This window comes from Bactrocera tryoni, unplaced genomic scaffold, assembly GCF_016617805.1.
Source record: "Bactrocera tryoni isolate S06 unplaced genomic scaffold, CSIRO_BtryS06_freeze2 scaffold_7, whole genome shotgun sequence".
Lineage (NCBI taxonomy): Eukaryota > Metazoa > Arthropoda > Insecta > Diptera > Tephritidae > Bactrocera > Bactrocera tryoni.
Window position 1 is genome coordinate 9,479,736 of NW_024396366.1, and position 288,358 is coordinate 9,768,093.

Consider the following 288,358-nt stretch of genomic DNA (forward strand, 5'->3'; position numbering starts at 1 on the left):
CTGGTTTTAGACGCTCGATACTTACATTTATAACCTTGCCGTTAACCTCGATGGCAAAAACACGTTCATCAAGTCTTTTGATCATTTTGTGTGGGCCTGAATATGGCTGGTCAAGTGGTCGTTTAGTTGCGTCGATCCTGAGGAATACGTGTGTGCATGTTGACAGTTCTTTGAAACTGAACGTTTTCTAACGGTAATGGTGGGTTGAAGGAACTGGTCTGATTTTCCTCATATATGAGCGAAAACCTTCAAGGAAAAATTGGGAATCTCCCGGTGGATCCCCATCTAAGAAAAATTCGCCAGGAACCCGGAGTGTTGTCCCATATAGATATTCTGCGGGTGATGCCTTTAAGTCTTCTTTGTAGCAAGTTCTCAATCCCAATAATACTGTTGGTAGAACCTGAGTCCACTGAGAGATTTGATGACACATGATGGCGGCTTTGAGCGTGCGGTGCCACCTTTCTACCAGACCGTTGGCTGCTGGGTGTTATGCCGTGGTGCGAATACGTTTGCCGCGGACTAACCGTGCTAGAGCAGTAAAAAGCGCACTTTCGAATTGAGTACTTTGATCGGTAGTGAGTAGCTTGGGGCATCCGTAGCGGGCGATCCAATGGGAGTAGAACGTGTTGGCAACCGTGCTTGCCGTTATGTCTTTAATGGGTACCGCTTCTGGCCATTTCGCAAATCGGTCGACCATAGTCATGCAGTACTTGAATCCGTGAGAGTCCGGCAAAGGTCCGACTAGGTCCAAATGGACATGATCGAATCTCTCGTCCGGGAATGTGGCGGGTGCTGCGTGTACATGGCGACCTATTTTGGAACGTTGACATGGGACACAATCTCGAGCCCATTGCGTAACATCTTTGTTCATTGATAGCCGCACGTATCTTTGAGCGATGAGTTTCACTGTCACTCTGCCGCTGGGATGTGCGAGGTTGTGTAAATTGTGATGACGCCATCCGCACATTTGTTATGGGACTCCGGAGCAACTACACCAGAGATATACTTTATTCAAATAAACCAAAGAGCCGTGGTGAAGCATATGCGATTGTTTGCACGATCTACCATGATAATCAGGATCTACACTTCGAGAGCACTGTGCCCCGTCGACATGCTTCGAGACATGAAGATCAGACCACCTTTTATCAGCAAAGGAATAATCATCAACTGAGACCAGCATATCGCGTTAATGCTCAACGGCAACCAACGTATGAAGAGAGAAGGAAACATAATTCTGGTAGCTACATCCAGCGAAATGGCCAACAACAATCAAAACCTATACCAATGGAAGTGGACTTTTCACACCAATACGTGAAGCAAACGCATCAAAACTCACCAAGAAATCCGCCTCACCAACAAAACACATTTAAAAGGGAGATAAACGTATCATCCCAAAACCTTAACCACAATAAAGTACAGCGTATCAACCAAACCGAACAAGCTGACATAGAATTTGTGAACATCTCCAACTACGAGGAAAATTTTAAATCTGGCAGTACTTTTTTAGGCGAATAAACGGGAGGATGGAGTCATGTGTAGAAGTTCATGGAAGTGAGAAAAGTTCTCAGATCGCCATTCACTTGGGAGTGGCCAGAAACGATTCTTTTACACATGGCTCAAGCAGCTCACTACTTCCGATCTTTGACCAAGTATCCTCTGGGTAGCCTAAAAACATCCATTCCAAGGCGAGATAATGTGAGAAGGCGAAACATCCCCCCCTCCTGCATGGGGTTGTGCGCTGGGTTTAAGACCTGCCACGTAAAAAAACACCCCCAATGAAAAGGAAAACACAGTATCGGATGAGAGACCCTTTTGATGACGACTATGGCAAACGAAGTAAGGACTACGATTTGAGGGCATGCACCTGGAATGTCCGGACCCTTAATTGGGAAGGTGCCGCTGCCCAGCTGGTTGATGTCCTCGCAAAAATAAAGGCTGACAACACCGCCATCCAAGAAATGCGATGGACGGGAAAAGGACTGAGACGAGTAGGTCCTTGTGACATTTACTACAGTGGCCATATAAAGGAGCGCAAGTTTGGTGTAGGATTCGTGGTGAGAGAGAGACACCGTCGCCGAGTACTTTCATTCACTGCGGTGTATGAACGTCGAGCCACAATCCGCATCAAAGCGAGGTTTTTCAACATATCGCTTATTTGCGCCCACGCCCCGACCGAAGAGATGGACGATGTGACCAAAGATGTTTTTTATGAGTGCTTGGAGCGCACTTATGAAGGCTGCCCCCGCCACGATGTCAAAATCGTGCTTGGCGTCTTTAACGCCAGGGTGGGCAAAGAAGGTATCTTTGGCACTACGGTCGGTAAATACAGCCTCCACGACGAAACATCCCCAAATGGATTGAGGCTGATTGACTTCGCCGGGGCCCGAAATATGGTTATCGGTAGTACTAGATTCCAGCATAAGAAGATTCATCAAGCTACCTGGCTGTCTCCGGATCGAAAAACTACCAACCAGATCGATCATGTTGTGATAGACGGAAGACACGTCTCCAGTGTTTTAGATGTGCGTGCGCTCCGAGGTCCTAACATCGACTCGGATCACTATCTTGTTGCAGCTAAGATTCGCACCCGCCTCTGTGCAGCAAAAAACGCACGCCACCAAACATAAGGAAGGTTCGACGTCGAGAAGCTGCAATCACAACAGACAGCCGAACGATTTTCTGCTCGGCTTGCACTCCTGCTCTCTGAGAGCACTCGTCAACAACTCGCTATAAAGGAACTGTGGGACGGCATTTCAAACTCCCTACGTACAGCTGCAACCGAAGCCATTGGTTTTCGCAAAGTGCAAAAGAACAGCTGGTACGACGAGGAGTTCCGTGTCGCAGCAGAGAGAAAACAGACTGCCTACCTCGCAACGTTACGATCGACAACTACACGTGCGGGATGGGATAGATACCGAGAGTTGAAGAGGGAAGCGAGACGCATTTGTAGACAGAAGAAGAAAGAGGCCGAAATGCGTGAGTACGAAGAGTTTGATAAGCTGGCAGACAGGGGTAATGCTCGAGAATTCTATGAAAAAATGCGGCGGCTTACAGAAGGTTTCAAGACCGGAGCATACTCTTGTAGAACCCCCAAAGGTGATCTAGTCACTGATGCCCAGAGCATACTTAAATTATGGAGGGAACACTTCTCCAGCCTGCTGAATGGCAGTGAACGCACAACACCAGGAGAAGGTGAACCCGATTCCCCAATAGATGACGACGAAGCAGACGTTCCATTACCCGACCATGAAGAAGTTCGAATAGCAATTGCCCGCCTGAAGATATTCACCATGCGCCAAATCTTGGAAAAGACCCGTGAAAGGAGAATCGACACACACCACCTCTTCGTCGATTTCAAAGCTGCTTTCGACAGCACGAAAAGGAGCTGCCTTAATGCCGCGATGTCTGAATTTGCCGTTCGATACCAAACGAGGTTTCAGACAAGGGGACTCCCTATCGTGCGACTTCTTCAACCTGCTTCTGGAGAAAATAGTTCGAGGTGCAGAAGGTACCATCTTCTATAAGAGTGTACAGCTGCTGGCGTATGCCGATGATATTGATATCATCAGCCTCAACACCCGCGCCGTTAGTTCTGCTTTCTCCAGACTGGACAAGGAAGCAAAAGAAATGGGTCTGTCAGTGAACGAGGGCAAGACGAAATATCTCCTGTCATCAAACAAACAGTAGTCGCACTCGCGACTTGGCACTCACGTCACAGTTGACAGTCATAACTTTGAAGTTGTAGATAATTTCGTCTATCTTGGAACCAGCGTAAACACCACCAACAATGTCAGCCTAGAAATCCAACGCAGAATAATTCTTGCCAACAGGTGTTACTTCGGACTGAGTAGGCAATTGAGAAGCAAATTCCTCTCTCGACGAACAAAAACCAAACTCTATAAGTCACTCATAATTCCCGTCCTGCTATATTGTGCAGAGGCTTGGACGATGTCAACAACGGATGAGTCGACTTTGCGAGTTTTCGAGAGAAAAATTCTTAGCCACGGCGAATACCTCATTCGATGGAACGATGAGCTGTAGGAGATATACGACGACATCGACATAGTTCAGCGAATTAAAAGACAGCGGCTACGCTGTTGTCCGGATGGACGAAAACACTCCAGCTCTGAAAGTATTGGACGCAATACTCGCCGGGGGAAGCAGAGGAAGAGGAAGACCTCCACGCCGTTGGAAGAACCAAGTGGAGAAGGACTTGGCGCCACGTAGTGAAAAGAAGAAACGACTGGCGCGCTGTTGTTAACTCGGCTATAATCGCGTAAGCGGTGTCCACGCCAATTAAGAAGAAGAAGAAGAAAACGGGTTGCCATGCATCCAGACGAAATGCGGACTAACAGGCACACCCGTCAATTTATTAGTGGACACTGGATCCACAAATAACTACATTAGTAAGAACTGTTACATATGTAAGTCAGTATCAATAAAACCATTTAGTACAAAAACTCTACATGGCTATTCGGTTATACATTCAAAAAAAGTGATCACAATGTACGGGCATCACTTAGTATTCTTTGAAATAAGCGAATTAAAAGTATTCGACATAATCTTAAGTGAACAAGGTCTCAGATTAATTAAGGGAAAGATTAACCTCTTTGATTATAGTTTAAAGTACCAGAAGAAAGTAGCAGGAAAAAAGGAACCTTTCATTAATTATATTGTAGATAATGCCAAGTATGAGGAGGAAATTAAGGAAATAATGAAAGCAAATGAAAATATTAGTGACACCCTACCCTTCACAACTACTATTCAAGCTACAATTAGGACGCAAACAGAAGATCCTATTTGGACAAAGCAATACCCTTACCCCGTGGCAGACCATGACTTCGTCAATAAAGAAATAGAGAGGCTTTTAGAAAATGGAATAATTCAGCCGAGTAAAAGTCCATACAATTCCCCTATTTGGACTGTTCCAAAGAAAGGATTAAACGAAAATGATAGACCTAAACGGAGAATGGTGGTCGACTACCAAAAACTTAACGCGTATACTATAAACGACCGCTACCCTATACCTGATATTAAGATGACAGTTCAAAATTTAGGTAAAGCTAAAGTTTTCTCGACCATCGATTTAGAATCAGGATTCCATCAAATTTTAATAAAGGAATCCGATCGCGAAAAAACCGCATTTGCAGTGAATGGCGCAAAGTATGAGTTTGTTAGGATGCCGTTTGGACTTAAGAACGCACCCTCAATCTTTCAACGATGCATAGACGACATTTTGCGGCAATATATTGGTACATTTGCTTACGTTTATATAGACGATGTTTTAATATTTTCTTTTACGCCTGAAGAACACATAGAACATATTCGAACTATAGTCAATGCACTGCATGATGCTAATATGAAAATTTCGGACGAAAAGTCGCATTTTTTCCAACTACAGGTTGGAGGTTGAGTACCTTGCTCACATAATTAAACATAACAGAGTAACGATTGATCCAAGAAAATTCAAGCTATAAAAGAGTATCCAATGCCAAAAACCTTAAAAGAACTCAGATCATTTTTAGGTTTGGCTTGCTACTATAGGAAATTTGTAAAAAACTTCGCACAAATTACTAAACCACTAACCTACGAGGTGATTCAGAACTGATTTAAAAAAATCAAAGTGCACGAGTAGAAGTAAAGCTCGATGAAGCGGCAATTACTGCCATAGAAAAAATAAAAGATGCTCTGCAAGAACAGGTAGAACTTTATCAGCCTGACTTTACCAAACCATGTGAACTAACTACCGATGCCAGTAACCAAGCAATTGGAGCAGTTTTCTCTCAATTTCGCCAACCTATTGCTTTTATTTCTCGAACGTTAACCGACACTGAAAAAATTACAGCACAAATGAAAAAGAACTTCTTGCAATCGTGTGGGCGCTACAGAAGCTCCGCAATTTTTTATACGGCATCACTGATTTAACCATTTATACTGACCACCAATCACTCATTCATTCTATTTCGGAAAAAACCCGAATACCACATTAAAAAGGTGGAAGAAATTTATTGAGAAATTTAGTCCCAAACTTGTCTACAAACCTGGTCACCAAAATGTAATAGCTGACGCACTCTCCTGTCAACAAATCAACAATACAACAGATTGTTCTCAACATTCAGCACAGAGCTCTCCAACTGACGAAATAAAGAGGGTGAAAAAACCTTTGAACTCATTCAAAAATCAAATAATATCTATTCTAGATCCCACAAACGAGGCAATTGACTCCAAAACTTTCCAGGTAGGACGCGTCACACATTTGATTACAAAAATAAGCAAGATTTTTTAACAAAACTACAACAAGTAGCTAAACCCAATGTAACTAACGCACTAAGAATACATGAAGAGCTAATATTCCACTTTAAGGATGATATTCTTTCCCACTTTCCCAATTGTACCTTTGTAATAGCACCAAACTTGCTAATTAACATTACTAACCAAAACGAACAATTAGAGTTAGCAGAAAAAACACACAGACTTGCACACCGAAATTGTAAAAACAATGTGCAAGAAATATTGCTTAACTACTTTTGGCCTAACATCAGAGAAATGTGCAAGAAAGAAGCGATAGACTCCCTGCAAAAAGTGAGCCCAGTCTTAGACTGTATAAAACACAGTCTTTCGTTGACTTACTACCGGACCAAGTCTAGACCAATCTCATGTAAAATCATAGGACCAATTTACACGGAGCATGTCCTAGTCTTGGTCTACCATTCTACCATTTATGCTGTCGACAGTCCAGACCAAAGATAGACGGTTTGGTCTATGCATAATACAGTCAGATGCTATGTAGACCAAGTAGACTGTACAAATAGTGCCTATTCTGGTCTATATATATTGCAGACCAAAGTAGATAGGTATTATGCAGTCCGATTGGTCTATGCATTTGACTGTCTTATGCATAGACCAATCGGACTGCATAATACCTATCTACTTTGGTCTGCAATATATATTTTTCTAAAAATGAAAATTGCTGGTTTTTTATTTTGGGTTTTTTATATTTTTGATTAAAATCTGTTTTTATTAATTATATTAGTTATTTCCGATTTTTAGTTTATTAACTGTGGTCAATCTATACAGCCTATTTTTTAACAATGTGGAGGCATTTCGATAGTTGTTTATCGGGCTTTTCTGACGTCGCCGACAATCCACCTGTTATTAAAATTAAAAGAAATTGAAGAATATATTTAAACAAAATTTATTTTATATACGTACTTATAATCGCATCATACAACGAAGCATATTTTTTGAGGCAAATCTTGCCATGGACGCCGCCTACATTGACTTCGTTGCACATAGATCTGGAGATAATTTCCTCAAAGTGCTTTTCAGGATCCCCCTTTAATAATTGTTTTATTGCGTTATTCTGAAATGTTCATTCAAAATTATTAGTGGAATTTACAATAATTCAATCATTAAACTTACATACTCATTGATGTTCACCTGTGATGTTTAATCATTTTTAAAATTATTTGCATCAAAATTTTATTTAAAAAATACCTAGCATTTTGCCAAATTTGGTGTTCAAATCGTCAATTTTAGCCTCCAAAGATTTGCACCTTACACAAGTTTTGTTATTGCTATTGCTGTTGGGGAGTTGGTATTATTATTGGTTTTGAGATAGTTGTTGTTATTGCTGCTGCCGCTATAGTTGTTTTCGGAATGAATTTGCGAATCATCTATAGAATTATTTTAAAAATTATTAATCCGTTATGAAAAGTTAGAAACAAAATATACTCACAAAATATTATTTCATTCTCTTTGAAGTCAAATTGTCTTATCTGATTTGGTTGTTGCTGAGTCATTTTCATATAAATATTTGGTTTTTTTTATATTATATTTTTTATATCATATTTTTTTTATATTCGTTTTGGTTTTTGTTATCTATTAAAAAGTGCAGCTATTTAATAAAGGCAATAGTAGAAAATTTTGTGAAGAAGGAAGCAACATCAATTTATATGCTACATCATCTGCTTTAAATTCTTCAATTTCTTCAGATAATGAATCCGAAAGTGCTATTCCTAGAGCTAATGAAGTGAATGGAGCTAACGGATGGACATTTTTAAACCGGACTGCTTCCAATATTATTTCTCCTGCATTTCACTTTTTAATTTTTTAATTGAAATGCGTATATCTGGCAAAATAACGCCGAAATTATCTGGTGCCTTTGAACTTAAATAAAAATGTTTCATCCTATAACTTGTAATTAAATTATTTTTTTCTTTAATTTCTATTTTGCTTTCATTGAAAAAAAATTCCGAAATTTCATTTATATTTGCCAATTGTTGAAGAATTTATGTCGGCTTCCTGACATTTTTTTAAATTAATTGCAAATGATTTTCAAAATCATATGCTGAAAATGTGTAAAGACAACCGAATTCTTCAACACAGTCGCAAATATGGAGTAAACCATGGACGTTGTACGATTCAGACTCCCGGCCAAATATAACTGCAAAATTGTCAATAAACAATTGTAACATAGCTCTGGCTGTACTCAAATTTCGTAAATAATTAGATGCACAAGAAAGAAGTCTACACGCGCAATGAAGAAGCAGAAATTCATAATAAAAATCTTCGTACACGTGGTCTTTTAACAATAAGATTCCAGTGTAAAGCAGAAATTGTCGAAACTCTATTGCTTTCCAATGGTGAATTTCTTTGAAACTCCTTGGCAATCTAACAAACTCTTTTGGAATATATTTCCTTATCAACTCAAATTGGAATGACATTTGTTCTTGGCTACTTTTGCTCATTTTGTACTTTGATTTTTTTTTCAATAAGGCAATCAACATTTTCTTGGTAACACCCATGTCAATCAAATGTATTGGATCCAATGGCACTTTACTGATCATATTTAAATTTATTTTTTCCAAAGGTGATTTTGAAGAAATAAACTTATTCAAATGATGATCTTTATATTTTCTTGCAGCAAAATCAGCATTTGTAATTTGAGTGGAATACGCAAATTTTTTTTTATGTTTTGGCTATTTGTGTACATTTGGAGCAGCCATGAGCTGATGAATGATGAGCAATACCACAAACAAAAGATTTTGCTGGTGCATCACATATCACAACTCGTACATTCAGTGGAATAAATTTGCCATTGATGGCAACTCCATTATTTAATAAAATTTCCAATTCTGCAACAAAACTCTCCAAATGTACACAAATATCATCAGGTTTAGTTTTTCCTTCGTAGATTGCAACAGGAAATACAACAGATTTATTACAGCTAACCACTTTCACTAAAATTGGCCATAATTGTTTTTGTGAAGATTTGAATAGAGGTAATCTGTCAATATTTATGTCCACTATGATTTGAAGTAAACTCGAAATTCCTTCAATTTTTTGTATTTGGTTTTGTAAACCAAAATATATTAAATCACCAGGAGATACATCTTTTGTTGATATTTTTTCCAAGTTTACTTGCATCAAAGTAGACGGACTTAACGAAACATCTAATCCACTTTCATTTAAAATTTTCAAAAGTGCAAGCACATTTTTATAAGATAACCTTGCATCTAATTGCCATTTCCTAATTTTTTCAAGGAATGTTCTTGCTTTCGGAATTTCGTCATGAATTTCACAATTAAAACTGTCTTCAATTGTGTTTTCAAGAATGGCGTCATGACGCTCTTCTACCGCGTCATTTGGATTTTCGCTACCACTTAAAACATATTCAACACTTCCTTTTCACTAATCTGCTCATGTGTCTTTTAGAATAACTAATTTTTTATTGATTATTTTAATTTAATTATATAAATTATAGCAATTACACTTACATTTTTATAAATTTTTGTTCAACACTCACAATTCAAAACGACACGTGTTCACTTGCAGCCTTTTTTCTTTTTTGTGCTCATTAACATAACAAGTGAATAGACGAGTATTTAGTCGTCATTCGGCAATGCAAAACTACATGCCACCATCTAGTCACATTGGTCTAGATAAAAAGTAGATTTTTCTATCTATCTTTATACCACTGATTTTGTGTTATAGGAGCAACGCTTTTTGCAGGGATATCTCCGAAAATTTCATACTAAAGCAAACTGTCATGAACATATTGAAGAAATACTTACACAAGTGTATCCAAATGCAAAACATCTAATGACTGATAACGAAAATGTATTTATCAGCAACATAGCAAAGGCCGTTTATACTCGACTACATATACAACATACTGCCACACCATTAAATCACTCGGCAACTAACGCTCAAGTAGAACGGTTGCACAGTACGTTGATTGAAATCAGTACGAGTTTAGCTAGTGAAAATAATACGACTCCAGGTGAAGAACTTTTTAACGCCACCCGACAATATAATTCTACAATTCACTCGTCTACAGGACTCAAACCTGAAGTAATTTTCTTTAATCGCGAAAAGTATCCCGAGATTAAAGAAATCCTTCAGAACATTCAGGAGAAGCTATTGCTATACCACAACAAAGGACGAAGAAACATCCCGTATAAACCAGGAGATATCATATATTCCGAAACAGATCGTAGGAATAAAATTGCTAAACGATATAATCAGCACAAAGTTAAGGAAGATCGCGGGGACACGATCCTTACAACGAGAGGGAAAATTATTCATAAAGACAGCATCCGCAAACAAGCCACACAATGCGATTCGAGACGGTATTAATTAATCTATTTTTATTATTTGTTGTATCCCATTCTGATCTAATCACAGATCTTAAATTCAAGAAGTATGTTTTAACAGAGACCGATCCAGTCTACCTATTTGAAAATACGTCTTATCTGTACCACGTAGCAAACTTGTCAATTATCCTAGGTCCATACGAGAATATCATGAAATCCAAATACGTTGCAGAAAAAAACAAAGAAGAAATAATTCTTATTAATAAAATAGAGGCACTTAAGACACAGCTTATACCTTCTAATCGTAGACTCAAACGCTTAGGTTCTATTCTCAAGTTTGTCACCGGTACTCCTGACCATGACGACCGTATAGAGATCAAGACAGGACTCAATCAGTTGATAGAAAACAATAATCAACAACGGAAGATTAACAGTCAATTTGAAAAAATACTAGAAACACTAGACCCAAAGTCAATTACTGAAGAACTAATTATTACAGAAGTTTACAAGGAATTAGAAAAAATCACGAATACCATTAATTTTGCTAAAACAGGAAACTTTTATTCTGGTACTCTAAACCTCAAAGACATTCAAGAAATTGCCTCCATAGAAGATTTTAACATACCCATAATTAATATTTTAGAATATTCTGATATTCATATATGCATGTACAAAGATGCTATAATTACAATATACAAATATCCTGTAATAAATAACCGCTGTAAATTATATAACTTAATACCTTTAGCATACAAACACGGTAAAGTCCGATTGGACTCTCAAGTTGCAAGATGTGAAGCGAATTTCAAAAGAACTTCCAAATGTAAAAATTATCTGGGATTAAATATTTGTAAACAGGAGTCTTCCGACAACTGTACCATCCCATTGCTTGAAAATAATAAGGCAAAAAGTAATGTTATTCAAGAAAATAATAGACCACTTATAGTGTTAAATCACGGAAACATAATTATTGATGGAGAACATCTGTGGAACGGACAACGTGTTAACGGTCCAAACCTATTACAATTTAATCACAGTACTAATTTAGATAATAAGGTATATTTCAATCACGATCAGGAAATTAAAGATGTGATTCATGCCCACCAAGATGAACAATTAGAAGTTCTAAAAATATTCACCTCCAATTCAGATTATACATTTTCAAATATTCAAAAAATGTATAAATACATGATTCCTATTGAAGAACAACCAGAAAAGTTCATATTGTACCTAATACTTATTGTAATACCTTTAGCTTTATTAATCTATGCTGCAGTAAAATTATGCGAATGCTATCGAGTACATTTAGAAGATAAAAAGGAACGATTATTCCGCCAGACATACGAGATCGAACTTCGTCGACTCCAAGCCCAGCAACTTGAAATAGGAATAGTTCTTTCGTTGAGTCTACGGTAGTCTCCGCATGGTCTCCAGTCTCCATTTTTCTTCTTGGCCATGTGTAAGGGACTAGCCCAGGGGCTATTTGACGGTCTGGCATGATCCAAATCGATTAGGAGCTCAAACTCCTTTTTGGCTACTTTGAGGCGTTCAGGACATAGCGGTCGAACATGTTGCATGCACGGTGGTCCGGTGGTAGGGATGAAATGTTTGACGGAGTGTTTGATGGCTGTGCGGTTCGAGGGGTTACCCCCCAAAATCTTTGAGGATAGCCGTAAATTTGTTGCTTTCGGTTAGGGCCGTGACCGCTGTAATGGAGGCGGTTGCATAATGGCCTACACTGTGCGAGTTTGAATTAGGATCTACCAAGCGACCACGTTTGAGGTCCACAATTATTCCAAATTTATGGATGAGATCTGCACCGATGATTGGATACGGTACGTTAGCTATACAGAATATCCAATGGATCGGATACCGTAGCCCTATGTTGAGGGTGAGTGCCTTATCCCCGTAGATTTCGATTTCGCTACCGTTTGCAGCTTGCAGTCGAAAAGGTGTTGGCATTTTCTTGTTTTTACGAGAAAGTGGAGTTACCGAAATACCCGCGCCAGTGTCGACGAGGAATTTCGTACCCGATATGCGGTCATAAACGAATAGTCGGCGATGTGTTATGTTGCCACCAGCATACGCCATGTCTACTGGGGGTCGTTTGTGTTTCCCTAAAACGTGCAGGGCCGTGTGCACTTTTTGACACGTTGACCAAGTTTTCGATGATAATAACATGGTGAGCTTGTAGCATTGTCGTCGCATTGTCGCATTGTCGATTGCTTTCGTTGAATGATGCTTTGTCGAGCCTCTGAGCCAGCTTTTCGACTTGCCGTGCCAATTCGTCAAGTTGTTTTTCTATGTCACTACCAACAGCGAACTTGTGGGCCGCAGCCATTATACCGGGATCTTCATTTCCGCGCTGAACTTCCATGAGGCGATCTGCTGTTCGCGCGAGAATAGTGTTGTTTTCTTCATCAGTGGCAGCAAGTGTTAGTTGTATTTGTAAAGGAAGACGGTCAAACCAAATGGTGCGCACATATGCTGCGTCTAAATGATTTCCTCCCAGGCGGTGGATTTCTGCCAGCAGTTCAGATGGACCTCGATCACGTAGTTTGACGCCGGATAGCAACATTTTGAATCGGCGTTCCTGAGGAATGGCATAATGATTAAGCAGTGCTTCCTTAAGTATGATATACTTATCTGTTTCAGGCGGATTAGAAATAATGTTTTCAACCACGATGAGTGTTTCTTGATCTAGGCGAGCTAATACTGAATAATATTTCGTTGCGGCCGTTGTTATTTTTTGAGCTGGAAAACCACAATTGAACCTGCTGGTTCCAAAACGGCAGTAGTTCGATTCGTTCAAATCGGTCGACGTGCATAGCTTGTAGTGGTGGGAGCTGGGAAGGTGTGTTTGTTTCAAAAAATTCGCCGGTGTGGTTCTCGTCTTGCGAATCTGGGCCCCATCGCCCGATTTCTTTGCACAATTTTGTTGTTGGTCCATTTAAAGTGTGCTGTTTAATTGTAGGGGGCCACCAATTATGTGGCGAATGAAACACCACAATTATATAAAATTACAGATTATTCATTGAAGAACACTTGTATTCTTGTTGGCGTCTGTTTAATGAGTGACGCTTCTTAAAACTAAAAACTAAGAATTAGGAATTCAGTTGAAACTGAAATTCCAGGAATGTACAGAGAAGGAATAACTGACAAACAGTGTTGCCATATGTGAGTGCCCACAGTATGTAAACAAAGAAAAGGTTTATTACTGTATATACTGAGAGCAATACTGATATTGTACACAAATTAAAGCGGAAGGCTTTAGAGTTTCGCAATTATATTGGTTTTTATTTACCTTTGCATGGTGGAAAATTGTAATCGCTGTTAGGAAAAAAATTATATAAGTTATACTTGTATCTAAAAACAATTTTATTTAATAAGAAAACAGCACATTTTAAAACTTCACAACAGTTTATGGTTGTTCCTATTTTGTTCACACCACTGTACATGCGATAGAACAGTAATGGTGGTGATGCCAGTTGTAAGAATTCATTTTAGCTACAATTGGGAAAACTTTTCTCAAGTTGTCGGCTTTTATACGTACATGCAAGGCAGTTTTATATATCTGCATATATAAAAAAAAAGATTATGGTCACAAGTATATATATTTTGTTTAAACATATTGCAGTTCCATTTAATGAAAATGCTTATATAAATATATATTAAACTAGCTGTTACCCTGTGCTTTTCGCTACACTTAAATCGATTAAAACTCTTAAGGGTTTTTACTTTGTGTTTTATTTATTGTTGTAAAACTGTTACTTATTTATAAAACATTTATAAAACATATTGGTATACAACATTTTTGGTTTTTCCACCTGGCGCGTAAATGAATAAGTACCTTGGTGTTCCCACTCTCGAGCATGCGACGAACAATTGGCCGTGGGAGAAGCACGGTTCTTCCAAATTGACGCCGCACACTTGAAACGTTTGCCCTTGCGATTTGTTGATGGTCATCGCAAAGGCAAGACGTACTGGGAACTGCAAGCGCTTAAATTCAAACGGCATATCATAGCAGAGTTATACATTTGTAATGTATATAGCAAGTCTGCGTCCGATGCTCGATTATGCGCCAAAATTAATAAGTCCTCGGTCATGCAGTCTTTGTACTTATTCCACAGTTATTGCGGATTTGACGGAAGGCATGTAGATATTATTATGGCGAATAGTAGTAGTATTATGGCGAATAGTGGCGTCATGAAGTGCGGTGTCCCAATGCATATCATCTTCTAACAAATGCAATCGCTGACATGCTTCACGATACGTCGCACACAACTGACAGTCAACAGTTTTCAAATCATCAAATGATCTTGGTCCGCAGCGTTGTTCGGATGGATGGTGTAAATGTGTCTTATGGCATCGGTTTTACGGACATTTGGATAACCGTCAACACGCTCTCCTTGCTTTCGTCGTTGAAATGTTTTCGATGATGGATTCCAAGTGAAATATTGTGGTATTTCGGAATATAGCAATGTTCTTGCAAATTCATCGTTTTCACACAACTCGAAAAAGGTAGTTAGTGTTGTCCCCGGTGGCTGTGCTAGAGTATGCATATTTGAAATACATAAATAAAAATATGCATATTTGAAGTATATAAATAAAAATGGAAAATTAACCTAAAACTACATCTTAAACTATGTATTTTACCCACACACGCATATGCAATAAGACCCACCAACAGTGTATTTGCGAACCGCATGGAAGCACTTACGAAACAATAACAATACTCACTTGCTTTGTGTGTGTTGCACGGTCAGCAGAAAAACACAAAATCGGTTCGAATAAATCTAGCAAATCGATGGAATTAAATCTGGAAAAAACACACAATGTTGAAATACGTTTTTTTACACACACCGCGCATTTTCGCGACACTCGACACTCGAACCGCATGGCGTCACATATGAAACAACAACAGTACTCACTTGCTTTGTGTTGTACGCAGAATGTTAATCACGTTGAAATCTGAGAAAAATACACACAATGTTGAAACATTTTTTTTGATACACTCAGTGCATTCGGCACACTTACGTTCTGTATGTCTTGTTAGCTTGACGGTCATCCATAGAAAGAACGAATGACAGGCAAAAACGATCAACATACGATGTCAATGTTTTTTATTAATTGTAAACATCCGCCAGTTGTTTCTTTTTTTGATTTTTTTTTTGCAAAACGTGCAATGATACACACATTAAATTTCTTATGTGCACCCTCCAAACAGACCCCAATCACCCCTGAAAATTTCATTGAAATCGGGCAAGCCGTCTAGGAGGAGTATGCGAACAGGAAGTTTTGCCACTTAATTTTATATATATAGATATATCTTAATATATAAAAATCACGTGTCACGTTGTTTGTTTTCGATGGACTCCTAAACTACTGAACCGATTTTAATGAAATTTTTAACACTGTGTGCAGTTTGGTCCAACTTGAAAGATAGGATAGTTTATAACTCTCCTTATAGTCGCGTTATTTATTTATTGCAAATTATTTGTTTATTATTAGCAAAGAGCTATCCACCAGTTGGTGGCACTATCAGCGGTGTTGAGTAAGTGCGGTATGTTACAGTAGATGGCGCTACATTTCTTTCTAAATTTTCGTGGTGTTAGGCTGTCATAACAAAAGCTGCCACTTGCTAAAAACATTAAATGAAAATGCGTTGTTTGAAGTTTATATTATTTGTGGTAAAGTTATACGAATCTATGACTTCCAATATTCTAAATTTAAGAAAAAATCACATACAATCCGTGAAATAAATAAAGTTATGTACATATGTATGGTCAGACAAATAAGCAATGCTGCCACTCTTTTCCAGTAAATCTTCCTCGAATTTGGGAGATTTCAGAGGAATTTAAGAAATCGCAGAGTGATTTATTTCTGCATGTATTTCCTAACTGCAAAAAAAAATTTCATTTAGTTGCATTTAGGTATAGAATTTTGTATGGCTAATGCCCGGTTTCACAGTCCATACTTAAGTTGTGCCTAAATAAAGTCTTAGCTAAGTATTGTTGCAAACTGAGTAGTCGTTTGCGTTTCACAGTCAATGCTTAATTTTTATAAAATTTTATTATGATATATGGCAACGTTATGGGCAACATATGTTTTACAAATGTCATTCATAAAAATATGTTTGAAATATTTAAATTATAACAGACAATACATAAATTTGCGAGGAAAATTATATCAAAAATTGATGAAAACAACAAAAGAACCCCAAATTTCATCACTAGCGAGTCGGAGCACCTATGGGAACTGAAAGAAAAGTATAAGCTATTATTGAGTGCAAACGAACGGACACTTGCCCTATGCTACGAAAGATGTCGCTGAAAATTCAAAGCAAATTCAAAACAAAAATCAGCTGTTATTTAAGCATTGCTTAAGCCTCCCATTTTCAGTGCTTATGCCACCACATATTCTTCGGTTGAAGATTGGTTCAATTATTATTCTTCTGCGTAATTTGAATCCCCCTCGGTTATGCAATATATATGGGAATATTCTTGAAGCAACCATTTTGACTGGAAAGTTTAAAGGAGAAGTGGTCCTGTTGCCCCGTATTCCAATGATACCGTCAGAATCTACGATACCATTCAGAAGACTACAGTTTCCTATTCGTTTAGCTTTTGCCATGTCCATTAATAAGTCTTAAGGCCAAACAATGTCCATTTGTGGGTTAGATTTGGATAATCCATGTTTTTCCCATGGGCAATTATATGTTGCATGCTCACGTGTGGGAAAACCATCAAATCTATTGTGCACCAATTAGTGCTAAGTTAAATTAAAATGTTTATAATTCAAAAAAATAAATACTACTATTAAAAATTAAGAATTATCTATCCTAAGATTATAAAATTAAATGTTACATGTTATCAACTAACAATTTTGTAATTAACTTATTTGTTAAAAACTTGAATATAAAATCAAAAATGAACTATTTTATGAAAATTTGTGCTTATTATCAACTCTACGAAAATTTTCATCAATAATTTTAAAAATTTTGACCTCAAGTTCAAATCTCAATCCCGTGGATTTTTATACCAGATCTATACTAAGGTTTCCGTCTTTATTCATAAATAATAATTTCACTGTAGTGAATAGTTTACTACAACACAGCAAATCTAAAAGTGAGGAAATGTTCATTCTGAGTATTCCAATGATTCAAACCGATTTATCGTTTAAGTTCAAAATTTTACAGTTTCATATACATACATAGGTATGTATGTGGCATGTTAGCGTGTTGGAGAGCCATCTTCTTTATTTGTTTACACGCTACACAACAAAACAAAGAACGAACTTCGCCAAAAATATTTAAATTGATCAGAGACGTTATTCCCTGAATATATTAACATTCCATACAAATAAATGGCCTTGAACAGAGTTCAAAAAGCGTTTTAACTATTTCAAATAAAAATTGGGCGGGGCGAAGTTCGCCGGGTCAGCTAGTATGTATATAAATAAATATATATATATATATATATATATAAATATATATATATATATATATATATATAAATACATATATATTAACTAGAGGACCCGTCCACGCTTCACTGTGCTGAAAATACTACAACTACCATCTATGTATATGATTTCTATTAGTTGGATTATAACTGTTAGTTAAGGAGATTTTGAATTTTTGTGAAGCAGCTTGTGTTAATTTACAAAAAAATGGATCATAATACATTTCGTGTGTCAATGAAGCATTGCTTTTTTTGTGAAAATACTGTTGTATTTTGGCTCATGGAAATCCACCGATGAAAAGATATTTGCTAAGCTTAAAGAGGCGAAAGCTCTGGGCAAAGTGTGTGCCTCGCAAGTTCATAATCCAACAAACAAAACGAATAACTGATTCTGAGAAGTGTTTGAGTGCTCTTTAATCGTAATAAAACCGAATTTTTGCGTCGGTGTTTGACAATAGAAACATAGCTCCATAATTTCCCACTGAAGTCTAATCGACAGTTATTCTAGTGGACTGCACATGATGAAAAGTCCGCTGGAAAGGTTATGACATCAGTTTTACTGAGCCAGTTATAATCTATTTAACTGCGTATTTGGTTGCAGCTCTTTTCTACTATTCCAAATACTTAGCAATTGTATTATTTTTGAGGAAGAATCTGTTTAAAATTGTACGCATATATTCAAATGATTCCTACAAAGTTTATGAGTTTTATTAGTTTTTGGTATAAAGAGGTAAAAGGTATCCTATGTCCTTACGCCGGTTGTAGACTACCTCTCCACCAATTTTCAACCAAATCGGTTCAGCTGTTCTTGAGTTATAAATGGTGTAACTAACACAACTTTCTTTTATTTAATATATAATAAAACAGGAAAATAGTGTTTTACAGTTCATACTTAGGTTATGCTTAGGCACTGAAAATGGGAGGCTTAAGCAATGCTTAAATAACAGCTGATTTTTGTTTTGAATTTGCTTTGAATTTTCAGCGACATCTTTCGTAGCATAGGGCAAGTGTCCGTTCGTTTGCACTCAATAATAGCTTATACTTTTCTTTCAGTTCCCATAGGTGCTCCGACTCGCTAGTGATAAAATTTGGGGTTCTTTTGTTGTTTTCATCAATTTTTGATATAATTTTCCTCGCAAATTTATGTATTGTCTGTTTTAATTTAAATATTTCAAACATATTTTTATGAATGACATTTGTAAAACATATGTTGCCCATAACGTTGCCATATATCATAATAAAATTTTATAAAAATTAAGCATTGACTGTGAAACGCAAACGACTACTCAGTTTGCAACAATACTTAGCTAAGATTTTATTTAGGCACAACTTAAGTATGTACTGTGAAACCGGGCATTAGCCATACAAAATTCTATACCTAAATGCAACTAAATGAAATTTTTTTTTTGCATTTAGGAAATACATGCAGAAATCAACTCTGCGATTTCTTAAATTCCTCTGAAATTTCCCAAATTCGAGGAAGATTTACTGTCTAACCATACATATATACATAACTTTATTTATTTCACGAATTGTATGTGATTTTTTCTTAAATTTAGAATATTGGAAGTCATAGATTCGTATAACTTTACCACAAATAATATAAACTTCAAACAACGCATTTTCATTTAATGTTTTTAGCAAGTGGCAGCTTTTGTTATGACAGCCTAATAGCGGGATTCTGTAACCAGTCTCTAGTCTCTATTTGAGACATTTTGAGGCAAAGTCTCAATTTGAGACTAGTTACTATTCACTAAACAGTCTCTAGCGTTAGTCTCAAAATATTGAGACCTGGTAGTTAGCAGGTCACAAAACTAAAAAGAACTCTTGTCTGCCATTTTGAATATACTGAATAGAGATCATCATAGATATTAATCGATTGTCGTTTTCTTTATATTTTGTAAGCAACTCAAACACGAAAAGGTTAAAAATAAATCAATTTTACATAAATTTCGTAAATATTATGAAACAAAGTCAACATATATTTTTATTTTCATTGATAATTATGTTTTTTGACTATGTTATAGAGTATTTAATATTTGTTATCGACATATTTATTTTCATTCAAGTGTAAAAACATCTCTGAATAATGAAATGTAATAGATTTTTTGACTGTCACTTACAGAATAGCAAAATCATCTCAAGTCTCAAAAATTGTCTCTAACTTAAAATCTCAAATTTAGAGACTTGAGACTGTCTCAAGTTACAGAATCGCACGGTAAATCCATGAAAATTTAGAAAGAAATGTAGCGCCATCTACTGTAACATACCGCACTTACTCAATACCGCTGTTAGCGCCACCAACTGGTGGATAGCTCTTTGCTAATAATAAACAAATAATTTGCAATAAATAAATAATGCGACTATAAGGAGAGTTATAAACTATCCTATCTTTCAAGTTGGACCAAACTGCACACAGTGTTAAAAATTTAATTAAAATCGGTTCAGTAGTTTAGGAGTCCAACGAAAACAAACAACGTGACACGTGATTTTTATATATTAAGATATATGTGATTTTTTCAGTTTGGTTGTTTTATCAAAATATTCAAAGAATTGAGGTTTTTTTCTATAATTGTTCTTTTAAATTTTAAAAATCTAAGTTACTTCTTGAAATGTATTAAAATAATAATATGCGCTATAAAAAGGGAACACATATTTCCAATAATATAAAAAAACATCAAACAAAAATATATTTGCGTGGTATGGCATTATTGATTGAGAGTGGCTAAGCACACAAATGGGATACAAACGCTAATGGCAGAAGCATAGAATTCCGCTTCTCCCTTCGCTACGAGCGGCAAGCGTTTTGTTCTCGTTTTCATTCGAACAATGTTGCCATTACTCAATACGCATATGTAGTTTTATACACATCTAACTTTTCAATTATAATTTTTCATAATATAAAATATCAAAACTGAAATCAAACTATTAAAAATAGTTTATATATTTTTAAATAATAGCATTCGACTCTGATTTTGAGTTAGTTAAAGAAAATTTCGAATATATTGAAGACATTTTTTGTAATTACTACAGTAAATCGAGATTGGCAACCATGCGTTGTTATCGTTCACATTGCGCTCTCATAAGACTAATTTGGGCATATGTGTTGGAAGAAACAGTGGTGCATAAACTGAAGTTATTATTAAAATTACTTTTTTTTTATTAAGAAGTTTAAAGAAATAAGCTGGTTTGAAACTTCTTGATTCGAAAATTATATCTATGTTTGGAAGTACCTACACATGTGAATAATTTTTTTCAATAATGAAATTAAACAAACATAAAATATTAAAAAAAAAATGATTACTAAAATAAAATATTTGTTATACTTTTTATAATAGTTACAAATAAACTTAAAATTGTTAGGCAATTTTACAGTTATTACACACAGTTCAACTTCCCATATATGCACGCATTCTCATTTGTAAACATGGTGTAGTAAAATACGTTGCTCTCATTTGTAAATATGGAGTGGTAAAATACGTCTTACTTCCCTCTTCATGTTTGCCCGCGATGATCCCCTCATCTAGCCCTCAAAAGGTGCAATCGTGCCCGAACGGGCAAAATGCCACTGAGGGCTAATGTGCCCACCCCTGGTCTAAATTGAAGTATTCTTCTAACAACTTATTGTTTTCTGATTTTAGCTCGTCTTTGTTAAGTAGGTCCGTTTCCATACTTAAAAACTGTTGGTTAGCAGAGCTGCCGGAATGACCTAAAGTGAGTGTATGGGGAAATTCTGGTCGGTCTTACGACGTATCGGCTATTGTCTGATCGAGTAGTTGTGGCTTCAGGGGTTGTGATCGATAAGGGAGGAACTTCTTCTAACTCCCAAAATGTTTTCAATTTGAGATTTCCTAAACTTGAGTTGCAATGGTGGTAACTGATTCCGTAGCTAGCTAACTAACTAGGATCCAACCTGAAATAGTATTTTGTGCCAATAATGTGCTTGAAGTTTTTTAGAATACTATATATACGTACTATACTTAAGGTGTGAAACCTTTTTCCAATGCTTGCTATTTATATGATAGCTTGGAAGCAAATTTGTTAGTTGCGGTAAGACTATAGCTTCTATCTATATCTTATCCGCTTTTGAGGAAATTAGGGTAAATTCAAAGTTGTCTTGTTTTGTTGGCAGTTGTACCTTATTTTGGCGCTATGAAAGATCGTTGTAATCCTTGGTCTATTAAGGGGTTAGGGGTAGTCAGAGGCACGAAAAAATGAGAGTTTTCAGTATCTTTTTTTTTGCTATTAAATCATGTTATTTTACAAAAGTAGAAATATGGCATTATTATAGGATGTGTTGACGTGAAGTCACGAAAATTTCAAAAAAAAAAAAACTTTATTTCCAAAGTGATAGTTGTTTGTGTTGACCCTGTTCCAAAACAAGGTACTTGCGGTGACAAGCATAAGTCCTTGGAGATTCATCTAAAATCAATCGGACAAAAAATTAGTTTTATAAATAGATAATCCTGAGCCTGATCCAATGATTTTTTTTCTATTTTCAAAATTAACAAAATGGCGGCCTCAGGAAATTATTTTCTAAATTTTTGCGAAAAAATCAACAGTTAATTGGTCTTAAAAATCGAAATTTTCGAAAGAATAAAAATCCTTCGATCAGGCCCGAGTTTATTATGTATTCTAAAAGCTGTATAAATTTCATTAAAATCTACTGAACGGTTTTCGAGTTACAGTTGTCACCGGTTCAAAAAACATAGTTTTGAGAAAAACGCGTTCAAAGTTTCCCACTAGCGCTTTGAAGTGGCCGAGCTCTCTTTGTTATTTGTCGAATAACTCAAAAACTAATTATCGGATCAACATGAAATTTTCAAACAATATTTTTAAGATATTGCACTTAACGAAAATGCAAAAAAAAATATTTTTTTGAAAATTCTAACTACCCCTAACCCCTTAAGGCCTTAAGTTAAAAAAGTTCTTCGACAATAAACGCAGTTAAATATGCCTTTTCACTCGTTAAGTGTATGCGTATGTTCCAACAGTTTGAGCGAAGTTTGTTTGTTTTTACGAAAATGTTGCGGTCGATAATATTAAATTTTTTTAATATTTCGTAAGACTTCAGCGAAAGACCTATGTATATCTATTCTGTTCTCATGAGATCGGTTGTGTTTTGAAATAGCTTTCATTTAAATTAGCGTGCGCGTTCGAACTGTAATCGGTAGAGGGCGTTCCCAGCTAACAAATAAGCGGCTGGTTGTCTCCGAGCACATGGATAATCAGGAAAACCATTTGCGCGCAAGCCGGAAATGCAGCGTACGTTAGAGCAAATTCTGTGTGAAACTCGGTACATCTGCGACAGAGACGTTTGATATTATCAAGTAGGCTTATCCAGATGTTCCCTTAGCAAGAAGTGGTGTAGCACCAGGCCTTTTTGGAAGGCCGGACGAGGTCGCTGATCAAAAAGGGAAAAATGAGTAAATCCAAAGTGAAAACGATGTTCATTGTCTTTTTTGACATCAAAAGCATTTTCCACCAAGAATTTGTTCCTCCTGGACAAACCATCAACGCCAAGTTTTGCGCATGTCGAAAATGCAGCGTTCGTTAGAGCAAATTCTGTGTGAAACTCGGTAAATCTGCGACAGAGACGTTTGATATGATCAAGCAGGCTTACCCAGATGTTCCCTTAGCAAGAAGTTGTGTGGCACCAGGCATTTTTGGAGGGCCGGAAGAAGTCGCTGATGAATAAGGGAAGAATGAGTAAGTCCAAAGTGAAAACGATGCTCACTGTCTTTTTTGACATCACAAGCATCGTCCGGAGGGCAGAAGGTAGAGGAAGCGGCATGCACTTCGGCTTTCAAGGCTATTCCGGAGAATGCCTTCCGTGACGCCTTCAATGATTGGGTATTGCGCTAGCAGCCCTGCATCGACGCAGAAGGAGCCTATTTTGAAAGTTTTAAAGAATTGTACCGATTGGTTAAATAATTTTGACGAGAAAAAAAATTTTGATGAAAAAATCTATGGATTGGAATCTTTTGATTATCTGATATCCAAAATGATGGTAATTTCGTTGAGAATGCATAACTTTCGGTTGACTGCATTGCTTTATAGAGTTCTCTCCCCTTTTTGGTCGTAAGCCGTGAACCCCAATGCGTGTTCTTTGCGTTCAACTCTCCACACATTATAAATCTATACCTGTGGCCGTTTAATAAGTTTTAGTACTCTTCAAATTGGATTTGATGCCTTGGTGGACTATACACAAAGTTAAGTGAGAGTGGACTTTTAACTCCTTAAATGGTCACTGTTGTAGCTTGAAAATTATTAGTAGAAAGTTTTTCCTCAAAATGTTTAATCGTGTTATTAATTAATACTGCACTTCCACCGTGGGCGCAATTCTAGAATTATTTGTGTGGTAAGTTTCATAGTTTTTAATTTTAAAATAGGTTTGTGACGTAAAATGTGTTGCCGATATTATAGTAGGTCAAGATTTTCCTTTCAATACAAATTCGATTTCATTCTTATGTTTGATTAGCACATTTGAGTTCCATAGAAGAATTTTTATAGAATTAGACAGCTTTGATATTAAGAAGATATTTTTCAACCGTATTCGTATTGTTTGCTGAGTTTTTATTATTTGATTTAAATCATGAGCAAAAGTAGATTTTTTTGATGTTTCAGCTGTAATTTTGGGATCTTCTTGTTGATGATGTTCATTGTTTTTTGTTCTGAAGTCTACAGGACCTTCTATCATTCGGGCTAGGCCATCACATTTTTTGTGGCCAATTGTGATAGCTCGTATTTTTTGTAATTCTTTGGCAACAAGGCACCCTTGATAGTTAGCTGGATGTGCTTCGCCACAGTTACAACATTTAGGCTGATGTTTCTCTGGTTTCGAATATTCAGATGTCTTATGCCCACTCAACTGCAATTTGCCGCGTTTGCTTATTATCAAAGCTATACCAAGATATTTTACTACTCGAAAGTGCTTTTTATATGCATCTGCTTTATCGGTTTTTTTCCGGAAGATCAGGAGAATACTTCGCTTTTCGTTTTTTAACTGGTCTTTTTTTTAGAACTCATTCCGTTTCTCTAGCTAGTTCTTCTTCATCCATTGAGAATTCAACCTTATTGTCCAAATTCGGAATTTTCTTTACATCGGTTGACTTGAGTATTTATATTTTCGGGTTTTAAGTATTTACTTCTAGTGAGAGTTTTTTACACATTTGTTCCAATTTCTCAAGCTTTTTTGTTAGTTCTTTGATTGTAACATCTTTTATGGCTGTTTAATTTAATTTACCCCCTCCTGGAGGTGGTGTCTTAATTTTTGGCATTGCTTATAATTATATTCATATAAACAATTAAAACAAGAAAAAACGTTAACTTCGGCTGCACGGAAGCTAATATACCCTTCACAGGCGCATTCCTTTTAGTAACTATGTGTTCAGTTTGTATGGAATCTATATGCTATTGTAATCCGATCTGAACAATTTTTTCGGAGATTATATTATTACCTTAAGCGGTAATCCCTGTCAAATTTCGTGAAGATACCACTTCAAATGCGAAAGTTTTCCATACAAGCCCTTGATTCCGATCGTTCGGTTTGTATGGCAGCTATATGCTATATGTAAGCCGATCTGAACAATTTCTTCGGAGTTACATTGTTGCCTTAGAAAATAATCTATACCAAATTTCGTGAATATATCTTGTCAAATGCAAAAGTTTTCCATAAAAGCCCTTGGTTACGATTTACGAATAACGTTTGCAAAATTTCAAAACGATATCTTAAAAACTGAGGGACTAGTTTGTATATACACAGACTGACAGACAGACAGACGGACATGGTTAAATCGACTCAGCTCACCATACTAATCATTTATATATGTATATATGTACATATGTACATTATAGGGTCTCCGACGCTTCCTTCTGGGTGTTACAAACTTCGTGGCAAACTTAATATACCCTGTTCAGGGTATAAATATAAATACAAAATAAACAATACTTGTCAACCCTATAACTCTGTAACCTTGTGGATAATTATTGATCTAAATATTTAGTATACTTTTAGGCTAAGGTAATATAAATCATTTTTTATGGCGCCAAAATAGCTGATGGCTTTTTCCTCTGTGTCCAACAAAAAGTGATATCGGCAAAATAACAAACGTTCCAATCCAAATTAGTCAGGGGTTGTACGCATTGTAGAATCATACAAGTAACAAAAGAATCATATGGTCGTCAACAGCTGAGATCACCTGATCCAAAAAGTTGATTTTTCGCCACAGAGATTTAAATAAAAGGACTTAAAAGTAGTAAAGAGGTTGCTATATAAGCGCGTTACCGATATATTTTGGGTGTTGGGTTCCCCAGGATGCCTATTTTCACCCTTATAATATGTACTTTATTATTCTTCAAAAATAGAAAGATTTACCAATATTTTGATACAATAAATAAAATTTTAATCAAAACTAGGTAAATTACATCTTTATGAAAATTTAACAAAAACGTACTTAATGTAATAAATTGTATAAGATAACACTCTTGCCTTTTTTTAAGGCATTTTGCCGTTTTAGTAGTAGAATATTTAGGAAACCCTAATGAAGTACCTGGACTTTGGCCCTGTGTCTCCCTCATTCTGTATTATTCTTAATATAATTTTTGCCATTATATAAGCTTTCGCCTGCACATGTATGCGCGAGTTATGTTTCTATGTTCCTTCGTTAAATAAAACACCTTATCGCTTTGAAGGTTACACCAATAATGAAATTTATTTTAAAATTAACTTTACATGAAGGTAAATACGAAAAAGAAATTTGATGAGTCAAGTAAAAATTAAAACAATAATAATTGTATAAAAGTTGGTAAACAGGAAGTAAGTATCAATTACAATTGTTGCAATGTTTTAAATTTGATGAGTCAGTAAAAATAATAAAGTACAATATTTAAATTTGATTTACATGAAGGTAAATAAGTAAAAGTAATTTGATGAGTCAATAAAAATAATAAAGTACAATATTGAGTCAAGTAAAAATTAAAACAATAATAATTGTATAAAAGTTGGTAAACAGGAAGTAAGTATCAATTACAATTGTTGCAATGTTTTAAATTTGATGAGTCAGTAAAAATAATAAAGTACAATATTTAAATTTGATTTACATGAAGGTAAATAAGTAAAAGTAATTTGATGAGTCAATAAAAATAATAAAGTACAACATTTAAATTTGATGAGACAATAAAAATAATAAAGTACAATAAGAAAATAATAATTGTTGTTATTGTTTTATAGGTGTCTTCTGGGTTTTGGTGGGGGTTGATGTGACGATGTAACTCCTCCCCCCTTAGAGTAGAGCGATGGCCACAGAGCGGCTTCAGTGGGCTTAGGATAATACCGAATTATGGGGTTTTTCCATAACAGAGTTACACTAGTGATAGTTAAGGTGATGAGTATCAACGTTGTTATCGTTATTATGTTTCTCCTTTGAATTACATCCTTTCTTAATCTCGTAATATCATTTTTGTTGATGAAACTGTAGTCTTTGATCTTCTCTAGGCTTAAAGTCTCTGTTATTGTTGTTATTTGCACTTTCTCTAGATTTGGTGGTGCTACGAAGATTGTGTCCCAATGGACTGAAGGGTTGTCTTTATATGTTGTTCCCGCTATCGTGACGGAACAATTCGTGTAGTGGAGAAGGGAGGTTCCTTCAATTGTCAAGTTATCGGTAGTCCCTTTACGTTGATAACCATTATATAATTATCTTCCGGTTGGAATATATTCGATGTGGGCCCCACATCGTTTACAGGACATATTGGTGTTTTATTATTCAAAATTCTAGCGATACAAGTTGAATTATTGGTGCTTTCGAAGTCATTTGACCTCTTGCAGTAGTACACGTTCTCAATTTTTGGGCAAATCTCTGTTAAGTATTGGAGCTCGTGGTTATTGTAACTTACGTATGGTTTTGTTTTAATTACTTTCGTATTATTTATAGGAAGAGGAATGAGATGGAAAAGCGAATTCGTACTTTTAGCCAAATTTGGAAGTTTTATATTAAAAATTAGGTTGCTATTATTATAATATGCTTGAAGTTCCAGAAGTTCGTAAAGGTGTCCGTCCGAAACTAAGTCAATATTCTGGTCTTCGTCAAAATTTTGTATCTCCAAGACTTGTCCATAAGCAAAGGCTATTCTAAAGGTAAATAATTGTTTATTATTTTCGTGGTCTCAGTTTAATTTTTGATTTGTGTAATTTTTTGTCTTTAGTAGTTTGTAAAGTAACGTCATTATCTTTTAATACTTTATGTTTTGAGAATCGTGCAGTTATTTTGTTTCTCCTACATTCTTTCTATATATATCCTCTTCTTTGTTCCTACGCTCTGGAGGTTTCCTAGATTTATTAAGACGACTAATATTTTTAATTTAGCTTTCATAACTTTTTCTTTAATTATGGGGTATAGTTTTTCTTTAAATTCATTTAACTTAACTAAAAATTCGTGTTTGTTGTCGTATTTTATGTCTCTTGAGAAGTTATACGGTCTTCCAAAGAATAACTCATATGGTGTAAATTTTGTAGATGAATGGATTGTATTATTGTAAGTTATGAACGTCTCATCTAATATCTCTTCGCGATCTAATTCCAATTTCTTGGATTTTCTGGTTGTCATTATAATTCTGTATATTTCAGTTAGGGTTGAATGAAGTCGTTCTACTGGAGAGTTGCTATTGGATTGTTGAAATGTTGTGAAGTGAAGTACAATTTCATATCGTCTACAAAAATCTTTAAAAATGCTAGATGTAAATTCGGTACCCTGATCACAAACAATTTTCTTAGGTATTCCCGCAAGGTTCATAAATGTTTTTAAAGCTTTAAGCACACAAACGCTTGTTCTCGATGGTAATGTATAGCCTGTCGCATATTTAGAAAATTTATCGATGATGGTCAAAATACATTTACTATTTATAGTATATATGTCAATGTGCAAAATTTGAAGAGGTTCGTTTGGTGTTTCTGTAACTTGGAATTCTAATTTTGGTGGATGTCTGTCATATTTGAGTGTATTGCAAATTTCACAATTATTTAAAGTTTTATTTATTATAGATTGCATAAGGGGAAAATAATATTGTCTCTTTAAGCATTCATAAATTTCGGTAATTCCTCTATGGTTCCTATTTTCATGACAGGTACGAATTAGTTCAACTTGCTTATCATTGTCAGTTACATCTGATAGGATTTTAGTGCATCGGACAATACGAAATTGTTTTTCATTTGAAAAGTATTTTGAGTATATCAGTTGAATAGTTCTGAAGGTTGGTTCATCGGAGAAAATGGCAGTTAGTTTACCTGAGGGTATAAATTTTTTGAAAATCTGAACTATTGTGTCTTGAGAAAATTCTTTTTCTCTTATAGTTCTACGTTGTTTGTTTCTAAAGATGGTTTCAACAGTCATACTGGGTTTTTTGTCAGATCTTTCTAATAAAAGTTGCAAGTTGAATTCATTTAAAGGTTTTTCTGAGATTGGTATGCCATCATTCACATTTTCTTTACATGAATGTATTGTAGACAGTTCTTCCGAATCACACAAATTTATATCAGCGGTTTTATCATGGTCTAATTTTATCCTGCTCAATGCATCTGCGTTACTGTTCAATTTTCCTTTTTGTATACGATCTCATAGTCATACTCTTCCAACTTCTTTCGCCATCTCACCAATTTCGAATTGGGCTCCTTGAGACTCATTAGCCATGTAAGTGGTCTGTGGTCAGTAATTATTTTAAATTTACGACCGAAGAGATATGAGCGGAAACATTTGGTTGCCCACACTATGGCTAAATGCTCTTTCTCAATAGAGGAATAGTTAATCGCACTCTCAGAAAGAGTCCTACTTGCGTAGCAAATAGGTTTGTCACTACCTATGTGACCTTGAGAAAGGACTGCTCCAAGCGCAATGTTACTTGCGTCAGTTGTGAGTAAAAATGGCTTTGTGAAATCAGGGTATTGCCGTATTGGATCGTTCATTAAAATGTTCTTGCATGTTTCGAAAGCTTCTAGATATCTGGCGTTTAGTGTTATGCTTCTGCCCTTTTTTAAGCATTCTGTCATTGGTTTTGCAAGTCTTGCCAGGTTCGGGATAAACTTCCTATAATAACTAAGTAGGCCTATGAACGATTTTATTTCACGATTAGTTCGTGGTATTGGAAATTTCTGGATAGCTTCTATTTTTGTCGGATCCGGTTTTATGCCTTCCGTCGTGACTACATGTCCTAAAAAAGCAATTTCTTTTCGCATAAACTCTGATTTGTCCATCTGGACCTTAAAATTTGAACATCTTAACTTTAGAAAGACTTTTTCTAGATTCTCAGTATGTTCTTGGAGGGACGTCGAAAATATAATAATGTCATCTAAATACACTAGACAGATTTTTTCAACCAAATCATTTAGGACATTATCCATGACCTTCTGGAAAGTTGAGGGTGCGTTTTTTAAGCCAAAAGGCATTCTTACGTATTCGTAGTGACCCTCTTCCACAGTAAAGGCTGTTTTTGATATGTCCCGTGGATCCATTTCAATTTGATGGAAGCGCTTGCTAAGTCCAAAGTCGAAAAGTAAAGGCATTTGCCCAGTTTGTCCAAGATCTCAGATATGTTCGGGAGTGGGTACCTGTCCGAGATGGTTTTCTCGTTCAACTTCCTATAGTCAATGACCAGTCTCCATTTCGTTTTCCCCGATGCGTCCTTCTTTTTTGGAACAATCCATACTGGAGAGCTCCATGGGGAAAAGCTCGGTTTAATAATCCCTTGCTCCAACATCTCTGATATCTGTCTTCGAACTTCCTCTTTGTGAACGAAAGGATACCTGTAAGACCTAGTATGGATAGGAATATCGTCCGTCGTCCTAATTCTGTGTTTTATTTCATTTGCAAACGTCAACTTTTCATCCTCTCTATAAAAGATATCACTATATTTAGTACATAGTTTCAAAAGTTTATGCTTTTCTTCACCATTCAGATGTTCCATTCGGAGTAAGTCAGATAAATTTGCAATTCTTTCATTGTTTGATTTTCAATGCATATTAAAGTTATTAAGTTCGACGAAGTTTTCTGAATCATACGGACTCGTTTTCAGGGGTTGCTCTAAGAAAATTGTTTGGTCATTCCCCGTGGGGTTAACTACTTCTATTGTACTAAACCAGTCTTTCGCAAAATATATGCCTGGAGAAATAATTAAGTCGTTGTCCAAAGTTATTGTATTTATCATAATATCTCCTTCCTTAGAATCAACTAGCAGTTTTACGATTTGTTTCGAATTTGCCTCTATTGTGAATTTATCAGAGGAAAAATTTGGTTTCATTTTAAGAGGTATTGTAATATTATTTGTAATTAGTTTTTTATTTTCAAGATCAATTTTAGCTTTAATTTTTGTCAGAAAATCTAAGCCTAACAGTCCGTCAAAATAATCATGGAATTTAAAAACTAAGAATGTAAGAGTTCCTGTTTTCCTAATTTCTTTGAAAATAGGTAATGTCACTTGCTTGTCAATTATATATTTATGTAAGATGGTAGATATAGTTATTGGAATACATTTCTTGATATCTAAGGGATTTATAAATTCCGGGTTTATAAATGAAGAAGAAACTCCGGTATCTATTAGGAATCTTAATTGTCTGCCAAATGGAGAGCTTATACTGATATAGGGTAAAATACTACCATGTTTATTGCAGTCTATATATCCTGTTTGTTTCTTGAGGATAACTGAAAAAAATCCTGATTATCGTCAATATTGTAATTTTCATATTGGTCCAGGTTTATCTTGTTAGCGTGGTCAAGACATGGGACAGAGCTTTCATTTCGAAGACTTCGTTAATATTATTCATTCCTATTTGTTATCCTACTAAATTGAGTGCTTGGGCTAGTTTTAAATTTGTTTGTGCCCTTTTCAAATTTTGAAAATCCACTACCGGTATCCATAGGTTCTGGTGGAGGTTGTGATTGCCTCCAATTTGTTTGTCTCGAAAAATTATCGAAGCGTTGGCTGGGTTTAAAATTTGAAAAATTCTCGCGATGTACTTGGGAATTTTGGAGTAGCAAATTACGATTCTGATTGTTTGAATTTGGCTCAAAATTATTGTTATTAACATAGTAAGGTCTGGTTGAAAAATTAGAATATCTTTTAGGTTGGTAATAATTTTCTTGTCTTGGTGCATTATTTACAAAATTTTGTGGATATTTAGGATATGGATTATATTGGTAATTTGGTCTCCATTGAGGATATTTGGGTTTATTCAAATTGGACCTAATATAATGAATATTCTGTTCTCTGATGCAGTAGTCAAGGGCAATCGGCAATGATTCTGGTCTCATTGCTCTAATCGTAGATCCCATAGGTTCCCGTAAACCCGACAAAAATGAGTTAAGGCACATTTCAGAAAATAGATTTCTCTTTGCATTAATTACATTAGTGTCGGACTCATGGATAGATAAATTATTAGACAAGGCTGATTGGATTTCCATTATTTCGCTGTAATATTTTTCGATCGGTTTGCCGTATTGTTTTAAACAATGAAGATCTCTAATTAGGGATGTTTCTGTCCTTTTATCTGAATAATGCGATATCAAGTTTCCTCTGATCTCATCCCAATTGAGGGATGTGCCATACATGTTTAAGACTTCGTTGGCTTGACCATCTATTTTATTTCTTATGGCCCTCAAGAGGATTAGTCCATGAGGAGTGTTATCTGCTCCACTAATGTGAAGGAGTATTTCTTCCACATTACTAATGAATTCGTGGAGCAATCTTGGATTACCATCAAATTTGGGTAGGTCCTTGATTGCATCTGGAATTCTAAGTGAGTTAAAAATGTCGATATTATTCATGTTGTTACTATTAGTTGTCGTTTGAGTCCCTGATATACTTGGAACTTCTGTATTTGAAAGCATATTAAAATTTAATGTACTGTCCTCGGATATAACGGGTAGGCTTCTTGACTTAAAAATCTTAAAACTTTTAGGATATGGAAAATATCTAGATTTACTACTCATCAAAAATAATTTGTTTTATTTACGTAAGATAATTTGGTTCCGATTGATAGGAATTTGGAATCAAATAATGCCTACACAAAAATAATATGTAATTAATTTTTATTAAACTTTTTCTACTTTTCCACTTCTTCCTTTTCCTTTTAGTTTTATTGATTTGGGTAATGTATGTTTAAATTGTAAAGATTGTATATATATACATATACAATATATATATATATATATAATTATTTTTTTTTTATGATCCTTCTTATCTTTCTTTTGAATTAATATATTTATATAATTTTTCTTATTTCATCTCTTTTCACAAATTTCACTTTATCTACATACGAGTATGTTAACTATTGGTTTTTTTTTGTTTTTTTTTTTGGTCTTTGCAATCTTTCTTTTGAATTAATATATTTTTATTAAAAAAAAACTTTTCTAATTTCATCTACTTCCGCAATGTACATATATTAACTTTTCTTTGATTTTTTTTTTTTTTTTTTTTTTTTTTTTTATTTTTTTGTTTTGATCTTTTCAATCTTTCTTTTGAATTAATATATTCTCATTCCAAATTTTCTAATTTCATCTACTTTAGCAATATATTTATGGACATATGTTAACTTTTCTTCAATTTTTTTTTGTTTTATTTTTTTTTAATATTATTTTTTTATTTTTATTTTTATATATATATGTAATTCAATAACCGCTCATTTACTTACAGAGCCCTATGAGAATGGTATGCATGAGGGTGTAGGTCCTTTTTTTTCAACGGTTCACTTATCTCCTTGTGGCCTTATACCAATGTGCTCTTGGTATTTGTTTTCCGTCCGATATTCCCTCGGATTTAGAACAGGCGGCCCTTATGTGGTCCAAGGATTCAAAGTTTTATTTCGTTAGCACTCTTAGCTTCGACTCGAACCGTTGGCTTTTCGACTGCGCCAGTTATGTTTCTATGTTCCTTCGTTAAATAAAACACCTTATCGCTTTGAAGGTTACACCAATAATGAAATTTATTTTAAAATTAACTTTACATGAAGGTAAATACGAAAAAGAAATTTGATGAGTCAAGTAAAAATTAAAACAATAATAATTGTATAAAAGTTGGTAAACAGGAAGTAAGTATCAATTACAATTGTTGCAATGTTTTAAATTTGATGAGTCAGTAAAAATAATAAAGTACAATATTTAAATTTGATTTACATGAAGGTAAATAAGTAAAAGTAATTTGATGATAATTGTATAAAAGTTGGTAAACAGGAAGTAAGTATCAATTACAATTGTTGCAATGTTTTAAATTTGATGAGTCAGTAAAAATAATAAAGTACAATATTTAAATTTGATGAGACAATAAAAATAATAAAGTACAATAAGAAAATAATAATTGTTGTTATTGTTTTATAGGTGTCTTCTGGGTTTTGGTGGGGGTTGATGTGACGATGTAACTCGCGAAAATGATAGGATTTGTTCCTTGTAGGTTTCTACAATGGTTGTAAGTCTCTGCTTCTGCACTCCAATACACCTGAATACCGCGCTTTGGATTCTCCGGATTGATGAGCAGATTTTGTTAATTTTCTGCGTTCTTTCATGAAAATGATTCAATTTTTTTTAGCACGCACAATTACTCACTCCTTTAACAAGCAGAGTTGCCAATCTTCATTAGTTTTAATTGATCAGAAATCATTGCTTTAGTTCCTTCAAACTGGTCTAAGCAGTTTTAAAATATGGCGCAATCCAGGGTTTAATATTTTGTGGTAGATCTGAGTCGCCAGATTCTACTATTGCTTGGATACGTATGAAAAAATTGTTCATTAGTTTATTTTATGTTAACTAGTAACAATGTTAATTAAATAAAAAAAACAAAAAAAACTTGTTTATAGGACCATGAGAGTATTTTTATGTGAGCCCATAATTTCTTGAAATTAGTTAACGGAGTGATAGCTCCGGTATGTTTTTGTAAGCAAGGCCTCTTAGCTTCTTTAATATTTTTTCGAAACACTGCATTAGCTTTTTGTATTTTATTAAGTTATGGATAGAGTTATTTCTTTTGTAAATTAACCATATTGATTATTTTTCTTCTCTGAGTTTAGATAACTCAGTAGATCAATAAGGAACATGATGACATGAAGCTTTTTTTACCCATTTGGGGGATAGAGAAGTAAGGTTTCAATTATTTTGATATTCGTAGCTGTTTCTTTATTGATATTATCGACAATGGGATGTGCAGCAGAATAACTTTCTCAGAGTTGTTTAAGTTTTGACCAATTCGCTTTGTCCAACAGAAATTTGAGCTTCGCCGACCCCTTGTTCGGGTTGATAGGTGAGTTATAATGGGAAAGTGATCAATCCTTAGTTTGGGGGCGATAGCAGAAGAACAAATCTACATTCGTCAACGAATTATGTGGAGAAAAGTACGTAGCCATCGTTTAAAATGGTCAAGTTTTTCTACTCATATAAGGACCTCTAAAATAAAGTTTTATCTCTTTGGTTACAATATATGGAGCCCCAAAGAGCACTCCAGGCAGTGAAATCGTCAAGTATATGTACGGGTGTTTGGATAGGTCCGATTATATCGTACAGTATTCTTTGATATGTGGTGGAATGTATATTGTTAGGATGGTTAATTTAAATCCAACAAATATTTTACTGCTATTGTAGCAATACACCTGCACAAGTAGGTTGACGGAGATCGAAATCGTTTTTGGAATGAGTGGTATGTTTATTTTGGCTCAGTTTATTTTTTTTTTGGGAAAATGTTACGTTAGGAACGCTTTTCGTTTTTTCATTTGTAGTTTCATTTGTTGAAACTTGCTCTCTTTCGAAACACAATATCTGTGGATATTGGTAGGAGAGAAGAAATCACGTTAGTTGTTTGCTTGTTTGTATTTTCTATTGCAACAGAAGCGAAAGTAGTGTTTGTATTTTCCCGGAGTTAATATTCCCTGGGGCCATAATAAACAAAATATAACCTATTTTTACACTAATTTCGCGAGTAACCGTATGATCAAAGCAAATCAAGAGCACGTGCACTTATATACCACTACAAGAAGAATTACGAAAATAAATCGTAAAGCACAAAAGAATAACCGTAGTTAAGCAAACACGTCCGCTCAATGAAAAAGATAGTCGAAGATTGTTTCAGCGAATTATTTTCCGAAAATCCCTCAATAGTCCACTACGCGTCAACTTTGCCCAATATTTAGTCATTCGAACGCTCCATGAATTGGCAGAAAACATCACGTCAGAATTTCCTCTGGCAACCCAAGTGTTAAAAACACAAACGTATGTAGAGGATATCTTGTCGGGAGGTGATAGTCTTCCACAAGCATACCACAAAACTGCAGCGTTTCTGTTAAAAAAGATAATATTTTAAAAGACATATCTAAAGCAAATCCGCTTTAAACTAATTTCCTTTAATTTGAAAAGGAAAGTACAAAGAAATCTTTGAAGATGCAACGAAATGACATATCAGACCAGTTTCATACACTATGGAGTCAATATCTGCATTATTCGCCATTACAAAACGCCAATTCTATCCTCTGGATTTTTTGGAACCCTGTAGGATGGATTTCGCCAATTATGAAGCCAAATCATGATACAAGAATTATGACTAGGTGGTCATCCCAGTCGATCGGGACGTAAAAACACTAAGTTTATAAAATTTACCCAATTCGGGAGAAATCTAAATGATATTTCACAAATCCATTACTGCGATGGCAAAATTACGGCACAGCTTCTGTGACGTCTTTGAAAAGGCATATTGCGCCACTATTTATGTTCGCACACAAAGCGAGAATGCGACCAGAAGCCACATACTAGGTTAGGTTAGGTTAGATGGCTGATCATAGATCGCACGTGGACTAGATGTAGTCCTTTGTGAAGCCATTGAAAATAGAACTACCCTGTTCGGACTTAATGATCGGCGAAACACTTCGTAGCCTATACAAATTTGCAAAGGCGCTAAATTTCTACGCCCGATTCTAGCGTGCCTTTCCTTGTTAGCTCATCAGCTTTGCAGTTACCCGCGATTCCGCTGTGGCCCGGCACCCATACAAGTCTTATAGTAAAAGCTCTAGCCGCCAGAGGCAGTGATGCCAGACACCTTCGACCAGCCCTGAAAGCACCGTGAATGAGTTCAAGGCTGGTATCGCCGCTGTGCTATCTGAGTGAATGGTCACTTCCCTGAAGGTAGACACCCTCCGGAGCAGCAAATCTGCTGCCATCTTGATGGCTGCGACCTCCGCCTGGAAGACACTGCAATAGTCGGGAAGTCTGAAGCTGGATTTGATGGAGAGTTCCCGACAGTAGACCCCTCCACCAACCTCCCCATCCGTAAAAAAGCTTATTGCCCCTCTCCTTCAACGGCTCTTCCCTCCCAAACCTCCCTCGTCGATATATGGGCAGTAAAAGAACCGCCGGAGTTCGATATGGCTACTCCATGATCCAGATGATACGGTATGAAGTCAAAGCTTGTGAGGATATCCGCGTGTTCAGATACACGCTCCATTAGGAACCCAGATTCCCTGAGCCTGATAGCCACTTTTGCGGCCATGCACCTTCTGGCAATGTCCATCGGCGTTATGTTTAGAATTGCATTGAGTGCAATAGTTGGGGTGGACCTTAATGCACCGCACATACTGATGAGCGCAGTCCGGTGAACGCTCTCAAGTTCTTTGCAAGTGTGGTCTTCTGTAAAGCCCTCCACCACATAAATACTCCATAGAACATTATGGGCTTGACTATGGTGTCATAGAGCCAGAGGACCACCTTCGGCGAGAGTCCCCACCACTTGCCAATTGCACCTCTACAGCAGTATAGGGCAATCGATGCCTTCCTGGCTTTTTCCTCGATATTCGGCTTCAATGAAAGCTTCTTATCCAGGATCAGCCCTAAATACTTTACTATATCCGCCGGTTGCAGGCGCATACTTCCCATTTACGGCAACGGTGCCACAGGGATCTTGTATCTTCTACTAAATAAAAACATTTTCCTGGCATCCGTAGGGAGTACCTTCAGTACTACCATCTCGAACCCATAGCTGATGGCTCCCTTGGTTTTACTGAGAGGACCGATGGACTCCGCGTTAAGCATTATCAGCGCCTGCCGATATGGTTCACCGGTTCTCTCTAGCCTTATTACCCTCCAGTCATGCGCAGGAAGTGAGGGGTTGCAGTACCTGAGGTTTTCCTCGATCTCCTTCGCAGTGGACGGTTCGGCTGGTAGCCAGACGCGAGTCCTAGGGCGAAGAGGAAGATCCTCTTTGTCCACGGCCTCCAGTCTGGCTCCCTTCCAGACCTTCTCCAGCAGAGATAATGTCTTCTTATACAAGATGGCCGATCTTGTACCGGCGCATCCAGTCAGCTTGTGTAGCTCATGGTGCCAACCGGCACTAACACATTTTGGGTGTGGCCCAGGGTTTTCCTTAACCACCGTGAGGAAGACTGAAGCGATAGCCGCCGCTACTCCCTTCCACTCTTCATGGGAGATAGTGCCGTCCTCCCTGCTGCGATCGAGAACACCTAGTACTCTTCCACCAGCGTCTTTAGCAATTTCGCTGAAGGTTGGCGCAGCCCCCGTTCGCGGTTTCTTGCCAAGTGAGGTTTCTCTTTCGGGCGACCTTTGCCGTTTAACCGCTGGCTCAGGTCTCTTTGTTTCGAGTCGTGACCCTTCGGTCTCGCTCTCGCTGAGCACCTTCTTGGCCCACTCAAGTGTGTTAGCATGCTGCTCAGATACCTGACCAGCATGCTTACCACCGTAGCGTTCCACGATTTTTGCCGCTAATCGACGGTCCGACTTCAACTTTTTAGCTAAAGCACCTTTGCTAATGCCCCCTGTCGATCCCTTCATAAATCTAGCAGAAGTTCCTCTGCTAGTGCTGGCGATTCCGCCGTGAATGAAGGCTCCACCCTTCCCTACCTTCTATGCCGTCGGGCTTGCGCCGGCTTCCCCCATCTTGCCGCCTGAAGCGGAGACACCTACCGGGGTCTTAGTCCTGTTGCTGCAGCTACTTGGCGACGGTTTCGTCGCCCCGGGAGCAGCAGCCCCGCCTGGGACAGATCTGGGTGTCGACTTCGACGCCCCTTCACCTCCCTTCGTCACCTTCTCGTCAGCTTTAAAATTGTCTATGCTACAAGGGTCCTCACTCAGAGCCGCTATCCGTCCCCCGGCAAGGTAGTCGCCTTTTATGGTCCCAAGGTTATCTCAGTGATGAAGCCAAGGCGAGGGTTGACGTACGCCCTTATGAGACAGTAAGGCAGTACGTTCAGAGCCGACCAGCGCAAAGAAAGAGTCCTCTTAACTTACACCTACCACACCAACTTAACGACGACGGAGGCAGTTTCGATATTAGCCCGACAGCCATTTCTGATGGGTGTCACCCCACCATACTCAGGTGCCAGAATGCCGCCACCACCCGCCCAGGGGTCTAACAGATCCAAATAAGTATTCCTACTCTAAAGCCAGTTCGATGCCAAAAAAGTCGTCTAGGGAGTTGTAAGGCCGTGAAGGCCGCAGGCCATTTAGCGTTACCCAAGATGCACCAGCGTGGAGGCGACCTGCACTACATCCTAAGCCACATACTAAAAAAAAATTATTAAAATATTATACTTAATTGTAATGTTTTTTTGGTAAAAAAACCAATAATAATATTTAACATACTCAATTTAATCTATTACTATAATTTAACAAATTAATTATACTTAACACTTTTTTGTAATTACATACATATACACTTACATTACAACTATTTTTCGCCGTTAGCTTAAGTTTTAGGATAAGTAACATGAAATGTAATAAAGAATTCAATTGTATTAAGACCGTAATCGGAATCGCACCCTTTTCTTTTTTCGCTATAATTTTCGGCAATTTTAATAATTTTTATACAGGCAATTGGCTAACCATTAAATTTAAAGAAATCTCGCACCCCAAATGACAATTTTAAATCTCAAAAACACTTGAGAATTTTCATGTCGCCCAAGCAGGGAGTAGAGCGTGATTTAAGAATTTAAAATACGCCCAAAAAAGTGCAATAATAATAGTGCAAAAAATTCTTTTCGCAACCATTTGCCTGAGTTATACTCTTCACTTTTCGGATTTTCGTTGCCCTTTTTTAACGCTTCAGTGATAGCGACAGAAACAAATTACACAAAACAAAACTTTATAATGAATTATAACAAGGATTAAAAATCCTTACATATATACATATAAGTACGTATGTATACCTATATACTGATATATAATCAGTAAAGTGGAAGAGCGCAGTGAAACCTGTAACAAAAATATATCTATACATATGTATACGTGAAGTGCATTGAAAACCTTTAACAAAAAATATATACTTGTACATATACATATGCGTGAAATGGAATGCTAACTACTGACCCATATATTTACAATATACTAACCTAAGCCTATAAAAACAAAAACAAGTAAGGAAGGGCTAAGTTCGGGTGCAACCGAACATTTTGTACTCTTGTAACTTGCAAGAATCAAAACCTGGGATCTACTGTAAAGTGTAAATCCAATCATATAGAGTAAAATCAGTCGGATGTTCGAAAATTCATTATTTTCATTGGGATAACTCACATATTGGCCGATATGTGCGGTGCAAAGTCACACCGCAGTTCAAAGATCTTTATATTAAGTATACGGGTCTAAGAGAAGGATTGTTCCGATTCAACCCATATTTGACATACAGAGATACCATTATAAGAGAAGGATTATCCCTTAATTTCAATTATATATCTCATAGAGTCACCGACATTTTCTTTCAAAGGTCAACTATGGGGCCCGGGGTCTAACTATTCGGTACCTAGGGGCTTGAAAAGTTTTTATTGGTTGAAAAAACGTTTGGTCAAAAGGTGACGCTCACTAAAGTCATTATTCGTGTTAAGTTGTATTCTGTTATATTAGTTGCTCTTTGATTTGTGTACTGGAAATTGAACAATCAAGAAGTAGGCGTGGTTGTTGTCCGATTTCGACCATTTCCACAATGTGACATAAGAATGTAAGAAGAATGCTATATACTAAATTTTGTCGAAATTGAAGTATGGGATTTCACCAAAAAGTGGGCGGTACCATAAAGCTCTCTCATACCATCTCGGTGGTAAAATTTGATCTCTCTGGTGTATTATTGATTTATCGCGCTTTTTACCGATATGTGGGGTGTGAGCGGGGTTATCCTACGATTTCAGTAAATTTGGTTGTTGTCGCTAAAGTGGTTTGGGAGATATGTACATTAGACTTTTTATAGGGCGCGGCCACGACTACTTTTTCAAATAATTTTGGCCAACAGTGCCCCTTGCTATTGCGACTCTCTGTTCCAAATTACAGCTTTATATTGTAAGTTAGTGTCTACTTATGGCGCTTTGTATGTGTTCGCTTAATGGTGATTTGTGGGCGTCGCAGTGGTCCGTTAACGACCATCTAGGCATTTTTTGATTTTTGTACTAAGCAACCCACATGCCAAGCTTCATCGAGATATCTCAATTTTTACTCAAGTTACAGCTTTCACGGGCGGACAGACAGACAGTCAACCGGATTTCAACGCTTCTCGTTGTCCTCATCATTTATACGTATACATACTTAAGTGTTTTTTTTTTAACTATTAATTTTTTTTAATCCCGTCACGAAATTTCCTTGGAAATACCCTAAAAAAATTCCCTGAAAATTTTAGCCCTTAATATTAACATTAAGAACTGGACCAAGGCATGTAAAAATTTCTCAGAATTGTTTCCTCAAAATTGTTCACTCTACAAAATTGCCCAGTGCAACAATAAGACTATAATACTCTGTAGCAACTGGTTGCAAGAATAGAAATACTAAAAATATACAAATTTCGTGTGTAAAACAATAGCGCATATGAGCTGGTTAAAAGCAATTGAAAATAGTAATTAGACAGCAACTATAAAGTGAACGTATTAGCCACACACAAAGCGACATGAATATTAATCAAGTGCAAGAGCTAGTGCAGATCGCAGCAGGAACAAAGATTTCAGGCACAGCCTAATGATATGAGCTTGTGAGCAAGTTGAGTTTAACAATTTGTGCATTCAGGCGCCACAAGTGGAAGTTTAATAAAGAATTTCGATAAATCCAGAAATCATTCGCGATATTCCTCTCGATATAATTAAGTCAATTTCCGAGTTTAGTGGGGGTCTGGCGTGTACGTGGCATAGAGGCAATCGGCCGTAGACGCGTATGAGCTGTTTAAACCATTTACTAAACGGTGATAATCAATAGAAATAGAGTAAGAGGTGTAGCTAGGGCAGTGCTAGTGTGTCACAATACAGTACTTAATTTCGAAGCAATCAAAGCTCGGTTAGATTGCTCATACCCAGATAAAACTTCATCACGCCTATTGAGGCAAAGCCGCGAAACGGTTAGGTAAGGGGAATTAAGCCTCATGGAATGTTATGATGAGGTCTAAAGGACGATAACCCTACTTACAAACAAAATTGTAATGTCACAAGAGATGGAGCAGGCTACATTGCTCAACAATGAAGTAAGGGCAGATGCACTCCTCTGCTTCATTTATGGCTTGAAAAAGCCCTTTTAGACCGATAGCGAATCATGCGACAATGACTCATTGCAGCTCCCGGCTGCCATATATCAAGCGACAGTTGGGTGGGAAAAATAAAAAATATATTAATTGACACAGGGGCGGCAAAAAATTAATTTAAGCACATAAAGGAGGTACAAGAAGTAATTAATTGTTTTGCATATTCGTCTCTATTTCTGTGTGCGCGTTTATGCATTCTTTTTGAATTTCCTCGTTCATAATGACAGTAATGCCGGTATTCTGCGAGCAGTCTCAAGTCTCTAATAGAGACGAATCTGTGGTGAAATCAATTTTGTGACTGTTTGGTATTCTGGCGAGCTTGTCTCATCTCTAATTGAGCAATATCAGTATTTAACTTGTTAAATGCTTTAAACCAGGTCACTGAAAAACTAGAGTACAATAGTGGTTGATGAAGTTTGACTAATTTATCTTATAATGAAAATATATCTTCTTAAAGCTTATCTTCTAGCCACATCCGCAGGCGCAATCTGGCTGTTTTGCAAAACAACGAAATTCCCTTTTTATACGAAGAGAAAACATTTAGGAAGTTCTTTCGATTTCCAAAATCATCTCATCCAGCAACTCAAGCCGTATTAATCCTCGAGCAATCCTCGATTCCATTTGAACTTCGGGCGAGTTACAATTTAACCTTAAAGAAACAGTAAGTCTTCATGCAATCAAATTTCTCTAATTTATTTCAGTTCTACATTTTTTATGCAATGACTCATACCAGTGTTGCGTGGGAAATAGATATTTCGCAGTGATGAGCCAACCCACCGTTTCCCGTGCATTGAATATATTTCTAAATTGGTGATGGAGCGTAAACACGGCGAAGTGCGATTTCCTAATTCTGTTGAAGAACATAATAGAACTAAAACCGGGTAAGTTTATTCCAATTAAAAAGAAAATAAATCGCTCTACAACAATTTTATTCCAAATTATAATCGAAATTTGGAATAAAGGGTGTAATTGGAGCAATTAATTGCACTCATGTTGGTCAAACACAGTTGTACCGCAAGATTACATGATCAGAAAAGGGTATTATAGCATTAATGTTGAAGCGGGAAGTATTATATTGAATTATTACTTACTCCGGTGAATAAACGTCTAGCCACAATCCGCATCAAAGCGATGTTCTTCAACTTATCGCTGACTTGCGCCCTCGCCCCGACGGAAGAGAAGGACGATGTGATCTAAGATGCCTTCTATGAGAACTTGGAGCGCGCTTATGAGAGCTGCCACGATGTCAAAATCGTGCTTGGCGACTTTAACGCCAGGGTGGGCAAAGAAGGTATATTTGGCACTACGGTCGGTAAATTCAGCCTCCACGACGAAACATCCCCAAATGGGTTGAGGCTGGTTGACTTCGCCGGGGCTCGAAATATGGTTATCGGTGGTACTAGATTCCAGCACAAGAAGATACATCAAGGTACCTGGCTGCCTCCGGATCGAAAAGCCGCCAACCAGATCGATCATGTTGTGATAGACGGAAGACACGTCTCCTGTGTTCTAGACGTGCGTACGCTCCGAGGTCCTAACATCGACTCGGACCACTATCTTGTTGCAGCCAAGCTTCGCACCCGCCTCTGTGCAGCAAAAAACGCACGTCTACAAACACAAGGAAGGTTCGACGTCGAGAAGCTGCAATTACAACACACAGCAGAACGATTTTCTACTCGGCTTGCACTCCTGCTCTCTGAGAGCACTCGTCAACAACTCGCTATAAGGGAACTGTGGGACGGCATTTCAAACTCTTTACGTTCAGCTGCAACCGAAACCATTGGTTTTCGGAAAGTGCAAAAGAACAGCTGGTACGACGAGGAGTTCCGTGTCGCAGCGGAGAGAAAACAGACTGCCTACCTCGCAACGTTACGATCGACCACAATACGTGCGGGATGGGATACATACCGAGAGTTGAAGAGGGAAGCGGGACGCATTTGCAGACAGAAGAAGAAAGAGGCCGAAATGCGTGAGTACGAAGAGCTTGATAAGCTGGCCGACAGGGGTAATGCTCGAAAATTCTACGAAAAAAAGCGGCGGTTTACAGAAGGTTTCAAAACCGGAGCATACTCTTGTAGAACCCCCAAAGGTGATCTAGTCACCGATGCCCAGAGCATACTTAAATTATGTAGGGAACACTTCTCCAGCCTGCTGAATGGCAGTGAACGCACAACGCCAGGAAAAGGCGAACCAGATTCCCCAATCGATGACGATGGAGCAGACGTTCCTTTGCCCGACCATGAATAAGTTCGAATAGCAATTACCCGCCTGAAGAACAACAAAGCGGCGGGGGCCGATGGATTGCCGGCCGAGCTATTCAAACACGGCGGCGAAGAACTGATAAGGTGCATGCATCAGCTTCTTTGTAAAATATGGTCGGACGAAAGCATGCCCAACGACTGGAATTTAAGTATGCTATGCCCAATCCATAAAAAAGGAGACCCCACAATTTGCGCCAACTACCGTGGGATTAGTCTCCTCAAAATCGCATATAAGGTTCTATCGAGCATATTGTGTGAAAGATTAAAGCCCACCGTCAACAAACTGATTGGACCTTATCTGTGTGGCTTTAGACCTAATCAATAATCGATTAGATATTCACCATGCGCCAAATCTTGGAAAAGACCCGTGAAAGAGAATCGACGCATACCACCTTTTCGTCGATTTCAAACTGTTTTCTACAGCACGAAAAGGAGCTGCCTTTATGCCGCTATGTCTGAATTTGGTATCCCCATAAAACTAACACGGCTGTGTAAACTGACGTTGAGCAACACAAAAAGCCGGTCCGAGCCGGTCGTACCAAACGAGGTTTCAGACAAGGCGACTGCCTACCGTGCGACTTCTTCAACCTGCTTCTGGAGAAAATAATTCGAGCTGCAGAACTAAATAGAGAAGGTACCATCTTCTATAAGAGTGTACAGCTGCTGGCGTATGCTGATGATATTGATATCATCGGCCTCAACACCCGCGCTGTTAGTCCTGCTTTCTCCAGGCTGGACAAGGAAGAACAGAAAATGGGTCTGACAGTGAACGAGGGCAAGACGAAATATCTCCTGTCATCAAACAAACAGTCGTCGCACTCGCGACTTGGCTCTCACGTCACTGTTGACAGTCATAACTTTGAAGTTGTAGATCATTTCGTCTATTTAGGAACCAGTATTAACACCACCAACAATGCCAGCCTGGAAGTCCAACGCAGGATTGCTCTTGCCAACAGGTCCTACTTCGGACTGAGTAGGCAATTGAAAAGCAAAGTCCCCTCTCGACGAACAAAAGCTAAACTCTATAAGTCGCTCATAGTTCCCGTCCTGCTATACGGTGCAGAGGCTTGGACGATGACAGCAACCGATGAGTCGACGTTACGAGTTTTCGAGAGAAAGGTGCTGCGAAAGATTTATGGTCCTTTGCGCATTGGCCTCGGCGAATATCGCATTCGATGGAACGATGAGCTGTACGAGATATATGACGACATTGACATAGTTCAGCGAATTAAAAGACAGCGGCTGCGCTAGCTAGGTCATGTTGTCCGGATGGACGAAAACACTCCAGCTCTGAAAGTATTCGACGCAGTACCCGCCGGGGGAAGCAGAGGAAGAGGAAGACCTCCACTCCGTTGGAAGGACCAAGTGGAGAAGGACCTGGCTTCGTTTGGAATATCCAATTGGCGCCACGTAGCGAAAAGAAGAAACGACTGGCGCGCTGTTGTTAACTCGGCTATAATCGCGTAAGCGGTTTCTACGCCAATTAAGAAGAAGAAGAAGAGGTAAGGTAATGGCGGAAGGCATGAGTGCATTTTAAAAAAATTTAAATAAAGATAGCCGCACAAATAATTGAAAGAATTTTCTTTTAAAAAGTTAACTTCTAAACTATGTACTTTCTAAAGTAATGGATCTAACAATCAGCTAAAAACTGGTTTTGCTCTGGGGAACCTATGAAACCCTTTTTAGTCATCATATCGCCGACCGTGAGTATTTCGATTACTATTTACTACTCCTAATGCAAGCACCCAAATGAGGAGGAACTTTGCTGCAAACTATCTCAAGAGGATCTGACTTTTCCCCAAATGAACTACTTCTTATAATTTCCCTACATCTTTCTAATTCAGTCGTCATTTGGACCAACTGAGCCTGAGGAGCTTATTCTCCTGTTCTTTTTCAACCAATTTTATTTTTAAAATCCTATTTTCTACTACTCTCCAATAGTTCCTCCTTAAGAAGTGGCAAAGGCTCTAAAATTATATCGCGGACTTCCCTTTCTAAAAGCGGAAGCAGCTGCCCCGATGCACCGTTTGTATTTGCTTCGATTTGGGGAACAAAATCTTCTATGCCCATTATTATGGTATTTTCAATAAAAGAATTTGGGGCGTTAAATGTTGGCTCAATAATTAAATTAATGTCCAGAACGTCTCCTGGACGAGATCTTCAAAAACACCTAAACGTTTTAGCCAACATTTACGCCTACTAAATGAAAAAAATAATAATTTACAAAATGTAACAAAATATAATAATAATATTTTATTTTAATGTACCCGTTCAATATTTAAAAATTCGATTTTATGACTATTATGACTATTCAATCAATCAAGTCGTTACTTTAAAATAATTTATTTAATTATTTGCACATGCTCGTTAGGGTCAAAATGTCTGTAACAAATTTATTTGTGTGGCGGAATTTGGTGTTTGGGAATGTGATTATTAGCGAATGCTGGATCTGTGCTAGCAGAGGTACTAGCTCGGAGTGAATACCATACCATACTTCTGGAAGCATTTTGAACAAAGTCTAATTATCAGTAAATGTAAGGAAGTGACGTAATTTGTTTCCGAAAAGCACAAATGTTTTCTTCGACGGATGATTGCCTGATTCCAGAATTAATTGGTTTCGATAAACATTTACCGGTTTAGAGACTGTGGCGGCATCTGACTCGAGTTCAGGATCTATAGAATTTATAAATTGGCGTGATAGAGCATCGGCTACCAGATTATCATTCCATGGCATGTAGTGAAGTTTTGGGTTATATCCTTCTATGAAAGCTTTCCCCTTTTTTATTTATGGGTTGATGGTCGGCGTAAATGTTTAATTCCTTGCCATCATATAAATAATCCGTAGGGCTTTTGAGGGCCCACACAATGGCTAGAAGCTCCCGCTCATTAGTGGTAAAATGCTCTTCTTTTTTATCGAGTGTTCTCGAAATCATTGTAATAGGTCTTCCTTCCTGGGAAAGCACCGCTCCCAGGGCGTGTGAAGAGGCATCGGTGGTCAGGTCGAACGCTTTTCTAAAGTCTGGATAAGCCAGCATCACGTCTTCTGACATAAGAATATTTTTTAGTTTATTAAACGCGTTCTTTTGATCTTGGTCGAATGAAATTTTTTTTTTTTTTTTATTGAGAGGCGGACATCTTACTATATTCGCCTCTAAGTATTTTAGTTAGAGGTTTTGAGGTTTAGAAATGACCGTACCCTTTACAGTTTTGTGGATTTTTTGTGGACAAGTTTGTATACCCTCATTTGATATCTGAAATCCAAGGTAGTCCAGGTCTGTTTTGAAAAGTTTCGATTTTTCCACAGAAACTCTTATATTTCTTTCTAACAAGTTCCTTAAAACGGCTTCCGCATGCAACCCACTCAACAAAAAGATGGGAAACGGTAAAGCAGATACAATTCGTTAATCGACATTAGCATTAACACTCATCGATCTACACAAGCCGCACATCAACATTTGCTGAGACACTGCGCCGCTTCAACACCTCGCTACTCTACCGAGATTATACTTTTTTTCACCTCCATTCGCGAGAACTCGATCGCCAGCTCTAGCAAGTCGGAACAGGATTCTCGCCGCCCCGTTTGTCGACACTTATTTCTATAAACATTAAATTATGTAACATTTATAATTATAAAAATTATAATTCCGTTTATGAAATTGTCAAAATACAAACAAAATTTATTTTTATCAAGCATAAAGGTCGTATTTTTTTATTCAGTCGTCCTGGGTTTCGGAAAAAATTATCACATCATCAATATAAACAAAGCAATATATGCCAATATGTTCCTTAAGGGTGTCATCAATTGCCCTCTGGAAAATGCTGGGTGCATTTTTTAGTCCAAACGGAAGACGGCTCGTACTTGCCGTTGCAGACAGATAATGCGGTTTTTTCGCGATCCCGCTCATTGAGCTCAATTTGGTGAAAATCAGACTTCAAGTCCAAGATTGCAAACGGTTGGGCTTTGCCCAAGTTTGATAATTTGAATCTCTTTCTTGTTTGGATTCGCAAATATCCCTTACATGCGCTGTATCATTATATTAAAATCATCCCTTATGGTTACTGGAACGGATTCGGTTTGTAGCTGGAGATGACTGACATCATTGCCCTTGAGGGAGTGAATTATTTCATTGCCTGAGTCGGAGGATGGAGTCATGTGTAGAAGTTCACGCAAGTGAGGAAAGTTCTCTGATCGCCATTCACTTGGGAGTGGCCAGAAACGATTCTTTTACACATGGCTCAAGCAGCTCACTACTTCCGGTCTTTGACCAAGTATCCTCTGGGTAGCCTAAGAACATCCGTTCGAAGGCGAGCTAAAGTGAGAAGGCGAAACATTCCCTACAAGGGTTGTGCGCTGGGTTTGGGACCCGCCACGCAAAAACACCCCCAGTGAAGAGCTACAACCAGCCTCGGATGAGAGACCCCCTTTTGATGACGACGATGGCAAACGAAATAAGGACTACGAATTGAGGGCATGCACCTGGAATGTCCGGTCCCTTAATTGGGAAGGTGCCGCTGCCCAGCTGGTTGATGTCCTCGTAAAGACAAAGGCTGACATCACCGCCGTCCAAGAAATGCGAAGGACGGGACAAGGACAGAGACGAGTAGGTCCTTGTGACATTTACTACAGTGGCCATATAAAGGAGCGCAAGTTTGGTGTAGGATTCGTGGTGGGAGAGAGACTCCGTCGCCGAGTACTATCATTCACTGCGGTGAATGAACGTCTAGCCACAATCCGCATCAAAGCGAAGTTCTTCAACATATCGCTGATTTGTGCCCACGCCCCGACGGAAGAGAAGGACGATGTGACCAAAGATGCCTTCTATGAGCGCTTGGAGCGCGCTTATGAGAGCTGCCCCCGCCACGATGTCAAAATCGTGCTTGGCGACTGTAACGCCAGGGTGGGCAAAGAAGGTATATTTGGCACTACGGTCGGTAAATTCAGCCTCCACGACGAAACATCCCCAAATGGGTTGAGGCTGATTGACTTCGCCGGGGCCCGAAATATGGTTATCTGTAGTACTAGATTCCAGCATAAGAAGATTCATCAAGCTAACTGGCTGTCTCCGGATCGAAAAACTACCAACCAGATCGATCATGTTGTGATAGACGGAAGACACGTCTCCAGTGTTTTAGATGTGCGTGCGCTCCGAGGTCCTAACATCGACTCCGGACCACTATCTTGTTGCAGCTAAGATTCGCACCCGCCTCTGTGCAGCAAAAACGCGCGCCACCAAACACAAGGAAGGTTCGACGTCGAGAAGCTGCAATCACAACAGACAGCCGAACGATTTTCTACTCGGCTTGCACTCCTGCTCTCTGAGAGCACTCGTCAACAACTCGATATAAGGGAACTGTGGGACGGCATTTCAAACTCCTTACGTACAGCTGCAACCGAAACCATTGGTTTTCGGAAAGTGCAAAAGAGCAGCTGGTACGACGAGGAGTGCCGTGTCGCAGCGGAGAGAAAACAGGCTGCCTACCTCGCAACGTTACGATCGACCACTACACGTGCGGGATGGGATAGATACCGAGAGTTGAAGAGAGAAGCGAGACGCATTTGTAGACAGAAGAAGAAAGAGGCTGAAATGCGTGAGTACGAAGAGCTTGATAAGCTGGCCGACAGGGGTAATGCTCGAAAATTCTACGAAAAAATGCGGCGGCTTACGGAAGGTTTCAAGACCGGAGCGTATTCCTGTAGAACCCCCAAAGGTGATCTAGTCACTGATGCCCAGAGCATACTTAAATTATGGAGGGAACACTTCTCCAGCCTGCTGAATGGCAGTGAACGTACAACACCGGGAGAAGGAGAACCCGATTCCCCAATCGATGACGATGGAGCAGACGTTCCATTACCTGACCATGAAGAAGTTCGAATAGCAATTGCCCGCCTGAAGAACAACAAAGCGGCAGGGGCCGACGGACTACCGGCCGAGCTATTCAAGCACGGCGGCGAAGAACTGATAAGGTGCATGCATCAGCTTCTTTGTAAAATATGGTCGGACGAAAGCATGCCCAACGATTGGAATTTAAGTGTGCTATGCCCAATCCATAAAAAAGGAGACCCCACAATCTGCGCCAACTACCGTAGGATTAGCCTCCTCAACATCGCATATAAGGTTCTATCGAGCGTATTGTGTGAAAGATTAAAGCCCACCGTCAACAAACTGATTGGACCTTATCAGTGTGGCTTCAGACCTGGCAAATCAACAACCGACCAGATATTCACCATGCGCCAAATCTTGGAAAAGACCCGTGAAAGGAGAATCGACACACACCACCTCTTCGTCGATTTCAAAGCTGCTTTCGACAGCACGAAAAGGAGCTGCCTTTATGCCGCGATGTCTGAATTTGGTATCCCCGCAAAACTAATACGGCTGTGTAAACTGACGTTGAGTAACACCAAAAGCTCCGTCAGGAACGGGAAGGACCTCTCCGAGCCGTTCGATACCAAACGAGGTTTCAGACAAGGCGATTCCCTATCGTGCGACTTTTTCAACCTGCTTTTGGAGAAAATAGTTCGAGCCGCAGAACTAAATAGAGAAGGTACCATCTTCTATAAGAGTGTACAGCTGTTGGCGTATGCCGATGATATTGATATCATCGGCCTCAACACCCGCGCCGTTAGTTCTGCTTTCTCCAGGCTGGACAAGGAAGCACAGAAAATGGGTCTGGTAGTGAACGAGGGCAAGACGAAATATCTCCTGTCATCAAACAAACAGTCGTCGCATTCGCGACTTGGCACTCACGTCACTGTTGACAGTCATAACTTTGAAGTCGTAGATAATTTCGTCTATCTTGGAACCAGCGTAAACACCACCAACAATGTCAGCCTAGAAATCCAACGCAGGATAACTCTTGCCAACAGGTGCTACTTCGGACTGAGTAGGCAATTGAGAAGCAAAGTCCTCTCTCGACAAACAAAAACCAAACTCTATAAGTCACTCATAATTCCCGTCCTGCTGTATGGTGCAGAGTCTTGGACGATGTCAACAACGGATGAGTCGACGTTGCGAGTTTTCGAGAGAAAAGTTCTGCGAAAGATTTATGGTCCTTTGCGCGTTAGCCACGGCGAATACCGCATTCGATGGAACGATGAGCTGTACGAGATATACGACGACATCGACATAGTTCAGCGAATTAAAAGACAGCGGCTACGCTGGCTAGGTCATGTTGTCCGGATGGACGAAAACACTCCAGCTCTGAAAATATTCGACGCAGTACCCGCCGGGGGAAGCAGAGGAAGAGGAAGACCTCCACTCCGTTGGAAGGACCAAGTGGAGAAGGTCGCTTGGAATATCCAATTGGCGCCACGTAGCGAGAAGAAGAAACGACTGGCGCGATGTTGTTAACTCGGCTATAATCGCTTAAGCGGTTTCTACGCCAATTAAGAAGAAGAAGAAGAGTCGTATTTAATAAAGTTTTCCATTAGATTAATATTTGTGAGCACCCTATTTAGTAAGTCTAGACCGACGATTCCGTCGAACATATTTAAATCAGGTAAAATAAAAAAATCTGACACTACGCCGAATAAGTGCACCTTGAATTTTTTTTTAATATTGGTGAATCCATTTATGGATTTCATTTTAAATTTCTTATTGACTGGCTTAATCTATTTAAGACCCTCTAGAGCAGTGATTCCCAAACTTATTTTGCCTACTGCCCACTTTGAGAATAAATACTGTTTTAGCGCCCCCATTGTTTCACCTATTTAAAAACCACTATAACTTCAAATTAAATTAATTAATTATTGTGACCTATATATGTATATTAACGGAGAATTCTAAACGAAACTTTTACTATAACCAGCAACTTGAAACCTGAACGCAGTAGGTAACATACGACGGCGCTTAGGTCTCAAGTTAACTCTTACGGGCTCCACCTGCCAATAAGAATGATTATTGAAACACAACTTTATAGTATTAAAGCAGAGAATCTTTTAAATTTTTTAATCTTTTAATAAAACTAAAATAATCGATCCTTATATAAAAACTAATGTGAAGGATGAATCTGATGCTGTTTAATAAGTCCACGTTCACACAAATATGACGATTCGAATGCTATCAAGAATCGTTGAACGATTGACCACAATCCAGGGTACATTTGCTGGATCGGTTTTTGTAGCCAAAATTCTTGGTAACCATTTTTGAACTTGATTTTTATTTCCTCGTCTGTTGTCAATTCTATAAGTTCTTCTTTCAGCCAAGGTGACATTGCTGTGTTGACATTTGAAAACGGATCCAACACCCAGTCTGGTATTTCCAAGTTCAAAATGTCCTGGTATCGTTCGGTGAAGTCAATGTGGAGGTTTTCCAAATGTTGGCAGTAAGCAAACAATTCGTCGTTACTGCATGATACTGATAAATTCGGAAAATTGTGAAGCTCACGTCTGCCCAGATTCTTTTTGTGTAAAAGCAGTTTGGCTGCGAAAGCAGCAACGACGTTTTTTGTTTTAATTAAATTTAGTGTATCGCCTTGCAGTTGGAGATTCAGGTCGTTGAACAATTTATACAGGTCTGTCATGTAAGCTATATCATTCTTTGATGTTATGAGCTTGTCTTGAAATTCTGTATCTTTAGTTTCCAAGAACTCTATAACAGAGTCAAACAGGTTGTAGAATCGAGTCAGACAATTGCCTCTTGATAGCCAATGAACTTCAGTATGAAACAACAAATGATTGAAATTCTCGTCATTAGTAACACAAAGCTGATAAAATAATCTATCATTCAAAGAGCTGTTGCGGATTTTATTGACTGCTTTGATGACATATTGCAGTGATTGAAATAGTTTTTCACTTAAGTTTCTAGCAACTAAATGTTGTCTATGAATAACGCAATGTACACCAAGGACATTTGGAATTTTATTTTTTAAGTACCTACGCTATAAAGCCTTTACGGCACTCTGTCATAGCCGGAGCGCCATCCGTAGCAACTGAAATAATAATTTCTTTCTCATCGCAAAACTTTTCCAATATATTTAATATGGTTTCGCCTTTTGTATCGGTCTCTAAATTTCTATCAAATAATAGTTCTTCACATATTTTCTCATCTTTAATAAAACTCACGTAAGACAACAACAATGCTTCATTAGTTGGTAAAGTGGACTCATCCAGCTGAATTGAAAATTGGCTTGACCTCAGGTGATCGCACAATGATTCTTCAATGTTTTCAGCCATTTCATCAATTCGCCTTTGCACAGAATTATTACTCAAAGGAATTTTTCGGATAATATCTGCGGCCGGTTTATGAAGCACGGTAGTTATTACTTCATTTATTGCTGGCAATATTAACTCTTCTCCGATGTTATGTGGTTTGCCTTTTTGAGCAATTAACAAAGAGATATTGTACGAAGCTCGAAGTCCGTCGTCATCTTGCTTAGCAGCCGCCGAAAATAGTTTTGCTACACTTGGCTGAGTATTATGCTTCTTCTCTTGGTCTTGAAAATATGCTACATTCTTGTCTCTCTTATCTGGATGCATTTTATTCAAATGATCTTGCAGTCTTGAAGGCTTCATTGCTTCATTCGAAAATGTTCTTAGACATAGAAGACACAAGGGCGAGGATGGGTTTGTGGGATTTTCAATGAATCCGAATTTAATGTATTCCGCACAGTATTGCCGTCTCTTCTTTTTTACTTCCGACATTGTTTTGCTTTGAGAAATACGTTTAACTTCGCGAGTAGTGTAAAGGAGGCGTAAGTAATGCTCATCTATTGCGCGCAAAACCACAAATGAATATAAAATAAATATTATATTGTTTATATAGGAAAGCTTAAGTACAATTATTATATAGTAGTCCAAAAATATGAATTCTTATTTTCCTAGAAATACATTTGTAAAAACAAGGGTCTTTATCCTTTTTTTATTTTCCCCAGATATACATTTTAAGAAAGGATAAAGATCCGTTTTTTATTTTCCACATAAAAGATTTAAGGAGTTCAAAAGCTCAAAACGTGCGTTACATCAGCTACCTACCCGACGTCATTTCAAAAGTGATAAAATAAATTATTCAAGAGCTCAAAGCATTCGCTACATCAGCTTGAACCTACCTACCCTACACCTTTGCGCAAATGATTATATTATGATAGCAAATGCCCACATACAGATTTGGCAATGGCAATAGCAATATGTTTGACAGTTAGTATTCTATAAATTCTATCCTGTCGAGATGCCCCGTTATGAAACGGAGCGACCGATTGACATGATTTTAATTTTTTCTATATTCAATAAAATAGGATAGATATATGAACTACGCGGAGAGAAATATAGAACCGAGTTTGAGCAATCTTTTAATTCATATTCGTTGATGTTCACAAGTTGTTGTTGAGAGTCGAGAGCTCATGTAGTCGTTATCTAAGAGACCTCCTAGCTAAATAAAATTACAAATAACCCCCCAGGCCTCTACACAACGCTCCCATTTTCTTTCCGGGTCTCTTACCGCCCCCCATGATACCTGCAGCGCCCACAAGGGGGCGTTATCGCCCACTTTGGGAAACACTGCTTTATATTTTGTAGATTGGGAAGAATCGTTGAACGCGTTTGAATTAGCGAGGATGAAACCGATTGTTCGTCATCAGCCATGTTAGGCGCAGTGGCTTGACCGTTGCGCATTTGAAGACACGAAATCAAATATATATGTATATACGAGTACCTGCAGTGAAGAATGTGATGCTGTTGTTATAGATGTATCAAAAGCAGATTAGCAATCCGATGAAACTGTACTGTAAATAGTCCCGTATCCTTGCACGGAGACTGAGACGAGTTGACGTACTGTCGGTAACTTCGACGGATGTTGATGAGAAGATCTGTAACGTACGCTAATAAAAACACGTGTAATATTTATGTATGATTACAGCCAGAATTGCTATTTGCGCTTGCCCGGGTACAATAATCTAATTATCCGTTAATTCAAGTTGTTGGATACCGTTACACAGCTTATTGATGAGATGATGTGGACAAATTCCATGTGATAAAACAAACTCAGAGCCATCTCTTGCCAGAATTACACAAAAATAATTACTTAAATTAACTTTGGCATTAATCTATTGGCTTTTCTTGATCGAAAAATTTAATACAGAACATACATACATATGTCCTGTCGCGGTCGCCAAATTATAGAGGAGCCCAATAACAGATTAATGTCCGGTTAATAATTTAGTTTTATTTAATTTGGGTTTTAATTAATTTAATAATGTCTTAATACTTTATTATGCTAGCACCGATTTTATACCTTATTGTGTCTAATTTTCTCATTAGCTATGTAAGCTTATGTGTATATTTTATGAGGGCGTAGGTATGAAATACGTATGTTTGTGCGTATATAGATACTATATATAAGTATGTACCTGCTTGCAAAGTTCAAGCGAAAATGAGCATATATAAAATCCGATTATGTACATGGATGTAAGAATTGATGAGCATATGCATAAGCGGTACTCTCCCAAAGGAGAATATGCTAGTTCACGGTCATCCGATTTTGCACAGTAACATGATTCTGACCAAACACATACCATATTCTCAAATTCTTGTAGGGTTTACATAGGCAGTGTATAAAAATAATTTTAATTACCTAATTTGTATACTTACCAAATATATATTTACATATTACATACATGACATAGATAAAAACCATTAAATTGTCAAACATAATAGAGGGATTCTCTTCGCTTAAGAAATGGTCGAGAAAATTTCCTGCGTTCAATTCTCTTGTGCTAGTATGCAGCTCTAAAGAAATCTAAAACTAATTTTTAATACATTTTTTGAATAAAATGCGTTTCTTGAAGGAAAATCAAAGTAATCATTAAATTCATCCTACACTTAGTTAAAATCAATATTATGAAATATATGTATAGGCTGTTCACGATAAGGTGGTTATCGGGTTATGTGATTAAGTAAACAACAACGAAATGCCCTAAGACAAAATAACCAACTTTGGCCAACCTAGGCCCTTGTTTACAGATTATGTGGTTGTTTGCTTGTTTTGCTTATTTGGAATTTAACTAAATGGCAGCACAAAAAATTAATAAAACTAAGCGAATTGCATTTCCATTTCTTAGATTTTCTTATTGGAACTGCTGTTTTTTGTTTACAATCAGCACATTAAAACCGGAATAAAAAGCATCAATAATCACCAAAAATCATCAAAGTAATTAAATCACAAAGTACAATATAAATATAAATTTTTTGACATTTATTTATACTCCAATTTTAGTGTCTACAGAAATACGAAAGCGCCGGCGAAAAAAGGACGTGAAAAAATGGACGGAAGCCGAAATTAAAACAGTGCTGTGCTATATGCAGGAACACCGAAACATCGAGGCGAGTTTTCGACAAATTAGTTATATATTTTGATTTAATTACATCTCCTTTAATTTCAGAAACCAACAGCGATAATCTATTATAGTAAGTTGCTTGCAGTAACAAATATTTAAGCGACATGGAAGATTCTAAAATGTAAGGTTCGGTATTTAAAAAGCCAAATGAAATCGGCAGAACACTGGCTAAATTCCACGGGCGCTGGAGTAGAGGATGGCGATGTAGAGCTGACAGTGATGGGTACATTTTATATACATATGTATATTTTAATATCAACTTTATAATTAAATGGTTATCAATGATTTGCTTTATTACAGATAAAGTGCTTAAAAGTTGTCCGCATTACAAACAATTAGCGGACATTTTTGCTACGGAGAGGGAAGCTGAGGTGGTGATAATGAGCTCCTCTGCAATGGAACTCGACTCTGTGGAAAATGTTGTGGATAATTTGGAAGACCTCGCAGGAAGAACATGACATTTCTGAATTGGCATCTGGCTCATCTGCGGCCAGCCCGTTTGCAAAAAAAATTAAGGCCAAACACCAACACACTGCCATTGATAAACTGGCTGCATTAGAATCTGAACGAATGAGCTTCAGAGAAAAACAGCTTCAATTTGAAATTGAAAAATTCAATTGGATGAAAGAAGCTGAAGCAAACAAAAATGAAAATGAAAAGAAAAAAATTTAATACGATTTCCAACTCACAAAAATGGAGTTGGAGCAAAATGAAAAAATGAGAAAATTGGAAATATAAATAAAATATAAAAATAATAATTATAATATAATATAATAACCAATAAACAAATAAATAATTTTCAGTTACTTGTTATTTAAACAAAAATATGAATTTTTATTCAAAAATTAAATTGTATAGTGCTTGCCTTTTTAGTTCCGAGGTAGGTGCAACAATAGCATATCCATCATATTGACATTCATGGACTTCGTACATTGCCTTTCAAAGGGCGAGATTTCAAGAGTATGTTGTGCAGCACACAGCAGACAAGTACCCATTTATTAAAAAATGTTTGACTCTTTCGGTCTTTTATTTTTATCCGTATTTGTTTCAAACTACAAAACTTTTCTTTAAGTATACCGAAACAATTTTCAACTCTAACACGATACTGGCTGTGTATTTTGTTGAATTTAGCTTGTCTTTAGAGTCTGCTAAAAAAGAATTGCTTCGGTATGGTGTTATTAAATGTTTTGTCAACTTATACGCAGAATTGCCCACTTCTCAATGTAATATGCGTAACTTATGGTCACATACGATTTGCAATTTGATAGAGTATATTCGTTGCCGAGAAAAATACACCTCATGATTTTTATTCGGCTTTTAGGCCAGTTTAATCTCGCTACCGTCAATGTAACCAATGCAATATGGTAATTCGCAAAATCTTTGGAAAACAAGTTCCCGGTGCTCTGCCGGTCCAGGCCAATGAATGAATTGGGGTAGTTTATTACAAATTGCCGAAAAAACTTTTTTGGTGGTATTGGTCAATGTACCTCCATCTCCCACACCAAAAGTTGTAGCGATTTTACGTACAGAAGCACTTTCACCCGATGAACCTAACTGGAGCAATACGATTGCGAGTTGCAAATCTACAGGTATTTGTAAAGTTGAATTATTAAAGTTCATATCATTAGAAAATATTTCTGGGAGATGAGCCAATTGGCATTTGCTGACGCGCAGCATTTGTAAAAGTCTTTCATCGTCAAAAGAACACAGTACATTTTCTCGCCAATGAATAGATTTCGGAACATGTAATTCATCTCCCCGTCTACTAGAGATGATTAAAGATATATCCTCTAGCAGTTCATCTAGTACTTCATCCATTGCATTGTGACACTGTTTAAGGTGCAAGATGTCTGCAAATTTTATACAAACAATTTTTTGAACTCTTAGAATTTGAATTATTTAATAAGCACATACCTTCAATAAAGTCCATTTCCTGAATAGCAGAACTTATTTTAAATTCGATTATTTTGCTTTTTAAACTTTGCTAGGCATTTTATAAGTAGGAATTTCATTGAACTAAAATTGTAAACAATGAACAGCTGTTTGTGTAAAAATAAGTAATAATAATAATACATAGAATGTTCATGGAACATAAAGGTTATTTTTAATCCAATAATCACACAACCCGATTACCACCTTACCGTGAACAGCTTAATAGTTTATTTTGGAAATTTTCATAAGACTTCCTAATCTTCATTCATATTCCTTAAATTGCAGTGAAAATATTTATATACATACTTACACTTCTTCTTCTTCTTAATTGGCGTAGACACCGCTTTCGCGATTATAGCCGAGTTAACAACAGCGCGCCAGTCGTTTCTTCTTTTCGCTACGTGGCGCCAATTGGATATTCCAAGCGTAGCCAGGTCCTTCTCCACCTGGTCCTTCCAACGGAGTGGAGGTCTTCCTCTTCCTCTGCTTCCCCCGGCGGGTACAGCGTCGAATACTTTCAGAGCTGGAGTGTTTCCGTCCATTCGGACAACATGACCTAGCCAGCGTAGCCGCTGTCTTTTAATTCGCTGAACTATGTCAATGTCGTCATATATCTCGTACAGCTCATCGTTCCATCGAATGCGATATTCGCCGTGGCCAACGTGCAAAGGACCATAAATCTTTCGCAGAACTTTTCTCTCGAAAACTCGCAACGTCGACTCATCAGTTGTTGACATCGTCCAAGCCTCTGCACCATATAGCAGGACGGGAATTATGAGTGACTTATAGAGTTTGGTTTTTGTTTGTCGAGAGAGGACTTTGCTTCTCAATTGCCTACTCAGTCCGAAGTAGCACCTGTTGGCAAGAGTTATCCTGCGTTGGATTTCTAGGCTGACATTGTTGGTGGTGTTTACGCTGTTTCCAAGATAGACGAAATTATCTACGGCTTTAAAGTTAGGACTGTCAACAGTGACGTGAGTTCCAAGTCGAGAGTGCGACGCCTGTTAGTTTGATGACAGGAGATATTTCGTTTTGCCCTCGTTCACTGCCAGACCCATTTTCTGTTCTTCCTTGTCCAGCCTGGAGAAAGCAGAACTAACGGCGCGGGTGTTAAGGCCGATGATATCAATATCATCGGCATACGCCAGCAGCTGTACACTCTTATAAAAGATGGTACCTTCTCTATTAAGCTCTGCAGCTCGAACAATTTTCTCCAGAAGCAGGTTGGAAAAGTCACACGATAGGGAATCGCCTTGTCTGAAACCTCGTTTGGTATCGAACGGCTCGGAGAGGTCCTTCCCGATTCTGACGGAGCTTTTGGTGTTGCTCAACGTCAGCTTACACAGCCGTATCAGTTTTGCGGGGATACCAAATTCAGACATCGCGGCATAAAGGCAGCTCCTTTTCGTGCTGTCGAAAGCAGCTTTGAAATCGACGAAGAGGTGGTGTGTGTCGATTCTTCTTTCACGGGTCTTTTCCAAGATTTGGCGCATGGCGAATATCTGGTCGGTTGTTGATTTTCCAGGTCCACACTGATAAGGTCCAATCAGTTTGTTGACGGTGGGCTTTAATCTTTCACACAATACGCTCGATAGAACCTTATATGCGATGTTGAGGAGACTAATCCCACGGTAGTTGGCGCAGATTGTGGGGTCACCTTTCTTATGGATTGGGCATGGCACACTTAAATTTCAATCGTTGGGCATGCTTTCGTCCGACCATATTTTACAAAGAAGCTGATGCATGCTCCTTATCAGTTCTTCGCCGCCGTGTTGGAATAGCTCGGCCGGCAATCCCTCGGCCCCTGCCGCTTTGTTGTACTTCAGGCGGGCAATTGCTATTCGAACTTCTTTATGGTCGGGTAATGGAACGTCTGCTCCATCGTCATCGATTGGGGAATCGGGTTCTCCTTCTCCTGGTGTTGTGCGTTCACTGCCATTCAGCAGGCTGGAGAAGTGTTCCCTCCATAATTTAAGTATGCTCTGGGAATCAGTGACTAGATCACCTTTGTGGGTTCTACAAGAGTATGCTCCGGTCTTGAAACCTTCTGTAAGCCGCCGCATTTTTTCGTAGAATTTTCGAGCATTACCCCTGTCGGCCAGCTTATCAAGCTCTTCGTACTCACGCATTTCGGCGTCTTTCTTCTTCTGTCTACAAATGCGTCTCGCTTCTCTCTTCAACTCTCGGTATCTATTACATCCCGCACGTGTAGTGGCCGATCGTAACGTTGCGAGGTAGGCAGCCTGTTTTCTCTCCGCTGCGACACGGAACTCCTCGTCGTACCAGCTGTTCTTTTGCACTTTCCGAAAACCAATGGTTTCGGTTGCAGCTGTACGTAAGGAGTTTGAAATGCCGTCCCACAGTTCCCTTATACCGAGTTGGTGACGAGTGCTCTCAGAGAGCAGGAGTGTAAGCCGAGTAGAAAATCGTTCGGCTCTCTGTTGTGATTGCAGCTTCTCGACGTCGAACCTTCCTTGTGTTTGGTGGCGCGCGTTTTTTGCTGCACAGAGGCGGGTGCGAATCTTGGCTGCAACAAGATAGTGGTCCGAGTCGATGTTAGGACCTCGGAGCGCACGCACCTCTAAAACACTGGAGACGTGTCTTCCGTCTATCACAACATGATCGATCTGGTTGGTAGTTTTTCGATCCGGAGACTGCCAGGTAGCTTGATGAATCTTCTTATGCTGGAATCTACTACTACTGATAACCATATTTCGGGCCCCGGCGAAGTCAATCAGCCTCAACCCATTTGGGGATGTTTCGTCGTGGAGGCTGAATTTACAGACCGTAGTGCCAAATATACCTTCTTTACCCACCCTGGCGTTAAAGTCGCCAAGCACGATTTTGACATCGTGGCGGGGGCAGCTCTTATAAGCGCGCTCCAAGCGCTCATAGAAGGCATCTTTGGTTACCTCGTCCTTCTCTTCCGTCGGGGCATGGGCGCAAATCAGCGATATGTAGAAGAACCTAGCTTTGATGCGGATTGTGGCTAGACGTTCATTCACCGCAGTGAATGATAGTACTCGGCGACGGAGTCGCTCTCCTACCACGAATCCAACACCAAACTTGCGCTCCTTTATATGGCCACTGTAGTAAATGTCACAAGGACCTACTCGTCTCTGTCCTTGTCCCGTCCATCGCATTTATTGGACGGCGGTGATGTCAGCCTTTGTTTTTACGAGGACATCAACCAGCTGGGCAGCGGCACCTTCCCAATTAAGGGACCGGACATTCCAGGTGCATGCCCTTAATTCTTAGTCCTTATTTCGTTTGCCATGGTCGTCATCAAAAGGGGAGTCTCTCATCCGAGGCTGCTGTTTGTTTTTCATTGGGGTGAGCTTTTAACGTGGCGGGTCCCAAATCCAGCGCACAACCCTATGTAGGGGATGTTTCGCCTTCTCACTTTAGCTCGCCTTCGAACGGATTTTCTTAGGCTACCCAGAGGATACTTGGTCAAAGACCGGAAGTAGTGAGCTGCTTGAGCCATGTGTAAAAAAATCGTTTCTGGCCACTCCCAAGTGAATGGCGATCAGAGAACTTTCCTCACTTGCGTGAACTTCTACACATGACTCCATCCTATATACTTACTTATACTTACACACACAAGTTTATCTTCTTTGTTTATTTTCTCTTGCTCTTCTAATAAGGATCATACACAATGCGTAACCAGCTGTTAAAATTACTTGACTACAGCTCAATAAATAATGAAATTTATTCTTGACCAATTACTTAAGAGCTGGATACAGACCTTTAAGAATGTATGCAGAAGGTGTTCATATATCACTAGGGTTTGTAAAGGGGTTTTTGCATTTTGTGTCATTGTGCTGTATTGCAAGAGCAAGAAAATCACTCAATTTATAATGGCAATAAGGAATGCCCAATTGAATAGCATTGAACTGTTACTAACATGAACACAAAGAGTAACGCCCGAGTACGAGATGCTTGGTCTATACGTTTCTCTTTCTTATCCCCACGTTAACAATTAGCGTGTTTTTGTGACAAAAGAGTGCGCGTATAAACCGAACTTTGTTTAAGAACCGATAGGTGCCTTTCGCTCATCTAATACCATGTTTTACTATGTTCGGACCGACATTGAAAACATTTTGAAAACACATTTGTATGATGTGGAATCTAAGTCGTTCGGACCGACAATGTGTGTTTTCGATGAGTTTTCACTGACAACTATCAATAGCGGCATTCCTGCTCTTGCAAGATTGCACGATGACACAAAATGCAAAAATTCTATATCAAAATATGCAAGGCCAAGAGAGCTCCCATTGCAGAATCTAATGATATATGACGGCACGGAAATAAAAGTTGGGTTTGGTCTAACATGTTTATAGCCATTGCAAAAAATTTTCTGCGTGTGTTTGTTGTTGTACCGTTGCACCAAGAGAAAATTCTGCAATTTCTGCACCGTGCAAGGTTTTGCAAGAGCAAGAGAATCCCCGTGATATGAGAATATCAAGCGACAGCTGTTTTTGTATATGGAATGTAAAAAAATATCAAATGAAAATTTAGGGCCGGCAAAATATGTCTTCCAAAAACATCGATTAAACTAGAGCAGGCACCGATTATAAAAGGTTTGGAATGTAAGTTTTCAAGTAGTTTTCAGCGAAAACTGTGTTTTCTTTTGACAGATTTTACATGGACGAAAACACAAGTTTACGTGCGAAAACCAGTTTTTCCCACGAATACATGTTTTCGTTGTCGGCTCGAACATAGTATTTCGATCGACATTTAATCAGGAAGGTTAAGTTAGTTCACTATTCTGCTAGATTTAGCAAGATTTCCCAAAATTACAATTGTTGATCTTGACACTAAAGAGATTTGAAGCAAATCTACTTGAAATATTCCTGCGTATTTCTGAATTAGCGCCAGCTGTTTGACCGCCGTATACCTGGCGAATAAATTGATCATTTCCATAAATTAATGTTTGGAACAATCGGGAATTAATCTGGGAAATTTCGGGAAAGCCTTTTTATAATTTGGGAACGAACAGTCAATTAAGAATCATTACAAACATATTCAACCGTATACTTGGCGAATTTTTGAGGGAATGGCGAAATTTAAATTGCAACAGACGTAAAATCATTTGGGAATTATCAGGAAATATATTTCTTAATTTGGGAAAGCGATGTTATAATAGTAACTAGTTATTTAATAAAGTTGGTTTTGTTTCCTATTATTCAACTTTTAATTCTAGTTTCTTACAATCTTAGACTATGTATCACTTAAACTATCTTAGAGCTCTTTCGTAGACAACATTTTCGGTTTTGCCATGAGTTGTTGTGTAGATAAAGAGAACTGAAGGCTTGCCAACACGTGAGCACGAAACATATAACTGGCCGTGTGTAAAACAAGGATATTCTAAATCAATTCCACACAATTCTAACGATTGCCCTTGCGCTTTATTTATCTTAATAGCAAATGCAAGACGTATTGGAAACTGTAGTCTTTCGAAATCAAAAGGTAAATCTGATGGAGTCATTGGAATTCGTGGAATCAATACATCTTCACCTTTAAACTTCCCTTTAAAATTGTTGCTTCGATCAAATTGTTCATGACCTTTTTAACCGCTAATCTTATTGCATAATCGTGGTTGATTTATATTTCGAAGCATAATAATGGGAGCACCCACTTTCAATTGTAGACGATGAGGTGGAAATCCGGGTAAATCCAATGAATTCAAAAATTCTGTCGGATAATTAACAGCGTCGTCTTGATTCGTAACCGTGTCAACTGATTGATATGTTACAACTTCGCCAGGAACATGGGTTAAAATGTCTGCATTCATTTGACCAATGTCTTTATTTAGCGGCCAGTATAGCTCTTTCAGCTAACCAATTATGATTTCGATAATTTTCTGCAATATTTGGAAAAACACTTGACACCAATTCTTCTTTTGTCGGTGCAATATTACAAAAGTTATCTGGTAAAGTGATTAAGCCAGTTTCACAATCAACAGCAAGTTGACCATTGCCTATTGCCAACAGTTGCCTTGAAAATGTGTCGGCCGATGGATAGTTTTGAATTTGTACTCGCACATTTGTAGTCAAATTGAGTATTTGTACATGTCTAGATAAATAAGATGACTTTAAACATGCTTTTAATTCATCTGCTGTTGTTGAACGGTGAATCACAGGCAATGTCTAACGAAAATCACAAGCCAACAGAATCAAAGCGCCACCAAATATCTGTTGATCATTACTACGCAAGTCTTGCAATGTCCTGTCTAACGCTTCCACTGATTTCTTATGGGCCATTGTACATTCATCCTACACTACTAATTTGCATTGTTGCAAGACTTTGCCCATTCCCGAATTTTTGGAAACATTACTGGTGGAATTTTCATTTACATTCATATTCAGTGGTAATTTAAGTGCAGAATGGGCTGTCCGACCACCATCTAATAACGTCGCTGCTATTCCAGACCAATGTCAATGCTATATTACTCTGTGATCTTATAGTCGCTAATCAGAAATGTTTTGCCAGTTCCTTATGGAGCGTCTAAAACAAACATTCCTCCAGTTTCGTTTCGTACTGATTCCATTATGGTATCATATGCGTGTCTCTGTTCGGGATTCAATTTATTGAATTTATTGAATGCATCATGCATTGGTCGATCTGGAGCTGGCAAACCCAATTGTGTCAAAGCTTTATTTGCAATTACCAAACAAATATCTTCAATGATAATCAGTGCCTCATTAAACATTTCAAGCGTAATCATTAAATCGTTATTTCCTGCAATTCGGCGCATTCGATGCAAAATGTCTTCGGTCATAAAATCCTTAAAATTTTCCCATAATTGCAATGGATCAGATGGAAAACATGTTGCAATAATAATAGCAAATAATGTTCGTATTTGATGAGGAGAACCTGTTGCTGATGCATCCCTAACTGTCGCATCCCAGTGTCTCTCATCTTCCAGTAAATGCAATTCCCGACATGCTTGACGAAAAGTGTGACACTGTAGGCCGTTAACTCTTTTCAAATTCAAAAAAGATGTAGGCCCACGAACATGAATCAATAATAGACGCAAATAAAAACATTCAGCATGACTGAAATGCACTGTGTAGAGGCGTTCAATGGCATCACTTTCAAAAATGCTCAAAAAACGATAATAATGTAGTTGATGATGGTCGCTCTGCAATTTGCTGTTCAGTATCAACTGTGAAATATACACGTTGTCCATGTTCCAAATGTACTGACAAATGAATAACTGCCGGATTTCGATCATGAATTGGGAACGATAATATTGTCCAAACTGCCTCATTGCTACTGATATACCTTCCCATTTGATATTATGTTATTTCATCATTTCGGTACTCTGCAACACCAAACACAGCCATGTCGCTGTCTTTATTTATATACTTGCAGATGTATTTAATCGATTTAACAGAATTGCAATATTCTACATTGATATGAGCTTTGAATGCTTTTGATAGTATTGGCGAATAGGGGACAACCCACCTATTATCAACTGTAATATCTTGATTATTGACTGTAGATTGATTAATTTGCCATTATCATCTGTTGAGCGTCGGCGATGCCATGGGTAACCATCATTTAGATTAATTGTCCTGGAAATCAAATCTCTGTGATACCGCTTCGGGCATTTCTCATCTTTCATACATGGCGAATTAATATTCAGAACACCACATGGTCCATGAATCATACTTTTTGTAACAACATCAAATAAACCTGGATCGATTTCCTGATCAGGAATTTCTGCTGAGATGATGTCATCTATTTAATCGCTTGTTACTTTGTTGTCTAACCATACCAAAATATGAGCATGTGGTAATCCTCTCTTTTGCCATTCCACCGAATACATCCAACATCGAACTTCGCCGAAAACTTGATATTTAACAATAAAATCCATCAATGTTTTCAGCTGCTGTCTAAGTACTCGTGCAGTTATGTCGAGACGATCTGTAGAAGATTGCCCTTCATATAAATATTGCTTGATTTCGTCCCATTGTGGAATACATGTAAATGTAATAAACAAATCTGGTCGACCATACAAACGAACATAGCAAATGGCATCTTGTGCATATTCATGCATGTGCCTTGGACTGCCTCTGTAACTTGCTGGTAAAATAACAACTTGTCCAACATTGTCAACATTTCCATCATTATTGATTGCATCGCGGAGATGTGCATATATACTCCTCTGATCGCAACTTCCGTTGATTGAATCGAATAAAGTTCAAACGCTCTGTAGCAATACAAAGATAGAAGCATACATGTCTACGACATATTGATGAAAGAGTCTCCGACATATCAAAATATGATTTTCCTGATTTTGTCGTATCATAATTCTATGTGCATAATAGTTCATAGCGCTGACATTTTTATTGACTTCACGTTCTGAAGAGAAAAAAAACAAATGGAAATTTAAATCATTTCATACTAATTCTTGTTAAACAAAATTGGAAGAGTATATTAAACACATCAAACACTCACGTGGGTTTGCGGGATCTACCATTTTTAAATTAATAGAGTATTCATCTTCACCCCGACAAAACAAAATTGGGTACTGTAGGGCATCGTAAGAGCGATGTGTTTCACAAACACGTTGTAATTGATTATTTCTTCTACGCAATACAATGTCACGTGATTGAAACTCATCGCCGACAATCACCACAGCAACTTCATTATTTATAGGTGCATTAAATCTTCGTTCATGTTCTCCGATTGGTCTTCTATCAGCACGAATCACGATTTTATGATCATCAGACGGCATCTGATCAAGTGCTGTCCGAAAAGTATTAATCAAATCATTATGTTCATGAAACAATGCTTGCAATTCACGTATTATTATTCTTCTGGCACTTGTGAATATTGAACAATGTGCATCTACTTCATTTTCATTATTGTCAAGGAAGTAGATTTGCAAGAACTGGTGGTTTGCATCTGGAAATGGCAATAATCAACCAATCCTATGATAAATTTGCCCTTGTATCTGAAATTGTGAGGCAAAATATGATTGATTAGAACTTGTGAAAAGTTCTGAAATGTCGCTGTATGCTTCATTCAAAATTCCCAGAGCCGAAATTACCTTAAATGTCGGCGTAAAATTATTTCGTATAACATTCGTCGCTCTAAAGGAAGTCATTTTAAAGCACGAATTATACATTTGGATATTATCCAAAAAATGTTTCGATTGCGGCGTTGTTCCTGAACTTAATGTTGCCAATGGTTCCGGTGGGTATTGTAATTCTGGTAATCTTACTTTGCCACTGGCACAACACATTCCAGGTGTTTCATTATGAAATTTCAGTGCATTACAATGTTGGCATACTTTGTTCATTCCACCAATTACCACAAACTTATGCAAACTGTAATCAATTGCGTGATTTGTGCGGCACGCCTTTGAATATTTTGATTAATACTTGTCGGCCTACGATCTGAACGCGATCTTGCAACACGTTCCCTTGTATTTGCAATCTCTTGTTATCGTAGTTCTTGCGATTGATTTTTGCTTTCAATCTATTTTGCGTTCTACGCGACCGACGTTCAATGTCAGCTCTTGCTCTTCGTGGCATTTTTAGAAGAAACTAAACTAAAGATAATAAAGAACTTCAGTAATAAATTGATGAAATCCAGCAAATTCTGGACTCGAAAAGCACCAAAAAGTCATGAAAAGACACGAAAATTGTTAAAAATATGCTGTAAATGTGTCAAAACTCAATTAAAAATTGGCAAAAGAATCGAAATGATATTTGTCTTACCGTTCAAAAGCGAAAATGAAACGTTCGAGATCGTCTGCACTCGAAAAGCCCCAAAACGTGACGAAAAGACACGAAAATCTGCTGAAAATGTGACAAAAATCAATTAAAAATGTGCCAAAAAATCCAAGTAATTTTTAGCTCACTGATCGGACATTAAACCAAAAAAATTCACTTAATTTTTTAATTTTTTTCACAAAATATCAATCTTGAGATTATGTCACAAAATCATATGATGCACTTGTAATAATCAGAACACTTGTTTAGCAATACAATCGATTTTTATCTCATTAATCATTGTTTTATTTTTAATTTTTGTTAACAAAATATTGAAATTAAAACGATGATTAGAACGAAAATTAATTTATTTTTATCAAAATACTCACCAAAAAATGCGAAGAAAATAATATTTTCGAAAATCGATTATGATTAGATGAATCAGCAATGACGTCCAAAGAGAAAAGATAACAAATTGCTATTTGCATCACTCCTCTCCAATCCACAAACGACCAAAATGTATTCAATACTAATGAATGCTGCATGCGGTACAAAAAAACACACTCACTTCACATACGCACCGCACACACATGCGTTATCGGATTTCAACCAAACTTCATATAAACCATATATGGGCCACTGCCTACGTAGTTTGGTTGAAATCGCACGACGCGTTTTTGATTAGTTCGCCGACGTACATACATATACGGACTTATTTTTATATATATAGATTATGTATTTAAAAATCTGACACTGGGTCACGTGATGGACTCAACCCTCCTCTCGCTCTAATGAGTAGTGGGGGTATCCAAAGAGAATTTAGGTTATGGAATTTTTTTATTGATAGAATGGCCACGATTGACCTTAGATAGGGAACCTTGGGTTGATTCAGAGAGATGAAACAGTCTTAAAATATCTTTACAAAAATTAATGAGATGTTTCCATCAGATTTTTCTACAAATTAACCATTGCCTAGAATTCATTGGAAAAATTTCTCTTGTGCCGATGCTTCAGTTTGTGAATCTTCTAAATGTCACATCTTCTTTGGTTCACAACAGAGTTATCAAGAAATACTCCATCGTTCCGAGTTTCTTAGATTATTGCACTTAGATAGGACACATTTCCTAATAGAGATTTAAAGCAATGTCCATGGACTTCAGTAGAACTCAATAGAATGTGTCCATCGATTACATGAGTATTTCGCCCTGCAATACTAACGTCTTCATTTCAACATTTTTTAATGAAAATTATTCACCAAAATTATCCAGACTACATAATCTCATTTTTTTCAATGAGCGACCGAAGAGAACAGTGTCGTTCATAAAGTTATTGCAATTATCGAAACATGTTTCTCAGTTGAGTATTGAAACCATTAAACACTTGATGTGAATTTACACGTATAAAAAGTTGAATAGAAAAGCCCAACAATTTCGCGAAGAATTTGTCTTGGAATTATATAAGCATCTTATAAGAATTCTATAGAAAAATTTTATTCGATGTTTGTATTCTTTTTTTTTATAATTATAATTTAAAAATATAAATTGTCTAAGCTCTTTCCGCTATATTTGTATTTGTTTTTCATAATGAAATCGAAGAAAAAAAGTTTTGGAAAATTTATGTCCAAAAATTTTTATAGAGAGAGAGAGAATCTACAGTTTATCTCTATAAAATAGTTCCGGTAGAAATGGTACGATAAACTAATTGAATTTTTCAACTGAATCCTTATAGGATTTTAATGGACTTCTAATGAAGTTCCAATAGAAATTCAATAAAATTTTTCATCAAAAGTGCTGTAACTTTCTATTGAATTTTTTATTTGTGCAGTTCAGAGGTTGATTTACGATGATTATCTCGAGCTTTGGAAGTGGTAGAGAAATGTCTTAATAATGCTTTCCTTTTTATAAAATTGATCGCCACTGAAAAGGTTTCGATAAAAATAACTGAGCTAAATTAATATTAACCGTCTAGTACCCGATTCATAATGTAGTGTTATCGATAGTAATTATCAATATAGGCAGAGTAGAGCCGATATTATTAAAAACAATTTTAAGAAAGAGATAATTGATCTTTTTTTAAACAGTTTTTCTTCTTTTTCCAGTGTCAAATTACAATAATGGTTGGACAAAAGGCGAAAGTTAGCAGGGAAGAAGCTATTGCATCGTTTGAAAAATACATTGCCCGTGACCGATATTTTCATACTGATGATTTTCCTCCTTTTGGAGACAGTGTATGGAAAAACATGTGTAGAACTTGGTGGCCGATGGATACATCGAACAGTCTACAACCACGTGAGGTGGAATAAAAGAGGCAAAATCAAGGAACTATGACATCGCCTGCCGAATCCAAACATATTCTTATAGACGATATATTTAATGAAGATGAAAGAGATTCAATTGATGATGATAATGCTGATGAAAATTGGATTCCTGATAACGAATTAACAACAGAGAAGTGTGAAGTCTTTCATTTACAACTCACAGTTGAGGAATGGAACAAAATTCAATCCTCAGAGGAGGTGAAAAATCGATTAAAAAAGAAAACATGGGCCCACGTCATTAGTGAACCGATAAAAAAACGTTATAACTTTGAATGTGCCTTCTTGGCTAAATCGCCCCACGTTTCTCTTAATTTCGATGAACAAAAAGCAAGTACTTTCTGAAAATACAGGTTTATTGTGCAGAAACAGAAGATTGCAAGAATAAGCTCGAAGGCATAGCCAGAAGTGGTCCAACACTAAGAGGCCTTGTAATGACAATTTGCATGGTAGATACTCGTTCAGGGTACCATTCATCCAATCTCTTACTCATGAAGAAAGACGATAAGGGTAAAGAATTACTTGCTCAGATTTAATCGCATAAAAGAAAAGTGGATCATGTGGAATTAAAAAATTATGGCCCGACGAAGAGGATGAAAACTGGAAAGAATGAGAAGAGCAAGCAATTGGGTTACTATTTCCAAAATCATAAAGAACTTAGAATTAAAAATCAGAGAATTAATTCTAAAAAAAAGATTAATATTCCCCAATGGTAACAGGTGCATCAAACCGTTGAGGATAAAACTTAATGATAAACCCTTTTGGAAGTTTGAAACGAAGGTGAATAGAAAGCTGTTGCCTAAAGAAGTAAAGTCCGTCCGCTCAATACCTGCGGTTTAGATTCAATTATCCATATTTTAGAATAGAGACCTTATTGGTATGATTTTTTACATTTTGGAATTTAACTAATGCTTATTAGGCAACTTACTGTTAAAGCGATTTTTCAATGTAAATTTTTTATTTTCAGACTGGTGGGAATCATCCATCATGAGCCAGGACTTTCACTTCCAAACGTTGAAGAAGGACAGTTACAAACTTCAGAGCTATTCTTCGTACGACAGGATCGTGGATCCATTGTGATGATTTAGAGGAAAACATCAACTATGCGTGCAAACCAAGCCAAACTGTGAAACCTCATGCTGCAATTTTCGTGATCTGTGATAGTTCTATAGTTAATAGAATTTATTTATCTTATTTTCTTCTCTCCAAGGAAATTTTTGAAAAAATTTCACAGAAAAATGAGATTCTATTGACTTTTATAAATGTGCTTGTTTTGCACTATTATGACGATATTGTTTAGTGTCCGATTATTTGTTTGTGCTTAAGAATTCTGATTTATTTTGCTTTTGTTAAATTTGTTTTGTAAAAATGAATTTATTCTTGTTGTTTTTTTTGTTGTATGAAAAATGAGAGATTGGAGAATACTCACCATAAAAATTGAATTATTGTTGTTCTTTTTTCTGGCTTTTTTCTTTCAATTAAAATAAACTTTCGTATAAAAAATCACTGTCCGATTATGCTTTTGAGCCACTGTATATAAATGTTATATATAGTTATATATATGTTGAACTATATGTTATATAGTTTAAAAAATTTTTATTTAAACTTTGTATTTCACATTTTTATTTTTCATACACAAATAAACAAAGGTAATAGACAAATACCTACAACAATCGTGTTTTTAATTATTGTTTAAAGCCGTAAGAAAGAAATGACTAATAAAAATCAGTGCACGATGATGTTTAACATTTCTTCTTCAGGAAGAGAGGCTCAATCAAAATAGTTCTATTTTAATATTTGAAGATTTTTTTATAACTTTTCTACAACAGGATTTGCCAGTCTCTAATTCTAAACCTGTCAAATACTTCCTGATTTGTTTTTATTATGGACATTGAAGTGTTATGACAAAATTCCATAACCTAAATCCTCTTTGGATACCCCCACTACTCATTAGAGCGAGAGGAGGGTTGAGTCCATCACGTGACACAGTGTCAGATTTTTAAATACATAATTACTATTATAAAAAAATATTTCCTGATAATTCCCAAATGATTTTACGTCTGTTGCAATTTAAATTTCGCCATTCCCTCAAAAATTCGCCACGTATACGGTTGAATATGTTTTTAATGATTCTGAATTAACTGTTCGTTCCCAAATTATAAAAAGGCTTTCAGAAATTTCCCAAATTAATTCCCGATTGTTCCATACATTACTTTCTGGAAATGATCAATTTATTCGCCAAGTATACGGCGGTAGCTGTTTGTCAGTAAGGAAATCTATTAAATATCATATCTGATTTTGACACTACATAGAGCAAAAATATGTAAACAAACAAAAAAATGTGAACAAGCAAAGCAGAGGATCTGAATTAACATAGTAATCGACGTCCTAAATCAAAAAGGCGTTTATTATTTCTATTTTAATTCAAAAAATATATATATTTAAATAAGGATAAAAAAAATTGAAAATACGTTTTTGAAGGATAATTGAATATAAGTAGATTGTAAATAACACAAAATCATCAAAATGTAGAAAGAAAATTCGTGAAAAAGAAAAAAAACAACAGATTTTGATATAATGGAAACAGCCACATTTGTACGAAGTAGCACGCTCCGTATCGACATAAGACCTGTTTATAGTAGAATAATCGTTCTGAACGAAATCATCTGTTTTCGACGCGTTTTCATTGGCATTTCGAAAATTTATTTGATTGTTTACATTTTGTGCAACGAGAGCTCCTTAAATTAAACAATTCGTTCATTTACAGGAGTCCTATTTAATTTGACAAACTAAAAGTTAAAAAAATCATATGGGCATTGTAAGTATTTAAAACATAAAGTTACGGAACATAAACAATTCATATTCTTGCATATACTTATGTAGTATTTGCATTCACATATTTAGAGATCGTTACCTAATCGTCTCTAACAATATTATTATTTTTTTGCTTAGAACTTTGCTTTCCGTCTTAAGCTGCGCTTTAAAAATTAAACCCGGTCCATCCAACACGGAGATATCCCCAGTAACTCCGTGCAGAATTCCTTTTTGTTTTAGCGGTTTTCGGCAACGCTTCAGAAAATAATCCTGGTCGAATCAACATCGGTGTGTATCAGTCGTGCCCAAAACACAATGAAATCAATTCACGTCATCATAGACAACATTGTAGATCAATTCGAGTACAGACCAGCGTCAACTTATTTGATGCAACATGAACAATCTGTTCTTCGGTAATCGGTAATCACGATCGAGTAAACGGCATGACTGACTTCAGTTTAAATCGTGTCATATCACTTCAAAGCGTTTCGACGATTGCTTGTATTAAACGCACGTGCAACTGCGGGCAAGCTACGAGTACAGTAAAATTTTTGCTGGATTGATTTTAATCATGTGGCGCAAGAAATGTATAGGAGTATTCAAACAAAACTTATTAATCTGGTAATACGTTAGTTGCGACTTCGTTAAAACACTTTACTGTGAACATATTTTTTGCTCTACCTCAGTTGTGGGTCTAAATTTTTTAACAAAATAGCTGATTCAATCTTATTAAGTACTTACTTTTGAAAAATTTGTCAAAAACTAAATTGTAATGGATAGCAAATGTATTTTGTCGCAATGAATCAAGTTAACTTTTGAGGCAACAACGCAAACCTAACAGCCGAATGATGTTACTAGGTAACAAAAAAACTATCATGCTTAGCAATCTGGTACTTTGTTACTCGGTAAAACGGTAATCTGCTAATTTTACAAAAGCAAATCGCACGAAAAAAACTACCGAATAACGACTAACAAAGCGGGTCTGAATACTTGAATATCTTATGAGCTTTGAACATGAGCGAATGCTACAAATTTTCGATGCGTAGAAATCACCATATGGTATATGTATGTACATATGTGTTTGAAATATACAGCAAGTCCAGAAGTAAATCAGTGGATAGGGTGATATATACTACAACTCGAACGCTGTCGAACATTTAAATTTTTGAAGAATGAGTATGAATCATTTACGTTTATTTTCTGCTAAAGCAAACGAATATAAGCTTCTTTTCTTCTTTACTGGAGTAGACGCCGCTTACGCGATTATAGCCGAGTTAACAGCGCGCCAATCGTTTTTTCTTTTTGCTACGTGGCGCCAATTGGATACTCCAAGCGAAGCAGGGTTCTTCTCTACCTGGTCCTTCCAACGAAGTGGAGGTCTTCCTCTTCCTCTGCTTCCCCCGTCGAGTACTGCGTCAAACACTTTTAGAGCTGAAGTGTTTTCGTCCATTCGGACAACATGACCTAGCCAGCGTAACCGCTGTCTTTTAATTCGCTGAACTATGTCAATGTCGTCATATATCTCGTACAGCTCATCGTTCCATCGAATGCGATATTCGCCGTGGCCAACGTGCAAAGGACCATAAATCTTTCGCAGAACTTTTCTCTCGAAAACTCGCAACGTCGACTCATCAGTTGTTATCATCGCCCTAGCCTTTGCATAATATAGCAAGACGCGAATAATGAGGGACTTATAGTGTTTGGTTTTTGTTCGTCAAGAGAGGACTTTACTTTTCAATTGCCTAAACAGTCAAAAGTAGCACCTGTTGGCAAGAGTTATTCTGCTCTGGATTTCCAGGCTGACATTACTGGTGGTGTTTATACTAATTCCAAGATACAAGTAGCCGAAATTATCTACGACTTCAAAGTTATGACTGTCAACAGTGACGTGAGAGCCTAGTCATTAATATCTGCAGCTCGAATTATTTTCTCCAGTAGCAGATTGAGGAAGTCGCACTCCTCCATAATTTTAGTACTCTTTGGGCATCGGTGACTAGATCACCTTTGGGGGTTCTAAAAGGGTATGCTCCGGACAGTTTCTTTTTCTACCTACAAATGCGTCGCGCTTCCCTCTTCAACTCCCATCCCGCACGTGTTGTGGTCGATCGTAACGTTGCGAGGTGGGCAGCCTGTTTTCTAACCGCTGCAACACGGTACTCCTCGTCGTACCAGCTGTTCCTTTGATTTTCCGAAAAGCAATGGTGTCGGTTGCAGCTGTACGTAACGAGCTTGAAATGCCGTCCCACAGTTCCCCTATACCGAGTTGATGACGAGTGCTCTCACAGAGTAGGAGTGGAAGTAGAGTAGAAAATCGTTCTTCTGACTGTTCTGATTGTAGCTTCTCGATGTCGAACCTTCCTTGTGTTTGTTGACGTGCGTTTTTTGCTGGTCAGAGGTGGGTTCGAATCTTGGCTGCAACAAGATAGTGGTTCGAGTCGATGTTAGAACATCGGAGCGTGCGCGCATCTAAAATACTGGAGACATGTCTTACGTCTATCACAACATGATAAATCTGTTTTTCAATCCGGAGATAGCCAGGTAGCTTGAAGAATTTTTTCATGCTGGAATCTTGTACTACAGATAACCATATTTCGGGCCCCGGTGAAGTGGATCAGTCTCAACCCATTTGGGGATGTTTCATCGCGGTGGCCGAATTTACCATTCGTAGTGCCAAATATGCATTATTTATCCACCCTGTAGATAAAGTCGCCAAGCACGATTTTGATATCGTGGCGGGGGCAGCACTCCAAGCAGGGGGTGTGCACTCCAAGCGCTCATAAAGGGCATATTCAGTCACATCGTCTTTCTTTTCCGTCGGACCGTGGGCGCAAATCAGCGATATGATGAAGAACTTCGCTTTGATGTAGATTGTGGCTAGACGTTCATCCACCGGGATGAATGACAGTACTCGGCGACGAAGTCTTTCTCCCACCACTACTCCTACACCGAATTTGCGCTCCTTTATATGGCCACTGTAGTAAATGCCACAAGGACCTACTTGCCTCAGTCCTTGTATTGGCAATGGTATTTCTTGGTGCATGCTCAAAATCGTGATATTTTTCATTGGGTGCAGCTTGCCTTCAAACGGATGTTCTTAGGCTACCCAGAGGATACTTAGTCCAAGACCGGAAGTCGTTAGCTGCTTGAGCCATATGTAAAAGAATCCAAGTGAATGGTGATCAGATAACTTTTCTCACTTGCGTGAACTTCTACACATGACTCCATCTTTCATTCTTCAACTTTCATAAGCAAATCAAGTAAAAACTGATCCCTAGTGATTAAAGGTTTTTCTCTATCACTGATTTGAAGACAAACGGTTCGATTCGTGAAGATGAATCGTACTGACAGAATGAAACAGAGTAACAAATGAATACTCGATTATGAACAAAAATTTATTAATCGCTGTAGTTCTCCGGTGTGTATTCATTATTTTTTTGCGTAGAATTCCTAAATTCGTTGGTGATCTTCAGCCACACTTACAAGTAAAACCATACGGCCCAACACTGGGGTAATATCAATTTCTTCGGGTATTGCGGTGTTTTAAAAAAAAGAGTGAGCTGTCAGTTGACAGCTGGCAGATGTGAAACGTCGGAATTATTTTATACAAGTAATAGGTTAAAAAGGGCAGAATACGACAGGAACTAAATATGGTACACAATGAAAGAATACAATATTATGAATTTTTTCCAGAAAATGATGACAGATAGTTTATTCAATAAACATTTATTTTCTTTATATACAAAATTTTATCCAAATATTTGTTTAAAATCACGTCAACTCAATTATTTTCATTAGTGACTTCCGTAATAGCTACATTTGAAGTTGCCTCTGACGGTATTACTGTGACAATTGGTCGATGATAACTGAAGTATGTATGTTACAAAAGTATTAGACATCACATTATCAAAATATCTAATAAATACAGCATCTATTGTTGTTTCATATCTTGTAGTATATTCTCTCGGATTGTTGTTTATTTCCAACTGAAATTCTTCTTGGAGGAACGATATTAATGGCATATACCCATATCGATATGATTGCCGCCGTGGCGATACAGGTCGTGGTTACGATCACCACGCTATATTATTATTATAATAGAATACATGGAAGATACGCAGTCTATATGTAGCAGAGAACGTTTATCATAGAGAAGGTTCACGGCGCGGAGAACGAAAAATATTTTTGGCTAAGTCGGTCAAGATGAGGGAGTTTCACCACTGCCAGCTCAACAGGAGAAATCTTAACACTTGCGCTTGAGCAGAGCTGAGCATTATAACTATATATAGCTGTTACAGACGTATGTTAGCTCTTTTGCTTATATTTTTATACGTTTATATGCAAATATGTATGTGTATTCATATGAATTCTTTTTGTGCATATGTATTTATGAATACAGGTGCAATTGAATACATTTAAATTAATTAACTTAATAGCAATATTCGTAGTTAATATGAAAATAAGGCCTATTTTTAATTATTTCTGATATTCGATATATTCTTTTTTTATCTTTTATCCACATGTATCATGGCAATATTCCCTTCGCGAATTCAAATCATATTATCACTTATCATTAATAACAAGTGCGCTCTGATCAATTGTACATATGTAAATATGCTCGCATGACATTGGCACACAAATAATGCATAAACAAACTTTCATACAGATATGCGTACACATGTAGATATGTCACCCGCAAAAATTACAAACATTGTTTTAGAAAAACAACAATTGTCTCAAATACCATCAGCTGCGACTCAAGTCAATATGGCAGCCAAACAGTCGATGCCCAAATTTGTAGAAAAACACACAACAGCAATATTTTCATTCATGAACTCAAGCGCACTTTCAAAAGAGGAACTCGCGTCATTCATAAAAGCACACACAATTACATATCCCCAGGCATGCCTTTGCCTACAAGCGTATTTTCGCCACGGTGTGTAAAGCTAAAAATTATAAATTGAACAACTTTCTGATGTTTCTCCACAGAAAAAGTGAGAAAAGCGGCTATTGTCGATTTATAATATTTGCCAATCCTAAAATATTTTTCCGTGGCTGGCAAAAATTTGTTGGTAAAGCTGTTAGAGTAGCAAAGGAAGCAGTGGCAATTGGCGATCGTTCGTTTGTGTTTTCGGCACAGATTTTTGCAAGCCGCGTAAAAATATACATATATATATATATGCTACATTTAGACTACGTATAGACTGCGAATCGCCCATATATTCCATAATAATAATATAGCGTGGTGATCGTAACCACGGCCACGGCGACAATCTAGAACATTTTTTGGCTGAGTCAACTCAATCAAAGTTATTTGAAGTTAAAGTCCAACAAAAAACTATAAGAAATGATTTCCACTTATCATCTTATATTACAAATTGATGGCTTAAAAACATAATAAATCATATTTTTCGATTTATCTAATTTATATTTAATTAATTCATAAAAGAAATTCATGCAATCTTGTCATGCATAAATTTTATCGTTAAAATTTATTTAAAAGCTTGGTACACTGCTCCATCCGCGATTCTGGCACCATACAATGAAATGACCTTCATCCAAGACTTAGTTGAGTCATGGATAATATGATACGAGACTCTCACATTGGCTCTCATGTTTCCCTCAAACGCGTTCCCTGATTATTTGACAGCCAAGGAGATCAGGGAATTTTTGACAGGTGATTTCAGAAAAGGCGGGATGCCAGAAGTAAAGCGCTATAATTACTTGACGATATTAGTGTGAAATGAAATTTCATTGAACTGTGCGAACATATTTTGGCAAAGTAAATGTTTATGTAAATTTATTAATGATTTTGCATTTTAGCTTTTATATATGTATGCATTTTCAAAGTGTTTTATTTAGTGTTTTGTATAATTTATTACATACTCAATATAATGTTTTTCAGCAGTGGCATCATTGACAAATGTTATAAAAAATGCGAGTTTTGACAGCTCTCTCTCGAATCAAAGAGTCTCGTATCATATTATCCATGGTTGAGTATAAAACTGTGAACAGCTCCGTATCAACAGCAGCTTGTTCAAAAATGAAAAATCACCTGTGGTATTTGAGTGAACAGTTGGCCATTATTTCTCTTTTTGATGATAATGTGCCTCTACCCATAAAACAAAAAATGATTCAGGCTTTGAATAAAAAAGATATAAACACTGATCCAAAAAAAAAGATTTTAAATTGAGCCAGGAAATTCAGACCAATTCTTATCAGTTGATCTGATTGACTTTATTTCGAAAAAGTCAATGACTATATTTCAAACATTCGATTCACCTACTGACTGCATTGACAAAAATGTGGAATCTTGGTCACATGATGAAAGCTATAAAAAGAATCAGACATTTTTTAAGCTTCTCAGCGTGGTCAATGATGTAGCAGAAAGAGGTTTTGCTTTGATAGAGGAGTACAACAAATGTCCTTCTAAAAATGAAGAACAATTGCAATATTTATTGCAAGTTGTTAAAAATCACCGACAAAAATTTCCCGATTGTAAGAAAAAGACTTTAGTTTAATTTTGAAATAATCAATATGTAAGAGATATGAAATAAAAAGTTGTGTTGCAATCGAAAAATTACTGAAAAATGGCTTTGAGTTATTTACATTTCCTGCGAGTCACGAGCAAATAGGACACATTATTTCTTCAGGCAACGATTAATGTTTCTAAGTCATCACTCACACAGAGAATAGTTCAAAGTTTTTGTTTAAATTAAGTACTTAAAAAATTAATTTTTTTAAACGATTATCGATATTTTGTGAAAATTCTATGGTTACATTGCTAAACACTCGATAAGTTTTACGAAAAATATGACTGGTTATTTTTATTAGCCATCAATTTGTAATATAAGATGAAAAATTGTGGAAATCATTTTTTATAATTTTTTGTTGGACTTTAACTACAAATAACTTTGAATGAGTTGACTCAGTCAAAAAATGTTCTAGACCTTTTTTGTAGATCGGTAAATTTCCTATAACAATAAATGTTGATTATCGCTTACCAATTATTTGTTTATGTACATTAAAAATCCAAACAAAAAAACAAAATTTCCTGTGTTATTTATATGGGAAATCTAAAATGTCGATGAGGCACCTCTTAATATTAATATTAAGAGCTCAGGTTTTACCAGAACTTGTTTTTAGTCATGTCGGATGTGATTTTCATGGTAACTAAGAAAAAAAAAATAAAAACTTTTTTGGCCCACCTTAATACATACTTATATACTAAGAATATGCTTTGATACCAAATATATCTCTTCTTAATTGGCGTAGACACCGCTTACGCGATTATAGCCGAGTTAACAACAGCGCGCCAGTCGTTTCTTCTTTTCGCTACGTGGCGCCAATTGGATATTCCAAGCGAAGCCAGGTCCTTCTCCACTTGGTCCTTCCAACGGAGTGGAGGTCTTCCTCTTCCTCTGCTTCCCCCCGCGGGTACTGCGTCGAATACTTTCAGAGCTGGAGTGTTTTCATCCATCCGGACAACATGACCTAACCAGCGTAGCCGCTGTCTTTTAATTCGCTGAACTATGTCAATGTAGTCGTATATTTCATACAGCTCATCGTTCCATCAAATGCGATATTCGCCGTGGCCAATACGCAAAGGACCATAAATCTTTCGCAGAATTTTTCTCTCGAAAACTCGTAACGTCGACTCATCGGTTGTTGTCATCGCCCAAGCCTCTGCACCATATAGCAGGACGGGAATTATGAGCGACTTATAGAGTTTGGTGTTTGTTCGTCGAGAGAGGACTTTGCTTCTCAATTGCCTACTCAGTCCGAAGTGGCACCTGTTGGCAAGAGTTATCCTGCGTTGGATTTCTAGGCTGACATTGTTGGTGGTGTTTACGCTGGTTCCAAGATAGACGAAATTATCTACGACTTCAAAGTTATGACTGTCAACAGTGACTTGAGAGCCAAGTCGCGAATGCGACGACTGTTTGTTTGATGACAGGAGATATTTCGTTTTGCCCTCGTTCACTGCCAGACCCATTTTCTGAGCTTCCTTGTCCAGCCTGGAGAAAGCAGAACTAACGGCGCGGGTGTTGAGGCCGATGATATCGATATCATCGGCATACGCCAGCAGCTGTACACTCTTATAGAAGATGGTACCTTCTCTATTTAGCCAAATATATACCGAACATATATAAATTATATGCCGAGTCGGTTGCGCATAGAAAATAAACGAATCTGTAGGCGTACATTTCTTTACATTGAAATTATGTAGCATTATGTTTCTCATTTAACACCGAAAATGTTCAATTCTGCATGCATTAGTACCTAAGTATTTAATTAATGTAGGTTTAATAAGTTATATACATATTTACATATTTATTTGCTGGGCATTATATGTTTGATGGCATATTAAAAGACCAAGCGGTCGCGCAATTGCCACTGCTTCCCTTGCCGCTGTAACCATGGTATAGAGGAGTAGGGAAAGTCCTATTCACAATAGAAAAAAGAGCCATTCACAGTCCTTAACCTACCCCTCAAGTGTACGTTCACAATAAAACATCATGGCCACCTCTGGTGAATAAGGGTGGCGAGAGGTCAAAACGGGTTGCAGAAAGCGAAAATGCTATAATATAAAATTATAAAAAAAATTATACTATTTTCAATTTTTGTTATAGAATGAAGTTTAATGCTGTTATCAAAAGATTTAATTATATCTTCTTGATATAAATAAATATGCTATATATTTTTAAGCGTTGTAGTTAATTTATTCATGGACAAATTGAAAATAATTTTTGATAATGACTGTACCAAAAGAGATAACTATTGTGGAAAAATTTGCTATTACATATCATAATAATTCGTCTGAACAGTAAAACACAATTTTTTACTGTAAGATAAATCAAGAGATAATTATAATAGCCATGTTTTCTGAATTTTAAGTATAAATTTTTGTAATCACAAACTACATACACGTTTTATATGTCAGAATTTAGCTATATGCCGGCGATCAGGAATCCTACTCGTTCCCAAATGGAGTATTTGATTATCCTAAAAGATTTACCACATTATTTTTTAGTTCTAAGCTAACTTTTTAAATAAAAAGGATTCTTAAAGAAATTATTTTTTGAATTTGCAATATCTATATAGTAGTAAAAAGTAGTTTAAATTAGCTTACGCAACACTATTTTGCCATGCTCAGTAGCAATACTGGCATAGTATTTAAAAAAATAAATGATTGTTCGAAATATATTCCGTTTGAAATTATTCAAATCGATAATAACTTGTTTGGCCCAATTAAAAATACAACTCAAATTCCTTAATAGCACTTCATTATTAGCCAAATTACATTTATTTGTTTTTTTAAGTTTAAATATCAACTTCCACACCATTCATAATCGACCATAATTCACTAGATTTTAAGACGAATTGTAATTCGCGTAGATGCAAATGTTTCTTTTTCAAATCGCTGCTTGGTCACCAACGCTGCCAACTTTCATTTGATGAGTGTTGTTAATTATTAGCGTAGTTCTTCCCGATGTTCTATCGGTTTTGGTGGAACTGGTTCCCCCCACTCTCCCAATTCGGCATCATAATATTGCGCAGCACGATATGGCCACAATTCCCATGGTACTTACTCTTCCATGGAGGCCAATTGTACACCAAAATTCTTCAACCACGGTATGTCGGAGGGAACGACATCGGTAATACATTCGCGATCGATACGTTCCGTATGTAGCTCACCAATAGGTTGTCCAGGACAGATAAGCTCAGTGAACTTGGTTTTCAATAAGAAGGTAGAATCGCAACGCATGTCTTAACGACGGTATCCCCACCATTTTTCATTATTGCGCATAACACGATGAAACCAGTCAATTAATTCGCTCAACTGGTAACGCTTTGGTCTGCAAGGTGGGTGTTTAGCATATTAGAAAGTATCGGGATCCTAAGTGCAATTGACAATAGCTCGTACAACATCCGAATGTGCTCACCGGAGTATTTGCTCTTCAAAAAGTTACTTCCACCCTTTCTAAAAGTTACTTCCACGTTCTACACCAGCTTCTTTGCTGATTCTATAAAAAAAAATAAAAATTACATGGTAAATCTTTTGAAATAAAGTTTAATTTTAGCTTACCTAGCAATGCGACGTGCACCTTCCACAAGCACGTCATTGAATTTAAAATTTTGCCTCGAATTCACGACCAACTAAGTTCATAAATACATTTGAGTACTTCACAGCATCGCGTATCGCTTTTACATCTCTTAAATCATAAAATTGGAACAGCGCCTGACCCATTACGCAGCAGTATTAACGAGGCCATGTTTAGTTATTCCGTACTTTTATTGGAATAAAATCCCAACCCGATCTGTTATTTATCGTCTCAAGGGAAATTTGCACACTTCTTCCAGATTCAAATAACTAAATAAACCATCGTAAAGCATTTAACCATGAAATAAACTCAACCAAATCGCCTTGCAAAAACCTTCGTTACGATGGCAAAAATGTAAATAAGGCTGTGAATGAGTATAATCTGGACCCCACTAATCGGCATGGTTGCTTATTTGTTCGTAACATTTTTCTGTGGTGAACATTTATTAACTTACCACAGTTAAAAAGAGGCATAAATAAAAAACTTAATTTTTCATGTATTAGCTCATATTGTTCTCATATTTAAGAATATATATTAAAATAAAACGATTTTCTTTTGAAAATATATTAAACTTTTATATATAACCAATATTTTTGGGACAACTTTTCCATAAATTTTAAGAAAATAACACAATGCAACCATTTTCCGGTTAAAAGTCGGCCATCTTGGATTCCAATAGAAACTCAACCCCGGACTACACTTGACGTTTCTACAGTGGCACCTCTCAGCTGTGCCTTTGTTTACGTAACATCAGCTGATAGTGACCTTACTCCTCCTCTACCGTGGCTGTAACAGCCTCTCAAACAAGCCAGCGTAAATATGTATGTTTATGTATGAGCTTGCATACATATCGACACAGATTTTTGCCAGCCGCGGAAAAATATACATATATGTATGTATATGTATGCTTCATATAGACTACGTATAGACACTACGTAATATAGCGTGGCGATCGCCACGGCGACAATCATGTTTACCAGCGCCTATAGATGTTTCACATCAAAAAGTAGCCCTGGTCCATCAAACGCCGAAGGTTCTTATGAGAAGTGAAATACTGAAAGATTTGTTTATCAACAATTATGATATCTTTACTTGGAGTTTTGTTTAATATTTTGAATATAAAAGTTATAAATCTAGCGTTAAACGTATTCTAAATTGGAGAACCACACACTAAACTCTCCGTACGTTCCCTTTTTAACCTTGAATTTTGGGGTCGATATTCTAAAATTAATGTACATATAAATAACGACATATACATACTTATAATGAATCGACTTCAATGGCAGTATGCACGGCGTTGGCTTGACAAGAGTTATTGCTTGTCGGTACATCGTGTTAGATGAAAGTTTTTTTTATTTATAACCTTATTGTAGTGAAAAATATAATTACTTAAGATGATAATGAAGTCATTGCAACGAATTTGGAATCTGTCCATGGTACGTGCTTTTATATTTACAAAGTACTTAGAATATTCAGGAATATATGTATATGTCTGACCTTTGTAAAATGTTATAGGATACAGCATTTTGGCTTTTCATGAAGTACTCATTGAAGATGATTTGTATCAAGGAACAATCAAGCTTCTGCATACATGTACTTATATTGAAGTTACAGAAATTGGAATTGCGTATTCTAATAGCTTTAATACATAAATTATAAATCGAAATTGTTTAGTTTGACTCAGTATTTGACTTTAGAAGGCTGCGATTTAGAATAGCATCCCCCGATTTCGGGATTAAAATGGGTATGTATGGATAGAGGAGGTCCTCCAGTTATGATTTTTGAGATATTTGTATTTAAAGCAGTGGCGCTCAACGCAATAAAAATCCAAACACGCGTGTTTGATAATTCTGCGGCCCATATCCAATTTCTTTGGCGCCGCGATTTGAAGGTACCGTTGGAAAGAGGAAGTCCTCCTGATTAAAAAATATATGGGGTTATAGGTACCGCAAACGCTTAGTTTACGAGATATTCGACCTTAAAGTTCAAAAATTCGCAAAATTCGAACTTTTCAAGAAGCTATTTCACCACGTTAAACCCACTTTATTCACATTTTTCTCTTCAAATTAATTAAATTACACTATAATCTTTTAAATAAATCCACATTTTACACTTTTAGCAGGTTTTTTAATTAAAAATCTTTATTTTAAAAATTACATTTTACGCTCGTTTGAACCTCATTTGTTTACCAAAAATTACAAAGAAATGGAGCGCTGCCATGTGATGACAAGGCAATTCGCTGAAATTCCTCTTTTTCGCAAAAATTCCTCTATTCATGCATATGGATATTTTCTTTTTTAAATTTATTAAGCAAATAAGTAATATTATATACATGTATTAGTAATATTATATAATAATATTATATACATTTGTATAAGTAATATTATATAATAATATTACGTAATAAAGTGTAAGGTGTACAGTACAGTACAGTACGAAAACTCAAATTTTGTTTCAATATGAGTGCATGATAACCGTAAAATGTAACCACTTCATATCCAAAACTCATATTTTAAATATAATAATATATATATCGTCACCTAATATACAAACCAATGTATCATAAAAAATAAATTGAAATCGCTGACAGATTTAATACCAAAATGTATAAATTTTATAACGAAAACTTAAATTTTGTTTGAATATTGGATATAAAGTGGTTACATTTTTTGGTTATCATGCACTCATATTGAAACAAAATTTGAGTTTTGGATATAAAGTCGTTATATTTTTTTGTTATTATATCTGTCAGCGATTTCCATTTATTTTTTACGATACATTGGTTTGCATTTTAGGTGACGGTATATATATTATTATATTTAAAATATGAGTTTTGGATATAAAGTGGTTATATTTTACGGTTATCATGCATACATATTGAAACAAAATTTGAGTTTTGGATTAAAGTAGTTATATTAGTATTATTATATTTAAAATATGAGTTCGAGTGCATAATAACCAAAAAATATAACTACTTTATATCCGAAACTCAAATTTTGTTTCAATATGAGTGCATGATAACCGTAAAATATAACCATTTTATATAAAATATAAATGGAAATCGCTGACTGAAATAATAATCAAAATTTATCAATTTTATAACGAAAACTTAAATTTTTTTTGAATATGAGTGCATAATAACCAAAGAATATAACCACTTTCACCACTATAACAAAAAGAATATATATTTTTTTATTTTTAACGCAGAAAGGAGTACTACGCCAAAGTATTTCAGTCACCCCGGGTATTCGCTCGGCCAGGGTTATTTTTTTTTAGAGCGCGGCCGATGGCCGCCAACGCAGAAAGGAGTACTACGCGATAGTACTTCAGTCACCCCGGGTATTCGCTCGGCCAGGGTTATTTTTTTAGAGCGCGGTCGATGGCCGCCAACGCAGAAAGAAGTACTACGCGATATTACTTCAGTCACCCCGGGTATTCGCTCGGCCAGGGTTATTTTTTTAGAGCGCGGCCGAAGACCGCCAATGCATAAAGGAGTACTTCGCGAAAGTACTTCAGTCACATAAATTACGTATTACACATATACATATGTAGAAAGTATTTTTTTATGGTTAATATAGAAAAAAGAATCACGCGATAAAACAAACAAAGAAAAATTGTTAAAAATCCTACATATTTACTGTTTAAGATGTGGCAAGGCTCGTTTTCCTCATAATTGTAAACAATCCAACCTTTTCAACGATGAGTGTGCTAAGTGATTTTTAAATTAATAAATTTAGGTAAAATATAGCAAAATAAAAGTGAAATGTAAGCTTATTTCAAAGCTTAGAGTGTGTATTTAAATATACTAAGTAAAAAATGTGAAAAAATTTAGTGAAACATAGAGAAATACCATGTGTTATTAGTGCAAATTTGTGAACTTTTAATCGTGAATATTTTATAAAATATTAGAAAATTTTACATTATTTTTGGATATTCCTCCTCTGGAGAAGCTCCCCTATCCGTACATACCCCATTTATACGGAAATTCGGTTTTTTTACCCCTCCGCCAAAGTAATCGGAATCGTGCCAATTCTGCTACTGCGAAAATATCACACGCACACGAAAGCGGCTGAACACGTACGCTAGGTACGTACGAAAATCTATAGCAATGTTTGTGCAGCGCAAACAGTAAAAATGTATTAGAGTATTGAGGCGTGCGCACCACTGATTTAAAGTTCAAAAAATCAACTGTTTAAAATGCGTGTTTCATAGATTTATAATACCTTTTACACTTATGTATATTTTTAACTTTTATATCCACTAACACTTCACTAATTCGTTTCTATTCATTTATTTTATAATAAATAGTGCAAAAATAACTTTAATTCCATATCAAACTTTAGTTAAAATCCATTTATTCATAAAATAACAAAATTGTTGTAAGCAAAAAATTAGTGTTACCATAGGGCAATTCAGAATCTGTTGCAAATGTCCTGCAATTGCAAATATGCAAGACCATTTGCCCTAGATTGTGAGTTGTTGTGTCATATGTTGTAAAGGAATAAAAATAAGAAAAAAGAAAGACTATGACGACATAACTAAATTCATTATCGTGTGATGAGTAATGTAAAAATCTTTCAGAATTCTCATTATCTTGATAAATCCCGGTATTGAATGGGCCCCGGGTTATTTTTTTAACATCGCGGCCAAAGGCCGCCAACCCAAAAAGGAGTTCAACGCAAAAAGAACTGAGCAAGCCCGGGTGTTGGTCTGACCGAGGGTTATTTTTTTGAAGCGCACCCGAAGGCCGCAAACGCAGAAGGGAGTTCAACGCAAAAGAACTGAGCACGCCCAGGTGTTGGTCCAACCGAGGGTTATTTTTGGGTCGGCTTTAGTATACCATCCCACGATTTCAGGGTTAAAAGTGGTATGGTTGGATAGTGCTGATGCTCCAGATTAAGAATATATATAATTATTGCCGCCGCAAACTTATAGTTTTCGAGATATTTGCATTTAAAGTTGAAAATTTTGCAAATTTAATTTTGCAATTTCTCGACTTTTGGTTAGTTTTTCTTCCGTATTATGCACTTTTTATACACTTACAATTCACTACAATATTTCTACATATGTATTTTTTATTAATATGTCAGATATTTGCTGAAAATAAGCATTTTATATTTTACATAAATATTATTACACGCACAATACAATAAGTGTTCCGTGTTGTCAAATAATAAGTAATGCCATATCACAAATGATTGAAAACAATAAAAATAAATAAAAAAAAACGCAAATGCATGAAAAAAATTATCCTTAAAAATATAACTATAAAATTCATTATAAATGGGAGAAACACCCTCTTTAAATAGTTGAATTTTTTAAATTTAAACGCAAATATCTGAAAAACCATAAGTCAGTGGCAAATATATATACACTCAGTCCTTTTTTTACGCGATCTCTTTTTACGCTATTTCACTTTAACGCGGTTATTTTTGCAGCGCAAATTCCTTTTTTACGCGAATTTCTCACTTTAACGCGATTGCTTTTTTCGTTTTTTGCTTGGTCTTAAACTTGCAGCAGAATTGGAAAATTATTTTGTAGCAAATGATACTGATGCCGAACGTGCACGAATTTTTCAAAAAGAATCGAGTCTATGCATGTTAAGATATAAAGAACTACATCGGAATTTATTGGGTCCAAAAAGAAGCATTCAAACAAAATTAACTGAATTTATGGTGCAAACTCAGTCGGAGATGCTAAGTCAATCAGAACATCAATCTATAGTCTATTGATTCTGATACAAATTCTAGTGACATCAGTGCCAGCCCTCAAAATAAGCGGCTAAGAATAATTTCCACTAGGGATAATGACAGTGATTAAACAGCATTCAACGGTTTTTTCAATAAATCTACCTATTTTCTATTTTCTTCTCTTTTATATATGGTTTTTGTTTTGTATTTTTTATTTTGTTATGAATGAATAAATCATAAGTCTGAAATTTGAAACTTATTGTATTGTTTTTGAATATTTTTTTTGCGCGTATATATTGTTATACGCGATATTTTTTATATTCGGAACCAATTCGTCAGTCAATATTGGAAAACTAACCATTTTTACGCGATTTTTTTTTACGCGATTAGTGGCAGAACCAAAAATCGCGTAAAAAAAGGACTGAGTGTATATATATATTTTCTTAATCTGGAGGACCCCCTCTATCCGTAAATACCCAAAATCGGCGAATGCTATTCTAAAATTTACCCCTTTGGAGAAACCAGAGTGCAGGTTATCCAAGTTATGGTTTATTGGGAGGAAGTGGTCTAAATGGCATATTAACTGGTTATAAATATATCGGTGATGCCTTATAAAGGCATAATCGGGGATAAAATGGGTATAGGCAGATAGAGCAGGTTCGTGAATATAGAGTAAAACTTAGTTTTCGTGATATTTGGCTTTGAAGTTAAAAGTTTTAACTATTTAAACTGTTTACTTTTTCGATTTAATAAGTAGAGTAGAATCGCACAAAAGTTAACTAGCGAGAAAGTTAAATCTTCAGCTAAGTTGACTGATTTTAAGCGTCCACGTACCGCTCTAAGGAAATACAAGTATTCCCCGAATTCCTATGCAAAAAGTTGTTGGTGTCGCGAGGTATGTACAGTGGCTCCATCGCATAATCGGACAAGAATTTTTCTAACATAAATGTCCTCCAAACATTAAAATAAAAAAGCAGAATGTGTTGTTTTTCGCTTTTATTTATACCTCATATTATCGTCTGCTTAAGTGATAAAGAAAAGGTAACTTTTTTAAATATAAGCTGTCAATTTAAATAAAAAAACTAAAACAATTAAATTTTTTATGCTCAACGAATAATCGGACAAAACAAAATAGAACCACTTAATATATAAAACAAAAGGAGTCAATACTTAGTTGCATAACCCTTGTTATCCAGAGCAGCGCTGTGGAACACATTTTACCAAATTTTGACAAACCTCCGGCTTTATGGAATTTCATGCCTGTAATAAGGCCTCCTTTAGCTCACCTAACGTGTTAAACTTTTTTTGATACACTCTTCTAGCTAATTCCTCCCACAAATGCTCGATTATATTAAGGTCAGGGCTCTGCGGTGGTGTTTGTATTAGTTTAGGGCAGTTGTGTATCAACTAAAGCTTTGCAACGCCCGATGTGTGCTTGGGGTCGTTGTCTTGATAAAAAGCAAAATTGTTCGCGAAACCCAACTTCATTTTCCATCAAAATATTGAGATAGCCAAATTTGTCCATTTTACCATCAATAAAATGCAAATTGCCTACTCCAGCACTTGACATGCCCCCCAAACCATAACAAAGCCCCCTCCGTGCTTCACAGTAGCTTTTGTATTTTTATGACCAAATTCGGCATTTGGTTTACGCCACACAAACATTTTGTCATCTGATCCATGCAAATTAAATTTGCTTTCATCAGTGAATAAAACCTAAAAACAGGGAAAACTATCAAAATAAATGTATTTTGCGATGAAATAATGTGAAACTACCTGATTCCAAAAGTCTTCTGATTTTAACAAATACTCCCTAGCATATTTCAGCCTTTTGTTTTTATTTTGATGGCTAATAAAAGGTTTTTTTCTTGCAACTCTACAATGGTAATCGTATTTGTGTAACGTATTACGAATAGTATTTAGGCAGACATCTTTTCCACTTCGATTTTTAAAAGAATTTTTAAGTTCTTTCGCCGTTTTGAAAGGATGTTTTGCGACTTCCTTTACTATAGAACGCTCTTCTCGCACAGATAATATCTTGCCTTGACCTTCTCTGCTTCTATTAGCCAATCTGAACTCATGATGGAACCTCTTGATCACATCATGGACCGTGGATTTGCTTCTTCCTACCAATTCAGCGGTTTCTCGGACGGTTTTACCTTCACCATTCAATTTCACTATTAGTTGCCTTATTTCGAGCGAAGTTTGCTTTCCGTTTGGAGCCATTTTAAAAATAATTCACAAAATTCTAAACTCTTCTGTGACTAAATAAAATTTATGACTAAATAAGACCAAAAAATGTGATTGTAAAGTGCGCATTTACAAAATAACGGCACATTTAGCATTGCTATTTTCACTTGTCCGATTATTCGTTGAGTGCAAAAAATTGAGATATTTATGTTTTGCTACTCAAATTTACAGTTATCATAGTTGTTTTTTTTTATTGCTGATAGAAACTGTATTATGAAGTGCAAATAATAGCAAAAAACAGTACATTCTGCTTTTTTATCTTTATGCTTGGAGCACATTAATATTAGATAAACTTCTGTCCGATTATGCGATGGAGCCACGGTATATACATTGTCATGGGCGTTTGAACTTTTGAGTTGTTTATAGTTACTGTAAAATGTCAACAAAGCAGAAAAAATCTTTGCAAATCAGATTAAAGTTACTCAAAGACGGCACATGCTGAAAAATCACATTTATGTGGTGTGCGAGCGCAGATTTTTCGCAAGAGTTGAAAACATTGATAATTGGTAAATCCGCATCCCACGTAGCTTCAAAGGGTTGGAAAACCCATTGGAATATGCTAACTCAGAAAAGTTTTGAATAAATTCAGACGACTTTGGGAGGTACAATCGTTGTTGTCCAAGCTGTGTGGTGTTGATGACAGAACTACTATCAAAATATGGAAGATGACGCAGATTTCGAAGTGTCTGAGAGTAAAGTTGAAGAACCAGTTATCAAGGGGAATTTGCAACAACAGAAAGTAAGTTTTTCGGAAGCAGTTGAATGCATCAATACCTTGATAAAGTGGTATGAATACAATAACGATGCAGATCAGATATCACATCCTATTAATATGCTCACGAAAATTACACAAAAGAAAATAAACAAAGAAGTCTCGACCGCTTCTTTAAACCAGCCCTTAGAAATTAATATGTACATATGAATGTATAATGTGAAAAAGTACAAACTAAATTTAAGTTTCTGCTACGAATAAAAATGTGTCCTGTAAAAAGTTAATATATCGGAATAGTAAAATACTCTAGGGACATTTTGATTAACTTTACATATTTATTGTTCTCTGTTACAAAGAAATTTCAAATTTAATGGGAATTTCTATTCGAAAGACCATCCCGTTAGATCATTATGACTAGTGACTGGCGAACGACACGCTTGATATTTTGTTCCAAATGTGAATCGTGGCGGGATTGTTCACATAGACTTACAGTGGCTTACAGCTTATTTTGTGTGCTCTTTATTTAAAAGAAAACATGAAATATTTGCATATCTTATTTATTTTAAAAAAATGTAAAATGTATATTCAAAGCTAAATTATTTGACACTAGCTGACCCCGCAGGCGTTGTCCTGCGTGAAATTATGTGTTTTGAAATGAAAAGAATGTTAAATTTATCATTTAATTTTTGTTTTTATTTTCAATGTAACTCAGCTTGATAAACAACATTTTTTGGTTTCACAATCAGTCGGGTTCCATTACGCAGTTTCGTGGCATGATGATTGCGAAATATAATAACGACCGATCCTACTTTGAGACGCAAATGGTACGGTGGCATACCAAGCCTGTCCAAAGAATTTAGAAATACCACTGGATAATTCACGGCGCCGTCTTCATTGTCAAGACTATCGATCGATTTGTATGAGCGCAAGTCTCCCGGAATTTGACTTTGAATCTTCCAGTTTAAGTCAACAACATCGGTAATGTCCGAACATTTGTGATGAGTTCATCTTTCGTGAATTGACAAAGGGAAGATGGAATTGATATCGAACCACCGGAAGTATAAACCGAAAATCTACCATTTCCAATTTTTAGCGAAGGCCATGTAAAATGTCTTCGGCAATGTCCTTTTTGTTCGTATCCCATAATTGACGCCGATTTGAAGGCTGATATGTCGAAATGATTATCGCGAAAAGTGTGCGAACTTCATTTTCATTCCAGTGATTAACGTGTTCCAGCAATTGTAATTGCTGGCTTACTTCTCCAAAACTTGCACACACCGTACCATTCACAGTAAGCAATAACTCAAATAAAGTTGAACCGCGTACATTAATCAATAGCAACCGAAGGTAGAAGCAGACGTCGTTTTTCGGGTGGATTGTGTAAATTCGTCCTAATGCATTAGTTGAGAACACATCTGGATTTCAATCTACTGGTTGGCCTTGCTTTCTGCGAAACTATTTCTTCGACGATGCATTCCATGTATAATATAAGGGTATTTCCGAATAGTGCAACGTTCTCGTAAACGGATCACTGACGAAAGTTGAGAAAAAACTCGTCAATGTTAATATTATTGCTGGCGGTGTTTCCACTGGCTGTACTGTATTCTCTGAGTTGAAATACACATTAATATAAACACATAAATAGCATGGTTTAGATTTGGTTAGCATTTTAATTAATGTTTAAAATGAAAAAAGTTGTTGTAGTAACATAACTACAATAGTTGGACATATGCTACCTCGGCGTTTTTTGTAGACATTATGATGTTTTTCAATATTGTTCTACATTATTTTGTTCTATCGCTAATAGTTTCGGAAGCGCATTCGACGAAAGACATTTTAAGACTCATTTTTCTACACCTTCGGTTACATTGTTCAAATTTTACCAAGGATCCCTAATTTTTTCAAAATGAAATGTAGCCTTTGTCAAATTGGAAGAATGTAGCATTCTATTGGTGAAAGAATTTTTTAAATCGGCCCAGTACTTTTTGAGCCTATTCATTACAAACAAACAAAAATAGGTACAAATTTTTCCTCTTTATAATATTAGTGTAGGTTACGAACACATACAAAATCATTCTAAATAATTTTTTTTAAGTATAGTAAATACAACAAATACATAATAAAAGGTTAATTATTACGTATCAGTATGCTGTTTAATAAGAATAGGCAAACTTGATTTTAATGGTACATTAGGTAATATTTTAGTATTATTTGCACATTGAAAGTTAGTGGGTTTTTAGTTTAATTTGAATATAACTTAATGGGTCGTCGTACGTCTATTGAAAAGCGCGAATTTGGTGAATGCACGTTACAAAATGGAAAAACTTTCACAGACCCCTAATACCTGAGACAGACATGTAGTAACAATACCATATATGGTACAAATACCATATGTGTGTCACCAATTACCAGCAAAATACCATATGAGCAATGTAGTATTTTGCTGGTAACAATACTATGATGTTTCATTGTGGTATTTGTATAAAGCTAAAAAACAGGTAACAAACTTTGCTAAAAGCTTTTCCACAAAAGCTCTTCGAAATATTTCGAATCTACTATCCACGGTCTTCATGGCTGCTATATTTTCTTCACTGCATGCTGAACGTGGTCTATTCGATCGAATATTATCCAATACTGAATGGAAGGATGGAGTCATGTGTAGAAGAAAAGTTCTCTGATTGCCATTCACTTCACACCAGAAACGAACTTAAGAAGCTCACGACTTTCGCTCTGGATAGCCAAAGAACATCCGTTTGAAGGTGAGCTATAGTGAGAAGGTGTACCATCCCTTACCAGGGTTGTGCGCTGGGTTTGGGACCCGCCATGTAAAAAAAAAGAAAAGCAAGAAAACAGCTTCGGAGGTGAAAGCTCCCTTTTCATAACGACCACAGCAATCGTAATAAGGACTATGATTTAAGGGCATGCATCTAAAATGTCCGGTCCTTAAATGGGAAGGTGTCGATGCCCAGCTGGTTGGTAACCTCCTAAAAATAACGGATGACACCTCCTCCGTCAAAATAGTGCGAGGGACAAGGAATGAGTCGAGTAGGTCCTTTTAGCATTTCGTACAGTGTAGTGCTTAGCGAATTTAACGCCAGGGTGCGCAAAGAAGGTATCTGTGGCCCAACGGTCGGTAAATTAGCTTCCACGATGAAACATCACCAAATGGGTGGAGGCTAATCGATTTCGCTGGAGCCCGAAATATGGTTATCTGTAGTACGTGATTCTAGCACAAAAAAAAAATCATCAAGCTACCAACCAAAAAGCAGTCAGGAAAGCTAAAAAGGACTCATGGCAATCTTTCTGCACATCGATAGAAAGTTGCAGAGAAGCCGCTAGGCTGAGTAAAATGCTATCCAAAGATCATATTAACACTGCCTACATTAGGGCTGAGGGAAGTGATTGGACCTCCTCGGCAAAAGAGTCTCTGGAGGTACTAATCACAACGCATCTTCCCCGGGAGCCAGCAAAAACCTTCAACGAGGGTTCAACCAGAACCACCGCTGAATGCAGCTGACTATCGAAGCCAAATAGTAGACAAAAGTAAAATCAAATATGCCATAAACAGTTTTGCACCATTTAAAGCGGCAGGTCCTGACGGGATTATGCCCATAATGCTGCAAAAACTAGTAGAACCAATGGTTCTAAGGCTTGAAAATATATACAAGGCTAGCATTCAACTATCTTACATCCCAAGAAGTTGGAAAAGGAGTAAAGTTGTGTTCCTTCCAAAACCAGGCAGAAGAACACACGAGAATGCCAAGGATTTTAGACATATAAGCCTTACCTCCTGTATGCTGAAGGTACTAGAAAGGCTAATAGATCTACACGTAAGAGCAATAATGGCGGAGAAGTTATCGCAGTCCCAACATGCGTACATATAGGGCCGATCAACCGAAACCGCCCTTCACGAGGTGATAAGTGTGATTGTGTGTGAATCACTACATCACAAACAATACACCATGGCTGCATTTCTAGACATAGAGGGCGCCTTCAACAACATAGAAGTAAATGCGATAATTAATTCTCTGGCACATGGTGGCATAGACGACACTGTGTGCAGATGGATACTACCGATGCTTGAGAATAGCAAGATTATAGCTTCAAACGGCGCTGCAACACGAACAAGCTATGTGAGTAGAGGAACGCCTCAAGGGGGGAAGTCCTCTCTCCGATTCTTTGGGTTGCAACGCTGAACGAAATACTACTCCAACTAAACGGTGAAGGAGTGAAAGCAGTAGCGTATGCAGACGATATAGTGTTGTTGGTTTCAGGCATGTTTCCTTCAACAATCAGCGAGATTATGGAAAGAGCACTTCGTAGGTTAAACCTATGGGCTAAAAGCAATGGTCTCAGGAGTTAACCCTGAACAAAACAGAACTGATGCTATTCACTAGCAGAACCAAAATACCTCAGTTTCAACTTCCGGTACTAAACGGTACAACACTTCACTCTATCCCCACAGCTAAATACTTGGGGGTGGAGATTGACACCAAACTGTCCTGGAAAATAAATATAGAAAAAAGAATAAACAAAGCATACATGGCCTACTATACTTGTAAGAAAATCGTCAACAAGAATTGGGGCCTTAAACCAAGTATAATCATGTGGATGTATACGGCTGTCATAAGACCTATACTTACATATGGAGCTCTGGTATGGTGGCCAGCGCTAAACAAACATCACAATATTAGAAAATTAAATGGAATACAAAGAGCAGCATGTGCGGGTGTTACGGGTGCAATCAGGTCATGTCCGGCTGATGCGCTCAATGTGATCCTGCATCAACTACCAATGGACATTTTTATTCACAAAACAGCAGCTATTGCGGCGATAAGAATAAAAGAATTGGGAGGTTGGAAACAGCTGAACTACGGACATAGTGTAATTCTAAACAAGTTCACTATTAACAAATCAGACTACATTCTCCCAAAGCTGGATTTCAGTAGATACTTCCAGGTGAGGATACCATCTAGACGAGAATGGAGAAGAGGTTCAATAGTAGAGGAAGATACCACCTCAGTCTATACCGACGGGTCCAAAATGGACTGCGGAGTGGGCACGGGGGTATTCTCCGCTGATCTAGGCATATCTCTCTCTATACGTCTACCGAACTCGACTAGCATCTTCCAAGCAGAAGTACTAGGCATAGAAAAAGCCTGCGAAGTTCTATTAGTAAAACACGGGAATATACATAAAGCAACTATGTTTACGGATAGCCAGGCGGCCCTCCTGGCATTGTCTTCACCCATGACAAATTCCAGTATAGTTCACAACTGCAAGAGAGCACTAAGCTCAATAAAAGACAAGCTCCAACTAAATTTGATCTGGGTTCCCGGACCACAGGAACATTTTCGGTAACGAAAACGCAGACGAGTTGGCAAAGGCAGGAGCTTTCTTCAATGAATCCGAGGCTGAGCTAATACCAAGCCCGCTAGGATCGATCAAAGGAGAGATCAATAGACAATTTCAACAAATTGCAAACAACAGGTGCAAAAACATTACAAAATGCGTCTTAACTAAACAATTATGGCCAACATATGACAGGAAAAGAACCTACGACTAATTAAAAAGTCAAGAAAAAGTGTTTACAGAATAACAGCTACCACAACAAGGCACTGGCCATTTGGGGAACATGCGTCCAAAATGAGTATGCCCTACAATGACATCTGCCGCGGCTGCGGAGGAGCAGGGAACAAGGGAACAAGGAAACAATCTTCCACTTTCTCTGCGAATGCCCAGCTCTAGCACAGATCCGACACAAAACACTCGGAATCCACCAAGCACCAAATCTTTAATGGATTTCCACCAAAAGCATATCGGACATAAGTAGTTTCATCGAAACCTCAAAATGGTTTGAGAGAGAAGGTGAAACGTAATAGCAGATACAAGTGGTTCTACGAATAGTGTATCAAAATGGCACATCAAGTGCTAATTGAGCCCGATAGGGCTGCACTCCTACTTACCTACCTACCAACCAGATCGATGAAGGACGGAAGACACGTCACCACACAACCGAACGATTTTCTACTCGACTTGCATTTCTGCTCTCTGAGAGCACTCATCAGCAACTCGGTATGTGGGAACTATGGGACGGTATTTCAAGCTCCTTACGTTCAGCTGCAAATAAAAAAATTGGTTTTCGGAAAAGAGAAAAAGAACAGCTGGTACGACGCGGAGTGCCGTGGCTTAGCGGAGAAAAAACAGACTGCCTAACTCGCAACGTTACAATCGAACACAACACGTGCGGGATGGGATAGATACCGAGAGACGCACTTGCAGACAAACAAAGAGAGAGTCCGAAATGCGTGATTATGAGGAGCATGACAAACTGTCGGACAGGGGTGCTCGACAATTCTACGAAAAGATGCGGCGACCAACAAATGGTTTCAAGACCGGAGCATACACTTGTAGGACCCAAGGAGGTGATCTAGTAACCGATACCCAGAGTATATTAAAATTATGGAATGAACACTTCTCCAGCCTGCTGGATAGCAGTAAAACTATAACGCCAGGAGAAGGCGAACCCGATTCTCCAATCGATTACGATAGAGGAGACAATCTGGTGCACGATCATGAAGAAGTTCGAATAGCAATTACCCACCTGAAGAACAACAAAGTGGCATGTACCGATGGATAGCCGGCCGGAATAATGTCGGCGAAAGCATGACCGACGATTGGAATTTAAGTGTGCTCTGCCCAATTCACAAAAAGGGAGACTCCACAATCGACGCCAACTACGAAGGGATCCTCAACATCGCATATAATGTTCTCTCTAGCGAAAGATTAAAGCCCACGTTCAAGAAAATGATTGGAACTTATCAGTGTGGCTTTAGGTCTGGAAAATAAACTGGCCAGATATTCACCATGAGCCAAATCTTGGAAAATACTTTGTCGATATTAATTCCTCTTGGACAGCACGAAAAAGAGCTGTCACTATGTCTACATTTGGTATTCCCGCAAAATTAATACGGTTGTGTAAACTGACATTGAGCAATACCAAAAGCTTCGTCAGAAGCGGGAAGGGCCTCTCCGAACCATTCGATACCAAACGAGGATTCAGACATGGCGACTTCACCAATCTCCTCTAAAAGAAAATAATAGAACTAAATAGAGGAGGTACCATCTTCTACTATTGTGTACAGCTGCTGGTGTACGCCGATGATATTGATATCATTGACCGTAACAACCGCTCCATTAGTTCTGTTTTCTTCAAAATGGATTAAGAAGCAAAGCAAGTGGAATCTCCAATTGGCGCCACAGTTTGAAAAGAAGAAACGACTGGCGCGCTGTTGTTAATTCGACTATAACCGCGTAAGCGTTGTCTACGCTAGTAAATTATGTGTTAAATGTGTAATTTAGAGAGAAGAAACAAAAACACACCAACAAAAATTAACCAACAAATTCAAATCACTCATATCCCATATGTGAGAATCATGACTACTGCCGCGATACTTAGCACAAACGTATCGTATTTGCATCTTGTGGTCGCACACCTACATACGAAAAACATGTGTATATATAGAATACTGAGTGAAAAGCTAATTTTGAAAAAGCCTAACCACCATAACAATTAGACTTGAGAATCCTTTAAAATACAGATGTTTATCTCTTGACGGTGCCATTATCTTTACGAGAGTTCCATCAACTGCCATTGCCACACCAGGAATTTTTGATTTTCCAAAAAAATACGTTTTTGCTTCTAATTCCTCGTTGGCGGTCATGTCAATGGAAATCCATCTTGAACAAAGCCTGTACTCAAGAATGTTGAGTACTTCATCTAATACAACAAAAAATGTCGATTGGGCCATATTTATATTGAAGTCCTTTCCAATACAACGTTGATAACTGCCTGTGGCTAAGAAACGTATACATGCAGCAAGTTTTACTTTTGGATAAAGAGTACCTTTTCTGTTATCATTTCCAAATTCGTTTTCGCATTCTCCCAAAATGTAAATAAGGGCTCTTTTTATGATCCGAAAATTTTTGATGAAACTGCGTCTGTACATACATACATACATAGGTAAATAAAATGTTTTTTTTTTTTTTAGCTTAAATAGTTCAACTCACTTGTAGTCATTCATTTCCAACACGTCCTTTGAAATATTCCTCAAATTTCTGCGCTCACGACGAATGTTTACACCATTTTCATCATCACTATCACTTAAATATAATGCAATTGTATCCATTTTGAATATGTGTAAAAACGAACCAAAAGCTAAGACAATTTATTTCACTTTTCCAACTTGTCAAATCTGTTGATAACGCAGTTTACTCAAGGTATGGTAAAGCAGGTTATCGACGTTATCAATGATCGCATGAACACTTTCGGTCGAAAACTCTTTCCGCAACGAATTCTATTTCGATGCCGGTTCAATAATTAGACCCGTTCTTTTCAGAATGTGAATTTTCAGCGTTTTGGGTAATGCGAACTGTGTAGTGTGTATGATGCAAACTTTTCGGAAAAGCAAACCGGGTTCTTTGGCAAAAAAGGAAAGTTCGAAAAAGCATCACTGTCATAGCTGATGCGCAAAAACATGCAAAACTTCCAACATTTGAAAAGTAGTTGTACACAAATTTACACCAAAAGCAAATGTGACAGGTAAAATGTCATTGTAGGTAATTTATGGAAAATATAAATTTATTATTATTGGGTTATTATATTTGTGGATTTTTTTTTAATTTTATAGGATATAGTGTCAAATGTTGGAACAATATGTTTGACTTTTAAACATCAATTCCCACCACAGCCGGTTCTACGTACCGGCATTGACTCGAATTTTATCCGACCAAGGGCTGTTTTTTCGGCGATCTAACCCCGTTTAGATAGGTGAGTGTTAATTTGTGTTTGTCATCATTGGAGCAATGCCTCGTGCTGGCATCGAGTCCAATCCGGGCCCGGAGGAATTTTTCTGCTGCGTATGCGCAAAAAGGCTCCATCCATACTCCACCTCGGTCAGGTGTAATACATGTGGTGTGTCTTTCTTTCACACACCGTCTTTCACTTAACACACTGCCCTTCACTTTTGAAATAACATGCACTGCGTCTTATTCATATACTTAGGTACAATTTAACAAGTTTATTTATTTAAATTCACATTAGTTAATTTCACTTAGTCTACATAGGCGACTGTCCTGTACGATAGTTTGCGGTCAACTGTGCTTCCTTTTAGTTCTTCATTTGTTGTCTTTCGTTTTATCAGTGTTGTAATGTAATTGTCGCAGGGTCGTATTTTAAGGTCTGTAAGTACGTTTGGTTTGGGTCCGTGGTATATTTTCCACTTACATGCAATGGATGGAGCCATCTTAAGGCCTGCTCAGGCCTTACGACTCACAAGGAGTGGACCACGAGTTACGTGGCTCCATGTTGCCTACGCACAAATACCACCTACACGTCACTCCCTCACCCCCAGGATTACCCACGGACACCCGCGATAAACCCGTGTACTTCAATTCAACTGCAACAGACTCCAGAGTAAGATCGAGGAGATAGTTGCATTTATGAATCGGGAACGCGTATCGATAGCTGCGGTCTAAGGAACCAAGTTAAACAGCCGCTCAGATCTTCCGAGTTGTGTAGATTTCAACGTAATACGTAAAGATCGCGAGCGAGATAATGGTGGTGGCCTAGCCTTCACATTGCACAACACCGTGCAGTCTCGTCTAATCGATGAAGACATCGACCGCAGGGATACTATCCCTAGAATGTCAGGGTGTAGCTATCCGGTCAGGCGATGTCGAGCTCGAAGTATTTAATATATGCATCCCCCAGTTACATGTTGCCTTACAGGATATCACCCTAATATAGGCGCGCTCCTTCGTGGTGAAAACCGTTTGGTACTAGGCGACTTTCACGAGCACCACGTCTTTGGCATTCCTGCCTGTCAAATGATCGTAGGGGGATGGAGCTGGCGGAACAGATTGACGGTTCGACATTCTGCAGAATGAATGACGAAGCCCCTACCAGAGTTATGGGCACCTGTAATAGCTCGCCCGATATTACCATTGCCAGTGGTGGTCTGATAAATAGCCTGGAGACCTATGCTAACTCTCGCATCAGACCATCTGTCCATAATTATCTCGATCGAGACACCTTTCGATTTCGTTTCTGTGAACAACCGTAACTTCATTAACTTTAATAAAGCTAACTGGGTCGGCTTCACAGAATTTACCGAGAGCACCTTTAACGCTCTACCCATTCCTACGGACGAATGCGTTGGCGAACGTTGACTCCGCAAAGTGATCGCAGCAGCTACCGCTCGCTTCATCCCGGCTGGAATAATAGCGGAAATCCGCCCCAAATTCCCAACCGAAGCAGCCGTCTTAGCTAATGAGCGCGACACCTTACGCCATGCCGATCCCGGGGATCCGCGAATAAGGGATCTCAAAGTGGAGATTCGGCGTACGGTAAATCAACATAAGGGGACGAAATGGATAGAGCACCTAAAGTCCTGCAACCTCTCAAACGGTGTGAGTAAGCTTTGGGCTACTCTCAAAGCTTTGTCTAACCCGAAGAGACACGACGACCGAGTTGAGGTTCAATTCAATGGTCATGCCTCTTCGGACCAGAAGAAGTGCGCGAGCTACTTTAGCCGGCAATTTACACTGCACCCTTCGGTAGACAAAGCCAAGAGATGTGTTAACCGACGGCTGCGCAAAATGCCAAACGACTGCGCGCCACTTTCACCGATGAGGAGGTTCAGAGTGTCATCAACAAAGCAAAATCCTCCAAATCCATTGGCCCTGATGGAATCAACATGCTAATGCTAAAGCATCTAGGCTCGACGGGAGTAGTCTATCTCACCAAGGTCCTCAATCTGTCGCTGACCGCTCTTCAAATACCCGATGTGTGGAAAGTCGGAAGAGTGGACGTACTACTGAAACCTGGGAAACCCGCCAACAAAGCGGAATCTTATCGAGCGATAACTCTCCTCTCCCCAGGAGTGATGACACCTGAGGCCTTGCTACTCACCACCAGGGTGGGTCGATTCCGGACTTTTTTCGATGCGGGATTTCTAATAGTGCGGAAAAGTTGCCTTAGTACTTCCTGATTCTAATGCAACTTTTTGTTTTGAGATCGGATTGCATCTTCAACCCCAACTCCGGCCTTGAAATTTCGGAAATTCGCCTAAAATCGTGAAATTGTCTACCTAGCGCCTGAAATACGCATCTCATGGCAAAATGTATAAAACAAAAGTTATTTGTCACGTCATTTGCTACCGAAATGGTATGAGTGATCATGGCCGTAGGACGAACCGTTCTCCCGAGATACGAGCGAAAATGCGGCGCGCCACAGCGCAAGGTGAAAATCGGCTTGCGGCCACACTTCTCGACGTTAATTTCGCCGAGTGCTATCACTCACATTCATTCACCTACGCCAAAGGACACGTTCGGATAGTCTCCACACAAATATTTTTCATCGAGTTCCTTCACTCTTGTCGGTGATTTCGCCGAGTTCTATCACTTATTCATTTCCCTGCGCCATACGACACGTTCGGACTGGTCTCCACATAAATATTTTTTCATCGAGTTCCTTCACTCTTGTCGTTGATTTCGCCGAGTGCTATCACTTATATTCTCTCAACAGAACACAGAACTCAAAATGTCTGTATCTAAATTTAAATTTAGACAGAAATGTCCTGTATTTGGCATATATCCGTACAATCTCTCTGAGTCCCAGTTACATACTTACCAGGATGTTCTTTTGTGTTATCAGTTTGAAAGATTTCGTATAGGGCGACTCCGAGGCGACAACTATGAACCTAGGAGTGAAGAGGTTACAGAAATAGTTGCAAAAAAGTTTGAAAATACTTTCAAATAGTCATCTATTCCGATAGTTTCACACACCAGAGTTGTACAAATGCTCACCGCATACCATAAGAAATTTCTGACTCTTAAACAAATGTTTTTCAAGAACCCAATAGGTTTGAGCTCTAAAAGAGACGACTTTGTCTCTTCTGCCGGAAAATTATTTGACATCGCTGCTTGTAAATGCATTTATTTTTCTTCTTGCACTTGTCAAAAGGAAAGGAAAGTTCCTATCAATGAACAACCATTTCTCTTGGACCAGAGAACCAGAAGAATTGGTCGCATTGGAAGTGTTGATCTACCTGAAACAAAAAAGATTACAAAGAAAAATGAACGTAAAGAAAAGCTTTCAAAACGTCATTCAACATCAACACTTACCAGAAAAGTATCAGCTAGAACACGTGACCATGCAGATCAGCCAGACTCTCATACAGACGACAACAATGTAGGTGCGTCGCACATGGATTCTTCCAAAAACGATGCTGATGATGAATTTTCTCTTCCATCCTCTAAAACCAAACAAAACACACTAGTATTAGAACACACTGCTTTAGCTGCCCAAAGATTTGGAGTAAGTGATAGAGCAGCGGCCTTGATTGTTTCATCTGCTTTTCTGGATGCCAAAAAGCAGGTTTGATAACAGAGGATCAGGCTAGCTTTGTCACTGACAAATGCAAGATTAGTTGGGCAAAAAAGTGTTGGAGTTAAGCTCCAAAACACCGATAGTATTTACTCTGTATATGGGCTGTATTTTGACGGCCGCAAAGACAATATACTTACACAAGTCAGTGAAGGTGAAAAGTACTACCGCGACACTGTCAAAGAGGAACATATTTCTCTTATAGCGGAACCTGGTTGTCATTACTTTGGCCACGTCACCTCTCCTTCCGGGTCAGCTGAGGATGAGACGCAAGCTATATGGCTACATTTACAAGACAATTCAGTTGCTGTGGAACATCTAGAAGTTGTCGGTGCTGATGGCACCAACACGAACACAGGTTGGAAAGGTGGAATCTTTCGGAAACTAGAAGAAAGAATAGGTAGGCCATTACAGTGGGTTATTTGTCTTCTACATTTCAACGAACTTCCATTTCGTGCTCTTTTCGAACACATAGATGGTGTCTCAAAGAGTCCAAATACATTCTCTGGCGACATAGTTAAACTGCTCCCTGATTGTGAGAAGTTGCCTGTTGTCAAATTTGAAAGTTTTCCATCCTGCCAATTACCTTCTGAGGTTATTAATCCGACCCAACTTAGCACAGACCAAGCTTATCTCTATAAAATATCAGAAGCTGTTATTGGGAGGAACCCGAAGAGCAGCCACCTTCACGCGGTGGGTTCTGGGTGGCCAATACAGGTTAGCTGAGAGCTGCAACAATTTCACCTTGCGCTGTGGCGCGCCGCCTTTTCGCTCGTATCTCGGGAACGGTTCGTCCTACGGCCATGATCACATATACCATTTCGGTAGTAAATGACGTGACAAATAACTTTTGTTTTATACATTTTGCCATGAGATGCGTATTTCAGGCGTTAGGTAGACAATTTCACGTTTTTAGGCTAATATCCGAAATTTCAAGGCCGGAGTTGGGGTTGAAGATGCAATCCGATCTCAAAACAAAAAATTGCATTAGAATCAGGAAGTACCAAGGCAACTTTTCCGCACTATTAGAAATCCCGCATCGAAAAAAGTCCGGAATCGATTCACCCTACTCACCACCTGAGCCTAGCCAGCCACCAGCATGGATTCCAAAAAGTGCACAGTCAGCACTTAGCGTCATAAATGCTCAGATAGTTCGTGGCCTCAACCAGAAACCACCTTGCGAGATAACGTTTCTCGTAGCATTGGACTTGTCAATAGCTTTTGACACAGTCAACCACACAACGCTATTGTACAACATTGAGAAAACCACGCTTCCTCCAGAGCTAAAGAGGGGGACCATGAACTACCTGAACGGTCGTCAATCATCCGTACTATTTCGAGGTGAAACATCCAAACTGAGAAGAATTAAACAGGGGGTTCCACAGGGTGTTGTCCTCTCCCCGCTACTGTTTAATTTTTACATATCGAAACTCCCGCAGCCACCAGAGGGGGTTTCCATACCCTCGTACGCAGCTAATTGTACGATATTGACGTCGGGCAATGGAATCGATGGCATGTGTTCCAAGGTAAACAGCTCTTAAACTTTCTCGTTTCCTCACTGCACGAGTTAATACTTTAACCTTTAACCACGACCTTATGTTTTAGTAAACATTAAAGAAAAATCATTAAAACAACTTTATCTTGGAACAATAGAAGCGCACTATCAGTACGACAAACAATAACAACCCAAATAGTTATTTACTAGTAAACAACAAGCATCTCAATAGTATGAGCAGCGATAAGCATAGCCTAATAAGCAACTGGAACAATAGCCTCGAGGTCACCTTATCATTATCGACTGCCGAGTAACAAGTTACCACTTGTAACACTTGTACAGTTTAAGTGTAATATATTCAATATTGAAGTACATGCGTATACGGTGAAATATTATACAAATAAAGGATCAGTCAGAACCAATCTCATTGGCTGACTTAAATTTATATATTTATTTTATTCCTAACGAGTGAATAAATTAATTCACGGAACCTCACACTTTCCCCCACCAAATCCACAGCGACCATTTTTACGAACTGGACGAACGAGAATAGACTTGAGCTTAATATTGAAGTCGATGGCGTGAAAATTCCGACTGTAAATAACCCTAAGATTTTAGGTGTAATTTTCGATAATCTATGCTCCTTCACTCCCCATACGACTGCGATTATTGCCAAGGTACAGAGCCGCAACAAAATCCTCAAGTCGCTAGCCGGCAGCACATGGGGAAAAGATAAAGAAACGTTGTTGGCAAGTACAAGGCAATCGGCCGGCCGGTCCTCAACTGCGCAACACTTATATGGTCGCCTGGATGCAGTGGTACGCAGATGAGGAAACTCCAGACCTGCCAGAATACTGCACTCCGGACCACGACGGGATGCCTTTTGATGTCTCCTATCGAACACCTACACAGTGAGACGCTTATGGTCCCGGTTAAGGAGCATAATGAACTCCTCTCCAAGCAGTTCCTGCTGGGATGTTTTCGTAGAAATCATCTGCTTGGAGCGAAACCGCCTCCGTGAATGGAGTTTTTGCAGTCAAACCACCACCCATCGCAGACGAAGAGCTCGAGTTGCCGCGGGAAACGCGAGTGACCCTACCGTAGCTTCGTTCTGGATATTGTAGCCGGTTAAACTCCTACCTATCCAGAATTGACCCAGACATATCCAATGTATGTCCTGGATGCAACGAGTCTCCGCATGACACTGACCACCTCTTTGCATGCCCTACCAACCCCACTCATCTAACACCCTTTTCCCTTTGGTCCGACCCCGTCGAAACAGCACGTTTCCTGGGCCTCCCGTTAGATGACGTCTATGACAACACGGATAGCCCTTACCATCCTAACGGGGACTGATAAACCGTTAAAACAACAACAAATTTTAAACAATTTGCGACTAAAATATTTTTTTTTACACGATTAATTCTCTTTTTGTACCTTTCTAATTAATATCGTCCATCTAACTTTTCTGTGAGGGTGTTAATAAGAAATATTTATATTTCACGTGTGTCGTGAGGGGATTAGTTGCATGCAAAGCATAAGTTGGGTATTTCGGGGTCTATTCTGGTTTCTACGAAAACATTCGAACAGGAATCGGATAAAGAGGAGGGTGTACTATTCATTTACAGGTAGCATGCGGTGTTCCATGGGAGACATCTCAAAATAATGCGTTAAGATTACCTTCAGTTGGCAAGCTTTCCAGGTTGATAGGGGAAGGGTGGTCAGTGAAAGGTGTTTTAACTTCAACATATTTATACAGTCTGAGCCAATGGGTTTAGATGCTTTAGATTTGTTGCTGACATCAGAGCCTCCCTGCTGGTGAAAAAAGTGGTGCATTGTCTTTTGATCGCCGAGGGGTGCAGTATAAATTTTTTGGTAAAGTAGCTCGCTCTACTTTTCAAAAGCTTGTTCACTCCGGCGAAGAAATTCGGTCGAAGTTCTTGAACTCGATCAGCGGGAATGTAGCGATCACTTCTCCAACGAATATGTACGTGGTAAAGGATAATGCATTGATGGTGCTCTAAGTGACCTTTGTTTTGTTAAAGTTGACGTAGCTAGGTTGTCCACAGAAACTCAGGGGTTTTGGCAGGCAATTAGCAGTATCACTTCTCTTGATTAACCTCGGAGTTTCATTGACCAATGTTATTGTTTGAGGCGCTATTGAAGGAAAATGTCAAAGAACTATGAACACTCCGTTTTTGGATCGGTGGGAGTTATTTTTTTGAAGTGCGGACAAGGCTGCCAATGCAGAACGTAGAAAAAATCTATGAAATAATATATATATATGTAAGGTGGCAACGCTTGTCAATAGAGGACAGCCGGGCAGGAAGAGGTGAGGAAGAGAGAACGCAAAGAACAGACAGCAACACAGTGTGAATTTGGCTTTCAAAGACTAAGGTTCAACGTTTTATAACTTAATTTCTTTTGGTGTCAACATTTATGTATTTAAACTCATTTGTAATAATAAACTTTGGTCCTATTTGACCTTACATGGCGGATCAACCATAGAGCAAAAACGGAGCGCGAAATGTTGCATTTAAATAAAAAGCCGAGTAAATTCTCAGCAGCCAAAAAAACGCAGAAGAACGGAGCAGAAAATTCGAAGAACGAAGCGGTTGCTGTCGAAGTAAGCAGCGAAAACAAAGCAGAGCTCAGCAGTGAGAACAGAGCAGCAGTCAACGAAGTTGAGTTATTCGAACAAAAGCAGAGCAACGTAGAGTTTGACGAAGAAGGAGAGAAGAAAAAGGAAGAAGCAAGAAACATGGCCGGTGGTAACGACGTTGGAGAATTATACAAATTATTTGTGGAAACATTGAAGCAGAGTGACACAAACAAAAATAATGTGTCAATCGAGGCGTTCGCGAAAATTATACCGTGTTTTGATGGGGAATCCACTCCAATTAGACAGTGGATTGCTAATTTCGACGAAAATGCTGAGGCTTATGATTTGACACCCAAGCAAAAGTATGTCAACGCACGTAACAAAATGAAAGGCTCAGCAGCATTGTTTTTAGAAACTGTTACAGTATCCAGCTATGAGTCATTGTGTATTGCATTACTGGAGGAGTTCGAGAAAACACCAAGCAGCGCGGAGGTACATAAACAGCTAAGGCAACGACGAAAACTTGCATCAGAGAAATTTCATGAGTACGTTCTTCAGATGCGTAAAATAGGAGCGGTAGGTAATGTAGAAGAGGAATCAGTGATTTCGTACATAGCTGATGGTGTCGAAGTGCGAAATGATCTAAAATATCCCTTATATAGCGCACGAAGTTATAAAGAATTAATCAAAGCATATGAATTGATCGAGCCCTTGGTTAAGCCTAACGAAGCAAGTAAACGTCGACATGCAGCAGGTGGTCGTGAGCAAATTGAAAGAGATAAGAGTGGCATCAACGTAGAGCGTAAGAATCAGCATTGTTTTAATTGTGGTTCAACACAACACAAAAGGGTCGATTGCAAACAAGACACAAAGTGTTTTGAATGTAATGGCACGGATCATATGGCTAAACAGTGTCCCGAGTATAGGCGTAACATCAACATTGTATTTAACAAAGAGCGAATGAAGCAGTTGACAGTTAATAACGAAAACTTGTGCTGTTTGGTAGACACTGATGCAGACGTGTCGTTAATACGTATGGGTGTGTTAGAGCAAAGATTTAGCACATGTAAATTGCAGAAAAGTTTCGCTACACTATATGGTTTAGGCAACGTCACCGCAGATGTGGTGGGTGAATTTGTAGCGCAAGTCATAGTCGACGGGTTATGTACGCAGCACACTTTTTTAGTAATAACAGATAGTAAAATCAATGTAGACGTAATCATTGGGTACGATTTTTTAAAAAAAATTGTTGTAAGAATGGACGGCAATGGGTACTGCTTTCGTCAGATTGAAGATAACACAAGTGCTTGTAATGTTTATTTTGTGAGTAGCAACAATGAAGTAGATGTCAAACCTAAATTCAAGAAGGTTGTCGAACAGTTAATTGAAAACTATAAGCCGAGTTTTATTCAGTTGAACTGTCCAATTAAGTTGAATATTGTTCCAAAAAATAATGATGTCGTCTTTCGTGAGTCTCCTACTCGTTTGTCAATAGCGGAAAGAAAATTTGTAAAGGAACAAGTAGATGAATGGTTGCAGAAAGGCATTATACGTGAGTCGTGCTGAGAGGTCGCTAGCAAGGTGGTATTGGCGAAGAAAAAAGATGGTCACTACAGATTATGCGTAGACTTTCGTAAACTAAATACAATGGTGTTAAAAGATAGGTTTCCAGTACCAATTGTTGAAGAAGTACTTGAAAAAATGCAAGCCGCAAAATATTTTACCGTCATGGACCTTTCAAATGGTTTCTTCCACGTCGAAGTCGAAGAACGTTGTCGAAAATATACAGCGTTTGTAACGAAAGAAGGACTCTATGAATTTAACAGAGCTCCATTTGGTTTTTGCAACTCTCCCGCCGTTTTTGTACGCTACGTTAACTATATTTTCCAAAAATTAATAAACGAAGGTATAATGGAAATGTATGTAGATGACATCGTAATTTGTGGGTGTACAGAAGAACAATGTTTAAGCAATATTCAATGGGTTTTACAACAAGCGCAGCAGTATGGGCTAGAAATTAAGTGGGCAAAGTGCCAATTTCTAAAAAATCGAATTCTTTTTCTTGGACACGAGGTTGAAGACGGGCGTGTCTGGCCTGGGCAAGGTAAAGTTAAAGCAGTCAAAAACTTTCCGATACCAAAAAACGTACGAAACGTACAGGCGTTCCTGGGTTTAACCGGATATTTTCGAAAATTTATACGAGACTACGCTAAACATGCCAGACCATTAACAGAACTGCTTAAAAGAGATTCAGTATTTCAGATTGGAAAGACAGAGGTTTGAGCGATCAATTACCTGAAGTCGGCACTCACGTCAGAACCAGTTTTACAAATATACAAGCAGAATGCTAATACGCAGTTACATGCCGATGCATCGAAACATGGCTTTGGTGCAATACTTTTGCAGCAGCATGACGGAAAGTGGATCCTGTTTTCTATTGGAGTAAAAATACTTCCCGACAAGAGGAAAAATTACACAGCTATTTCCTTGAAGTTAAAGCAGCTTATTTAGCATCCAAGAAGTCACTACCTGATAGGCACAGAATTCACCTTGGTAACAGATTGTGCGGCTTTCAAGCAGACAAACGGAAAAAAAGATATGCCACGTGAAGTGGTGCAATGGCTGATGTATCCTCAGGACTTTTCATTTAATATAGAGCATCGCGCCGGAAGCAGGATGAAACACGTGGACAGCTTAAGTCGATTTCCCGTGATGACAGTAACGTCAGAGGTTGAAGCTCAAATCTTAAGGGCCCAGACGAAAGATGAACATTTGGCAGCTGTGGCAGAGATCCTAAAAACAAAGCAGTACGGCGATTATAAAATAAAAAACAAGTTAATCTACAAGCAAGTTGACGGGCAAGATTTGTTGGCGGTTCCGAAGAAGATGGAGGGCGAAATAATAAAGGAGACGCACAGATTTGGGCATATGGGGTATAAAAAAACCATAACACAAGTGCTTGTAATGTTTATTTTGTGAGTAGCAACAATGAAGTAGATGTCAAACCTAAATTCAAGAAGGTTGTCGAACAGTTAATTGAAAACTATAAGCCGAGTTTTATTCAGTTGAACTGTCCACTTATCCCACATCTCGAAATGAAAGTTTAGCAGACTATCAAAAACTGTATATAATGCATAATGCATAACCAGAAGCTGGGTAAAAAAGATGATTTTCTACATTGCATCGACAAAGGTGATATTCCACTATCTACGCTTCATATTGACCATTTGGGTACTTTGGATGCGACATCAAAGAGCTACAAATATATTTTTGCTGTCGTGGATGGTTTTTCCAAATATACTTGGATATATCCTACTAAAACTACAGAAACATACAGAAGTTGTAAGACACCTTGAGTCATGGGTGACAATTTTCGGCAGCTATAATAAGCGATAAGGGTACAGCTTATACTTCCAAAATGTTTAAAGAATTTTGTAGCAAATATATAATCGAGCATGTCGAGATAACAGCGGGCGTAGCAAGGGGTAACGGTCAGATTGAGAGAGTCAACCGAGTTATTCTTTCCGTTTTAGCGAAGATGTCAGCAACAGAACCGGACAAGTGGTATAAGTACACGTCACAAGTACAGCGGGCCATTAATTCTCACATTCACGATTCGACAACATTTACACCATTTGAAATTGTGTTCGGTGTGAAGATGCGCAACGAAACAGATAGCGAGTTGCTAAAGATACTGCAAGAAGAGGTACTAGAAGGTATGCAAGATGAACGCAACAAGATTCGACAAGAGGCCCGAAAGCAAATTTTAAAAGCACAAAACGCATACAAATCAAATTACGATAGTAAGAAAAAAGGCGAACGTGGGTATCAGATAGCTGATTTAGTAGCCAATAAGGTCACTCCGTTTATAACAGGCAAAAAACTAGCCAGTAAGTATATTGGTCCATACGAGGTGGTTAAGATCAAAGGGCATGACAGATATTGTGTTAGAAAGGTTGCTGATTTTCAAGGACCACACCAAACGTCAACTAGTGCAGATCATATGAAACTGTGGCATTACGTCGAAAATGGTGAAAATGACTTTCATGAGGAGTCATCTGAGACAGATGACGATCAGGATGACCGAATGCAACGCTTGTCAATAGAGGACAGCCGGGCAGGAAGAGGTGAGGAAGAGAGAACGCAAAAAACCGACAGCAACACAGTGTGAATTTAGCTTTCAAAGACTGAGGTTCAACGTTTTATAACTTAATTTCTTTTTGTATCAACATTTATGTATTTAAACTCATTTGTAATAACTTTGGTCCTATTTGACCCTACATATATATATATATTTTTTACTGAAACGTAGCAAGGATATGGTTTTACATTTCATTCAAACTAACAAGCAATATTTTTCATAATTTCTAAGGTACAACAATAAAAGCTCTATTAAAAAGCTTTATTCAAAAACTAAACTTTGTTTTATAAACTAAATATTATAATATTTGTTATCTGCAACGCAAGGGTGAGTCTCTCTTAGAGTATGTATTGGGCAATAACTTAGCAATAGAAAATGTGGGGTGCGAACCATCTTCATAACGATAAGCAGGAGGGAAGTGCTTGACATCACCTTCAACAACGAGCCTGGTAACGCAAGGGTCCCTCGATGGAGGGTCTCAACGGAGCCCTCCCTGTCAGACCACAGAAAAGTAAGGTTCGCGCTGAAGGTAGAGGTCAGACAACTCCCCCCTAGACGCAACCTTCGGAGGGCAAATTGAACTGCCTTCTGGGAGAGGCTAAGTGAGGAATTGAGTAGGGAGGGGCAGACTGACAATAGCGTTACAGGCCCGGGAATGGAGAGCAGGTTATCTCCGTTGAACGGGTCTATCATTAACGCGTACAATGGCAGTTGCCCCCTAAAAGTGTCCACAGACAGACGCAACTGTCCCTGGTGGTCAAGGAAGCTTGCAGACCTCAGGAAAAAAGTACAAAGTCTATTTAATAGAGCAAAACGTACATGGGGTCTGGGAAGAATATAGGAGCAACCTCACCCTATATAATGGAACCTCGCCTGTTTAGGAGATTTGGTCTGCTAAACAGGCTAGCTTTAGGAGATTCTGTGAAAATGTCACGTCCACACCAGAAGTGTCTCGGCTGCACAAAACGCTGACTAGCAATCAAAAGAAGCGACGGGACATTTACCAGCGCAGAAGACAGAGCTTCTGCGTGCTCATTTCTAGGAGACTATTCCGGAAGACCAGTGTCCTCCCGCTCTGATTGGATAATCGCTAAACAATTATTCACCACGGATTCGATCAAGTGGGCATTGGCCTCGTTTGAGAAATTCAAGTCTCCGGGAGTGGATGGCATCTTCCCAGCGCTTTTACAACAGGGAGAGCAGATTCTGCTGCCATACCTGGTTCGGCTGCTGAGGGAGAGCCTAGCAATGGCGTACATCCCTGATTTATGGAGGACGGCTAAGGTGATCTTCATATCCAAAGTAGGAAGGAAGGACTATTCTCTGGCGAAATCTTTCGGACCAATCAGCCTAACTTCTTTCCCACTAAAAACTATGGAAAATATCATAGGCCATGAAATAAGGTCGAAAGCGCTGAAGATTGCATTCCTGCATGCTGCTCAGCATGCATACAGAGCGGGAAGATCCACCAATACGGCTCTATACTAGTTAACCTTTGAGATAGAGAGTTCACTGGTGAGAGGGGAAGTAATGCTATGCGCCTTCTTGGACATCGAAGGTGCCTTTGACAACACATCTCACAGGAGTGTAGCCAGGGCACTGGAGAAAAGGAGTGTGGCAGCACCGGTACGTAGATGGATAGAGACCGTACTGCGCACCAGAATTGCTGAGACTACAGTAGGAGGTACAAGGATTCGTCTTGGCGCAACAAGAGGCTGCTATCACCTCTGCTATGGAGCCTTGTCGTGGACGACCTGTTAGCAATGCTAATGGACCATGGGATCCGCTGCGGACGCCATTGCAATTATAGCCAAAGGTGAATTTGAGGACACACTCTGCGACCTGGTACAACGAGGTCTAAACCTGGCAAAGGGGTGGTGTAGTGGTGTTGAATTGAATATCAACCCCTCAAAGACGACCGTAGTCCCGTTTACGAGACGCAGGTCACTACCCGGTCTCAGGAATCTCACACTTGGTGGTAGAGAGATAGAGATAACTAGCAAGGTCAAATATCTTGGTCTCGCGCTGGATTAAACTTTGCGGTGGAAGCAGCATGTGAACCTGACCTTGGTCAAAGCAACAAAAGCATTGATGGTGTGCAATCGGCTGGCGGGAAAATCCTGGGGCTGTAAGCCAAGGATCGTAAGGTGGTTGTACACCTTACCATCCACGCACCATGATTGTGCGACCGATAATCACGTATGGGGCGGTGTCCTGGGTCTCAATAGCCTCGCAGACTTCAGTAAGAACCCAATTATCGAATCTGCAACGGCTAGCCTGTGTCTCCATGACGGGCGCAATACACACTTGCCCAACGGCAGCACTGGAGGTCCTGCTGGAACTCACACCGTTTCATTTGGTGATCGGTCAAGTAGCCAAGCACTCACTTCTGCAAACAACAGCAGAGGGTTGTGGCAAAGGCAAGTTAATCTCGTCCCAGAGAATGGAAGAGATAAGTAGCAATATTCCATTAGCCCTCCTCCCGAAGGACAGCATTACCAAAACAATTAACTTCACGAAGAAGTTTAAGGTTACCCTCGGCAGTAAGAATGAGTGGATAGCACGTTGAAGTGGTATACCGAAGGCTCGAAAACGTCGGAGGGAATTGGTGCATTGATCGCGGGTCCACGCACCAAGCTCTCCATACCGATGGGAAGTTTTCCTTGCATTTTCGAGATAGAAGTCTTTGCCATAAGTCGGTGTATAGAGATAAACCTCCATCGCAGCTATTGCAATGAGCGAATAACCATACTTAGCGATAGTCAAGCGGCACTAAAAGCGATCTCCACTTATGAGGTCAAATCACTACTAGTGCAGGAGTGTAGAGAACGGCTGAACAGCCTAGCTTAACGGAACCAGGTGCACCTAATCTGGGTGCCTGGTCACAGAGGTGTAGCCGGTGAGCTGGCCCCCTCCGCAGGCTCCACCAATATGGTAGGGCCCGAACTCTCCACTGGGGTGGGTCCCCATACCTTAAAGGAGCTGCTCCGCAAGGAAGAAGGAGTGGGCAGGGAAAGGCATTGGCAATGAGTGCATGGTATGCGATATGCCAAGTTGCTAATTAGGGGGGTACATCCAGATCAGGTTTAAATCTATAATTAACCTCCCTAGGGATAAACTGAGGCTACTGGTCGCATTTTACACCGGCCACTGCAAGCTGAATAGACATTTATTTAACATGAGCCTATCCTCTTGCGCTAACTGCCGGTTTTGCGACAGGGAGCCTGAAACCCCGGAACATCTGCTAATCGACTGCATAGCAGTCTTTAGACGCAGGTTTAAGGTCCTTGGATTCATGTTTCCGGATAGGGATCACATTGCCTCACTAGCACCCGGCAGGATATTGGACTTTATCAATATGATGGGGCTAAGTGAGTCCTTGGGAGTTAGGGGAGGGCACAATAGACCTAAGGTCGCGGTGCATTCCTCAATTATTCATCTATCTAATATTTGTTATTTGCTTAAAAGGTTATGAAACGTTTTTCTTTTCAGTCTTCACCTGCTATTTCTAGCCTGTCTCAGTTGTCGGGCTTCAGTGATTACGTGATTTTGTAACCTTGTAGCATGTTTCGATGCCGTTTCGTAAATGTCTTCCCGAAACATTTTTATGCGGAGATCACGACGTAGATCTGAATTTCGTATGTACCGCGGGGCATTTACAATTTTTCGCAGAACTTTGTTTTGGAATCTTTGCACCGCTTCGATGTATAACGGTGTAGCGCATCTCCATAGTTGAATTCCGTATGTCCAAATTGGCTTTAACCTTTGGTTGTAGACTAGGACTTTAGTTGAGGTTGTTAATGGTGATTTCTTGCCGATTAACCAGCTTATTTGGTTCTATTTTAGTTTTAGTTCTGCAACTTTTCCTTGTATATGCTCCCTCCACCTTAAGTTTGCATCCAACGTCAAACCAAGATATTTCGCTGAGGTGGAGTACGGGATACGTAGCACTTTTGTTAGTGAAATTTTTATGTATACACTTCAACTCGTTTAGAGTAATGTTCCATTTTTGTTTCCATTCTACAATTTGGTTGATTGAAGACTGCATTCTGTTCGACGACTCTACTACATTTTTTCCAGTAGTAACGATGCAGGTATCATCTGCAAATGTGGCAATTGTGCAGTTTGGCGGCGTTGGCATATCGCTAGTAAATAGAATGTATAAGAGTGGTCCCAGGATACTTCCTTGGGGCACACCCGTTCCTATTGACTGTAACGTAGTATACCATTGTCCCTGTTTGATTCGGAAGTAGCGGTTGCTCAGAAAGAAGGCAAGTAGTTCAGTTCGATGCCGTGGAAAGAGAAGTCTTAATTTATGAAGTAAGCCATGGTGCCATACTCTATCGAACGCCTGAGATACGTCAAAAAAAAAAACAGCTGTGCAATTTTCTTTTTTTTTCGATGAACTTGATCAATTGTGGAATGTTGCGATCTAAATCCAAGTTGATGAATTGGTATAAGGCCCTTCTCTTCAATTATGTTCTGAAGTCTGTTTAATACGCTTTTATCAGCTTCACTTGTATGTATGTATGTATGTTTGTAACTTTTTTAAGTGGTACTGAATCGTAGAATATTTGAGCGACACTGTAGGAAGGCGACAGTAAGTTTAAGCAGCTCACCAAAAATATGCAACATCTATATAAAACTAGTTTTGGCGACATTTGAGTAGCATATGTATATACTGAAATATACATATGTATATCCTTAAAGAAAGTATACTTTATATAGACATACTTATGTATAATTATAACCGCGCACCAGAAGAAATAATATCAAATTATGCAAAACATGTGACTTTTAGGTAATAAAAAATTAATACATATTATAAAAAAAATTTTTTAGGAAAAAAAAAAATTCAGATACTAGTTTTCAAAATGCCTCCGAGAAGCAACTGCAGTAGGAAACTCCTTTTTTTAACTTTGACTGTCACGTCGATGTGAGCTTTTTAAAAATTGTCACCGAATCTAATGGCGGAGAATACGATTTAAGTTATATTCGTTTATATTTCACAATATTGGTAAATCTCATAGAAGAAAAAATAGATTCTTTCAATATAAAATAAGAATTCATAAAAATTTTAAATACACAAAGAAATATTCTACCTACCCCTTATTTGAATCCCTCTACCTGAAAAAATGGAAAATGAGACAACCCACCTACCTAGCTTACCTACTTTCCGGGTCGACCACTTGAATTATAAGTGCTAGTCAAGAACAATAGAAATGGATTAACCCAAGTTTGTACCATTACTTTTTTGGTTCCCGCGGGACATCATAAATATCAGGAATATATTAGGTATACAATCAAACGAAAAAAAAACAGTCGAAGTGTAAATATATTTACATAGATTTTCAAAAAGTCTGTGTGTCGTATAGTATATTTGATTAAAATCTTTTCATTATAAACTAATAAATTAATTGTATTTAACGAATTGTTTATACAAAAACCAACAAATCTCAGTGAAAGAATGGAAAGATCGTCAGAACACTTAAGCGAATTAGAGAAAATAAAGGAGAAAAGAAGGCTCTATATGAGAAGTTATAGAGCCAAGCAGTCGAAGGAAGGCAGAGAGCCTCAGAACCAGAAGAAGTCAGAAAGGATCGTTTGCAGCAAATGCGTCAGCATGCCGCGCAAAGCCGAGCTCCAGACCAAAGCAAGTCAGAAAGGATCGTTTGCAGCAAATGCGTCAGCATGCAGCGGAAAGCCGAGCCTCAGAACCAAAGCAAGGCAGAGAGGTTCGTTTGCAGCAAATGCGTCAGCATGCACCGGAAAGCCGAGCCTTAGAATCAGAACAAGCCAGAGAGGCTCGTTTGATGCAAATGCAGAAACAAAACGAAAAGGTCCGAAGGTTACGTAAAGCCAGTATAACGAGCTTTAGGCAGGCAATTAACTGTTTTGCGATGCGATATGTGAAGTTTGTACTAAACGATGCTAAACATCAAATTTTTAAGTGGATTGTAGATGCTAGAGCAAACACATATTTGCCTAATGAATTAAAGCTAAAAATAATTTTGGTTGTTTGCAATCGTTGCAAAACCCATTTGAATTCAATGAAAAATATTCCACCATCTAAATCTTATTGGAACAATCCAGATCCAGGCTTTATTCCAGACGTGATTTCGGAATTATCTCAAGCCGAGCAAAGGCTGATTTCACGTATTATTCCATTTGCCAAAATTATAAAATTAAGCGGTGTATTTGGGCAATATAGTTTTCGAGGTCAAGCAGTATTGTTTGCTCAGGATGTTTTCGAAGTTACTTAAAAACTTCCGAACATGTTACCAAGAACCACTAATAATGCTAGAATAGTTTTCATTACTGAATTTTTGGAAAATATTAATGTAACGCCACACTTTTCAGTATCTAGGCAAAAGGTATATGATGCACTACATTGGTTGGTCGCTAACAATCCCCTTTATAAAGACGTCACTATCAATCAAAACGTCATAATGAATGAAGAGGATATTATTAGAGTAGAAAAAGCTCCACTAGAGGTTATGAATGAAATCAATGATGAACTTAACAATAACACTAGTGCTTACACAAGAATATATGATTTTTCGAGAATTGCGCGTGCTTCATGGCACCAAGGAAACGAGCTCATATTCGCATCAGGATTTGCACAATGCTGTGCGATGGAATTGTCTAACATCCTAAGAGCCAGTATTCTTGCACCACAGCAGTGGTTTACAAACGCCCTCAACTTGAATATGATAACGGGTGACCAAATCTACAGCAATATAAGATTTCAAACGGAGCGAAATTTAATGGCCTATCGTATTGAAGACGATGGATACCTACTGGTGCGAAATTTCCACGCAATAAAAGATGTTTTAGTCGCATTCGGCAAACGGTTTCAGATCACTTTTGCCGATGAACCAAGCATATATGGAAGCTTGAGCGACAAGAATAATGAAACAAACTTCGGACGCACCCTTGGTCAAGGGGTGGAAGAACTTTTCATGGAACATAGCGCCGGCATAATAATAACAGATGGACAATCATTCGGAGTGATGTACTATGATAACAAATATTACTTCATTAACTCACATTCTTGTGGTCAAATGGGATCTAGAGCAAAGGATAACAATGGAAAAGCCTGCATTATCGAATACGACAATTTAGACGAGTTTGTGAGGATTTGTAAACGTACAACAGACAGAAAAAATGTGCAGTATACTCTTGATTATTTTTAATGATTACTTCTCAACATGAACTACCTAATCATTTAATTCCACTGCAGACATCTTTGATGGCGCCGATTGATGTAATGCATCCCAATGTGGAAGATGAACTACAGGTTTCACAAAACCTTAACGAAATTACCCGCAAAACGAAAGACAACATCGTTAATATCGGACATGAACTGAAAGCAGAAGAATTTGCCTGGTACTTCTCAAAGAACAAAGGCCTGTAAATATTACAGCGTTAGACTACTTTCAGTTTAGAATTTTGGGAAGTGACACAAGATCTCAACGTAACGACTATCTATTTTATGCCTTATCCTTCTCTGAATATTATAGAATCAAAAGCACTACATCTGCATGCGGCTAAAAAATTGTTAATCAAGAAGGAGCAATAGAAGATGTTCATATTTATGTAAAAAATTTAAGAGGTTCGGGAGCTTATTGGAGATCAGCTCTGATTGAACTATTAGCTGAAATCAGATGTTTAGGACCTCCAACATACTTTGTAACATTTAGCTCAAATGAGCTCAACTGGCTAGACCAACGAAAGGCTTTGCTAATAGCCGATGGTAGGGCTGATGTTGATCCCAGTACTCTCGATATTTATGAGACCCAAAGACTTATCGAGAAGTATCCAGTAATTTTGAGTCGACATTCCATGTTAAGAGTAAATGCTCTAATGAAATTTATAAAAAATAATGATTATGAGTTTGGCGGAAAAGTGAAGAATCATTGGTGGCGCATTGAATTCCAGAATCGGGGCAGTCCTCACCTTCATATGGTGATTTGGATGGAAAATCATCCCGAGTTTGACTCAGAAGAAGGGAAACTTCTTCTGGATCGTAATTGTTGCTGTAGAAACCCTCCAGAAGAAGAAGACCCAGAGCTTCATGAATTAGTTAAAAAATGTCGAATTCATCGGCATACACAAACTTGTTCAAAAAATAATATTTCTATAAGATGCCGATTCGACTTCGCACGCCAAGAATGTGACGAGACACGAATTGTGTCACATTCTTCAGATGATTTTCATCGTAACGGAGGTAGAATTTGTTTACTTAAGCGTCGAAAGGAAGATGTTTGGGTAAATAATTACCACCCAGAGCTGCTAAGACTGTTGGCAGGCAACATGGATATTCACCCATGTGGATCAAACGAAGCGATAGCGTACTATATAGTACCTATCGAAAGCAGAACCTGCAGGTATAGATTCTGGAATTGCGCAGGCAATACAGCAAATTCAACGCGAAGAAACTGATATTTCACGCAAACTGTTCAGCATATGTATGAAGATTCTTCATGAACGACAAGTATCAGCTGCAGAATGTGCATATAGACTTTGTCATATCCCATTACGAGACAGTTCTCGAAGCTGCATTTTTCTGAACACAAGAAAGGCAGAACAGCGTTACAGAGTATTGCAATTCGACAGAAACGGGCGCGCAACTGGTTATTGTAGTAATATCTTTGAAATATATCAAAAACGTCCGTTACAATCTCCCGATTACGATTTTGCAAACATGAGCCTTACAGAGTTTGCAATGTTGTTTGAACCATTCTATCCGAAAAAAGTAAGCGAAACTGAGGAAAGTGTTGATCATGACGCGTATGAAGAATTTCGTAACACACGTCGTCCACTCATTACGCTATTAGATAAGAGCAAAATGGTTGTGAGAAAGGTTCCCGCAGAATCGTTTGAAGGAAATGAGCAGGTATATGCGCCAATTTCGAGAGCGTGACCAACAGCTTGAAAATGCATTCAATCAGATACATGCATTTGAAATTTTAGAACAGCCAGAGATTATAAATCCTGAAGTTATAGAAGAGGAATTACCGGACACAGAAATGAGCAATGATCAATTTCAAAGAGCACAGCACGCTATGAATATTGATCAAAAACAATTTTTTACTGTCATTACAGAGAGTATTAAGAATCAACTTAATGGTGATATTAAACGAGAGAAAAGTTTCGTCACAGGTGGATCAGGCACCGGAAAAACTGTTCTCTTTAATGTATTGAAAAACCAAGTTAACCGATGTTATGGAAAATTGGTCGTGAAATTTGTCCTCTTACTGGAGTTGCAGCACGGTTGGTCGGAGGTTCTACACTACACAGCCTGTTGAAACTACCAGTACAAAAAGATGGCGTCATCAATAACATGCCACTTCTTACAGGAAATTATTTAAGAGGGATGCGCCAGTTATGGCAAAACGTTGAGTTTCTGTTCATAGACGAAATTTCTATGGTGCCTTATGAAACGCTTTGCATGATCGACTCTCGTTTGCGCCAACTAAAGAGACAGGACGCTTGTTTTGGAGGTATAAATGTCTTACTCTTTGGTGATTTAATGCAGTTACCACCTGTCCGAGAACATCAAGTATTTCAACAGCCAGAACATATGAAACCCGCTACACATTTGTGGCGACAATTCCGCCTGGTTGAACTCCAACAAAACATGCGTCAACAAGAAGATGCGACATTTATAGATGTGCTTAATGCTTTAAGAGTTGGAAAGTTGACGTCGAAGCATCTTGAAGTTCTTCTTGAAAAAGTGTCAACAGATACCACTGAAGAATTCTCGATTGAGAAAGCTTTAAGGATTTACCCTACTAACGACTAAGTTGTTATACATAATAAAAAAGTTCTGAAGAGCTTTCAAGATAAAGGAACTGTTATTTATACGATTAAAGCACAAGACTAACACATTGACGCTACACGAAATTTAGGTAATAAGGACTTAAATACTGTAATACCGAATGATATCAATAAAACAGGAGGTGGAGCAAAAGTGATGTTAAGGTCGATATTATTATAGTGAATGGTAATATGGGGTTTGTTACAGAAATTATCTGGCCAAATTTTCGCAGGGACCAAGTATATGCAGAAGACATCCCGTCAGTACGTATTAATTTCGGTTCAGATGGTGAACACGTAATTAAGAAAATATCGATACAATTTACAGCAAAATACAGCTATGGAATCGCTGAGAGACGAATGTTGCCAATAATACTGAGTTGGGCGTCGACCGTTCATAAGATGCAAGGTTGCACAGTAGATCACGCAGTAATTTATCTGGGCTCTCGACTGTTTGCTGCTGGACAAGCTTATGTAGCACTTAGTCGTTGTAGATCTTTGGACGGAATTCGAATTGAAGAACTAGACTCTTCAAAGTTGACAGGTAACAATAAAGCTTTAGAAGAAATGATTCGATTAAGAAATAATAATTCGTAAAGTCGTCAATAGAATTTGGTCGCAAATAATATTGTATAACAATTAGTCAATGAAAGGTTACGAGTAGATATTAAATGCTGTCTAATTATCGATTTACTTAACCAATACTACATGTCATAGTTCATATTTTAACAAATTTGAGGTTTCTCACATCAAACTAAAAAATTAAAAATAAATATAGTTTAAAAAAACACGCTTTTAAAGCATATCAAACTAAAAAGTGAAAAATAATTCTTTGTATAAACTAACAATAATAATGAAGGAAAAATTCTTGCATTATTGTGAGAAAAGCGTGAGGTTCTTTGTGACATATTTTTCATATATCGAGCATTCCACGCTATTTTCACAATAATGCAGGAATTTTTCCTTCATTATTATTGTTAGTTTATACAAAGAATTATTTTGCACTTTTTAGTTTGATATGCTTTAAAAGCGTGTTTTTTAGTTTTTTTTAACTATATTTATTACATTACAGCTTCAAGTATTTTGGACAAAATAGGCAACAGTGATATTGGCCGATATGACGAGGCCTCCTGGGCGCTTTTGCCAAGTTTTTCTACCATAATGACCAACAATGGGACGTATCTGAGATCTAAGCAAGCGTTTATTATTGATGTAAGTTTTTCTAATGTTTTTCGCGTTAGATTTTTTATTACATCAGCAGTCACCAAGTCGAAGCCGGGAGCTTTTTTTGGCTTAAATCTAGTTTTAATGATACTTTCCACTTCTTTTATTGATACTGGTTGGATTTCTCCTACGCATTGCGATCCTTCCAGTTGCGGTAAAGTTCCATGAAACACAAAAGGACTAAACTTTTTAGTTAGTTTCTCTGGAAAAACTTCCCCTTTTTCTTGGTCACTTTTGGCCCAGGATCCGTTTGGCTTTCTGAGGGGTGTATTCGACAATATTGGTTTTCTTGCATTTTTTACAGCTTTCCAAAGGGAATAATCGGAATGTTTGTTTGGCGATAATTTCTCAATATAATTAGAAATATTTTGGTTTGTAAATAACTTTAGTTTGGTACTGAGAACTTTAGTTAAATTGTTAAATTCTGTTTTGTATTGAGGAAACGCGTGATTTCTCATTATACCCTGAACAGGGTATATTAAATTTGTCACGAAGTTTGTAACACCCAGAAGGAATCGTCGGAGACCCTATAAAGTATATATAAATGATCAGTATGTTGAGCTGAGTCGATTTAGCCATGTCCGTCTGTCTGTCCGTCTGTCTGTCTGTCTGTTTGTCTGTCCGTCTGTCTGTATATATACGACCTAGTCCCTCAGTTTTTAAGATTTCCTTTTGAAATTTTGCAAACGTCATTTGCTCTTCAAGAAGCTGCTCATTTGTCGGAACGGCCGATATCGGACCACTATAACATATAGCTGCCATACAAACTGAACGATCGGAATCAAATGCTTGTATGGAAAACTTTCACATTTGACAAGATATATTCACGAAATTTGGAATATATTATTTATTTCTAAGGCAACAATGTAATCTCCGAAGAAATTGTTCAGATCGGTTAACTATAGCATATAGCCGCCATACAAACTGAACGATCGGAATCCAGTTCTTGTATGAACAACTTTCACATTTGACAAGATTTATTAACGAAATTTGGTATATGTTATTTTCTAAGGCAACAATGTAATCTCCGAAGAAATTGATCAGATCGGTTAACTATAGCCTATAGCTGCTATACAAACTGAACGATCGGAAACAAGTTCTTGTATGGAAAACTTTCACATTTGACAAGATACATTGACGAAATTTAGTATATATTATTTTCTAAAGCAACAATGTAATCTTCGAAGAAATTGATCAGATCGGTTAACTATAGCATATAGCTTCCAGTGGTCCGAATTTAAGCCCAATCCATTTTCCGTAGTAATGAAGGTATTGGATATTTGTCGAGTAATGAAAAAGTCGATCAAGTCAGATAATTTTCTTGTGTCGGAAGGCCAGTAAGTCGGCTTTCCAGTAGATATGAAGTCGCATCCAGTGGCCATAGCAGCCTTAAATAGCTCTCTCCCCTTCGGTGTCGTAACTCTTGAACCCCACTAGGAGTGTTTTGCGTTAAAATCACCACCCATGATGAATTTCCTGTGGTGTTTTAGTATAAGTTCTGTGTTCAAGTCCATTTTAATATTGTGTCTAGGTGGGCTATATATTGCGGTAATGCTTTTTGAATCTAACAAGATAAGACAGATATCAATTTTTTCAACATGGAGAAATGTCTCTAATTCTTTACTACGTTTGAGCAAGCTATTTGCATTCCAGGTCATAATTTTCATCGGTTTAATTTTTGCGCTTTATTTTCGCTTTGCTGTCACTCTAGTTGAGTAAGACGATCGTGGCTAAGTTTATTTTGTTCTTCTAGCTTATTCAGCACAGTATGTATATACAGTAGAAAAACTTTTCGTAGTAGCTGTTTGAGGGGTGAATAGCGGCCATCTTGGATTTTCAGTGGTAGCAACGCAGTGCTGTATATATTGAGGTAGTAAATAAGAGGCAAAAACTACAAATAATCTTATTTAATACAAATCAAAAATGATTTATATGGTATATTTTTATTAATAGATGCTTTAAATGTCATAGTGTGTCATATTTCGTCCTTAAAACATTGATTTACTGATAATCAGATATTTTGCAAGTCGTGAGTTATTATGTATAAAATCTGTCCCTGGTGTTAGATTTCTCGGTGGTGAGTTTTCTACGGCTGTGTTTGTTTACATTAGATCGACAGAAAACATAAAAGCTGCTGCTTTCCTAAGCCAATCTTGTTTTTTAACTTTAAATACGCTTATTTTATTTAAATAAGTTATTTTTAAAATTATATTCTTATATCTAAATGCAAATTCCAACTAATTTTTTGTTTTAACGGTTAACCAATTTGTATATGTCAAAAGATAGCTTACCACCCTGGACTGTATCTTTTTGCATGCAAAAGTTAAGAAATTCTTGAAGCGTGTTTAAAACTTGTTAATAATAAACAACTTACATAACAAGTAATATTCCAGTAAAATTTAAGAAACATGCAAAGTAATTCAAAATAATCACTTAAATAATGTAAATACTTCCATTTCATAATATCTATTAAAGTGTAGCTTATCAAACTTTAAAATTTATATGTAGCTTAAATGCTAACACAACACCCTGATTACCATGAAAGTAGCAAAAAAAGTGTTACACAACGCCCTAAGATTTTCTAGAGTTGAGTATATGTATGTAAACAAAGCAAAGGTTTATTACTGTATATACTGAGTTATTAAGCTTGTCGAGAATTAAGGAGAAATTATTGATAATATCACTAATGGAATTGGACTTTGTATGGTATGTTTGCAGACGTATGTTGTTGAATTTGACTAGTACCTTTGGTAATGCTGGCAAATGAGGGTTTTACAGATTGCTGACTTACATTAGTAACTTCCTTCTGAGGAGCAGTAGAAGTGGTTATACTTAATCGTTTTGTTTGTTGGTTATGCTCTTTATTTTTCTCAGTCTCGTTTTTAATTTTTTGAAGTTGTTTTGCCACTTCACATCCCCTATAGTTCGCAGAGTGATTCTGATTGCAGTTACAGATTTTTGACGGTAGTTCGGCAGGTTTTGTGCAGATTAGAGTTGTATGATTTCCGGCGCACTTCACACACCTTGGTGGTTTACAACAATAATTTCTGGTGTGACCGAGTGCCTGACAGGACTTACACTACGGTACAAGATTCGATGGCTTGATGGGCTCGAATTTAAGAACAAAATTTAGAATATGTTTGATTTCGTAAATTTTCTTTAAGTTCTCTGTAGATTCGAAGCATACAGTAAACATATTTAATGGATTTTTTGTTTTGTATTGAAGGTTATTTATGACCTTTGTAACTTTAAACCCCTGCTTCTGAAGATCTGTGACAATGCTTTCCGGCTCACATGAGTGATGAAGATGTTTTACCATTACGCGAATATCACGCGATTGCTTGTCCTCGTACGAGTACCAGGAAGTTTTCGATTCGTTTAATTTCCTAAGTATTCTATAATCTGAGAAAGGTTTATTTTACATGAACTTTTGCCAATGAGCTTAAGTGTGTAAGAATTTTTAACTTCTGCGTTTATCAAGGAACGCATCAAGGGTTGGTTAAAATTTTCTGATATTATGATTAGCGGAGGGCGATGACTTACTTTTATATTTTTTTTACATTTTGCTGTATTATCCGGGCTCGGAGACTTCAACGCTATATCCGGTGAAGAATTCGCTTTGCGTTTCTTAGTTTCCCTATTTTTTCTCTTTTTTAATAACCAATTTGTTTCATTTTCCAGCTCTTCTTCATCTGTTTCGGCTACAAAAGTCGATTTTGGTGAAGAAGTAGGCATTTTATTGGTATATTTGATTAGCGATATCCTTCAGTTTGCATTTTGGAGTGTCGCATTTTCATCTTTCAGCTCATTGTTCAATGCTTCTGTGTTATTAATTCGTTCGAGCAACATACATAATTGGTTACGTGGTGATCCCCCACCAGGAGGCGGGGTTTATATGCCCATCACGATCTAATGGAAATGTGGTTACCTTAAGTGATATAAACTGCCTTATCAACTGCTTTACCGACTGTACAGATAATGTAGTGTCCCTGGCCACAGCTGATACAGCACTTCAGATGTGCGAAGGATAATCTTAGCGCTAAAAGTAATTGAGTGTTTTTTAATTTGATATTATTATTTCTTTTGTTATTATTTTAAAATTTAGTACGGTACAGATAATTGATGTATCTCGCGATGTTAACGATGTTGAGCATCTCCGGCGAATCTGCCTGCGAATTTTCACAGCCTGGATTGCACATAAAAAATATTTATAATTCACCCAAAAAAACCCGTTATCGTTTATAAGTATTTGGTGTTTATTATTTTCCATTTTTTACAACATGATATCACAACGTTCGACTTTTTCCTGTGAGGATATGTAAACTTTAAAGTCCATGCGGACAATCCAGCTTCGATTCAGGCCTTGGATATTAATATTACGCGTGTCATTCGCCAGTTACCGATGGAAATAATCGAACAACTCATCGAAAATTTGATTGGTCAGATGAACCATCTGAGACGTTGCCGTGGCCAAGATTTGAAAGAGATAATCTTCCAAAAGTTAAAAAAGATTCTTTCGAATGACTGATGAAACTCTTACATTAAATTTGCAATTTCTATATTTTTTTATGTAGAGAACTTTGAAATGGATAACCCTTTAAAAGTGTAAAATTTATTACAAAATTGCATACTTTAATTTGCGAATGTTTTTTTCATTTTAAATGAATTTAAAATATATATTTTTAATTTTTATATCCACTAACACTTCACTAATCTTGTCTACACATTTCTTATGTATTAAGTAGTGCAAAACTAATTTTTGTTCCAAATACACCATATATTCGTTGAAATCCAACTATTCATACAATAATAAAATACTTGCAAGCAAACAAAAAATAAGTGTTGTCATATTTTGTAAACGAATAAACTAACTGAAAAAGAATGATTATACGGTAAATGCAAAATTTATTATCGTCTGATGGGGAACGCAAAATTTTTCAGAATTTTCTTTATTTTTTTATATGCAAAACTAATTTTAGTTCTAAATACACCATATATCCGTTGAAATCCAACTATTCATACAATAATAAAATACTTGCAAGCGAACAAAAAATAAGTGTTGCCATATTTTGTAAACGAATAAACTAATTGAAAAAGAGTGATTATACGGTAAATACTAAATTTATTATCGTCTGATGGGGAACGCAAAATTTTTCAGAATTTGCTTTATTTTTTATTAATCTGGAGAACATCCCCTATATGCTATTCTAATATTCACCTGTTCCTTGCATTAAAGTTAAAATTCCATACTTAGAGTAATTTTTCCATGTATAATAAGGAATGTACAGAAAAGAAACTGCACACAATGTTTTTTTGCTTGTTACTCTTTTTAAAAACAAATAGAACAGCTTTTATCCAATTTAATTTAAAATTAGTAAAAAAAAATTTTTCTTTTAATTTATGCCGAATTTTTCTTTTAATTCCCATCATTAAATTCAGCACACCTTTTTTAGTAATATCTGGACTTGCCTTTTTCCAGTTTTTTTTAATTCGTCGTCGTTTTTGGCAACTCGATAATCCCTTTTCAAGTTTTGCTTGAAAATTGCCCAATACTTCTCTATCGGACGAAGTTCTGGAGCGTTTGGAGGGTTCTCCTCTTTTTTAAAAAAATTTACATTGTTTTCTCTCAACAAAGCCAAAGTGGAGTGAGCGTAGTGCACTGTGGCTAAATCGGGCCACAATAATGTTGACACTGTGTATTTTTTATAAAATGGTATTAGGCGACGGTTTAGACACTCCTTCTTATAATTGTCGGCCGATATAGTACCCTTTCTGAAAAATGGAGTGGTTTTAAGGCCGCAAGATCAAATAGCCTGCCAGATGAGTATTTTCTCGCCAAATTTTCCTATTTGAATTGTTGACACTGACTTGCAGACAGTACCATCTTTTGGTTTCGTGTAGAATTGGGGACCTGGTAATATTCTTGAGTCAATTTTTTCGTACAACTTCCGTAGCCTTGTTTTCCCTATTTTTATTTGTCGTTGACTTTTTCTGGGAATCTTTTGTTTTTATAAGTTTCTAAATTAATTCTTTACTTCACCCTTTGAATCATAGTAGCACTGGTTTTAGCTTTTTTCTCCAAATCGCGCACAGACCAATGTCTGTTTTGGTTTATTAAGTCCAACACCTTTGCTTTAAGATTTGGATCACTAGGGCCTTTTTTCGCCCACTTTTTGATACAATCATTAAGAGAACAGGTTTCATTGAACTTTATTTTAGTATTTTTTTTTACCATTTACACTGAATTTAAAACGTTTTGCTAGCTTTTTGTATGAAATCCCTTTTTCATTGTAGTAATCGTGCACAATTTGCCTACGCACGTGTTCTTTGATTCGAGCCATCGCGAAAATGATATTACAAATTACGAAGAAAAAAAACAATAGAAGCAGAACTGATCATGCTTTTTAACGGTACTTACCGCAATGCGGTTAAACGGCTACTTCCTGAAAAATATTGAGCTGAAAGTGTGCTGTTTCTTTTCGGTGCAGTCCTTATATTGGCACAGTTATTTTTCATTTACATACATATGTTGCTCATTTTGATATCCGTTAACTTCATTGAATTATTTCTGCGCATTTATTTCGTATTAAACATTCAAAAGTTGCTTTAAATCATAACTAAAGTTTTCCATAAATTATATTTTGCACAAGGTAACGAGAGGGTTACATTTCAAAAAATAACTATTGGTAACTTTACTGGATACATTATTTATTAAGGGTGAGCGTTCGTTGTACTTGTTGAGTTCCTTTAAAGAACTGCGAACTTAAATCGACGTAAACTGAAACCTTCATCACCGCCGTCCAAGAAATGCCGTGGACGTGACAAGGGCTGAGGCGAGTAGGTCCTTGTGGCATTTATTGGAGTGACCATATATTCAGGAAGAGATTCGTGGTGTTAGAGAAACTCTGTTGCCGAGTACTGTCATTCACCTCGGTGGATGAACGTCTAGCCACAATCCACATCAAAGCGAAGTTCTTCAATATATCGCTAATTTTGCGCCCACGCCCCGACGGAAGAGAAGGACCATGTGACCAAAGATGCCTTCTATGAGGAAACATTCCCAAATGGATTGAAGCTGATCGACTTCGCCGGCGCCCGAAATATGGTTATTTGTAGTACTAGATTCCAACATTAGAAAATACATCAAGCTAACTTGGTGTCTCCGGATCGGAAGGCCATCAACACGATCGATCAAGTTGTGATAGAAGGATGACACGTCTCCAGTGGTTAAGACATGCGTACGGTCTGAGGTCCTAACATCGACTCGGACCACTATCTTGTTGCAGCCAAGATACACAGGGGATGTTCGAGTCTCAATCACTGCGGCAGTATAGCAAGGCATCATATTCGACGCAAAAATTTTGCAATATAAGTATCAGCTGAGTATCTGCAGAAAAACAACACTGTTGCAATATTGCTGCAGTTATTTGCTTGCTCGAACATCCCCACACCCACCTCTGTGCAGCAACAAAACGCACGTCAACAATCACAATCACAACGAACGGTTTTCTACTTGACTTGTACTCCTACTCTCTGAGAGCACTCATCAGCAACTCGATATAAGGGAATTGTGGACGACATTTCAAGCTCCTTACGTACAGCTGCAAACGAAACCATTTGTTTTCGGAAAATGCAAAAGAACAGCTGGTACGACGAGGAGTGCCGTGGCTTAGCGGAGAGAACGCAGACTGCCTACCTCGCAATGCTAAAATCGAACACAACACGTGCGGGCTGGGATAGATACCGAGAGCTGAGGAAGCAGACAAAGAAAAAAGGTGCGTGGAGTCCCTACGCGTAAATGAAGTTATACTTCTTAGTGATATTCCAAGAAATGCATATCATGTTGTATGAAAGAACACTAGAAAACTTAAATTCACATTTTATAAATTTATTATAATTTATTATCTCCCCGAGCATGCCTTTGCCAACAAGTCGTCTTTTCGCGACGATGGCAAAAGCTAAAAATCATAAATTGCACAACTTTCTGGTGCTTCTCGCAATATTTACGCATGTGTGTAGGCGAAGCTGCTACAGCGGCAAGGGGTGACAATCGGCGGCCATTACTTTACTTATGCCATAGAAATTCTATTGCCACGAAGATGGAAATGACAACGAAATAATGCAAATATGCTTATTTCTAAGGGTCATTAATTTCTTTGAGGAAATGAATGATCCTGAGAAGTATAGTCTTAACTTTTCAACGGCCAACGCAGAGCATTTTAACCAAAAGGAATTCATTCATTAAAATCACCACTCAGAAGTCGTTTTATCCGTTGTAAGCGAACGATTTTCGAAGAAACATCATTTCTAATATGCCACAAGACAAAATTATAAATGAACTTCTTACACCTCACGCTGTTAGATAAAACGATATACCTCGTCATCGCGGGTCGATTTCCAAAAAATTTAAATGATGACCGTATTTCACAGGATCATTTCTGTAGTGAAGTATAGTCTTAATTTTTCAAAGACCAACGCAGGGTATTTCAACAAAAGGTCACATAAAATAGTTGAGAATTCGCAGAATTGAAAGACAAAGGAAAGAAAAAGCAGTATAACTTCAATAATGCACAAGCATACAAATATACATATGCGCAGCAGCAGCAAGGAAAGAGTTAACAATCGGCGATCCATTGTATATTTCTTTCATGCATAACCAAACCATAATTAGGACAACGCAATACAAGTGTCAATGGTGGTCTACGTGGTAAGCGCTTCAAAAGTTACGACGAGCACGTAGGTACGTAGGTTCGAATCCCAACAGAATTTTTTTTTTTAATTGAATATGTGATCTTATTTTATAATAACTCATTTTAAATATATAAAAGATTTACCTAAACATTATGATGATATTTTCATGATTCATACGCAATGTATGAATGTAAGCAATTTCGTTTTGCCGTCGGCATTTCAATTTCTCATGCTTCAGTTTTTGCTTTCAACCAAGAAATCGCTTGTATGTATGTATGTACATATGTGCAATATATGCCTTTGCGTTTTGCCGTCGGCATTTCCATATTGACATGCAAAAGTAATTATATATTTCATTGTTTCGTTTTGGCCCAATTTTGTATATTAAGACAAGTGTTAATAATTGCGCCAAAATCAAATATATTATATATTCATATGTAAACATGTTTTAAACTTTACATAAAATTGAAGTGTCAATAATTGCGCCAATTTTCATAAAGTTGGAAATTTTGCGCGAATGAGACGTGTGCGGGTTAAGTCGTGAATATTACTTATGTATATTAATTAATTTGAAAGTGCCGAAAAATGCGAAACGAAATTTCAATAAATTTAAATAAATTTAAGTAAATTTACATGTATTTTCATTTATATTTAATTGCCAATAAATTTTTTAAAAATTATTTGCCCTAGTTGTAAATTTTTTATTTTCTCACACATTTCAGCCGATTTTTGTATCTAAATTTGACCGGCGTAGAAGCAAAATGCGAAACAATCATACATACATATATTATGTCGTTTGCTCATTTGTCTGTATGTTTGCGAAAGCAAATGTTCTACAAAAGCATATTTCTATACTTAAACAGAATTATTAGAAACATCGTATGTTTCTTATGTACATGCATAACTAAACCATACTTAAGTCAGTATATTATCACAGCAATATACATAATATACATATACATAATATTGCTGTGATAAATTTAATTTCTATTAGTAAGAAAAATATTTATTTGTATAGTATACGATGTTAAAAGGCATACATCTTCTATCGTATCTTGTGTATCTGCACATGCTCATATGAGTGTATGTATACGCATGTGCGCGTTCAGAAATTGAAATCATATTTTCAACACTAATCAATATACTTATTACATGTGCACGCATTGACTTGCTCATACATTCATATATACTTATATGTACATATATTTGCATACATTGCCGAATAATGCACAAGCATACAAACATACAAATGCGTACACATAGGCGAAGCTGCTAAAGCGGCAAGGGGTGACAATCGGCGGCCATTACTTTACTTATGCCATAGAACTTCTATTGCTACGAATATGGAAATGACAACGAAATAATGCAAATATGCATATTTCTAAATGTCATTAATTTCTTTGAAGAAATGAATGATCCTGAGAAGTATAGTCTTAACTTTTCAACGGCCAACACCGAGCGTTTCAACCAAAAGGAATTCATTCATTAAAATCACCACTCAGAAGTCGTTTTATCCGTTGTAAGCGAATGATTTTCAAAGAAACATCATTTCTAATATGCCACAATGAACTTCTTAACCTCACGCTGTCAGATAAAACGAAAATACTTCGTCATCGTGGGTCGATTTCCAAAAAATGTAAATGAAGACCGTACTTCACAGGATCATTTCTGAAGTGAAGTATAGTCTTAATTTTTCAAAGACCAACGCAGGGTATTTCAACAAAAGGTCACATAAAATAGTTGAGAATTCGCAGAAATGAAAGACAAAGGAAAGAAAAAGCAGTCTAACTTCAATAATGAACAAGCATACAAACATACATATGCGCAGCAGCAGCAAGGAAAGAGGTAACAATCGGCGATCCATTGTATATTTCTTTCATGCATAACCAAACCATAATTAGGACAACGCAATACAGGAGTCAATGGTGGTCGAGGTGGTAAGCGCTTGAAAAGTGACGACGAGCACTTAGGTTCGAATCCCAACAAAATTTATTTTAAATTGAATATGTCACCAACCAAAAATTGAAACATTGTTCTACAAAAACAACAACAGCATAAGCATGGCAACATTGTGTTGTTGGTAGAAAAGCCGAGCTGTGCCGAAAGAAACGAACAAGCGGTCGCCGATTGTCACCGCTTCGCTTGCTGCTCGAATATCTTCGCAGACAAGATTGCGTAGATTCATATTGAGCAAGGTTGTGCAACCTGAATCTATCGCAACCTTTTCGAAACTCGTATAAGAAGTATAACTTAAAAAAGAGAGGCCGAAATTAGTGAGTATGAAGAGCTTGACAAGCTGGCCGACAGGTTTAAGTCCCGGTTTAAGGCGATTTTTATAGATATTGTTGTAGCTGGTAACTGCGCTGTAGCATGAGATTCTAATGCGTGGTGGTTTAACCGTTTTCTAACAAACACTGCTGTTCTAACATGTCCCTTTCCATCTGGGTGATTTGTAACATATAGTCTAAATCCCGGTATAACGAAATTGTTTTATTCATAGGATGAGTTTCTGATAATCGCATAATATCTATATTATTTTCATCACGAAATCCTTCAATTTATGTTGGTTAACACCATTATCATTCCATATACAAATGTTCAATACACTCATTTTTTACTTAAAAACATTTGCAACATTTGTAGAATATGGGTGGACGAAAGTATGCACGACGATTGGAATTTAAGTGTGCTCTGCCCAATCCACAAAAATGGAGACCCCACACTTTGCGCCAACTACCGTGGGATACCGTGCCTCCTCAACATCACAGTTCTCTCGATCGTATTGTTTGAAAGATTAAAGCCCACCGTCAACGAACCTGGAAAATCACTAAATCTTTGTCGATTTCAAAGCTGCTTTTAATAGCACCAAAAGGAGCTGCCTTTATGCCGCGATGTCTGAATTTTATATCCCTGCAATATTTATACGTCTGTGTAACCTCTCCGAGCCGTTCGATACCCACCACGGTTTCAGACAAAGCGACTCCATTTCGTATCACTTCTTCAATCTACTCTTGGATGACGTAATTCCAGCTGCAGAACTAAATAGCGAACGTACCACCTTCTATAAGAGTGTAGAGGTAGTGGCGTTCACCAATGATATTGATATCATTGACCTCAACAACCGCGCTGTTAGTTCTGCTTTCTCCTGTTCTTGGATAAACAATTGCAAGATAAAATATCTCCTGTCATCAAACAAACCACGTCACTGTTGACAGTCATAACTTTGAAGTCGTAGATAATTATTTCTATCTTGGATCTAACATTAACTTCGAACTGAGTAGGCAATTGAGAAGTAAAGTTCTCTCTCAACGAATAAAAACAAATACAAGGTGCGTTCTAAAGTAAACAGAACTTAAAAAAAACACAGAACAAATGCTTTTTTCGGCAAAATCAATTTCTGCTTCAATGCGGATTTGCACGGTCCAAAAGCATGCCGACCGAGTGTTTTAGCACGTTGGCCGGTATGGCCGCCAGTATGTCGGTGCAAGCCTTTTGAATGGCTTCTACGTCTGCATAGCGCTTTCCTTTCATGGGCAAATGCATTTTTCCGAAAAATATTAAGTAGCACGGTGCCATATCAGGTAAATACGGGGAGTGGTTAATGGTTAAAATGTGATTTTTGGTCAAATAATCGGTAACAAGCGTCGATCGAATGTTGGATACTGAGCATTTTTCGGTCGTCAGTCAATTTGTAATCGTAAGCCCAAATGTTCGATAAAAATGCAATAAATCGATGTTTTGGAGATGTTCAGTTCCATTTTTATGAATTTCAATGACGATTTCGGCTGATTTTTGATGAATTCACGCACAGTTTCGATGGAATTTCCAGTGATCACGGATTTTGATTGACCAACATGTTGACCGTCATTTACATATGTCCTCACGACCACTTTGAAAACGTTGAAACCACTCGTGCACTCTACTACGGGATAGGCAATCATCGCCATAAACTTGTTTCATCAATTGAAACGTTTCGGTAAAAGTTTTACCAATTTTAAAACAAAATTTAATGTAGGCTCTTTCTTCGAAGCTCATTTTCGCACCGATAACACAATCATACTGACACTTAAAACGCAATAACTTCACTTCCAACCAATGAAATGTCATGAAATTCTCACTGGACAATCGATAAAGATAGCAGATTCTATCGCACCAGTCTAAATATACCACCAGGGGGCGCTAGATTCAAAAAGTCCTGCTTACTTTGGAACGCACCTTGTATATACAAGTAACTCATTATTCCTGTCCTGCTATATGGCGCAGAGGCATTGACGATGACAACATCTGATGAGTGGACGTTACGAGTTTTATAGAGAATGCGCGTTGTCATTGGCGAATATCGCATTCCTTGGAACCATGAGCTGTATGAGATATACAACAACATTGACATATGTAGTTCAGCGAATTAAAAATCAGCGGCCACACCGGCTAGGTCATGTCGTCCGAATGGACGAAAACAGTCCACCTCTGAAAGTATTCGACTCTGTACACGCGGCGGGAAGCAGAGGAAGGGAAAGACCTCCACTCCGTTGGAAAGGTCAGGCGGAGAAGGGTTTGGCTTCGCTTGGAATCTCCAATTGGCGCCACATTGCAAAAAGAAGAAACGACTTGCGCGCTGTTGTTAACTCGTCTATAACCGCATAATGGGTTTTTACACCATTAAAAAAAAGTATAAACTTAAGACTAAGCCTAAAGCCTAAAGAAAAGCCATTCCCTGCTGCATACGTGATTTCCTTCCGTTGTTGGCAAAAAATTTGCCGTCGGGGACAGAACGCAAATGCCTTGTCTCAGGCTCCGTGCAAGTTTCCTTGATGCGGAGTAAGTACTTGACTCCTCACCCTCTAAATGGAGGTCGCCTTTGGAGTTTCTCATGCTGTTAAGATTTTTAAGGAAGATTTGCATCTGTTATATTTAAAATTATGATGAATGGTCAAAATAAAGAATATCACAGCTATAATGAAGAGGATACCCATACTGAACACTGCAGCTCTTGTTGTTAGCTTGCTTTCCATGTCATCAATGTGTTCTAGATTCTTGATGTTCAGCCTTTGTTGGTAAGGTATTCATAAGATTTGATTCTACAAGAGTATGCTTCGGTCTTGAAACCTTCTGTTAGTCGCCGCATCTTTTCATAGAATTGTCGAGCATTACCCCTGTCGGCTTGTCACGCTCTTCATAATCACGCATTTCGAGCCCTCTTTTTTTTGTCAGCAAATGCGTCTCGCTTTCCTCTCCAGCTCTCGGTATCTATCCCTCCTCATCGTACCAGCTGTTATTTTGCGTTTTCCGGAAACCAATGGTTTCGTTTACAGCTGTACGTAAGGAACTTGAAATGCCGTCTCACAGATTCCTTTTACCAAGTCGCTGACGAGTGCTTTGAGACACCAGGAGCGCTAGTCGAGTAGAAAATCATTCGGTTGTCTGGTGAAGTGTCTTCCGTCTTTCAACGATCCGGTTGGTAGCTTTTCGATCCGCAGACAGCCAGGAAAATTTATGATTTTTCTTGTGCTGGAATCAAGTACTACAGACACACAGTGTGTAGAGAACACTTAAATTCCAATCGTCGAGCACGCTTTCGTCCGACCATATTCTACAAAGAAGCTGATGCATACACCTTATCAGTTCTCTCTCGCCGCTTTCTTGTTCTTCAGACGGGTAATTGCTATTCGGACTTTTTCATGGTCGGGCAATGGAACGTCTACTCCATCTCCAGCTATTGGGAAATCGGGCTTACCATCTCCAGATTTTATGCTTTCATTGAGATAAAGCAGGCTGGAGAAGTGTTCCGTCCATAATTGGAACGAAGTTCCTTAAGGCAGGAAAAAGCAAATTCGTAAGAAAAAACCCGTAAGAAATAACCCGTAAGAAAAAGACTGTAAGATCGCTAGTTATAGCCTACCTTTAGGTTTTTCAAAATAATTAGGCATGAAAATCTGTAACATTATTGTGTATGCAAATTAGTTTGGGTGAGAATTGTACTTGCACTAAGTACGTTTATGGGGAGTTGAATTGTTGCAAATTTTTTGGCGCAGGTTGGTTAATGGTTTGAGTTTTTTGTTATAATTTGAATTATTTTTTTTATTTTACGTAATTCATTATTTCTTAAAAGACTAAATTTTCTTAATACTTATACTTATGTACTTAAATAAAAACTAATCAGCGAAATTGGAGAGAAAAATCAAGACAACGTACATAAAATTAAGCACAATTTTTTTTGCAAATTGTATCGATTCTACATTATCCGAAGGAACTTCGTTCCTACCTGGTGTCCCACGACACCACATTTCTTTTATTTTAGTATGCTCTGGGTATCGGTTACTAGATCCCCTCTCTGGGTTCTACAAGAGTATGATCCGGTTTTGAAATCTTCCGTTGGTTGCCGCAACTTTTCGTAGAATTGTCGGGCATTACCCCGTTCGATCGGCTTGTCATGCTCTTCATAATCACGCATTTCGGACTCTCTCTTTGTTTGTCTGCAAGTGCGTCTCTCAGTATCTATCCCATCCCGCACGTGTTGTGTTCGATTATAACATTGCGAGGTAGACAGTCTGTTTCCTCTCCGCTAATGCACTGCACTCGTCGTCGTACCAGCTGTTCTTTTTTCCTTTTCCAAAAACCAATGGTTTCGGTTGCAGTTGTTCGTAATGAGCTTGAAATGCCGTTCCATAGTTCCCATATCCCGAGTTGCTGATGAGTGCTCTCAGAGAGCAGGAGTACAAGTCCAGTAGAAAACCGTTCGGCTGTCTGTTGTGATTGCGATCGACGTAGCACTTTCCTTGTGTTTGCTGACGTGCGTTTTTTGCTTCACAGAGATGTGTGCGGATATTGCCTGCAACAAGATAGTGGTCGGAGTCGGATGTTAGAACCTCTAAAATACCGGAGACGTGTCATCCGTCTATCACAACTTTTACTGAGGTTTGTTGGAATGTCTCTCTCAAGAGGTCCCGAATTCGCGATACTCGACCTTTTCTTTGAAAAATTGCGACTTTTCTCGCGAAGCTCTAATATTTGCGGTATAGGGTTTATCCAATATCAATGCGTTGTGGTTTGCATGGTTCTCTAGAAGAAAAAAAATAACATCCTCTACATAAACCTGGCATCATTTCTCAATTCATCACATCATCAATAGCTCTTTGAAAAATTCTGGAAGGAAGTCTGCGAATCTCGTATCTGGTGAAATCCACATTTAAAATCGAGTGTTATAAAATACTTAGCTTTACGGGGGTTTGATAGGATTGAAGGTATATCATGAACTATTTTTGAGAACAGCTTTCTAAAGTCTTGAACTTGTGGGCGTTTCCGTCTTGTTGTTTCGTATTCTCCGTTTTTATCTATCACCCTTACTGGATTCATCACCCCACTTTAGTTGGCCTAATTATATTATTTCTTAACAAGATACTAACTTCTTTATTTTCGAGGTCCGAAACACCCGTTGGTTAAGAATATATTCTGGGGTATACCGCTTCTTCATCTTCTTTTTAAATAGTGGTAACAATGGTTGTATTATAAGAGAGAGCAACATGAGGATAGGCAAAAAAAATGTTTCCTGAACTAGTTTGGGAACTTCTATGTTTTCGACCGCTGTAAAATTGACGAGAGCATACTTTAGAAATTGAATTCTCTATGAACTGGGTGCAGTTTGTTATGTTTTATTTTTGAAATCCAATGTTGATCCTACTTAATTAAGCAAGTGTAGTCTTATTATTCCATCAAATGCTGACATATTTTGAAGTATTAAAAATAGAGTTAAAACCATGCAGAGACTTCGCAAAGAAAGAATCCTTTACTGCTGTCATTGTGTCAATAAGTAGATTTATGGCTAGACTACTATTGTTCGTTCTGCAAACAGCAGCAGGGAGCTGTTCCTAAAAAATTCTCTTCATTATGTTGAAAAGTTTATCTTTAATGTCATCAGCTTCTGATCGACTGTAGTTTGATATTCTTATTCCTCTTGAAAATAAGGACTTTTATATACCTTGCAGTGCCACTATTTGGCCTTTTGATGATCTTCGTTTAATAGGCTGTCTGAATCGGGTTAAACTGTTAATGTCCATTAGTTGAGGTGGCTTCTGTTTTCTCTTCTGCTTATTAAAAAATAGAAGGTTGTTCAATCCGAAAAGCTCTTTCTTCCAAGTTTTTAGCAACATTATTTGCGAATTGAAAGCGTTCAGGATTACACTAAATTCCTTGAGGTACAGCTAACGCGAATTGCAAGTAATTTGGACGTGCGGCAAAAATAATGTCACGTAATGGTTTTTTTGTTCCTGAAATAAATACCCTTAATGCATATGTTATGTATTTTTCGTTAAGAGAAGCAGTCAAGGTGCTGTCGTTTGTCATTATAGTTTTATTAATGAGAAGCGTTAGCTTACGCTCGATTTGCTTTTAGTATTGAATTATTTCTAAATTTCTTTGACGTAGAGTCGACAACTCTTGCTCAATAAAATAGAATAAGATCGCTTGTCAGCGTACGTAAAATGTAGCGTCTTAATAACTGTCTTGAAATTCAGACAGCACCAAGTTCGCGAAACCCGTTACTTTGTTTCTGCGTAACGAGTACTTAACGCTTAATAATGTTTCGAACTTTCCTTGTACTTTTCGAAAACCTTATACTACAGTGAGCAAAAAATATTCATACTTTTTAATTTAAATTTCGCGCCAAAACCCATTCGTCGAAATATTTTTCCTCTAGGTTGGTATGACTGTCAGTGACATATGTGCCAAATATCACATCGAAATAATCATTAGTGTTTAATATAATAATGGCTTTATGAAGTACATAAAGTGCATTCGGCGAATTTTAAGATTAGTGAAAATGCTGACTGCATCGAATAAAATTGTCCGCTACATTGCGTTCCAAATAAAAATGCAAATAAACAATTTTATCTTAGTAGCTCTGAAATAAATGCCAGAAAATATTTACGTCTGTTAGAGTCAATAAAAATTAATTTAATGCGAAAATGGCAAGCGAATTGGAAGTGCCCAAAAAAATTATTAAAAATTTTCAAAAGAATCCGCAGAAAATTGCCAAAGACGTAGGAGCCAACCCTAAAACCATTTCTCCCTTTACTAAACGCTTTATGGAGAATGTGCATATTAAGAGAAAAAAAGTTCTATTAAAAGAAGGGGCCACATAATCGTGAGAAGGCGAAGGAATGCGGCCTGCTCAGAATCTTTCTAACGCAGGACGAAAAAGGAAGCTGCGCCGAAGACGGGAAAGGTACAGAATGCTCCGGACAGAAACGCCGTCAAGAACGAAACCGCAAAACAACGAGTTAAAAAGCTGACGGAAGATTTTGTTACAAAATTCGAATGCTGTATATTTGGTGACTAGATCTACGTTTTAGCGGACTTTTTTCAGCTACCTGAACAGGAATCTTATACAGCCGATTCTCGCAGAAATGTTTCTGAAAAATTCAAGACCAAAAAGTTAACAAAATTTCCAAAGAAATTTCTTGTGTGGCAAGCAAATTGCAGTTGTGGCAAAAGAAGCAGCTCATTCGTTATATCGGGTACAATCAACAGCGATATGTATGTGAAGGTGTTCGAGTTTCCTTGCGCCATGAGATGCATGTTTCGTGTTTATTTTCAAAGTCAGGTACTAACAAATCATCAATTCAATCAATTCAATTTTTGTTCAAAACTTTGAACATGGTATGGATAAGCACTTTGATTTCTGATTCTCTGAACCACATTTTATTTGTTAGGCTTTAATCGGACCACCAATTTTCGTTATCACCTGGCTTTAAAATATTATTTTGACTTGGCCAATACGACTTGAATTAATTTTTTACACATTAAGTTACAATTCTTTTTTGTTTACTTTGTTTTATAGTGTATTTGTGCATTATTTATGATTAAATAAATGTCTAAAAACTATTTGGCGAAGTGTTAGTGCATATAATGTTGGATAATATTCTTCTTCTTCTTAATTGGCGTAGACACCGCTTACGCGATTATAGCCGAGTTAACAACAGCGCACCAGTCGTTTCTTCTTTTCTCTACGTGGCGCCAATTGGATATTCCAAGCGTCCTTCTCCACCTGGTCCTTCCAACGGAGTGGAGGTCTTCCTCTTCCTCTGCTCCCCCCGGCGGGTACAGCGTCGAATATTTTCAGAGCTGGAGTGCTTTCGTCCATTCGGACAACATGTATCTCATACAGCTCATCGTTCCATCGAATGAGATATTCGCCGTGGCCAATGCGCAAAGGACCGTAAATGTTTCGCAGAACTTTTTTCTCTAAAACTCTCAACGTCGACTCATCACTTGATGTCATCGTCCAAGCCTCTGCACCATATAGCAGGGGAATTTGGAGCGACTTATAGAGTTTGGTTTTTGTTCGTCGAGAGAGGTCTTTACTTCTCAATTGCCTACTCAGTCCGAAGTAGCATCTGTTGGCAAGAGTTATCCTGCGTTGGATTTCCAGGCTGACATTGTTGGTGGTGTTCACACTGGTTAGCAAATATACGAAACTATCTACAACTTCTAAGTTATGACTGTCAACAGTGACGTGAGTGCCAAGTCGCGAGTGCGACGACTGTTTGTTTCATGACTGGAGATATTTCGTCTTGCCCTCGTACACTGCCAGACCAGTTGGATAATATTACAGACTTTAATTTTTAAATTTGACTTAAAAAGCTAATATCTCGGAAACTATAGGTGTTCTGCGGCTATATGTGTATATAGTATATTCTTAATTGGGAGAACATCCTGTATCCGCCCAAACCAATTGCATTTTCGATTTCGATTTATGCTATGCTATAGTTTTCGCAAAACGTGTAAGGATTTGCTGTTCTTTCCTTTGGTTATGGGTTTTCACGTGCTGATATATCACATTATTAAGCCAGTTCATGATATTGGGTATTTCTTTAATAATTTTCTCTTGTACAGTTTTACCATGAGTTTTCGTCTACATCGTTTGCATCTTTTACTTTTCGTTATTTTATTTTCGAATGGAAAACTCAAATTATAATTTATGTATTTATTGTTAAGGTGTTGGGTTTAGATTTTCGTAGAAAAAAAAATACTTTTTTTGGGAATTTATTTTTTAAGTATGGATTGAGTAATTTTATTCGGACCTTTTGTACATTATTGAGCATACTTTTGATAATATAGGGTAATTTTTTCATCATTTTTTTAGTTTATAAATTTTATACACGTTTTTCTCAAAACTACTGTTTCAAAGTCCGTGTTCACTGTAATTTCAAAACTGCTGGACCGATCCATTTCAAAGTTTGGACACATTTTTGGCATATAAAATAGTTCCTCCATCATTAAGTAATTTTTTTACATTAAGGGTGTTTTCAACTCACAAAATGGCGGAATGTTTTAGTGGGAAATATCAGTTTTCACTTTAAATGGCCGCCAAAAATTTTTAAATGGAAAAAAATTTCCAGAGAACGATGGGGGGAAGATTTGATTATAATTTGACTAATTTTCCTTGGTTGTTTATTTTCCGATAATTTCCAGCCGTGTTGGGGTGAACACCGCAAAGTGTTTTTTTTTTTCTTAAAATTACTCAATCTATATTTAAGAAATAAATTCGCAAAAAAGTATTTTTTCTACCTTAAAAACCTTACCGACGCCGTCGTTCACATTCAAACCAATGTATTTGAAATAAGCCAATGGGTTAGTCTCTATTCCCTTTCATCATTAAAAATCCCGCTTGGACAGTAAATACACGCCTGGAGTTAGTCATAAATTTTTTTCTCTGTGGCTTGGTTTCATGAAAAATGAGCGTCTAGTAGAAGTCTTGCCATCGTTCAGAACATATCAAGGATGCTAATTCTTTTGAAGCCAGAGTGAAGTCAAGGATTTCCTCGCTGCTCGCAGTTATAAAAGTACTGGAGTTTCGCCTATTACAAATAAAAAGATTCTGGCTACAAATAAAATCTAAAAGTGACTCAGCTCTAGCTGTTTGTTCTCAAGTTCGAGTGCCTCGAATTTGCGACCGATCCAATTACCACGTTGGCCAAACATGACCTAGCCAGCGTAGCCGATGTCTTTTAATTCGCTGAACTATGTCAATGTCGTCATATATCTTATACAGCTCATCGTTCCATCGAATGCAATATTCGCCGTGGCAAACGCGCAAAGGACCATAAATCTTTCGCAGAACCTTTCTCTCGCAAACTCGATAACAGGAAATATTTCCTCTTGCCCTCGTTCACTGCCAGACAAATTTGCTTTGCTTCCTTGTCCAGTCTGGCATAGTGAATATCTGGTCCAGGTCTAAAGTCAGACTGATAAGGTCCAATCAGTTTGTTAACGGTGGGCTTTAATCTTTCACACAATACGCTCGATAGAACCTTATACGCGATGTTGAGGAGGCTTATCCCACGGTAGTTGGCGCAGATTGTGGGGTTACCCTTTTTGTGGATTGGGCAGAGCACACTTAAATTCCAATCGTTGGACATGCTTTCGTCAGACCATATTTTGCAAAAAAACTGATGCATGCTCCTTGTCAGTTCTTCGCCACAGTGTTTGAATATCTCGGCCGGCAATCCATCGACCCCCGCCGTTTTATTGTTCTTCAGGTGGATAATTGCTATTCGAACTTCTTCATGGTCGGGCAATGAAACGTCTGCTCCATCGTCATCGATTGGGGAATCGGGTTCGCCTTCTCCTATCGTTATACTTTCACTGCCTTTCAGCAGGCTGGAGAAGTGTTCCCTCTAAAATTTTAGTATGCTTGTGCATCGATGACTAGATCACCTTTGGGGGTTCTACAAGAGTATGCTCCAGTCAAGAAACCTTCTGTTAGCCGCCGCATCCTTTCGTTGAATTTTCGAGCATTACCCCTGTCGGCCAGCTTGTCAAGCTCTTTAAACTCACGCATTTCTGCGTCTTTCTTTTTCTGTCTGCCAATGCGTCTCTCTTCCCTCTTCAACTCTGTGAGGTAGGCAATATGTTTTTTCTCCGCTGCGACACGGCACTCCTCGTCGTACCAGCTGTTATTTTGCATTTTCCGAAAACCAATGGTTTCGGTTGTACGTAAGGAGTTCCTTTATACCAGGTTGTTGACGAGTGCTCTCAGAAAGCAGGAGTGCAAGCTGAGTAGAAAAGCGTTCGGCTGACTGTTTTGGTTGCAACTTCTCGACGTCGAGCCTTCCTTTTTGACGTATGTTTTTTGCTGCACAGAGGTGGGTGCGAATCTTGGCTGCAACAAGATAGTGGTGGTCGATGTTAGGACCTCAGAGCCCACGCACATCTGTTTTTTTTCGATTCGGAGACAGCTAGGTAGCTTGATGAGTTTTCTTATGCTGGAATCTAGTACTAGATAAAACCATATTTCGGGCCCCGTGGAAGTCGATCAGCCTCGATCCATTTGGCTGTTTCGTCGTGGAGGTTGAATGTGCCGACCGTAGAGCCAAAGATACCTCCTTTGCCCACCCTGGCGTTAAAGTCGCCAAGCTCGATTTTGATATCGTGGCAGGGGCAGCTCTCATTGGTGCGCTCCGAACGCTCATAGAAGGCATCTTTGGTCGCATATTCCTTCTCTTCCGTCGGGGCAAATCGGCAATATGTTGAAGAACTTCGCTTTGATGCGGATTGTGGCTAGACGTTCATCCACCGGCGTGAATGACAGTACTCGGGGACAGAGTTCCTCTCCCATCACGAATCCCACACCGAATTTGCGCTCCTTTTTATGGCCACTACAGTAAATGCCACAAGGACCCACTCGCCTCAGTCCTTGTATTGGCCATCGCATTTCCTGGACGGCGGTGATGTCAACCTCCACTCAACCAGCTGGGCAGCGGTACCTTCCCAATTAATGGACCGGACATTCCCAGTGCATGCCCTCAAATCGAAGTCCTTATTTCGTTTGCCATGGTCATCATCAAAAGGGGGGTTTCTCATCCGAGGCTGTTTACGCTTTTTCAGTGTTTTTTCATAGGGCGGGTCCCAAACCCAGCGCACAACCTTGTGGAGCGTATGTTTCGCCTTCAACCGGATGTTCTTAGGCTACCAAGACGTCACAGAGATATCCAACGTTTGATAACGACGTAAGAGAGACTTATTTGGGTCTTCCTCAATTGATGCGCCAGCGGTATCAATATTCTTGACACTATATGCACTTGTTTTGTCTCATTGGCACGGGAACATTTGATACTGTGCCTGTGGATTCAAATTTTTCCACTAGACGCTTAATTAAGGAACTGGCAGGACGATTATGGACCATAAATTGCACTAGCGCTCTTGAAGTTGAGGCCACTGACTCCGATTTTCGGTGGTAAATTGTGATAATTTCGAATCGTTGGATTGTATAAATTTCCATAATGAAATGGCAAACTTTCTTGAAGAGAAATGTCATAAGAGCGGGAGTTTTTTTTGTTTGCTCGCAGGAATGTGCAAAATCATTAGCTAATGGGTTTGGGTGATCTCGAAGTTTAGATATATATTTCATTCTGCTGTCCTCTACTTCTTTTAACGTGATTGTTCTAAGCATTTTCGATATTAACGTTTGTATTATATCAATATTAGTTTCAGAGGTCGTGCCCCACAGTTGTATGCAATACATCCAAATCGACTTTATGACCGCATTATACATCTAAAAGCACTTTGTTGTCTAGGCTAAGTTTTGAGTATTTATTTAAAAGCCCATTTAAGTTTCTAGTTTTTATCTTCATGCAAGTTATTTTACTAGAGATACGTTTTCTCCACGTGAGCCTTCTATCTAGGTGAACACCAAGATAAGTTACTTCCTTCGCTTGGGATACTAAAATTTTGTTCATTTTTACTGCCGGGCACATTTTTGGTCTTACTGAAAATGTAACATGCTTCATTCACATTAGCTACCATTTTTCGACAGACCTTAAGCACTTCGCTAATATTCATTCTTGATGCTAAAATGTGTAAAAAAGTTGATGTCAATACATTATTCGCTGTTGGAAGATCTACTGTATATCTGATGTTTAGTCTTGGACCTAAAACCCTGCCCTGTGGTCTTTCATCAGATATAAAATCTCTCGCTTTAACCATAAATTGTTTATTTTTTAAATAAGACTCCAATGTTTTATACAATTCTTGAGGTAGAAAGTTTTTAATCTTATATTAAAGGCCTTCATGCCACACCTTATTAAACGCCTAAGGCACATCTAGAAATATAGCTGAACTGTACTCTCTGTGCTCATATGCTTTTCTTATTTCATTAGTAATTCCATTTACTTGCTCTACCGTGCTATGTTTATCACGAAAGCCAAATTGGAATTATATTATTTTCGTGGAGGAAAGGAGACATCTTTGATAGGAACACTTTTTCAAATATTTTAGATATGTATACAGGGTAGAAGACTGATTGGTCTGTATGAAGACGGCTATGTTAAGTCTTTTCCAGGTTTATGTAGTTTCCGAAACTAAGAATTGCATTTAAGAGCAAGGAGAGCACCGCTACCAAAGTCTCCTATAGGCATGTTGAAGTTGACTGGTGGCTTCAGGATTTTTGTGCTTTCCAAAGGGAGTTTCGCTTGCATAAATTTTGACACAGCTCTTTATATTCGTTTCTTCCTCATGTTTTAGCGCTTTTCTAATTTACGTACAGCTGATTTTAATTGAACCTGAGTGGAAGTGAAGCTTTTTTATTTCTCTATTACTAATTTTTCTGGGACCAAGCGGCTTATAGTTTTTTGTTTCTCTTATGCTTTCTTCAATATCTCTTCGAAGTATTTTTTATATTTTAACCAATGCGTTTTAAAGATGTTAGATCCACTTTTGCATCAACGGTGGTTGTTCACGTAGCTTTATTAGTGCAGGAGAATAATCAGAAGATAGATCTGTACATGTATCAGCTTTCATCCGCGATTTATCTAAGAATATTTTTGATTACAGCAAAATCAATTAAATCTGGTATTTTGTTTCGATCACTAGGCCAATATTATATACATATATAGGTCGGGTTACCAAGAGATATTATGTGTTTTGCATTGTAATCACCACCTGCTAGAAATCTATGACCTAGTCTTCCAAAAATCTTTGGATGTTTATAATTTTAAACCGAGGTGGGCAGTAAGTACATATATAGCCGTCAGGTTTAAGTCACCGCAGCGATTTGTTTATAGATATTGTAGCTTGTAACTGCGCTGCAGTATGATATTCTAATGCTTGGTGGTTTAAACGTTTTCTAACCAACACTCCTGTTCCACCATGTGCCTTTCCATTTAGGTGATTTGTAACAAAGAGTCTAAATCCCGGTATAACGAAATTGTTTTATTCGTAAGATGAGTTTCTGATAATAGCGTAATATCTGCGATTTCCGCCACAATTAAATCCTTTTTTTAATAGTACATTTTTTTGTAGGATGTAAATCACCACACTTCATGCAACTTAGGATGCAATATGCTTTCGTGTGTCCATATTCTTGGCAGTATATGCCCTGTACTGAAGCATTTATTTTGTATGGTTCCTCAAGAGAAATTCTGCGATGGAGCATATATTTTAGATTGTTAATCGGATATGTTTAATTTTTCTTAAGTTAGTTAGAATTTGGCATCAACTCTATTTCGAACATTTGTTGTGGGACTTTGTTCCTGTTAAAAATATGTATTACTAATTTAATACTAAAACCACATTCTTCCAGTGCTTCTTTAACATCGTTAGAGTCTACCGAAAATTCTACACCATTTCTGACAACTATCAGGCCTTTTGAGCTCTTCAGTTGGTAAGAGTAGTAATTCTTGTTATTATTTGACAAGTATTTAACAACATTCAAGAAACTTTTTTCAGTAAATGTTTGAATTTTTGCTTCACCATTTTTAACTGACAAACGGTGCTGCCAGATGTGATACTTTTTGTCTGTGTGCCCACAGTACTCCCCCTCAAATAAAGTCTTGCTGGACTTTTCTAAGGTTGAGTTCCACTACCAGATCCTAGTGCGGATGCGGTTCAATTAGGCTGGTTGATGTATGTGGCGAATTCTTTTGCTCGGTGAGAGTACTGTTGTCACGCCCAATTGGTATGGTTAAGTGGTTGTTGAATGTGACGAATTCATTTGGTCGGTGAGAGTACGGCTATGCGGCGTACTGTTGTCACTGGCCAATTGGTATGGCTAAGTGGTTGTTGTGCAGTTTTCGGTTAGGCTTATGACCGCTGTAATAGGTGTATAGGAGCCTACACGTGCGAGACTCAGTTAGGGTCTACAAAGCGACCGATTGGATACGGTACGTTAGCTATACCAAATATCCAATTGGTCAGACGCCATAGTCCTTAATTAAGAGTGAGTGCCTTATCTCCGTAGGTTTCGATTTTGCTACCGCTTACAGCTTGCAGTCGAAAAGGAGTTATTATTTTACGAGAAAGCGGAGTTGCCGAAATATTCTTCCCAGTGTCGACGAGGAATTTCGTACTCGATGTGCGGTCGTAAATGAATAGTTGGCGATGTGTTACCTTTGTTGGTAGTGCGATGCGTAGGGTGTTGAAGCGTAGCGCGGCGGCCGGTTGGCAACCTGCGCGGCGGCTGATTGGCGGTTGAGCGTGGCGTTGTGCACCTTATAGTGTTGCATGTGGCGTGGAGGCGGCGACTGATGCAAGGTGCGTTGAGCCGAATTCACTGTAGGTGAAGCGATACATTGTGGACTCAAATTGATGTCGATCATATGTACCGTTGACACGTGTGACAGTGGTTGTAGCGTCATTTGTGGTTGTGCGTGTTGCATGATGACGGCTTGTGGTGCCTGCGACAATTGATATGTAGTCGGAGGTTGTGGTATTGGTTGATGATGAGGTTAGAAGCTGGGTAGTTCGTACATCAGGATATGGAGGTACTGTTGCTAGCAAAATGATGATGATGATTGCTGCTGCTACAAAGTTTGCGGCAGTGGTGGTGGTGGTGCTTGCTGTTGCTGCTGGCCTATCTGTACTTATGGGCGCTGCTCCAGCGACAGGTCCTGTTGAATAGATAGTGATTAAGATTCAAGTTTGATATAGCTGGTGTTGAAGTGGCGATTGCTGCTACAGCGTCCGTTGTTGCTGTTACTGCGCTGTTGTTGATGTAAGTCGCGTGATAGAAATGAACATATTGTTGTTGCTGTTGCACCTGCGATTACAGTAGCATTTGTACGTGCTAGTTTTGGTGCTGTTATTGCTGTTGTTGATTGTTGTGGCCATGTTGTTGTGCTGTACCAGCCAAATGCGGCGACATATCGGTGGTGGTGGCCATCAAATTGTGCTGATATAAATCGTTGGCACTAATGTAGTAGGTGCTGGTACCAACGCCGTTGGCTGGCGAGAGGCCCGTGAGATTGGCGCTTTACGTCCTTTGAATGTGTTGTCCGCTGGCGTACAGGTGGCGTATGGCGCTGGCCGCTTGCGCCAGTTGCAGTTGTGCGGCCTGGTAAGCGCAACTGGGCGGCAAGGTGATGCAGTGTTGTTGATCTGCTTGCGTGTGTTGTTAAACTGTAGGGGTCACCAATTATGTGGGGGTAATGAAAGACCACATTTAATATTTAAAAGATTATTTATTAAGATAATTCAAAACACTTCTTCACTTGTTGGCGTATGTACAAGAAGTGACGCTTCTTAAAACTGAAAACTAAGCATTTAGTTGAAACTGTAAATTTCCAGAAAGAATATCAAGAGAAAGAAAGAATATAATAACTGACAAACGGTGCTGCCAGATGTGATACTTTTTGTCTGTGTGCCCACACAATCACATTGTGAAAATGTGTGATATCGGGTGGTAACTACGTCCACTCTCCATATAAGGATTGTGGTCAAAACTATTAACTCTTTAATACAACTCTTTAAGCATTTAGCGTTAGGGTACATAAGGCTATTTTTAGATTTTAGATAAAATCACAAATTTGGTGTATAACATTATCCCAGCATTCCCATGTTGTAATGAGAAATTAGACTAAATTTGATCACAATCGCGCCTGTATCACAATTTTTAATCAATCTCAGTCAAGCTTATTTTGTACAAATATTTCCAGAATTTCATGTATTTATTACAAATCTCGAACCACGGGTGCGGTTTACGCGGAATTTGAATGAAAATTTACAAGTAATTTTAATTCTCGTTTGTTCGATGTAAAGTATGAAATTATATTCCTGGAACGACTTGTGTTTATTTTAATTATATTATTTAATTGCTGTAATGTTACTATTTTAGGGGAAAAAAACGTCAAACAAAAGATATATTCATCTAATTCCAATGGTTGTTGAGCAAACGGGCAGAGGCGAGCGAGCTTACGATATTTTCTCAAGGTTATTAAAGGAACGTATAGTATGCGTAATGGGTCCCATACATGATGATCTAAGCTCTTTAGTTGTGGCCCAACTGTTATTTCTACAATCTGAAAATTTTAACAAGCCAATTCATATGTACATTAATTCTCCTGGCGGAGTTGTAACTGCAGGACTGGCAATTTATGATACAATGCAGTATGTAAAACCCCCAATTTCAACATGGTGTGTTGGTCAAGCATGTTCTATGGGTTCTTTACTGTTAACTGCAGGCACTACAGGGATGAGATATTCGCTTCCTAATGCGCGCATAATGATACATCAGCCTTCTGGAGGAGTTCAGGTATGTTTGCTAATATAATTTTTATAATCTTACAACATTTTGCTACATAGTATAATAGTTTTTTTTTCACCTAACTGTTTTTGTATCACATAAAGCTAATCAAGATAGATGTGGAGTTACATATATTAGGGTGGGTCAAAAGAAAACGAATGTACTCTTAAAAGTTGGTTGATAGAGACCTCCAAGTATGATCGCTTAGTTGTAACGGGAAGGTCGTGTACCTAACTGTTTTCTAATTGCTCATAAAAAAGGTCCATCGATTTTTTTTGTAAACCAAACCTTACCGTTAAAATTTTATTAATATTATTATTTTAAAGAAATGGTGGAATCGAGCTATTATAACCACCCATATTATACAATTTTAAATTCCCTCAGTTTACACAATATGACACTCCAAAATACCTGAGAAATAATGTTGTTTTTCTTGTAGGTCTTGTCGAATAGAACGAGAATTAAATTTTGGAACATCCAAACCCAAAATCTCGAATTAAACTTAAAAACCGAGTTTTTCGTACTTTCGAGCACTATTAGCATTATATTTTAATGTCTAAAAAAATTTATTTGTTTTTGCTCAACAAACTTTAATTGTGTTACCGCCACCGTTAAATTTGCGCCAACGCGTTTTTATCTGTGTTCCTATTGACGTTCATGCGAAAAAATAACGTTGTGCACTTCTGTACGTCTACTCCTTTCCAACGGTGTATATAGATGTAGGCGTTTTCACTGGACTTAAAATTCTCTAAATTATAAGCGAACAATTTAGCTGTGTTGAGAAACGTGCGAAGAGTTTTGTGATAGTTTCCTTGCGAATAACAGAAGAGATGACTATATCACGGTTGTACACGAATTCTTAAGAAATGGGTTTCACCATGTCGATAAAAATTCATTTATTGCATTCGCATTTGGACTTTTTTCCACATAATCTGAGCTAGTTCAGTGACAACCAAGGCGAACACTTCAAATAACGCCACGATCGAAAAACGTTGCTTCCACCAACTGGTACTTAATCGAAACCCTTTAAAGCTGGACTGTTCCATCCGGACAACTGTCGCTTGATTCGCCGAAGTATGTCAATGTCCCCATATATCTCGTGCAGCTCATCATTCCATCGACTGCGGAACTCGCCCTTGGTAATGCGTTGATGACAGGAGATACTTTATGGAACTAACGACGAGGTTGTTGAGGCAAATGATATCAATATCATCGGCGTACGCCAGCAGCTGTACACTCTTATAAAAGATTGTACCTTCTCTATTTACCTCTGCGGCTTGTATTATGTCCAGCACTAAATTGAAAAACATGATAGGGAATTCCCTGGTGTAGCACAACTACACCTAAGTTCATACTTAGCGTCATAGAAACAGTTCCTTTTCGTGCTGTCAAAGGCGGCTTTAAAATCGACGAAGAGGTATTGTGTGTCGATCTTCCTTACACGGGTCTTTTTCACGATTTGGCGCATGGTGATATCTTGGTCGATAGTATATTTTCCAGGTCTAAAGCCACACTGATAAGGTGATATTATATGAGGTCTTATCGAGCATAGTGTGTATCAACCATAGATAGATGGGCACACTGCATTATATATTTACTGCATTACGTACAGCAGTAAACAGTAACATTTTACTGATAATGAAATTAAATTTGCATTACCAGTACAGTTTTACTGATTACTGGAAAAATTAGCAGTAAAAATATTTTTTTACTGGTTACTGAAAATAATTTGCAGTAAAAATATTTTTTTACTGCTTACTGAAAATAATTTGCAGTAAAAATAATTTTTTACTGGTTACTGGAAAAATTTGCAGTAAAAATATTTTTTTACAGCTTACTGAAAGAAATTGCAGTAAAAACACTGATAATATCATTTGATTTGCAAAACCAGCAAAATATTTACTGTTTACTGAAAATAGTTACTGGTAGTTAAAAATCAAAAGCCAACCACTAGGCCAATGAATAATTAAAGAAAAGTCGAATATTTTTTTTCATTGAAACATTTATTTCAACTTGTTATCCGCCATTAGCTTTTCTTAAAACAAGCATTTCGAAATTTGCATCGCTGAGTTTTTGCCTTCTAGACCAGTTAACAATACCAGCGAAAGAAAACAACCGTTCTACAGGTGCAGATGACGGTAATGGGGTATTATATTTTAGAAAAACGTTTTTAATAGCCTGATGTTTATTTAAACAACTTGTTGTGGCGTCTCGTTCCACCAGGTATAAAAGCGTTTCCTGAAGATAATTGCCTGAGTCAGTGGAACCACTCTGTATGCTTATATCTATTTAAGTGAATATATGCATAAATCAAATATTTAATTGAAAGTCAAATGCAATAATTTTACCATTACTTTCTTCCCCGAAATCAAGGAAGGGTTTTTGAGTAGTTTGAGGCGGAACACGTGTTGCGTCATCTGTTATCTTTCCATACTTCACCACATAAGTGTTGAACATTGTTTTTACTTCTTCTTCTGTTTGCGTCGTTGCAGTTTCTAAAAGGGCTTTTAAAAATCGCAATTTAATGTCAGGGACAGAAATAGCGGCAATAACAGCGTCCCAAGCGTCAGACTGAATCAGGAAGTACTTTTCAAATCTTTTAAGCAAAGCTATTTGCATTTTTTCGCTTATTTCGAAAAACGAGCGTTTTATTCTCAAAGTCACTATAGTGGGGATAAAGTAACCAAAATACATGGTCTTTTCGCCCTGAAGGAAGTCGATCGCTTCTGCAATAGGCCTCATAAGCTTTGCGTACTCCTCTAAGTACTCAACTTCTTCGCTGAGAATGGTAGGAATTTTTAAACGGTAACACAATTCTGCTAAATTGGTTTTGTGTTGCAGCAACTTCGTAACGGAATCATAAAGAGAGCTCCACCTTGTTATGCATGGAGTTATTAAATTCGCGTTTATAACTTCATTAATTACTTCTGCAGATTTTGGTCTATTGCATTTATTCCAAAGCTGTGTGCATCTACAAAGTTATAGAAAATATGTAAATGTAAAAAGTGTTCAGTTAATAAAATAATTTTTACCTTTGGAAAGATCTTTTGTGAATATCTTTAATGTCCTGACTAGATGAATTAAAAATTTTGTTGAAATCGGTTGAAGCTAAAAGATTTAGAGTGTGGCTCGCACAAGGAAAGTGTTTTGACAGACGTGGAGTTACAGATCGAAATTGGGGACCTAAAGCAATTATCGAGTCATTTGAATCGGAATCAGAGTCAGATCCGTCATCACTGTCACATTCATTTATAGGTCCTAAATCAATGAGAATCAATAATTGAATATATTGATTTGGATTAAATACATATATGCGATATAATTCACGTACTTAATTCAACTCCAAATTCTTTAAATGCCTTAACGAAGTTAGATCCATTGTCAGTAATCGTATAAGCAATTTTTTCCACGGGTAATTTATATTGCTTTTTTATGTCGCATATCATTTTCGTCACACGATCAAAGGAATGCACCTATACTATAATTCTTTAATATTCGTAAAAATCTAAAAGCAGCAAATTTCAATAAAATTAAAAAAGTATTGTGTCGTGTGTTTGTGGCTTACTAAATATGCCTCCAATAATTAGGCGGTGCGAAGTTCGCCGGGTCAGCTAGTAACAAATAAAATAGTGCTATTTTGCATCTTTTTAAACACACCGTCTCCACAATTTTGAAAAATTTCTCACTAAAGAGAATCCTATTGACACCAACCAATTCTTCATTTATCAACGAATCTGGTGTACTTGAACTTTCACTTAAATTGTCATATCTCATAATATTGTGACTTATTTGTGAGTTCCGACCGTTTGAATAACTTGGAATATTTTGTTCGCCAACGAAATCTTGGTCATTACTACAATCATCACTATTGAAATTTAATGTATTCATTTAAATATATTTAATTTTTTATTTTTTGCAATGTAGTACCCTAAATTTTTAAAATCACTAGACTACTCAAACCTATGACCGAATTATTTTAGAATTAACTGTTTTGTTCATTGATTGCGCACATGGACAATAGTAAAATAGTTTTTAGTCAGGCGAACCGACTTATTGATACCCTGTAACAGGTTTGCAAATTATTCATTCTTAATTTGAAGTATAATTCTTATTAAATTAAAATAAACTTTATTTAACAGACGGACGAACGTGGGTAAATCGAATCTGATAAAGCAGCTTATCAGCTAATATAAAACAATTAGCATATAACCTCCACTCCTTTATATTGCATAAATATGTGTAGGGTGCAATAAATATTTATTGGACTATTTTTCTCAATGCTTCTACATATAATTGCATTGCTTGGATTGTACGACTGTTACAGTTATGAGGTGATGATTTTGCAAGGAGGACTTTCTTTTTTGGTGATCTCAATCCGTTCATAATATTATAAATAATTGCATATAATTTTTGTTTGAATCTTTTTGGTTTTGAGTTCTGACTCTTTTGCATTTAATGTTTCATGTGTATTTTTTTCTAAGGAAAAGACGACAGAGCAAGACTAAAAATATTTATTGAGTGCATACATGATTTAAATTCCCTGATGATAGTGCACAAAATTTTCATTACCAGTAACTATTTTCAGTAAACAGTAAATATTTTGCTGGTTATGCAACTCAAATGATATTATCAGTATTTTTACTGCAATTTCTTTCAGTAACCAGTAAAAAATTATTTTTACTGCAAATTTTTCCAGTAACCAGTAATAAAATATTTTTACTGCAAATTATTTTCAGTAACCAGTAAAAAAATATTTTTACTGCTAATTTTTTCAGTAATCAGTAAAACTGTACTGGTAATGAAAATTTAATTTCATTATCAGTAAAAAAAAATTTGACTGCATTTTTACTGGTACTGCAAAGCGCCCATCTATGGTATCAACGAACTGACTGGACTTTATCAATGTGGCTATAGGAAGGAGGCTTATCTCACTTTAGTTGGCGCCGAATGTGGGATCCACCTTTTTGTAGATTCGGCAGAACACACGTAAATTCCAATTGCAAAGAATCTGATGCATGTAGCTAGTCAGTTCTTCGTCGCCGTATTTGAATAGCTCAGCCGGTAATCCATCGGCCCCGTCGGCCAGCTTTTCAAACTTTATTACTACAACTAAACTACAGATGTACATAAGGAGAATGTAGTTCCGTTGTACCCAGCTGCTGATGAGTGCTTTCAGAAAGCAGGAGTGCAACTCGAGTAGAAACTGTGTAACTGTCGATTTTGGTAGCTGTTGGCCGTCATACCTTACCTGTGTTTGTTGACGTCCGTGCTTTGCAGTACAGAGGCGGTCGCGTGTCTTCGATACAACAAAATAGTGGTCGATGCCGTACTCACGTCAAAGATGCATGTCGTCCATCTATCACAACATCATCGATTTAATTTCAAACTTTTCGATCCGGAGGCAACCAAGTAGCTTTATTAATTATTTTGGGTCCCTTCGAAGTCAGTCAGCCCAAACCGATTTGGAGATGTTTCGCCATGGAGGGCGAATTTTGCAACTGTTACACCAGATGGCTTTTTTGCCCACCCTGGCGTTAAAATCGCCAAGCACAATGTTTATATTGTGGCTGGGCTGTTGTCATAAGCGAACTTCAGCCGCTCAGAGAATTCATCTTTGAACAAATCGTTCTTCTCTTCCGTCAGTCGTGGACGCAAATCAGTGTTATGTTGAAAAAATTTGGTCCAATGCGGATTGTGGCCAGACGCTTCTCTACCGGAGTGAATGCCAGGACTCGACGACTGAGTCTATCTCCCACCACGAATCCCACACTGAATTTGCTTACCTTTAAATGGCCGCTGTAGTAAGCGGAACTCCGTGCTTGTCCCGACCATCGCATTTCTTGAACGACGGTGATGTCAGCCTTTACTTTTAAGAGGCCACCAACCAGCTGGCCATCCCCTTTTCCCAGTTTAGGGGTCGGACATTCCATCATTGTCCTTGTTTCATTTTTGTCGTCGTCATCGACAGTGGGGTCTTTCATCCGAGGCTGTTGTTTCTTTGCATTGGTAGTGGTTTCTGCGCAGCGGGTCCCAAACTCAGTGCACAACCTCGCTAGGCGAATAGTATAAAGTTTTTTACACATTTGTATAGCAAACCGCTTGTTCAGACGTCAGAGAATCCTGAAACCGGTGTGTCTCTGCTGAAGCTTTTAGCTGAGACCCCAGGCTCCACACGCATCTTAAACAAGGGTTACTCACATTTCCTACTAAAATTAATTTAAATTCTCTACTAAAATTAAATGCATATGTTTCCCTAAGTTTCAAAAGGAGCGTGTATAAATTTGACAGACCATTAGCTTAAGAATTATATCTGTTGAATAATGCGACGGTTTAGTTTCAAGTATAAAATCGTACTCAGCGCTGATTTTTTTTTTAAGAGATGTGCCGGAGAGAAAGATTCAGTTGTGAGCGGTAGTGGGCCTCAAAAGAATCTGACGCTAAAAAGCGAAGCTCGAATTTTTGGTTAGGTGGGAGCGGAAGGATTTGTCAGGATACATGGCCTTCTGAAACGGTCGGTTTTTGCGGCGTAGGAAATAGCTGCCGATTGGATGGAAGGAAGATTTGTTTCTTCTAGGACCTGTTTGTTTCTAACATACCACGTGAAATTAAGAGCTGATCTTAGTAGAGTGAGCTCTGATTGCCCAGGGCTCCTTTATTTATATAAATTATATTTTCGTGTTTTCACTCGGATTTATTATTTAATTAATATTTATAAAGATAGATGAATACAACTGAAGATAGATGAATACAACTGAAGGTAGATGAATATAACTTTTAAATTTATGAGGATTCAGCTCCTCTTGCTGATGGCCACTTTCATAATGATCGATCCAATGATTTTGCATTTGCTCGTAACCTTCTGACACTGTCATGATTAAACAACTAGCGTCAGTATTTTTCCACATTATTAGTACCGTTACCCAATTAATGTGCTGGAATTCCAGGAATGTGAGCGTCATCATCACTATTTACTTTGTGGTTAATGCAGGGTTGCTGCGTTTGACAGCAAAGCGTCAAAATTCTTACGTTATTCCAGGAATAAGAAAATGGAGAACAAAATAGATCAGTCAAAAGCGATTTCCAACATAACCCAGCATGCGAAAATGGGTTGCAAAATCAATCATCCAAAGATGATACCTTTAACTACCCCCGTTGTTAAAATCGAACGTCTTCGGATAGAAGTAAAGTCTATCTGAACCAGGCTGTTTTCGATGTTGGTATGTGCCTGTTGATTGGCGAATCTTTACGCAGTCATTAACATTCAATTTGCGGAAACAATTACTTATCTTATTAATTAATTACAATATATCTTATAAATCTATACAGTGAGTATTTAAATTTAAATAGCCACTTTTCTTCTTAGAACGTAAAGTTATTCAATTAACAATTTTTAAAGCGAAAGAGAAAAAAATATGATCATTTAAAACATGAAAAAAGTGGTTGGTTTTGATTAATTTTTATACTCTCGCAACAAAGTTGCAAAGGAGAGTATTATAGTTTTGTTCAAATGACGGTTGTTTGTAAGTCCTAAAACTAAAAGAGTCAGATATATACCGAAGTGATAAGGGGACGAGTAGAGTTGAAATCCGGATGTCTGTCTGTCCGTCCGTCCGTGCAAACTGTACTTGAGTAAAAATTGTGATATCATGATGAAACTTGGTACACGTATTTCTTGGCTCCATAAAAAGGTTAAGTTCGAAGATGGGCAAAATCAACCCACTGCCACGCCCACAAAATGGCGAAAACCGAAAACCTATAAAGTGTCATAACTAAGCCATAAATAAAGATATTAAAGTGAAATTTGGCACCAAGGATCGCATTAGGGAGGGGCATATTTGGACGTAATTTTTTTGGAAAAGTGGGCGTGGCCCCTCTCCTACTAAGTTTTTTGTACATATCTTGGAAACTACTATAGCTATGTCAACCAAACTCTATATAGTCGTTTCCTTCAGGCATTTCCATATATAGTTCAAAATGGAAGAAATCGAATATTAACCACGCCCACCTCCCATACAAAGGTTATGTTGAAAATCAAGAAAGAAGAAACAGTAAATTTTACGGAAGAATGAAATAATATATACATTAGGAACCAATGATGTTAGCGGAATAAAACTTTACACAAATACGGTATTTGAAAAATATGTAAATGACGGATAATGAAATCTCGATTATCACTTTATCATGCGAGAGTATAAAATGTTCGGTGACACCAGAACTTAGCCCTTCCTTACTTGTTTAAGTTCGGTTTGTCAACGTGTTTCTCTTGTCTTCCTTTTACTAAATAATATGTTTTATCTAAGATTGGTCTTATGTATTATTTTGCCATCTATTAAAACTGTTGTACCAATATCTTTCTAGATAATTTTCAGTAAAAAAACTTTATCCAATTTGTTGCCAAGTCTCTTGTTGCGCTAATTAAAGTTTACACTTTATTATTTTATAAAAATATATTTTTAGCTCCGTAGAGCGATCTTTATTTAATCACTTAATGAACAGAAAAAAAGATGTTGTATACAAGCGGGTGATTGTATTTATACAAAAACTTAGCTTCAAAGTAATATGTTTATCAGTTGTAGTTTTGTGGTTTCTATTCTATTGTGGAAAAGTACTGAAGTGGAAAAGTACTGATGTGGATGACAATTAGTTTAGTTATTTGGATAGTGTTATCTTATAGTAAGTGATGTCACCTTACTGCTAGGTAGATGTTTATGTGTGGTAGCTATTATCAGTTGGGTTCAGTGTAAATCATGTATTAACTCCCCCCTCCTTTATTGAAAAGATCTCCTGATCTTTTTATACGCTTGTGATTGCATCTTTCTTTATGAGATGTTCCAATCCTTGAGCCTTCAGTATTTGTTCATATCTTTTTTGTTGATTTTCTTTAAGTTTTAGAGTTTTACATTTCAATATGGCATAATACAATTTAAAACTTAAGTATATTGTTGTAGCTAGTATACATATAATTACTAGGGTTACAAATATGCTTTGTATTGGGTGTTCTTCGTATGGTATAATAAATTTATGTAGTTTTTCAATGTTATTAAATTTATATTTTGAGTTTGATTCTAATTTATCTAGGATTTTAATATTATTTTCTTCTTTTGACAGGATATATTTTTTTATTTCCTCGTTTTGATTGTGAAATGTTATATTATTTAATTTTATATTTTCTTTAAACTGCACTAGGTATGTTCCCGTGATAGTTTCATTATTTATTTTATTTTTACCATTTATTAAAATATTTCCTTCATTTATTTCAATTATTTCTTCATTGGATTCTTCTTTTACATTGCATTGTGCTTTGAGGTTTAATAACATTGGTATTGTACAAGTATCTGTTTTAGTTTCTTGGCATATAAATTTTGATAAAATATTTTTACATTTGTTAATTCTTTTTATTTCGTTTTTACATTTAGATACTTTATTGTCTAATTGTAACTTCCCATGTCGATATGCTATTGGTGTAATATCATATGTTTCACATTTTTGTTTAATTATAGGGTATTTATATATAATAATAAATGTGTTATTAATTCTACAAGTGTGTATATCCGAATATTCCATTATATTTATTACAGGAATGTCTGAATTCTCTAATTTAATAATTTTTCTATATCTTCCGTGTTTAACGATGCAGAGTAAAAGTTTTTATTTTTAGCGAAATTGATTGTTAAAGTTAAGTCTTCAAGTTCTTTGAGTATTTCTTGTAGCATTACTTGTTGATGAATTGTTTTATAATTAAAGGATTCCAACAGTTTTTCGAAGTGAGTGTTGATTAACCTCTGTTTATTATTATTTTTTACTATATCATTAATTTGTTGTTTTATTTTTATCATATCGTCATGATCTGGTACGCCTGTTATAAAACTAAGTGCTGATCCTAAGAAATTTATGCTCCTTTTCTTTCTTCTAATTATTAATTGATTTTTTAACACTTCTATTCTGTTGACTAAGGCTACGTCAGTATATAATTCCGGAGAGTTTTTAGCTAATGTTGAGAGTGTGTCATAATGTTCTAAAATTTTTGTTAAGTTTATCATGTGATATAAGTAATCTGATTCATTATAAATGTATGACGGATATGTCACGGTTAATATAAACTTTTTATTTTCCACATTAGTTATTTGGTATTGTAGTGATTTGTTCACTAGAATTATTAATATTATTATCGGGTAGTACATTTCGTATGTTATCTTTGTGTATTAGTTTATTTTCGTTGTAAGCACCGTATTTTCTTTATTTTCTTTTACTATGTGTTTAATATATCTTTTGTTATATTTTTTGTCTTCTACTACTTTTCTCATAAATTATTTGTCCTGGTTTAAAATCTTTTTGGCTTCTTTTTTTATTATGGTATTCTAACATACGTTCTTGGTTTTTTTCTATATTATTTTTCACTTTTTCGTTAATTTCCTTTTGATTAAAAAAATAAGTCTACTGGTTTTTCCTTTATCACCGAATGAATAGTCCTGTTATATTCCTCGACTGCTGAGAATATTTCTTCTTCCGTAGTTGTTGTTCGTGTCGTTAGCTAAAGTCCTCGCGATTTCTAATATCGTTGAATGTAACCTTTCTACTTATGCGTTGGAAGTTGAATGATTATTTGCTGTCTTTTTCGTGTTTAATTTGTAATTTATTTAATAATGCGGTTGTGCCTATGCCGACGAATATGCTTTCATTATCGGTCATGAGTTCGGTACAGTTCGGAAGAATTTGTGATAACACTTCTTCTATTATTTCATGAAAATGTAGTTTACTTCCTAATTTACGAAAATATGCGTATTTAGTAAATCTATCTATAGAAGAGAGATAACTTTTGCCATTTATATAAAATATGTCCATTTGTACTGATGTGCCTGGAGTATTTGGTACTGGGCTTTTTCCTAATAATTGTTTAATTGGTTTCCTTTCATATTTATTCTCAGTGCAGTTGACACAATTTTTCACTATCTTTTCTGTGTCTCGTTTTAGTGTTGGCCAATAACAAGTTTCTAATATTTCTTTATAGTTGTTTAGAGCGTTTCTGTGTGCTCTCTTGTGTGTAAAGTCTAATATATTTTCCCTATCTTTTTGTTCTATTATATCGTGTAGTTTATTTTGTGTAAATACTTTGTAGTAGGTTGAAAATATGTTTGCGGTCTTTTCTTTGTGTTTATGCCACGTATCTAAGTCAGTGTGGAATGCTGTTACTATTTTAGGTTTCATTATTTGTTTTAATGTTTGAATCATATATTCTTCAGTGTTATATTTTATTTCAAATCGTTCGTGTCGCGGAAATATAGTTGTTGCTGTTTTTCGTTTGTTTGTGACGGTGTTAAAATAATTTGGGTTTGAAATGAATTTAATGGTTTTGCTATCATTTTTATGTTTCTTGGTGCGGATGATTCAGCTGAGTGCATTGACGTATCTGACATTATGTTTATTTGTCGTGATAAAGCGTCTGCTACAATATTTTCATGCCCTGGTTTGTATTTTAGCTTGGCACCGTATTCTTCTATCAAATTTTCCATCTCTTTAATTTAGTATTCGGGTTTTTTTCTGATATGGAAAATATTAAAGACTGATGGTCTGTGTATATAGTTAGGTCTGCTATTCCGTATAAATAATTTCTAAATTTCTGTAATGCCCAAATTATGGCTAACATTTCCTTTTCATTTGTAGAATAATTTTGTTTCGTTTTCGTCAATGTTCTTGATATGAATAATATAGGATTTCTTCCTTGGCTTAGTACTGCTCCTATTGCGTAGTTACTAGCATCTGTGGTTAAGTCAAACCCTTTATTAAAATCTGATTGATATAGTTCAACTTTTTCTTTTAATTTATTTTTTATTTCATTTATAGCATTTTGTGCTTCTTTATCTAATTGTAACTTTACGTTTATACTTTTATTTTTTGAAATATTTCCGTTTTCTCCTCTTAGGTAAATTGTTAATGGCTTGCATATATGTGCGAAGTTCTTCACGAATTTCCTATAATAGGAGGCTAGTCCTTAAAACAATCGTAATTCCTTTAGTGTTTCAGGAATTTTATACCTATCTATAGCTTCGATTTTCCCTGGATCTACTGTAATTCTTCCATTGTTTATGATATGTCCTAAGAATTCTGTTTTTGTTTGAAAAAAATTAGATTTTTCCTCTGAGATTTTCATATTGGCTGCATGTAGGGTATGTATAATATTAGTGATGTCTTTAATATGTTGCTTTGGGTCAGTAGAGTAAATTAATACATCGTCGATATATACATATGCACATTTTCAATAAAGGGTCTCAGTATGTCGTCGACACATCTTTGAAAGGTGGCTGGAGCATTCTTTAATCCAAACGGTAATCGAAGGAACTCATATTTAGCTCCATTTACCGAGAAGGCTGTTTTTCCTATCTTCTGGTTTAATTAATATTTGGTGGAATCCAGATTCCAAATCTAGTGTTGTAAAATATCTTGCTTTCCTAAATTCTGTAACGTCATTGTTATATCTGGGATTGGATATCTATCTGCGACCGTTTGTTTATTCAGTTTCTGAAAGTCTATCACCATTCGTTTCTTTGGTTTTCCCTCTTCGTCTAGCCCTTTCTTTGAAACTCTCCATATTGGTGAGTTGTATGGACTCTTGCTTTCTTTAATAATGTTGTTTTTTAATAATTTTTCTATTTCTTGCTTTACGAAATCTTGGTCTGCATAAGGGTATGGATATTGACGAACCCAGACTGGCTCTTTAGTCTCTGTCCTAATTTCTGCTTGTATCGTTGTTGTAAACGGTAATATCTCATTATTATAATTATTCTTCATTAGCTCGTGTATTTCTTTTTCATAGGTTTTATTCCCTATCGTATAATTAATTTTTTCCTTTACTTGTTCAGATATTTTTTTAAATGTTATAGAATATTCGAATAAATCTATTTTTGCTTTCATTTTTCTTAAGGAATCTTCTCCTAATATTAAATCAATACGAGATTAATTTCTCTTTTGTGGGTAACTACTGAAGTTCCATGTAATGTATTGAATTTAATAGGTTTGTCTAATTTAATTCTTTCTGCAAATGGATAGTCTTTACTTACATAACTACTTGTGGCACCTGTATCTATTAGTATATACACGTATCTTCCGTCTGGTGCAGTACGTTGGAGTGTTGGAAGACCGTGATGCCTTATAAAAAATGTTTTTGTTGGTTAGTATTTTTATAACTTACGCTAGCTGCTTCATTGTAGAGTGATATGTTATCTTCATTAGTTTGTGCATCATTCATTTGGTTGATCCGCTGCGCTTTGCGTTGATTTATATTTGATGATTCATCTCTGCTTCTCTTGAATTGTTCTCCTACTCGTTGCATTACTGTTTTGAAGGGATTCGGTGTTTGTCTGCTTGTCTGCTGAAATTGTGGTGGTTGTGGATTGTATGGTTGTCTTCTGAATCTTGTTGAGGAAGGATCTACATCCATTGGTACCACTGGCTGTGTTTGTTGCACGAAAGTTGGTTGAAGAGGTGGGTATATTTGTGGTCTCTGCCATTGTTGCTGACTCTTCTGGTATGTTCTGGGTATGTGTTCCAGTTGGTGATAATGAGTGTCATGTTGCATGGTCCTTGCTATACCGTAGGCTTCCATCAGGTTTGAGCAATTTCTGGAGTACAGTGCGTTTTTTGTTGCTGTACTTTTTAACCCTGCGATAAATGTACGTATCGCTTTTAGTTGCACTTCTTTTGATAGAGCTTCTATCACAAATTCATTTTGTGTGACATTTCTATCTTGGATAATACTCCGTTGAGTGCTTGGTTCAGGTGATCATAGTATATGTGGAGAGGTTTTCTCCTTGTCGTATTCTCATCATGTCTTCCTCGAGTACATAGAGTGGGCGTTGATCTGCATATGAGTCGTCTAGGCGGTCTATGATTTCATCGAAGTTTAGCTTTGTGTTGTTGTTGATGAGGATTTGTGCAGCTCGTCCTGTGATCTTTCCTCTGAGAAGGATCAGGGCTTCAGTGTAAATGTTTTGTCCACGAAATATTTTCACATTATTCATTAGAGTTATTGCTAGTTTTCTCCAATTTCTGTATTCGTGATAATCTCCACTAAACACTGTTATTGCTGATTTGAAGAGTCCTAAGTCGACTTCTTTGGGATCAGTGTATGTACAGATTTCATCCTGGGCTTCTATTATTGGTGTATTACCTATTTGAGCTTCGGCGAATTTCCTCTGCAAATCAAGTACCATCGCTTGGAGTGCTTGGATCTCTGCTGCTTGTTGTGCCATTTTATCTTGTTTTTAAGTTTTGAACCGTTTTGAAAATTTGCTTGAATTTTAGTTACTGAATTCAACCTTATTTCTTGTCCTTGATTTTTGTATCGAATCCTTTTTTGTTGACAGGTCCTTTTTAGTTTTGGGACACTTTCCTAGGATATGTTTTTATATCCTTCACTTGTTAAGGAATTTATTCTGATTCCTTTTTATTAGTGTGTCCCTGCTCGGGCGCCAATTAAAGTTTACACTTTATTATTTTATAAAAAATATATTTTTAGCTCCGTAGAGCGATCTTTATTTAATCACTTAATGAACAGAAAAAAAAGATGTTGTATACAAGCGGGTGATTGTATTTATACAAAAAACTTAGCTTCAAAGTAATATGTTTATCAGTTGTAGTTTTGTGGTTTCTATTCTATTGTGGAAAAGTACTGAAGTGGAAAAGTACTGATGTGGATGACAATTAGTTTAGTTATTTGGATAGTGTTATCTTATAGTAAGTGATGTCACCTTACTGCTAGGTAGATGTTTATGTGTGGTAGCTATTATCAGTTTCTACTACAGTGTCCCTAAAGACTTGTCCTCTTTGTTGATGGGATTAAGGAAGCCTTCTTTCCTTCCTCACTTTTAATCGTTGACAATACACTCTACGCAACTCCGTATAACCTTCGCTGTCTTCATATTCAAATTTGGTATGTAAAATGATTTTTGCCATATTGATGATTTCTGCTTCCATAACAACCAGTAGTTCTCTGGTTGGATATTTATACCCGTGCTCGTGTCCACAGTCTCGTAGACCGCCTTCGTACTCGCTTCCAACATCCTGCACTCTCTCGGCTCCTTGGCCACAATAGCGACCTCGAATTTCGAAAAACCTTAAAAAACTTTATTGAAAAATGAAATTTAAAAGTCTTATCCGTTTTTTCTTCGCTCCGTTGAACTCTGCTATCACGCCACCTCCTTGGGTGTACTGTACTTCTAACGTTCCGCTTCTTCTGCTGCGTACCGCCGCCGTTACTCAGTATCTCCCGTAATTGCTCCAATGTAGCAGATCACAGCTCGCGCACACACACGAACCACTCTCCCCGAAGTTTTTACTTTACTTTTATTTTAATTGTACTACTCCGGCACCAATTTTTGTGGGTGCTAATGAAAAGCGACATTTCGTTCTTTAATGACAAATTATTACTATTAACAAATATAACAAGTAAGGAAGGACTAAGTTCGGGTGTCACCGAACATTTTATACTCTCGCATGATAAAGTGATAATCGAGATACCGTTATTAGCAACTTTATTGCGAGAGTATAAAAACGATGCCCTCTGAATTACATGAAAATATCTGAGAGATTTACCGATATTTTCAGGGAAAAATTAGGCTAGGTTAGGCACTCAGTTCTTCGAGTTCGATATCAGGGACCTTGAAAAGTTATAGTCCGATCACGACAATTTTTCCACAAGGGATACCTCAGCTTAAATACCGTATTTGTGTAAAGTTTTATTCCGCTATCATCATTGGTTCCTAATGTATATATTATACAGAGAAGGCATCAGATGGAATTCAAAATAGCGTTATATTGCAAGAAGGCGTAGTTGTGAACCGATTTCACCCATATACCGAATTTCATTGAAATAGTTGGAGTAGTTCCTGAGATATGGTTTTTGGTCCATAAGTGGGCGACGCCACGCCCATTTTCAATTTCTAAAAAAAGCCTGGGTGCAGCTTCCTTCTGCCATTTCTTCCGTAAAATTTGGTGTTTCTGACGATTTTTGTTAGTCGGTTAACGCACTTTAAGTGATTTTCAACATAACCTTTGTATGGGAGGTGGACGTGGTTATTATCCGATTTCTTCCATTTTTGAACTGTATATGGAAATGCCTGAAGGAAACGACTCTATAGAGTTTGGTTTTCATACCTTTAGTAGTTTCCGAGATATGTACAAAAAAGTTAGTAGGGGGAGGGCCACGCCCACTTTTCCAAAAAAATTACGTCACTTCTTCATTTCACTTTAATAGCTTAATTTATGGCTTAGTTATAACACTTTATAGGTTTTCGGGTTTCGCCATTTTGTGGGCGTGGCAGTGGGCCGATTTTGCCCATCTTCGAACTTAACCTTCTCATGGAGCCAAGAAATACGTGTACCAAGTTTCATCATGATATCTCAATTTTTACTCAAGTTACAGCTTGCACGGACGGACGGACGGACGGACAGACAGACATCCGCATTTCAACTCTTCTCGTCACCCTTATCTATCTTATATCTGACTCTTTTAGTTTTAGGACTTACAAACAACCGTTATGTGAACAAAACTACAATACTCTCCTTAGCAACTTTGTTGCGAGAGTATAAAAAGAATATAAATTGAAATGTCTGTAGTGGTCCGTGGTTGCGCTAATAATGTCCATTGTCCGTCTTGTTAATTTGACTTCGTCCCTAATGTTTCGTTACCATAGTGGTTCGTTCCCTATTGTCACATCTGTTCTCAGCCCAGTGCTGCATTTTTCGAATGTCTTATGGTCTGTTTACACACTTATTCTTTCATTTAATAGTGTAGGCAATCACGCCTACTTTCTATATAACGAACTCTTAAATTCCATCTAATTCTTTCACTTTCTTCTTCTTCTTAATTGGCGTAGACACCGCTTACGCGATTATAGCCGAGTTAACAACAGCGCGCCAGTCGTTTCTCCTTTTCGCTACGTGGCGCCAATTGGATATTCCAAGCGTAGCCAGGTCCTTCTCCACTTGGTCCTTCCAACGGAGTGGAGGTCTTCCTCTTCCTCTGCTTCCCCGGCGGGTACTGCGTCGAATACTTTCAGAGCTGGAGTGTTTTCGTCCATTCGGACAACATGACCTAGCCAGCGTAGCCGCTGTCTTTTAATTCGCTGAACTATGTCAATGTCGTCGTATATCTCGTACAGCTCATCGTTCCATCGAATGCGATATTCGCCGTGGCCAACCCGCAAAGGACCATAAATCTTTCGCAGAACTTTTCTCTCGAAAACTCGCAACGTCGACTCATCAGTTGTTGACATCGTCCAAGCCTCTGCACCATATAACAGGACGGGAATTATGAGCGACTTATAGAGTTTCGCTTTTGTTCGTCGAGAGAGGACTTTACTTTTCAATTGCCTACTCAGTCCGAAGTAGCACCTGTTGGCAAGATCAATCCTGCGTTGGATTTCCAAGCTGACATTGTTGGTGGTGTTAATACTGGTTCCTAAATAGACGAAATTATCTACAACTTCAAAGTTATGACTGTCAACATTGACGTGAGAGCCAAGTCGCGAGTGCGACGACTGTTTGTTTGATGACAGGAGATATTTCGTCTTGCCCTCGTTCACTGCCAGACCCATTTGTTTTGCTTCCTTGTCTAGTCTGGAGAAAGCAGAACTAACGGCGCGGGTGTTAAGGCCGATGATATAAATATCATCAGCATACGCCAGCAGCTGTACACTCTTATAAAAGATGGTACCTTCTCTACTAAGTTCTGCAGATCGAACTATTTTCTCCAGAAGCAGGTTGAAAAAGTCACACGATAGGGAATCGCCTTGTCCGAAACCTCGTTTGGTGTTGAACGGCTCGGAGAGGTCCTTCCCGATTCTGACGGAGCTCTTCGTGTTGCTCAAAGTCAGTTTACACAGCCGTATTAGTTTTGCGGGGATACCAAATTCAGACATCGCGGCATAAAGGCAGTTCCTTTTCGTGCTGTCGAAAGCAGCTTTGAAATCGACAAAGAGGTGGTGTGTGTCGATTCTCCTTTCACGGGTCTTTTCCAAGATTTGGCGCATGGTGAATATCTGGTCGGTTGTTGATTTTCCAGGTCTGAAGCCACACTGATAAGGTCCAATCAGTTCGTTGACGGTGGGCTTTAATCTTTCACACAATACGCTCGATAGAACCTTATATGCGATGTTGAAGAGGCTAATCCCACGGTAGTTGGCGCAGATTGTGGGGTCTCCTTTTTTATGGATTGGGCATAGCACACTTAAATTCCAATCGTTGGGCATGCTTTCGTCCGACCATATTTTACAAAGAAGCTGATGCATGCTCCTTATCAGTTCTTCGCCGCCGTGTTTGAATAGCTCGGCCGGTAATCCATCGGCCCCCGCCGCTTTGTTGTTCTTCAGGCGGTTAATTGCTATTCGAACTTCTTCATGGTCGGGCAATGGGACGTCTGTTCCATCGTCATCGATTGGGGAATCTGGTTCGCCTTCTCCTGGCGTTGTGCATTCTCTGCCATTCAGCAGGCTGGAGAAGTGTTCCCTCCATAATTTAAGTATGCTCTGGGCATCGGTCACTAGATCACCTTTGGGGGTTCTACAAGAGTATGCTCCGGTCTTGAAACCTTCTGTAAGCCGCCGCATTTTTTCGTAGAATTTTCGAGCATTACCCCTGTCGGCCAGCTTATCAAGCTCTTCATACTCACGCATTTCGGCCTCTTTCTTTTTCTGTCTGCAGATGCGTCTCGCTTCCCTCTTCAATTCTCGGTATCTATCCCATCCCGCACGTGTTGTGGTCGATCGTAACGTTGCGAGGTAGGCAGCCTGTTTTCTCTCCGCTGCGGCGCGGCACTCCTCGTCGTACCAGTTGTTCTTTTGCACTTTCCGAAAACCAATGATTTCGGTTGCAGCTGTACGTAAGGAGTTTGAAATGCCGTCCCACAGTTCCCTTATACCGAGTTGTTGACGAGTGCTCTCAGAGAGCAGGAGTGCAAGCCGAGTAGAAAATCGTTCGGCAGTCTGTTGTGATTGCAGCTTTTCGACGTGGAACCTTCCTTGTGTTTGTTGGCGTGCGTTTTTTGCTGCACAGAGGCGGGTGCGAATCTTGGCTGCAACAATATAGTGGTCCGAGTCGATGTTAGGACCTCGGAGCGCACGCACATCTAAAACACTGGAGACGTGTCTTCCGTCTATCACAACATGATCGATCTGGTTGGTAGTTTTTCGATCCGGAGGCCAGGTAGCTTGATGAATTTTTTTGTGCTGGAATCTAGTACTAGAGATAACCATATTTCGGGCCCCGGCGAAGTCGATCAGCCTCAATCCATTTGGGGATGTTTCCTCGTGGAGGCTGAATTTACCGACAATAGTGCCAAAGATACCTTCTTTGCCCACCCTGGCGTTAAAGTCGCCAAGCACGATTTTGACATCGTGGCGGGGGCATCTCTCATAAGTGCGTTCCAAGCACTCATAAAAGGCATCTTTGGTCACATCGTCCTTCTCATCCGTCGGAGCGTAGGCGCAGATCAGCGATATGTTGAAGAACCTCGCTTTGATGCGGATTGTGGCTAGACGTTCACCGGAGTGAATGATAGTACTCGGCGACGGAGTCTCTCCCACCACGAATCCCACAACAAACTTGCGCTCCTTTATATGGCCACTGTAGTAAATGTCACAAGGACCTACTCGTCTTTGTCCTTGTCCCGTCCATCGCATTTCTTGGACGGCGGTGATGTTAGCCTTTATTTTCACGAGGACATCAACCAGCTGGGCAGCGGCACCTTCCCAATTAAGGGACCGGACATTCCAGGTGCATGCCCTTAAATCGTAGTCCTTATTTCGTTTGCCGTGGTCGTCATCAAAAGGGGGGTCTCTCATCCGAGGCTGGTTGTTACTGTTCATTGGGGTAGGCTTTTACGTGGCGGGTCCCAAACCCAGCGCACAACCCTATGCAGGGGATGTTTCGCCTTCTCACTTTAGCTCACCTTCGAACGGATGTTCTTAGGCTAACCAGAGGATACTTGGTCAAAGACCGGAAGTCGTGAGCTGCTTGAGTCATATGTAAAAGAATCGTTTCTGGCCACTCCCAAGTGAATGGCGATCAGAGAACTTTCCTCACTTGCGTGAACTTCTACACATGACTCCATCCTCCTTTCACTTTACAGTGCACAAATCTAATATCAACGAAGTTAAAATAATAAAATTTTGCACAGCTGTTTCATTTTTCGAGCAATTTATTGGAATCGTAGAACTTGTCAAGGACCCAGACCCAAATATGTTGCCCGAGTGCATATGGCTAATTTTCTACCGAACATATAGATCAACTTGTGAGGCCAGTATTGAGTTATGGCAGCATAATCTTGTGCCAGAAATTGATAAAATCGAGACAAGCGTTTTAAGACGAGAGAGTAGCCAAGTAGCATGAACTTCGGCTCTCAAGGCTATTCCGGAGAATGCCTTCCGTGACGAATTCAATGCTTGTGAGTCGCTTTGGCAGCGCTGCATCGACGCAGAAAGAGCCTATTTTGAAAGTTCTTAAAGAATTGTAACGATTGGTTCAATAAATTTCTTTTAATCGACTCAGTCCTATTAATTTCCGAACAAATATGAAATAAAAATTTGTATTATAGTCTTTTCAGTTTTTTTAATAAAGCATGTTGAATTGCTTCGTAAAATATTTTAATATGAAATTTTGGAAACAACTGAAAGTATTTTCCCGGCTATGATCTTTGCAAGTTGCTAGAGTTTAAAATGTTCGGTTACACCTGAACCCGGGCCTTCTTTATATGTTTTTTTATTTAAAATTTGGCCAAGGTCTGAAAATTTGCCTCTGGCTTTGATATTCGATAATTGAGGGGAAAAAAGGTAGATAAAGTTTGAGCAAGCTTTGATTCGTGAAAATTTGTAGCATGTTAAATGTTCGGTTAAGATGAACATATTCCTTCTGTACTTGTTTAATATATTTGCAAAAACCTGAAAGTAATTCTTAAGCTTTAGTCATTGCAAATTGCGAACGTATAAAATGTTCGATTACACCCGTTCCTTACTGATTTCACCATCCCAACCTTTAGGGCACAATAAACCACAAGTCGTCCCCTAGCTTCAATGAAGTGATTAATCCTTGTGTAACTTGTATCCTCTAAACAATGAATTTCAGCTTTTAAGTTTTCCAGATTCTCTAGGCTGTTTAAAATAAGATCCAACAACTGCGTATTTAAGAGACTTTCACTTATTCCGTCATTTAGTTAAATGTAAAGGATTATTAGGTTGTCGACATATAAATATTAAGGGAGTTGACTTTTCAATTCAATGGTTTTTAAATGTCATCTCTTTTAACAAAAAAATCGACGGAAATATTTGAAGATATTATTATTATATAGTAGCTGATGGAAAATCGTAAATTTAAAATATTTGATGCTACTATTTCCATGCCAAGCTTTAAGGTGGTTAATATGCACTTAAATGGACCCTTTTTTTAACCTTTTCTATTTCTGCACGTACATAATTTGCAGGTACAAAACTATAATTTGTAGTAGGTTAGGTAGAAACCCCATCCTCAAGCATGGAAAATATCTTCTTCTTTTTAAGCACCAGAATTTTGAAGCCTGCCGACCTGTGAACTGTAAGCAAAGTGTGTATAGTGGTCCGAATGGTTCCAACAAATGATCAGTTTATTGGGGAGAAAAGGACATGTGCAAAATTTATTAACGAAAGCTCGCAAAATGTGGACTAGTTCGCGTAAACACAGAAAGACGGACATGGGAAAGTCAGCTCGTTATGCTGATCATTTACCCTCTGTTCCAAGTATAAGTACTTTTTTCAATACCCTTTTTTTTTGACAGATGACAACCCGTGGACCACACTTTCGGTTGACCGTTACGTCCACCCCAACAACACGGTACTGAATTGGAGCCGTGCGAAGCTTCCACTAAAAATAACAACATGGATGACCACGTTGGGCGAATACCTAGCTATAAATAAAACAATTTGTACTTACCGCAATACAATTGCCAACCACACCGAAATTATACACAAAACTGCGCAACAATGTGTACTCTCCCAAAAACACCCACGGTCACGTGCCCGAGCAACAACACTGCTATAGTGTGCACCCGCCATTTGCACAAACAAAAATACTATCGGTACGCACACGCGCCAGGCAATAACGATGTCAGCTCGACTGCGTAAACAAATAACCGCAAAAAGAGAATACCCAAAATCACCGAAAAAGTCACTATACAAATTTCAACGACGCTGGCTAAACAGAAGTATGACCAGCAATTGAGTTGGCCAAAAGGTTGCTAAGTAGCGTAGGTGATGAAAAAATCGGAGTTAAACGAGTCACAATCTTCGTTGAAGCGGAAGAGGTCTCAAGATGAGAAATTCTCTCTCGCAAAAAACCACGGTTTTTTTTCAAACATCCTCCGCTGATCTCCTGCTAAATCTAGGACGAAGCTGACCCTGTCCTTATTCAAGAGCCATGGCCTCTTTGGATTAAGAAAAAAGAGCTGCATGCTTCTGACGGTAAGTTATACAGATAGATCCCGAGCTTGTTTGTTGGCCAGAAACGACGTTAATGTTCTTCTTTGACCCGATTTCAGCAACGAGGATGTTGTCACTGTCTCGGCTTATATGCCACATGAGAACAAGGTGGAACCACCTCCTAATTTGTTGAGGAAAACTCTGGCAGAGACAATCCTTTTTCGACAGAGCACGCCTGAGTCGTGTCAAGCTGTTATGTTTGTTTAGTATTGTTTAGCATTTCATTACGGAAAGACTTACACCTAAACAACGTTCACAAAGTGTTTAACTTCATTATGAAAATTCACGATCGGTAAACAATGCGTTTTTCGCGCTTCGATCAACTTATAGTCAACATAATCGGCCTACTGAGCGTACTATTCGCAACATTGTCACTCATCTTGAGACCCAGCATTCATTATTGGATATTATTCGACTCAATAGACCACGGCCAGCACGCCGTGAAGAAAATATAGCATCTGTACCTGACAACTTAAAATGAAAAAACAACCTGAAAAGAGCTGCCATTTCATCCAGAAAATGATGCCGATGAGAACGTAACCGTAGGTGGACCCCGTTATCGTGATCTCGGCGACATTTGGTTTCAACAAGACGCAGCCACTTCCCACACATATTATTTTAATGAGAAAACATTTCGGTGAGCAGATAATTTTGGGTCAGTCGATTGCGCACCAAAATAACAACGTTATATTTTTTCTTGTGGGGATATGTAAAGTCTAGAGTATATGCGGAACATCCCACTTCGATTCACGTCTTGGAGCAAAACATCACGCGTGAGTTTTAATTGTTCGAGCGGAGGAATAAAAAAGCCGACAATGTTACTTCTGTGACATTATACTTTATTCTCTTCTTTTTTCAAATTATGTTCTGCTTATATAACTACTAAAGTGATTACAATTTTCTTAATCTACTTATTTCTTTGTGAAATACAATATTTGTTAAATGTAATCTTATTTTCTATTGAATGCAAACAAACATGATTGTGTGGTTTACCCGATAATGTCTGGGTTATCATTACAGTCAAACATAAGGACCAAAACATGTTTGTATGCATTTGCATTATGTTCTTTGTCTCTACTTGTTATCTTATTTTTTTGTAATGTTTACTGGTTTTTCTTTAATCTTTTATTTTGTCCAATTTACAATATTTTGTTGTGTGGTGTCTGTTTGGGATGATAGTGTACACATAACTCCTCCCTCCCTTAATGGAAAACTCTCCTGAGTTTGAATAGTATTGTTTTTCTTTTTTTCTTAATTTAACAACATGTTAAAATTATTATTATAATCACAATAAAACTTAAAATTGATGTTCCAATATGAGAGATATTTTTGTGATATATTAATTCATTAATTTCTTTTAAATTTTCTTCGTTTTTAAATACAAGGTCGTTAATTGTAATTTTGTTAGTGAAATTGTGAGTATCATAGTTTGGATAATAAAATCTTTGATTGTATGATATTTTAGTATTTCAGAATGTTTGGTATAGGATCTTAATTGTGCAGTTATTATAATGAATCAATGTAGTGTTTTTCAACTTAATTTTTCTGTTGTCGCAGTTCTGGTTTAGTTCTATGCCATTTGCATTTTTTATTAAAATAATTTCTTCATCAATTAGAAAAATTTCTGTAATGCTATTTTTGATAAGTTCACAATTTAATAAGTAGATGCAATGTTTAGAAATTTGTAGTTCATTGAGTGTTTTAGCTTCTTCGAATTTATAAGTGACATTTTTGTATTCAAAAACATTTTCAATTTCTGCTGTTATTTCTTTGCCTGCTGTATATGATGTACTTCCAGTTTGGCTGCATTACTAATTATTACAATTGCTATCATCAATGTTATTTTGAAGATGTATTTGACCTAAAAAATTTGTTTGGACGTTTAATATTTGTCGGGTGAATATTATCTAATGGCAATTTTCTATACCTTGGTTCATATTTGTGCCGAAACGCTTTATAATTGTTTACGTAACCTTCTTTTTGAGTGTTATTAAACTCATATCTATTTCTATTTAGTTTTCCTATGCATTTTTCTTTAGTCTTCTGAATAGTGTCTTTAATCAAATTTGTATCCCATTCCATTTATAACCTCAAGAGGTGTGATTTTAATTGTAGAATGATAAGATTTGTTATACCATTCTATGTTTTGAAATACTTTTTCTGCTGTCGAAATGCTTGGTTTTTCAATTTCTAGGACTCTAATTCTTTCGGAGAGAGTATTATGAAATCTTTCGAAATCTGAATTCCCAGTATGACTGTTTGCTTTTGTAAAATGAACTTCTATTTCTTCTTTCCTAAAAAAATCTTTTATGTTAATTAAGTTGAATTCATTATCTTATATTAACTTTCTGGGTCTTCCTTTGATAGAAAAGAATAATCTAAGCTTTTCTATAATAGTTATACTGTTTCTATCTTCTAGCTGAAATGCCATAGCAAATTTCGCTAATTTGTCTATAAAAGTAAGGAAGTAACATTTTTTATTTATGTATATATCTGCGTGAACTATTTCATTTATATCTGATGGTGTTTTCGTTAATTGAAATTTTGGTTTTAAAGGTTTTCTATCATATTTTGCTCTATTGCAAACATCGCAATTATTTATATATTTTGGAATCAAAACTTTCAAATTTTTTCAGTATATTAGTTTTTTCAAGTTTTCATAATTTTCATTAATACCTGCATGGCCTGTTTCATTTTTATGATATTGAGAAATTTGTTTATAAACTTGTTCTTCATTTTTCATATCTTTAGTATGGAATTCACATCTAAAAAACTTTACCTGTCTATTAAATATTTGAATAAGCTTTTGCCGAACTATATTGTACTGATTATCGGTTAAATAAGAAAAAATAACTACTTTTTCACTATTTATGTGCCTACGACAAAGATCTATAAATTATTATTTTTTATATCTTCTGCGCTAATAAAAATTTTCTTCGTGTTGCCTAGTTCTTCAGATTCCATAATTTTCTATTTTGTTAAAATGATTTGTGTATTGAAGCGATTTACAATAGTATGTAAAATTGGAAAATGATCATTTAGTTCCTCCTCTTGAGAGTGGATTGTAGCATTTGTGCTTATGTTGTCTTCTTCCAATGAATGAATCTCGCCTGTGTTACTATCTATTCTATTTAGAAAATCGGCTACGTTATTTTCTTTCCTTTCACGTAATTTATATTAATATTGTAGTCACCTAGTTTAATTAACCATCTTTGCAATCTTGGATTAATTTCTTTTACCTTGTTTCTTATTTGGAGACACTTAAGTGGTTGGGATCGGTTAAGAGATCAAATGCTCTGCCGTAAATGTATGGTCTATAATATGTCACTGCCCAGACAATAGCTAGTAGTTCTTTTTCTGTAGTGGAATAACTTCTTTCGTGTTTGTTAAGTGTTCGACTAGCATAGCTTATGGGATGACTGTCCTGGGTTAATACTGCGCCAATTGCAAAGTCACTTGCATCAGTTAAAATGCCAAATTTTTTGTTAAAGTCTGGATATTTCAATATTGGTGGGCTTAATAATAGATTTTTAAGTTTTTCAAGGATGATATGTACTGAGGATCTCGCGAGTGTTTATTTTAATATCCTTTTTTAAATATTTTGTTAAACCATGTGCTACTTTAGCGTAATCTCTTACAAATTTTCTATAATAACCTGTTATACCTAGGAATGATTTAATTTGCTTTGATGTAGTAGGCAACTTTAGTTTTTGTATGTTTTCGATTTTGCTTAAATTTGGTTGTATCCCTTCTACTGTTAAAGTGTGACCTAGAAATTCAGTTGTTTTCGCGAAAAATTTGCATTTATCTACCTGAATCTTTAAATTATGTTTTCTTAATGCTGAAAATATTTTGTTGATATTTTGGGTATGTTCTTCAATACTTGAACTAAAAATTAAGATGTCGTCTAAATAAATTACACATATCTTGTTGATATCGGGTGATTTTTTAAGAGCTTGATAACTTTTTTAAAAAAAAAACGCATAAAATTTGCAAAATCTCATCGGTTCTTTATTTGAAACGTTATATTGGTTCATGACATTTACTTTTTGAAGATAATTTCATTTCATTCTACATACAAGGAATCTAAATTAATTATTGCTTTAATAGGTTTTAAAATATTCTGTCCTATTATAGCATCAAAGTTATTATTTTTTATGTTGGTTAGTTTCCAATGTATATAACTTTTTTCACTGAGTTCGTTTGCGGTTGGGGTGACTAACTCTTTATTTAGGGAAAAATTTTCCTTAATGGTGCTAAAGTGTATTGGTTTATCAAGCTCAATGCATTCAAAATCTTTTAACACATTATATTTCAATAATGATGTTGTAGACCTTGTGTCAATAAGACATTTAATTTTTGAATTTTTAATGGTCACTTCTATTATCGGTAACGATTGTTTTGGGCTGGCAACCGAAAATTTGCTTGTTCTTGAACGTGATCTATTTCCATCTGTTCGGGGGGGTTTTGTCTCCTTTGGACTGAATTATATCTTCTAGATTGTTGAGAATTATTTTGCCTATTTTGTCCAAAGCTAAATTGTTGATAATTGTCATTTTGGTTAGAATTGTTATGAAATTCTCTCTGCTGATTTTGTCCAAATTGAAAATTATTGGAATTTTGCATATACTGTTTATTATTAAAATTGCCAAAACTGTGAGCCAAAGAATTTCTATTTGATAAATTTCTATAATTATTTCTTTGATAATTGTTTTGTCTTTTATCAAATTGTATTAGCAAACCTGTCTCTTCAAGAACGCTAAAAGCCTGCTTATATTTCTACTAATCACTACACTGCTTAAGTTGGGGTGTATCCCATTTAAAAATGTTTTTAGAATTAAACTTTCGTTGTTAATTGGAGAAAATTCTATAGGCTTTATCCTATCGAATTCATGTTTGAAATTTAGTTTATCTAAAATATCTTTTAAATTTTGAAAATATTGACTTACGTTATAGTTTCGTAGTACAATCGCCTGATTGTAAAGGGTGTGGTACGACTCCTTTACTCCAAAATTCGGGGAAACTTTAGTATACCATCCCACGATTTCAGGGTTAAAAGTAGTATGGTTGGATAGGGCTGATGCTCCATTATAGCCGCCGCAAACTTTTAGTTTTCGAGATATCTGCATTTTAAGTTGAAAATTTTGCAAATTTAATTTTGAAATTTCTCGACTTATGGTTAGTTTTTCTTCAGTATTATGCACTTTTTATACACTTACACTTCACTGCAATATTCCTACATATTTATTTTATATTTATTATTTAGATATTTGCTTAAAATACGCATTTTATATATTACATAAATATTCTTACACGCACAATAACAATAAGTGTTCCGTGTTGTCAAATAATAAGTGTTACCATATCCCAAACGATTGAAAATAATAAAAATAAATAAAAAAAAGCTCAAATGCAGGAAAAAAATTACCTTGGGCGATCCAAAACCGGGGTGTGTCAGGTTTTTTTTCGAGTAAAACTCCTTTTTGCGTTGGCGGCCTTTGGCCGCGCTTCAAAAAAATAACCCTGGCCGATCCAACACCGGGGTGTGCCAACACCAGGGTGTGTCAGGTTTTTTTTCGAGTAAAACTTCCTTTTGCGTTGGCGGCCTTCGGCCGCGCTTCAAAAAAATAACCCTGGCCGATCCAACACCGGGGTGTACCAACACCAGGGTGTGTCAGGTTTTTTTTTCGAGTAAAACTCCTTTTTTGATTATTACTCATGATATAGCAAGAAAAAGGATAATGATTTATGTATTTGGCGTAAAAATCTATTTTTTATTCGTTTGATAAATGTGTAGATATGGCAATACTTATTATTTGACAACACGGAACACTTATTGTTATTGTGCGTGTAATAATATTTATGTAAAATATAAAATGCTTATTTTAAGCAAATACCTAAAATATTAATAAAAAATAAATGTGTAGAAATATTGTAGTGAAGTGTAAGTGTATAAAAAGTGCATAATATGAAAGAAAAATGTACTATAAATCGAGAAATTGCCAAATTAAGTGAAATTTTCAACTTTAAATGCATATATCTCGAAAACTATAAGTTTGCGGCTGCTATAATTATATATTTTCTTAATCTGAATCCAATCCAACCATACCACTTTTAACCCTGAAATCGTGGGATGGTATACTAAAGCCGACCCCAAAATTATTTATGAGTTCTTCTCTCATTTGCTGCCATGCTGGTGTAGGTCCCAAAGGCCGGATGACACTTGCTGCTTCTCCTTTAATTTTTGTTTTGACGTGTCGCTGCGTTGTTCCAACATTGATGGGTTGGGGTTGAATAAAGGAAGGATCATGTCAACTTCCCTGATGAACGATGATAAATTTCTGCCGTCAAAGTCCATGATTCTTGAAACTTCCTTCAAAATTTGCGATCCTGTCCTCTGAAGTGGTTGCTGCTCGCCTGGATTCATTGCTGATGTATCCTCTTTTAATACAACTGAACTTGTTGTTGTTGCTTTGAATGATGCACTTCGCTCTCTCTACGTTCCAGATAACTTGTGTAGAAACTTAAGTTTCTTAAACTTAGCTATCTGTGCCGACCGACTTATATATTTATATATATATAAGAGATCTTTAAAATGGGAGCTACTCTTAGGTTTTGCTTCCCGTTGCTAAAGCTTACGAAACTTAAAAAACTTCAGTTTTTAGTATCGCTCAACTTTGCAGTTTGTTTTTACCGACTGCGCCAGTTTTAATTGTTCGAGCGGAGGAATAAAAATGCCGACGATGTTACTTCTGTGACATTATACTTTATTCTCTTCTTTTTTCAAATTATGTTCTGCTTATACAACTACTAAAGTGATTACAATTTTCTTAATCTATTTCTTTGTGAAATACAATATTTGTTAAATTGAATCTTATTTTCTATTGATGCACACAAACATGATTGTGTGGTTTACCCGATAATGTCTGGGTTATCATTACAGTCAAACATAAGGACTAAAACATGTTTATATGCATTTGCATTATGTTCTTTATCTCTACTTGTTATCTTATTTTTTTGTAATGTTTACTGGTTTTTCTTTAATCTTTTATTTTGTCCAATTTACAATATTTTGTTGTGTGGTGTCTGGTTGGGATGATAGTGTACACATAACTCGTGCCATTCGGCAGTTACCAGTCGAAATGTTCGAACGAGTCATCGAAAATTGGAATGAACTGATAGATCATCTAACCTTCAAAACTTTAATATCAAAAAAGGTTCTTTCGAATGATAATAAGCATTTCACATAAAATTTGAAGTTTCTGTGTTTTTTCTTTATAAAAGTAGTGAACCTCGAAATGGATCACCCTTTATATATTATATATATTCCGACGTTCCTTTTTGGATTTTATAAACTTTGTGGCACTCTGTTAATGATATTAAAAAAGAACCTCTCATTCTTCGAATATCTTGTTCGTTCTTTTCTAACTTTAAATCACGCTTTTAAAAGTGAAATGTAAATTTTTTCGGATGCCTTGACTGATGTTGGAAAGACAATTCCCTACATGTACTCAAAAGATATTTCTTTATTTTTTTAACTTTGCACACCCAATTTGAATTGGATGTTTTTTGAAATTTTAAGTACTCAGTTATTTCTGTTCTTCTACAGCAGACCTTACCTGAATCTCGTAAATATATAAACGTCAAGTTTTTTGTCAAATTGTGCGGGATCCAACGAGAACAAACCTTTTTTAGGGCCAGGTGTTCATGCAATATCGAATGTAGTATGCTGGTGGGAGAAATGCATAGGCATGCCTCTATCTGAAGGTATGTTACATGACGGTCTTGCATTATCAGTTCACGTACGGCATCGATGTTTTCTGGCACAACGGCTGTTTTTGGACGACCTTCACGGAATTCGTCTTTGATTGGCCACGATTGAATTCGTTGTACCAGTTTTTCACAGTGCTATAGGATGGTGCTTCATAGCCATACAAAGATTTTAGTGCATCGATACACTCTTGTCGTGATAATCCACGTCGAAAGTTGTGAAAAATGATCGCACGAAAATGTTCACGAGTTAATTCCATATTTGGCCGAGATGAATTTTTTAATTCCCTGTAAATAAAACAATTCACGATTAAATGACAAAACGTTCTGAGTGATGTTATGCTAAAAAAAAGTCAAACTTTTCAATGGAAATGTCAGATTGCACCTGGCAACACTTAGTGTTGTCCTCGGCCAGAATATACATATACAGCAGCCCTCGTATATTTCATGAATAAAAAAACAACTTATCTTGATGTTGTACTTTTTTACTGTCAAATTGCAAACTATTTATGTCTGTTATTAAAAAAAACATCTCGAAACCGGTTAAAAGTTTTCAATTTGTCGATGATAAATAAAAATTTATGTGCGCAGCATGCAACGTGTTAAAATTAAATCTTTTTACATATTGCTACAATATATTAGTTCCCTCCGCCTTTTTTACGATTGGCAAAGTTGTGAGAAATGTTTCCAAATTTTTTTTGCTAACATCATTATTTATGTCAGTCTAACGAAATTTGTCCATATTTTTGCTCATACATACACACTCTACATTTTCTCAGCAAGTCTTGCAAATTTAAGATTCTACCACACTTTTTGACTATTGTTATAAATGGCATTCATTAAAAATGATAAGTTGCTATGATGTATGTGTGTATATAAATTTTTTTTAGAAAAATAAAAATTCAAATAAAAATTAAATATCAGTAAAGGCTGAAATCCAAAGCAGGATTGCACTTGCCAACAGGTGCTACTTCGGACTGAGTAGGCAATTGAAAAGTAAAGTCCTCTCTCGACGAACAAAAGCCAAACTCTATAAGTCGCTCATAATTCCCATCCTGCTGCATGGTGCAGAGGCTTGGGCGATGACAACAACCGATGAGTCGACGCTACGAGTTTTCGAGAGAAAGGTTCTGCGAAAGATTTATGGTCCTTTGCGCATTGGCCACGGCGAATATCGCATTCGATGGAACGATGAGCTGTACGAGATATACGACGACATTGACATAGTACAGCGAGTTAAAAGACAGCGGCTACGCTGGCTAGGTCATGTTGTCCGGATGGATGAAAACACTCCAGCTCTGAAAGTATTCGGCGCAGTACCCGCCGGGGGAAGCAGAGGAAGAGGAAGACCTCCACTCCGTTGGAAGGACCAAGTGGAGAAGGACCTGGCTTCGCTTGGAATATCCAATTGGCGCCACGTAGCGAAAAGAAGAAACGACTGGCGCGCTGTTGTTAACTCGGCTATAATCGCGTAAGCGGTGTCTACGCCAATTAAGAAGAAGAAGAAGACTATAAAAGCTTTGAGCCGTTGGATAACAAATGAGGTTTTACACTAGAGGACTCACTATGCCGTGACTACTTCAACTTATTGCTAGAGAAAATGCGCTGCAGAGCGAAATAGAGAAGGTGCAATCTTCTATAAGAGTGTACAGCTCCTGGCGTACGCCGATGAAATTGTTGTCATTGCGCCTTTAGCTCTGCTTTCTTTAAACGGGATAAGGAAGTGGCAAGACGAAATATCGCCTGTCTTCAAGAAAACCTTTATGGCATTCGCGATTTTTTGTATTAGAAATTTGAAGTGGTAGGTTATTTCGTCTATATTGGACCTAGCATCAACACCAACAACAATATCAGCCTTGAAACCCAAAGTAAAATCAATCTTACCATAAGACTACGAACAAAGGCTAAACTTTTACCAGTCCCTCATAATTCTTGTCCTGCTATACGGTGCGGAAGCATGGACAATGGCTCCACCTTAGGAGTGGTCGACAAAATGTTTTGCGAAAGTTTTACAAGTACAAAGTAAACTTTTTGAATCTAGCGCCCCCTGGTGGCGCCACCTATACATCGACTGTTGCGCTAGAATCTGCTATCTTTATCGATTGACCATTTCATAGATTGGAAGTTATTGCGTTTTAAGTGCCGGTATGTTTGTGCGCGTCTACTTATGAGAGCTGCCCCCGCCACGATGTCAAAATCGTGCTTGGCGACTTTAACGCCAGGGTGGGCAAAGAAGGTATCTTTGGCACTATGGTCGGTAAATTCAGCCTCCACGACGAAACATCCCCAAATGGGTTGAGGCTGATTGACTTCGAAGGGGCCCGAAATATGGTTATCTGTAGTACTAGATTCCAGCATAAGAAGATTCATCAAGCTACCTGGCTGTCTTCAGATCGAAAAGCCACCCACCAGATTGATCATGTTGTTCGGCGAGATTGCACTCCTGCGCTCTGAGAGCACTCGTCACGAGTTGTTGAGTTATAAAGGAACTGTGGGACAACATTTCATTTACGTACAGCTGCAACCGAAACCATTGGTTTTCGGAAAGTGCAAAAGAACCGCTGGTACGACGAGGAGTGCCGTGTCGCAGCGGAGAGAAAAAAGACTGCCTACCTCGCAACGTTACGAACGATCACAACACGTGTGGGATGGGATAGATACCGAGAGTTGAAGAGGGAAGCGAGACGCATTTGCGGACAGAAAAAGAAGGGGCCGAAATGCGTGAGTACGAAGAGCTTGATAAGCTGGTCGACAGGGGTAATACTCGAAAATTCTTCGAAAAAATGAGGCGGCTTACAGAAGGTTTAAAAACCGGAACATACTCTTGTAGAACCCCCAAAGGTGATCTAGTCACGATGCCCATAGCATACTTAAATTATGGAGGGAACACTTCTCCAGCCTGCTGAATGGCAGTGAACGCACAGCGCCAGGAAAGGTAAACCCGACTCCCCAATCGATGACGATGGAGCACACGTTCCATTGCCCGACCATGAAGAAGTTCGAATAGCAATTGCCCGCCTCAAGAACAACAAAGCGGCAGGGGCCGACGGATTGCCGGCCGAGCTATTCAAACACGGCGGCGAAGAACTGATAAGGGGCATGCCTCAGCTTCTTTGTAAAATATGGTCGGCCGAAAGCATGCCCAACGATTGGAATTTAAGTGTGCTCTGCCCACTCCACAAAAAGGGAGACCCCACAATCTGCGCCAACTATCGTGGGATAAGCCTCCTCAACATCGCATATAAGGTTCTATCGAGCGTATTGTGTGAAAGATTAAAGCCCACCGTCAACAAACTGATTGGACCTTATCAGTCTGGCTTTAGACCTGGCAAATCAACAACCGACCAGATGTTCACCATGCGCCAAATCCTGGAAAGGTCCCGTGTAAGGAGAATCGACACACACCTCCTCTTCGTCGATTTCAAAGCTGCTTTCGACAGCACGAAAAATAGCTACCTATATTTTAGCCGCGATGTCTGAATTTGGTATCCCCGCAAACTAATACGGCTGTGTAAACTGGCGTTGAGTAACACCAAAAGCTCCGTCAGGATCGGGAAGGACCTCTCCGAGCCGTTCGATACCAAACGAGATTTCAGACAAGACGACTCCCTATCGTGCGACTTCTTCAACCTGCTGCAGGAGAAAATAATTCGAGGTGCAGAGCTTAATCGAGCAGGTACAATCTTTTATAAGAGTGTACAGCTGCTGGCGTATGCCGATGATATTGATATCGGCCTCAACACCCGCGCCATTAGCTCTGCTTTCTCCAGACTGGACAAAGAAGCAAAAAAGTTGGGTCTAGCAGTGAAGAAGGGCAAGACGAAATATCTCCTGTCATCAAACAACAGTCATCGCACTCGCGACTTTTCTCTCACGTCACTGTTGGCAGTCATAACTTCGAAGTTGTAGATAATTTCGTCTATCGTGGAACCAGCGTAAACACCACCAACAATGTCGGCCTGAAAATCCAACGCAGTATAACTCTTGCCAACAGGTGCTACTTCGGACTGAGTAGGCAATTGAGAAGGAAATTCCTCTCTCGACGAACAAAAACCAAACTCTATAAGTCACTCATAATTCCCGTCCTGCTATATGCTGCAGAGGCATGGACGATGACAACAACTGATGAGTCGACGTTGCGAGTTTTCGAAAGAAAAATTCTGCGGAAGGTTTATGGTCCTTTGCGCATTGGCCACGGCGAATATCGCATTCGATGAAACGATGAGCTGTATGAGATATATGACGCCATTGACATAGTTCAGCGAATTAAAAGACAGCGGCTACGCTGGCTAGTCATGTTGTCCGAATGGACGAAAACACTGCAGCTCTGAAAGTATTCGACGCAGTACCCGCCGGGGGAAGCAGAGAAAGAGGAAGACCTCCACTCCGTTGGAAGGACCAAGTGGAGAAGGACCTGACTTCGCTTGGAATATCCAATTGGCGCCACGTAGCGAAAAGAAGAAACGACTGGCGCGCTGTTGTTAACTCGGCTATAATCGCGTAAGCGGTGTCTACGCTAATTAAGAAGAAGAAGATGTTTGTATTATTGGTGCGAAAATGAGCTTCGAACAAAAAGCCAACATCAAATTTTGTTTTAAATTTGGTAAAACTTTTGCCGAAACATTTCAATTGATGAAACAAGTTCATGGCGATGATTGCCTATTCGGTAGCAGAGTGCACGAATGGTTTCAGCGTTTTCAAAGTGGTCGTGAGGACATAAATGACGATCAACATGTGGGCCAATCAAAATCCGTGATCACCGGAAATTCCATCGAAACTTTGTGTGAATTCATCAAAAATCAGCCGAAATCATGATTGAAATTCATGGAAAGGGAATTGAAGATCTCCTAAACATCGCATTTTGACCGAACATTTGGGCATGGTTTGTTCCGCACAAATTGACTGACGACCAAAAATTGCCGTCTCATCGATCGACGCTTGTGACCGATTATTTAACCAAAAATCACATTTTAACCATTAACCACTCCCCACACCTGATGTGGCACTATGCGACTTCTTCGTTTTCGGAAAAAGGTCATTCAAAAAGCTTTCATCGGCATACTGGCGGCCATACCGGCCAACGAGCTAAAACACTCGTTCGACATGCTTTTAGACCGTGCAAAAATCTGTATTAATGCAGAGGGAGACTATTTTGAATAAAATAAATTGATTTTGCTGAAAAAAACATTTGGCCTGTTTTTTTAAAGTCCTGTTTACTTTGGAACGCACCTTGTATATAGAAGAGAAATAATTAAAATTAAAAAAAAAAAGCTATCAGACATCTGCCAATAGTCCGATTTGAAAACTATAAGTAATGACCCATACACTTCTATATGTCTAAATAATCTAATACATATAATTCTTTCGTCTATTAGGTAAATGTAGTAATTGCGGTTGCGATATATGATCACGATTTTTAACAAAGCTTCGCAATTTGTACGATTTTTGGAGTATAGTATATCTAATGTTATATTGCTTCCGAGCTTAGTTGTGAATACCAATTATTCATGGCCAGAAGTATGTAAAATACAAATAATGTTAAATTTTTTTTTATATTACAAACTTAGTACCTATTATTTCGAATTATGTTATTCATTCTTTCTAGTAAAATATTTTTGAAGGTCTATGTGTTAACTTTTAAAAACTTTTTCCCTGTTTGTTGGACCTATGCTATGCAAAAAGCAAATCCTCCAAATGTGTATAACGTTTAAGATATATGAATATACATATGTATATATACTATATTCCAGGTTGTTCCATAAGTTTTGTCGTTCGATAAGAGAATATGTTGCTACTAGCCCATTTTATTTTATTTTGTTGGTACACTCTTCATCTGAACGTATGTGAAGTTTCATTTTAATCTGTCAATTCATTCTTTGTTCACAAACCATTTAGTGTCGGCGTGTCACAGTATTTACAATAGAAAAAATTTAATATCGTGCAGTGATAAAATTCTTATTTTTGGAAGAAATTCACGAACGAATGTTAAAAGTGTATAATGATTGTTCACCTACAATAAGAACAGTAAAAAGATGGGTTGCTGAATTTAAACGTGGTACGAGCATTGAACACGATCCACGTGAAGGACGTCCAAAAAGCGCATTAACAATAGAAATCATAACCAAAACACTGGTTATGGTTTTGGAAGATCGTCGATTGACTGAGAGAGATTTAGTAGAGGCTCTACACATGTGTGGCAGTGTGAGCTATGTTTTAAGTTACATTTTGGGTTTTAGAAAGCTGTGTACACAATGGGTGCCGTATTCGCTAACAATTAAACAAAAACATATTCGAGTGAGACTTTCTCAGCAACATTTTAAGCGTTTTAAAAAGGATGAAGTGGATTTTGTGTGTCAATTTATGACTACGAATGAGATTTGGGTTTATCACCATGATCCTGAATCAAAACAAGAGGCTAAAGAGTGGTGTAAATCTGGTTGTTCGGCTTTGAAACGAGTTCGTGTCCGAAAATCGGCCTAGGAGGTTATGTCAACCGTTTTTTGGGATGCGAGAGGAATTTAGTTTGTGGATTACTAGCAACCTTTTGGACCAGTTGAATGAGAAAATTCGTGAAAAAATACAAGGTTTGCTGAAGAAAAAATTATTTTTCATCAGGACAATGCACCGTATCACAAGAGCACTTTGACAATGGCTAAAATCCATGAATTAAAGTTCGAAGTGGAGCATCCATTTGTTTCCAGAACTCAAAAAATTTATACGTGGCAAGCTTTTTTCATCAGTTGAAGAGGTCACAACGGCTGTTGAAGCGTATTTTGCAGACCTTCCGGATTCTCAATTCAGAGATGGCATCCACAGATTGGAGGATCTTTGGGGCAAGTGTATTAATGTTCAGGGAGATTATACTGCATAATAATAAAGTGTATTTTGAATCATAAACTTATGTTCTTCTTATGAAACGACAAAACTTATTGTATGTATATATGTATATACATTTGTTAACAAACATCTAGCACTTTATAAACAAGGCCCCAAAAACTATTATAAGATCTAAAATTATTTTCACTACTTTAATGTTCTTTTTTCTGGTGTAAGTATTATTTTTTTAGTAAGCGATTTAAATTTTAATTAACACAAAAATAAAATACATAGGCATTTATGAATTTAGGGCTTCTTTTGATTATATCGATGTTACGTTATTTTTCTTAAGTCAACACCATTGCCTTTTTGTATAGTGTTGACAAAAATCTTCTTTAACTGAGATAGAAACATGCTGAGACAAGATTATTATGTTTAGCAATTGATGGCGAAAAGTAAAATAATTGTATTAAAAAGATAGAATTAGCAGCATTTTTTTTCAGCTAATCTCATATTTATTCTTTTCGCTAGATAGAAAAGCGTTGATACTGATTGATTGTAGGTAATGTATCCGAATTATTTTACTATGTTAATAAATTTATTGGGATTTTAGAAAATTATTGCAATTTTTACTTGTTAATATTTTAGAGCAAATTTAAAATAATTTCGAAATTTCTCAAAGTTTATACATTCTAGTTGCATTTAGTTTTTTGATTTGTATGTACATATATGTATTATTAACCCAATACTTATGTTTTTTTTTTTACTCAGGGACAAGCAACGGACATACAAATCCAGGCAGAAGAAATTATAAAGCTAAAAAAGCAATTGATAAATATATACGTAAAACATACGAAACAATGCTACGATAAGCTTCAACAGGATATGGAACGTGATAATTTTATGTCGCCAGAAGAGGCGAAAAGAATGGGTTTAATTGATCATGTTCTGGAACACCCTCCCCAATCGGAGGCAGATGGTGATGTTATGACCACAGTTAAACACTCAGATGGGTAAACATATATAATTAGAATTGTACACACTTATTAAAGGCTTTTGAAGCGATAAAACCATTATGATATAATATATGTACTGATTTTTAAAATAATAAGTTGAAGTATTATTCGCTTGAGTAGGTAAAATGTGCTGTATAAACACACCTTAAAATAGTTTTTTCAATCAATGCATTACATTTACATTTTTTCATTGTGTATCAAATTTTATTGTTTTTAATATAATTAATAATTTTTTAAAATTATGAACCGTAAATGACTTCCATGCTCAGCCACGCATATGCGACATTTAATTTGAAAATTATTCATTGCGGCTTGAAGGGTTGAAGTTGGGATTGCCTCAATAATATTGACATCATCGGCCTCAAAACCCGCGCCGTTAGTTCTGCTTTCTCCAGACTGGACAAGGAGACAACAACTGATGAGTCGACGTTGCGAGAAAAGTTCTGCGAAAAATGTATGGTCTTTTGCACGTTGGACACGGCGAATATCGCATTGGATGGAACGATAAGCTGTACGAGATATACGACGACATTGACATAGTTCAGCGAATTAAAAGACAGCGACTACGCCTGCTAGGTCATGTTGTCCGAATGGACGAAAACACTGCAGCTCTGAAAGTATTGGACGCAGTACCCGCCGGGGGAAGCAGAGGAAGAGGAAGGACCAAGTGGGGAAGGACTTGCCATCGCTTGGAATATCCAATTGGAGCCACGTAGCGAAAAGAAGAAATGCCTGGCGCATTGTTGTTAACTCGGCTATAATCGCGTAAGGGGCTCCTACGCCAGTAAAGAAGAAGTCAAATCAGGTGACCTTGGGAAAGGGGAGTTTCTTGCTATTAATTTGTTTTCAAATTTTGAGAAGTATGGTTGACCAATATATGTGCCTGAATTGACGATACAACTGCCGCGATTGTTTGTTGAACCCCAACACTCGGATCTGGGTTTCCCAGATTCGGCAAACATGTTTACCAACCTCATAATAAAGTGTCTGCTAATTTTATTATTTTGTAATAGTTTTACCTTGCAAAAATTCCCCCATCTTTTTTACGACCATAAGCTCCAACTTCTACAAATAAAAATTTATAATCGGCATCAACCAAAGCCATCAGAACTATGCTTTTGTATTTCTCGTAGTTGAAATACTTTGAACCGCAGGCGCCTGAATCGCTATGTGTTTTTCATCCAATGCTCCACAGCAATTGGGAAAATGCTATCGCTAGTAAAAACGCTCTGATACATTTATGCATTCCTAATGAGTGCTGGGAATCTTATTAAAATGCAATTTATATTTTTTCATCGAACAGAAATGAATACTTACCTTTTGAAAAAAAGCATCCTAATGGGAAATCACTCATCAAGTTCGAGAAGTAGTCGCCTGTGGATAAGTATCGTAGTGTTACGGTATTCCTTCACCGACCGAAATCGCTTTACGGAATTTGGTATTCCTTTTGTAAACATATGGCATAAGACGCTCCACTGAAACATATGGCGTAAGACGCTCCACGAAATCTTTCAGACTCATTCTCAGGAAGTTCTTCAACCACTTTGAGTCCTGAGAAACCAGCTTGGAGCGTAGTGTGGTGTAAAAACTACAGATGGAACTGTTCCTCAAACCTGACTTAATCCACCATTACTTTGGTTTTCTTTGCTTTGTCCTCTTATTCCACGCTTTTAGCGTCGTTATTAGACACATCCCCGCAACTATTGCACTTTTTCTTTTTTTTTTTTATTAATTTTTTATTCACTACTACGCACTTTTTTTTTAGCAAATTATATTTCAAATTTAACAGCTGTCAAAATTGTCACAATTGACATCTATAGTAAAAACGGATGGTCAATGACATGACTCCGAAAACTGCCGACAGTTTTTTAAATGCACTGCTATATCGACATTTGGTCAGTTTCGATGTTGTAATGAAAACGTATTTGACACCAGACAGTAGTCCGTTAAGGCAATTTTTGATGTCAATTATTTTGCCCTAATGAAAACCAGGCATAAGTACAAACTAATCTTTAATTTTCTTTACACTTAAATAATACAATTGTAATAATTGACTCCTCTTCTCAAGGAGTAAATAAATAAAAAAATAATTGTACTGTTTTTTTAGGAAGAATATTTTAAGTAAATGTAAACAACACAAATAGCTCGTATATCAAAACGTTGTGAGTATGCAGCATACCATCAAAAATGCCAAATTTTGCGATGAATTTGTAAGTTTCCAGATTACAACACTAGTGTTACCAAATCCCGACGAACAACCTACATATTGCAGTATCGGGTTTTTGTGTCATTATCTAAACTTTTAATCGTTTTTGATGTTATTGCAGATTCTGAGCTTAACAATGAAAAAACTAGCGAATCATTCTGTTGCTGACTGACATTGTATCTAAAAACTGCTAAAAAAAAAACAAAAACTTGAAAAAGCCTGAAGCTAATTTTTTAACTTAACATACATAATACATCGTTTTAAAAAAACAATCCAAACAGGTCGAACATGTGCTTTATTACAAAGGGGGGGGCAAACACCGTGATTGAGTAACAAAACATATAAACATGGATCACAAACACATTTTTTAAATTTAATACAACCTAATAATTTCAAACAAACAAATCAAAAGGAAAAGGTATACTTAAATAGAATATTTTTTTGTGAATAAACTTTGTACTGCATAAGAGTAGGAAAAGAAAATTAGTTGAGAAGAAAATCAATAATCAATCGATTTGTTAATTGTCAAAACAACAAGGAAATTTGGCGGAATTCGAAAATATATGATTTCCTCAAAACTCCGCCAAATTGGCCATTTCTCTCACTGTTCGTTGTACTGTATTTTCTGTTTACCAAAGTAGCACTATGATGCTAATTTCAATCTTTAGAAATGTACGCTTATATATTCTTCTTCTTATTAATTGGCGTAGGCACCGTTTACGCGATTATACCCGAGTTAACAACAGCGCGCCAGTCGTTTCTTCTTTTCGCTACGTGGCGCCAATTGGATATTCCAAACGAAGCTAGGTCCTCCTCCAATTGGTCCTTCCAACGGAGTGGAGGTCTTCTTCTTCCTCTGCTTCCGCCGGCGGGTACTGCGTCGAATACTTTCAGAGCTGGAGTGTTTTCAACCATCCGGACAACATGACCTAGCCAGCGTAGCCGCTGTCTTTTAATTCGCTGAACTATGTCAATGTCGTCGTATATCTCGTACAGCTCATCTTTCCATCGAATGCGATATTCGCCGTGGCCAATGCGCAAAGGACCATAAATCTTTCGCAGAATTTTTCTCTCGAAAACTCGTAACGTCGACTCATCGGTTGTTGTCATCGCCCAAGCCTCTGCACCATATAGCAGGACGGGAATTATGAGCGACTTATATAGTTTAGTCTTTGTTCGTCGAGGGAGGACTTTACTTTTCAAATGCCTACTCAGTCCAAAGTTGCACCTGCTCGCAAGAGCTTTCTGCGGGGGATTTCTAGGCTTACATTATTGTTGCTGTTAATGCTGGTTCCAGGATAGACGAAATTATCTACAACTTCAAAGTTATGACTGTCAACAGTGACGTGAGAGCCAAGTCGAGAGTGCGACGAATGTTTGTTTGATGAGAGGAGATATTTCGTCTTGCCCTCGTTCACTGCCAGACCCATTTCTTTTGCTTCCTTGACCAGCCTGGAGAAAGCAGAACTAACGGCGCGGGTGTTGAGGCCGATGATATCAATATCATCGGCATACGCCAGCAGCTGTACACTCTTATAGAAGATGGTACCTTCTCTATTTAGTTCTGCAGCTCGAACTATTTTCTCCAGAAGCAGGTTGAAAAAGTCGCACGATAGGGAGTCGCCTTGTCTGAAACCTCGTTTGGTATCGAACGGCTCGGAGAGGTCCTTCCCGATCCTGACGGAGCTTCTGGTGTTACTCAACGTCAGTTTACACAGCCGTATTAGTTTTGCGGGGATACCAAATTCAGACATCGCGGAATAAAGGCAGCTCCTTTTCGTGCTGTCGAAAGCAGCTTTGAAATCGACGAAGAGGTGGTGTGTGTCGATTCTTCTTTCACGGGTCTTTTCCAAGATTTGGCGCATGGTGAATATCTGGTCGGTTGTTGATTTTCCAGGTCTGAAGCCACACTGATAAGGTCCAATCAGTTCGTTGACGGTGGCCTTTAATTTTTCACACAATGCGCTCTATAGAACCTTATAGGCGATGTTGAGGAGACTAATCCCACGGTAGTTGGCGCAGATTGTGGGGTCTCCTTTTTTATGGATTGGGCATAGCACACTTAAATTCCAATCGTTGGGCATGCTTTCGTCCGACCATATTTTACAAAGAAGATGCTGCATGCTCCTTATCAGTTCTTCGTCGCAGTGTTTGAATAGCTCGGCCGGCAATCCGTCGGCCAGGTAGCTTGATGAATCTTCTTATGCTGGAATCTAGTACTACAGATAACCATATTTCGGGTCCCGGCGAAGTCAATCAGCCTCAACCCATTTGGGGAAGTTTCGTCGTGGAGGCTGAATTTACCGACCGTAGTGCCAAAGATACCTTCTTTACCCACCCTGGCGTTAAAGTCGCCAAGCACGATTTTGACATCGTGGCGGGGGCAGCTCTTATAAGCGCGCTCCAACCGCTCATAGAAGGCATCTTTGGTTACCTCGTCCTTCTCTTCCGTCGGGGCATGGGCGCAAATCAGCGATATGTAGAAGAACCTAGCTTTGATGCGGATTGTGGCTAGATGTTCATTCACCGGAGTGAATGGTAGTACTCGGCGACGGAGTCTCTCTGCCACCTCGAATCCAACACCAAACTTGCGCTCCTTTATATGGCCACTGTAGTAAATTTCGCAAGGACCTACACGGCCTTGTCCCGTCCATCGCATTTCTTGGACGGCGGTGATGTCAGCCTTTATTTTCGCCAGGACATCAACCAGCTGGGTAACGGCACCTTCCCAATTAAGGGTCCGGACATTCCAGGTGCATGCCCTCAAATCGTAGTCCTTATTTCGTTTGCCATGGTGGTCATCAAAAGGGGGGTCTCTCATCCGAGGCTGTCGTTTAGATTTCATTGGGGGGGGGGGCTTTTTACGTGGCGGGTCCCAAACCCAACGCACAACCGTATGCAGGGGAAATATTATATATATATTCACATATTTTCAAACCCGCAAACTACTACGGATATCATTTAATTATATTCTCTATATATTTGATATTAAAGCAGATAAGTACATATGTGCAAATTGACCTATTTCTTGTTGAATTCCACAAAATCTGTTAAAATGCATACTTAAGTAAGGTTTATAATATTACCTAAATATATAATTAATATAGGTTACATACATATATATTTATTTGCTTTGGCATTAAAAGTTTTGATAATACCTTAAAGGGGTATTCTCATGTAATCACTTCGAAAAATCGATTTTGCTTTTAAATTTTGATAGTAAAACCTATTGAAAACATGCTGTGAAAAATTCAGACCGAAATTCATAGTATTTGATAAGTTACAGCTCATAGTCGCCGACGTGTCGTAAGCGACTGTCTACCAGACGCCATGACAAGTCTGCAGCTGCTACGTTTCTAAACGCATTTTTCTCGAATCATAATTTTCTGAAACTGTCATGGTCCTAAAAAAAAGTATTCAACCGATTGCTTTAAAATTTACATATGTTCTTCTACTCATTTATAGTTATTGTCCCTACCAGAATTGTTTATTTTCGAAAATATTTTCATATTTTTTTAAACGATTTTTAACGAATAAAAACAAGGTTTTCGTGACTTTTTTTTTGAAGTTCGACATTGTTTTTAATGATATTGATTATATTTGGTAGGGACGATAGCCGCAGAAATACTGAATAATAATCCATTCGATTTTTTTTTATTTCAGACAACATGAACAGCCGCTATCGCCATGACCAGTGAACTACTTTTTTTTGTTGGGGACTACTTTGATTTAAAAAAAAAATATATTAAAAATGTAAAAAACAAAAAAAAATTTTGTACATTTTAAAACACAAATAAAAATATATTAAAAAATTGAAATTATTGAATTTTGTTGTCACATAAAAAAAAAATTCCTAAAAGGTGGTAAAATGTATGCGTTCACATGAGAGTACCCCCTTAAAAGACCAAGTGTCTACGGACAAAGACGACGGTAGTTCCGTTTACGAGACGCAGGTCCCTACCTGGTCTCAGGAAACTCACACTTGGTGGTAGAGAGGTCGAGATGACTAGCAGGGCCAAATATCTTGGTCTTACGCTGGATTCAACTTTGCGGTGGAAGCAGCATGTGAACCAAAACAACAAAAGCATTAATGGTGTGCAAAATAGTTCAACATTTTCGGAGACATAATGTGCCGTTACAGCAATGAAACTAGACGTGTTCCGCGATGTCCAACAATCAGTGGTGATGCAAAACTTTTCCCCGCTCCTAATCATTTCTCGCACCTTATGTTTACATTCCTCATACAATGCAGGAATCATTGATTTTGAAATCACACGTCTGCTAGGAATGTCATAAGATGGATTTAGGGCTATTACAAATTCCCGAAAACCTTTGTGCTCAACTATAGAGAAAGGTTGCAAATCCACCATAAAGAGCTGCAATAACTTGCTTGTTATTTCACTTTTTGATTTTAGCCGCGCGACATTTAAAATCTTAGTTTGTGTTAAAGGCTTTGGTAATGCAGTCGAAGTTGATGGAATATCCTCTTAAAAAGTAACAGGCGCATTTTGCGGCGCTGGCGTAGTTTCCGACTGCAAAAACATTTTCACAATACCTATTTGATAATAACTTCAAAATTATATTACCATTTCCAATCGAACGGTAGGATGCCTCCGTTCGATATGTTATCTTTAAATTTGATGTTGACGTTTTATATGATATTTTGGATTTACAAATATCACATTTTGCGAAAACAGCATCCATCTCTTTAAAATATTGCCACACATAACTTGTTTTGGTTCTTTTTGACACAGACATCTTTAATTTTTATTACGTATAAGCAAACTAATTTGTAACCGTTTCATACAAAAATTAATGTAAATGATCGGATGACAATTTTAAGTAAACGAAAACATACTTTTAAAAATATTTCGTTACTTATAAAATACTTTTTATAAGTTTTTTTAAATAACTATATAAATTAATGCAATTTTAAGATTAAAAGTTTTATAATTAGCTTTACTACAGCATTGAGGTTTCTGTAATCAATTTAATTTGTACATAAGTATTACCCGTTTAAAGCTAAATTAACTTTTTGTATGTTAACCAATTTTTACTTATCTAAAATTGAAGAAAATTCATAGCTTTAATGAATATGAATTCATCACACCCACAATTTTTATTTTACACTGTGAGTGCTATTTTGCAACAGTCGCAATTTTTCATGTTTCCCTGTGAAAGCTGTTTTGTCACAGTCGTAATTTTTCATGTTTCCCTGTAAATGCTATTTTGTCACAGTCGCAATTTTTCGTGTGATACTGTGACTGCTACTTTGTTTCCCATGTGTTCGTTATTTCCAGTCACTGCTACTTTAGGAAACTTGTCACAGCTGTGACCAGTGATTTTTAAGTAGCAGTGACAAAGTCACAGGTACTCAGATATTTGTCATCTCTAGTGCATGCTCACCATAAACTTCCACCTATAGATGATTTCGGCTAATCATCCAAGTTCTTAAACATTCGGAATAACGGTGAAAAGCTGAAATAAGTTTGTTGAACATTATTAGCCTAAAATAGTCGGATGTTTTTTATTTTTTAGTAACTGAACTCTTTTATGGTATTTCAGCTCGTAGAATAAACTTTTTGAACAATACATATGTAAGTTAATTTAACAATGATATCTTAAATTAATCAATTTAGAACTATTAGTATTAAGTAATTTAAATATAATAATAATATTGTTCAAAATTGAACATATTCGTTGCTACCAAATGATTGGGTCCGGCTTGAGATTTTTTATCCGAAATTTGCAAATGTCTAAAATTAATATAAAGAACTAAATTATTTTTTTTTTGTGTTTGTTAGATACCTTAACATTCAATTTTAAAAATAAATACTATACTACTATAACTATACTATTTAAGTTTGTTCCTAATTGTTATAAAAAGTTGAGGGCTACAATATTTAATATGATATGTTAACGTAAGTAGATGATACGTTTATGTTATTTACAGTGGTTACCATGGATTTCATGTTATGAAACGTCAAAAATTGTTACTAAAATCTGTTGTTTACTTCCCATAACATTTTGTTTGGCTACCTTAACATTTGTTTGGTAACCGAACAAAAGATTAACATGGGTTACCTATGTTAAGGTAACCAAATAAAATGTTTAAATTTCAGTTATTAACACTTGCTGACCAAGCAAAAGATTTCAGGTTAATAAAAATAAATCTTTATACAAAGTCATACAAAAAAGTTGTGATTATAGCTTAGGGCGTTAAACAGTTAATTTTTCAAATTTATTTCCTTTTTGTCTAGAATGTCTGCTGCGCTCCAGTGGCTCTCACCCAAGTAAGACATGCATATTAACCAATATGCTAGTGCTTTCAACACAACTATGTTATTTAAATAAGGAAATATCGAGCGTTGTACACAACTGTGGTTAATCTTACTTTGAAGTAGATAAAGTTCAGCGCTCTCAGTGCTCAAAAATTCGCCAGCGACTTTACTGAACACATATGTATACAACTTCAGGAATGCCAATCACTGGAAGGAAGTCGCTGCAGGTGTTGATAGCTCCACGGCGGTCAGTACCTGTCGGAAGTTAGTTTCGTCCGAAGACCGGTCGGTATATTGTTGTCGTTGTTGTATGGTTCTGCTCCAAGCATGTGGCTGCAGGGATGATTTCTGCGAAAACATCAAAGCAGAAACTAGCTGGATAGTTTCTAAGGTGAGCATACAGTGCTCACAAATAAAATTAATATCGAGAACAGTTCTATAATTTTCTTACTTTACTCAAAAAATGCTTTGTAATATACATGAATCAGTAATCAAAAATTTACATTGGTAGCGCTAAAATTAAAACGTTAAGAAATAAATTAAATACCACATTTAGTAATTTCTGTATTATTTAAACCAGGTGTGGACACATTTTTAGCCCGCAAAGTTAGCAAAGTGCGCATGAGGGCTAGATGAGGAGAATATCAGTTTACGGAGGGAACGGCAAAAGAAGTTGCGAAAAACTCAATTGCATTCCTCCGTAATGTTCATCGCAGAATGGTTGCGGCCTGAGAGAAAGAGATGGCCAACTCCGAGAAACGAGCAATTGCTAAACGTCAAAACCTACTGAACTTTGACAGCTAATCGAGTTCAGTAGGTTTTGACGTGTATCATTTGGAAACGAGCGATATCCAGATTGAAATCTTACCAAAAAAATGTGTAAACGGAGGGATTTGTTGCATCGTTCAAGACCACTTATAAAAAATGTAAAACAATGAAAATTAAATAAATTTGTGAAATTTAAAGGCATTTGAAGAAACGTTTTGTAATTTGAAGTATCATAGTTTTATTTTCAGTGCAAAATGATTAAAAACGTGTAATGATTGAGAGCTAACAAGCTTAAATCCTTTTATTGGGTATTAAGAGGACAAAAGTCAGTTGTTGTAGTATTCTTTAAAAAGATTTAAATAGTTTATCCATATAATAAATAACCACTATTTAGTAATTTCTATTCGTACTAAATGTTGGGTGTTGGATTGATAAATGCCCAAAAATTGTTATTTTGTTCAATCTGGCCATAATGGAAAATGTTATAAAAAATGCTAATTTTGAAGCGCTCTCACACTGGAATAAGATGAACATCCCTTTATTCCTGGTTGCGGCAATACTGACATTGACAAATTAAAGAGGGGAAGTTTACTTCATATCGGAATTGTACTGTTGCGTGAACAAAAAGAAGTAAACATAATTTGCAGGTTTTAGAGTTTCGCATTAATATTGGTTTTTATTTACCTTTGTATGATGGAAAAGTCTAATCACTGTTAGGAAAAAATTATATAAGTTATACTCGTATCTAAAAACAATTTTATTTAATAAGAAAAAAGCACATTTTAAAACTCAACAACACCATATGGTTGTTCCTATTTTGTTCACACCACTGTACATGTGATAGAACATTTAATGGTGGTGATGCCAGTTGTAAAAATTCATTTTAGTACAATTGGGAAAACTTTTCTGAAGTTGTGGGCTTTTTTTTTTTTTTTTTTTTTTTATAGTAGGAGGAAGCATCGAAAGCCGGAGTGCGGAACTTTAATCCGCTAAACCTAACCTACTCCCAACTCAAGACACTCCCACGGAACCACCAGGTAAGGTATTACTTCATGGGAATGACAAGACATTTTAAGTCTCCTCTATAACACGGACGGACTAACGCCTACTCTGCTGTAACTGTCTTAATGTAGTCATGATGGAAGTTGCCGCTTCGCGAACAGCTATCCATTTGTCAGAGGACTGACACATAAATGCAGTCAAATTTTCCACCGTTAGGCTACCACCTAGTGAGGTTTCTAACCTTTTTCTTATGTTTCGAAACCGAGGACAATGGAAAAACACGTGTTCAGAGTCTTCTATGGACTCCGCACACATCGAACAATACGGACTGACGTCATTTTGAAATTTGTATAGATATCCTCTGAAGAACCCATGCCCGCTTAATATTTGGGTCAGGTGGAAATCCAGGTCCCCATGTCGTCTACTTATCCACGTATGGATGTTAGGTATAAGTCTGTGGGTCCACCGTCCTTTAGTTGAGGTTTGCCACCGTTGCTGCCATATAGTTATGCTCTTCTTTTTCTCTTCTCTCTTTTGGGTTTCTGTAATTGGCGCTGATAGCTCATATAATCTTGTGAGCTCGTCACCCTGGATGTCTATGGGCGGCATACTAGCTAGTACTTCAGCTGCTTCGCTGTTCGGAAAGCACTTGTTACCCTTATTGCTGTGAGTCTATGAAGTTGTGGGCTTTTGTACGTACATATGCAAGGCAGTTTTATATATCTGCATATATAAACAAGAAAATATACTTGTGACCATAATATATATTTTGGTTAAACATATTGCAATTCCATTTAATGAAAATGCTTATATAAATATATAATTTGTGATATTTTCAGTTTGGTTGTTTTATCAAAATATTCAAAGAATTGGGGCTCTTTTCTATTATTGTTTTGTTAAATTTTAAAAATATATGTAACTTGCCTCTGGAAATGTATTAAAATAATAATACGCGCTAAAAAAAGGGAACACATATTTTCAAAAATATAAAAAATCATCAAATAAAAATATATTTGCGCGGTATGGCATTATTTATTGAGAATGGCTAAGCACACAAACAGGATACAAACGCTAATGGCAGAAACATAGAATACCGCTTCTCCCTTCGCTACGAGCGGCAAGCGTTTTGTTCTCGTTTTCATTCGAACAATGTTGCCATTACTCAATACGCATATGTAGTTTTATACACATCTAACTTTTCATAATATAAAATATCAACACTGAAATCAAACTATTAAAAATAGTTTATATATTTTTAAATAATAGCATTCGACTCTGATTTTGAGTTAGTTAAAGAAAATTTCGAGCATATTGAAGACATTTTTTGTAATTACTACAGTAAATCGAGATTGGCAACCATGCGTTGTGAGAGAGCAATCTGCTGACGCGTTTCTACGGGGAAAACCCCAAATCTTTGGATATTCTATGGTAAGCGGGCGATAGACAGCAAATGAGATTATACCAAACATGGAATTTATTATTTTAAATAAACTGAATTAAATGCTGTTATAAAGACATATTAAAAAAAAAGATTACTAAAATAAAATATTTATCATACTTTTTGTTATTTGTCTTACATTTTATAAATGTATAGTAATTACAAAGAAACTTAAAATTGTTAGCCAATTTTACAGTTATTACCCACAGTTCAACTTCCCGTGTATGCGCGCGCTCTCATTTGTAAACATGGTGTGGCAAAATACGTTGCTCTCATTTGTAAATATGGAGTGGTAAAATACGTTGCTCTCACTTCCCTCTTCATGTTTGCCCGCGATGATCCCCTCATCTAGCCCTCAAAATGTGCACTCGTACCCCAACGGGCAAAATGCCACTGAGTTCTAATATCGGGTGATTTTTTTGAGGTTAGGATTTTCATGCATTAGTATTTGACAGATCACGTGGGATTTCAGACATGGTGTCAAAGAGAAAGATGCTCAGTATGCTTTGACATTTCATCATGAATAGACTTACTAACGAGCAACGCTTGCAAATCATTGAATTTTATTACCAAAATCAGTGTTCGGTTCGAAATGTGTTTCGCGCTTTACGTCCGATTTATGGTCTACATAATCGACCAAGTGAGCAAACAATTAATGCGATTGTGACCAAGTTTCGCACTCAGTTTACTTTATTGGACATTAAACCAACCACACGAATGCGTACAGTGCGTGCAGAAGAGAATATTGCGTCTGTTTCTGAGAGTGTGTGGCTGAAGACCGTGAAATGTCGATTCGTCGCCGTTCGCAGCAATTGGGTTTGTGTTATTCGACCACATGGAAGATTTTACGCAAAGATCTTGGTGTAAAACCGTATAAAATACAGCTCGTGCAAGAACTGAAGCCGAACGATTTGCCACAACGTCGAATTTTCAGTGAATGGGCCCTAGAAAAGTTGGCAGAAAATCCGCTTTTTTATCGACAAATTTTGTTCAGCGATGAGGCTCATTTCTGGTTGAATGGCTACGTAAATAAGCAAAATTGCCGCATTTGGGGTGAAGAGCAACCAGAAGCCGTTCAAGAACCGCCCATGCATCCCGAAAAATGCACTGTTTGGTGTGGTTTGTACGCTGGTGGAATCATTGACCGTATTTTTCAAAGATGCTGTTGGACGCAACGTTACGGTGAATGGCGATCGCTATCGTTCGATGCTAACAAACTTTTTGTTGCCAAAAATGGAAGAACTGAACTTGGCTGACATGTGGTTTCAACAAGATGGCGCTACATGCCACACAGCTCGCGATTCTATGGCCATTTTGAGGGAAAACTTCTGAGAACAATTCATCTCAAGAAATGGACCCGTAAGTTGGCCACCAAGATCATGCGATTTAACGCCTTTAGACTATTTTTTGTGGGGCTACGTCAAGTCTAAAGTCTACAGAAATAAGCCAGCAACTATTCCAGCTTTGGAAGACAACATTTCCGAAGAAATTCGGGCTATTCCGGCCGAAATGCTCGAAAAAGTTGCCCAAAATTGGACTTTCCGAATGGACCACCTAAGACGCAGCCGCGGTCAACATTTAAATGAAATTATCTTCAAAAAGTAAATGTCATGAACCAATATAACGTTTCAAATAAAGAACCGATGAGATTTTGCAAATTTTATGCGTTTTTTTTTTAAAAAAGTTATCAAGCTCTTAAAAAATCACCCGATACTATGCCCACCCCTGGTTTAAACCAGAGATGAGCACATTTTTAGCCCGCAAAGTTAGCAAAGTGCGCACGGGGGCTAGATGAGGGGAATATCAGTTTAATGAGGGAAGGGCATAAAATGTTGCGAAAAAAATCAATTACATTCCTCCGTAACTTAATGTTGATCGCAGAATGGTTGCGGCAATACTGACATTGTACACAAATTAAAGAGCGGAAGTTTACTTCATATCGGAATAGTTTCATATTTTCAAAAATATAAGAAATCATCAATTAAAAATATATTTTCGCGGTATGGCATTATTGATTGAGAGTGGCTAAGCACACAAATAGAATTCAAACGCTAATGGCAGAAACCAGGGATAATGGAATGCCCATCTTATTCCAGTGTGAGAGCGCCTCAAAATAAGCGTTTTTTATAACATTTTCCATTATGGTCAGATCGAACAAAATAAGAATTTTTGGCAATTTTAAATTGAATTGCGATTGCAAATTATTATATATTGGACTTTTAATATATGACGAAACTTCTTAAATCCTTTTTTATGATTTTATGGTATATTAAAACAACTGACTTTTGATATTTCAATACTTAACAAGGTGAATTAAGTCTGTTAGTTCTCAATTTTTAAATGTTTTTAATCATTTGTAATTGAAAATTAATTCTATTAAGAATCAAATAACAAAACGTTTAATGAAATATACATAAATTTCGCATTTTCTATGATTTTTGATTAATTTGAACACAAAATTTCTTTAGAGCATATGCTCTTAAATATAAATGAATTTTATTTGTATGTTAATAATAAAATTAGCTAAAATATAATATGTAACATTATAAGAGTTTTGAATTTTAATGTTGATTAAAATAAATGTCGACAAGCTGTGCGGCGAGAATCCACTTCCTCGAAACGGCAGCCGGTGCGTCAATTTTTCGTGGTAATCTTATCAAATGTATGTGACGAAGTGTTGATGGTCGAATAGTTGACGTGCGAAAGTATGTTGATATGCGACGGCTGTGTGACGAATTGTTCAAAGTACAACTGACGTATCAATTTAAAGTTCGCCAATATCCCGATTCCACTCCAACTGATCGAGTATAATAAAAACATGCACATGCGAATAAACAGATGTGCGAAGCGGTGCAAAACCGAATCAGCTGTCCAAACGATGTTATTGCAAACGGGCGAAATGAGTCGCAAAACGAAAAGTGATGAAATGAAATTTTGAATGTTTCCCGTTTTCCATCCTTTTTGAGGAGTTTGTTAGTGTATAGGCATGGTGAGTTGTGTTGTGGTGTTCTCAGCTGTGGTGAACTAAGCTTTCTAACTAGGGTGCGCCAGTTTTTCTGGGTAGAGTGGGTGGAAGCTTAACTCATTTAAACATCCTGGGCCCCTAGGCAAATATTTTGTTTAGTATTGCGTATGCATATGCTATTGCATGTATTTCGGCGTACTGCTAGAGTTGCCGAGGGCGCAAAATACATGCTGTACATCCTGAAAATGCCTTTGGTTTTAAACATAATATTTGTTATTTATTTACTTTTAGGTGCGTATGGCTAGGAGTTTGCGGGTTTATCGAACTTAATATTATAGTAAACATTTGTATGCGTTGTTTGCTTATATTAATTTCATTAGCGGTTATTTAAATTTCTTATTTCATCGGTATGGTATACCGGTTGTTTATTATTTGCCTTTTCTATATAATCGGCTTATAAAGGATAGTAACTCAATGCCTGGCTCAGATGTGGCCAGAATGGGTACTCCTTAGCCCTAGACTTAGGAATATTAAATTAGAGGGATCTTGCGAGAGAATGGCCGTAAATGGAGAACGGCTTCAATTCATACAGTGGAAAATTCTTCATAATTAAGTTGACGCTTTGTAGAGCTGACTTTCATAACTCATCAATATGAGGAGCGCTTGGATAGATGCGATAAGAGCGACCCTTGCTTTTTGTAAGTGTGGGTGCGTCACTTTATCGCATTGGGAGTATGGTGATCCCTTAACTTCCTTTTGAGATTTTGTTTATTTTTGAATATTAATGAAAATGTCGATTTTTCGACTTTTTGATACAACTGTGTTATATTTTATTTTTTAGTACGTATGCACTAATTTGGGGTTTAGTAGCCCCTAGGGTGGGTCGATTCCGGACTTTTTTCGATTCGGGATTTCTAAAAGTGCGGAAAAGTTGCCTTAGTACTTCCTGATTCCAATGCAACTTTTTGTTTTGAGATCGGATTGCATCTTCAACCCCAACTCCGGCCTTGAAATTTCGGAAATTCGCCTAAAATCGTGAAATTGTCTACCTAGCGCCTGAAATACGCATCTCATGGCAAAATGTATAAAACAAAAGTTATTTGTCACGTCATTTGCTACCGAAATGGTATATGTGATCATGGCCGTAGGACAAACCATTCCCGAGATACGAGCGAAAAGGCGGCGCTCCACAGCGCAAGGTGAAAATTGTTGCAGCTCTCAGCTAACCTGTATTGGTCACCCAGAACCCACCGCGTGGAGGTGGCTGCTCTTTGGGTTCCTCCCAAGCCCAACCCAACCAACCAACCATATGTCAGGCTTGTTTTAGTATGAATCTGTGTCAAATTTATTGATAAAATCTGATTTTGTACTAAACTTTGGCACTTGTTGCCTAGATTTCAGTGTAGAGCGTATAAAACGATCACGAGATTGGGGGCCAATAACTTTAGAAGATGCCTCTGTCACCAGTTTGACGGTTCTCTCGACTGCCACGGTGTGAGAGGCGAATTCACTAAATTTCCATACCTCTGCAGTGTCTCCCGACAGCCCTTTTATGAGTTCTTCGTTAGAAACTGAACAAAGAACTGGTGGAACAGTCTTCCAGTTAATCATATCGTAATAATTATTAGCTTTGAAATTCAGCTTTGGCACTTTATTATATCTAACCCTTCCATTTACGGTGTCAGACTCTGCTTCTCTGGCTGCCAGAAGACGGTCAAGGGCCAACTTTCTGACTTCTATCCGTTCGTCAGTCATCATACTAAGGAGAATGTTTTCTGGAAGAGCAAAGAAAGCATTCTTTTGAATGGATGAATCGACAACCTTGCGCAGTTTAGCAGGTAAGTATCTCGACCTTTGAATTGCAGCATAGAGATGGCGCGAGCCATCTTTGATTGAACTGTTGAATCTTATTGAGAACCACAAAGGTGAGTACACTGTAAGTATGTACTTGACCAAAATCTTTATTTCCTCTGTTGGTTTGTCAGTAGAAATGTATAATCTCAGAATTCTATTTGCACAGGTGAGCCAGCGAAATTTGCACATGTTACCTTGATGCATCGACGCTAAATCCGCTTCTGATATTTTATAGAGATAAGCTTGGTCTGTGCTAAGTTGGGTCGGATTAATAACCTCAGAAGGTAATTGGCAGGATGGAAAACTTTCAAATTTGACAACAGGCAACTTCTCACAATCAGGGAGCAGTTTACCTATGTCGCCAGAGAATGTATTTGGACTCTTTGAGACACCATCTATGTGTTCGAAAAGAGCACGAAATGGAAGTTCGTTGAAATGTAGAAGACAAACAACACAATGTAATGGCCTACCTATTCTTTCTTCTAGTTTCCGAATGATTCCACCTTTCCAACCTGTGTTCGTGTTGGTGCCATCAGCACCGACAACTTCTAGATGTTCCACATCAACTGAATTGTCTTGTAAATGTTGCCATATAGCTTGCGTCTCATCCTCAGCTGACCCGGAAGGAGAGGTGACGTGGCCAATGTAATGACAACCAGGTTCCGCTATAAGAGAAATATGTTCCTCTTTGACAGTGTCGCGGTAGTACTTTTCACCTTCGCTGACTTGTGTAAGTGTATTGTCTTTGCGGCCGTCAAAATACAGCCCATATACAGAGTAAATACTATCGGTATTTTGGAGCTTAACTCCAACACTTTTTTTGCCCAACTAATCTTGCGTTTATCAGTGACAAAGCAAGCCTGATCCTCTGTTATCAAACCAGCTTTTTTGGCATCCAGAAAAGCAGATGAAACAATCAAGGCCGCTGCTCTATCACTTACTCCAAATCTTTGGGCAGCTAAAGCAGTGTGTTCTAATACTAGTGAGTTTTGTTTGGTTTTAGAGGATGGAAGAGAAAATTCATCATCAGCATCGTTTTTGGAAGAATCCATGTGCGACGCACCTACATTGTTGTCGTCTGTATGAGAGTCTGGCTGATCTGAATGGTCACATGTTCTAGCTGGTAAGTGTTGATGTTGAATGACGTTTTGAAAGCTTTTCTTCACGTTCATTTTTCTTTGTAATCTTTTTTGTTTCAGGTAGATCAACACTTCCAATGCGACCAATTCTTCTGGTTTTCTGGTCCAAGAGAAATGGTTGTTCATTGATAGGAACTTTCCTTTCCTTTGGACAAGTGCAAGAAGAAAAATAATGCATTTAAAAGCAGCGATGGCAAATAATTTTCCGGCAGAAGAGACAAAGTCGTCTCTTTTAGAGCTCAAACCTATTGGGTTCCTTAAAAACATATGTTTAAGAGTCAGAAATTTCTTATGGTATGTGGTGAGCATTTGTACAACTCTGGTGTGTGAAACTATCGGAATAGAAAACTTTTTGAAAGTATTTTCAACCTTTTTTGCAACTATTTCTGTAACCTCTTTACTCCTAGGTTCATAGTTGTCGCCTCGGAGTCGCCCTATACGAAATCTTTCAAACTGATAACACAAAAGAATATCCTGGTAAGTAGGTAATTTGTTACTCAGAGAGATTGTACGGATATATGCCAAACACAGGACATTTCTGTCTAAATTTAAATTTAGATACAGACATTTTGAGTTCTGTGTTCTGTTGACAGAATATAAGTGATAGCACTCGGCGAAATCAACGACAACAGTGAAGGAACACGATGAAAAAATATGTATGTGGAGACCAGTCCGAACGTGTCGTATGGCGTAGGTAAATGAATGTAAGTGATAGAAATCACAGACAAGAGTGAAGGAACTCGATGAAAAATATTTGTGTGGAGACCTATCCGAACGTGCCCTTTGGCGTAGGTGAATGAATGTGAGTGATAGCACTCGGCGAAATCAACGCCGAAATCGAAAAAAGTTCGGAATCGACCCACCCTAACGGACATTTCAACATACTATATATGTAATTAAAAAGCTGCGTATAAATAAATTAAAAAAAAACCCTTTCGTACAACGTTGTTGCTATGCGATGTGTAGCATGATGTCAAGGTTAGTGTTATAGATATTAATTCTCCTCTCCTTTAAAGAGAAGTCGTCCCTGACAGATTGATTAAGTGTTCCATCCCGTGATGTCTTAGTACAGCTTCGTCTGCATCTGGTTTTGTTGTCTTAATTTGTTAGATTGAATTTTAACATAGAGTGAATACAATTTGAAAATAGTGTAAATGATTAATATTATTATTATGCAAGTTACAATAATACTTAATATGCTTCGCACAGGATGTTCTTCGAATGGAATAACTTGCTTATGTAATTTTTGTATGTTATTAAATTCGTATTCATTGTCCGATTGGAGTAGTTCTGATATTTTAATTTTCCTGAGCTTTAATGTATTTTTTTATTTGTTCCTCTTTATTCTTGTATATATTTCCATCGATTGTTACAGAGTCTATGATTTGTATAAGATTAATTCCTGAAATGGTTTGATTGTTTATTACATGTTCCCCACTGAGTATTATGTTACCGTGATTTAATTCAATTACACAATACAACAGCTAATCTGGAGGGTGAGAAATTCCAAGTTTTTACTCTTTGTGGTCTATCATTACACTATGATATAATATTGTCTAGTTTAAGTTAACCGTGAGAGTATGACATGGATGTTACATCATATGTTTCACATTTTTCTTGTATTATTGGGTATTTATAAATTACTACAAATTTTTCAGCTACTTTACAAATATGTATTGTTGCATATTCTAGGATATCTATTATTGATATATTGATTTGTTCCTTTTTCATAATTTCTTCAATTTCTTCTGTATGTGTAAACTTTTAAAGTTTTTTCGAGAAGAAGTTTTGATTTCAAAGTTTGCGGACTAAATTTACCTATTAGTTTCTCAAAGTTTGAATTTATCATTCTTTGCTGGTTATTGTTTTCTATAATATCATTTAGTGCTGTTTTTATTTCTACTAGATCGTTATGATGTGGTACTCCTGTGATAAATTTTAATGCTGAACCTAGGAAGTCTATACTTCTGGTTCTTCGTTTTTGTAGCAACTGGCTTTTTAATATTTCTATCCTATTCATTAGGATATACTCCGTAGGATCTCTTTGTGTTGCTTCGAGCATTTCCTTAATTTTTTAATAGGGTTGTAGGATTTTTGTAAGGTTTGTTACATGGAACAAATAGTCTTCGTTTTCAAACAGATATGAAGGTTTGTTACATGGAACAAATAGTCTTCGTTTTCAAACAGATATGAAGGATCTGTTTCTGTCAGTACATATTTTTTGTCTTTAATGTCCGTTATTACTAGTGCTAGGGTTGTCCCTATCATTTGTAAAACCTTCCCCGTGGTTGTTAAGATTGTTTCCTCACGATTTTCCTTGATTATATATTTAACGTAGCGTTTTGTATATATTTCGCGATTTCTTGTAAATTATTTGTCCTGGAATATATGTTTTATTTAATCGTTTTTTATTATGATATTTTAACATTGCTTCTTGTTTTATTTCAATTTTATCCTTTATTTCAGGATACTTACTTCGTTCAAAGAAACTTCTACCGGTTCCTTGTCCGTTACTGAATGTATCGTCCTGTAATATTCTTTTATAGCGTTAAATAATTGCTCTTCTGCAGTTGTGCCTGTGACAGCTCCTAATAGCCTTGACAGACGGCAGCGTTAATCCGGATTAACTGCGCACTTAATCAGATCCAAATTTGTAGGTGACAGACGGCAGCTATGCGAGTTTGAAACTCTCATAAACAGCTCATTGCCCTTTTTATAATATTTTCAATGAAAACTGATAGAAGATAAACATTACGGTTGTTAGCCGACCAATTTTTACCAAACCATTTTTTATTACAAAATCATATCAACACATTATTTTTAAAAATGCATTATAACATAAAAGTTTTATTGGTATTATATTGAGAATTTGATAAACAGCTGTCAGGGTTGCTTGTATTTCATTCACAATACATGAAAATTGGCCATTTTTAACAATGTTGCCAACGAAAATCTCACAAACTCCCTAAAATTTTGAGGGTTATTTTTGGATTCAGCAACGGAGTTAGCTGTGGTAACTCCTGAATTAATCCCGAAAAATGCAATTAATCTGGTTTAACGCTGCCGTCTGTCAATGCTATAAGGCTCTAGATATTTCAAGTATTGTACTGTGCAAACGTTCAACTTGAGCGTTCGTTGTTGAATGGTTGTTTGCGGTAAGCGTATGCTGTAATGCTGTATTTCTAGTCTGTTTAATATGGCTTTCGTGCCTACACCCGAAAAGATTAATTCGTTGTCGGTCATAAGTTCGGTACAGTACTGTAGAAATAGTAGTAGTAGTAGAATTGGTATTTAGAGTCTAATTTGCGAAAGTACGCATATTTCGAGTATCTATCTATACTACAGAGAAATCGTGTGTTGTTTATTTGGAATATGTCCATTTGTATGGATGTACCTGTTTTATGTGGTGTTGGTGTTTTTCCTATTAAATGTTTTACTGGTCGTCGTTTATATTTATTTTCATTACAAACTACGCAGTTTCGTACTGTGTTTTCAGCATTTTTTTTCTGTTCAGGCCAAAAACATGTCTGAAGTATTTCTTTTAAATTAATTTTTGCATTTTTGTGTGCTCGTGAGTGCGTAAATTCTACTATATTTATTCTGTCTTGTTCCGCTGTAATGTCTTTTAATATGAGTTGCGCGAATACTTTGGGATAATTGACAAAGATGTGTTTAATTTGAGGTTGGATTTTGTGCCAAAGTTCTAAGTATAAATGGTTAAATTTGCTATGCCGTAAAGGTAGTTTCTTAATTTCTTTAGAGACCATACTATTGCTAGCATTTCTTTCTCGTTTGTTGAATAATTTTGTTCTGTTTAACTTAATGTTCGTGATATAAATGCAATAGGATTTTTTCCTTGACTTAGTACTGCACCTATGGCATAATTACTGGCATCGGTGGTTAAGTCGAATCCTTTATTGAAATCTGGTTGATACAATTCTACCTGTTCTTTAAGATAATTTTTTAATACTTCTATAGCTTTTAGGGCTTCTTCATCTAATGTTATTTTTACATTGGAGCTTTTATTTTTTGATATATTTCCATTTTCTCCACGTTGGTAAATGGTTAGAGGTTTGCATATTTGTGCAAAATTTTTCACGAATTTTCTATAACACCCTAAAAAGGATCTAAGTTCTTTTAAATTTGTTGGTGTCATATATATGTCTATGAATTCTATTTTTTTAGGATCTACCGTAATTCTTCCATTTTTTATTATATGGTCTAAGAATTCTGTTTGTTGTTGAAAATAATTGGATTTTTCTTCTGAAATTTTCATATTTGCTTTATGGAGTGTGTGTATAATATTGGTGATATCTCTCATATGTTCCTCTGGTGAGCTGGAATATATCAGGACGTCGTCAATACACATACACATATGCACATTTCCCGATGAAAGGCCTAAGTATATCGTCAACACATCTTTGAAAGGTGGAGGGTGCGTTTTTCAACCCGAATGGTAGTCTAAGGAATTCGTACTTAGCTCCATTTACTGAGAAGACTGCTTTTTCGCGGTTCTCTTTTTTAACCATGATTTGATGGAATCCTGATTCTAAGTCAAGTGTTGTAAAATAACTTGCATTCCCTAAATTCTGTAGTGTCAATGTGATATCTGGGATGAGGTACCTATCTGCTACTGTTTGTTTGTTTAACTTTTGGAAGTCTATGACCATTCTTCGCGTAGGTTTACCTTCCTCATCGTTTCCCTTTTTTGAGGGTATTGTCTATCCCACACAGGATCTTTTGATTCTGTTCTAATTTCCGCTTCAATAGTTGTGGTGAAAGGTAAGTTCTTTCCACAGTAATTGTTTTTCGTTAATTCTTTAATTTCATTTTCGTACGTTTTATTCCCTATCGTATAGTTTAATGTTTCTATTCTTGTTCTTGAGAAACTAATGGAGTAGTTAATCATGTTTATTTTTGCTTCCAATTTCTTTTAGATTATCTTCCCCTAATATAAAGTCAAAATCTTTTAATTAATCTATGTCTAGTAATTCAATTACGTGCCCTAATAAATTTATCTTTTTCTTGTGAGTAATCATGGAATATCCATGTAGTGTATTTGTTTTCTTCTTCTTCTTAATTGGCGTAGACACCGCTTACGCGATTATAGCCGAGTTAACAACAGCGCGCCAGTCGTTTCTTCTTTTCGCTACGTGGCGCCAATTGGATATTCCAAGCGAAGCCAGGTCCTTCTCCACTTGGTCCTTCCAAAAGAGTGGAGGTCTTCCTCTTCCTCTGCTTCCCCCGGCGGGCACTGCGTCGTCTACTTTCAGAGCTGGAGTGTTTTCATCCATCCGGACAACATGACCTAGCCAGCGTAGCCGCTGTCTTTTAATTCGCTGAACTATGTCGATGTCGTCGTATATCTCGTACAGCTCATCGTTCCATCGAATGCGATATTCGCCGTTGTCAACGCGCAAAGGACCATAAATCTTTCGCAGAACTTTTCTCTCGAAAACTCGCAACGTCGACTCATCCGTTGTTGACATCGTCCAAGACTCTGCACCATATAGCAGGACGGGAATTATGAGTGACGTATAGAGTTTGGTTTTGTTTGTCGAGAGACAACTACAGCTTCAAAGTTATGACTGTTAACAGTGACGTGAGAGAAAAGTCGCGAGCGCGACGACTGTTTGTTTGATGACAGAAGATATTTCGTGCCCTCGTTCACTGCCAGACCCATCTCTTTTGCTTCCTTGTCCAGCGTGGGGAAAGCAGAACTGGCGCGGGTGTTGAGGCCGATGATATCAATATCATCGGCATACGCCAGCAGCTGTACACTCTTATAGAATATGGTACCTTCTCTATTTGGTTCTGCAGCTATTTTCTCCAGAAGCAGGTTGAAAAAGTCACACGATAAGGAATCGCCTTGTCTGAAACCTCGTTTGGTATCGAACGGCTCGGAGAGGTCCTTCCCGATCCTGACGGAGCTTTTCGTGTTACTCAAAGTCAGTTGGCTGTGTAGTTTTGCGGTAATACCAAATTCAGACATCGCGGCATAAAGGCAGCTCCTTTTCGTGTTGTCGAAAGCAGCTTTGAAATCGACGAAGAGGTGGTGTGTGTCGATTCTCCTTTCACGGGTCTTTTCCAATATTTGGCGCATGGTGAATATCTGGTCGATTGTTGATTTGCCAGGTCTAAAGCCACACTGATAAGGTCCAATCAGTTTGTTGACGGTGGGCTTTAATCTTTCACACAATACGCTCGATAGAACCTTATATGCGATGTTGAGTTGGCGCAGATTGTGGGGTCTCCTTTTTTATGGATTGGGCATAGCACACTTAAATTCCAATCTTTGGGCATGCTTTCGTCCGACCATATCTTACAAATGCATGCTCCTTATACAATACAAGATGCATGCTCATTATCAGTTCTTCGCCGCCGTGTTTGAATAGCTCGGCCGGCAATCCGTCGGCCCCTGCCGCTTTGTTGTTCTTCAGGCGGGCAATTGCTATTCGAACTTCTTCATGGTCGGGTAATGGAACGTCTGCTCCATCGTCATCGATTGGGGAATCGGGTTCTCCTTCTCCTGGTGTTGTGCGTTCACTGCCATTCAGCAGGCTGGAGAAGTGTTCCCTCCGTAATTTAAGTATGCTCTGGGCATCAGTGACTAGATGACCTTTGGGGGTTCTACAAGAGTATGCTCCGGTCTTGAAACCCTCTTTTAGTCGCCACATTTTTCGTAGAATTTTCGAGCAATACCCCTGTCGGCCAGCTTATCAAGCTCTTCGTACTCACGCATTTCGGCCTCTTTCTTCTTCTGTCTACAAATGCGTCTCGCTTCCCTCTTCAACTCTCGGTATCTATCCCATCCCGCACGTGCAGAGGTCGATCGTAACGTTGCGAGGTAGGCAGCCTGTTTTCTCTCCGCTGCGACACGGCACTCCTCGTCGTACCAGCTGTTCTTTAGCACTTTCCGAAAACCAATGGTTTCGGTTGCAGCTGTACGTAATCAGTTTGAAATGCCGTCCCACAGTTCCCATATACCGAGTTGTTGACGAGTGCTCTCAGAGAGCAGGAGTGCAAGCCGAGTAGAAAATCGTTCGGCAGTCTGTTGTGATTGCAGCTTCTCGACGTCGAACCTTCCTCGTGTTTGGTGGCGTGCGTTTTTTGCTGCACAGAGGCGGGTGCGAATCTTAGCTGTAACAAGATAGTGGTCCGAGTCGATGTTAGGACCTCGGAGCGCACGCACATCTAAAACACTGGAGACATGTCTTCCGTCTATCACAACATGATTGGTGGGTAGTTTTTCGATCCGGAGGCAGCCAGGTAGCTTGATGAACCTTCTTATGCTGGAATCTAGTACTACAAATAACCATATTTCGAGCCCCGGCGAAGTCAATCAGCCTCAACCCATTTGGGGATGTTTCGTCGTGGAGGCTGAATTTACTGACCGTAGTGTCAAAGATACCTTCTTTGCCCACCCTGGCGTTAAAGTCGCCAAGCACGATTTTGACATCGTGGCGGGGGCAGCGCTCATAGGTGTTCTCTTCCGTCGGGGCGTGGGCGCAAATCAGCGATATGTTGAAAAACCTCGCTTTGATGCGGATTGTGGCTAGAGGTTCATACACCGCAGTGAATGATAGTACTCAGCGACGGAGTCTCTCCCCCACCTCGAATCCTACACCAAGCTTGCGCTCTTTTATATGGCCACTGTAGTGAATGTCACAAGGACCTACTCGTCTCTGTCCTTGTCCCGTCCACCGCATCTCTTGGACGGCGGTGATGTCAGCCTTTGTTTTTACGAGGACATCAACCAGCTTGGCAGCGGCACCTTCCCAATTAAGGAACCTGTCATTCCAGGTGCATGCCCTCAATTCGTAGTCCTTATTTCGTTTGCCATGGTCGTCATCAAAAGGGGGGTCTCTCATCCGAGGCTGGTTATACCTATTCACTGGGGGTGTTTTTTTACGTGGCGGGTCCCAAACCCAGCGCACAACCCTATGCAGGGGATGTTTCGCCTTCTCACTTTAGCTCGCCTTCAAACGGATGTTCTTAGGCTACCCAGAGTATACTTGGTCAAAGACTGGAAGTAGTGAGCTGCTTAAGCCATGTGTAAAAGAATCGTTTCTGGCCACTCCCAAGTGAATGGCGATCAGAGAACTTTCCTCACTTGCGTGAACTTCTACATATGACTCCATCCTCCAGTACCTTCTTTGCATAAGGATAATCACTTCTAATATAACTACTTGTGGCACCAGTATCTGTTAATATATGCACGGACTTACCATTTGGTGCGATTCTTCGTAATGTTGGAAGACAGTGGTGCTTTATAAAAAATGAGTCTGCTCTTGTTCTTCGTCATTACTAGCTGGCTTGTTGTATAGTGAATGTACTTCTTCGATGTCTTCGTTGCCGTTCATTTGACTTACTCTCTCTTTCTTTACATATTGTTCAGAGTATGAATCACGTACTCGCTTCATGATTGTGTTTATGCGTTGTCCGTAAAAAAAAAAAAAAAAAAAAAATTTAAGTGTGCTTAAATCGGCTGTTCATAGCAGCAAAACCAATTTCCAACAGGATACCGACCCAAAATACATGTCTTACCTTGTACATGAATGGTTGTTATGGAAATAAAAATAACTCCATAGGTCCCGCAATCACTAGACATTAATCCTATTCAAAATATCTGGAACTTCTTGGAAAACCGTATTCGAAAACATCGAATTTCATCAAAATAAGGCCAAAAAGCTTGATCATGGACTTAATGGGTCAAAATATCCGGAAATAATACTAGAAATTGAGTGGGGAGCATACAACGATGTCTAGGGACAGTAATAGCAACAAAATGTAGGCCAAAAACCGTTAAAAGTATTGTAATTACTTTTGTTTTATGTAAACAATCATAAGTGTACGTAAACTTTTTTGATATAAATTATGCTCATTTTAAGCTTTAACTTAAATTTTTTTTATTTGTGTAAAAAAAAAAAATATTTTGATATGCTATATTTAATGCTAAATATACATATCTTGAAATGGATAGAAAAAAACCACAAAATTTATTAATTTTGAAACAAATAAACGTGTCGAAATTTAATAGAACTAGGTGTATGTAAACTTTTTTGGTCCACTGTACGTAATGTTGACAAGTATTTAAAAATATAGTGAAAATCAATTGTAGATATACAGTACCAAACTAAGCAAAATTAGATAGCGTATCTTTGCAATCTTCTTTCTTTTGCAACAGCTGATTCGTTTTATTCTTTTTTCGTTTTATTTCAATGCCACCAAGCGAGACAAAAAGACAAAATGTTGCATTGTGCTTCGCTTGGTTTGAGCTTGGTTTTTCGAACACAAGATGTTTTTGTGTTTTATTAGTCAAAGACGTTTTTGACTGATCCGGTGTGGGCCCAGCCTAAGTATCTATTATTTCTTGACTAGTCATTCGTTGTCTCTGAACTTTAATATTTAACTAAATGTTGATTTTATTAAAGATTATTCAATAAATATAAGAATAAATAAAATAACCTGTTTTTTTTAATTTTTTTGATAAATCCATAAAATTGGAAAATGTGTGACGTCACGACAGGTGGGGGGAGTTCAAAATGTGACAACTTGTGACAAGGACGGGGGGAGGGGTTAAAAAGTCCTTAAATACGTGTGACGTAATTTATATATGGCCCTCAAAGACCATTAATTCACAGCTGATCGGTGAAGAAAAACATTGTTTGTAAAAAAATTTCGCACAAATTGGAAAATATACCGAAAAAAAGTTTTAGGGAAAAATTAACTGACGCTTTATTTAATGAAGCTGCTGAAGAAATAATGGACATTGAAGGTAAGAAATATTTTTATGCGGCACATAGCACAAATTTCACTTTTACTTCTGGAGCTTCCTGCAAGAAATCCAGTATACTCGGGATGTCTTTTTCGCTCCACTTTTTATTCGGCTTTTCGTGGCTTAGTCTTATTTTATTCAAACCGATTTGCTCGATTTCTTGTCTTTGTTTACAATGTTTTTATTTTTGACAGCAGCTGATAATTTGCAAACCAGTGTTGCAAATAATACAATGGCGTTTTAGTGTAGCTTATTTGCAAGGATGCATCGCTCTACATTTTGTAAGTGTAAAAGAAAAAATATGCTGACTAATTTGCAATTGCAATCATGCAAGACCATTTGAACCAGATTCTGAATTGCCCTAATGATTTTTATACTCTTGCAACCAGTTGCTACAGAGTATTAAAGTTTTGTTCACTTAACGGTTGTCCGTATCACCCAAAACTAATTGAGATAGATATAGGGTTATGTATGTATTAGGGGTAGTCTATTTTTGTAACACCTACTTTACATGCCATAACACGATGAGGAATAGTAAAAAATGATAACTGCGTTTTTAGTTTTTCGATTTATTTCAAAAACTTCACGCAGAATTTAAATTGAAAAAAATCATAAGTTATATGCGAAGAAGAAGAAGACAAATTTTGATAAGAAGCAATAAGACTAATTTAAGTACAAGACGAATACATTTTTATAGTAAATATAAGTTTTAGTTCAATATTTAATTCATTTTGATATTATTTGAGATAAACTTAAGATTTAAACTATATTCAGATTTACAAAAAGGGTAAATTTCCTGAATAACTTTGATGGCTCTTTCAGCGCAAATATTAGATCTTTTTAAATTCAGAATGGCAGATTCTTCCTTTACCCAGTGTTTAAGAAAACACTTATGCGCAGTTTCGGATTGCTTGACGGATTTTTCCAATATTCCAAATCGTTGTTATGAAAACGGTGATCCGAGAACCAAGCATCATACCATGCGCTGCATATGAATTGGCAAATTGGCAAAAGTTGTATACTGTGTTCCGGTATAAGTATGAACGTTAAAATCGCTAATATAGCTCTAGAATTCCATCGAGCGTTGCTGAGCGCTGGTAAAACTCTAAATTTTATATATGGGAACTTGTTGTTTACTTCATAATATTTAAAATATTGCCTTAGTTCATATAAAAATTGCATGTCATCACGCCATTTAATAGATCTTAAGATCAACTTTTCTTCGTTTTGTTTGTAGTTTTGTTTTAGGTTTTCGTAGTTCATAATCAATTCGGTAAATATGTCATAACTGATGTTTGGCGATGCCGACTTTCCACCTAGTATTTCATTCATCACATGCTTCAAAATTAAATCTTATACATGATGTTGGCATCCAATAAACTGCGGTGGGCACAAATGTTTTTCCTGAAAACAATTCTGCAGTAAACGAACAACTCCACTTTTAACCCCTGTATTAACGTTTGTTGTGTCACTAACAATCATTTTAATGGAATTCCAAAGGTTAAATTTATCCAATACATTCCTTATTCCTTAAAAAAGTTATAGAAAGGTAATTAATGCTCTAAAAATATATTATTAAATAGAAACCTTCAAAAATTGACAAACTTTAAACGTTTTCAAGAACCATTGCTACTCTTACTTCCTTAGCTTCATTTGTTAACACCACGGCCTACACTTCTTTCTTTCCAAATTTCTTGCCGTCGAAATGAATGCACCAAATGTCATCTCTTAAGGAATTCTTATAATTTTTTTCCAAGTTCAGCGCTGCTTTAACATCGCTTTGTGAATACCTGCTTGTGTTGGTGTTGCAATATTTATTCCTTCTTTGGACAATTCATTGCATATTTTAGCGGCATTTTTGGTGCTTACATGGGCTGTTATTACCATTGTCACTGCTGCTTTTGTTGAACACTTCGCATTTCTTTTTCTTTGAAGAGGAGCTTTATATTCACCAACAGGTGGAGAATGTGATTGCTCGACAGATTAAGCTGATGATGTTTAAGTGTTGAGCGCCACTTTATTTAAACACGAGGTGTTTTGAACATTTTTTCTTAAAAGGGCAGCTTTGGAGGGATGCACACAAACTGCTTTCGCTGTCGTGTACCCAACTTCTCCATTTGTAGTTGTTTGGAGTTCATACAACTTTTTGTCCTCAGTTCCTAGCCAGACACCTTTTAAATCAGTTAAAGCATTGTTCACTTAAAATCTGTACGCACTCTAGGGACCGCTGTTCCGTTATTTTACAAATTTTCTGAGTAAAATCAGTTGATCTGAGTATATAGTTAAAATACAGTTATGTGTAGGACTTTTCAATACCCTTGCTTATCAGTTGGCTTTTAAATGTGAAATGGAGTACGCTAATCGAAAATTAATAGTTAACGAATTTATAGCAAATCCGACATGGTCAGGTTCAAAAATTGGAAAAAAATTAAAATTGTCCAAAACAACAGTTTGTAGTGTAATTAATCGGTACAAAAATACTTTGAGCATAGAAAGAGCTAAAAAAATGTGTGTAAAAAGAGGAGCGCGGGATTTAGAATTAGTAAGGAAGATACTAACCTCAATTAAAAAAAATCCCGGTCTATCTGACAGTGATCGCGCCAAAAAATTCGGGACAAGTATAAGTACCGCCAGGCGAATACGTTTAAATGCTGGGCTAAATACATACCGTGCAATTAAGTACCCAAACAGATCTGACAAACAGAATATTTTGGCAAAAAGACGCGTACGACTTCTGTACAATCAGATTTTGACGAAGTTCAAAGGCTGTCTCGTAATGGATGACGAAACTTATGTCAAACTCGATTGCAATCAACTTCCTGGACAAAAGTTTTATGTTGCAAACAAGCGTGGGAATGTGGAAGCAAAATATAAATATAAAAAAATTGATAAATACGGTCAAAAAGTTATGATTTGGCAAGCAATATGATCCTGTGGCCTTAAAAGTTGTACTTTCGTAACGTCGACCACAATGACATCGGAGATTTATATAAAAGAGTGTCTTGAGAAAAGATTACTTAGCCGTTTATTCGACATCACAGAACTTCTGTAAAATTTTGGCCAGATTTGGCGAGCATACATTATTCTTCCACCGCCATGAAGTGGTATCAAAATAACAAGGTTGAAGTAATACCAAAAATCTTTAATCCGCCTAATTGTCCACAGCTTCGCCCAATAGAAAAATATTGGGCGATAGTAAAAAACAATTTAAGGAGAAGTGGTCGGGTAATAAAAAAATATGACTCAATGTTGCCTTTATGGAATAAACATGCAGCTAAAGTAACAAGAAAAACTGTTCGAAAGTTAATGTCTTCTATTAAAAAACATGCTCGCAACTTCCTACATAACAAAGTTGAATAATTATATCTTGTAATAAAATTAAAAGCTTAATAAATTATCTTCTTTAACGTATAAAAATTTTTAGTTTCCGTTGTTTATCTTTTTAGTTATAATAATATTTTTGCGTACAGATTTTAAGTGAACAATGCTTTATATCACATAACTTGTTGAACGCCATTGTAACATTTCTGCCATACAGGAATTTTAAAAATGTTGAATAATCATTTAAAACTTTTGTTATCTTCCGTTGTGCAGCTATACGTGTTATGCTCGGAAAGTTTAGTTTCGACCACAAGGCAATCATTTCGTTTGAAATAATCTGGCAAATTTTCTTTTTCAATTTCTCTGTTTTTGCTAATTCATTATACCTTCCTATAATCACGGTCTGTTTTGGAATCTTACACAATTCACTCAAGGGGTTTTCAATGTTATTGATTTCCCTTATTTTATTTTTAGATTTTTCAAATGTTATTAAATTGTTTTCCCATTGTTTTGAATTTTTTACAACTTCAGCACCACTTTTTTTAAAAGACATTGTTAATTAAAAAAGACACTTTCACTCCAGCCGCCACGTACTGAATGAGAGACCGACAGCTAAATAAAGGCAACTGGCGCGACGCTTATACGAAGTTTCAATCATTCATAAAGCATTTACTTAAATTTACCGTTATCAATTTTTGTCATATGCAAAAATACAACTAATAACGGAAGAAGAGGAAAACAAAACAGACACAAAGAAAAGTACACAATCTCATATGGTCTTGGCATATGTATGAAATTTTCATACGAATTTTCAATTTAAATTCTGCGTGAAGTTTTTGAAATAAATCGAAAAACTAAAATCGCAGTAATCATTTTTCTATTCCTCATCATGTTATGCCATGTAAATTTTTTTGCAAAAAACAAAAAAAAAAAAAAGTTATACCCCTATTGTACAGTCAAGTATTATCTTTTTCAGGTATATTTTACACTAAAATGTAACTTCAATATACTTATGTAGGCAATAGCTGAAAGCAAAATGAGTTTTACTGATGTATTTGCTGAATTTGCAGGACGGTGTTATGATGCATCCAACAGCCCAATACGACAAGCTACCATAAACAAGACGCTTAAAATGTCCCCATAATATCATTTATTGAGAGACGGTGCTTATCCTTTAGAGACTTGTTTTAATGGTACCATACAAAGATAATGGGTATCTTATACAAGAACAAAAAAGATTCAATTATGTGCTAAGTTCGACAAGAGTCTTCATAGATCAGGCTTTCAGTATTGAGAAAAAAATTTGGATTCTTAATTATCTTGAAATACAGAACTTGATATTGGCAAAGCACATAATGGCTTGTATGGTGCTTCACAATTTGATGATTGACAACGAAGATTATAAAATTGATTAGAAGATGTTATAATGAATCAAATAGATGTTGAACATAATAAGATATTTGATAGTCATATACTTACTTCCCTATTAAACTGTAAAATTTAATATTTTGTTTTTAAAGTTGTAATAACATTTATTTATAATTTGTACTTGATGTGCTTTAAAGATATGAATAAATAAATTCATTTAAAATGAAATATACATTACTATTAGTTAAAAAAATATAACATTGTGAAAGACGTTTAAAATATGTCGTAGGTGTGCAGTGCATAGCACACAAAACTCGGTCTTTAATGTATTCTATTGGTTATTAGACATAGATGCTAGTAGCTAACGGAGGCTTCGTATTTTTTCTACTTTTTGTTTTTCCATTTCTTGCTTTTCTTTTTCTACCTGCATCAACTCTTTTAAAATTTCTTAGTCTGCAGAGGCTTCGTTTTCCAAAAAACTTGGACCTCACACTTATTTCGATCTGGTTCTGATTTTGGCTTTGGCGATGTGCTTTCTAATTCAAAAAACCGTTATTATCACCGGTTCCACTCAATATATCATAAAGCGATGAATCTAAAGTCTCCTGAGGAACGGTTACATTAAAAAAGCTAAAATTCCCAGTGGCTGGCTATACGTTACGATTAAATTCAGAAATTTCCTGGTTATATAGTCACGGCTGAATGTTTACTCAGCGTCAACTTCTTTTATATTACTCACTATTCTTTCCCACGGAGGACGGAGTCATGTGTAGAAGTTCACGTAAGTCAGGAAAGTTCTTTGATCGCCATTCACTTGGGAGTGGCCGAAAACGATTATTTTATATATGGCTCAAGCAGCTCACGACTTCCGGTCTCTGACCAAGTATCCTCTGGGTAGCCTAAGCAAACCCGTTTGAAGGCGAACTAAAGTGAGAAGGCGAAACATCCCCTGCATAGGGTTGTGCGTTGGGTTTGGGACCCACCACGTAAAAAACAATACGAATGAAAAGTAAGCGACAGCCTCGGATGAGAGACCCCCCTTTTGATGACGACCATGACAAACGAAATAAGGATTTCGAATTGACGGCATGCACCTGGAATGTCCGGTATCTTAATTCGGAAGGTGTCGCTGCCCAGCTGGTTGATGTTCTCGTGAAAATAAAGGTTGACATCACCGCCGTCCAAAAAATGCGATGGACTGGACAAGGACAGAGACGAGTAGGTCCTTGTGGCATTTACGATTGGTGTTGTTTGATTCGTAGTGGGAGAGAACGAACGTCTAGCCACAATCCCCATCAAAGCCAGGGTCTTCAACATATCGCTGATTTGCGCCCACGCCCCGATGGAAGAGAAGGACGATGTGACCAAAGATGCTTTCTATGAGCCCTTGGACGGCGTCTATGAGAAGTGCCACCGCCACGATGTCAAAATCGTGCTTGGCGACTTTACCACCAGGGTGGGCAAGGAAGGTATCTTTAGCACTCGGACCACTATCTTGTTGCAATCAAGATTCGCACCCGCATCTGTGCAGCAAAAAACGCACGTCAACAAACAAAAGGAAGATTCGACGACGGGAAACTGCAATCACAACAGATGGCCCAACGATTTTCTACTCGAATTGCATTCCTGCTCTCTGAGAGCACTCATCGACAACTCGGTATAAGGGAACTGTGGGACGGCATTTCAAGCCCCTTAGGAACAGCTGCAACCGAAACCATTGGGTTTCGGAAAATGCAAATAAATCGCAGGTACGACGAGGAGTGCCGTGTCGCAGCGGAGAGAAAACATGCTGCTTACCTCGCAACGTTACGATCGACAACAACACCTGCGGGATGGGATAGATACCGAGAGTTGAAGAGGGAAGTGAGACGCATTTGCAGACAGAAAAAGAAAAAGGCCGAAATGCGTGAGTATGAAAAGTTTCATAAGCTGGCCGACGGGGGCAATGCTCGAAAATTCTACGAAAAAAGGCGGCGGCTTACAGAAGGTTTCAAGACCGGAGCATACTCTTTCAGAACCCCCAAAGGTGATCTAGTCACCGATGCCCAGAGCATACTTAAATTATTGAGGGAAAACTTTTTAAGCCTGTTGAATGGCAGTGAACGTACGACGCCAGGAGAAGGCGAACCCGATTCCCCAATCGAAGACGATGGAGCAGACGTTCCATTACCCGATCATGAAGAAGTTCGAATAGCAATTACCAGCCTGAAGATCAACAAAGCGAAGAACTGATAAGGAGCATGCATCAGCTTCTTTGTAAAATATGGTCGGACGAAAGCATGCCCAACGATTGGAATTTAAGTGTGCTCTGCCCAATCCACAAAAAAGGTGACCCCACAATCTGCGCCAACTATCGCGGGATAAGCCTCCTCAGCATCGCATATAGGGTTCTATCGAGCGTATTGTGTGAAAGATTAAAGCCCACCGTCAACAAACTGATTGCACCTTATCAGTCTGGCTTTAGACCTGGCAAATCAACAACCGACCAGATATTTACCATGCGCCAAATCTTGGAAAGGACCCGTGAAAAGAGAATCGACACACATCACCTCTTCGTCGATTTCAAAGCTGCTTTTGACAGCTCGAAAAGGAGCTGCCTTTTAGCCGCGATGTCTGAATTTGGTGTCCCCGCAAAACTAATACGGCTGTGTAAACTGACGTTGAGCAACACCAAAAGCTCCGTCAGGATCGGGAAGAACCTCTCCGAGCCGTTCGATACCAAACGAGGTTTCAGACAAGGCGACTCCCTATCGTGCGACTTCTTCAATCTGCTGCAGAAAATAATTCGAGCTGCAGAACTTAATCGAGCAGGTTCAATCTTTTATAAGAATGTACAGCTGCTGGCGTATGCCGATGATATTGATATCATCGGTCTCAATACCCGCGCCGTTAGTACTGCTTTTTCCAGACTGGACAAGGAAGCTAAGCAAATGGGTCTGGCAGTGAAGAAGGGCAAAACGAAATATCTCCTGCCATCAAACAAACAGTCGTCGCACTCGCGACTTTGCTCTCACGTCACTGTTGACAGTCATATCTTTGAAGTGGTAGATAATTTCGGCCATTTAGGAACAGTATAAACACCACCAACAATTTCAGCCTGGAAATCCCATGCAGGATAAATCTTGCCAACAGGTGCTGCTTCGGACTAAGTAGGCAATTGAGAAGTAAAGTCCTCTCTCGACGAACAAAAACTAAACTCAATAAGTCGCTCATAATTCCCGTCCTGCTATATGGTGCAGAGGCTTGGACGATGACAGCAACCGATGAGTCGACGTTACGAGTTTTCGAGAGAAAGGTTCTGCGAAAGATTTATGGTCCTTTGCGCGTTGACAACGGCGAATATCGCATTCGATGGAATGGTGAGCTGTACGAGTTATACGACGACATTGACATAGTTCAGCGAATTAAAAGACAGCGGCTACGCTGGCTAGGTCATGTTGTCCGGATGGACGAAAACACTGCAGCTCTGAAAGTGTTCGACGCTGTACTCGACGGGGGAAACAGAGGAAGAGGAAGACCTCCACTCCGTTGGAAGGACCAAGTGGAGACGGACCTGGCTTCGCTTGGAATATCCAATTGGCGCCACGTAGCGAAATGAAGAAACGACTGGCGCACTGTTGTTAACTCGGATATAATCGCGTAAGTGGTATCTTACGCTAGTAAAGAAGAAGATTCTTTCCCACAGCACTGACCTTTCTTTGCGTTTAGCAGCGAAAGCACCCTCTTAACGCAGCCGGGTGGTCAGAAGTAGCTTTTAGCGCTAGTAAACCCATTTTTTGCTAGATTCACTAAAAATAAACCATTTAAATATAATTTAATAAACAAATAATAACAATGCTTACCAATCTGAATCCGCCATCGTTTCGATTAGACTTTGAAAAGCATCAAATTTCTTGGTTATGCGCGACTTTCTGTATCGCTGCGCATCGGCTACAGAGTTAATGCGTTTCAAAATACGATGTAATGCAATAAATAGTACGGATGCTTTACCTTTACCTTTTTAGGCGTGTTTCATTGCAGGAATGTGCTAAAGCATTAGCCAATGAGTTTGGATTATCTTGGAGTTGAGATATATATTTTATTCCGCTGTCCTCTACTTATTTCTTTACCACAGAATACCAAGATCTTTATGGATATTTTTATTACGCATGGCACAACAAGTTAATGTTCTAAGCATATTCGATTCGAACCTAGCATATTATAGCAATATGTTTTATATAGAGATGTGCTTTCTCCACGTGAGCCTTCTATCTAGGTAAATACCAAGATATGTTACTTCGTTGGCTTGGGGTACTAGAATATTGTTTATTTTTACTGCCTGGCATATTTTTGGTCTTAGCGAAACTGTAACATGCTTACATTTCAGTTCATTCACATTTATACGCCAGTTCGCTAGCCATTCTTCGACAGAACTTAAATGCTCCACTAATATTCTTGATGCTAGAATGTGGCAATTTTTACGGCTCACTAAATCGGTGCCATTTGCAAAAGTTGAAGTTAATAGATTGTTAGGATTGCTGTATATATGATATATAGTGTTGGACCTAAAACACTGCTCTGTGATACACTAGCCCCGTCGTTCATCAGGCATAAAATCACCCGCTTTAACCATTCGTCCCGAAATCTAATAGATCAATGATGCTAAAGTTATTTGCAAAACCACTGAATATTAATATTATTCAAGTCTATGCTCCAACGGCCGACAAAAGTGATGACGAAATAGAAACTTTCTATGATGAACTAGACGAACTTATGCCATTAACAAAACCATACGAAATAAATATAATTCAAGGCAATTTTAATGCAAAAGTTGGAAGAGAAAAAGTCGAAGGAGTTGCAGGAGTTGCAGGCCAATACGGCTTAGGTGAGAGAAATGAGAGAGGAGATCGATCATCGAGGAAGATGATCCGTAATGCAAAAACAAACTGGATAAACAATGAATGCCAAGAAATTGAAAGACTACAATTTTTACATGATACCTTCCATTTACACAAAAAATTGAAAGAAGCCGCAGATTTTCATCGTAAAAATCCGCTCTCAATCCAACCAGAATCTTCATCTTCATCACAGACCAACTGGCAATTATATTATGAAAGGCGAAATAGAGAGAGCTATGCAATCCATGAAAAATTACAAAGCAACAGGTCCGGATGAGGTTCCAGCTGAAATTTTAAAGTTAATAAATGACAAAAATATGACACTCTTAGTAAAGCTTTTTAACCAAGTTTATGACAATGGCCAATATCCAAAAGACTGGTTAAAATCAACATTCATACCACTACCTAAGAAAAATAATGCGAAACATTGTTGTTCATACCAAATGAACACATCCCTGCATTGTCCTCCTAACTCGTCTAAATACGAATTAGAGGACAATGCAATAAACACCCAACAGCGCCAACATAACAGCGATTTACCCAACAAAACAAAAAGACACAATAAAACGAATCACCAGAGTGGACGGACACATACAGGCGCCAAAATAGTAGCAGCAACATCAGCAGCAACATTAGCAGCAACAACAACCACAGCAGCATCAGCAGTAGTAGCAGCAGAATCATTTTCTCAACGCGGGAAAAACTCAACCACATCAGGTTACCCATAAATTTATAATTAGATTAAGTATAATCGTAATTAGTCTTATACACTATCATACAATTATATACATCCACACATAATCACCCAATTGTACTTATTAACCCGTACATATTAACATAAGTATATGTATATTTATTCGAATATACAAACTTGAATTGTTACCCGATTTCTAATAGTTTTTATTTTATTTGGCACACCGGCAAATATATCGTCGATCACCCCGACATTTTGGTCCTTCGAGGCGGATTTTCCGCCTAATAAAATAAACCCACCCAATTCAACATCATTTGGAAAATCAGGATTTCGGATCATCAGGATTTGTGCACATACATATTTTCACCCACCCAATCAACCGTATTTTGGATCCTCCGAATTAATATTCACCTACCCAACAACCACCATCTTCAGGATATTCACCCACCCAATCATCCACTTTATCATCAAACCCTTACGTGGAAAAATTGTAAGTACCCAAATTCAAATTTATTTAAAATATAATAAAATCAATTAGTGCAAAACGGAATAAAACGCCAAAGTGAAACAAGAACAAAATTAATATTCTATTCCAAAGTAAATCTTTTGCTTAACCGGTATTAAGCACAAAGTATTTGCAAACTAACTAACCGAACTAACGTTGACTGCAAGTGCAGTGTGAGCAAACAAAAAACAGACCCGGTAGGAAAAATTTCAAAAGACCCATTAGGAAATTTTTCGTTCGTCGGAACTTCACATTATATTTTGCGGTTCAAAATATACACAGCAAACAAGAAAATAAAGTCGTTGCTTATTAACTTATTCAAATTCAAAGTTAAATAAAGAAATATTTTTTCAAATTAATTATTTGTTTTATTTCACTTTAATTCGTCGTCGTAAACCCGGTTAAGTGATTTTTTTTAATAATAATGGAAGAGTTTAAATTTTGTATTTCCGATTTGTTCGAATACATTGAGGAACATTACGACACCCAACCCGAAGATGAGTCAATTTATAGCCTGGAAATAAAAAGGGTTGAACTCAACGCGATATATGACAAGGCAAACAAATCGTACGATGCTTTTCGTAGAACCCCACAAAAACCCGGTGAAACTATTGATTTTGCAAAAATCAAAGAAAAGTTTAAAAAAGGTCATCAATTGTATTTGAAATGTTTAGGATCCATCAATCAAGCTATTGATGATCTCAAGACCCCACCCCCAATAATAAAGGAACGAGCATCAGAGGAATATACATCGCGGGACATAGGACCCTCAATTCACGTACCCCCTTGTGATACGGATATATTTTATGGAGATTTCGCTACCTGGCCTTCATTCCGAGATATGTTTACGGCTATATACGTAAACAATCACAAAATCAGCAACGTGGAAAAACTATTCCATTTGATTCAAAAAACCCGAGGAGAAGCAATCGTTAAAAATGCACCCTTAACAAATGATGGTTTCCTGATGGCATGGAGAGACCTGGTATCCCAATACCAGAACAAACGAGTTCAGGTCAACGCGCAATTGAAGATTTTATTCAACATACCGCAAGCAACCCAAGAAAGTGGAAGCGCGATTAAACACCTTCAGAGGACCGTCAACAATTGTCTCACAAATCTGCACAACGTGTACATAGACACAAGTAGCTGGGACCCCATCTTAATATTCTTATGCGGTTTGAAACTACCCAAAACCCTACTTCATCAATTCGAGGACACCCTAGAAGATAACTCGGAAATACCATCCTGGAAAACTTTCGACGCGTTTCTCACTCATCGATATAAATCTTTGGAAGCCGTAGGGAATTTAACTGAACCCGTTCCAGTGACCCAATCCGACAGTGGATCCTATAGAAAAGGAAAAGACAGGAAGTTCAGCACATTTCACGCCAATGTTTCCGGAACTTCGACCCTGGATTTTTCACAAGCTAGTGCACACCCAGTTAGAGGCAACAACCTTTCAAAAAAGCCTCAAGACATTGAAAGTTGTAAGTTTTGTAGAACACAACATTCACCTCGAGAATGCCCAAAGTTTTACAAATGAATGTTGAGACCCGAATAACCACAATAAAAAATAATGGTTATTGCTTCAATTGCCTTGCATTATCTCACAGTTTCAGAGATTGCAAGAGCAAATATTTTTGTAGAATATGCAGAAAGAAACATAACACACTTCTGCATAGGGATATACCAACCCGTTCCCAATCCCCCCCGCAAGGATCAAGAGCTTCAAACCCACCTCTTGACCCAGACAGCAGTAGTACCTCCCAGACCCTTAAAACCAATACCAATCCGCAAGCCTACACAACCCTCTTACAGTCCACTAAAAATCAAACCCAAGACCCTCAAAACTTCAGTGGGAAGCATATTTTTATTTAACACCCTCCAAAATTTGTGAACTCACCCTTCGTTCATCAACAAGAAAGGAGTTTAAGATAACAACACATGCGTTTATCTTAAAAACGTTAACCGAAAATTTACCCACTCACTCACTTAGTACGATCACCACTAATGCAGATTTCGGTTTTAGTTTAGCTGACCCTCACTTTTATAAACCCAGACCAGTGGACATATTGATCGGAAGTGACCTGTACCCACAAATAATTCTCAGTGGTGTACGGAAAAATGTACTCGGGACCCTGCTAGCCCAAGAAACGGAATTCGGATGGATTTTATCCGGACCCACACCAGAAAAACCCTTATCACCCTCGATAATGTCATTTTTCAATAAGATGACCCCAGACAAGTTGCTCACACAATTTTGGGAAGTTGAAGAAGTTCCAAGGAAGCCTCTACCATCAACTTCAGATATAGTTTGTGAGCAAATTTATAAAAATACGACCCACAGAAACTCAGATGGGCGCTATGTGGTAACATTACCCTTTAAAACCCCAGAAAACATCGAATTGGGCAACTCAAGACACATAGCTCTAGCTCAATTTCTTAGAAATGAAAAATCATTGTCGAGAAAACCCGAAATAAAAGCGGAATACGACAATGCCATCAACGAGTATTTGGAACTTGGTCATATGACCAAAGTAGAATACGACCCTGCGGATAATACGAAAACGTATTATCTGGCACATAACGCAGTCATCAAACCGGATCGCATAACGACTCAACTGCGAGTGGTATTCAACATCATGCCCCACCTCGAACAGGAACAGCCTCAATGATGTACTACATACTGGACCCATTCTGCAAGCAGACCTCGTAATCCTAGTAGTAAAATGGCGAATGTTTCGAATCGTTTTCAACGCAGATATTCAAAAAATGTACGCCAAATACTCGTTGAAAGCAGATACACTCCGTTTCAAAGAATCTTATTTAGGAAATCCCCTAACGACCCTATAGAAGATTTTGAATTACAAACTGTTACGTTTGGTATTAACTGTGCTCCATTTTTAGCTATCCGTACCCTCCTCAAATTAGCGGATGATGAACAAGGAACCCACCCACTGGCAGCAGAGATACTTCGAAACGGAATGTATGTTGATGATGTACTTGCAGGAGCACATGACATACCAACAGCGATATTGGCACGAGATGAACTCACTTCATCTTTAAAGTCCGCAGGATTCGCTCTACGCAAATGGATTTCAAATGACCCAAAAGTTTTATCTGGAATCCCACAAGAACATCTATTGGATACCAACTCACTCAGTTTACCAGAATCCAATAACACAAAAACATCAACCCTATTCAGGATAAAGCGTCATATACTAAAAGAGAAGTACTATCGATCATAGCAAAATTGTTTGACCCAGCTAGTTGGCTCAGTCCTGTTGTAGTCACAGCAAAAATAATAATGCAACAGATCTGGCTTGATAAATCCGATTGGGATGAATGTCTGAAACCCTTAACCCTCCATCGATGGAAAATATTCATAAAGGACTACGATTCCCTAAATCTCATTGAAATTCCTCGATGGACCCACTTTTCGACATCGGCGATCATCAATTTTCATGGATTCTCTGACGCATCTGAAAAGGCCTACGCAGCAGCCCTTATATCAGTGTTTCTACAAACGCAAATACCTGAACAACCCTTTTGGTATCCAAGACTCGTGTGGCCCCAATAAAAACTATATCATTACCAAGGCTAGAACTTTTCGGAGCAGTTCTTCTGGCGAATCTCGTGGATGCAACACTACCCCAATTAAGTATAACCCAATACCGTACTCACCTTTGGACGGATTCCGCAATTGTTCTTTCATGGCTTAGCAAACCCCCATGTACATGGACAACCTTTGTATCCCACCGAATTGCCACAATCGCAGAAAAGGTTGGAACCAAAAATTGGACTCACTTCGAAAGTCAAGACAACCCAGCAGATCTAGCTACTCGCAGAAGCACACCTCTGGAAATGGTTAATAATAACCTCTGGTGGCACGGACCCCAATGGCTAACACTCGACCCAATACACTGGCCAGTTACCAAAAAATCAAGCGATACAACACTGGAACTCCGGCCAATCAAGGCCTTCGTGAACACAACACAAGAGGATATCCTGGATAGATTCTCGTCCTTACCCAAAGCCATTCGAGTTGTAGCATATTTGTTACGATTCTGTTCGAATGCGTCACCCAATAAAACACAACAGTCATACAGGACGTTGGAAATAACTCCAGAGGAGTTCAACACTACCCGCACGAAGCTAATTATTTTATCCCAAAAGAAGTATTTCCAAGAAGAGTATGAAGCCTTAACCCAGAAAACCAGCATACCCAAAAAAAGGACAATTTTGACACTAAACCCTTTAATCGATCCCAAAGGAATAATGCGAGTTAATGGTCGGTTGAGCAATTCAGCGGCATTATCATACAACGAGCGTTATCCGATTATATTACCCTATAGCAGCCGATTAGCCAAACTACTCACCCAATTTACCCATCTAATAACCCTTCATGGCGGCAACCAGCTAGTCTTACGACTTATGCGTTCGAAATTTTGGATACCGAAGTTGAAAACCCTCATCAAGTCTACCATTCATCAGTGCAAAACTTGCGTTTTGCACAAAAAGCGCAACACTACTCAGATTATGGCAGCACTACCCGCAGAACGTACCACCTTAACCCGTCCATTCGCAGCAACAGGAATCGATTTCGCCGGTCCCTATGACATAAAAAATTATACCGGCAGAGCATGTCTGATCACAAAAGGCTATGTATGCGTATTTGTTTGTTTTGCAACCAAAGCCATACATCTAGAGCCAGTAAGTGATCTCATCACCAACGCATTCATGGCCGCATTCGCACGTTTCTTTTCCAGGCGCGGATGTCCCGCCGATCTCTATTCGGACAATGGTACTAATTTCGTTGGAGCGTCCAAACTTTTAATTAACATCAACTGGCACTTTAATCCTCCAGGAGCTCCACACATGGGTGGACTCTGGGAAGCAGGAGTGAAAAGTTTAAAGAGCCACTTGAAAAAGGTGTCTCAGAACCAGAAATTCACTTTCGAAGAACTAGCAACCCTTTTAACCCGAATCGAAAGTTGCTTGAATTCTCGTCCTTTAAGCCCATTAAGTGAAGACAAAACAAATTTAGAACCTTTAACTCCAGGTCATTTCTTAGTAGGTACCCCTTTATTAATCCCAGCAGAACCCAACTTAGAAGATGCACATCTAAGCATCGCACAAAGATGGCAAAAACTGAAGATACTCCATCAACACTTCTGCAAACGATGGAAAGAAGAATATTTGAAAGAACTCCACAAAAGATATAAGTGGAAATACCCTCAACGCAACATAGACGTTAACGATATGGTAGTTATACGTCAAGAAACTCTACCCCCAAATGAGTGGAGACTTGGTCGCATCGAAAAAACGTATCTCGATGCACACAATAAAGCAAGAGTAGTTGACATACGTACCTCTCAAGGAACAATTACCCGCCCAATAACCAAAATAGTCACTTTACCAAATAATTAATCTTTTTTCCTTATAGTGACATGGCCCCTCAAAGCAGTACGAAGTCCATTTGCAGCCGCCAAAGCAGCCCCACATTCACTGTGCGATCCCTCAGCGTGACTCGTAGCATCAGCCCACTCTCCGACGAAGGAACCCTGGCAAGACGCCTGCATCGCTTTAAAGCGACCCTTTCCCCATTCGAGAGGAGCGTGGAAATACGAATCGCACGGCCCGACGTACCATCAGCCGTTCCTCTATTAGAAAAGAACGAGGAAGTACCCATCGCACAGCCCAGCGTACTATCAGCCGTTCATCAAAGCGAACGCACAAACACGTCGCCTGTGGATTGTGTAAAAAAGACCATAGACTGGTGACGTGTTCAAAATTCACCACAATGAACATTAGCGAAAAGTTTGACGCAGTCATTAAATATAAGTACTGCGTCAATTGCTTGGCCAGATCGCATTCCACCCAAAAGTGCACAAGTAAAAAACGATGTGCCACGTGCAACGGGGAACACCATTCAACCCTACATGGACACCCCAGGCTGTTCTGCAAAGAGCCAAAGAAAGCAGCAAAAAACGAAGATCGATTACGTGGACAAGAGGATCTACCCACGTTACTGGCCAAGCCGACCCTCATCCCAACAGTCATGGTCAAAGTTAAACACGATGGCAAATGGAACAAAATACGAGCCATAATAAACCCGACCCGAAAGGTGACCATAATTGCGTCAGAACTGGTCCAGAGTCTGAGGTTACCGAAAACGTACCTCGACTCGTATCGTATATGTAAAGTCGTAATCGGTTCATTAACTGATTCCGACTGGCACGTCGAAGCTAACTGCCTTTTGACGCATGATTTACCGACCCGACCCTATAATCGTGACTTAAGTGGCGAAATTATTAAGAAGTTCGACCACTTAGTCCTAGCCGACCCTACATTCTGGAAAGACGACAAAATTATGTTGGAACTGGGAGCTGACATTTACCCAAGATTGATGAAACCAGGCTTATTCAACCCCGACAACGGCACCGTGACCACACAAAACACCGCACTCGGTTGGACTTTAACCGGTGCATGTGCGATTTAAACCCCAAGTATACCCCCAACCCGTTCATAACATCACTCATTTACCCAAATCAAACTAGATCTAAAAAATCTTTTTATTCGCAGACACTGCAAGGCGGCCGGGATGTTCATACCAAATGAACACATCCCTGCATTGTCCTCCTAACTCGTCTAAATACGAATTAGAGGACAATGCAATAAACACCCAACAGCGCCAACATAACAGCGATTTACCCAACAAAACAAAAAGACACAATAAAACGAATCACCAGAGTGGACGGACACATACAGGTGCCAAAATAGTAGCAGCAACATCAGCAGCAACATTAGCAGCAACAACAACCACAGCAGCATCAGCAGTAGTAGCAGCAGAATCATTTTCTCAACGCGGGAAAATCTCAACCACATTAGGTTACCCATAAATTTATAATTAGATTAAGTATAATCGTAATTAGTTTTATACACTATCATACAATTATACACATCCACACATAATCACCCAATTGTACTTATTAACCCGTACATATTAACATAAGTATATGTATATTTATTCGAATATACAAACTTGAATTGTTACCCGATTTCTAATAGTTTTTATTTTATTTGGCACACCGGCAAATATATCGTCGATCACCCCGACAATTGTAGTGAGTACAGACTAATTAGCCTAATGTCTCTTAAGATATTTCTAAAAGTCATTCACACCAGAATATATAAGAAATGTGAAGAGTCAATGGATAAGACGCAATTTGGCTTCAGAGAAGGTCTTGGAACACGCGAGGCATTGTTCTGTATACAAGTCTTGGTTCAAAACTGTAAAGATGTCCAAAAATATGTATTTTTATGCTTTATTGATTATGAGACAGCTTTCGACACCATTAAACACGATAAACTTATGGAAATTCTTTATTCTATGGGAATAGATGACAAAGAGACTCGTTGCATAAGAAATCTGTATTGGCAACAAATTGCCCATGTAAGCATCAATGGTGATATAACCGAAGAAATATCTATTTCACAAGGTATAAGACAAGGATGCATTCTGTCACCCTTGTTATTTAACATATATTCGGAAGTAATATTTTAAGAATCGGTAACCAGTATTGATCAAGGTGTGAAAGTTAATGGTATTTTCATAAATAATATACGCTATGCAGATGACACTACACTTATGGCCGATAGCTTGATGGGATTACAAGAACTTGTAAACCGAGTTAACTTACGTAGTGACGAATATGGCCTACACATTAACATAAACAAGACGAAGTACATGATTATTAGTAGGAAAAACATATACAATGACACACACCTCATGATTAATAACAACCCAATCGAAAGAGTTAAGGATTTCAAGTACCTTGGTTGTCATATCAACGAAAGTTGGGATTGTTCAAAAGAAATAAAATTTCGAATTGAATTTGCGCAAACAACTTTTCTCAAATACAAAAACATATTATGTAGCCATGACCTCAACATCACAACCAAAATACGTTTTTTTAAAATGTTATGTTTGGTCAGTGCTTCTCTATGCGATGGAAACATGGACTCTAAAAATCACAGATATGAACACGCTAGAGTCCTTCGAGCTATGGCTTATTAGAAGAATCCTAAAAATCCCATGGACAGATTCGAGTTACAAACAGTGAAGTTTTGAGAAGAGTGAACCGCAATAGAGAGTTGTTAAGGACTCTAAAACAAAGAAAAGTAGCCTACCTAGGACATATTATGAGGCACTCTAAGTATGAGTATATTAATATTAAGCTTATTAATATTGTACATATTATTAAATGTTATATGATCACCAATCTTCGAATACAAATTGGCAAATAAAGAAGAAGAAGAACCATAAGTTGCTTATTTTTTTAATAAGACTCCAATGTTTTATACAATTCTTAAGGTAGAAAGTTTTTAATCTTATATAAAGGGCTTTCTTGCCACACCTTATCAAACGCCTAAGGCATGTCTAGAAATATAGCTGAACAGTACTCTCTGTGCTCATGCTTTTCTTCTTTCGTTAGTAATTCCATTTACTTTCTCTACAGTGCTATGTTTATCACGAAACCCGAATTGGAATTAAGTTATTTTCGTGGAGGAAAGGAGACATCTTTGATAGTAACAATTTTTCAAATATTTTAGATATACAGGGTAGAAGACTGATTGGTCTGTATGAAGACGGCTATGTTAAGTCTTTCCCAGGTTTATCTATCAAGATAATCTGCGATTTTTCCATGAAATTGGATATTATCCGAAACTAAGAATTGCTTTGAAGAGCAAAGAGAGTACATCTACAGCAATATTTGGTAACTCTTTTGGCATTCTTGGGTAATATTATCCCGTCCTGTCGACTATTTTGGGTTAAGTTCTTTTATGAATCTAATACTATCGGAAGGTGAAGTCGATCGACTCATTAACTGAGTTTAGTAAGATTGACAGCTTAAAGTTGTTCTTTGGGCAATTAGGTTGAAATACCCTTTTTAGGTGATTTGCAAAACAATTAGCCTTTTCTTCATCACTTCGGACCCAATTTCTCGAATAGCCATGTTGAAGGTGACTGGTGGCTTGATAGAGTTTAGTGCTTTCCAAAGGGAATTTGGCTTGCTTAAATTTTGACACATCTTCTTAATACACGTTTCGGAGTTGAATTCTTCTTCACGTTTAAGCGCTTTTCTAATTTACGTACAGCTGATTTTATTTGAAGCTGAGTGAAAGTGAAGCGATTTATCTGTCATTCTCGTCTTGCACGCCTTTTTTCATTTACAAGGTTTCCTATTTCTCTATTACTAATTATAGTTTTTGTTTGGTGTTGCTAAGAAAGTTGCGTTAGTTGTAACCAATCCGTTTTATACATAAGATGACCCACTTTTTGATCAACGAATAAGGGTTGTTCACATAGGTTTATTAGTACAAGAGAGTGATCAGAAAATAAGTCGGTACATGTATCAACTGTTGTGAGTGATTTATCTATATTTTTGAGTACAGCAAAATCAATTAAATCTGGAATTTTGTTTCGATCACTAGGCCAATATGTCAGGTTACCAAGACATATTATGTCAAGGTTATTTTGTCTATTTATAATAGTGTGATACAGTTGTCGTCCTTTTTGATAAATCAGTCGTGAGTCCCAATACATGTGTTTTGCACTATAATCTCCACCTGCTAGAAATCTATTACCTAGTGTTCCAAAAAACTCTTTAAATTGGATGTCTGTAATTTCAAACCGAGGTGGGTAGTATAAAGCCGTCAGGTTTTACTCCCCGCATCGATTTTTTATAGATATTGGAGCTTGCATTGTAAGGTTTAGAATCATAAATTCGACGCTTCCATTTGGTTCATTTTGGGGCAATTGGATTTGTGCAGTGTTGCCTTTCACAACATTTGCATAGCTTCCTTGTGAAACATGGACAGGGATTTCAATATTTTCGCTAGGAGGAATATTTATCATTTGATTCTGACGTGCTTGAATTCCGACAGACAATTCCTTTTTTAAGTCTTTATATCCAGGGCAACCCCTGTATTTTGTAGTGCGATTTCCCCCACAATTACCACATTTTTTTATTAAAATCCCTTTTTTTTATTGAAGAGTACGTTTTGTTGTAGAATGTAAATCACGACTTACCACACAAACACTACTTAGGGTGCAATATGTTGTCGTGTGTCCATATTTTTAGCATTGTAAATTTGGTGTATTTAATTTTTTTTATTTGGAATTAGGATATGGCATCAATTCTGTTTTGAACATTGGTTATGGGACTTTGTTCCTGTTAAAAAGATTTGCTACTGTTTTAGTACTAAAATTACAATCTTCAAGTGCTCTTTAACATCGTTAAAGTCTACCGAAGACTCTATACCCTTTATGACAACTACTAGGCTTTTTGAGCTCTTCAGTTGGTAAGAGTAGTATTTGACAAGAAACTTTTTTCAGTGAAAGTTTGAAATTTTGTTTCATCTACATAAGTTACCTTTTTACAAGGGCACTATGCGAAAATTGTTTGTGCCTATTATATTGCTTAGTTTGGATACAACAGCTTTTGTGCTACGCTCATGCAGTTATATTTTTTGGGATTTTATGGTAGTATGGTTAAGTATATAGTATTCACATATCTTATATACTAACATAAAAGTTTATTATATTATCAAACATAAGAAAAATTAACCTTTGGTTGCATGATTTAATTTCCGCGAGAAAAAATTTTTATTTTGCATAATATTCTTGTGAGCTATTAGATGACAAATGAAATATTACAGTTGCTGTGTTTGTAGCAACAGATTTACGTATCATTGCATATTATACTCGTATATGCAATATCATGCAGCGAATCCAATAAATTTACAAGTAACTTACTGAATGGATATGGGTTTAATTTTTTTGAATAAAAGTCAGCAGAAGTAAATTTTACAAAAAGTTCAAATTTATTCGATATGCAATTTTTTTAAACAATATCATCTGTCACAACCTGGTAATTTGCAAGTGACTTCTCATGTTGACCAGTGGTAATATGGTCCAACCGTACTTCATTTTCAGGCATGGTGCTTTGTATTGAAATAAATTTATAAAGTCTAAATATAAAATTTAACTTAATATTATATTATTGTTGGTTCTTCACCGGTATTAGTAAAATATTCCCCTTCATCTCTTTTATACTTAAGATTTACACACGTTATTTAAGTAAAATTTAAAATTCGAGAAAATATATATACAGCTCTGAACTTTTATGTATACAGATAATCATGCTTAACTGTGATCCCGTTAGCCACATATAGACACTTTAAAATAATTGAGCGTAATAAAATCTCAACACTATTAGATTTCTACTCGCCTTTGCTTGCATAATGTTGTTGTTTTGGGGTTTTGCGATACCAGATGGAGTTCAGTTGTTAGGTCCAAGAGAAGTAGTCATCCTTCAGGATGCCTGAACTTGACGCGAATTTTTACAGACTCTGTGGCCTAACTATCGGTACTTTCTCCAATGAATCCTACCGTAGGACTCCAGGTGCTTACAGCGTAGTCTTACGTATGCGAGACAAGTGCACTTTGAGTTGCTCTGTTGTTTCTCTGGTCCCCGGCTCTAAACATTTTCTGCAGTCTTCTCGACCTGTCAGCACCATTCTGCGGACGTGTGTCACCACCAGACAGTGCCCAGTTAGTATTCCGATCGTGTTCCTACAGTCTCTTCCATCGAGTGACAATAGAAATTTTGTGTTTAGAAATAAAGTATAACGATTATACATATATGTATATGGCAAAGAAATACATTACTTTACCTTTAGGGAAGAGTTTTTTTTGATAATTCTGAAGGTCTTCCACTTGGTGTTGCAGCTTTCCCATTTTAAATGTATGTGACCGTATTTCCTTTTTGTGTTTCCACTCATTTATACAATAGTCAAGCATTTATCAAGCGACCGTTATTCCGGCCCAATTTCTTATCAAATCGTTCGACTGCTTGTTCTAGAGTTTTACCAGAGTAGCTTGTAATCTAGGTAACGATTTTATTATCTATTCAGGAAACTACAGATATATGAACATTTTCAACGTTTATATCATATTCAAGGGATTCTCCACGTGTTTTCTTCAATATAATTTTTTCGTCCGGAAGCTTTAAATTGGAAATTCGGCTCTGACGAACTGTTGCCAGTGAATAAATTCAACGTGACAAAGATGTGTCGTAATTATCAAAAAAAAGTTTGTATCTCTTAGTAATCTTTCTTATATATTTCGAAGTTAAAATTATGTACCAGCCAAAACATATATGTATCTTAAATCTCAATTTATGTGGCTTTATTGGAAGCTGTTGTTTGAAGTATGATTTACATTTAGTAGACCATAATTGTTCATCAACAGATAAGCATCTTTCGAAGGGAATTGATTTAAATTTTTCTTTACTTCATTGTCACTTCCATCACAGTTTTCTATTATTAGTTCGATATCATTATCAGTAAGTCATAGGTGCAATATCATTGAATATATGCAACCATGGCTCTCATCGGCGCATCATGCGTTTGTGCACTTATAGAATGACACATTATAACTCTTGTAAACATAATTCGTGTGAAGACGGACTTTGATATTTGGGCAAACAACTCTCCAAACTAATCGAAAATACTTACATTTTATTATAAATTCACAATAATTAAAAAAAATTAATATTTAGCAGGGTTTTTTCATTATATCAGAAAGAAGTTTACTCTTTTCTACGTATATTCACAAAAGCTCAAAAATATTTCCGAAACTCTATCAAAGGAGAATAGTGATAACGTACAATTTTGGCGAAAACATAACAGTAAATTAAACAAGTAAGGAAGGGCTAAGTTCGGGTGTCACCGAACATTTTATACTCTCGCATGATAAAGTGATAATCGAGATTTTATAATACGTCATTTACATATTTTTCAAATACCGTATTTGTGTAAAGTTTTATCATTCATCACCATTGGTTCCTAATGTACATATTATACAGAGAAGGCATCAGATGGAATTCAAAATAGCTTTATATTGGAAGAAGGCGTGGTTGTGAACCGATTTCACCCATATTCGTACATGTCATCAGGGTGTTAAGAAAATATTATATACCGAATTTCATTGAAATCGGTCTACTTGCTCCTGAGATATGGTTCTTGGTCCATAAGTGGGCGGCGCCACGCCCATTTTCCATTTTTAAAAAAAGCCTGGGTGCAGCTTTCTTCTGCCACTTCTTCCGTAAAATTTAGTGTTTCTGACGTTTTTTGTTAGTCGGTTAACGCACTTTTAGTGATTTTCAACATAACCTTTGTATGGGAGGTGGGCGTGGTTATTATCCGATTTCTTCCATTTTTGAACTGTATATGGAAATACCTGAAAAAAACGGCTCTGTAGAGTTTGGTTGACATAGCTATAGTAGTTTCCGAGATATGTACAAAAAACTTAGTAGGGGGCGGGGCCACGCCCACTTTTCCAAATCAATTGCGTCCAAATATGCCCCTCCCTAATGCGATCCTTTCTGCCAAATTTCACTTCAATATCTTTATTTATGGCTTAGTTATGACACTTTATAGGTTTTCGGTTTCCGCCATTTTGTGGGCGTGGCAGTGGGCCGATTTTACACATCTTCGAACTTAACCTTCTTATGGAGCCAAGGAATACGTGTACCAAGTTTCATCATGATATCTCAATTTTTACTCAAGTTACAGCTTGCACGGACGGACGGACAGACGGACGGACGGACGGACAGACGGACGGACAGACAGACATCCGGATTTCGACTCTACTCGTCGCCCTGATCACTTTGATATATATAACCCCATATCTGACTCTTTTAGTTTTAGGACTTACAAACAACCGTTATGTGAACAAAACTATAATACTCTCGTTAGCAACATTGTTGCGAGAGTATAAAAACGGTGTAGCTGCCACATCGACGAGAAGTTAATATTGCATATAAGCATTGCTATGTAACTAATGATTGAAAAATGTCATACTTTTATAAGAATGTTATAAGTTTTGTATGAGATTATGAAATGTTGTAAAATAATAAGTATGATTGCATATAAACGTATAAATATATAAGGCAAAAGGTCAACATATGTTACGTATGCAATAGCAATGTACTTATATGTATTTCTAAGCAGAATTTTCAGTCATTGCTCAGCTCTGTGCATTTCCAAGTCGTTCTTTCTTTTCGCTGTTTGGCGCCAATTGGAGATTCTAAGTGTAGAAAGGTCCTTCTCCACCTGGTGTTTCCAACGGAATGGAGGTCTTCCTCTTCCTCTGCTTCCCCCAGCGGATATTGCGTCGTATACTTTCAGAACTGGAGCGACATGACCTAGCCAACCTAGCCGCTGTCTCTTAATTCGCTAAACTATGTCAATGTCATCGTTAAACTCGTACAGCTCATCGTTCCATCGAAGCGATATTCGCCGTTGGCAATGGGTAAAGAACTATAAATCTTCCACAGAACCAATCTCTCGAAAACTCATAACGTCGACATCGTCATGCCTCTGCCCCATACAACAAGACGCGAATAATGAGTGACTTGTAGAGTTTGGTTTTTGTTTGTCGAGAGAGAACTTTACTTCTCAATTGCCTACTCAGTCCGAAGTTGGCAAGAGTTATTTTGCGTTGAATTTCGAGGCTGCCATTGTTGTTAGTGTTAATACTGGTTCCGAAATTACACCGGTCAACAAAAAAAATATTTTTTTGGGGGTTTCTGTTCTCATGCTAGAATTCTGATTCTAGACATTGAAAAACACTTAAATATTAATTTTTAGTTCTTTAAGTTTGCTTTGGCCTGATCTACATCGATAAGTATATTTGAGGTTTAATACGAGAGAGCTCATATGAGCATAAAAGAAATACAAAAAATATTCACTTTTAGACAGTAATTTCTTGTTATTTTACATTTATGTATATATTATTGTTTATCACACATCTTGAATAAAAACGACTCTTGTATCTAAAAAAAGTTTTCTAATTATAATCTATAGTGAATTTGTAGACAAAATATAAAAAATCATCGAAAAATTGCACTAATTTCTACGAAAGCAAACTTTAACCGCAAAAAAAAAAAATTCCTTATTTTTGTCATAGGAGAAACTAAAATTTAATATGTAGATGTCAGACACCAAAATCATGTTGACCGGTGTTATCTACGACTTCAAAGTTATGATTGCCTACAGCGACGTGGGAGCCAAGTAGCGAGTGCCACGACTGTTTGTTTGATGATAGGAGATATTTCTTCTTGATCTCGTTCTATGCAACGCCCATTTGCTTCGCCTCTTTATGCATTCTAGAGAAACCAGAACTAACGGCGTGATTTCAATAGCTTTGGGTATACTAGCAGCTGTACACTCTTATATAATATTCTACCTTCTCTACTTAGTTCTGGAATTACTTTCTCCAGTAAAAGATTGAAGAAGTCACATGATAGGGAGTTGCCAAATTCAGACATAGCGGCAGCTCCTTTTTATGCTTTCAAAAGCAGCTTTGAAAGCAACACAGAGGTGGTGTGTGTCGATCCTATTTTCATTTAACATTTGGTGCGTGGTGAACATCTGGTTAGTTGTTCATTTTCCAAGCCTAAAGCTGTACTGATAAAGTCCAATCAGTTTGATGATGGTGGGCTTTAATATTTCACACAATACGCTAGGTAGAACCTTATATGCGATGTTGAGGAGGCTTATCCTACGGTAGTTGGCGCAGATTGTGAGGTCTCCCTTTTTGTGGATTGGGCAGAGCACACTTAAATTCCAATCGTTGTTTGAATAGCGCGGCCGGCCATCCATCGGCCCCCGCTGCTTTGTTGTTCTTTACACGGGTAATTGCTATTCGAGCTTCTTCACGGTCGGGCAATCGAACGTCTGCTCCATCATCATCGATAAGGGAATCGGGTTCGCCTTCTCCTGGCCATGTACTTTTACTGCCATTCAGCAGGCTGGAGAAGTCCCCTCTACAATTTTAGTATGCTCTGGGCATCGATTACGAGATCACCTCCTTGGGTTCTACAAGAGTATGCTCCGGACTTGAAACCTTCTGTTAGTCGCCGCATTTTTTTTTGTAAAATTTTCGAGCATTATTCCTGTCGGCCAGCTGGTCAAGCTCTTCATACTCACGCATTTTGGCCACTCTCGTTTTATGTCTGCAACTGCGTCTCGCTTTCCTCTTCAAGTATCTATCCCATCCCGCACGTGTTGTGGTCGATTGTTACATTGCGAGGTAGGTAGTCTGCCTGTCTTCTTTGCCTTATCCGAAAACCAATGGTGTCTTTTAAAGCTCTACGTAAGGAGCTTGAAATACCTTCCCAAAGTTCACTTATGACGGGTTGCTGATGAATGCTTTTAAACAGCTGGAGTGCAAGTAGAGTAGAAAATCGTTTGTCTGGCTGTTGTGATTACAGCTTCTCGACGTCGAACCTTCCTTGTGTTTGTTGACGTGGGTCTTGTGCTGCACAGAGGCGGGTTCGTAACTCTGTAACAAGATAGTGATCCGAGTCGATGTTAGGACCACGCACGTCTAAAACACTAGAGACATGTCAACCATCTAGCACAACATGATCGATCTTGTTGGAAGCTTTTCGATCTGGAGACAGCAGGGTAGCTTGATGAATTTTCCTATGCTGGAATCTAGTACTCCAGATAACCATATTTCGTTCAGCGGCGAAGTCGATCAGCGTCAACCCGTTTGGTGATGTTTCATCATATAGGCTGAATTTACCGACCTTTGTGCCAAAGATACCTTCTTTGTCCTCCATAGCGTGGGCGCAAATCAGCGATATGTGTTGAAGAACTTCGCCTTGATGCGGATTGTGGCTAGGCGTTCATCCACAAAGCTTTTGACAAGTCACACGCCACGCTCCCAAATATATCAAAACATTTTTATCAGCAATAAACAATACAATGTGCATCGAAACATAGCCTTCAGCAACAAATAAGAACCCACTGTAATAACGTTCATTTACACACATTTTGAAATAGTAGTAAACGAAGTGAGATTAGTTAAGCATTACAATTATTGTATAGATTTATACCATGATTAGGATCAATAAAAAATGCACATAATGCTTTCGAAAACTATATTTAATAACTAGTGCATATATTAAATGCGAGAGCAATGCAGTTGCTACAATAAACTAAAGGTTACATCGTAAACGCATGCCTTTTATAAACCAGTACAATTGTTTATTTCTGTATATGAAGTTAACGTATGTATGTATGTATGTATGCATTTTATATGAAACAACCATTGTTTTTATTACTAGCCACCACTTACCTCGGCACTTGTTACCTCACCGGCAAAAATGAACTCAGTTCTTATTTGATATGGTTTGATTTAATGTTTAATTTAATGTTTCGGTTGGTTTGTTTAATTTAATGTTTAGTTTGATGGTTTGGTTTTTGTTTGTTTAAATAAAATACACTGTTTGGGTACTCGGATTCACTGCCACTTCGAAAGACGGAAACTGACGCTGCGTGACGTTTGCTCGGTGCGAGATCGACGTAAAAAAAAGAGACCGATCCCTAGAGCGGTCGCTTTTGATGGTTTAATTGTGTAGAGTTATGGTGTGATGTTTGCATGTGTGGTATATTCGTGTGTAGTAGTGTGTGGTGTCTTCATGTGGAATGTCTGCATGTGTGGTGTCTTCATTTGTGGATCGCGTTAGTGTGGTGTGTTGTCGTGTGGTTGTTCAGTGTCGGATGTATAGAGGGGAGAGCTAACTCATCTAGCCATCCCGGCCCCCCTAGGCGAATATTAGCCTAGCAGTCGCTGTAATTGCTGCAGTGTGGCAACAACGCTGCTAAGACCAGTGGAGCGACGGTTTGATGTACGATATTGCCGGCGCCGCGGGAATGCTTCATTTCGCCTTGCTCTGGACGATGGAGGAGCGACTAGCCTTCGGTGCCGACTGGGCTGCTTTGACCGGTTCGCGGCAAGCTGTCGCGCTACAGGCCGTTTTGGGGTCCGATGCAGCATGGTGTGGTGCGGCCTATTGCACAGTTGGCATAGGGTCACTGATGTGCACTCCTGTGTGGTGTGTACCGTTGCCAAGCAGTTCAGGCAGTGCCCGTGAGCTTAAGCAACATTCTGCCGTTGCATGGGCTGCATGCTGCGAAAAATGCTACAATGTTGTAGCCGGTGTGGGCGCCGACATAGGGGACATCGGCTGCGCTGAGGTTCTGCTACGGGTGTTGAGGACGGTGGTAGTGGTCTCGTGCAGTGGCGGTTGCCGCTTGGGTGCGTGGTGCTGGAGTTGCCCCAGGGCGTGGCACGGTTATAGCTGACCTCACCGTTGGCGTTGGCACTGCTGGCATATCCACATCCATTGTAATCTGTGTGGGAGGAGTAATGTGGTTATAAATGTATGTCATTAAAATGTGCATGGCGATTGTGCCACGTTATGTGGCATGAAAGGGTCGTCGCGTAGATCGACCATTGCGTTAGGTTTCGAAATAGTTTAAGCGAGTTTTTTATTTGCGGGTTTATTACGTCGGGTTTTGGTTATTTGATTTGCGTTACGATAGTATCGGCGGTTTTTTCGTTATTTGCGGTTTCGTCAATGTGTGGTAGAAAACATAGTTTCACGAGCGGTCTTGTTAATATACCGTTTTGAGTGCGGAGATCAACGACTCGTACATGACCGTCGGAACCGTAGTGTAGGTTTTCTATGCGGCCAAGCCGCCATTCGGTGAGGTGTAGACAGTCATCATGGATGATGACACAATCTCCAAGCTTTGGCGCCTTTTCTGGACTCTTCCACCTGTACCTTTTATGAAGGTCCTTTATATATTCTTCCTTCCATCGGCGGCTGAAATCGTGATGGAGAATTTTTATTCTCTCCCATTGATTTAATAAGGATAGCGACCCCACGCCTGGCTCAGGTGTGGCCAGAATGGGTGCTCCTTTGAGAAAATGCCCTGGTGTTAGGGCTGTGAAGTCAGAGGGATCTTGCGAGAGGGTTTTGAGTGGCCGTGAGTTGAAAACGGCTTCAATTCGCACTAACAGTGTGGTGAACTGTTCATAATTAAATTTGTAGTTTCCAGCTACTTTTTTGAAGTGGGACTTAAAGCTTTTTACTGCTGATTCCCATAAACTACCCATATGAGGAGCGCTTGGGGGGATAAATTGCCAGTTAATACCTTGGGGAGCATACCTTTGTATAATCTCTGGTGAGACTTGTTTGATGAAATCCACAAACTCCTTTTCAGTGGCTCTTTGGGCTCCAATGAAGGTTTTACCATTATCGCTCATCAGTTTTGATGGGAAGCCGCGTCGTCCGACGAAGCGAGCGAATGCCGCGAGAAAAGCCTCCTTTGTCAGATTCGTACACAGCTCGAGATGCACTGCTTTTGTCGTAAAGCAGACAAAGACAGCCACATAGCCTTTCATTAAAGTGGGGGACCTTAGCATGGACGCCTTTATCTGAAAAGGCCCAGCAAAGTCGACACCTGTAACTGTGAAAGGCAGAGCGAAGTTGCAGCGTTCCGGTGGAAGTGCTGCCATAATCTGTGTTCGCAACTTCGGATTGTTAGCACTGGCTACGTGTCGCCAAGTGGCTGACCCCACTAGATCAAGTATTTGTGACGTACGATTAGAAATGTACGTTTTCCATGCGTGTGGTGGTTTTTCCAACAAGGCTAGAATGATTTCAGAATCGGACCAGAGATGCAATCTGTATTTCTTCGACTTTGTGTTCGGGGGAATAGTTTACCCACCGTGGGATTTGTATCTGTGAGATATCGTTTAGATTGCTCGCGAACTGTGACCACTTTTCTAAACGAAGTGGTTTTACTTGTTCGTCCCAGTCGGTCCCATCTAGCCATAATTCTTGTATCAAGATTTTCGCTTGTATCATAATTGGCGAAAGCCATCCTGCGGGGTCGAAAAGTTTCGCCACAGAGGATAGAATTTGGCGTTTTGTAATGGCGGATAATGCAGATATTGACTCTGTAGTGTATGAAAACTGGTCAGATATCGCATTCCATTGAATCCCCAGAGTCTTTGTTGTACTTTCCTTTTCGAATTTAAGGAAATTAGTATCCAACAAGTTTTCTTTCGGAATGTGTTTTACTATATCTTAATGATTTGCAGTAATCTTTTTCAGTGGAAACCTTGCGGTTTTAAGGGCTTAAAAACTGTTGGATAGCAGAGGTGCGGGAATGACCAAAGGCGAGTGTGCGGGGAAATTCTGGCTTTAGTGGTAGTCGTACGACGTACCGGCCATCATCCGATCGAGTAGTTGTGGTTTTGTAAAAATTCTCACAATACCGATCTTCAGGGGTTGTGATTGATACGGGGGGGGAGTTCTTCTAACTCCCAAAATTTTCTTAGTTGCGAATTGAGGTATTCGTTGGAGATTTCTTCAACTTGAGTTGTCATCGTGGCAACTGGTTCCGCAACTAGTCCACTTAGGACCCATCCGAAAATGGTATTTTGCGCCAGAAGTGTTTTTGTAATTTTCTCAATACCTTCGAGTATTATCTGAGGTTTGAGATCGCTGCCTAATAGAAGATCTATTTGAGCGGGAGTGTTGCAGTTGGGGTCTGCTAACTTAAGGTGTGAAACCTTTTGCCAATGCTTGCTATTTATATGATAGCTTGGAAGCATGTTTGTTAATTGCGGTAAGACAATAGCTTCTGCTTGTATGCGCTTATCCGCTTTGGGGGAAAAGAGGGTAATGGGGCAGATTTTATTTGAGTTTTGAACAACTCTTCCGCCCATTCCCGTGATTTCAAAATTGGCCAGTTTTGTTGGCAACTGTAGCCTGTTTTGTGCCCGAGACGCTATGAAAGATCGTTGTGATCCTTGGTCTATTAGGGCTCTGAGCTTAAACAGTTCTCCTCGATGTTCGATGGAGACGACTGCTGTGGGTAGTAGTACCCTACTTTGATTTTCGCTGTGTAGCGTTTGAGTTTTCAACGCCTTTGAGCAGGATGGTGCTTCTTGGCAGTTTTCTGAATTTGGTGTTGCAACTGTTGCTCTTTTTATGTTTGCGCTGTTTGGGGGTGAGCTGGAAAAATTGGTAATGTGCAACATCGAATGATGTCGTTTATGGCAATAAACGCAATTAAATTTGCCTTCACAATCTTTAAGCATGTGTGCGTGTGATAAGCAGTTTGTGCAAAGTCTTTTTGACTTTACAAAATTGTTTCTGTCAATTATATTTAATTTTTTAAATTTCTCGCAAGATTTAAGTTTATGTCCCCCTGAGCACAATTCGCATGACGTTTGTTTGTATTGTTTAGATGTGAACGTTTGATTTTTGAAGAAACTTCTATTTGAATTGTTGTTGCTACTGGCTTGGGATCTTTGGAAGCTTCTATTAAGGTCATGGGAAACAGCTTTTGGTTTAATTAACTTTTTATCAACTCTTTCTGCGTTTTAATACTGGGTAGTTAGGAAATCTTGCATTTGCTGCCACGTTTGGCATTTTTTCCTTGATGAGAGAGATTGTTCCCATAGCAATAACGATTTTTCTGATAATGCGGCGGTGCATATATTTACCAGAATTGGGTCCCAATTGTCTGTGGGAATATTTTGTGTGGCTAAAACCGACAAACAGTTGGAAACCGTGAATTGAAGTTTCATATATTCTTCACTTGCTTCCTTTTGAATTTTGGGTAAGTTCATTAATATCGTTATTTGCTTATCTACCAGTATTCGTTCGTTTTCGTACCTTGATCTCAGAGCTTCCCAAGCCAAATGGAAATTGTCGTCATTTAATGCGACCTGTTTTACGATGGCGCCTGCTAGACCTTTTGTTTTGTATCTGAGGTGATACAACTTTTGAGCATTTGATAAATTCGGATGGTTTATGTAAACAGCTGTGAACATGTCCCGGAAGGACGGCCATTGTTCATAACCACCATGGAAAATTTCAGTGTCACAAGCGGGCACCTTGAGGTGGATACCCGAACTTGCCTCTTGATTTTGAATTTGTGGCAGCTCTACTCTCGGAGGTGGAGTAGGTGCCACTGCTTTAATTAATTTTAGCTGATCAGCGATCATAATTTTTGTGTCTTCATACTGGTCTAAGCAGTTTTCAAATTTGGCGTAAGCAGAAGATTTAAAGTTTTCTGGTAGATCTGAATCGTCAGTATCTACAATTGCGTCATATGCAGCCTGGAGACGTGTCCAAAAATTTTCGATTGTTTGGCCTTTTATTTCTAGCGCCGATTCAGAATTCTCTTGAATCGGCGAAGAAGCAAATCGATTGCAATATTTTATTAGACAATCACTCTCAGAAATGAATTTAGAGTATGATATGTCTTTCCCCCTTTTCTGTTTCGTAGCACCTTGCTTCGAGCGTGTAGCTTCTGCGGGTGTACATGGACTTTTTTCGTCAGAAATCATCTTTGGGACTTTTAGTAACTGACTTGGTTTAGAGTCCTTTGAGTCTGAGCTCATTTAAAAAATGTATAGAATATCAAAACGTCTTAGTGAAAACTAAACTTGTTGATGTTTAACAAGGTTTCGTATAAGACTCTTTGTATGTAAGAGTTTCAAGGAAAATCGATAAACAGATAAATAAATTGTATGCTGAAATTATTGATGAATTTCACTACAGATTGTGTATATGGACAAGTGTGTCGATGTAATATTTCGAAAAGAAGACTCTTTTGTAAGTAAGAGTTTCAAAGAAAATCGATAAAACAGATATTTTTTTTTTATACTGAAATTATTGAATTTAATTTCACCACAGATTTCGTATACACGTATGTATGTATGTTCAGACGAGAACTCTCTTGCGTAAATAAGCGTTTTTAATTAAATTAGTAAACCAAAACGCTTTTAATAGCCGCCTATAATCGCGATTTCGTGTAACCGACAACTCTTTTTAGGTAAATAAGAATTGATTTATTTTTGTTTCGAATTATGTACTTTTCTAGTATTCAATTTTAATTTCGATTTAATTTTATTTAATTATTTGTTATTAACCGCAAAAACAAATAATTTTTTTTTGTTGTATATATTGTGTATGTACGTGTATATATTTATGTATCTTTTATTTTGTTATGTGCAAATGAGAGCTCGTTTTAGAGATCACTGCACTTTGTACATATGCATGTATGTACATATGTATTACGCTTTATTATGTTTTACACAATCCTGCTTGTTTTGTTGACCAAAAGCCAAGGGGTATTGTGGGATATGTGCCAATGTGGTCTTTGAATATATTGTATACGCAATCCTGCTTCTTTTTGTTAATCAAAAACCAAGGGGTATTGCGGAATATATGCCAATGTGGACTTTGAAGTAATATGCGTATTTACATATGTGACGATACACGATTGTACAAATTTTCAATTATATTATTATAATAAACTTTTCGCCGTTTAAAAACGTACAGATGCTGCGATCAGTATTAAATTGTTGACGATTTAATTGAAAAACAAATTTTTATTATGTTCAAGTTGTACCCGGGGTATAAATTTACCATATGCGTTTCTGCGTGTGTATGTATGTACGTATTTATAATGCGACCGTATACTCGTACATAGGTACGCTTGTACATATGTATGTATATTCGCCGTACGAATAAACCGCGAAAGGGAAATTAGCGGACACTTAAAGTGGGTAGATATTTATGTATATAAGTAAATATATGAAATATATGTATGTATCGTTTCCTCGTATATGTTTTTACGACTGTTATGTAAAAAAGAGTAAATTTACTCTTTGTAATTTATATAAATATAATTATATCGTATATATGTATGTATGTATATGATGTATGTAAAGTTTTATTTAAACATATGTATGTATGTATGGTTTTCGATTTAAATGTTTCCTCTCTTTTGTTTGCTTATGATTTGCCTTGGCTTTTTTTTAGCAGTCCTGCTTATACTTGATTAAGTATAAGGGGTACCGCTGGAAATAGGTGCAAGTAAATACTTGAAAGATTTTTTGTTGTAGAAATAATTTTGTGTTTTCACACAACTGTAAGCCTTAGCGGCAATCAATTATTTATTATTCGTATTACCAAACTGTTTTGTTTCTTAGCGGTATTTCGGTTTTTACCGGGAAATAACAGAATACTGAAACAGTTTGGCAAGTGTTTTTTTTTTTTTTTTTTTTAATCTAACGGATGGTTAGAAACGCAAATTATCTGTTTCAAATTTTTGGCCTTTTTTTTATTATTAAAAACCATACATATGTATATAATAGAAATAATGATAGGAACGATACAACCAACTCACTTGTGTTTCCGCCAGGGGTTTTGGGGACAGTTTGATTGTATGTATGTGGTCTTTAATGTGTGTGCGTTTGTGGGCTTTCCTCCCAGTGTATGCGTTTGTGGCCTCTTCTCCCAGTCCTTTTGTTGCGGTGAATTTTGGTGAGATGGTGCTGCTGTGTAGTTTTTTTTTTTTTTTTTACTTCGCGCCCGTATTTTGGTGGTTATTTTTTATGTATATTTTGTTGTTAGAACCGGCTTCGCGCCTGCTATGTAATTTATTTCTTTATCTCGCGCCCGTTATATGTATGTATTAGGTTTGTTTTTTTTTTTTTTTTAGAGAGAAAATGTTTTGTCAAGGAATCGCACTTATATTCTTGTATATATGTACATATGTATGTATATGAAAGTTGCCACTGCACTGCACTTTTATGTGTTCACTGCACTGTTGATTCCTCACTTTTTTCCCGTTTTAACTGCACTTTCTTCTCACCGCACAATTTTTTTTTTTTTGTAGTTTAGCTTAGATTTTTGTTTTTGTTTTTCCAAGCTAGTTCACTCGCACTTCACTGCACAATTTTTGTTTTCGTTAATACGCTTTTTTTTTTTTTTTTGTTTTTTCACTTTTCGCAGTATGGCTCGAAGGACCAATGTTTCTATTACGAGCCACCACTTACCTCGGCACTTGTTACCTCACCGGCAAAAATGAACTCAGTTCTTATTTGATATGGTTTGATTTAATGTTTAGTTTAATGTTTCGGTTGGTTTGTTTAATTTAATGTTTAGTTTGATGGTTTGGTTTTTGTTTGTTTAAATAAAATACACTGTTTGGGTACTCGGATTCACTGCCACTTCGAAAGACGGACACTGACGCTGCGTGACGTTTGCTCGGTGCGAGATCGACGTAAAAAAAAGGGGCCGATCCCTGGAGCGGTCGCTTTTGATGGTTTAATAGTGTAGAGTTATGGTGTGATGTTTGCATGTGTGGTATATTCGTGGTATATTCATGTGGAATGTCTGCATGTGTGGTGTCTTCATTTGTGGATCGCGTTAGTGTGGTGTGTTGTCGTGTGGTTGTTCAGTGTCGGATGTATAGAGGGGAGAGCTAACTCATCTAGCCAACCATAAACTATAATATCTGTAGTTGCGTTAGAAATTTTGATTGGTTATTTATGAACGCACATTCAGATTGCATTTACATCGAGACCCCTCTGTCTCTCATCATCGGCAAATTTTTTTTGGTGTCACTCTGTGCGTTCATACGAGGGAAAATAGTTCAGATACTCGAGTAGAGCTTTTCTGCCTTCGTTTTCGCGAATGTTTGCGCGGTTCGTTAGTCCCACATTAGGCTTAAAAATAATTACCATGAATGTGGTAGAAGATTATCTAAGTTAACTACGCGTTTATTTACTTGCGGCAATTGGTAAAATAAATTTCCGCCAATGCATCAGCAATATTTTCGCCGCTAAACAGAAAATTCTTCAAAGGTAACACTTAGGCCATGCGAGTTACATACTTATATAATTCCACAAACAACAATATGTAATGAAAACCCCAACGTAGACGAAATCATATGAAAATACTTAAATCAACCTAACAACATAACAGTGTAAAACATGTTGGTTTGATTTAAATTGACACTCACATAAATATGTATAACGAAAATGCAAGTGTCGTTGCTTCATAAAAATTAAACAACGATACTTGCAATGTAAACAATTTGTATTTAAACATTATGGCTTAAATTTCATGTTACCGAACGTTATTACTTTTACTTTCATAAGCAAAAGTCAAAGTAATATCCAATTACGTAGGAACATTTGTACGTCCACTTAAAAAAGGTCCTTAAGCCACATAAATGTCAATGCACCGAATTTAATACTTGGAAAAGTATTAAAAGATTACATATATGATTTTGTTTACATTTGCTTATTTTGATCAATATTGAAGGTTTCATTTTAAGAACGAAACTATTGTAAAATTAGTCTCAAGATTCATTTGAATAAAGGAAGACGTAACAGCTTAAGCTTGTTTTTTAGCTCAACCTTATTTCATTTCTGGCGCAGTCTGTAATAAAAGTTTACCTATCGCGAAAGTGAATAATATAATAAACTGTTCAAGTGAAATTTAAATAAAATCAAATTAAATTAAATTAAAATAAAACGTTGAAATGAGTGACATTAAAAACGCAGACGCAGTGTTTCAAAGTTGTGAGAAAATATAAAATAATAAACTGTTCAAGTGAAATTTAAATAAAATCAAATTAAATTAAATTAAAATTTTATTATTATTATTATTATTGATTAGAGTAATATGAAATATTAAACTAACTTGAAGAAATACACACTATCTACCAGGGTCTACGGTGCGAGAATTAAAATAAAGCTTAAAAATAAGTGACATTAAAAACGCCGACGCAGTGATTCAAAGTTGTGAGAAAATATAAAAAAAAAACTATTTGTGGAAATCAATACACGGATAAAATAAAACATGAGCCGCTTCGACGCCAACAGGAACCTTGACGAAAGGGAAGGACAAAACAGTCAACAACAACAAATGGAACAAATGGCAAATGTCTTTAGGCAACAAGAGGAAGCAATTAACCAAATGAGGCTTCAATTCGAGAACGAGATGCAGACACAATCATTATTAAACACGCTGTTATAACAATTTAGACAGCTGAGGTGTTTGGACGAGGGGCATAATATAATGGCGTTTATAAAATCAGTGGAAGCCATTATCAACTTATGCCCATAAAACAACCAACAATTGATGAACCTGGCGATGACAATAATAGCTAACGAAAAAATCCTGGCAGATGCAGGAAGACTAGAGAGAACTAGGAGACAACCCAACATGGCAAGAAAATAAAACTAAATTATTTCAACAAGGAAGACCAAAGACAACATATGGCGACATCTTTAACAAATGCAGAAATATAAAAAAGTAATTTAAGATAATTATTTGGTTATTTTCAAAAGGCTAAATTTGAGATAAATTTAATCTATTTATTTGATGAGGATAAGCCTTATATTTATAAGCCAGATAGAGTAAACAGAGATTTAGTTAGCTTATTAATTGAAAAAAAAACTGATGTACCTATGAGATCACATTTAAATGAAAACTGTTCGCTTAACGATATTATAAATAAATATTCTAAAATTAAAGCTTTAGATGACACTAGAACTATACATATTACACACAGAAAAAACCTAAGCAAACAAAATTTTACTATGAATAAAACGCAATATTTTCACACTAATCAAAACACTACCAGTAACAGTGTTATAAAGAATACTATTTTCAAAGAATACGAATATTTATTAATTGAGTTTTCCAAAGAATTGTTTGTCCAAGTGCATTTTCGCTAACGAAAATGCAACAGTTAATAAAACGTACCACTAATTCCACTAACGAAAATGCAACAGTCAACAACTCCGAAGAATTTTAATAATTTGTATTTATTGTTCATTCAAGTGCATTTCCGCTAACGAAAATGCAACAGTTAACAAAATGTATAATAACTTTATTAACTGTATTACTTTGCAAAATGCACAAGACACATTTCCTAAGAATTTTTACGCAAGCATTTATTTTTAAGTTATTGCAAGAAAGCAAAATATTAGTATTTAAGAAAGCACAAAATAAAACGGAATGCTGATTATCGATTAAACCTTCAACTCAGTTGTTTAATTTGTCGTTTTTCATCACTTTGGTGAAAAAAGTGGCGCAGTCGGTAGGATACCCGTGAATCCTTGTGTGTAAAAATTTAAAATCAAGTTACATAAGAAAGGATATTGAATATTTCTATATTCGAAACGGGTAGAAAAAAAAAGAACAACGAATCCTTTACAACATACAAAATATTTTTGCGAAAACGTTTAGTGAAAGTGACATTTGAACTTCATAAGATTGAAGAACGAATCTTCTAAGCATACAATATAATTTTTGCGAAAAAGTTTAGCGAGAGTGACATTTGAACTTCATAAGATTGAAGAACGAATCCTTTAAAACATACAAATTTTTCGAAAATAATACAAAAAGGGGGTGAAGAAAAGGGTAAAAAAGATTTACTCTTTCCGATGATAATTTCAGACAACAACCGAAATATAAAGATATACCCATATTAACAACTCATCAGAAACCAACTGCACATCCTAATCAACTTTAAACTCAACATAGTGACAATATTTTTTCCATCCTTGGAAACACATCCAGATCAACTTCAAACCCAACACAGAGCCAGGCAGACAGCAATATAATATTCAACAACAACATCACAAAGTGAGAATCCGATTAACTATATTATATATTATTATTATTATTATTAACTGTATGTAACTGATACAATTAGCAAAGAGTAAGAAATTGAAAGAAAATTAAAATATACGTCTGGAAAACAAGAAATCAAAAAGTTGCAAGAGTTCCTACATAAAGTAACCTTGATAAAAACCCAAGCAAAGAAACATTATTTAAAACATATTATTAGAGAGAATTTCTTTTTTCTTCCTCCCGAACCTATAAAAAAAAGGGAAATAAAATGGCAGTACCAGCTCAAAACATTCTTACTATAAACCCTTTAAAATAACTTAATAACTTACCTGAATTCTGTGGCGACTCAAGAGACCTGCAGACATTCACCACACTTATTAACCGAATACACCCACACCTACAAACATATGACGAACTGTCCCAACTAGTTTTTTCGGACTTAATAAAATCAAAGCTAAAAGGAAGAGCAAGACAGGCAATAGAAATAAACTGCCACGCGACCTCATGGACAGAGATTAAAAACATACTACAGAATAATTTCGGGGATAGACGTTCTTGCGAAGAACTCTTTGACGAATTACGAAGCGTGACCTTTAGAACAAACACTTTAGATTTTTACAACGACATGAAAACCAGGTTACACAGGTTAAATAACAAATTAGTAACCATTTTAGGAGAAACCGAAGCAACTAGAGAGAGTGCGATGAACAACAAGCGCACTGCCCTCAATATCTTTAAAAACAAACTTCCTGAACCAATGAAATCAATCCTTTTCTGTAGGAACCCAGAAGACTTGGAAAATGCTATGGACATACTGTTCCAAGCCGGGTACGCACATACAGGGAACAATAACGTGAACAACAGCACAGAATTTAAAACTCATTCAAGTAATAGGAATACTGACTATAGAAACAATACACAATACAATAAAAAAGACAGTAGGAATAGAACACAATACGGGAATTCCCAACAACTACTCAACAGAAGGAATTTCCAACCAATGCCCCAAAATAACGGAAGAAATTACCAACAATCCCAGCCATACCAACAAGCAAACCCACAAAACCCTTCCTTCCAGAGACCAAATTTCAGAAACCAACCGGAACCTATGGACATAGGAAAAATAGAAGTGGCTGAAAATTTTCAGGAATCAGCCTCAAGAATAAATTACCATTTATAATAATAAAAACAAAGATAGGTTTTATAAGACTTATAATAGACACAGATCCCCAAAGGAATTCATCCAACTAGCCCACTTTTAATTAAAACTCTCCAACATCGAATTTACGTTGACAAAAAGGCAATAGTACCCATGTTTGAAGAATTTAGCGACATTGGAACTAATAAACCAATAGAGTTTTATATAATAAAATTTCATAACTTTTTTGACGCTCTAATAGGTAACGATATATTGAGTCCACTAAATGCCTGTATCGATTATAAAAAGAACGAAAAAAAGATCGGTAACAAGACACTCCCTATGCACTTCGAAAACGAAAACTTAAATGAAAGAAAGATAGTAGTACCAGATGACTCTGACCTAGTATATTATAAGGAAGAAAACAGCGGAAACATTGTAAGAGAGGGAATTTTAAATGTAAGAAATCAAGAAGCAAAGATAAACTTACTATCTGAAACCAATCGGGTGACTACGCAAAAAGTAGATCACGAAAATTTTAACATAATCGAAAATAAAGAATCTAAACCATTGGCTGACCAAATTAGAATAGGGCACTTGAACCCCGAGGAAAGGTCACAATTGTTGCAAATAATAAAAGAATATCGTAATATTTTTTACCAGGAAAATGAAGGACTTTCATTTACTTCAGCAATAAAACATAGAATTAAAACTACAAACAACATACCTATATTTTCTAAGTCATATAGGTACCCATACGTACATAAGGAAGAAGTCACAGATCAAATCCAAGAAATGTTAAAACACGGGATAATTAGGAATAGCAATTCTCCCTACTCAGCCCCAATTTGGATCGTGCCAAAGAAGGCCGATGCCAGCGGGAAACCAAAGTGGAGACTTGTAATCGACTATCGTTAACTGAACGAAGTAACGATCGATGACAAGTTTCCCATCCCGAACATAAACGAGATTCTTGAAAAACTGGGAAGAAGCCAGTACTTCACCACACTCGATCTGGCGAAGGGTCTCCACCAAATCGAGATAGAGGAAGTAGACATCCACACATTCACTTAGACTTATATTCGCAAGATTACAGGAGGCAAATTTAAAAGTCCAGCTAGATAAATCAGAATTTCTAAAAAAGGAAACAGAGTTCCTTGGGCACATAATTACAACGGAAGGAGTCAAGCGCAATCCTAAAAAGATAGAATGCGTTGTTAACTTCCCAATACCCAAAACAGCAAAACAGATCAAGCAATTCTTAGGGCTCACAGGCTACTACAGGAAGTTCATAAAGGACTACTCGGCTATAGCTAAACCAATGACTAGGTGCTTAAAGAAAGAATCACAGATAAATATAAATGATTCGGACTACGAAAAAAGTTTTAACACCCTCAAGACCCTACTAACACATGATCCAATATTAACATACCCAGACTTTTCTAAAACATTTACATTGACAACGGACGCGAGTAATTACGCTTTGGGAGCGGTACTTTCGCAAGATAATCATCCAATATGCTACGCCAGTCGCACCCTTAATACGCATGAAACAAATTATAGCACAATAGAGAAGGAATTATTGGCAATCGTATGGGCTACAAAATATTTTAGGCCATACCTTTTTGGTCGTAAGTTTATAATAGAGACAGATCACAAGCCACTGACATGGCTCTTTTCTATAAAGGAACCAAATTCAAAACTTGTTAGGTGAAGATTAAGATTATCTGAATACGATTATGATATTAGGTACAAGAAAGGAATAAAGAATAATAATGCCGACGCTTTGTCAAGGATTGAAATTGAACCCAGCATTAATACACTAGAGTGCGACACGGGAACGATAAAAAGTACTACTTCACCAATTAATATGTTTAAAAATCAAGTAGTTATAATAAAAACTACCTCTGGATCATTAAGAATAAAAAATAAATCTGTTTTTAAAAATAAAAGAAGAATAATTTCTATGAAGGAAATGGACAGGGAAACAGCAATTACAATACTAAAGAATCATTTTAATCCAACACAACTGAATGCTATTTTTATCGAAGACGAATTTTATACTATGTTTACGAAGAACTATTTTCAAATAACCCAAATTTTAAAGTACTTAGATCTACACTCATGACGGAAGACATAGAAGACGAAAATCGATTAACTGAAATTATTAAAAACGAACATCTTGACAAAAACCATAGAGGAATTCAGGCAGTATATAAAGAATTAATTACGCGAATTTACAATCCTAAATTAAAACAAAGGATAACTCAGTTCATAAATAACTGTGAAATTTGTAACTTAGAAAAATACGATAGGAAACCCCCGAAGATCCCTTACAAAATTACAGAAACTCCATCCAAACCTCTGGAAACATTACATATAGACGTATTTTATACTTTAGGTAAGAAGCTTTTTATGACAGCAATTGATAAATTTTCGAAGTTCGCGTTAGCATTTCAAATAAACGGTAGGAGTTGGACAGAATTTAAAACCAAACTTTTGCTGATAATCAATACTTATGGGAAAATAAATAAAATTGTTGTGGATAATGAACTAGGCTTTAAAGCTATGTATACCGATGCAAGAATTTTTGAAAAAGGAGAACATAGATATTCACTATACTTCCAATAGTAACCATACGTCTAACGCCGACATTGAGAGACTACACAACACAATCAATGAGCACATACGCTTGTTAAGGCACGATAAAGAAAACAAAGACGAAAGTATAGAAGATAAAATGATAAGAATAATAGGTTTTTATAATAATACAATACATAGCACGACCGGTATCAACCCGATTGTGTTTGTAAATGGCAAAGTACATGAAGATAGATACAAAGAAATTCATGATCTTATAAATTCAAAGAAAGAAAAGTACATTCAGAAGTTAAATGAAAACCGGAAGGATATAGAATTAGAAGGCAGACCAAATTACATTAGAGAGATAAGAGGGGGTAAAAATCACAGAAAATACAGGAAAATTAATGCTGAAAAAATAGATCATCATCTACAGATAACAGAAACTGGACATAAATATTATAAAGCTCACGTTAGACCTAAGAAGAAATACCAAGACAAGAGTAACCCCAAAATCAAAGCTACAATTAAATAAATCTATTTTTTTTTAGATGATTAAATGGATCATAATGATGGCAACACTTACCCCAACATTCAAGACTCAAACCATCGACCTACAGGACGTATCGAACAATAATGGATACATACCGATAAAAACAGGAGAGACTAAAACTGTAGAACACTACATAAAAGTGCTACACATAATAAACACCACAGAATACGAACGAACTATGGAAATAATCAAAAACAACATTGACATCCTAAAGATATCCAGCAGCGAATCAAAAAAATTAATAAATACAATAAATATTTATGCTATTAAGAGCAAAAATAGAAAACCTTAACCCACATTTCCGAAGGAAACGGGCTCTCTTAAACATTATAGGAAAGGGTCTAAAAATTATTACAGGTACAATGGACAGTGACGATGAAGAACAAATAACTAAAACTCTTAAATTACTACATACGAACGATGAAAACTTAACTAACGAAATGAACAAACTAACCTATATAAACAATGTCATGAACTCCCAAATCCAGAATATAACTAACCACATAAACTATCAGCAAAACATTATCGGGGACTACTTAAACAAAGTCAAGAATATTATAGGGAATAAAATTTCAACCATAGAGGACGAGATAACATTTATAGAGCACATATACCAGATTAACAACGACATCTCACTCCTACGGCATCACGTAGACGACATAGGACAGATTATTTTCTCCGGGAAACTGAGAATCATCCCCACAGATATTCTCAGCCAAACCGAACTCGAATTAATCACAGACTTCGACAGTTATACTAATATTAAAGTAGCCATAGCACTTCACGAAGGTAATATTATAATAATTCTCTCTATACCACAATATTCGCAAGATTCACTATCCATGGTGACATTCGTACCCATTCCTGACAAAAATAATAAATCCATAAAGGTTATCCACTCTGATGTTCTCATTGATTCAGAAAGCAATATTTATAGCACATATATTAAAGATAATCTAAAAAGAAACAAACAAAATACTAAACTTTGAAGAAGCTAATTGCAAAATGCAAACATTAAATACACAAGAGATAAGCGAAATAATTCCTGGAGTACTAATTCTTAAACATTTTAACAGCACAATATCCCATAACTGCAACAAAGCTAAATTAAACATTTCAGGAAATTACTTAATCAAATTCGAAAATTGTGAAATAAACGCGTTAAACAAGACTTTTACAAATGTCAAATTAAAATACAAGACAAGTTTATTCTACCTAATATCATTACAAAAATTAAAGACAATAGTAATACAACACTAGCAGACATAAAAATTGAATCTTTATATCTGAAGCAAATAGAATAGGAAGAAACACTGAAAAATATACTATATACAGATAAGAACTCAAAAATACTTAGTTTTGGTATAGATATCTCAATTATTATATCAATATGTATCTTAATTATTTTTATATACCTCTTTAAGAATACAAAAACATATATTCCAAATGTACAATTATAAAATGAAACTACTATAAACAATCCGGCAAAGATAATATAATTTCGTCGGAGCCTCAAACTAACGGTGGGAGTGTTATAAAGAATACTATTTTCAAAGAATACGAATATTTATTAATTGAGTTTTCCAAAGAATTGTTTGTCCAAGTGCATTTTCGCTAACGAAAATGCAACAGTTAATAAAATGTACCACTAATTCCACTAACGAAAATGCAACAGTCAACATCTCCGAAGAATTTTAATAATTTGTATTTATTGTTCATTCAAGTGCATTTCCGCTAACGAAAATGCAACAGTTAACAAAATGTATAATAACTTTATTAACTGTATTACTTTGCAAAATGCACAAGACACATTTCCTAAGAATTTTTACGCAAGCATTTATTTTTAAGTTATTGCAAGAAAGCAAAATATTAGTATTTAAGAAAGCACAAAATAAAACGGAATGCTGATTATCGATTAAACCTTCAACTCAGTTGTTTAATTTGTCGTTTTTCATCACTTTGGTGAAAAAAGTTAACAGCTCAGTTACACGAATTAAACCAAATACCAATATGTATAACCGAAATTATCAAAACACACAAAATACTAATACACGACAAAATGAACAGTATTCACACGATTTTACACAAAATTACGGCAGAGGAAATAGTAGCAATAATACCAGATTTTCGCGTAGAAGCACTAACAAAAATAATACCACACTAACGCCTGAACCAATCGAAATAGGTGTACTCGAGGGAAACGAAGTAAATTTTTTAATAACGCCTCTAGAACAAAACACCCCATAATAAACATAACGATAGGAAAAACTAAAATTAGTTGCCTTATAGATACAGGATAAACTACAACCATATTAAAAGAAGGGATATTATCGGAAAATTATCCCAAAATAACAATGAAATATGCTATAAAATACAAAACTTTAAACGGGGTAAATCAAATAAAAGGATGCTTTGGCACCTTTCAGTGGAAACTATCGAACTTTTCAAACACAATATTTTCAGGTATAATAGGCCAAAATTTCTTAAAACCTTTACAAGCAAAAATTAATTGTGCGGAAAACAATGTTGAAATTTTAAAAAGTAATGAAATTTATTTCGAAGAATTTAATTATTCCCAATCCATAAAGAATGTTTGCAATTTAGAGCATACCAAACAAAATTATCTAAAAGATAAATTAAATTTTTCCCATTTGAATAAAGAAGAACATCAAGCAACCTTAAGGCTGCTCAATGACTTTGAAAACCTTTTCTTTAAAGAAGGAGATAAACTATCATGCACCAATGAGGTACAGCATGAAGTTATAATAACAAATTGTAAGCCTTTATACTCCAAAATTTATAGATATCCTCAAATTCATGAAGAAGAGATAAAATGCCAAATAGAAGAAATGCTTCAACAAAAAATATTTAAAGAAAGCAATTCACCCTACAATAGTCCCTTATGGATTGTAGAGAAAAAAGTAGACAATTCCGGGAAAAAGAAATATAGAATTGTCATCGACTACAGAAAATTAAACGAATTTACCGTAGATGACAAATTTCTAATTCCAAACTTAAATTCAATCCTAGACAAACTAGGTAGATCACAGTACTTCATCACCTTGGATTTAGCCAAAGGTTTTCACCAAATCTCAGTTAGAGAGGAAGACAAAAAAAATCGCCTTCTCAACACCATTTGGGCATTACGAATTTATTCGAATGCCATTTGCATTAAAAAATGCTACATCAACTTTTCAAAGATTGATGAATAGAGTCCTTAACGAACATATTAATAAAATATGAGTCATATATATGGACGATATTTTAGTATTTGGCACTTCTTTAGAAGAGCACTTAACTAACTTAAAGCAAATATTCGAAGCCCTAAGGCTAGCAAAGTTAAAAATACAAGTGTACAAATGTGAATTTCTCAAGAAAGAAACTCAATTTTTGGGCCACATTTTAACATTAGAAGGAATTAAGCCAAATCCAGCCAAAGTTGAAATCATACAAAACCTAAAGATACCTAATACCACAAAAAGAATAAAATCATTTTTAGGAATGACAGGATTTTATAGGAAATTTATTAAGGATTATGCAAAAATTGCACATCCTATGACGCAATATCTAAAACAAGGACAAACAATAAATATATACAACCCACAATTTATTGCAGCGTTTGAAAAATTAAAGGATATAGTTACAAATTCACCTATATTACGATATCCTATTTTTAATAAACAATTTAGGTTTTATTAACTTAATTTAATTTTAATAAACAGTTCTGTCTCAAGATGGTCACCCCATTGCATATGCATCAAGAACACTAAATAATCATGAAACAAATTATGCTACTATCGAAAAAGAACTCTTAGCAATAGTATGGGCCGTGAAATATTTTAGGCCTTATGTCTTTGGTAGGCAATTTGATTTGGAATGCGACCACCAACCAAAATACTCCGGAAAGGACATAAGTCCAAGACTTCAAAGATGGTTAGTGAATATGGGCGAATATAATTTTTCCATAGAATACATTAAAAGGAAAAACAATTATATAGCAGACTTTTTGAGCAGAATAAGAAATGACGAAATTATTTCCCACATAGAAATTTTCCAAGGGGATGAAGATAGCAACATGTCAGTAGAAGCAGAAACTGTCCATTCACAAGAAGAAAATACAGGATTTGAAATTCCAATATTAGATACAATTGTTAACAGGTTTAAAATGCAAATAATAATAATAAAGGAGAAACAAACCGCCGTCGAATCTATATTCTACTAGCGTTACCCGGCGCGCTTCTCTACGCAAAAAATTGATTGCTTAAAAGATGATTTCTTAACACAATAATGAAAAAGAAAAGCAATGTTCAATTTAATACAATTGTATACACAACATTTTTTGTTTTATTTTGTGGTGCATAAATAAACAAATTTTTCGTGGCTCCAACTCTCGAATGCAACGTACAGTTGACCGTGAGAAAAGCAAGCTTCCTCTAAATTAACTCCACACACCTGGAGCGTTTGCCCTTGAGCTTTGTTGACGGTCATAGCAAAAGATAGCCGAACAGTAAATTGAAGACGTTTAAATTCGAATGGCATGTGCGTTGGTATTAATGGGATGCGCAGTATTAGTACAATTTCACCTTTTGCTTTGCCAGTGAGAATTGTTGCTTGAATTAAATTTGGCATCAATTTCTTCACTGAAAGTCTCGTCCCATTACAAAGTTTCGGTGCATTAAGATTTCGAAGAAGTATAAAAATTCAACCGGATAATTGACTGCGTCTTCATCATTCATAGCAGTATCAAAGGATTTATACGTTTCCGAATTACCTGACAATTTTTCCTGGATGTGGAAATTGATTTCATTGACATTGACATTTTTTGGTGCTAAAATTGCACGTTCTCATAACCAATCATGGTTATTATAATTTTGAGCAATATTTGGAAAAACGCGATCAATGAGTTCTTCTTTTGATGATACAATTATTGAAAAATTATTCGGTAACGTGATAAACCCATTTTGATCACTTGCCATTTACATATTGTGGAGTATACGTTTGTACGAACGCACGCAATTCATTACGATCGCATTGCAGTTCGCGTTGCAATTCTCGTTCAAATAAATCATGCATTGGACGATTTGGTGGAGTCAATCCTAATTGCCCTAATGCCTTATTTGCAATCGTAAGGCACAAATCTTCGATCATTATCAAGGCTTTTATACATTTCCAATGTCAGCAGCAATGCAGGATCATTGGAACGATGTCGAAGTCGAATCAAAATGTCTTCAGCCATGAAATCTTTGTATTTATTCCACAATTCCAGTGGATTTGATGGAAAACATGTTGATATTATGATCACAAATAACATACGAGTTTGAATTGGTGGAGAAACAATTGATGCATCACGAAGCGTAGCATCCCAATGCGTATCATCTTCCAGCAAATGCAAGTGTTGACATGCTTCACGGTATGTTGCGCACAATTGACCAGTAACAGTTCGTAAATGTTGGAATGATTGAGGTCCATGTACTTTCACCAACAAAATTCGCAAGTAAAAACATTCAACATTAGCTGGACTAACTGTAAAAATGCGTCCCAAAGCATCTGTTCGAAAAATACCTGGATAACCATCAACAGGTGTGCCTTGTTTGCGATGTTGAAATTTTTTGTTGATGCATTCCATGTGAAATAGTGAGACACTTCCGAATATAGCAAAGTCCTGGAAAATTCATCAGTTTCACATAACTGGAAATAAGCTGTCAGTGTAGTTACTGGTGGCTCTACTACTCTTTGTTCGGCTTTTTGCAGCAGTGTAGTAAACACGTTGGTCGTTTTCAAGATGAACTGCCAAATGTACAACAACCGGATGTCTGTCATGAATTGGAAACGATAAAATACGCCATACAGCTTCATTCGTACTAATATAGCGCCCCATTTGGTACTGCAAAATTTCGTCATGATTATTCTCAGGAGCCACTCCAAAAACAGCCATATTGCTGCCCTTATTCACATACTTGCAAATATATTTGATTGATTTTACAGAATTGCAATATTCTACATTGTTGTGAGCGTTGAACATTTTTGACAGCATCGGTGAGTACGGAACTATCCACCGGTTATCGATTTCAACATCTTGATTCTTAATTTTAATTACAGTTGATTTACCGTTGTCTTCTGTTGATCGTCGACGATACTGTGATACTGATATCCATCATCTCCTGTAATTGTTTCAGCAATCAATTGCTTTGGAAAACGTTTCGAACATTTACCATCAATCATACAAAGTAGATTTCGATTAATATCACCACAGAGACCGTGAATCATATTTTTCGTGACAACTTCGAATAATCCTGGCGATGGTTTTATCTGGAATTTCGGCCGATATGACGGTATCAATCATATCATGGGTTATTTTGTTTACGCACCAAATCAAAATATGTGCCTGAGGTAAGCCTCTTTTTTACCACTCTATGGTATACATAAAGCACCGCACTTCTCCAAATACACGGAGTTTGACAATCAGATCCATTAATTTTTTCAATTTTTGTTGGAATACACGGGCAGTTATGTCATGCCGATCTTTTGGCACCTGACCATCAAGTAAACAATCAGACACATCGACCCACTTCGGGTTGCACGTAAATGTTATGAATAGATCCGGTCGTCCATAATTTCGTACATGTTCATGCTTATGACGTTGGCTACCAACATATGATTATGGTAAAATTGTTAAACGGCCGATATCATTCACATTTACATCATTGATTATTGCGTCACGCAAATATATGTATTCCTCTGATCTTAATCGGGCTTGATTGTAACGGATGAAATTTAATCGCTCACTTTCAATTTTGGCGTACATATCGATGATATATTGATGCGAAAGTTGATTGCATCGCAAAATAAAATTTGTTTCTGAGGGCGAATCATCAATCGGTACGAATAAAAATTCATCGCACTGACTTTTCTGTTGATTCTTGACCTGTATTGCAAAAATTAATTAGCGAATGAAAATGATTTATAAATCATATTTAGCACATTCGCGTAAATTGCGGGAATTCCCGTCATTCATGTTTCCTTCAATAAAACAATTGCGGGAATTCCCGCGCTATTTGAATAGCTATTGATAGGCTTTTCTACCGTCAAAAATGGTTCACTTCTTATCATTTCACATTTTTAGTGTTGGTAAAGTCGTGAACTACCATCCCTAACAGGCCAACCGCAATTCAAACAAATTTAATTTGGGGAATCCCCATTCAAGGTTAACGTGCCAGTCATTTGGGGTTTGTTGAGGGGAAGTTTCAATAAAACGAAATGCGGGAAATCCCGACAAAAGTGCATAGGAAATTCATGTGGTAATGGCGGGAATTCCCTAATTTGTTCAGACTATTTAAAAAAATTAACCTGTAGAAAAAAAGCGGGAATTCCCGCTCTTCAATTTTGTATGGAAAAATTAAGTGATTATCTGGCAGCCACCCGCTAAATTCAAATGAACGCGAACGTGTTAAACAAAATAAAATGTATATGTACCAGTTGTTGGATTTATCATTGGTATGTTGATGTGATAGCCATCGTCCCCTCTCAAAAACAAAATGGGGTATTGCAATGCATCATAACAGCGATGGAGTTCTGAAATACGTTGTAAATTCTCATTTCTACGATACAAAACAATGTCTCGTGACTGAAACTGTTCGCCAACCACAACAATGGCTACTTCATCAATCGTTGGTGCATTGAATCGTCTGGTGTGCTCCCCAATTGGTGTTTTATCGGCTTTTATTATGATTTTGTGGCCATCGGAGGGCATCCGTTCGAGTGCCACTTTAAACAATTTCACCAAATCATTGTGTTGATGAAAAATGTTTGCAATTCATTCACGATTGATCTTCTCGTATTCGTCGAAATTGCACAGCGCTTATTTAATTCACGATTCTCACCATCAATGAAATATATTTGCAAAAATTTATGATCATCATCTGGGAATGGTAGCAAAGACCCAGCCTTATGGTATAATTGACCTTGAATCGGTAACGGTCGAGAAATATATATAGATGATAACGGATCTTAATTTTTAAAAACATCGAACACAGGGACGGCACATAAATTAAAAATGATATTGCTAATTCCACACGAAGAAATCACCTTAAACGTCGGCATAAATCCATCTTTTATGATATTTGTAGCTCCAAAAGATGTCATTTGAAAGCATTAATTGTATTTTTGAATATTTAAGAGGAAATGCTTTGACGTTGGCGAATTACCAAAAACCAATGAATGCAAAGGTTCTGGCGGAAGTTCTAGCACCGGTAATTTGACTTTCCCACCAGCACAACACATGCCAGGCGTTTCGTTTATGAATTTAAATGCTTTGCAATGTATATGTACATTCTATATTCATCTGGCCAATGTAGGCATACATGCTGTAATCAATGGTGGCATCGTAACTGAAAGCCGCGTGTTCCATTTGACGTATATCATAAACGGACGTACGCCCACGACGGTTTCTTGGTGCTTCACTCTTATCCAAGTGAGTTCTCCGTCTGTGTCGTTGTGTTTCCATTTCATTTCGTCGAACACGATCTTCTTCACTTTGTGATCATCGATTTAACGCTGTAGCATTTGATTGACGTGAACGTCTGCCAATGTTTGGTCGTCTTGAACGTGGCATTCTTTCAGTACAGTGTATGTATGACTAATTGAATGTAAAAGCAATACATTGAAAATTATTTCTAGAAAAAATTATACATTTAATTCAAACTTCAATGTGTGTGCGTGGAAATATGAATTCACATACACTCACACTGGACATAACCTCAATTGTGCAAATAAAGAAAACACTCACCGATATCAAATTAAAATTGTGAAAATTAAGTAACGCTTGGCAATTGAACTATATATATAAAAATGAAGCAATTAAAATACAATTAAAAAAGAAACACATGGTTAACACTCACCAAAAGTATGTTTGTTCAAAATGAGAGCAAGATATAAAAGAACTCAAAGCACATAAAGAAAACTGTCAACTGAATTCCAATGACAGCAAATTAATATTCTGTACGCAATGAGAGCACGATGTAAAATTGATAAATCGTATTGAAAATACTTGATTTTGGTACAGTGTATTTACTCACAAAAAATGTCAAACTCAGGAACGGCTGCACCGATTCCAAACAAACTTCACACAAACCACCTCCTTGTAGATAGGAACGAACTCTAAAATTTTTGTGTCAATCGATTCGGCGGTTCTTGAGTTATAAGATTACCAAGGAAATGTAACTTCTTTTTATATATATAGATTACAAACGAATTTATATTGATCAAAGAGATATTGAAGAAAATGGAATAAGAGACATTATTAGAAGGGAAATATGTAGAGGAAAAGTAGGTATAAATTCGCATCTTAGCGATCATGAATATTATAAAGCACATAAAATTATTAAAGAAGAATTTGCATCTAATCTTAACGTGAAATTTGTCAAATGTTCTAATTGAGCAAAAGACGTTGACAACGAAGAAGAATTAAGAAAACAAATTGCATTATTTCATAAAAATGAAAGTTGTCACTGTGGAATTATAGCCACTTACGAAAAACTAAAGAATAAATTATATAATCCTCATATTAAAGAGCAAATACATCGGGAAATAAATAATTGCGATACATGTTCAGGCGGCAAATTTGATCGAAATCCTATAAAAAACAAATTTTTTGTTACTGAAACACCCAAAACTACTAATGAAATAATTCATGTTGATACCTACGTAAATAGCAAACATTAATTTATCGTCTTCATAGATAAATTTTCAAAACATGCTAAATGTCTACCACTTACGAACAGGAATAGCAGAACCATTGTTAGTCAATTACAACAATTTTTATCTATAAAAGGAAAGGTAAAGAAAATGGTGTTCAATGAATTTAGAGCTCATGATTTTTTAAAAAGAGAGGGAATACAATACCACATAACTAAACCGAATAGTCACACAGGAAATAGTGATGTGGAAAGATTAAATAATACAATCACAGAAAAAATTCGGACTCTAAATATTGAGCATTATTTACCAATTACCCAACAAATTTTTAAAGCTATCACATACTGCAATGATACTTATCACAGAAAAAACAATTAAATGCACCCTAATAGAAACGCAAAATAAAATAATAGATCACGCAATAATTTATGATAGGCTCTGTAAAATAAAACTATCAAAAATAAATAAAGCAAATATGAATAGGGAAGAGTATACCGAAACTAGACAAGAAGGATTTATAAAACACTATAAAAATGTATGACATAAAGAGGAATCAAAGTTTAAGAAAAAACCCTTACAAGGAATCCACACACTAACAAAAAAGACCTACCAAATTTCGCAACTAATCATTGAACATCTATATTAAAATAAATAATTAATTTAAATTTGCAGGTATTAATGTGGATATTATTATTAATCTCATCATCTTTAGTAGGAGTAAGAGGTAATTTATTCACTAAAAAAATAATACAAACTAACGGATACATAGAAATTTATAATAATAATCAAAGCATACCGATAGAATCCGATTTAATTTTACATAAAGTAGATATTCAAGAAACAAAAAATCGACTCGCATCAATGAAAGATAACATAAATATTTTTAGTGAAAGTCAAAGAAATTATATAATAAATCAAGTAGATACACTCATAAGTACACTAAAAACAATAACACCTACAAGTAGACAAAAAAGGGGACTAATAAGCATAGTAGACAATGCATGTACATAAATATCTTTTTGGTACAATGGATAATACTGACCAAGAAGATATCACCAACCCCACCTTAACACTGTCGATTCTAACTTACATAATTCTATAACAGAATTAGTAAATCAGCAAATAAAAACTAACAGTCACTTTAACTCAACAATACAGCTTATTGAAGAAACAATAAACCAGAATCAGAAGAATGTTCTTTATCAGATAGGAGGATTGCATAAAACTATAAAAGATGTTTTGTTATAAAATACCTATTTAGAAAAATTACTTATGTTAAATTCAATTAAAAATCATATTGAGCGTATTCAAACATAAGTATATAACTACAGCACAAAATGGCATAAATGATGCCAATATCCTTACAAAAAATTAAATAGATTATTATAATATAAACATTGGAAAAATTAAATACTTAAGAACGGCAATATTTGAAAAAGAAAGATAATTACTATTTGTAATCAAAGTACCTAAAATATTTTTTAATATACAAGTAATAACTATACTACCTATCCCTTATTTAAATAAAGAAATAAATGCTGAAATTTCAAATGTATTCTAATATAATGATAAGATTTATGAGTACACGAAGAATAAATACATACATGAATGTACCATATCAAAACACTGTACAATAGATAAGACATGCGAATTAATTACAAATGTTAACTCAGAAATAATTAATACTAATGACGAAATCAAAATTGTAAAAAATGCAAAAATTTGTTTAATTCAAAATAATTGTGGCTCGGAAACATTACAATTAAATGGAAATTATATAATAAAATACAACAACTGGTCAATAGAATTAGCAAACCAAAAATTTTAAAATAATTACAAAATGTTTACTGACAAAATTATATTTTCACAATCCAACAATATTACTCTTAATGCCACTCTAACTTTAGAAGAATTAAAATTAACGTCGATACATAATCTAAAAGAAATAGAAGAAATAAAATACAACAATGAAGTTGTAACATACAGTGTACCAACAGTGGTAATATTAATAGTAATATTCTTTGTAATAATATTAATGTGCAATCATTGTAAAAGAAATAAAGAAAGAATTCAGGAAAATCCTTCGTGTAGGGGTGGAGGAGTTACATATCGTCACCTGAAATGCAAAATAACGTAACAACATTTTCGGAAATTTACAATGGCGTGAATGAAACACGAAATAAAATGGAACATGAGTGAAAAAAAATTTTATTATTGGTTAAAACTGGTTTCTATCTGAGTGCAGAATCTGAAAATGTTGAACATATGTAATATTATGTATGTAATTTGAAGTAGTTAAGCGTAATCAATACGACACTCAATTTCTAATTTTTTGATGATACGTTATATTGCATTTCAGGTGACGATATATAGTTCCACAAACAACAATATGTAATGAAAACCCCAACGTAGACGAAATCATAAGAAAATACTTAAAACAACCCAACAACATTAATGTGTAAATCATCTATTTATTTGTTGGTTTGATTTAAATTGACACTCACATAAATATGTATAACGAAAATGCAAATGCGTTGCTTCATAAAAATTAAAGAACGATACTTGCAATGTAAGCAAATTGTATTTAAACATTGTGGCTCAAATTTCATGTCACCAAACTTAAATTTATGAATACTACATGAAACGTTATTACTTTTACTTTCATAAGCAAAAGTCAAAATAATAACCAATTATGTAGGAATTATTTGTACGTCCACTTAAAAAAGTACTTCAGCCACATAAATGTCAATGCACCGAATTTAATACTTGGAAAAGTATTAAAAGATTACATATATAATTTTGTTTACATTTACTTATTTTAATCAATATTGAGGGTTTCATTTCAAGAATGAAATTATTGTAAAATTAGACATACAATTTTATTAAAAAAAAAAAACTTATGATCTTTCCTTTCATAAAACATATAATTTGGGCGCTTACATTTATATTGCCGTCACTTTACCGCGCTGACAATCTTAAGTTTCATTTAGGGTTAGATTTGATTTAAGCATTAGCTCTAAATGTGCCGTTGAATAAAAATACGTATTAGCGCAAATTAAGTGTTATTATAACTTCCTGGGAAATAACTAGTTAACTATGCGTTTATAAGTAAACAAATTACCAAAATTGCTGACCATGCGTCTGGAATATTGCATCGTTAAACCAAAAATTCTTTGAAAGCAACCCTCAGGCAACGTGGACTCACCTTTACGATTCGCTTTAGTTCCATAGGTGTCGTATAAAAAAAACACGTACTCGTATTAACCCGCATTAAGTGTTCTTATAACTTCCTGGGAAATAACTGGCGACCGAGCAGGGACAATCGCAAAACTACTGTTGAAGAGTTACTTCTAAAATAACTTCAAGGAATTCACGATTGCAATAATATATTAGTAATAACTATTCTGAAAAACTGAATGAGGAAAAATTAATAAAGAAAATATCGCAAGAGAATTATAAACAATTTGTAAGCAATTTATAATAAAAATTGTGAAAAACAAATATTTAGGGTTTTCAATCTTTAAATCTTTAAAAGAATGTGCTGCATAATAACGTTACGGATTTTTTGGATCATTGGTATGCAATTTGATTGGTTAAAAATAGCATCGATGGCGGCTTTGCTATCGGTACAAATGACCGTTTTCTTTCCATTGCGGGAGGCAAAAAGTACCGCTTCAAGTACTGCAGCTGCTTCGGCTGTGAATACCGAGCAGTACGGTCGCAGAGAATATACAGCAATGGTGGAACCTAGCTTATTTGTCACAGCAAACGCAGTACCTGTGTCGGATTTAGATCCGTCTGTATACACAACTTCCCAAGTTTTGTTGTAATGCTCTAAGGCTTTGTTATGTAGTTGTTGGTATTCGTTGTTGCTTGTAGACTGTTTGCGGTGTTGGTGTGAAGTGGTAATAAGTGATGTTGTAAGTGAAGAGTAGGATGGGGATATTGCTGTTTCAACCAAAGATGGAGTTGCGACGATGTTAAGTTGTTTCGCAATAGATAGGCAACGAGATATCGTAGATGGCTTGCGGCTTACATTAGTGTGTTTTAAAGCTGTTCTAACCTGTGTAAGCAGCAATTCGTTTCTGGCCTGAAATACCTTTGGAATGAGCACCATCGTGTTACGTGCGGTTCTTTGCGCAATATTTGGTAGTAGGAAAGGCTCGAATACTCCTTCTAGCTGCCGCGTTGTATGGTGGGGAAATAAGTTTGATATGGGTTTTAGCACAGTGCCCGTATATCATGGTCAATCTTAGATAACAATAAGGCTTTTGTTACATTAACAATTGTGTTTGAGTGACATAAGCTATATTTAGAAGACAAAAATTTTATGATATTAAGCCTAGATAATAAGCTTAATCTAACAGACTTACAATGTTCTTTATATGACAAAGTCTTATCAAATATTAGGCCTAGTATTTTTAAAGTATTAGTGTGTGAGATTTGGATGTTAAACACGTAAACGGAGGGAAAGGAGCAATTGTGCTTTCTGCAGGTATGAAAGCTTGAGGATTTGCTTGCTGAAATATTGGCACCAGACCTTTCTGACCATTTATTAATATCATTTAGAATTTTTAAAAATATATGCTTAACTTGTTGCATATCTTTGATTTTTGTGAAAATTACGACATCGTCTGCATAAGCGAAATGTTCGACCCTTGGATTTGAGGAGATTATAGAACTAACTTTGTTAAACGCTATGATGAAAAGGGTTACTGAAAGGGGGGAACCTTGGGGTATGTCGTTGTAGAGATTATATATTAGAGATTGGTGTCTGTTGGCGCAGACAACAAACTTGCGATTACATAAAAATTATTTTACAATATTGTAAATTTTGGTGCCAATTTTCCAACGCTTTAGTTCGTTGAGCACTATATGTGCTCCAACCCTATCGAAAGCCTTCTCAAAGTCCAAGCTTAATATGGAAACGTGGTTTCGAGTTGCTAAGGCCGTAGAGGCAAAATGCTCGAAGAATAGGAGTGGATCAATAACTCCTAATCCTTTTTGAAATCCAAATTGGTTAGGGCTTATAAGGTCATCACCTCTAGCATACCACATGATTCGTGTAGAAATTATTTTTTCTAAAACTTTGGACATGAAGGGGAAGAGGGATATGGGTCTATAATTTTCTATGTGGGAAGTGGGTTTGTTAGGCTTTGGGACGGGTATGATTGTGGCTATTTTCCACTGTTGGGGATAAATTCCGGAGTTAAGAATTTTGTTGTAGAAGTTAACGAGTCTACTTTTAATGGGGTTAGGGATGTTTTTTAGGATGGGGTAGGATATTTTGTCAGCGCCTGGTGTTTTTCCTGCTAGTGCCGAAATCGTGATGCCATATTCGCTTGTGGTAATATCAGCCTCAATCGAGAGAGCTTTTGGGACTGGTGTGGAAAAAGGAATTTCCAGAAAGAGAGATGACCATGTTTGTACAAATTTTTCTGCGATATCTTTGGGTGAGTATAAAGGCCCTTGGTCTGTGTGAATATGCGATAAACCAACACGTTTATTACATCCTGTAAGAGCTTTTATATCCGACCAAATTTGTTTGGGGATCGAAGATGGGTTTATGTTAGATGTAATATTTTCTAGTGATATTCTTTTGGCCGACTTTAGCTCCTTCCTAAACACGGCGTTGGCTTTTTAATATTCTATAAGGTTGTTATCGGTTCTATTCCGTTTGAATTTCGTCCACAAGCGTTTTTTATTATTTCTAAGGATAGCGAGTAAGTTTGACCAATAAGGCAATTTCGCTGTAAATTTTTTAGTGCTGGATTGGGGAATGGTTGAATGAGCGGCAAACGGATAATTGATTTTATTGCAGTAGTTTCCGCATTTATATTATGACAGGGTGGTTTATTGTTGGAGAGAGATATGGAAAGCGAGCAAAACGTTGGCCAGTCTGCCTTTTCTGTCAAGAACTTCGACCTGGGCTTCACGTTGTAGGACTTGGGAGTAGAAAGGGAAGTGATGATGGGGAAGTGGTCGCTGTTGTGGAGATCATCAAGGGTAAGGGAGGTAAGTTTGGGAGCTACAGCAGCAGAAGCAAGAATAATATCGGGATGGGTAAATGTTCCATGTGTTGAAAAGTGTGTGGGTGAGCCGTCGTTAAGAATGGTAAAGTCATGAGATAAAATTATATCTTCTATTATTTCGCCTCTTTTATTTTTAGCCGTGGAACCCCATAATGGGCTCCATGCATTGAGATCGCCCATAATGATGATGGGGGTAGCAAATTAATTGACAACATCCGATATATCTCTAACGTTAAAGATTTGATGTGGGGGTATGTAGCAGTTGATGATTGTATGTAATTTTGAAGCCAATGTCTACTTCGATTGCTAAACAAGAGATATTGGGGGAAACTGGTATTTCTTTGTGGTTTAGGCTCTTTCTAATGAAGACAGCAATCTCTTGCTTGCTGGAAGTGTTCTGAGTGGTATTATAAAAATAACTATCGTATTCATTAGGTGCGTGTAGCTTTTTATTGAATGGGATAATGGGATATGTGTTTCTTGTATGGATATAATATCCAGCGAAAATTCATTGATTAGTATGTTTAAATCTGGATAATTATTCAAAAGACCGTTCATATTCCATTGCAAAATTCGCATCATTTACTCTGGTATTTGTGGGTTTGTGAAAGGTGGAAGAGGGGCTGGGTTAATGCAGGGGAAGAGAGATGGGAAAGGAAGGAGGAAAGCATATTGTGTACTGATGAGTCATCGACTGATGTAGTAGTTGTTGTGTTTGATATATGAGTAGTGGTTTTGTTTTCTTTTGTTTCATTTTCTGTTGTTTGGTTATTTGGGGTATTGGCATTGTTTTTGTAATTGGAACCGGTTTTTTCGGCAAAAGCAAGTTGCGTAGCATTGTTGTTTTCTTGTACTTGTATATTGTTGCTATTATTTTTTGCTATATCAGCATATGGAGTGGAACTCTCATTGAAGGTGGTAGGTATTTGCATTTTTTGGATTCTTATTTCTTCACGCATGGAGCATTTGTTATCTGTTTTTATTTTTATTATTTCTTTCATTTGTACAAATTTGGGACATAATTTGCTAGAAGCTGGGTGACTACCTGAACAATTAATGCAGAAAGAACGAGAACAAAGCAATGAAGTGGGAGGTGGAAGGGCACATGTGTCGCATACAGGGCTGACAGCTTTTGCATCTCATTGGGTTGACATACTACGGTCTTACCTTAGTGGTGTACTACGAAATATCAACTTTTTCTGGTAAATGATACATGTCAAACGTGAGAAGCACAACTCCACTTGGGACTGGATGATTGTTGACATATTTTGGAAATTTAAAGATTGATACTACACCCTGATCTTTCAAATTTTCTACGATCTCGTTTTCTCAAACTTCATTGAGACATGGTGTGAAAATTGTAACTTTAGAGTAATTAAGGTTGTTGTGTAATTCAATTTTTGGGCAATGTGGTTGCTTTTTACCAACAATAGTAATTTGCCATCCCTCAGTTCAGAAATATTTATAATTTCAGAGCTGACGTTTTTGAGGGCTTTGTGCACAGCAAAGCACGAGTATTTATTAAGGGGGTTTTCAGCATTTATTTCACTTACCACCAAATATTTTTTTTTTTTTTTGTTTTTTTTTCGCTTTGAGAATAACACTCGAAAATAGGTGAGAGAAAAACTTAAGAAGTCACTCTGAGCACTTTAAGCACAACCGTGCACGTCGAGTATCAGTCGATGACTGTTTGTGTGTTTAATATTTACTATCTTAAAATAGATATTTATGTTTAGTGGACTCTATGTGTTTTTACATGTTTATGTGATTGTGTACAGATTCAGCATTATAGGACTTTTTAATTTGGCTCAGCTCCTTTATCCGGATCGAAGGACTAAAAACGTTTAATTTGTAAGATCAAACATTGAATCAACAAAGAATCTTTAAATTCTTACCGCTGCACTGTGGCGATTTTATACTATGTTCAGACCGACATTGAAAACATTTTGAAAACACATTCGTATGATGTGGAATCTAAGTCGTTCGAACAGACAATGTGTGTTTTCGATGAGTTTTCACTGACAACTATCAAAAGCGGCATTCTCTTGCTCTTGCAAGATTGCACGATGACACATAATGCAAAAATCTTATACCGAAATATGCAAGGCCAAGAGAGCACCCATTGCAGAATCTAGTGATATATGACGGCACGAAAATAAACATGGGTTTTGTTCTGACATATTTTACAGCCATTGCAAATAATTTTCTACGTGTGTTTGTTGTTGTGCCGTTGCACAATTCTGAAATTTCTGCACCGTACAAGGTTTTACTAGAGCAAGAGAATCCCCCTAATATGAGAATATCAAGTGACAGCTGTATTTGTATATGGAATGTAAACAGATATCAAGTGACAATTTAGGGCCTGCAAAATATGTTTTCCAAATACATCGATTAAACTAGAGCAGGCACCGATTATAATGAGTGATATGTAAGTTTTCAAGTAGTTTTCAGCGAAAACTGTGTTTTCGTTTGACAGATTTTACATGGACGAAAACACAAGTTTTCGTGGGAAACCAGTTTTTCCCACGAAAACATTATTGTCGGTCCGAACATAGTATTGCTAAAAAGATGGCTAAAACCCGAAAAATTTTTATTTAAATTATCAAGTTAAAGCTTAAAAAATCTTCAATGGGGCATTGCTATGTACTTTCAAGAAAGCTGAATGAGTTTTCATGTGTATTTACCGGGTTAGAGTCGGTCGAATAATGTCGTCTGAATAAAACAAATGACTGTCAAAATCATTCGTCAAACAGGAGCACGTATAACCAAATTTTTTCGTTGGTATTGTACCTTTGCCGACGTAAAAAGTTATGAGATTAATGAGGATGGGTGGTCAACCAATGTTTTTCGTGTCGGCTACAGTATCATTTATTGATATTTCGTAAATTTTGGGTTTGAGCGTAGAACTCCTCAATCCTCATATTACAAGTTTTGTCATGCGGTTTTGTAGCTCAGGAATCGCGCAATAACGATATCAAAATATATCGAGAGAGTTTTTCGCGGAAATGTCCTAGAGAAAATACAAAGACAAATCTTATTCATTGGTTGCTCGTGTTCTCAGACACAATTATTTCTAGTTTTAGATTATATCTGCCGAAAAAAGTAGCAGATTGTCATCAGAGTTAATTAAACTATTAAATACGATGACGGTTTTGAGTGCAGAGTCAATATCACATACCTTAGAAGAGAGCTCAAATGCAGATGACAACTCCGCATCTGGTAGTGATTATGATTAAGCTTTTTTAATATTCTATAGGGTCATTATTTGTTAAATATTACTAGATACATTGTAATAACGATAAGTTACAACTTACATATAATTTTGTAAAATAAAAATATTTACATGAACCACATGATTTTTTTTTTCTCTACTTCCTTTTACCACTTACTCATGCAAATAAATTAAGCTTTAATATATCCTCTTATATCGAAGTAAGATATAATAGAAGTTCCATATTTTTCGTTTTATATTTTGAGAAGATATTATTTTTTTCAAATAATCTTACGAAAAAATCACGTACGTGATGTTTGACTCCAATTGGAACACGTACCTCAAATTTGAAGAGTACATGTCCGCCATTTTAAATTTTGAAAAAATAATATCACACGAAGTTTGGGTGCGATCGAAGGACTTTTTGAGTTTTGACCAGCTTTTTTGGAAAATCGGCCATTGTGCGCTGCCGGGGAAAAGTAAAGATCTTATTGAGCTGCGAAATATTGCATTCTGATTTTTATTTTGTATTTTCATTACTTATATACTATTTTAGGAAACTATCTTAAATAACTTAATATATGTGTATATGTGTGAATGTGTATACGTTTGCATGTATTGCAGCATATTTTTTATGCTGAATGATATGGGGTTGTTTTCAAGTGTCGAATTCAACACATGTATGTTTAATATTATCTTAAAATAGATACATTATATATGTTTAGTGGGCAGTGTATGTGTTTTTCCATATTTATGCGTTTGATTTTGAGCAGTTTCAGCATTATCTACTATTGAAATAAGTACCTGTTCAATGATATTTGAACGAATATAATTAAGAAATAATCATAAAAACTAGATTCACAGATACAAATACATATAAAATACTAGAGGACCCGGCGAACACTGTTTTGCTTTAAATGAAACAAATAAGTAGGTTTTGAGTTGTATTAAATCCTTTTTTATGAAATAAAAATTATTTGAGCCTTTTAATGATTCTTTATTGTTCATGTATTCTAGTTTAGCTATTTTGTTATACACGATCTTTTCTGGCGCAATAACAAAGATCCACACATATTTACCAACAACAACCGCAAATAGAAGCATTCATAATTCTTTGATTTATTTACAAATCCGGATAACCAGTAACCTTGCGTCGTCCGTCGTTGAAACTTCTTCAATGAAGCATTCCAAATGTAATAACGTGGCATCTCCGAGTAAAGTTCGAGCTAATGGATCCCTTTGGCAGATCATACGTTGGGCAATAACCGATGCCAATTTGTCTTGAATACGCTATACGGAACAATCCTACTGTTGTCGACAACGAAATCCATTCTGTTCAATTTTGCTGATAACCATTGTTGGTATTTAGTGAATATAGATGATAAATGGATATACTTCTCAGAACGCAATTTGGCTTGATTCAACCTCACAAAAGTTAAACGCTCCGTTTCTAATTTGATGAACCTGCCGACGTAATACTGCTGAAACAATAAATGAAATCGCAACAAATACTTCTCACAATTTTAAGGAATCATCAAGTGATATGCGAGCTAGCTTTTTGATATTTTCATCACCCTAAATTAAAAAATTAGATTTAATATTTCGTATATAAACTTTTAGCATATTTATGAAATGGTGGTATTTAGTATTTTAAAAATGTCTTTACCTCGACAGTGACAATGCGGATTCCCAAATGACCTTGATTTCATTTTAAGTGTTGTCCACTTCTACCTTTTTGGTTTTATTTCCTTTCGTAGATACTTTGCGCACATTTTGAAACTTTTTCTTTCCTCAAAGTGTTTAAATATACCCCGAAAAACATTGATAGTCCAGATTCAAAACATACACATGCAGCACGATATATTTAAAATATCCGTCCAACTTTGTTCCGTCTTAGAGGTAATAAATGAGAAGACTTTTATTTTAAGGACTCTTTATTGGCCATGTATTCTAGTGCACGAATTCCATTTATTAGTAAAGCACTTTATGATAGACGAAATTTTACGTTTTATTATCATGTGCAAGAACAAATATGGCAGATGGTCTTCCGACCCGTGAACATGCCACATATAATTGACCATGGGAAAACCAATAATTTTCTAGATCATACCACAAACAAAGAGATTGGCCTAGGGTTGTTTACGGTCATGGCGAATGCAAGGCGTATCGGAAATTAAAGTCGTTTAAACTCAAACGGCTTGTCGGTTGGGATGATCGGGATCCTTGGAATGAAAACTTCCTCAACTTTGAATTTTCCCTTAAGTATCGTTGCATAAAACATATTGTTCATCAATTTCCTTATTACCAAACGCGTTCCGTTGCATAGTTTTGGTTGGCTTATGTTCCGAAGCATGATTACTACGGAGTTAATCTTTAGTTGTAAATTGTGCGGTAGTAAGCCTGGCACATCCAAGGAGTTTAAACATTCATTAAACATTTTAGTAGATTCATCATCATTGGCTACACAGTTAGTTGACTTGAAAGAATGCAAGGTACCAATGATCTCATTGAATTATTAAGTTGAAATCATCTACATATTTATTCTTAGGCGCCAAAATTGCTCGCTCACTCAACCATTCATAATTTTTGTGGTCAGTAATGATGTTTAGGAATATTACTATTATGAGCTCGTCTTTTGATGAGACAAAGTTACAGACATTCTGTGGAAATGAAATTGATTCGCTGGATTCGTCGACAGGTACTCGACCGTTACCGATAGTCAGTACTTGCTTAGAGAAATCTTCAGGAGATGTACCGTTCAGCAATGCAACTCTCATATTTGTTGTTAGCTGAAGTTTCTTCACATTGCGCCATAGATTCGATGATTTCAGGCAAGCGTTTATTTCGTCTGCAGCAGTTGATCTTGGTATTACTGGTAGTGTTTGGAGGAAATCTCCAGACAGTAAAATCATCGCACCTCCGAAACATCTTGAGTCATTGCGTAGATCTTTCAATGTTCGGTTTAATGCTTCCAATGCTCGTTTATGTGTCATTGTGCATTCGTCCCAGATGATGATTTTCGATGCTATTACAACTTTTGCAATTGCGGATTGTTTTGCAATATGACATATTGGTTCTTCAATAATTTGAAGATTTAACGGCAATTTTAATGCCGAATGAACCGTACGGCATCCTTCTAACAATGTGGCTGCTATTCCAGAAGAAGCAACTGCCACCGCAATGTTGGTTCTCGCACGAACAGTGGCTAAAACTACTGACATGAGAAATGTCTTACCAGCGCCACCAGGGGCATCCATGAACCACCATTTCCATTGTCAATGGCCGTCATCGATGATTATAAACTTCCCTTTGTTGATGATTCAACAGGGGTACATTCGTTCGAATTATTAAATTTAATTTTTGGTGATCATATTCACTTTCCCGTTCAAACTCTTGATTGAATGCGTCATTGATTTCACGATTTGGTGCTTTCTTTCCTAACCTGACTAATAAATTACCGCACATTAGGTAACACAAGACTTCGATAGAGATCAAAGCCCGATTATGTATCTCCTCATTCATCTGAAGGTCTGGATTTCCTGAATTGACACGAATTTGATGTAAAATCTTTTCTGACACATTATCCTTGTATTTGTGCAACAGGTTAGATGGGTTCGATGGAAAGCATGTCGAAATGATGATAGCAAATAATGTTCGTATCTGACTTGGAGATGCAGATATAATTGCTTCAACTATTGTCGTTTCCCAATGAGTATCGTTTTCTAGTAAATTGAGTTCTCACATGCAGCATGATATGTTGGAAATATATGTATACCGTTCTTATACCGTTAACAGCCGTAGTGGCACAAATGACATCGGCCCACGCACATTTATCTGCAACAACCGCAAATAGAAGCATTCATCATTATTATGAACTGTATATATACGCCCAAGAGCATCAGCACAACGCACATCCGAATAACCAAGAACCGCTTCGCCTTGCTTGCGTCTTTGAAAATTTTTGGATGAAGCATTCCAAGTATAATAACATGGCATTTCCGAGTAAACCAAACTGGTCAATGTTGTCGCTGGAGGTGTTTGAGGATGACGTTCGTGAATAGGGAATGCGAGTATACGTCAAATCGCTTCATTGCAGTTCATATAGCTACCAACTTGATAGCGCGCAATTTCATCGTTGCTGTGGGAGCTTCGGATGCCAAAAACCGCCATATGGCTGCCTTTTGTGACATATTCACAAATTCATTTCATAGATTTTACTGAATTGCAATACTCTACGTTGGGATTTGTCTAGAACGTTTTCGAAATAATTGGCAAATATGGAACAATCCAACTATTGTCAACCAAGAAATCTAATTTAACAATCTCTATTTTTACTTTTATTGTGAAAGTTCGGCCATTATCATCGGGTGATCGACGTCGATATGGTGGATAACCCTCGTTACCTGCGATAGTTTCTACCGTAAATATCCGTGGATATCATTTGGAACACTTACCGTCGATCATACAAGGTGATTGGGGATGATAGGACCACATAGTTCATGAATCATATTTGTAGTTACATCGGTTTCGTGATCGTCAATCTCGGCACATATGGCATCATCGATTTTATCTGATTGAATTCTTTCCATTAACCAAATAAAAATGTGTACGTGTGGCAGGCCTCATTTTTTCCATTCGATTTAATACATCCATCATGAAGTTTCTCCAAAAATACTTTGTTTAACAATGAAGTTCATCAAATATGGCATTTTTTGTGTAAATACACGTGCTGTGATGTCGTGTCGATCACTTGATGTTTGTTCGGGAAGCAGTAATTTAACAATCTCTATCCATTTTGGATTACATGTAAAAGTAATAAAAAGATCTGGCCGACCGTAATGATGTACATAAGTCATTGTATCTTATGCATATTCATGCATATGACGTGGACTACTTATAAACGTCGCTAGCGGAATAACTAATCGCCCAATATTTGCTGCATTTCCTTCTGTACTAATTGCATCACGTAAACGGATGTATTCCTCAGAACGCAGTTTGGCTCGATTCAACCAAATGAAATTTAAGCGCTTAGTTTCAATTTTGACGTACATGTCAACATAGTACTTCTGTAACAATAGTCGAAACCGTAGACAATAGTTGTCAGCATTTTGTCGAATAATCAAACGATATGCGTACTAATTCATCGAGCTAACCTTCTTTGTAGTTTCTTCACCTTAAATTAAAATATTATAATTATTATTTTGTATGTCTACTGTAATCAAATTGAAAGGTGAATTTTGACCATTTCACCTCCTTCAAAGTAATCCCCTCCGGCTGCAATACACTTATTCCAACGAATTTTCTAGTCATCATGGCACTTGGAAAAATCCTCCGTGGTGATGGCCATTAGAGTATGAGATGGTGCATTATCGCACTTCTTTGTTCAATAAATTCAGACATAGTAAAAATCGAAATCGGATATAGAAAAAAAATTTACCGACTCGAAAAACACGCGAAGTTTAATTTAAAAATTTACCTTTCATTTTGATCATAGTAGCATATTTTTAGCATAATTATAAGTTTGTAAAGATAATTATTTTTATTTTTTATTTATTTATTTAAAAGAGAAATAATTATAAATAATCGTTCCACTTATAGATTACTTTTAATCTTTTGCCAGTAATTTGTCCAATATTCTTTAAAAAACTATTATAATGAAACTCACCATTCAATGGACTTTTCATTTTAATGTTGAAATAATATCCATCTTCATCTTGGCATAACATCAGCGGGTATTGCAATGTGCCATATGACCAATCTGTTTCAGGTATTTGTTCAGTTTCCCAGTATCGCGACGTGTAAGCACAATATCGCCTGTTTCCAAGTTTTCGCCAACAATCAGGACTGCAACTTCATCTATTTTTGGAGCGTTAAATGTGCTTTCGTGTGTTCCATATGGTCGTTTATCTGCTCTGATGATGGCTTTGTAGTCATCGTTTGGCATGCGCTCCAAAGCACTCTTAAACAGCCTGACCAACGCATGATGTTTATAAAGTAACTGCTGCAGATCTTGAAGAATTGCTTTTTTCATTGCTGCATTTCTTCCCATGCTGCCCATGAAGTATATTTGTAAAAAATTAAGCTGTTCATCGTCTAGAGGTTGTAACTTTCCAATTCGATGGTGAATCTGTCCTTGTATCTACAAAATCAAAAGCAAACCCTGTATGACTGTTTTTAAAATTAGCATATGTAATACATAGGAATATATATACTCATTTAAAATCATTTTTTTAGAATAAGAATAATAAATGAATAAATACCTTGAATGTCGAATTAAATCCTTGTTCTTTGATGTCTGCCCCAAATGGTGTCATTTGGAAACAACCATTGTATTTTTGAGAATTTGCTAGAAAATGTCGTGATTCGGGTGTTTCACCGCGAAGCAGTGAATGCAGTGGTTTTGGATTTAATTTTGGCAATTTTATTTTTCCACTAAGGGAGCACCATCCTGGCGTTTCCCCAGAAAACTTTAATGCGTTACAATACTCGAAAAACAACTTCCATCAACCCAATACGAACGCTGGTATGCACGACGTAATCAGTGCTGCAATCGTACGTCGAAACGCTGCTAGATTCAAATCTATACTTGATGTTTTTCATCTTGTGGGTCGTACAGTATCTGACATGTTGAGCTCTGCAGTTTGCTCGACGATTTCGCATTGTCAACCGAGCTGTCTCTCGGGCTGCATCACTTTGATGGTGTGATTGAGAAGCGCGAATTGGAGCCATACTAACGCCGCGCTCTTCATTCCTGCTTCTTCATATCCTTTCACTCACAATGTTTCTAATGCCTTTTATAATCTCGCAACAAAGTTGCTAAGGAGAGTATTATAGTTTTGTTCACATAACGGTTGTTTGTAAGTTCTAAAACTAAAAAAGTCAGATATAGGGTTATATATACCAAAGTGATCAGGGTGATGAGTAGAGTTGAAATCCGGATGTCTGTCTGTCCGTCCGTCCGTCCGTGCAAGCTGTAAAAATTGAGATATCTTGATGAAACTTGGTACATGTATTTCTTGGCTCCATGAGAAGGTTAAGTTCGAAGATGGGCAAAATCGGCCCACTGCCACGCCCACAAAATGGCGAAACCCGAAAACCTATAAAGTGTTATAACTAAGCCATAAATTAAGCTATTTAAGTGAAATTTAGCACAAAGGATTGCTTTAGGGAGGGGCCATATTTGGACGTAATTTTTTTGAGAAAAGTGGAGCGTGGCCCTGCCCCTACTAACTTTTTTTTTTACTTATCTCGGAAACTACTAAAGGTATGTGCCAACCAAACTCTATGAGAGTCGTTTCCTTCAGGCATTTCCATATACAGTTCAAAAATGGAAGAAATCGGATAATAACCACGTCCACCTCCCATACAAAGGTTATGTTGAAAATCACTAAAAGTGCGTTAACCGACTAACAAAAATCGTCAGAAACACTAAATTTTAGGGAAGAAATGGCAGAAGGAAGCTGCACCCAGGCTTTTTTTAGAAATTGAAAATGGGCGTGGCGTCGCCCACTTATGGACCAAAAACCATATCTCCGGAACTACTCCACCGATTTCAATGAAATTCGGTATATAATATTTTCTTGACATCCTGATGACATGTACGAAATATGGGTGAAATCGGTTCACAACCACGCCTTCTTCCAATATAACGCTATTTTGAATTCCATCGGATGCCTTCTCTGTATAATATATATGCATTACTTTCGTAACTTAGCCCTTCCTTACTTGATGCATTATGGCTTCGTCGTGAAAGATTTGATTGTGTTGGTCGCGTGGATGGCTGTCTTAAGGGCTATAGCGGTACAATAAGCTA

General features: G+C 37.2%; 3 protein-coding genes, 3 long non-coding RNA genes, 1 other non-coding gene and 2 pseudogenes across 10 annotated transcripts; 5 read left to right on the forward strand and 4 right to left on the reverse strand.

Annotated features, from left to right (window-relative positions):
• Nucleotides 1–6,989: 6,989 nt before the first annotated feature.
• LOC120781683 lies at nt 6,990–9,992 on the reverse strand. Of its 2 annotated transcripts, XR_005706131.1 has the most exons (6): nt 9,780–9,991; nt 7,739–7,881; nt 7,498–7,676; nt 7,423–7,440; nt 7,213–7,363; nt 6,990–7,149 (listed from the first exon to the last, which is right to left on the reverse strand). It is a non-coding gene; the product is annotated as an uncharacterized LOC120781683 (long non-coding RNA). The 2 variants fall into 2 exon arrangements; XR_005706130.1 differs by having other exon boundaries at nt 7,423–7,676; nt 9,780–9,992.
• Nucleotides 9,993–43,065: 33,073 nt separating this feature from the next.
• On the forward strand, nt 43,066–57,881 carry LOC120781691. Its single transcript, XR_005706135.1, has 4 exons — nt 43,066–43,238; nt 43,311–43,458; nt 57,045–57,388; nt 57,466–57,881. It is a non-coding gene; the product is annotated as an uncharacterized LOC120781691 (long non-coding RNA).
• Nucleotides 57,882–83,223: 25,342 nt separating this feature from the next.
• LOC120781689 lies at nt 83,224–84,551 on the reverse strand (annotated as a pseudogene).
• An 815-nt stretch (nt 84,552–85,366) lies between these two features.
• Nucleotides 85,367–200,147, forward strand: LOC120781686 (ATP-dependent Clp protease proteolytic subunit). 3 transcript variants are annotated; one of them, XR_005706133.1, is made up of 5 exons: nt 85,367–85,495; nt 152,240–152,656; nt 190,504–190,745; nt 199,215–199,626; nt 199,816–200,147. XR_005706133.1 is itself a non-coding variant. In XM_040113903.1 (4 exons), exons 1-4 carry the CDS (start codon nt 85,454–85,456, stop codon nt 199,249–199,251), a joined length of 738 nt encoding a protein of 245 aa, XP_039969837.1. In that variant the 5' UTR covers nt 85,367–85,453; the 3' UTR covers nt 199,252–199,790. The 3 variants fall into 3 exon arrangements, 2 of the variants coding, with proteins under 2 accessions (XP_039969837.1, XP_039969838.1); XM_040113903.1 differs by lacking the exon at nt 199,816–200,147 and having other exon boundaries at nt 199,215–199,790; XM_040113904.1 differs by lacking the exons at nt 199,215–199,626; nt 199,816–200,147 and adding an exon at nt 196,618–196,655.
• LOC120781687 (ATP-dependent DNA helicase PIF1-like) lies at nt 120,047–129,031 on the forward strand. The gene is made up of 3 exons (XM_040113906.1): nt 120,047–123,763; nt 124,292–124,431; nt 128,248–129,031. The coding sequence occupies exons 1-3, from the start codon at nt 123,412–123,414 to the stop codon at nt 128,296–128,298; spliced, it is 543 nt and encodes a 180-aa protein (XP_039969840.1). The 5' UTR covers nt 120,047–123,411; the 3' UTR covers nt 128,299–129,031.
• Nucleotides 132,693–132,901, reverse strand: LOC120781899. Its single transcript, XR_005706175.1, has one exon. It is a non-coding gene; the product is annotated as a small nucleolar RNA U3 (small nucleolar RNA).
• Nucleotides 134,628–134,822, reverse strand: LOC120781897 (annotated as a pseudogene).
• On the forward strand, nt 174,092–174,797 carry LOC120781688. Its single transcript, XM_040113907.1, has 2 exons — nt 174,092–174,342; nt 174,447–174,797. The coding sequence occupies exons 1-2, from the start codon at nt 174,267–174,269 to the stop codon at nt 174,707–174,709; spliced, it is 339 nt and encodes a 112-aa protein (XP_039969841.1). The 5' UTR covers nt 174,092–174,266; the 3' UTR covers nt 174,710–174,797.
• A 45,677-nt stretch (nt 200,148–245,824) lies between the features above and the next one.
• Nucleotides 245,825–262,045, forward strand: LOC120781690. Its single transcript, XR_005706134.1, has 3 exons — nt 245,825–246,031; nt 257,162–257,350; nt 261,608–262,045. It is a non-coding gene; the product is annotated as an uncharacterized LOC120781690 (long non-coding RNA).
• The last annotated feature ends 26,313 nt before the right edge of the window (nt 262,046–288,358 follow it).

Excerpts from the sequence above, each read along its gene's own strand:
- LOC120781686 (XM_040113903.1), top strand. The coding sequence starts at position 85,454 with ATGATAATGAAGTCATTGCAACGAATTTGGAATCTGTCCATG. Across the intron at positions 85,496-152,239 it reads GAATTTGGAATCTGTCCATG|GGGAAAAAAACGTCAAACAA; the intron begins GTACGTGCTTTT and ends TTACTATTTTAG. Across the intron at positions 152,657-190,503 it reads AGCCTTCTGGAGGAGTTCAG|GGACAAGCAACGGACATACA; the intron begins GTATGTTTGCTA and ends TTTTTTACTCAG.
- LOC120781687 (XM_040113906.1), top strand. The coding sequence starts at position 123,412 with ATGGGGTTTGTTACAGAAATTATCTGGCCAAATTTTCGCAGGGACCAA. Across the intron at positions 123,764-124,291 it reads AGACTCTTCAAAGTTGACAG|CTTCAAGTATTTTGGACAAA; the intron begins GTAACAATAAAG and ends ATTACATTACAG. Across the intron at positions 124,432-128,247 it reads AGCAAGCGTTTATTATTGAT|CTCATTGTTCAATGCTTCTG; the intron begins GTAAGTTTTTCT and ends TTCATCTTTCAG.
- LOC120781688 (XM_040113907.1), top strand. The coding sequence starts at position 174,267 with ATGATCAGTTTATTGGGGAGAAAAGGACATGTGCAAAATTTATTAACG. Across the intron at positions 174,343-174,446 it reads CAAAATGTGGACTAGTTCGC|ATGACAACCCGTGGACCACA; the intron begins GTAAACACAGAA and ends TTTTTTTGACAG.